Raw genomic sequence first — 275118 nt, 5'->3', positions numbered from 1 at the left:
ACATTGCAGCATGCACATATCACGCGTCAAGAACGTGATAAGGCAGAGGTGTACTAATAAATTGAATTCCGAGAGCGTTATATTTTAAAACTTTTTGAGTGTTCCAGTTCCGGTGAAAAATATGTATGCTTATCTACGAGTCTCAGTAATGAACAATCAATCTAAAGTTCCCACTTTAATAAATACTATGTATATAAATGTGTAACAATATTTTTTTTGTAAAAGTGACTACCCCGTAGTGTCGTCAGAAGATGCAGAACTTTCCTCTAAGTTGACGATGACTGTTGTTATATCATTCATAATATTATCCAGTTTCCACATGTCTACCTCAACTTTTTGTTTGACATGTTTCACGCACTTTCTCCATCTTTCGGAAGTAACCCGTGAGAGAGCCTCTTGAAAAAGATTTTGGACGTCAGCCATTTTAAATGTGGTGTTTTTATCTGCCACAAAATTCTTGACATCGGCCCAAATCAATTCAATAGGGTTCAGTTCGCAGTGGTAGGGCGGTAATCTAAGTACAGTAATATTTTGGGCCTTTGCGGTTCCATCCACGATGTATTTTTCAAAGTTTTCTTTGTTCTGCCTGACTATCTGCAACTATTGCGCTTTTATGAGGTCAGGGGTGAAATCAATATTTTTCTCCCTCAACCATTGTTGGATATCACTCTTTCTGAATTGTGAATTAGGAATTTTTTCCATTTTCCTTGAATGGTAAGGAGCATTATCTGAAACTACTATAGAATTTTCCTCCAATTTAGGAAGTATACCCTCGACCACTTTTCGAAGGACTGACCATCCATTTCTTCATGGTAGTCACCAGTTTTTTTGGATTGGAAAGTCCAGAGTCCTCCAGTTAAAAAACCAGTGTCACTGCCAATATGACACACTATAATTCTTTGCCCTTTGCCTGGAAAAATATATTCACTTCATTTGAAAAAGAATGTTGAAATTGTTTTCCACCAAAAAGGTACTTACATCAAGTTTCACAAAACTTTGATTGCTCGATCAACGATTTGGCATTCGATTTCCCGAAGGAAATCATTGAAACTTTCATATTTCCGAATATATTGGAGGAGTAGCAGTTGAGAATCATCAAATGGGCGTGTATAGATAATTATTTGGTGCAAGAATGATATTCAGAATGCTTATGACCAACTTATCGACTGAAAACTAATTGACGTTCATCCGTCAATCGATCGTTGATTCTCTGATCAAGCTTTATGAAACCGAGGGTTAAACTCAAAATTCAAGACCTTCCCAGACGGATTTTTAATCCAGTAGATATTCCAGCAAGTAACGCTTGCCGAGAAGATGTAACTGTTTCATCGGTCCACACTTTGGATTTAGTATGACCGGCATTTACCCAAGTTTCATCCAAGCAGTAAATCTTCCTGTTTTCATCACGGAAGGTCCTAATTTTCGTGAGATAGTTTCTTCTCCAACATTTAATGTCGTCACGGTTCATTAAAAAACTGTTGCGTTGGCGACGTCCATATTTGAAATTAAGTTTTTTCAATATTATAGAGAAGGTACTCTTCTTAAAATTTGGCAAGTTCGAGTCTTCATTAACTATTTTTAATACTTTCTCTATAGTCGGGTGTTCATTTCTGAAGAAAAACTCGTGAACTTTTCGCCGTATTACATTTTTATCGAAATCTGATAAGGACTCCCATTTGGTGGTCCGATTTTGATTTGTTGCCGGCTATGATAGAACACCGGAATTTATGTATTCGGAAATAATTCTCCTAACACTTCGAGCTCCAATGCCAAGTCTCTCAGCAACTCGGAGTTCTACGTCCTTCAAACACATTCCTGGATTTTGAATAATCTCAATTTTATAAGTATTCAAAATCATATCTTTTATCTCGGCACTGAAGTGTCGTTTCAGACGTCTCTTTTTTGGAGGACTTAAGTCAACACGCGATTCCTCAGCAGTATCAGTACTTGACATTATCTTAAATGCTTGTAACTTGAATAACTTGCTACAACTATAAACCAATTTACGAAAGAAAAAGCAATAAATGATCTCTGCAGTTCTGCACAACAATTCGCATACAATCAATGAATCAAACGTAATGCGGTTCTGCATTACTCCCACCTGCAAACATGGCGTTCCTGAAGCTTTGACCAATAAGAGGAGTACCTTAAATAAGATCACGCGTTAGTCAGTTTATTTACGCTGGCCTCTCGATTTGGATAGACTATAGTGCATGTAAGACTCTGGCTGTGCAGCCAGTAGCTTTGAAATAAAAATAGAAAACGATTCCAGAACCAGCGGTCTGCTATATACAGTACGTTTCATAAATATTGCGAACAAATTCAGGATATTATTGAAATTCGGAAAGGTCACTTAGTCCGGAAATGCTACGTTTCCAAGATACAGAGCGTTGACTATATTCCAAATGAACAACGAATTCCTCGATATTTTCAAAACGGCTTGGGATATTTGAACGATATTTGCTAAAACTGTGTATCACATTGAGGTGATTATTTCACCTTGCCTTCAGCAACTACAGTGCCGTGCGTAATGACATTGACATTCATATTTTCGAAAAAAAAATCGTACGCCAGAGCCTTTTAATTCATTTCTGCCATTTTTATTAATTTTAGAATGAAAAGACTCTCTGCATTTTTCCCTAGGATGCAAATAAAAAATTGAAAAAGGTTTGTTATTCATAACAATACTGAGTAGAGCAGTCTAACAATGAATTTCATGGTAATGTGAAGTGTAAGCAATAGGTACTAACTTGCCAGAGCGTTTTTCGAAAATTTAATGTAAAGAAAAGAACCCGTTACAAGATTTCATTTGCCATATGTGTGCTGCACCCATAGTGTTTCATTGTCTGGAGAAACTTAAGCACAAAATAAAGAAGATTCAACCAAAAATATTCCTTCTTACTTAGTACCTACCTATAGCGTTTTTCATTAGAAATATTCAAAATAATTATAGCCTTCTAACATTTTTTTGTTCCAACTAGTGAATTTTATAACTTAATTAGTGAAATAATTATAACTCATGTGAAAATGATCAGCAATAAAATAAGATTGGATATTTGATATTTTAAACTTTGAATATTACCTTAAGGTAAATGAAATAACTTGAAAACTACTAACTGTATCGCATTGAGACAAGAAGATAATATTTACTTAAACATAAAAAGTAACAAGGAATCCAAAAAACGTGCTGAAATAATTATTACAACAGTGGCGTAGATTCTAAGGGGCAAAAGGGAAAGTATCTATCCCTTATTCAGCATTCCCTGGTTATGGAGGAAAACTATCTTTTAACACCTTTCGAAGTATCATGTTAAGTGTTTTATGTTAAATCTTCGTATTTTGTGCAAAAGTGTCTCCAGTTCTAGTTACTATATGGATAATTCTTAATGACACTCAGCGTATATAATTTTTTGGGGACGTGCTCGATCAGAGCAGGTACAAACGATTCTTCGCTTGCTTTTTTCCCATAAAAATAGATTAAAATCCAATCGTGGTGTTCATTGCCCGTTCAATACCGGTAATTCCGTTTTTTCGTCATATCAGTCAAGAGACAAAGTATGAATCAACTTCAACGACGTCAAATGTATGACGTGGAGGTCGAACAGCAAGTGTAGATTTCCCCAGAGAACTGCGTAGTTGCCAGTTTTCGAGACTCAAAGGAATTTCTCAACAGAGACAATTTTAAAAGTTTAAGGTCTTGCTCCATCGAAGAACAATTATGAAATTATCAAGAAATATCAATCATTCAAACACGACAATGTTAGCTGTTCACAATGCATATCTAACATTCATTTCAAAAATATCAGACATTTTTTCAAATAAGGAAAATATGAAAGAAAAAGTTCTATTTCCACTACAAAATTATTCTCATTTTTATTAAGGTTTAACGTAACTGCAATTCCGTGATCTACCGTGACCATCTTCAGACATTGAGAGAAGCTGGAAACAACAATACAAGAATCAAAAATCACTGCCTCCATCTGAAAAAACAACTCACATGACTTATTTTAATTGAATGCAATAGTTCAAATATAGTGACTCTACCCTACGGCTTACACACTCCTCATCTCCAAAGGAACATTGGTCGCATTCAGCGGACGGAGCGCAAAGCGCTTCTGCTACCCATCGGTAGCGGTAGCGGTCGGGAACATGTTGAACGTTCGCTGGCAAGCCTAGATAGGATAAGGCAGTCCAACGAGCTGTCACTATCAGCTGATTAGTTGAGAAGTCTGTAGGAAAGACGTAAACAAACGGATTTTTTAAGTTTCGTTAACCTTGTGCTGGTTAAGTCAATTTTTATGTGACAAAAATAACCTAGAATTTTGACGAATTATTTTTTGCTCCAGTATATTTCCTATAATTTATTAAACATTCTTCTTTATTTCTTACAATCCATTTTCATTTCATTTTCCTCAACAAACTCAAGTTCGTACATCTTCCACACTAAATAACAACTACCTACTCAGTTCAAGTCCAACTTTCGCTCCTTTCCGCTACCGCTACCTAGCACAAATCAAATCCGCTCCCAAAAGTGGCGTCCGCTCCAGAACGTGTTGAGAATGTAGCGCATATGTCACCGAACGTTTCCGCTAGCGTTTGGTAACAGTTGCGCAACTGTTTCGTCCGCTGAATGCGACCATTTACTCATCTCAGATATCAGAAGGATTGAGCTCTGTTGGAGCCCTTTCTCGTTTTTCTGGATCATAGTGGTGATCAGGTCCTGTCTCCTCCTCAACTCGATCCGGTTCCTGATTTGCCCGCACTTCTTGAGTGGAAGAGGATGGTGTTCTTTTTGGTGTTCCTCTGCATCTCCCATGTACTCTGCATGACTTTATGGATATTTTCATCCAATTCTCTGGTAGTTTATTTAGTATCAGGCCCGTAGTTGAAATGACAATTGGAGGGGTCTTGATATTGATATCTTTCAAACTCCATTGTCTCCTGGGAGACAAGACCATCCCAATTGTCATTTCAAGTACCATAGGTATGGTTTGGAGATCTCTGTATTCCTAAATCTTTTCGATGTGCCTATATGCCTAGTGCCTAGTACTATTCTTATTTGGAAACCCCAAGTCCATGAATAGTGCTATCCTTATTCAGCAATATGACTATTGTGCGTGTTATTTTCCGGTCTGCAAGGTAGTTCATCATCTAATTTGAGCTGAACGACGTTTTTATATCATCTCTCCCTTTCACATTTTCGGTAAGCAATACACAATACAAATACAATAGTTTACAGCTATATCCAGAATTTAATTTGAACATGGCAACTCTGCAAGGTGATCCACTTCAAAGGCTCTCCCACCCAGCCTACGGGATTAATTTTGGAACGGGATTACTATATGTTTTATTGCCATTTGCCGTTGTTTTCTTATCAGTTCATTGGGTGAGACTTGTCTAATCAAAGTTCTTTTTGTCATTGTGATTTTTGTGCCACGAAATAGCTGTTGTGTAACTGCTTTGCTGCAATTCCCAATTTCCTAAAGCCGGTAAGTGTACAAACTGTGTGAAATATCTAAAGCAATTTCACATTTTCTTATGTTACGTTATATAGCGAGTCAAACTCTCTTCGAATAACCAAATAGGAGCTGGCCTACTATACTTTATTTTCATGTTGTCAAACAATATAGGCGTGTATAACCAGGACCAGATTTTACGATAACTACTTTTTCGCGGTCATCTTATCTCTGGACACCTTTTGTAATTATTGAAACAAATAAACAAAAATTATTTTAGTGGATGAATTATAAAAATAAGCTGTTAATCCTCAACCTGTTACTTTTGTTATTGGTTGATATACTTAAGTACTTTAAATTTTTTTGCCCGCGCGATTCTGTTGACAATAAATATTTATCTAAATATATCTGTAAAAATTGACTCTCTGGTTCTGCTGTTTCTTTCGAAGTACCTAGATAAAAATAACGAAAATGATTTCAAACCATACCTGTTCTTGGGAATATATCTTCAAATTCAAATAAATTTACAGATTAGGTATGTTGTCAATATTTATCCTCAATTTACCTTACCTTATAACCATTTTATCCATTTTTAACAAATGCGATCGATCTATTTTGACGAGAAAAAATTATCATAGCACTATTTTAAACATATAAAGGAACACATAATAGTTTAACTTCATTTAGTTCATTTACTCTCACTGAATAACATCAAATTAATTTTCCATATTTTTCCCTTCTCGAAACAGCAATCAACTTGAATGTTTCAATTATGATGTGAAAAACTTTAAATTTAAAGATTTCATAACGATCAAAGAAGCCCTTTTCGTGATAACGCATCTAATACGACAGCTCCATTAAAACCAAAAATTCAGCGTGAATATTCATGAAATTCCCCCAAGAATTTGGAATAATAACTAAACCTTGAAATTAAACTCTTGATAAAAATTGCCAATTGCAATTTTCTCTGCCGACATCTTAAAGTAGAATGTATTAATGTTTATTTTTCTGTTACAGTGTGAAAAAATGAGTTATCCTGGATATCCTCAGGTAAATTTTCAGTAATCATTTACTTATTTACTTTTTCACTACACTCTATAGGATCCATAATATGTATAAATGACTTTCACGTAACCATGATTTTTATTTTAGTTCCTTCATCAGCAAATTCAAAATATATAGTTTTCATTCCATTGGCAATATTATCAGTCTTTGAATATAGGTATAATTTGTGAATTGACAGAAATATGGACAAAAAAACTATCATTGAATAATATAAATCGTTAGGACCTAGTAGAGAAGAGAGAAAACACTGGTTTTTCCGTGATAAAACTTATCTTCAAGTATCTTGACTTTTTCACCTGTTATGAGTAGTACTACATGGGTAAACCCTGCTGATACAAAAAATCAATAAAGTGCTTGAAAATGATAGCCTTGAATTACAAGATAGAACTGATAGAAATCCACGTAACTCACTTATCTATATTTTTTACTTCCTAATTCAATCCCTCGCGTGTCAATATTATCAGATCAAGAATGGAATAGGTATATTTTTAGAATAGGACCTATAGATTCATATTATTTCGGCAAGTTTATAGTGTATCTAAACAGTAATAAGGATCTTTCTTACTGAGAGCGTTTTCTAGAGATTTAAAAACATAATTTTCATCGCTTCAATTCACAAGCTTTAGATAATTAATAACATTATGGTATGGTCATTTATTTCATAAAGAGTAGGTATTATCATTGAAAATATGTTCAGAATATGTCTTGCCAGAAAATATAATGAAATTAACAATGAAGCCTCATGTAATTTTAATGCATAACTACAAAATAAACGCTGATTTTCATTGAATCATTTTGTTGAATGTCATATCAAGTTGATTTTTATTATCAAAAACTTCTTCAGTTTGAAAGATCTTTTTTAACCAATCACATCTACCTCAACAAAAATGTTCCTCTATCACAGGGTGGCAATAATTATCCACGGCAACCATATTCAGGAGGGGGAGCACCATATCCCTCTAATAATGCTCCTCAAGGTGGAGGAGTATTCCCTCCTAGTGTCGGATTTAGCATGAATTCCCCAATATATATGCCACAACCTTATCCTACTAGCGGATCTGCTTATCCTCCTCAGGCAGGAGCAGGATATCCTTCCCAAGGCGCAGGGCATCCTCCTCAAGGAGGTGCAGGGTATCCTCCTCAAGGAGGTGCAGGTTATCCTCCTCAAGGAGGTGCATCAGGCTACCCCTCTCATGGTGGACCAAGCCACTCTCCTCAAGGAGGTGCAAGTTATCCTCCTCAAGGAGGTGCATCAGGCTACCCCTCTCATGGTGGTTCAAGCCATTCTCCTCACGGAGGTGCTGGTTATCCTTCTCATGGAGGGTCGCATATTGCTCCTCAAGGAGGTGCTGGTTTTCCACCCCATGGGGGGTCACATCTCCCTCCTCAAGGGGGTGTTGGTTATCCCTCTCATGGGGGAGCTTATCCACCAGCTCCTACTGGGGGAGCACCACCATCTTCTTCTCCCTACCCATCGAATGCTGGAGGTGCTCCCCCACATGGAGGACATCATCATGGTGGTGGATATCCTCAGGGACACCATGCGCCAAGTGGACATTCCAACTACTATCCTAACAGTACTCAACATGTTGCACCATTTCATAAGGTACTTATGAACCTTTAACAAAGCTCAGTGATAAGGCGAAATATGGAAAAACTCCATAACTCCAAGAGTGTATGCCTTTGTTGACCTCAAAATACATAAAAATAAAAATTGTAATTCAATAATTCTTCAACCTCTATAAAGAAGATAGGGTAAAAGAAATCTCATCGATGACCAAATAATTCTGAGCAATAAAAGGTCAATCCACTTATGATCCTCCATCCCACCTAAGGGTTTATAACTTCTCAATTATGCATGAAAAGTTGCGTAACGGTAGATTCGGGTGACTTGGGACAGTCCTGTAACTTGGGACAATTACCCCCTTGCAGATTTCTTTGTTTCTTACCATTTATGAGTGAAGGGACAAACTTATAAGATTTTGTTGCGTCTTTTCGGTTAGTTTAACATTTAATTCCTGTTGAGTTTGCCGTGACCAGAGCGTTTGAATTGACAGAAAAAATTAACGAATTCAGGAGGGTAAAAGCGCATTCTTTTATGGCCCTTATACTTTCTAGTGTCCTGTACATGTGTTTCACTTTGTGCGTGTGTAATTTTTTTTCTGGATACGTGGGATATTGGGATATTAGATATGTCATGAAACAAGGTTGTTTACAAATCAAACGGCAACACGGATCTCATTCATTCATTTTTTTGTTTCAAAGGGTGACTTGGGACAATTTCGAATAAGCGGCGCATTGGCAGCAGGATATATGCTGATTTTTCGCAGGATATTTACGTTATTTCCACAAGGAAATCACCAAAGAATGACAGAAATCAAAGTTGTCTTGTTTTGTTTAGTTTTTTACATTTGAGTTGCAATATATATTTACCTTCGCTGTAATAGGGGTTTATCATTTAATTTCCTTACCGAATTTCAACTATATAATCACAAATTCTAATTTTTCAAAACTATACACCGTTCCAAGTCACCTATTTCATTTGAGAGTTGAGAAATCAATGGATTTTAACTTGTGTCCTAAGCCTCCCAACTCGGTGGGTGGGTGACTTGGGACAAGTATATTTTATTTTTTAATTTATATCTGAATTCTGAAGCATGCTATATATCCTAATCAATAGTCTGAGTCATTTAGCATATTTGAACCTCTTTCTCACATGAAAATAGGTCACCGTTTTTGAATATGACAAGTTGAATTTCAAAATCGTCCCAAATCACCCGAATCTACGGTAATTTGAATAAAAATGGACCTGTTCCGGCATTTGTCTAGAAAAAAATATGATATGATTTTTGTACGTAAGGTACTTTTCACTAACTCTCTATAAATATTAGATATATTCCTTGAAAGAAGAATATAATTAACTGAATTCAATTCATTTCAAAAACAAATCAGCCATAATCGTCTCTGATGGGTAATAGATAAGTATATTAATACTCAATAGTGAACCAAAACTATCGCTTTCAAGTTTCATATAGTTTCAATATGTAACATTTACGTCCAAGTTGTAAAACCATCACATTGAAGGCTTCGAACAATCTCATTTCGTTATCCATATAAATAACTCCACTGCTCAAGGCCAGCAAACCAATCATTGCGAATTTATACTTATAAGGTATACACTGAAAGATCTGAGTTATTTCCATGTCTAATTTCAAAAACTGAATAGTCTTAAAAATTGTGTTTTATGAATGTTCCGTTGAGAATTTTCCACATCTACAAATATACAACTTTCCAGAATAAAGTGTGGTCCCAAACTAAAATCGCACTTTTATATCGCGCCTTATCGATTCATCAACATCGAATTGATTTTTTTCTAGGGAACCCCCACAGTGGTTCCAGCTCATCCCTTCGACCCCAGGGCAGATGCCGAAGTTCTCAGGAGAGCTATGAAAGGTTTCGGAACGGACGAGGCAGCCATCATCAATGTATTGACAAGAAGAACCAATGTCCAACGCCTGCAAATCATTGTTGAATTCAAAACGATGTACGGAAAGGTAATAAATATTCCAACCACCAGTTTTCCTCCTTTAATCCTATTATTTTTCAAGGATTTGATCAGTGATCTGAAGAGTGAGCTCAGTGGGAATTTCGAAAACGTTATTGTTGCCATGATGACACCCTTGCCGCAATATTATGCCAAAGAGTTGCACAGAGCTATTTCTGGCATTGGAACAGATGAAGACATATTGATCGAGATAATGTGTACCTTGTCCAACAGTGAGATCCGAACAATTCGACAGGCGTATCATGAACGTGAGTAGCTTCTCGTCTAATCGATAAGAACTCAAAGTATAATCACCAATTCAAATTTTCAGATTATAGAAGTTCTCTGGAGAGTGACCTCAAAGGTGACAGTTCTGGAACATTCAAACGACTCATGGTATCGCTTTGCGCAGCAGGTCGAGATGAAAGCATGGTAACAGACCCTCATCAAGCTAGATACGATGCCCAGCAATTGTTGAGAGCAGGTAAATTTCAACTACAGTTTTTTTTTATTACTCCCATGTCAACTAATTTCTTCTCTGAAAATTGGCTTGACATCTCTTATATATGATCTTTTATATCTCTGTAAGTAGAAAGCGCTTCCGACATGATATGTCATCATCAGGGCAATAACATTTTGGCATTTGATACACTCATGTATATAGGTTTAATAACTTTTTTGATAGGAAAAGTCATCAAAAAATTAGGATTGCCACTTGAAAAAGTTGCCTATCGATGTATTCTTCCCAATTCGATTCCACATATATTTCTATCATTTACATTTACCGACTAAAAATAATTCCAGGTGAACTACAATTAGGAACCGATGAATCGACATTCAACATGATATTGTGCCAACGCAACTACGCTCAGTTGAGGCTGATTTTCGAAGAGTACCAGCACTTGACCGGTCACGATATCGAAAAAGCCATCAAAAACGAGTTCTCGGGAAATTCAGAGAACTGCTTGCTCAGCATTGTGCGCGCCATTAAAAACAAACCGGCCTTCTTCGCGAAATGCCTACACAAATACATGGAAGGGATAGGAACTGAGGACAAAAACCTCATCCGAGTTATAGTTACAAGATCAGAAATAGATATGCAAGAAATCAAGAGAGAATATTACACCATGTATGGTAAATCTTTGAAGGACAGACTTAGGGTGAGTTTGAAAGTTTATATGGCTATAGTCAAAACTCGAAATTCGCGCGCTAATTTGTTACATTGAGGGAACTGTGCATGCGCTACGCAAGTTCATTCATTGATGCATATTGGATCGACGCATGTCTTCAATCCATCGAAAAAAACGGTTCATAACATGAACACTCAACTGATGCGTTGATTGAAGTACCTATTGTACTTCAATCAACGACTGATGGTTTATAAAAAATCATCATATCTGATAAGGCACAGTACACTTTAAATTTAAATATTTTATGTCATAATAGATAAAACCCGATATCTTTGTAGCAAGATACAGTGTTTTTTTGTTTTACGTAAGTTTCCCTCTAACATTATAGAGAGTTTATACTGAATATGTGTTTTCCTTTTGATCTCCAAAATTTATCTTTGTAATAAATAAAAAAATTACTATTATTTTTGAACTTTCATTAATGATTTGTGGCAGAGGCGGCTTTAGCAATCTATCCACTTCACAATTGTTTTTCTCCCAATTAACCGGTTTACGAAACAACTTATGTACCTACCCTCAGAGCTGAAGTGAACCAAGTCCATTCAGCCTAGTTTTGAGATGAATGGCTTAGAAGTTGTTTATCACCAATTAATTCAAAAGTGACTTCTTTAGATTTTAAAAGATTAGAATGTCAGCATATGCTTACATAAGAATAATAATAAATAAAGAAGTCACTTTTGAATTAATTGGAGATAAATAACTTCTAAGCCATTCATCTCAAAACTAGGCTGAGTGGACTTGGTTCACTTCAGTTCTGAACCCCTCATATATGTTTTAGGAATAATTTTTTTATTTTTGAATTAAATACATATAAAATGTCACAATTCCTACGGGAACCCATAGATGTTGAATCCGCGATCAAGCAAGTAAAATTTTAACTTTTACAATTTTTTTTCAGGATGAATGTTCGGGAGACTACAAGAGATGTCTGTATGCCCTCATTGGAGAACCTTGAAAATTTTATGGCTGTGGTCAACTAAAGATTTATTAGTTGAAATAATTGGCATTTCAAATGTTTATTCGTATGTTATTTGTTAACTGTTCTAATGTGTCAAATATTTTACATGTTCAATTTTTACGCAATTTTTGAATGTGAGTTTGAACTATATTCGTATTCAAAATGTATAAAAGATAGTGTATATTAGTATTTTTGTGTAATTCCTATCTTTCTTGGAAATTTACAAACGAAAAAATATATATATTTATATATGTAGAAAGTACCTTATATTTCATAACTTTTGTATACAAATTTCTTGCTTCGAAGAAATCCCAAAATGGTAATGTTTTGTAAATCTTAATTATTTATCAACATGCTTTCATCTTACACAACACTGACGAAGTACTGATCATTTTTCCCCCATATTATAAATGTTGTTTCAATAAAAATATTTTTGGATTCAAATTTTGGTTTTTCTATGTTTACTTATTCATAAAGGGTCTGTTCTTATAAGAGAAATGATATCCTGGATGTTAAACCTGGTAATATATAAGTTATACCCTGTGATATCTTTCGTAATTCTGAATGAATGAAATGAAGCTTATTGCAAGCTCGGAGCGAATAAAACAGCCTGTATTTTCTGCATTAGGCATTGTACAGGTTATTGGAAATCATCGAATTGACGTTTCTCAAAAAAATTGATCTTTTGATGAGTATGTGATAACTTTGTGGTGTTTGATAATTGTATGACATTTTTCGCAGTCAAATGAATCAAGTATGTTTGGTACCTTATATCAACTCATTACACTAATTTATTAATTAATTAAATTAACTAAATTATCAATTAATTATTTTTTAATTTATTTATTTATTAATTAATTAATTTAATAATATTGATGAGAAGCGTTGTCGTACGTCTTCACTCACATATCATTAGAATGTTGGAATGAAACAAAATATTTTGAACAACTTATTTAATATTCAAAATTTATCAAACAAGTCATTTGTTAAAAAATTTCAACTAGATAACTAAAACTTAATAATGTACATAATTTTGTGATGCCATAGAAGTTCCACTTAAAACAACACACATTTCAAAAAACATAGGAACAACATCCAACTGATGAGATAAAAATCGCATTTATAAAGCAAGACAATATTTTCTTCTAAATTATTTCTACCGTGCACTCCAATATACCACAATTTCACATGTCCTTAAAAAATATTCATTGTACAATTGATTTTCATTCATAAATTCATTCAACATTACAGGTCGTAGCATACAACAGTGTTTGGAAGGACTACAAATAAATATTTTCATAATATATTCTGAATTCAAGTTTAGTATCTTGAAGGCACACCTCATTTCAGTTCAATAAATGTATGCACATCTTATTCAACCAATAAAAGCTGCCCACAGTCAAATTCGAAAGCCCTCTCATAAAATAACAAATTTGGTAAATGGAGATTTGTGAAAAAAATATCAATACTAATAATACAAAAAAAAAGAATTATAAATTTCATTTGTAGAAGATCAAATTTTTGTGAACAATAAGTTAGAGCAGTTGAATTCATTCAGATATGCTTCACTGAATCCAATTGTTGCTTGGAAGTTCCTTGGGAGTGCTGAAAGGCATCACAGAAATAACGAATATAAAATTGGTAGAAAAGAAAGCTTCATCGGAGATAGTTGTTTTATGCAGTCTATCCATGTATTATTTCCTCATTACAGTAGTTCAAAAACGGATCAAAAATCCTTCTGTGGAATCAACCATTTCATTTAAAATCATATAAAAACATAAAAGGACTTCAAAGGATATTCTACAGCAAGTTACACTTTTAATTCAATCGAGAATGATGATAATATGAGGTGTAAAATAACTATGGGGTCAGAATTTTTATTGAGGTTTTGGGATACATTACAAAAATATCCATCTAAAATAATGAGATTTTAGATCATTAATTACAAGCTCTAACCTAATCATCAATGCTAATCCTGCATCTCTTCTGGAATTTCATGTGGATTGATGATTCCTGGCACCATCATCTGGTTACGGAACTTCTCTGCTTGTGCTTGCTGTAAAGCCTTTTCTCGCTCTTCAAGGAAAAGGTCTGAATCATCCTCACCAGTATATTCCTGAGAGAAAACAAAGAAATAATGCATAAATTCCATCAATTATGAATGAAAGGAAATCACCCTTGCAATTTCACAAGAACACTCACCCTAATTTGAACTAGGAAATCCCTCAAGTGCTCCTTAAATGCAGGTATATCCTGATTGAGATTGAACATTCCCTGTACTGTAACTTTGATTTGTAGATCAGTTAAATGGGGGAAGGCAGATCTCAATAAAGTTGCTGTGAATTCCTGTATATACAGAACATTGTCCACACCTGGGCCTCCTAACTGACACTTGATTTTTCCACTTTCGACTAACGAGAAAATACAAGCTAAAATGGTAGCATGGAGAGCAAGACTTGCGGTATGCGAAGTGTCCGTCACAACTGAGAAGATGTGTTGCAGAATGTCTGTTAGGTAAGTTTGATAAAAACTCGGTGCGGCCTGTTCGTGCTGTAAAATAGTAAAGAAATATAATAACAACATAATCTTTATAATGTGTTATATTTCCTTATTTAAATTATTGTTAATAAAGTTAATAGTTCTTTCATTTGTAAAAGAAAACGATAACTGTTTTATTGAGAGAAACCTAACAGGTTATGGGCCCAGTCAAAGTTTAAAACAGTGTATGTTGAAAAGTGAGTGAGATATAAACAAATTAAAGAGTTATATTAAATTTGGAGTTTTAAAGCTCATTAATTAAGAAAACCAACCACGGAAGTTCAAGATAAAAATTTTATTGATCAGAAAAATATGCAGTGAAGGATTCAAACGAAAGTAATAATTTCAGAACCTTTTCCGCAACACCAACCATAGTGTTGCCACCTAGTGGACTAAGGGCGGTTGCACAATTACCCAGAAACGAGAACCGAAAAAAATTGAGATACACATATTTCAAGTACTCATTCAGACCGATTTCAGGTAACTAGAAATAGAAGAAGCCCGAAAACGAGAAATGGTAAGTTGGCCAAGTTTTAACTTTCATGTAAGCCTTTTTCTTGGCAATTATACAGCTGCCTCTATTCGAAAATTTCTTACACCACCAATTATTAAAATAAATAAACAAATAAACAGAGTATTAATTTATTAGTCTGTTATTATTGAGCGTGAGTTGATAACCTACCTGTTCCAGATTTTGTAGCAATTTCAATAAAATCTGTAAACCCGTGTCTGCAACATTCCTCATTGTATGTTTAAATGCCCAAATGATACTGTCCAGAACTAATTTGAACTGAGCTGGTGGTATAGTTAAAAATGCAGGGAAGCAATGATTATTCACCGCCTGAAGTAAAAGGAAGAAATTCGTTCTGTGTTCTGGATACTCTTCGAAATTCTTGTTGATCATTGATAACGTACATTCGAAAACTGCATCGAAAATTTTGGGAACCTAAAACAAATAGAATTGATTGAATACTTGTTGAAATTAATAATGTATGAGACAACTCACCTCAGGTGTAATATAGCCTTCTAATTTATTTACAATTGTGGCTATAGAACTGAGTACTTCTGGTTCTCTGGCAGCAGGTACAGAGGTTCTCTGATAATCGATGAGAACAGCGTCAAGGAATGGAGGAATGAAATTTTCTAATACCATTTGATTATCATTCGACCTTGATATCCAACTTGATATCAGTTTCAATGTTTCTTTTTTAACAACCCTCATTGATTTTATCAAAGGCTGTTTCGTTACTTGCTCTCCATTCAAAGATATCGCTGCTGCAATATTTTCAGACATAACCTGAAATATACAATGAAAACTGATGAATTACTCATGTTGAGTTAATAAAAGAAGCCACATTTCCTGAGATTCAATATAATTTTTTACTGCATGAAGTTTATGTGTTTTATTCATTTCCTGTATGTTCATCTCATACATTTACATGATTCTTCTACAATTATGTAATTTACTTACATGTGGAGTTTAGAATGATACTTTCAATACGAACCATCATTGAATGAAAGCTTTTGTGAAGATTATTTCATCAGCTAGTTCTTCATCAAAGCTGTACTTATTAATTGTTATAATATTATTGCAATCATAAAATTTTACCCACCTTATAAACGTTCAACATATCCAGATATATTCTTCCTAACTGTACGACATAGGCATGATTCAATGCTTTACACGCCCTAACATTTGTTTTCAAAATATTACCAAGCTGTCTCACAACATCCAACTCTTTCAAAATATCAACATTTTCACTAGCTTTGTTTATGATTCCATCCCAAACCTGCAAATAAAAAAAAATTCAGAATTAAATGGATGTTGAAACTTTTTTGCACCAATTTGAAGATCTCCAGTACTATCTTCTAATACGAGACAAACAATTTTTGCTTTTTGTAATCCTCTATATATGATGTTTCTCAATTCTTGATATATATCTCTTTTTGTCCTAAACTTATCAATGGAAAATCGGAAGTAATGCTATTCTGAAATGGTTATTTTTTTTTCTTTTTCAACGATTTCCCTGAAATTTTGAAATGTTTCTACTTTATCGTCATTTACTGAATTACTAAATCTTTTCTACAAATCGCCTTCTTAGATTTTAACAATACCATGGAATTATTTCAAGATTCTATAGAAATTGTTCTTTCATAGCCAGAAAAGAAATTAGTTTTAAAAATAACCATAGCATTACAAGCAAAACATTTCTGTAAAGGACCCGAAATTCCTGTAAATTTCCAAAAACTCCAAAACGGCTAAATCGATTCTGACCAATAGGCTTCGTCATGCTTCAGATGAGCATTGACATGCAAAATTTCATATCAAATGATTCAAAATTGCGAAATGTAGCTTGCCCACCATGTTTTGAAAAATGTTGAAAACTCAAAAATTGTTTTTCCAATTACCATCAAAATCAATAGGATCCTTAACACAGTGGATCTGCATAATCCCGCTGAAATTGAGCCCGACAGGTTCAAAATTGCGATTGTAGCGAGGCCACAATAGATCACGAACACACATAGATATAAATTTTCATTGAGGATTTTTAGAGGGCGCAGGTCTTATAAGCAGGACCTGGCGCTTATTAACAAACTCAAACCTGTTAAACTAATAACACAGCTGATTAAAATCTCTGTAAACTCACCTGATTTGGAAGGGCCATATATTTTTCAATAAGTATTTCTTGAGCTGCAGTATCAAATTGAGCTGAAATCATATAACCAACAGCTTCATAGAATGTGTGCACCTGCTGATGTTGAAGATCGCAAATGATTGAGGAAATAGCACTTAAAATATCCTCAATGAACGGACAGGGTTCTCCTAGTTGTGTCGTCACAAAGTGTCGCCTACACTTAAGAGCAATTTTTATAAAAGTATCACAAGCCATATCCTGGACACCATCGTGAGTTTCATGCATAAATTCAAACAGTTTATTAACAACTGTTTTCAAGAATTTCCAGTGAGCCCTTAAAAATCTGGGATACTGACCCACAACATACATAATATTGGAAGCTATGATAGCTTTATTATCCTTCCCTCGTTTTTGCTCACAGAGTCCTAAAAGATCTTTGATAACTGTTACTAAAAATCGTTTTTCATCCTCTTCATGCATAGCTCCTGATATACTGCCTATTGCCCAACAAAGTGTATTCAAGTTTTTCCAAGACCACTCTGTACCATTAACTTGATTTTGCAGTTTTTCTGTCATTATTCTTTCTGTATCAGCATAATCTAAATGTGTAAGATAAACGAGTGTTTCCCTCATATTTTTGTACAAATTAATAGAATCTGTGTCTTTCATAAATTCTCGAACAACTTCACCATTATCATTTTCTACAACCAACACTTCTTCTGGCTTTGCCATCCTCGAAATCATAATGTATCTTATTTTGTTCAGAACATCGTGGTATAAGGCTCTGCGCCCATTGGTGCCAGTTGAGAAAGGTTGCAGAACTATTGTATCTGCATAGTCGGCAGGTACATCTCTATACAATTCAGAAGCTAAGCTGTTCCAGTATTCCAAACATATCTTGAATATTTCAACCTCTTCAACTTCAGAAATCAAAACAAGGTATCTTAGAGCATTATTGAGGTGTTCTGGTTGAACTGAAGATTCTATCAAATTACCATGTTCCTTCAAAAATGTACACAGGAAAAGTGCTAAGTTCTGTATGAAATTTTGTTCTTGATCTTGACCTTGAGCATAGGCAGTTTTAATGTCGGTTTCCAATGGTAGCATTACTACCAACTGTTGCATGGAATACGTAAATAAATTGACAAATACCTCGTCATAATTACTAACTGCTACTCCCGCTATTTCAGTTAAACACTTCAATGTCACATTCCGAAACATAGGAACAGGAAGAAATTTGAAAATGAACATTGTTGTCAGCTTGGTTTCAAATATATATCCTAATGGAATCCAATTCATGAATCTGAGTAGTGTTTCTAGTGTTGCATTAACTAATGGTGGATTCTGTGAGTTTTCTAATACAAACTGACAAAGATGAAAAATGGCTGAAAATTCTGAACACATCGAGTCTTTTAAATGTTTTGCTTTTGTTTGTGTCAGCTGACCAGAAGAATAATCAAACAACTCCTCACTCAAAAGTTTAAGTATTATCATATTATTTTGACACAAACTTTCATTTGTTTTACTAGCTCCTACAATATCTGGTATGAAACTTTCCCAATTCTTAGGCCATTCTCTCTTTAGAACTTGAACTAAGATCATATTTAATTTGTTCAAATATGTCTTATTAGTTTCTAATGTTTCTGGATCCGAACTAGTTTTGATTATAAGGGAAACAATGTATTTTTTTATGCCCTCACATTGATTTCTTGGTAGAACTTTCCATCTTGTCTTAATCACTTGCTCGAGGATTTGTAATGCATAATATTTTGTTTGTTGATTACTGGAGTATTCTAAAATAGTGTCTACTCTAGTCCAAGCATCTGGATGCTCTTTAAGAGTTGTTAAAACCTCCTGTGCTATTCTTTGTGTTTCTCCATTTCCAGCATACATGCTTACAACAACACTATCTAATAAATTGATGTCCAGTTTCTGGTTGAAATCGAGGAGAGCAGCAGCAGCTTGCTGTCCCAAAGCAGCCATGATGTCCTATTATATCTTAACTTCTAAAAATCCAATCACTCACCAGTTTCACTAGCTGAAACAAGAAAATTCAAATGAATGTGAAACCATGCCAGAACACAACAGATCAAAAATGATAATAAGGCATTTTTCATTACTATTTGAAGATAATGCACCCTATGTAGATACGCCAAACAAACATTAAACACGAAAGTTCACGTTACCAAGGAATATAACAAAAAGCATAGGTGCTAATAATAAAATGGGGAGGAATGTTTGTACTCACATTACTAGAACAACAAGTCTGCTTCAAAAGTAAGCAGAAACTGTTGACCCTATCGAATGCATAATCTAGATAGTTTCAATTATGTGCTTAAATGTTAAGAAATGTTTCTTAAATCTCGGTAACCCCAAAAGCTAAAGATAACCAGCTACCATTTTGACAAAACATTCATGTTTTAGGTTATATTTTTAACGACAATTTGGCGATAAACAATATACAAACTTATGGAAATTAGTACTTACTGTATATCCCAGCTTTAAGTTACAAATTAAAGATTTAAAAGGGATAAAACACTTCAAATTCAATCAACTCTCATATCACTTTTCACTCTACTTACTATAAAATAAAAAGCGCAAATCCTGAACCGATATACACTAGGCCGATAATGAAGGAATCGTACTCGATCGATAATTCAAATTGCGTTGTTTGAAAATCTTTTTCTTCCCTTGCAAATACTTTTTGATTTGATTCAAAATTTTCTATTATGTTTCATTTCTAATCACATAATCTTGTATGGTAAAACCTCTTAATAAACATTAATTTTGTGATAAACTGATGAAGGGATTTTTTTATACGTTAACGGTAAATAATGTGATACAAAAGTTAAAAATGTATATATATTATAATTTATATTTCACATATTGCAATCTGAATTTAATTGAGGTGCATAAAGTTCATTTTTTCAAAAGAAACGGGAAAATAAATAACTCCCATCACGGTGACATAATATAACCTATTTCGAATAGGAGACAGGAGTTGTCAAATGTTAGAACCCGGATTCCCGGAGCCGGAACCCCCCACATAACAGAATTTTTGAATTCTTGCTGACCTATTCAAAAAAATTCAATTTTAGTATTTATTTCTTCATCAGTCGAACCCTAATGTTGGGTGGTGCCATCTGCGTTATAAAAATCATTTTTCCGCATATTCCGAAAAAAATTTAGAATTTCTTCACTTCCTAATCTGCTAGAAAAATGGAAATACCCATCTAGAGGTCATTTCTTTTCTCAAACTTACTTTTTTTTTTGCGAATATTGCAAGAAGACACCTGAAGTGGTCAAAGTGGATCTATCTGTTTTATTACCCGAATGATCGCCTGATTTAATTCAGATTTCTTTCAAGACGATTACGCCATCATTGATATATAGTTCATTTTACTAGTTCGCCCAATTCATTTCCTAAATATTAATTTTTTAGTAGGAAACAAGAAACAATAAATAAAAAATGATTAGGTACAATTTCGAATATATTCTAGCTGCATTTGTTTTTTTGCGCATAATTAATGAGTATACCGTATACCTAATAGATAATTACACTAGAATCTGAATTACATCATGTCTAGTTGGGTTAATATCTCATCCTACTCCTAGCTTTGAGTATTCAACTTTTGAATTCAATGGATATTCATTCAATGAATATTCAATATACTCATACTCAACGATCCTAGTGAAAATCATGTAATTCACAATTCACTTTCTTTTTAATTATGGATTTGCTGATTTGCATCAGTATCAGCCACATCAACTCATTTCAATCATTCAATGGTATTTTGTGGAGGAATTTTCTGAGTTTTTCAGATCATATTAATCACTAATTTTGTTCATCTTCTTGATATCATATTTATGTCATAATATCGGAACTCCACAAAGAGGAAAGTGACTTTTTTATTTATACTTACATACATAGTTTCTTTACTTTCTTTTATCGATTGGAATTTGTGAATTCGATATTCGACCATATGTTGTGGTACGAATATGAAGTACATAATGGATGCTTCAGCCTCGGCAGAACAATTTTTATTCATAATCTCTATGGATTGATGTGCTCGTGATCTGTTTATTCTATAGAATTCTCTTTTCCATGATTAGGACAACAGGAGGCCGAAGCAATAAACCACATTTCGAGATAGGATATCTGGAATTGACCAATTTAATTAAATTACTCCCATCATTCTTGTTAGCCTGATAACATTTTATTGGACTACTGCCGCGCAAACGAATGAGGGAAAATATAGTTTTCAACTTCAGCGAAGTTGCTTGCTTTTTTTCATTTTTTCCGCAATTCCGCATGAATTTCGAAGAAAATTTTCAAATTTCATTCTACCAATAATAGACTTCTGAACACTACTCATGAGAGGGGTGGTTATTCTTGGGCTTATTTCAATTGTGAGAGAAAGAGTCAGTCACATGTCTTGGGAAGGAATTTTGTTTAATACAAGTTTTTATTTTGTATATACCTATACTTTATGTAAGATGGGGGAAAAAAGCATCAAAAAGGTCCCCAAAAAGCGAAAAAATATTTCGTAATGTGAGAGGTTGTACTTAAAAAAATGAAGAATTTTCACAAGTGCTTAAGAAGATTAGGAAAATGATGTATTTTCAATTAAAAATTAAAGGGCAACCGAAGGGTCTCCAAAAATGGGAAATATATAGAAATTCACTTTCTAAATTATCTCAGTCAATATAGAACCGAAATATTTGATATCATGGACGCGCTTCCAACGAATAAAGAGAAACAACAAAGGACGAAAAATTCGAAGAATTCATTGAATTTGGACCTGCCATACGTCGTGAATACTTAGAATCAGGACCAAATGAAAGTAGGTAGGTGGAAATTATTCCTTCGCCAACCATGCGCTTGACGGATTTCAGTATGGACCACTTCTCGCTGCTGCTCTCCTGCTGAATGCTGCAAAGACTTTGTGTAACAGCGACAGACTTTGTCGGATGCTTTCAAACGAACATGAGAAATTTACGAAGTTTACTGAGTTCCAGAATGAAAATAAAAAGTTATTTTCTTCTACTCCAATTATTTTATCGCTGGAATCAAATTCAATTCAATCATTCTTTCAGTCAATCATTTCCATGGGCGTAGTTCGTATAGTCAGGATTTTTTCTGGGGGAGGAGCTGGGTAACTCAATGTAGTGTTATGTTTGCTTGATCGAAAATTCAATCGATTTCAGTACCTGGGGGGAACAGTTAATTCTAGGGGTCCGTACCCACCCTGGCCCCTACCTATCTACGGCCATGATCCAATCTTTCACATAGTGAGAAGTGAGAGGGACATCTTGATGACTTGATGAGAATACGGATCCATTATCTAATCGAACATAATAGGAGGCTAGAAGGAGGAAGCGATAATCTGGATAATCAAAATGTCCGATGCCTAATTTTCGAAATAATTTAATTGCTCCCTTTAACATTTTCTTGGATATTCGCAATCTTTGGAACGAAACATAAAAAATATCATACTACAATTTCACATTCGAAATTTTGAGTCCTTTTTCAAATTCAAACCTTAACTATGTACATACTTATTTCACTGTATTCAGAGTTTTATTATTATTATTATTTATTGAGTATCCAGAGTATCCAATCTATTATGGAGATTGATCAGATTGTAATTACCTACGTAAGAAGTAGGTATGTGAACCTGGAAGCAAGATACTAATGATAAAATAATGATACAATTTCATTCAGTTTATTATAATTTGTTCTTGTGTGAAAAGTGAAAAGGCAAGGTTATCCCAGCCATTAAGAAAGAAAAATGTGTTACGCCACTGTTCCACTAGTTACCTTCGTTTCAATTAGTTAATTCTGTTCCATTGTGAATTAAAAGTTGCTGTTCTGTTTTGTTTTGTGTTATATCTTTCTATTTCGATATAAAAAGTAGCTGTAGTAGTAGTTTCACTTTTATTAAATGAATAATGTTCTTATTTTTATTCTTTCAGATATAACAGATATTAAAATTTAAACTTGAGAAGATTTTCGTGATTCTGTAGAATCGCAGAATGGATTTCGTCAAATGCTCATATTCATTTGAAAACATTAATTTTATTTTAGCGGTGGAAACACTCTGAAGTTATGCACCTTACGCCCAGTTTCATATTCAAATTTAAAGTCACTTTAAGCTTAAAGCTTTCTTGAGTGTCATTTTCAGTAGGGTTAAAGGAAGCTTTAAAGTTAAAGCAGCTTTAGGTTTGATTATGAAACCGGCCGTTACTTAGGAAAAACATTGTACACATTCTCACCTCCACGAATTAAGCTCGAATATATTATTTTCTCATGTTTTTTTCCTACATTTTGAAGGCCGTCAAAAAATTAAAATCATCAATTCAATTTATTCTATATTTCTCCTGTATGTCTGCCATGGAAATATCACCTTTCATTTTCATAATTCTAAAATAAATAGCCTGTTGTGCTGCCGTGAACTTTAGAGCGATATAACCAGAAATTATTTCTGTAATCAGCATAGAGAACATAACAGATTGGGAAATTATCTCCAAAACGTCGAAACTCAATTGTGGGGTGAAAAGTAATATACCCTGGACTGGAAATTGTAGAAGTATAGATAGCATCCAGAACCCAGCAAGCTCGGGGACCTATAACCGAATTATTCAATTATTGAACATCAAATCTGTAGTTATCAAGCTATATCTATATCAGATATATGATGTATACATCTTCTAATGAATGAAATTCAGGTAGGTAAGTTAAAAAAAATGGTCACCAGATTGGCTATGTACAAAAGTTGTGCTTAGCTTGTACGATAGGATTTTCTGGAAACATTTTAGACTAGTTGTGCCTACCCGCTTTGCAGAACGAATTTTCTGTACTTTATGTATTTGATTTTTCCAAGATGGCGGCGAAATAGTGAATAGTTGAGAAGTAGTCTAAAACCTTCTTTGGGAAGTCCTCTTTCCAACAGTCAAATTCCTGGGAAAAAAGGTTGGGCCAATCCGGAGCTTAACCGGACAAATAGATAGACAAAAATTTCAGAAAGATGTGATAAAGTTGAGGATGACGTACTAATAACAAAAAAAACCTCAGAAAAAGTGAATCCGGATATGTCTTCGTATGTTTTTTTTTTGGCAGATATTAATATTATTAAATTATGATTGTTGATAATGAATTGGAAAAAATTTCGATATTGTTACGTAAATATATAAAAACAAAATTAATAGTAATAGGACCTACGTACTTTGTAATGAGAATTTTTTTTTCCTTGGTCCCATTCATTTTGTTTTTAATCATATAAAAATAATACATAATGAAATCAAAAAAGCCGAGTAGGTACTTACTTTATCCCTAAGATTTCCTTCGTACCCCAAGTATAACCTCAATATCTCAACAACGATAGCTATAGAGATTATCGTTATGATAACAAATTTATGGAGATGGTTGAAACTTTCTAACTGGAAAATGATGTGTTGGAAATTGAACATTTCAAATTACAATACTACATTTTTTACCTTCTCATTAAGATACATAAGTATGATGAATAGCCAGAAGGGAGAATATATCACATTGAAATAAAGTGACATCTGTAGTGGTAGATTTGATTTAACTTCATTTCCTGAAATGCGCAGCTATGAAGGCTAGGAAAGCTCAAAAATAAATAAATAAACGGTTTACCTTGTTTTTCGATTATGTTGGAAATTCCTGGAAAAACTTTATCGGACATTACCGTTACTGTAGTTTTCCAATCCATATATGTAGGTTACAATTTAACGATATCGACAACTTTTCGACAAATTGATTAAAGATAACTGATTTTTATATTACTAACAGGGATGCTGCAATATTCGTTCAACCAGCTCAGACATAAAATGTCAAAAATTGCACTGGGGTAGGTATGCTGGGGTAATGTTTGCATTGTCAATAACCATAGCAATGTGCAATATGCTTCAGAATAAGCAGGTGGCATTTAAATGTCTACTTTTACTTTTAAATTATAGGCGGTTGTGGAAGAGAGCAGCCCCTGTTCTGGACTGTAGCAGGGTCTCCTCACAGTAATCCTCGATCGGGAGCTTTAGCTTGAATATGCCATTTGATCCTTGAAACCTAGGTACAAAATAGCTTGTAATATTTCTAATGAATTGATTTTCCCATATCAAATATTAGAATGGATATCTCGTAAAACAATTTTTCCTTGGTAACGACATCACATCGTCAGAATTCTCTTCGAAACATATTCTGCTTTCACAATTTCCCAAGAGATGTCTCTGCTAATATGGATTCAAACAACAAATTTAGTTTTAATACTAATTCTGTTTTGACTTTTGAGTAGAGTAACTTTTATGCTTTATGTGAATTTTCACTCACCATCTCTACTCTGTGTCTTTATGCTTAACTCTATTAATTCGATTATTACTATACAGGGTGTCTCACGGTGGGGGGACGTTTAAGAAGAACGAATCATGGGATTGTTCTGAAAATTTGGGTATCTAAGAACTAGTGCTTACGGTTTTGATTTATATGACTAAAATATTTTGAATGTTGCGACGTTGCAGCTTATACGAAAAATTACTACAATCTTCGTTATTTCAATCAGATCACTTTATACCTTAGAAGGACCATTTACGAAATAATGGCGAAAATGGTTTACTAGTTTTGAATTAAAAATCAAAAATTGCTCAGAAACTATCAGGTTTAGATGTAGGAAAATTTTATGAAGATAGTTTCGAAATTAATTTTTACGTTAAACGAGATATAGAAATACCGGGTGTGCCATTTGAAATAAGAAAGTTTTCGACGATTATTTGTAGTTGATGTTTGAGAATTAATTATGTATAATCCAGAGTTGAAATTTTCTTTTATATGAAGGAGTAGCCAACTTGTCTACTCGAAAAATTTTTGTCTTTATCGCTGGCGTAACTAGTCTTCATTAATTGCTATTTAAAAAAACTCCATATTTTCGATTTTTCGCCTTTATCTCGTAAAGGGTGCTTCTGAGCTATGAAGTAATTTGAAGAAACCAGCCATTCCATTTTTGAGGTCAAATATAGGGTGTTACATTTAAAAAAGTGTAACTTTGGTCTATATCTTTGTTTTCGAACACCGTGTATATATGAAAATAATTTTAAATTGTGCTTTGCGACATTCTACACACACCACAAGAAAAGATTTTCAAAATATCTTCATTTACTACCAGAAAATGAGCGCCGCGTCTGGGGTGGGCAACCCGGTATATCGCAACTGATGATGATGCGATCAGTTGCGAAATATTCTACTTTGCGTAACTGGTTGCGAAAAGTGAAACGTTTCAAAACGTCAATGAGTTTTAAAAAGTGTCACTTTATAAGACAAAATTAGAAAAACATTTTCATTTGTAACGGAGTGATTTTCCATCACTGGACGATTTAAAAAGAATCTTGTATATATGACGTTTTTGGTACATTAAATTTGAATTCATAGCTGCATCCCATTCCAAATTGGAAAAAATATTGTGTGCAACACGTTGGGAAACACTAATTTTCGTATTTCGCGTTTTTTTGCGCAACTCGCTTCGCCCATTTCGCTGAAATACGCTCTTTACGAAAAATAACGCTTTTTCCAACTGGTTGCATAAATAGATATTTTTATTGACCAGCTAATTGTGACAGTTCGTAGATTACTATTCTTTCTGAAACTCATTAAATATTATTCTCCACCTAAGTCCACTTCTGTATTTCCCATAAATACAGACGAATGAGAAAGAGAGAGGTCCTGATTTATCATGAAGGCTCAGTAGAATCAATCAGCGGTTAGAAGGCCGGTATTTACGGCTGGTGATTACGGGTTGTTGATGATTTAGGAAGACGCGGACGCCATCTTGAAGTCCTGATGTACGGCGGCATTACACGCCACCTGACAATTTCGAATCAAAGATATACCAGGTCGGGCATTTAATTGCCCACTGAGCAAAATGTTTGTCGTTCTTCACGGAATTGAAGAATCGATCGAGACCTGAGTTTTTGTGATAGGAATTATATGAAGCGGAGAAGAATGAATATTTTTCGCTTTCAAGGGGATTCCGAAGCATGGAAATGATAAGCGTCCGAATCGGCATACATGCTTTATATAATTAAATACAAAACATCAGTTAAAAAAGGTGAGTGTACATACATTATATTCATCATAATTTGGGAGTGCAGATTCTAAAAGTTTCCTATTTATCTAAAGATGATCACCTAGAGTTAGTAATGATTCCACATCGCTAAGAATCAATAGACATTTATCATTATGGACAAGTACCTACGCTTACGCCAAGTAAATTTGCGACATTAACTTCGGCTTTAATTTATTCAGAATTCAAATGCTTAGTGAGCTCCTAATGCTGATTGTCTATCCTTTAGTTAGATAATTCAACCTATTTATAATGGCATGCATCTTTAAGTGGGTCTTGAGTCAGTAGAGAAAATGAGTCAACCACTATACGATTATTCAATGTATTTCTTTGTATTATTTTCGCCTTTTTTTCAGTATAATAATAATATTGAAAACAATGTATAGCGCAGCATTTGTTTCAATATGAATAACAGTTTTTAGTCTTTACATTGTTATTTCCATATTGAATTTTAAAGTAGGTACATATATAGGGCTATTTCTAGATGAATAGGGACACATCGGGAAGATGGTCTCCATGGCTTTGCTGGCATATAAATACCTCTTCCATGATTATTTTGTAAAAATGTAGTTGAATTTCGTTTGTACCTAGTACAATTTCCTCTAGTATTACATATCTAGTATTTATTTTTGTTGACATTTTGATTTGTGACTTATCGCAAATATCTTCGGATCTTTTGCAGAAAATATACCCATAGATTTTGAATTTATATAGGCTTCAAATTTTGAGACTACATATGTATATTGTCTTTTCTCAACTATATTTTTCTAAGGTTGATTTTAAATTTAAATACTTACTAAGGTATCGTACAATATGTGTCGAATAACTTCAAAAATATGAAACTTCTCACCTTCTTCAACTGATGCTGAATTTACAATTTTGTTTAGGATGGGTCCTATCTTACGTATTCTGATAAACTGAGTTCAAAAGTGGTTCGAAGTTTAAACTTAAGAAACCATAATCCATTGAGTACCTACAAAGTTACGCAACCAGAAAGGTCCATTCATAAGTCTATTCTGGACACCTAACATTAGGTTAGGTTATGGATCCACATCTGTGGATCTCTTAACGGAGTTGCATTCAGCCAAAGTACCCAATTTTTCGAATTTCATAGATATTTTTCATTTTTGAACATCAAATTACTCGAAAACGACGCTTCGTACCTAGAAATATGAAGAATACCTTAGATAGCTTCCAACTTGATGAATGAGCTGGGTTTTTTGGATTTTTGGTATTTTTATGATACGTAATGATCATAATGAGAAAACTGAAAGACTTGGGTGATATCTTGTGTTCGGAAAAGATTAATCAAATAAATGAATAACTATATTTCGAAATTCATTCAATTCTATAAAACCGTTTGTGAGATAGAACTAAAAATAATATTTTTTTTATGAGTTTTCAACAGCCTGTATCTTTTAAACCCAACCGATTCGGAAAAAATGGTATCAAAAAAAAGGGTTAATTTTGACCTCAAGAATCTACTGTTGAATATTTCTACGAGTCAAAGTCTCACCCTGTATTTTTTCAAATAGCATACCCGTGCCTTACTTGCAACGTTAAAGCACAGTATCAAATATACTACTTTTCGAAATTATACCGCAGAAAACATTGACCTAGTTGCAGGGCCTATTCGAACATTTCATCGTTTACAACATAATTTTCACAAAATAATGGTACCTCTGTTTTTGTGTTATATGGAAATCAAGGATGATCAAAAAGTATTGTCAGTTCGGTCTAATTTGCTGAGGTCTTATCCATACAACACCCTGTATATCGCATAGTCCACTCGAAATATTGAAAACAAGTCGAACAGACAATCTGATTCAGTGGAATTTATTATGAATCAATAATTCGGGCATCTACAACCCGACAATCTACCACATCCTTTCAGATGCAGTATTTGAAACGGGGACTCACTGTGAAGTTTGGAAGTAATTTACGATGACACTTCTGATGGAGGTATACCTACATTAGTTATAAATTAACATATGAAGGTAAAAAGAATGGCCATTTGTCTTGAGTATCGCCGGAAGACTCACCTTGATATAGTGTTTCTCTGGAAGTTTCGGGTGGATTTGTGCTCGGCATTATGTGTGTTGAGTGATTTAAACTTACATGGAAACAATACAGAATTTATCTCCACTAGGACACCAACTTTATTGTGGAAGCCTCCCGTCTAGATCCGTGTGCGGGGGAATCTGAACCATTCGGAAAAATGCAGAGAGCTACGTTGACTTCAATTCAGTAGTTATTTTTGCCGAGCGCTGAAAAAAGTACTGCGAGCACTGGCCTCAAACTTTTAAGAATTAGTTTTTTGCTTCGATATTGTGAAATGAAAATTTTATTCAATGGAAAAACGAAAGTAGTTATATTGCGAATTACTGATTATTGACAGATAAGAAAGATACGCCCAGTTGAAACGGAGATTCTAATTTAATGGTGTTTTAAAATTATAATCCTCCATTAAATTGCAGTGTAGACACCGCTTAATGGAGGATTGAAATTTAAACATAACATAACCTGCATTCCAATCATCAATGCAAATGAACAAGTGAAAAGAGAAAACTATCGAAAATATCACAGTTCCAACATCATTTGAAAAAATACCTGTCCTGAACCGAATGTGGTTCAATATCTAAAATAATTTTTTCTTATCAGATTAAATGTTTCAAGTCGATTAAGCGAAGGAAATTTTACACTTCAAAAGTCACAAATTTTTTCAGGAAGTTTTACTGAAAAAATTATTCATCTTGTAAATTATATGACTCATCTGAGGATTTCATTAGTTAAATTTCTTTAATATTTCAGGAATCATTAAATTTGAGTCTGTATTTCAGATCATAAAAATTTTTTTCTATTCTATGCTATGCTTTTGATATTTTTGTATTTTATATTCGCATTGTCCTGTAAATGGATCAACTGATGGACAATGAAGCTATTATTATTATTATACTTTTTGGAGACTAGACGACTAATTGAATTCGAAGATTAAGGCAATATTGGAAAAACAAAATCATACCGTGGCCCTTCTACGACTTTGTCCTAACTTTGAGTACTCATTAATTAATAAATCAATGGTGCTTTATCACAGTTTCAAGATTCCATGTAGGAAAATTATTATTTCGTGCATGAAAATATGAATATTACAGGCATATTATTAGGTTTTTTTCTGTACCACTATATCTGTAAAATTCAATTATATACTTTTCAGAACACTAGTGAAATTTGAAGGAGTAGAGAGATCGTATTTCATTTCGAGAATGGATAACTAAAAAAAGTTGTACGATTATGAAAATTTCATTACAGAAATACTCGTAACTCGTAATTGCATAATTCCCAATGAAACTGAAAATACGAAACAAAGTAGAGAAGAAAAGAAGTAAAGAAAACCTCGAGTCTTTGCACGTATCAACAGAGTAACTCTGCTCTAGAGTAGGTGCTAGAAAGCAGGGGCATTCTGGGAAACGAAAGATTACCTTGATGAACAAGGTTTACAGACCTCATTTACTGGTCCAGTGTCGGTATTTGGGGTTACCAAAACCACTGCCAGATGTGGAGTAATAGAGAGGAATAGAAAACATCATCAAAATTATTTTCAGAATCAAACCTCAAGTTTGAAACACGATAATGCGCTACCTAGGAAGAATACCTATTCTAGCTAAAAATCTCCTACTGGACAGACATTAAATTAGATCAATCGCTGGTCTAATAACCGGTCATGTGAGCATCGGCACTATGGGTTTCTTTGAGGGTGAACCATCATGTAGAATCTGCAATAAGGAGGAAAAAACTGACTACCATACCACACCATCTGCAAGTGCAATCCTCTATCCCAATGGATGCAGAACGACCCTCACTCAATCAGAAGGTAAAATAACACCAATCAGTCAAAGACTTTGATCAGTTCATGTATCTCCAGAGCTAACATATCATAGGGATGATGAGTAGGTGTTTACGGGTAACAAACCTCCCCATCACTTTGGTCCTGACAATCTACTCACTAACGAGAACACAGGAGCTTTTGCACACTTAAACGAATTCACAGCGATAGGGCCAACCATTCAGATGCTAAGCCCACCTAGCGCTTCTCAGATTCGAGGAAAATTTATTGTTAATTGGCTCTAATATAATACTTTGAAGGTTTATGCAAGCTTGGGTTGCCATTAGCCATTAGCCGAATAGTTCTTGTGTTATTGAGTTACAGCTTCTTTTGAGCTGGATAGAGAACACTTGTTTTAATGAAGAGAAAGAATGTCCTATACCTATTTCAAAGGATGCAGTAGCTTCTGAAAGGTTCGGTGATAGATTTATATGTTGTTACAAAATACCTGCACGAGGCATGAACCATGAAAATCATCCTTTTCTTCCGGTAAACGCACGCTACGAGAACAAAGCGCGATATTTTGAGTTCTCACAGAACATTCACTTCAGTTTGATCAGAACAAGACAAGCAGTTCGATCTAAAAACCGCAAACAAATGTTCACAATAAACGTGCGTCAACTTGAGCGAGAACTGAGCAAGGACACGAATGTGTGGTCGACTTCATCCAAATGAGACATTAAATCACCAAGTTGGTTGTGAATATCTTCGATTTCAGGTAGAAACGTCATTTTATTCAGTCAAGGTTTGTTGAGATTGGATGGAGAATTCGTGATTTCGATTATATAGAAAAATTCTTCTTATATTTTCATTTCGAACTAGGTTTGATCGCAAATTCTGCGAAGCTTATTATTTGAAGGACTATTTTATCACTTCACAGGGTGTCCTTGAATTGGAGATGAAAATAATGAAGATATTTAGACCAAAGATTATAGAAAGATTATACAGGGTGACAATTTAAAAACTTGCCAGGCCAATTATGTCGCGACAAGGATGTTTTCAGAGAAAATGCTGGAAAAGGTCAATTATTATTCGGAGGGTGACATATTCTGAGCAGAATTGTAAGCCAAAATCTTCTCAACCCTAGGTGTAGGGGCTATCCCCCCTAAATTTTTAATAGGGAATAGGGGTGAGATTTACTTCAATTGAAAGATCTAAATCTTTGATTTAGAGTCTAGACGATATAAGCAAGAACAAGTCCTTCAAAAATGGGTCTGTGAACGCTTAGTTTTCGAGATACAGGGAATTAAATTTTGAATTATTTCAAAGATTTCCATTTATATTATAGAATTCTAATTTCTGGAGATATTCAGCTTTTATTTATTTCATTTGAATTTCATGGTAGCCATTTGTTCGAGGAGTGAAGGGTATATATGTGATAATGATATAGATATAGTATAAATATTGGGTAATGCAAGAATAGTTTTATTCGCAAAAATTCCTACAAAGACATGAAGAATATACATAAAACTATAATACAGTTATTTGTTTCACAAATTCATATGAATTCACATACTGGAAATTCTAAAAATACATTTTTTGGATATGAAAATATAACTTTCTAGGCTATATGCCTTCTGTTTCATATTACAGAACGACGTTTTGATATATCCATTCACCAATTGTAGTGATGTCACATGACATCTTCAAACAAAATATCCTTGTTGAACGCAATCAATGCTCCTGATTCAGAAACATCATAACATCCTACTAAGCTCCAACTTTCTGAACCAGTTTCATCAATAGTATCGTCTTTCGAGACTATGAGAGGTACTAAATGGAGGGAGCAGGGCTGACCTGATGCTTCCTCTTGATTTTTGAGTGGTTCCCCGGTTTCTCTGTAATGGAATATAATTATTATGCTGTTGTTGTTATACTTTTTTCTACCTCAATGCATTTTACCCACTTTTCGGTTACCGTATCGACAGTACCTATCACTAGTATCGATAGTACGAGGATTTATTGAAAAATTCTTTGCTATAGAACCAAACAAAATTTCAATCTCAAAATATTTTATTACTCAACATAATCTCCTTGAATACATTTATAAAACGAACATACAAAGTCTCTAGACCTTCGAAAAAAATGTTTCTTCTTGGTTTGCAAACCAGACCTCCATAGCTTTTATTACCTCCTCGTGGAAAAAAATTTACGACCTTTTAAACTTTTTTTCAGTTGAGGAAAGAGATGATAGTGGGATGGAGCCAAGTCTGGTGAATAAGGAGATTCGTGTGCAGGGGCGTTGTCCTGCAAAAACAAAACACCTTTGGATAGCTTTCCGCGTCTTTTCTCTTTAATTTTTTCCCGTAGAGTGGTCAGTAATGTCAAATAGTGATCTCCGATTATTGTTCTACCCTTATCCATAAAATCAATTATGATTACTCCATGGCAACCCTAAAAAACTGAAGCAAGAACTTTTTCAGCAGATTTTTGAACACGAAACTTCTTAGGTCTTGGAGAACCAGAGTGTCGCCATTTCATCGATTGTTGCTCTGTTTCTCGATCGTAGAAATGTACCCAAGTCTCATCCAGAATAACAAGTCGGTTTAAGAAGTCTACATCGTTTTCAAATCGAGCACAGATCGAAAGCGATGCTTCTACCCTTGCACGCTTTTGGTCAACATTCAAACATTTGGGGATCCATTTTGCAGCAATTTTTCTCATGTCCAAATTGACGTGAACTATATGATGAACGCGTTCGTATGAAATATTCAGTGCCTCGGATATCCATTTTAGCTCAATTCGACGGTCTGATAAAATCATGTCAAAAACTGCATCGATATTTTCGGGGACTGACACAGAAACTGGCCTTCCCGATTGGTCACCATCTTCAATGGAAAATTTGCCACTTTTGAAGCTTGCAGTCTAATTTTTCACGGTCGCATACGAAGGACACTGATCACCAAGGGTATTAAGCATATCTTCGTAAATCTGCTTAACTCTTAACCCTTTTAAATACAGGTACTTGATGATGGGTCGATACTCCATTTTTTCGATTTTCACAATTTTGTTAGACATCTTCTTTCTTTTAATTTATTGCGTAACTCTGGTTTCTTTTTGACCTCGAACATCACACTGACACTTCTAGTGAGTTATTGTTCGTTACTATGGTAACGCAATATTTTTTTGATGCATGGAACTGGTGTAGGCTAACAATACATCCTCGTACCTATCACTAGTGAGGGAAATGATATTTCCCCGGTTAGTACCGGAGTGATTTCTTCCCGAACTAGTGCAGAAAAGTGATGCTTTCTTAACTGTAATAAACGGTGGAAAATGGGTAAAAAATTCGAGGTGGTACAAAAAATAACTCATCTTGGCAAATTTTTCATCTTTTCAAATGTCCGAACAGAAAGTGATTCTCAAATTATCTCTTAATTAATCTGACACAACATAGAACCATAAAGTTCCATAGGCATCCTATTTATCAATGAAAATAACCTGCCAAATTGACTGAACTAACTAACTAGTTTTTTTATTGGAAAAACAATCGGGACACAACTTATTATATATTTTGAATCAGAAAAATATGTTACTGAAATATGTAATAAATATAGGGTTCATAATGAAAAAACCATTATATCACTGAAGTGGCGGACTGAAACAAATCTTCGACCATGCAACTGAAACCTACACAAAAAATGTAGTGTGAAATGTTACATTTGCTTTTCGATATTACCTAATGAAACTTTGCGAAATTAAGTCAAAAACGTGCCATCGAATTGCTCACCCTGTACAATATTAGATTTTAGTTCGTTCCTCCGACTATATTGTGAGGTTCGTCGAGCTAATGCGGTCTAAACATACCGAATAAAACCCTATATTTATAGCGTAAAAAACAATTGACTGTCATTATTCAAGAGTGGAACTAACACAATTATGTTAAATCCATGGGATTACGATCAAATGAAAGTTATTGTATATCTTTACCTAGTTTCCAGTTGGCCGTTTGAGTTTCCAATCGGGAAAAATTGGTCCTTTTTCGCTTCGTACACAGAGGAACTTTTTATTTTATCCCCTTTGTCCATTTCATTAGGATGCAGAGTGAGTAAATGTGCCTTGAATTCCTTGAAGAAGTTGGTCTGGAATCCCTTACAGAATTTGCATTCGTAGATGGATTTTCCCGGGTGCTTGTTCGTCGATAGGATGTGTTTTCTCAAATTCTCCTGGAAAATATGAATTCAGAATACGAGTTATACGCCGGAGAAATGTTTGAACCCCTCAACTTACCAAACTGTTACAGCTGTAGCTGCAGTGAGGGCAGTTGTAAGGTTTACTGCCGGTATGAAGCCTACAATGTCTTTTAAGATGGTGTGATGTTCTTGCGGTGAAAGGACAACTAGGACATTTAAATTTTTTCGTGTCTTCGTGAACCGTCATATGCCTGGAATAAACAGAGAATTGTGATTGATGAAAATGCAATGTCCGCCAGTAAATATACAGGGTGTATTTGAAGGTGAGGCTTTTTTTCAACAGAAAGTAGAACTGGTCCAATTGAAGCGTTTCACCAAAAATCTCCTATGCAAAACTTTCAAAATGACAAAGTTGAAAAAAAATTGAAAATGATTACTGAAATAGATCCTGATACGACCCTAGAACGTTTGTTTGCTGAATCGCAAAGCAGTGGGAAAAAACTTATCTCCTGATTCGACCATGTGGTTTGGTTTAGGATATTGGCTGGTTCGATATTTACGTGGTAATGTAAATGGAAACTTAGGATTGCCGAATTGTTCTCATTATTTTTTAGTTACTTACACGATTTTATGAAATGGCTCATTTCGATACCAACTGACAGAAGAGACTTTGGACACACGTGTAAATAGAAAAATACTTCAAAATCACACCAACAACATTATTCATAATGGGCATCACAATCTTCTTGTTCGAACATTCCAACAACCGTCGTAAAAATGGGATGAAATGGGGAAACATAGCACTTTTTCATCATAACTAACATAAGCGCTTTCAAGAAACTGTCTAGATTTTCTACATCATTTTTCACCCTAAATTGCAACATACAACAATTATGATTCTCTCAAAAGTGACCTGATGCATCTAATCCGATGAACTTGGTAGTGAATCTCATGTTCTGCAAAAATTGAGAAAATTGTCATTGCTGAAAAAGTAGCACTTCATGGTTAAAAATGGCGAAATTTGTGAAAAGTGCAAATTTTTAGCCGTTTGAACGTTTATGGCGGTTATTTGGAAGTTTTTTGAATTTCTTTCTCGTTTTTTCAATTTTCTCCTGAATAACCACTGGTATATCTATGGGAGATGATTCCCCAACATAAGGGTCTTGTAGCGTTCCTCGAACAACTGAAGAACAGAAGAATCATCACTTGGATGACTGGACCTGGTCGAAAGACCCTCCCAGTCAAAAGCAAGATTTGACTATAATTAATTTGAGTACTGAAGGCATTTCTAACGACGAGGGTGATCCTCCACCAAGATCAGCAGAAGATTTTTGACGCAAAGATGATATTCCTCCCAGTGCAATTGAAAGACAAGTTATGTACCTATGATTATTTATTTTTTTCTTCAGTCATCATCAAGTCTTCGAATAAGTTTTGATGAAAGCTTTATTGTTCACTTTTTTCTCGTTTTCAGCTCTGTTTCTTTGTTTCAGATATTATTCCGAAATGGAAAGAGGATAAAGAAATTTTTATATCGATGGAAAAGAAGCCCTTCAGTATTAAAAGCATGTTCTGTAAACAAATTTGACATCACTACACTACTAACGGGGAGACAGGGTTTTTTTACTGAGGTTTTTCCCTAAGCTCTAAATCTCTAAATTGTATGGTACCCCGTTACACTAACCTTTGCTAAAACTCTTACATATGCTATATTGTTTGATAACTAAAAATGTATTGGTGACATTCAAAAGAATATATATCTGGAGAGTAGCTGAAGTTGAAAAATTGGAATTGGCATCCCTGTGCAGTCCCACACAATATGAAAGGTCCAAACCACGTAAGGTGGAATCTTTTTGATGACAAGTTTACTGTACTAATTTACAAATAGGTCCCAATTACATTTTTCGACTAGCCACGACAAGGTCTTGGCTGAGTACTACTAGGCCGAGCTACTTTGATGATTTGATCATAAAGAGACAGTTTTCGAGTGTGTTACGCATTGCCAAGATGACCCTGCGAAGCAAAAAGAGAGCTTTATTGGTCGAAAATGAACACGATATCTATCTAAGAAAACGAAGATGGACAAGGGGGTACCACGTTAATCCAAAAAAATGTCAATATTACCTTCACTTTGTATTGACGTGCTTCATCATCATGCATGAATCGAGGAAATGGTTCACCCCGATTTCGTACATGGTTACACGACAACTACATATTAAATTATCCAATTTTATGATAGTTATCAACCAGCAATCCCGATAGCTCGGCGTAGGCTCCGTGGTCAAGAACGCAGGCCGAAAGCCTACACAACGGGGACAATTAAGGTCGAAATGCAGAATATCGCCCGTTCTTCCTCCGCAGACTTACGACCAAGTTAAGACTCTTTAATTTCTTGAACTTTACCGAACTCCTTCAACAGTCTGGACTATAAAGTACGATCCGAATGACAGGCAACGACCGCGCATCGATTTCGGAATAGATATCAGCGTTAATTACATGGCCTGCTTCGCCAAATGTCAATTAATGGTAGCATTGGAAGCATATAAGCGAACTGGTGTGCCGCCTGTATCAACCGACCAAGTGTTTGGTATATTTATACGTCCAGGACGGTCGTATCTTTATGTCTTTAAGATCGTACGTACGCGCTGGAATGGAATCTTCGAATCACTTTGCGACCATTGTACGTTTTCTTCTTGTTCTTCGTGCAGTACTTGGGTCACGTGGTCGCCCATTCCATCTCCATTTGGGATCGATTTTTCCCACTTGTATGCCCTTTAGATACTCTATCCCATTGCGGATAGCATCTTGTTTGTTGAGATGATTCTTGCAACAAAGTTGATGGGTCAACAACAAGAATAGCATCTTCCTGCTATATTTTTGTTTCTATTTTGACAGATATTTAACTACCAATACAACACAATGGCTGGAAGCGTATTCTATAATAAATGGATTACTGGTAAACCAAAGTTCTTGGGGTTGTTAATTGAAGAGATGTGCAGCTCTCGTGTTACGTGGGAATCCATCAGCAGACGGCATCACTTGTGGTATGCGCTGGTTTCCTGAAATGAGAGCATGTCCGAGTCTTGGTATGACCTGGGCCTTAGAGTAGAAGACCACCTAGTTGCACAAGATATTTTTCTAGCTTTGAATAGATATCCCAGATTATTTGCAGCATATGTGGGCTACATATTCCCACCGTCAGACTGTAGAATTGACAGTGGAGACCATGGAGATCCATGGACTCTCCAGGCTAAAGCATCTGACTCTCCATCATTAGTGGAAAGTAACGAATTGGGTTCCATAAGAAAAACTTTTCGTTTGGATCTTCGAAGCATTGAGGTGCATCAGATTCCCTCGTCCTCATTATAAGAAATAAGGGGCCCATTAACTAGAGAATATTTTGTCTCGACTATTGAATAAGGTGATCATAATCTATATGCTTTCTTGACCATTATGACATTCATATATATAACTTGAGATTTACAGGTCACGATTCACAGGTTCTTCAAAGTTTAACCACCGGTTTCACAAATGTTGATCGGGGAATCAACGCTTGATTGACGATTTGTTACCAATCGATTATTCAGTTATGAGCATTCAGAATATCATTCTCGCATCGAATTAAGATCTACAAACGTCCATTCAATGATTCCCAATTGATTCTCCTTCAAAATATTGAGAAATGCAAAGGTCTCAGTGATTTCGATTTGGAAATCGAGTGACTGTTATGTCGTTGATCGGGCATTGAAAGTTTTGTGAAATCGACTGTTAGTCTTTTGTGAAACGTCAAATCCACTTAAATTATGACTTAAATATTCATCTCACCTTGCTAACTGTTGTTTCGTCTTTCCCTTGTAATCGCAGGATTTGCAGGGAAAATTCCTTTCGTCAAAATGTGTTTGAAAATGGATCTTCAGCTCGCCCAAACTTCGGCCAGTGAAAATGCAGTCTTTATGGATACACTTGAATGATTTACCAGTATGAATTTTCATATGTTGCTGCAGGATGAATCTGTAATCAAAGAAGAGCGTTTTATCAATATAGAAGTTACATTGATGATGGTGCGTTTTTATCTAATTTCCCGCACTCATCACTGCCTTGATTATGGATTTATTCAATGTTGTCAAAGTGGGACAGATATAAACAAATGAAATTTTGCAGTGGTATATACCAATGCAGATGCACCTCGAACTCAATTTTTTATTCATCCCCCATAGCTACAGAGGGGTAAAATTGATATTTTTTTATTTTACACCGTAAATTTTCATTCTGGCTTTGAATATTATCATTGAAAAAAGTGCATTTAAAAGACGATTTTATTTGCAAATTTGGATACTATGGAGTTTTGGAAAACATTTTTGAAAATTACTCCAAAATTTCATTTTATTATCTCTGTCCCATTTTGAAAACACTGAATAAATCCAAATGAAGCAGTCCTCCATAGGAAACAATATCCAAAGTAATTTCCATTTATCCTGAAACACCCTGTGTAGTGGGATGAGGAAATTGAGAATGGGCTTTCAACGAACGAGATTAGCCCTAACAGCGAAACATATCTGCAATTAGTAGGAGAACATGGATCTCCAAAATTACAAGAGATTCTCATTGGATACTGCTATCATATACAGGGTGAGTCTTTGACTCGTGCGAATATTTCAACAATAAATTCTTGAGGTCAAAAGAAACACTTCCTTATTCCTTTACCATTTTTTCCGAATCGACATGGTTTGAAATATACAGGCTCTTGAAAAACAAAAAAATTTTATTTTTAGTTCTCACAAACGGTTTTGTTGAAAGAAATGAATTTCGGAATATAGTTTTCCATTTCTCTGATGAATCTTTCTCGAATTCAAGATATCACCCACGTCTTCTAGTTTTCTCATTATGACCATTAGGTACCAAAAAATACCAAGAATTCAAAGAATCCAACTCTTGAAACTAAGTTGGACGCTGATGAATATTTGAAAATTTTGTCAAATAAAAGTATTCTTCATTTTTTCTAGTATAATGCGCCGTTTTCGAATGATTTCATCTTCAATAATTAAAAAGTATCTGTGAAATTGGAAGAATTGGGTACTGATACAACTGCTGAATACAACTCTGTTTAAAAGATCCGCAGATGTGTAGTGTCACAGATTCAGCTAGTTATTCTGGAGGTTATTTTGTTTTTCCAGGAGTGGCATAGTTCATTATGAGAACTTAAAATGGGTATATCTTTTTATTAGGGCCGAAAAAAAAAATGGTAAAAAATTGTTTCTTTTGACCTCAAGAATCTACTGTTGAAATATTTATAAAAGTCAAAGACTAACTCTTTATAATTAAGTGATATATTCCAGATTACATGTGACTTACGAACTGTTATAAAAACCTAAACCATGAATATTTCTTCTTGATTCATGATTATTTTTTATTTTACGCCAATACAGTTGTCGATACTATTTTTTTAAAACTGAAACCATCATAAATGAAAACTCATGGTTGTACCGTTTGAAGTGTTTTTTTTTTATTTATTTTTATCTTTAAAAACAGTCTTCGTCAACTATCTCGAGGAGTATCCGGACTCATGATTGTACAAAATGACAATCGAATTAAAATATCATTCTCAGTGACAGATCCATTGATTGCAATCTTCTTTCAATTAAAATCATGCGGAGTTGAAAATTTACATGATAGATAGTGCATTTCTTGGCTGTGGATATTTCCAAGTCAGAGATGCGTCCATTCCACGGAATGTATAAATTTATAGTCCAGGAGAGAATACAGGAGAAGCCACACATAGAAATGAGAATTGATAAACCCAATTAGCGACTGTTGCAGCGACATTTTAGTAATGGCCCATCAGGTACTGATTTATGCCGCAGGTGACATACCACGGAGACTTTTAAGAGATGGCGGAATAAAAATGGCAGGTAATTCATAAGCGATTTCACGTGGACAGCACATGTGGCCGAATATTTTCTAGAAATATTCCGCTGATTTATATTATGTTATCCAGAGACTTCAATCTTCGTGATACATTTTTATGTTATTCGATTATCCTGACCAGATTGTCCAGGTTTCTAAAGCATAGATATTAATATACCAGTATACATATTACATATGCATACTCCATTCACTTTTATTTTAGCACTCGGTTGGCTATGGAAATTTGACACATTCCACTCTGTGGAATGTAAGAAAATGTGAGGTTTTGACGCTTGTCAAAACATTTTTGGGTTTTAAATCAGCGCCATGTTGTCCGTTCTACGTAAAAGTCTAAGTAATTACGTATTTTATTACAATGTCGAATCACGGAAAATATGAAGTCGAAAATATGTGACGAACATAATTGAAGTTTATACAAACTGATTGCAGGCATACCAAATCTAGTTATTTGCAATGGAAAATTTATCTTTGCTATGGAAGAAAATTTAATTATTGACACATAATATGCAGTAGCTTGGGGACAGTTTATGTTGGTTAGTTTCATTGGCTTAAGGGTTGAAGATGTTGGGTTGTTGATGATCAACGCGAAGAGGAAATGCATCTGATACAGTGGTACGGAATGGGTATCTCTCGAAGGAATTAACGGATAATTACAAGAATGTTGAATTCTTCAACAAAAATCATCTTGCATCAATGGAAGTCAAAATAATTAAAGGAAGTTTCACGGCAAGAGAAACGTTCACCATAAAATAAAATTCTCAAATGCCACAACTTTTTTGGCTCTCATAATAGAATGAAATTCTTTGTCTTCCTCTCCATTCACAATCTTTCAGATTGTGTAAACATTCAGCTAAAATATAAGTCGTTTAGATTCAGATGAAACCTATAAATTCACTTACATTGAATTTCTTCGCTACCATCTGATATGTTGTAGATATAAGAATATCAGGGAAAATTTACCTTTTTTGAAGCTTGCAGTCCAATTTCTCACGGTCGCATACGAAGGACATTGATCACCGAAGGTATTAAGCATATCTTCGTAAATCTGCCTACCTCTTAACCCTTTTAAATAAAGGTACTTGATGATGACTCGATACTCCAATTTTTCTATTTTCACAATTTCGGTGGACATCTTTTTTCTTTTAATTCATTGCCTAACTCTGGTTTACTTTTTTGACCTCAAACTTCACACTGACACTTCTAATGAGTGATTGTTCGTTGCTATGGTAAAGCGATATTTTTTAATGCATGGAACTGGTCTAAGCCATAGACTTAAAATAACATGGACTCCGCCTGTGAGAGAGAAGTCGGTAGGTTGAATAAGATGGAGAGTTTGTGGGCAAGCTGTCAAAAGGTTATAGAACACAAGTTTATGCGAAAATTTTCTTCAATAAATTTGAAACAAGCTTCCGAGAAGACACACAGGAATTCCATAGCATTCCTTCGAAATCAATTATGTCAAAAAATTTGTGAGTTTTAGTCAAAAATAGATGTAATGAGAATAATAATCAACGCAACGTATCAACACCTTGTGGGCAAAGTCTGCGAAAATTGTAAAAATTTTCCATAATAAATGTTCAACAAGCCTCCGAGAAGCCAAACAGGAATTCCTTAACATTCCTTCGAAATGGAAAATATAAAAATTATGTGAGTGTCATGCAAGAATAAATATAATGTGAATAATACTCAACGTATGAACACCTTGTGGGCAACGTCTGCGTTTATATCCATCATATGATTTTGACATTGCCCACACGGAATCAGTTCATCTCTTTCTTATTCGATTAGAACGCATAAGCTCTTCTCTCTTTAATGCACACAACCTCTCGATCTACTGAAAAGTCACGTGACAGTGAGTCCATGTATTATAAGTCTATGGTCTAGGCTAACTAAATATCAATACATTCTCGTATGTTTCAATTTGAAACACGGAAGCTGGATAGGGTTGCCGCTAAGGGGTTGAAAAAAACACTCAATTTGATTGCCACAAAATGAGGTTTCAAAAATCAATTGATTGAAGAAATATCAATTTCTTCAACCCTGTGGAATTTCCGATATTTTGAATAGATTTCCGCCAAAAGTGCAATCTTTTTCATGAAAACAGAACAGCAATTGATTTCAGAGTGGACAACAATTGCAAGCATGCAGACGAAGAAAAACTCCAGAGGATGTGTACAATCATGGATATCACCTCCGCTTTTATATCACCCAAATGAACACTCATAAAACGAGGATTCCCAGATCAGTTCCACCCGATTTAATTCGAAGGAAGAAGAAGAAGAGCCGCTTGCCGCGCCCGCTACGATCGGGGTATCTCAGATTGATGAGAAAGAAGTGAGCGGTTGATTCGTACATAAATAACCGAAGTACAATATCTTTTTGACAGATTTATACGCGGCATAGATGCCGCCCAATGTCCAGATTTTTGAGGAGCACGCCCATCAGCAGTAAATAACGAGGAACCGAAAAGGAATTACCACAGATAAGGTGGTGACCGAGCTCGAGCGGGTATTACTCGATTCGATGATGCTCGTCTTCTCTCCTTTGTCTTTGTTCGAATGGAATCGTATTAGTTGATTTGTTAGAGGATTTAACTCTTTGGGTTTAGGTGGTACACAAAACGTACCACCAATTTGGACCTTCTTCCGCGGCGGTGGTACGATTAGTGTACCACCCATTTCAAACCTACTGAACAGAAATCTACATGGATATTGACTGTTGCCGTGAGTTGCAGAAACATTTGTGAGGCAACAGCTTATAGAATCAACACTCGGGTGAAAGATTTACAGCGATTTACTTTACAAATACTACATATTATGCTTGTTCTCTTGTCTCGACAAGTTTTTCTGTTTCTTCTGGTGTCTAAGTGATAAAAATTTTGTTTTGAAGCGGTTATTTTGAAAATTGTGTTGTGCCTATACCTTCTGGTGAGTAAAACTGTTGAAATAATCATTGAAATATTTTCGTCGGTTACAGAAAAAGAGAAAATATGGTGGTACGTTTTTTGTACCACCTCTCCTATTGCATTTTTTTGAAAAAAAAATTTTTAGAGAAAAATGTCGAATAAACCTACAGATCCTCTACCGTTTCGTTTGGTTGGAATGACACTGGCTGAATTAGAGGCAGAGGTTGAAAATATAGATTATTTTGAGTCTGTACCGTCTGATTCCGAATCTGAGATGGAGAATGCAGCGGAGGTCGAAGAGGATGAAGTTGGTGAGATGAATGAAAGTCAAGATATGGAAGATATTCCTGTGTACGAAACTGACGAAGAACTATCTGAAAGTGATTTACCTCTTTCAACTCTGAGAGATAGGATTATATCCAACGCGCCTCGAGTTCCGCCTATCCAAAACATAGCCACTGACTACATTGAGCCAACACGGTCACAATCCAATTCAAAACCTTCACCTCCTCCAAACTTCACACATTTTTCTGGTGTTCCCGATTTTATAATGAGTAAAAAAGATACTTTGACGCCATACTCAATATTCCGGGAATTTGTTAGTGACGAATTCCTAGACCATCTGGTATTCCAGACAAATCTTTATGCGGAACAGATCAAAGTTGCCACAGGAAAACCTTATGTTCCAACTTACTCTGAAGAAATGCGGACGTTTTTGGCAATAAACCTTCTTATGGTTATCAAAGCATAAATCATGTTTTCAGACATATCACCGGTCGAAAAATTTAAATATAAAGTGAGTTGAACAATGAATCATTAACACATAAGTGTATCGGTGGTACGTATAATGTACCACCCTGTTAAGGCAAAAATATGAAAAAATATTTGATAATACTGTTTTAAATGTGTTATTTATTCATTTTGAATGAGCTTATGTTAAATTATATGAAAATTGGGATTAAATTTTTTTTTGCTCCACTTGGGTTTTATTTCTGATGCCATCTCCGCACCTCAAAGAGTTAATAGGTTTCGTCTGGCTGTTGGTCTTATGGGATTTGATTACAATCCCATGGTGCTGTGGTTATTCCTGAATTTTGAGAATATGGAACGTTACGTCATAATTTTCTTTGTATCAGTTTAAGATCTCTTAAATTCTTAAGCTTTTTATAATTTTATTTTTATCAGGACTGAAAGAAGCTTCAAAATTAAAGTGACAAATTTGCTTAGGTATATTTCTGGCTGTTAGTCAACTAAACAACAATAAAAAACTAGACAAGCCTGAAAAAGATTGGTGCAAAAGAGAGGAAGTTGGAAGGAAAAAGGATTGAAGAGACTAGAAGAAGAAGAAGCAGGAAATTAAGCCATTCTCCACACAAAGGCGTACACTAAAAATGTAAAACAAAATAAGACGAAATGACAGAGTTTTCACAAAAGCTACTAATTTCGATGATGGAATAAATGAATGTACATGAATTGCTTGATTTTGGCTGTTTCTCATATTTCCAGACTATGCAGGCTGTCCCAAAACTAGTGAATCAAACGTCACACCACGATAGAGCAGACCAAATATTATCGAATGACACCAACATTAGTTCAACGAAAATGTACCGTTTCCAAAATAATCAGAATTTTATTAAAATACCTAAAGTTGCCGATTTTCGAACAATTTTTCTTAATCATAGGGCCAGTTTGTGAAAAAGGATATCGATTTTAAATTATATTGAACTAAGATTATTGTTTTATCTCCCCTAATTGAAATTATTTCAAGTAGTTAATCGATAACCTAAGTAAATGTAAATTGAAACAATTGTTTTTTCTACATGATTTTTATTACTCAGAATAAACCCCCTCTATAGGGGTGATAATAAGGAAGAAAAACGCTATCCTTAATCACAAATTGGCCTTGTGATTGAAAAAATAGTTCGAAAATCGGCAACTTTAGGTTAGGTTTTTTCAGAAACGGTACATTTTCGCTCAACTAATGTTCACTAGTTTTGGAACACCCTGTATGGATGAAAAAGTTGAAAGGAGTCCTTCGTGAAAAGTTCCTTAATGAAAACCGTTTCATGATTCTATTGCCTTGAATATATAACCAAATTTTGATATTTTGTTGATTTTTAAAATGTGTCATAACATCTTTATTTTCGAAAATATCTGAAAACGATATCTACAGGCACTTCTCCACTATAATCAAATTTTTTTTCTAGTACTAAGGGTGTACAGGGTGGGCAAAATTGGTGATACCTGAATTACAACTTTTTAACTCAACAAGATAGAGGAAAATGAATGGCACAATACGTTCGTCTTTTTTAGAGAAACTAAGAATGCCATCAATGCATTTCTCTATCTTCTTTTGTTTTCGAGTTATAGGCCAAAATTGAAATTTGGGCGATTTCAACTTTTATTATCTCCGGTTCTGTTTGTCCTAGGCTGTTGAAATGTAAACATTATGCAGACACATTTTTGATAGCAATCCAGTGGCATACTATGATTTTGCCTACAGGTTTATTTGCTGAGCTATAACATAAAGTTGTGCCTTTTCATAACATATTTCTGAAACGGGAAAAATGGCGATTCTTTCAAAGTCATTTCAAACTACTCTTTTCATAAGAAAAAACAAAACTTTATGTTATAGCTCAGCAAGTAGGTGAACCTGTAGGAAAAAATCAAAAAAATCATAGTACGCCACTGGATTGCTATCAAAAATGTGACTATAATGTTTTCATTTCAACATTCTAGCACCACCAGCAAAGGAGAATTAATAATAAAGTTGAAATCGCCCAAATTTAAATTTTGGCCTATAACTCAAAAACAAAAGAAAACAGAAGAATGCAGTTAATGGCAGTATTAGTTTCTCGAAAAAAGGCGACATGAATGGCACATTCATTTTCCTCTATCTCGTTGGCTAAAAAGTTGTAGTTCAGGTATCACCAATTTTGCCCACCCTATATACAACTGTATTTTCCGGAAGATCCTTCAGGCATATTTCCACAAAAATTGCAAAACGAATCCTGTCTTTGCTCTTCAATAAAATATTGCCCAATTATTGAAAAACCTCCGAATAAGGCACAATTGCATCACTCACCCTTGTTACATTAAGTTCCCTGTTATTGGATATTGAAATCTTGAGTATCGAAAAACCCGTTATTACAGCATTCTCCAGTTTGCGATGATAAATGGGAAAGTAAAACAGCCATCGGTAGGTCGGATTAATATTATCGAGAGATAAATCAAACTTATTGTAACTGACAGGAATCTTACACTGGCAAAAGAATTATCTATGTAGATAGCTGGAATATATCTTTCTTTACTTCGTCAGAGAATAAATCAGAATCAGTCATAGCTCGCCCAGCAATTAACAAAGCGAGTGCGTGACCGTAATGTCCTCCATTAGCAATATTCGTGTCTGTTACGAATGCAGAAATCATTTCAGGAAGCGCCCCTCCTAGGCGTTTTTCCCTCATGGAAGACGGAACGGATTTTTAGGAGAAAAATTGTGTAATTTCACCTAAGAGCATCTCTCTAAGTGACTGAATGGCCTAGAAGATTCTGAACGCCGAGAATTTGATACTTTTTATTCTGAAGAGAATCATTTGGTCAGTAAAAGAACTTCTGGAGGGGGAGGAAAGTGTCATTATAGGGTGAAATGATCTGTATTACTCGCAATAGCAGGTTTGGAGGTGACAAGAAAGGTTTGAAATGTGAGAATCACAGATAGGTCGATAATTCTTATAGTTGGGGAGCCGAAGATGCTAACTCGAACGTCGTGGAGACCTAGTGAATTTTGTTTGAAGATAAGATGGTAGAAAGAAAAAAAGGCTCTATGAAATATGCACTTTCAGCGGTGGGAAAAGCGTCTGTAGGTTCTCGAAGATGTAAAAAAAATCGTCAGGTCTTCATAATCGAGCCTGTCAGATTCAGATGTTCAGACTGTATATGCCCTACGTGTCTCTGATAATAAGTTCATGTTTATCTGACAGTTTGCGAGAGTTGAAAATAATGAGTTTTTTTTTGGTACGAATAGAATTGAAATCAAAAAACATGCAAACTTTTGACAATCAATTACATATGAACTGTCAGCGGTTATTTCGTTGCTATGGTAATGATCAACTGTATTTATCAAAACCATTGCTACCAAGATTTTCATATTAACAACGACGTGATTACGTCGTACTTCCCGGACAAGGCCGAAAAATGCTACTTTCTCAAAGAAAAAGTCGCTAAAAAAAATTTTTTTTCCAGCGTGTCAGATTTTTATAGTATATGTTAATTGGACCCAAAGGAAGCTACTTTTCAAGAGACTGATAATTCGGACGTGACGCAAGGTCACAGCGGTCCTTTGAAAATGCAAAAAAAATCGTTACTTGTACATATTCGAGCTTGTCAGATTTTCATACAGATAGTTAATCTCTGTGTTGCAGACGTGTTGACCCATTAATCTGACACTAATCAGGAGGGTTTTTTTAATCTGACAGTTCGAAGATGATAACAAGGCATTTTTTTAAATATCTCTCTTCCTGTACCTCCAATCTTTTCTGTATTCATTATGAAAGTTGTAGATAATGAAATTCTGAACCATTTTTGTCTGAAGTAATTTTTCATACCGTTAACCATTTTCGAGCTAGAGGGTGATAAGGGCGAGGAGCTTAGCCACACATGCCAAAAGCCAAGGTCAATGAAAAAACCCAGTCTAATGTACATTCATCGCGCCATATATCTCCAAAACTTTCAAACGCAGAAAAAATTGTTTCGGACAAAATTTGTAGATAATGTTATGCTCTACAACTTTTATAATGATTGCGAAAACAATTTGGAGCTCAGGAGAGGAGATAATTCAGAGAAACTGATTTTTGTGACTTTTATGCCAATTTTTATTGTTTCGCCTTGATGAGACTGTCGGATTATATTATTCCCGTTTTTCTTGAATCATTAGCTTCAAATTAAGAAAAAAACCACCGCGCTCGAGAATGTACACGTGACGTTTTTTTTTATAAGTTTGGCGCCCTCCCACACATTTTCTTCAAGCTTAAATTGTTAGATCAAGGGAATATATACTTTGCAACATGTAACTAACCACATATATCTCAATCTGACACGCTCGGGTATTTACAGGGTGGGCAAAATTGGTGATACCTGAATTACAACTTTTTCAACCCAACGAGATAGAGGAAAATGCATGGCACATTTTGGTTGCCTTAAACTGCATTACTCTATCTTATGTTTTCGAGTTATAGATCAAAATAAAAATGTCAACTTTGGTCATTATCTCCGTTTCTGTTTGAGCAAGGATGTTGAAATGAAAACATTATACAGACATTTTTTTGATAGCAATCCAGTGGCGTACTATGATTTTTCCAACAATTATATTTTCTGAGCTATAACATAAAGATGTATTTTTCTTATGAAAAGAGTAGTTTAAAATGACTTAGAATGACCGAGGGCGATGTATAATATATTTCTGAAATGGTAAAAAAAATGACGATTCTTCATTTCAAACTACTGTTTTCATAAGAAAAAATACAACTTTATGTAATAGCTCAGCAAATAAACCTGTAGTATCATCATCATAGTACGCCACTGGATTGCTATAAAAAAAGTGTCTATATTATGTCTTCATTTCAACATCCTAGCACAAACAGAAACGGAGATAATGACCAAAGTTGAAATCGCCCAAATTTAAATTTTGGCTTATAACTCAAAAACAAAAGAAGAAAGAGGAATGCAGTAGATGGCATTATTGGTTCCTCAAAAAAAGACGACCTGAATGGTACATTCATTTTCCTCTATCTCGTTGTAGTTCAGGTATTTGCCCACCCTGTACAATGATCGTTTTTCTAAACTATCCTGACAGGCTGTCCTAGACAATTCCCCCTATATGCAGGTCTAATTTTTGGTAGAGGTACTCTACAGGGTCCAAGGTATCGCCCCTTATATTAATCTGAATTTCCCTCTTGGGCTCCCCAACTATTATGATCTGTACCAGATTGCTGGAAATGGATAAATCGATTATTGTTATGATTCACAGCAGTAGGAGGGTGACTTGAATTTACTGACCAGACGAAGATATTCAGCTCAGATCGGCAACAAGGTCCTTCGGACGCAGAAAAAGGACAAGAACGTTACCGGTACATTCTGTGAGTTCATATCGAGTAATGCCAATCTCTTCGGAGCGGCGGGTGGATTTTTAAGCTGGGCGCGATTTATTGCATACTTTTAAGCCTCCGGCGGCTGTAAATTTGAAGTCTCCTTTTTGCGGCGTCACCCGGTGATGCATGGATGGGCCGTGCGCTAATGGCTCCCCTCTGCCTTCACCCTTCCCCGCCCCTGTCCATACGTCATTGACACTCTTTTGGTGGAGATATATGAAGGTCGATATTGGGTCAAGTGTCGAAGGTACTGACGAATCTTTCCAAGAATTCCGCATTTTTTGATTAAGTGCATCGCGAATTCAAGACTGTCACAGGAAAGAGACGGCGATTTACCAGGAAAAGGAACGATCCTTAGGTATTGCTTATTGAAGAAATAGGTAACGCAGCAATTTCAGCAGATTATCCCTAGTTCCATTTCAATTAGCAAATCCAATATGCTTCAGAATATCTAAAATCATTAAATTTGTGGAAACACCAATATGATATATTCCAACAGAGCATATTTTAGGCCTTTATTTCAAAATGTATTGAATTTTCAGCTTGTTTTTGAAAAGAATTGAATACAAATATATATTTTTGAAAGGCCTACTTCATTTATTATGAGTAAGGAATATAATATATCTGGTGTTCCATTCAAAACATATATATTTGCTTCATAACTAAAAAGCAATAGGTGAAAGGAAAAACCAACTACGTCACTGGATTCTACGGATGAAAAAATATATCAGAACAACTTTTAACTTCTTCGATAAGTTGTAGATACGTCATTATTTTTGAAATACTATCGAGGGGGATATTAATTCTCGTATTATACGTACCTCAAAAGTGATACGAGGATATATTGAAAAATTCTTAGCCTAGAAAATTTACGATCTTTTTTTCAGTTGAGGAAAGAGATGATAGTCGGATGGAGCCAAATCTGGTGAATGAGGGGGGTGTTCTAGTAATTCGAACCCTATATCACGAAATTTTCGCATGGCAACATGAGATTTGTGTGCAGGGGCGTTGTCCTGCAAAAACAGAACACCTTTGGATAGCTTTCCGCGTCTTTTCTCTTCAATTTTTTCAAGTAGAGTGGTCAGTGATGTCAAATAGTAATCTCCGGTTATTGTTCTACCCTTATCCAAAATATCAATCATGCTTACTCTATGGTAATCGGCAATTCCAAAAAACTGAAGCAAGAACTTTTCTAGCAGATTTTTGGACACGAAATTTCTTAGGTCTTGGAGAACCAGAGTGTCGCCATTCCATCTATTGTTGCTTTGTTTCTGGATCGTAGAGATGTGCCCAAGTCTCATCCAGAGTAACAATTCGGTTTAAGAAGTCTACATCGTTTCAAAATTGAGCATAGATCGAACGCGATGCTTCTACCCTTGAAAGTTTTTGGTCAACATCCAAACATTTGGGGATCCATTTTGCAGCAATTTTTCTCATGTCCAAATTGACGTGAACTATAAGATAATACGCGGTCGTATGAAATATTCAGTGCTTCAGATATCCGTTTTAGCCCAATTCGACGGTCTGATAAAATCGTGTCATGAACTGCATCAATATTTTCGGGGACTGACACAGAAACTGGCCTTCCCCCATCGCCATCATTTTCAATGGAAAATTTACCCCTTTTGAAGCTTGCAGTCCAATTTTTCACGGTCGCATACGAAGGACATGGATCACCAAGATTATTAAGTGTATCTTCGTAAATCTGCTTATCTCTTAACCCTTTTAAATACAGGTACTTGATACTCCAATTTTTCGATTTTCACAATTTCGGAGAACATCTTCTTTCTTTTAATCTATTGCGTAACTTTGGTTTACTTTTTTGACCCGAAACTGCACACTGACACTTCTAATGAGTTATTGTTCGTTGCTATGGTAACGCAATATTTTTTTTATGCATGACACTGGTCTAGGCTAACTAGATTTCAATACATCCTCGTACTTCTCAATTGCACTCTGTATCTCTGAAACTTGACGAAATTGTAATGGTTTCAAACTTGAACTCAGCTTGAACTTGAACTGTACAACTAGTCCTAAGGGATTTGAAGGCTCCTAAATCGAAAATTCAAGTTCAATTTTTGAATATCTTGTATATGTCTCTAGAAACACATTGCTGATGTTTTGGAATTATGGAAAACGAGCGAAGTTAATTCCTTGAATCCTCCCCGAACTGGAACGAATTTTAATCATTCTCTCTGCGCCATTATTTTTGAAATACTGTCGAGGGGAATATTAATTCTCCGGCTATTAATCAAGTATTGACTGGCAAGGTATTTTCAACAGTTGTCATATTTTTGAAGGCTGAAATACAGAAAGGTATTCGTGGAAACCATGCCGACAGATTAAATCGGCCTGAATTCATCTGATGGAGTTCCAATTCGAATTAAACCCCTGCTGTTGACGATGGTGCTTTTTGGACGTAGGGGGAGAAATTAGATTTTGCTTTCGATGATAATAATTTTTTTCCTGCAGTTTCAGACTGGACACAAAATTGTCGATTTTGTTGAAATTAAAGTCAACTTAGTACTATTGAAGAAAATTCGGAGGTTTTGGTCATTATCAATCTGAGGCACAATAGATATTGAGGTCGCAGTGCATCGAAACCCTCTTTAAATTCTAGAATCAAACATGATAAGTGGAAAGATATTTAGGTATTTCATATTCGATAATTCTCGACCAAAGATTATAGAGTGACAACATAGGAAACGCCCTCATATCTCTAAAAAACGACTACATTTTGGTCAGTGAAAACACATTTGACAATGAGATGGCGCTGAAAACGTAGTGTCAATACAGGAAATCTGTTAAATAAGAGTTTTCTGTTTTATAATTGAGTGGAGCGAATTTCTTATTCTATTCCTTGTATTGAATTTCAATATCGACTTGTTGAGACCAGAAAACAAACATCCTGAGCGACAAAATATGGTTTTGTTTTGCGATTAGAATGTTAGTTTCCATCATAAAACAGAATTTTCAGAACCACAATAAAAAAAACCTTGCAGAGGTATTCAAGACCTGTATATAAGCCCGTCAGTATAGTTTCTTTATGCTTTTTTTATGACATAGTCTCTTTATGACACAATATATAAATTGATTAATGAATGAACAAAACACTCACAGCAGGTTTTATAAAACTTTGACTTTTCAAACAACAATGTGATAGTCATTCGATTTCCAAAATGAAAACAATAAAACTTTTGCATTTCTGAATATATTGAAGGAGTAGCAACTGAGAATCTTTGAATGGACGTATAAAAGTCATGAATTCTCCTAAATGGGCCCTTCATTCAAGGAATGCTTCCTGCATAGTGCATACAACAATTAACGTGGATGAACAGTTCTCAATAAAATGTTCACTACATATGGTGTAGTCAGTAGTGTTTGCAGGCCTTTACGCCCTGAAAATTTTATCCACTTCAGAGCACTGAAGATAAAAATCAAAGAATGGCCCAGTCACATGTTTCAATACTTAGATTTTTATTCTCCTTAGTAAAGTAAAATAATTTCGGAAAATCCATTTTATTTAATCCACATTTCTTCATCATGCACTGATTTTCGGATGATACTTTGAGATTTTCACCAAAAAATTAGACCAACAAAAATTCAATAATCAGCAGCTAAAACCAGCTAGATAAACAAAAGGCGGTACGAGAATCAAAACATTCAAAACCACATTGATCAAAATGGCCATCTGGAATCTTTTCATTTGTTTCTGCAAATGGCTTTCGAATTAATATTTTAACCAGTCTCAGGTTCTTAGAAACACATTTGAAACACAGATGGCGCCCATATCACTTCAGTCGCTTCGTTTCCCATCTTTCTAATCTTTGTTCTCTGCATTATGTTTCGTCATATCCTAGGTAATATCGTTATTTTTGATGGAAAACTGGTTTCAAACCTAAGGTTTCGAATACTGTGAAATACAACATCGATGTTCGAAAACTTCATCTGTAAAACACACATTGGTCATAAATTAAGATGTTTTTGCGGATGTTAAGATAAAATATAATACAATTTGAATTTTTTATGTTTTACAATGTTTCGGTCCTAGGGACAAGCGCTAAAAAGATTCATTACAAATTTCATTCTATCCACAAGAAGTTCATTAGCAGTACTGCACACATCCTCTATTCTATTCGAATTTCAAGAGTTACTGTGAACAGATATTGGGATGACCGAATATATCGCTCGACAAAATTATATGTTCGAGAGTTTGCCCAAAATTCCATTTTTGCTACATGACAACTCTGTTATTTTGTTTCTTGAATACATCGAGCAGGAGTTGGATGAACCACGTATCGAGATGCAATATCCAGCATGCCCGCCCAACAAAAATTAACGTGTCATTCATTCGAACCGGAAAATGGCAAAATGAAGAAAACTCCGGATGGGCGTCAATGCGCGGAATAAAAACTGAGGAAATTCCCAGTCTATTTATCAAACGAATCACTTCTGGCTTTGAAAAGTGCTGAAAAGTCTCAAGTAAATCGTATCACTAATGGCTATATGATATGACTGAGGCTGAAAGTTGTTGCTCGTAAATCTGTCCGGAAAAGCTACGCGTTGGTCGAATTGCAATGCCCGGAGCCCCATCTGCCACTAAATAACTTAAGTATACATTAGAAGTGTGCCTCCCTCTATATATCAAAAGGCGAGTCCGGTGTGTAACTTAAACACAACTCCGGAATTATGAGATAATACTTTAGGCAAATGTCTATCCGCCAGGGGAAAACGACGGTGTTTGCGCCAGAAAGGCCTTCCGGGACATCACCATAAGCGAATCAGGAGAACTCCGATGAATTTTCTTCTTTTAATACGAACACAGCACCTATGCTTGTACAGAACCTACGTAATCGGTACATGAGATTTATATACTGTCAAGAAGGAATTCATCATTGAAAAAGCTCGGAAAGACGAAGTTCTTTTTGTGGCTTAGCACAAATCTTACAAATTACTATCCCCACGCGGAGTTTGGGCGTCATCGGACTCTTAGTTTATAGTACAGTATTCCTGTGTGTTTTGCGATTTTAAAAAAAGAACCAAAAAGAAATTTTATCTGTGTATAAGGCTATACAAAATTTATAAAAATACGTGTGCATAAAAGGTACAGTGCATTCAAAAGCTCCCGAGATGTTGAAAAAGAATTGTATGGCTCTGGTCGGACAGAAACGTCTTCAACTGCTATTAAAATCGCAATAGTGAAGAAAATCGTGAGAAGGTAGAGGGAAAGCCTCTTAAATAGAGATTTCTATTGAATCTATTCCTAACATTTGAAACGATTTTCTGGGCACAAAACCCGTAGAGACTGCTGAAGGCATGGTAAAACTTTAATCACTTCTGACCGTACATTGATAAAACGCATTGTAACTGCTGATGTGGCATACTGAAAGGGCTCAGTCTTCAAGAATATTTTATCTTAGTGGATGATGTCGAACAAATAGGTCTAGTTCTCCAGAAACGTCTAATAGGCCCTCGAACCTGGTTCATCCTGTATAAAAACGTTCGGGAACATCGATTTTTAATTCCAGGGGTATAATTTCTAACATAAAACTCGAAAGCGTATCGCTTCGATCCTTATTGTCATAAAGCCACCCCAAATAGGGAAGATGCAGTGAGTGATATCTACCACATCTATATTTTTATTTCAACATATTTTTTTTACATTCAATCCATTAGTTTTTGAGATATTCAAATTATTATTTCGTACAGCATTGGTCATATCGTCAAACATGCTGTGTGAATCAATCAAATTTTTACTAATTCATTTTATGGTTTCGACGATAATCCTTAATGGCCATACTATCAGATACTGTTTGCTTTTTTATCCATAATTAAGGTCAGTGCGATGGATTTGCACAACATGCATGAAGGGAAAATCAACGTAGTCCAATTCAAATGTTAATATTTCGAAAATGAATGGATAGAATGACACAAAAATCATTATCTATGCTGAAATGCTCAATCTTCTTCCTGATCAAAATGTTGGGGTTGAACTTGTAATACATATTTTTTTGATGGGGAATCAGACGGTGCAATCAGCTCGTTGATTCTCGGATCAAATTCATTTGTTAAGCTCGATCAACGGCTTGTCGGAGAATCAACGCTTTTTGAAACCGGCCATAAGGGTTGAAACGATACGTTTTTACATTTGATTTTAGAAGCTGATCCCCTGGAATGAAAAATCGACATCTCCAAGCGTTTTTATACGCTACAAAACCGCTGTTTCGTTTTCAATGGCTCACTCTGTATAATTTGGAATTTCTCCTTTCAAATGTTTTAGTAACCATTTGTTGTATATGTTGTAGTAACCCAACTTCACCTTAGTAAGGTCATCCCTAAACTCTGAATAAGAAATATCTCCAAATTCAATGATTTCCACTAGCTCATTTCTTTCTGGCCACATATATTTCTTCGTGGAAAATTGTCTCATAGTTTTACAACGAATTCGGATGAGAAACTCCTGTCTACTTTTTCACGAGGGATAAAAACTCGACGTTTTCTCGAGAAATATAGCTGAGAAACAGGCAGTGCTTAAAGGGCTTCAGATTAACAAGGTGAGCGACAGAGAAGGTAGCTTCTACTCTTTTCTCCTCCTCCACTGGTATTTATATTCACAATGTTCAGACATTACCTCAGTAATAAGCGCATCCAAAACAAATTTATTGTAAATGAAACGGAATCTAAAGGGTATTTATTTCAGTTATTATATTTCTTCCTCATTATGGATATATCTTAGTTAACTTTTCCTATTACACGTTTCAACACGGCAGATGTTTTATAGTACCTGGTGTTTCGCGAATGAAAACATTGTTCGTTGTGTTTTCAGAATGTTTATTCTCGAGTTGCGGTTAATGCTCAGATGGCTATAAGATTTTCATAGCTCACCTGTAAATCACCCTCTCTTTTGATCGACTTTGATGTGCTTTTTACCGGTTTTGTTCAGTTAGAAGGCTTAATTTTGAAATCTGTTGTCTTCGGCCACTTCGGCATGTGTTTTTGATATAGAGTCGATTCACCATCAGTGTCATAATATATATCTAATATCTTAGACACTATCCTGCACAAAATTCCATTCACAATGCCAAATTTGCGACTGATTTTAGTTCGTAATGTTTATCCATCGTGAGAATTGTAGGATAGGCACTGTTATAACGGTCAGTTTCGTAATCAATTCAAGTCCCTTTATAGTGGGAAAAAAGTAGACTTTGAAATTGAAGGGCCTTCTAAATTGATCATGACAAGTTCCGTAACAAGCAAAAACAGTTGTGTCAACTTAGCGACAAAAATAATTACGGCAATATCTTTGGACGCTCATTTGGAGGATCCACTTACAGTAATTTTTTACTCCTCATGATCTGGGTAAAATCAGTGGTCTGTCCCTTCTTTTTTTCATATTTTAATTCTACGACATTGCATAGGTATATTGAACTTATTGAGCCAAATTAATCAATTGAAAATTGTATAAAACTTTTTCTGCCTCTGAATATATAAACTTTCTTTTTCAGTAGTTCATGCAAGTTTTTGCAGTATACAGGTTAGGTTAGGTTAGGTTAGGTTAGGTAGTATTCGACTCGTATAAACAGTTTAACATAAGATTCTTGAGCTCAGTAAAAACACTTTTTTCCTATACCATTTTTTCCGATTCGGCCCTGATAAAAAGATATAGCCATTTTAAGTTTTCATAATGAGCAATGCCACCCTTAGAGAAACAAAATTCCCCCTAGGATAACAAGCTGAATCTATGACACTACACATAGCTGTGGATCTTTTAAACAGATTTGTATTCAGCCAAAGTACCCAGTTTTTAAAATTTCACAGATACTTAATTTTTGAACATAAAATTACTCGAAAACGGCGCATTATACGAGAAAATATGAAAAAATTCTTTTAAAAAAACATTCAAATATTCATTAGATAGCATCCAACTTAGTTTCAAGATTTGGGTTCTTTGACTTTTTGGTATTTTTATGGTACGTTATGGTCATAATGAGGAAGCTGAAAGACGTGGGTGATACCTTGTGTTCGAAAAAGATGAATCAAATAAATGAAAAACTATATCCCGAAATTCATTCCATTCGATAAAACCGTTTGTGAGATAGAACAGAAAATATCTTCTTTTTATGGTTTTTCAACAGCCTGTATCTTTTAAACCGGGCCGATTAAAAAAATTGTAAAAGAGACAAGTGTTTCTTTCGACCTCTAGAATGTACTGTTCAAATATTTGTACGAGTGAACGACTCACCCTGTATAGAAAATTGAATCGCCGATGTCACTGTGTTGAGAATTTCACACATTAATATATAGACACCAAAGTTCACCTCATCGAATTGAAGGGGGATCGAGACGCCCTTAACTTCATCTTAAAAGAGTTCAGCCTCATGACTTAATGAATGCATTTTTTAAATGGGGATTCACAAAGTCTCACTTTTCCTTAGCAAATATAAACAGCATAGCACTATGAGCCTTGAAAAAATACATCACGTAAACCATAAAATCATAAAGCATTGTTTCTGAAAAATCTACATAAAACCTTTTCTAAAAAAATTCAGTAACCAACTTCACAATGTTATATTTAAACTCAGATTTAGCATAAAGACGTATAAAAATTTTGGAACGATGTTAATAATGCCAATTTCAATAATGGCCTCATAGCACATTTCTGCAGGTAGCGGCTGACCAAAATATCAAGACAAAAACCACCCTGTAAGCTGAAATGCAGAAATTCCCTTCTACGGAGAAGGTAGCCAAGTTTGACAGTCTAGTCTACACTAAATACTAACGCTACAAGAGCAAGAGAACGGATTAAATTTGTCGGCATTGAGTGACCTCTGACCCCGTAAGTGATTCCTCAAATCGCCGATGATATTCTGTGACTGTATCTGGTAGGCAGGGCATTGCAACGCAGGTGTCCGGGCGAGCAGCGAAGAGTGAAAAGAGCACAGAATGAGCGCCTGGCGTGAACGGCCACAGAAGACATACATCCCTGTCATTAAAGGCAGTTATTAACGCGGCTGTATTGATAAGTTTGTGAAGTTTTTTCCCGTCCCTATAAATTACGTTTATTTCTTTAGTTTGACATCCAGTTAATCATTCTGTTTATGCGAGTGACTCCGAGTGCTCCGCTCCGGGATTCTGTAAATCATCTCTGATGCGATCTCAGCCGGAACTTGCCTCATAATTAATCGAGAGACTTTAATTGAGATTTTTCTCTGATCGTTCCATCGATAAAGTTATTTATTGGTGTTTTTCTATGGTTCGCTCTTTGTATTTGCAATCATATCAAGTCGTGTCTCTGATTTAAAGAAATGGGCGGGACCTTTTCGTACCTATCTTTATTACTGACACATTTCTCTTTGGAGCACCTTTTGCAGCAGTTATGGTTCACTCGTTCCATTGTGGCTGGAACGTCACAGTGGTTGGAATGCCCAGTAATTGTTTCGGCCGTAAAATTGATTATTGGACATGAATTGATTTATACGCAGATTATATTCTCGACGAATTCGAAACACCCTGTGAATTTCCATCAAGAAATCGGGTAGAATACTTCATATGGGAGAAGCGACAAAACGCCATTTTTGTGTGTTTCATTCCTGTTAACCTTTGATATTTACCTAATATTGAGACCCCGAAACTCTTACTATGGAATATTCGTGAAGAAAACCTCTCTATAAAATCCCGAAATTTCATGGGTTGACAAAATGGCGAATGCGAACGAACTAACTGAAAAGTATGCGCAAGCGCAACCAATAATTACTAAACACCAAAAATCAATCGAAAGGTAGTAAATTTTCATCGCTGATCGGTCATCAATATAGTCAATTCAAACAAAATAATAGATATTAGAGCCTTATACATATAGATTAATGGGCTGAATACGGTCATCGATGGTTTCTGAGTAATAATAATCAACTTTTTTTCTAAATATTAAAAAAATATACAGGCGCAAAAGAAGAGGGAATACTCCGTCTGACGAAAATGTATTTTTTATGATATATCTTCGAAACGTCACATTTCGAAATATCCATTTCAACCGTTTCCCAAAAAAATTATTTTAAAAATTTAAAATTTAAAAATGAAAAATAAAAATGGGTATTTAAAATTTAAAACGTTTCGTTTCTATTGCACAAGTTGGCTACATCGACTGAAATATGGGTTGATAATAAAGGACAACAGATACACTATCTTGATAAGATAGATAAAGATGGCTGTCTATGAAGTCTGCGACGAACGAGGAAGGTCGTAAATTTTTATGGGATTTATATGGCCGGTTGCTGTTGAAGTTCGACAGTGAGTACGCGCCTTATGATGGCTGTAAATCAACAGTTGCTGTTTTATAAACAAGCCATTGTTCTTTTAATTTTCTAGTAGGCGCTGTTGCCAAATCGTAAACTTGAAACGAAGCGCTTTAAATTTTAGAACCTCATATTTGAAGAATGGTTTTGAATAGTTTCTGCGGTGCATTTGGAAAATTCATGAATGAAACGCATAATTAACCAGTTGAAACTTGCATATGCTGTGATAACCCAAATTGAGGAGAATTCCCCATTGGAACTCAGTCGATAGCACCGATAAGAAAGCTTGTGGGGAATTTTGTGCAGATCGTATTTCTATCTAGAAGAAAAAAAAATATTCCCAAAGAAAATCTGTTTATTCATATGGCAGTCAAATTCTTCAAAAAAATTTTTCTCATGCATTTTCTTTCGGAGGGTCAAATAGGTCCAGTAGTAGTGGCTAATGAATCTGCGCGAAAAATCATACGTCAGTGCTTTCCCCATTTCTCATTGGAAAAAATAAACCAAAATACATTATTCTGTGAGAGAGTAAGATGGGCATGAAGCGCGTAACGAAAGAGCACCCCAGATGCCCCATATCTACGTTCATCCTCGCAAAAAGTAGCACTAGTGGGAGTGAATGCAGGGCAGAAGTACCGAATTACCAACTTTACGTAAGAAAACTAATATCAGTCGCAATAATTTTATTCTCGGTTGATTTGAAAGGGGCAATGAAGACTCCCGTCTCTCTATTTTGCATGATCGCGCCATTTTCTGTGTCATATCAGTCAGATATATGATAATTGCGTTCGCAACAAACGACCAAAGTTCTCTGTATCGTTATACGTCCGAGGGAAGCCATTAGTACAAAATGTGATTCGTCTGAGAAGACTTACACATAACCGTCAAACTTCCAAATCACCCTACTTCCTGTCGGATATCGATTCCGTGCTGAGGAACAGGATGCACGGTATTCCGATGAAGAATTCATTAATTCTCCTCCAATTGTGCAAACACTTCGGTCGTCCAAATTTACTGCTTCACTTAACGTCCCTACGAAAATACAGAGTTTTTTTATCAGTTATCGTTGAGCGTAGTATTAGTAGTATATGTTGTTACGATTTTTGTCATGAAGTTTTCAATAAAACGACAATTGATCATTCTGTATCTATTTTTTATAGACTTCGCGTATTCTCCCTCCCAAAGAATAGCGAAATTTGACCCCAACTGAACTAAGCAGCAAATGAAGGAGGACAGCTAAAAAATTAACTAAGCTTGAGTATAACTTCGACATTACTTTGGTGATTTTGGATCTTAACCCCGAGATACCAAGCATTATGCTTTGTCCATATGCCACTGGAGCAGGGTGTGTTTTTTCAAACCCTTTCTTCCTGTATAGGGTGGGCAAAATTCGTTGTGTACTTAGGGGATCTCGAGAACTACAGTAGTTAGAAGAAAACACATTCTCGAACTCTTTTTTTATAACTAATCCAAATCTGAAAACAAAACTAATCTATCATTTCTAGATTTTGAGTTATAAACAAAAATTGGCGACTTCGTTCTCATAACTTTTTTGTGTTTGAAGTTACAGATCTGAAACTTGAACCATCTAAGTCACTTTTATACGTAGATTCTACTGACAGAACCTTCTCCTCCAATTCAAGAATAACAAAGTCAATGAAAGTTTGCATTTAAAAAAACGAAAGTTCGGCTAATGTTTCGAATTGAAAAAATTGTTGGTGCTCATCAGTGAATTCTACGTGAAAAAGGGCTTGTAGATGGTTCAAGTTTCAGCTCTTCAAAGACAAAAAATTTATGAGAACTTTTAGAAATCATCAAAATTACATTTTTTGATAATAACTCTTTGTTTCTCTGAAAAAGAGCTCGAGAATATGTCATCCGTTTTCTTCTAGCTGCCATAGTTCTCGAGATCCTCTCAGTGGACAACGAATTTGGCCCAGCCTGTACAGGGTGAGAACATCGGACACACAAAATTTTTGGCAAAGAATTTGGAAATAGTAAAGGGCCTTACAAGTTTTTTGACGCTGCATTTATCGTTAGGTCAACACCTCGAAAGGACGCTGCCAGTTTTTGGATACAATGCTATGGAACTATTGCCTTGGCAATCAACTTTTTTCTTCTCAATATTTTAGCTATAACTTCGACGTTTCTTTTGTGATGTTGAATTTTTCACAAGTGGTGTAAAGGACTATTCTAATCTTTATGTAACTGGCGGAGGGTTTTCTTTAGCTTTTTTTGTTCTATCTACAGTGTGTGAGTATAGGGAGCAAATTATTTCCATCTTGTAATTAAAATGATCAGCAGCACTTACCTCCATAGGGGGACATATGATTGAAAAAAACCTAATCAACCTAATTTACGGTTATTTGTGCACAAGTATAGTCAAGAGCAAAATCTAATGATCATGGTGAATATCCTCATATGTACCCCAAAATAAACAGTTTCATCATAGTTTGAAACTTTTCTCTCTTCAATTCCAAATGATAATTGTACCAAACGAACTGGAATTAATGCAATAATTTCTCTCAAAATTCAGCAGTAAATACTTATTTTCTCCACCCTAGACGTGCTGAAGGATGCAATGCTTGTACGAAGCATTACCGAAAATTAAATATTCCCTGCTCTACCCTTTCCGAAGCATAACCAGCGATTAAAAAAGCCATCAAGAACCCCGTTTAAAACGCAGAAAACACTCCGACGAAATTTTATGAAGATTGCACCCAAAGATGATATAATTTGAGCAATTTCGAGCCTTGTCCTTGATAACAGGACCATTCAAAGAGGAGTCTGTTTCTTACCAACCCTTTCTGCCCAAGTGCAGGGTGTGGGGTGGAAGCAGCAGCCACTGTGGCAATAAACATTCGCCACCCTTACGTATATTTCACGTATACCACAATTCTCCAATTACTGAACGTTTAGCGCGAAATATGAGGCATAAATTTGTGGCGCAAATGCTCACTGTCCGATTTATGGACCGGCCTGTCACTAATTTAACTTACTGGCTTTGTGTCAGCCTCAGTTATGTGTCTCAGACTGTCCAATCTGCCTGAACGAGTTTGCTCAGCTATTTCAGAATTCCGAAGCGTTAAAAGCATGCGGAACAAATTACTTTTGCATAATTCGGACGCAAAAACAAGGTACGAGAGTTTCCACGAAAGAAGAAGAAATATTCTGTGATATTATTTTGAGTAGCTCGATGGTTTTCAGCAAATATGGTGGTTAATAATGGCTGGGCAAAAGAACTTTGTAAACAAGCCGTTTGGCTATATCTGGTTACATGAAATAATCGAGACTATCTGAATTTTGGTGTGTGTTAAAAGGAAGCGAACACTGTAGAAGAAAAGAGACGGTATTGAATCGCTAGCTCGTGATATTGTTCATGGCCGAAGTGAGTAAAAACGGAGAGTGTCCTGAGAAATTCTGATGAAAATAGAATGTCATTTCCTTACCTTTTCCTGAAGCTCGCACCACACGTTGAGCACAGAAATGGTCTTTCGTTAACATCAGGACTCTCTTCCTTATTTTCAGTCTTCATAGAGGTATGCTTCTTCTCATGAAACAGCCAATTATTTTTCCTGACGAACGTTTTATCACAAAACGAACATTTGTACGGTCTCTCCTTCGTGTGCAATCTCAAATGTCCAAGCAAAGAGGATTTGGGAAAGAATTTCTGACATTCTGGACACTTGTAATGTGGCGTCGCCTTTTTATCATTCGTAGACCCTTTATCTGGAAACATAAGTATAGGTTCCGTATGCAGCGTTTCGTGAAAAAGAAGATGCGCCTCTGAGTCCACAGAAAATGGACACGTGCTGCAGGTGAACTTCTTCGATTGCTGTTCTTCCAATTTGCAGGACTTGGTTCTCAAGTGCACAGAGAGATCCTGTGAAACTACGAACGACATGCCGCAGCGAGGACACCTGGAATATGACATTCGAAGTGAAAAAAAAAAAAGAAAAAACTTGGACCAGTATTATTCCACAAAATTTGGAATCAGAAGGTCTTCGTGATGTTATTGATACAATTTCTTATAGGTAATAATATTCCATTTCAAACTTACCTAGGATGAAATTCTTCATGATTCGTCTTGATGTGGTCTTTGAGCTTCAAAAAATTATCGAAAACTGAAGAGCAGTACTGACATTTCCTCTCCATACTCTTTACATTTCCTTGATTCTTCTTCTCAATGGTCGCAGTGTGATGGTGTACAGAATTTCTATGTTTTTTAACTTCCTCCGAATTAGGAAATGTTAATCCACATGTTCCGCAAAGGAAAATCCTGATCTTGTGCATGTTCTTCTTATGTCTTTGAAGAGCTATTTCAGAATTCAAGTTCTGCATGCAGATATCGCATTTGAATTCGTTTAACTCATCCATTATTTCATGCCCCGTTTTCTCTATGTGTTTTCTCAACTGAATTAGCAAAGGGAATTTGCTTCCACAAGTGGCACATTTCCTGTAGTGAATTTTCTTGATGATGATAGGCACTGACCTGTTGATAACAGATATCACTTCCTTGTGGTCCTGCGATACGAGGTGTTTGTACATCTCTTCATTTTCCAAGCAAGAGAACTTACAGTAAGAACACAGAAATTCACCCAACTTATCTTTCGTGTTTAATTTATGGTCTTCAGAGAGCCAGTGGTCGAGGAATTCCTTATGGTAATTGAAGTAATATTTGCACGGTTTGCATTGGAATGGACTCTGTTTTATTATATCCCTGAAATTTTCGAAAATCATGCTCTGGGCAGACTCTGAAGTCAAGTCGCTTTTCCTACAGTGATAGTGAGAAATCAGGTGTTTACCCATCAAATTCAAATTCACCTTGGAATTGCAGACTTTACATTTCTCGAAAATTTTTCTCCTCTTTCTTTTGGTACCTGAATTCTGCTCTTTTGTGTCAGCTTCAGTTGATTCACCCTTTCTCTTAGTTCCACGTGACGTTTTGAAAAAGTTTAGATTTTCCTCCAGTTCATTCTCCCTCAAAGTTCTCTTGGTGTGAAATTCAGATTTGAGGTGCCTCTCATAGACTACCTTCGAGGCTAAACGTCGGTTGCAAGGTTTGCACCAATACTGCTTATCAGTTTGTTTCTGTTCTTTGGTAGGTGATTTGGTTGGGGATAACCATTGATCTTCAATCAACCCAGCAGATACTTCTTTGTTACCTGTGTTATCATTGTCGAAATTAGTTGTTTTTGATTTTGTGATGGAAGACGTTGAAGGCTCTGGAGAGTTTTCCGGTTTCCATTTACCTCGAGTATAAGTGGATGGAATAGGCTCAGGTGAAGAATATTCAGGTTTCCATTTCCCCCTAGTGTATGTGGAAGGAATCAGTTCGACAACGCTCCATTTTTCGTTTGGAGGTTCTAATGAAAGCTGAAAGTCATCAATAGACATAACGGGTTTGGTCCTGAACTTATCTCGTGTGAAGTCAGGGGAAACTGAGGTATGTTCCTGCTTCTTGGGTTGACCCCACTTTCCACCACTGAGTGCGGAAGGTGGTGGATCTTCATTTTCATGAGATTCCGGTTTCCACTTTCCGCGTGTGTGATTTGAAGGTGGAGGAGAGAAGTTTCGTTTATTTGAGGAAGGGTTCCATTTACCTCCAGTGAATGAGGGAGGAGGAGGCCTCCAATCGGATTCCGATTGCGAATGTTTCCAGTATATAGGTGAAGAAGGTTTCCATTTTCCTCCTGTGTGGTTTCTAGGAGGAGCATCTTCATCACTGGTCTCTTCCTCTAGTTCGTAATCCTCAGATTCTGCATCACTATCCGCATAATCTTGTAACCTTGATATATCCCTAGACTTGTCCACATCTTTATTATTCTCCACTGTTTTCAAGAAATTACCATCGAAATCTGAGTCTTTCTCTTGAACTCCTCCGATCCAGGCGTTCTTGCCCGATTTGGAAGGTTCCAGTGTTTCCTTGAAAGCGGTTACCTTGCTTCTGGTGAGGATTCCACTGGAATGCTTTCCTGATGTTGATTGTTGAATGAGTTTTTTTGAACTACTCTGTAGTTCTAGAGAGGAAAAGAAGTCGTCCGCTTTGAGCGTTGAAAATGTTGTATCAGGTTGCTTCATGCAATTATTCTTTCTATGATTGACGTAGAATTCGAGGCCTATTATTGTGGAATGACATTTCAAGCAGAAATGTGTGTCGTCTTCGTAGTCATCCATTTGGTTTTCTGAAACAGAAGTTAAGAATTATGTTTTGAGAAGTAGGAGGAAAAGAAAGATCAACATCGTGGTTTCGAAAGTTAGGTAAATAATAAGGATATTATGATATGAATATCAAAAAGTGTTACGATCTGAATTGAACTAACCAAATTGCCATCGTCAGTACTCTAAATGGGGTACGCTCCATCGAAGAAAAGTAGATGCTGACCTTGGTTTCGGTCTCATTTGACCTCGTCAGAGCAACAAAGCCTCTTCTCCGATGGAGAACGTTTGGAATTGATGGACTCTTATTCAATACTGGCAAGCGCTATTGAGTACTATCCAGTAACACAGAGTACTACTAAGTACTATACAGTAACACAGAGAGCCACCCAGTATGAAACGATATCCGATTCAACCCCCTCCAGATAGAAACCTAGACGAAGACAATAGCATATGTCCCAAATTTTCTCTCAGTACGCCGATTCGCTTTGAGAACAACATGCGTGTAACGAATTGAGAAGTTCCCAAACAAAGCGAATCGACGAAGTGAGTTAGAGAAAATATGGATATATGCTATTGTCTTCGTCTGGGTTTCTATCTGGAGAATATTGAATATGATATCGTTTCATACTGGGTGGCGTTCTGAGTTACTGGTATAGTACTCAGTAACACTCTGTGTTACTGGATAGTACTCAATAGTGCTTGCAGGTATTGAATAAGAGTCCATCAATTCCAAACGTTCTCCATCGGAGAAGAAGCTATGTTGCTCTGACGAGGTCAAATGAGACCGAAACCAAGGTCAGCAACTGCTTTTCTTCGATGGAGCGTACACAATTTGGGGTCCTGACGATGGCAAATTGGCTAGTTCAATTCAGATGGTAACACTTGTTGATATTCATATCAGCGGGTGGTATGCATCTGAATTCATCCTTATTATTGTATTCATTGCCTCCCCGTTTAGGCGTGATCATTCTTAATTCTTGGTTAGGTGAATATTTTACTGATTCAGAAACTACACTCATATTCCTCAATGTCTTCTGAAGGAAACCAGATCCGAATGAGCAATAATGAGTTTTCATTTCTTCATCTTCCGATACAATGGGAGATATAATAATTATTGCACTGCCAACATAGAAATGATGGATATCATCTGTAACACCCTGTTACGTTCAAGAACCCTTGAAGCCAGCCAGAACTAGCATCGTTCAATCATCCTCAATTAAATGACGGCAACTTTACGATAATTAGCGGCTAGTACGAAAACCAACTTCACTCCTATGACGACTTAAAGTAATGGATCCATCATCCCTCGAGGACAGCGTTCTCCTGCAAAAACATAACCTCATTCTCTCATCTCTTCGCGGATCTTGGCTGCCAGATGCCAACACATGCGTGTCATCACTCCTTTAACCGAAATTGATTTATTGCGCTTTGTATTTCTGAGGAAACTCGTCGGCTTGTATAGCAGGTCTGTTTTTATTTGTTTCAGTTGTGCGAGGATACGAACCTAATGGGAATTCCCTCCTTGATGAGAAAAGTGATATAGATCTGGAGAAATTTGGGGGTCTTGTGAGAAGCACGTATATCCCCAATTTTCAGGTGGTAATACTTCGAATGGAGGACCTCAACTGTTAGTATGTTCATGAAGGCTGTTTCAACGAGTGCGGAAGATTCGAATTGACATGACAGATTGATTGATGACAAATGGGAAACAATGCACCGGAAACGATTGACTGTATGGGTTTATCTGCAAACTCTTCATAACCAATTTAAATCTACGGCCATGCTTATGGGTGTGATGCCATACTTCGGTCTATGCTGAAAAATCCATATAGTACTCTATATGTTTTGATTATATCCCAAAAACGACGAGTAGAGGAGTTGATGCGATACATTGTTGATTGTATGTCCTCATATTTTGTCTTATTCTACCATGAAGAATTGAATTAGCTCTTTCCAACTCGAAAAGATTTTTTATTGCAAGTATGGACTCACAAACTCAAGGATAGGTCGAACAAAGGTATGTTTTGTGAAGAACGTTTAGAATATGCCAAATAAAACACAATATATTGTTAGCTTCATTGATAACAGCCATATATTCAGACCAAAAAAAAAACATCTGTGATGTGATGTTTGAAGGTGCGGTTGTTCAAGTGGAAAAGATGTTTCTTCACTTGCGGACAACCTCGCATTTTTACAGGTTGGGGAGAGCGTCAGGATGATGATGATAAAGTATCAAGAACCAAACAAGAGATTTTACTACAGATAGAAGGTCCGAGGGGAAGATCAGGAAACGAAGTGGACCTAGAACGGAACCTTGAGGAACCCCGCGTTCCATGTTTGATTGCTTGACGAAAGGGAAACCTATGTCGCTTAGTTGGCGTGCGAATGGAAAGATCGCTACCTCTGATTTTAACCTGCTAGAGATGATACTACGACGAAACACATCAGCTGGAAATGTGTTCCACAAAAATTCAATTCAGTGAAAGCAGGATTTCTCTAAGTTGTTACTTGAATCATATCATAGGAACATATCATAGGAATGTGTATGATGTACAATAATTGTACTAAGTGAGAATCTGGCAGCAGCTGGTATTATTTTACGTTACTGTTGTGGGCATCGACAAGGATAGAATCTATAAACACAAGTCTGAAACTTTTCCACGATATTCCAACTGCTGTAGACTGACTGTTGAAGTTGGGCAGCCAATCAGCAGCCATTGCACTTCCTAGATGAAAGTGCAATGGTATGCTGGGTATTCAAGTTCTGGTTCGATCTGGGATTTGTAAAGAAGAAGAATCTGATTTGGCGAGAAATATTTGTTAGCCTTGAATAGATATAACACATTATTTGCAATGGACTTCGCTCTGCTGCGTTTGGTAAGAACATTCTTCATCTACTCACACAAATCCTCACCACATCCATAAGAAGATAGCTTATTCAGAAGAGCCTGATGCCTGACACGATTGTTCACAGCAACTGATTCTCTATATCGTAAAATAGTCCAATGATGTATCAATAGCTAAGTAGATCACCTGCTGAACGGTGATTGGTCAAGGCTTTTTTCCTTTCTTCGATATGGTCTGTAATTACTCGTGCACTATTCCAAAATCAGAAAAACTGCCTTTTTTATGATATTTTGATCAATTTAAAGAGGGTAGGCGACAGCTCTGGTGAACGCTTTTTAATTACTGTAACTGGTGTCCTATCTGACTCAGTTGCTTTCTCGGCTTGGGAACATCAAGCACCGGAAATGATCGACCTTGGCGTAGTTGCCAGAGAAGAATCCTCTTTTATCAGAGGGCGAAAGCTTGGAAAGCCAAAAAACTAACCAGAACTGGGGAATTCTGGTGGGACAATCTACTTTCGAGCTGATCAACTATTGTCACACTGTATGCTTCTTTGGCGTCTTCTCGGAGATGCCATCGAGTTAAGGACGCGAACCACGAACACTTTATCGGATAGAGAGCCACAGAAGCAGATTTACAGGAATTTCACAATCCCCTCCTTCACGATGATAAGCTTGTGAGACATGTTCAAAGGTCCTTGAGAAGTCTAGAATCCAGGTGAAGACCATCAACATTTCCAGAATCAAGCATGCCACTCCAATTGTCAACGCACGACAAGAGATTGGTTACAATCAATCGAACTGATCGAGAAAATGACGAAATGTAAATTCTCCGAATACATCTCAGTCGTCAAAATGGACGATTTTCCACCAATTCCCCCCTATCCCTCCGCCCTCTCCCCGACACGCAAATAAGACAGATCACCTGTTTCTCCTTTCATGCCGAAAGAATAAGAGAAAGATCCATCCGGCCAGCTTGGTGGTAATAATAATGAGGTGATAAAGGGGAGAGCGACTGATGTAATGGTAAAATCGTTACTGGGGGTGATCTTAAGCGGCACTTATCGGCAGGGGTATAGCGGGAGGGAGAGCTGCACCACACAGAGGAACGTGGGATACAACAGGGATGTAATCAGCGCAATCGGAATCTGGAAAAATTCATTAGGTCAATTCGTTTTTTTCGTGAGAGGACAGGTGATGTTTTCAGTGTTTGAAATCGTCCTTCGGCTCCAGTTGAGACAAAAAACTATAATTTTTCTTTTATCAAATTGTTATTGTTTAAAAAAGATGTATGTGTAGAGTTCGCAGCACTTGCAGAGGAAGCAAAAGAACTGGGGTTCAGCATGAATAGAAAAGCTTAACTGGAATTATGCATAGAACCATCCACAAAGCCAGATATACCCTTGTCTAGGCTATAGCTTGTCTATGAATTGTGGAAAAACTTGGGGAATTTCATAGAAACATCTCTGGTGGCTCTATGTCTTAGTGATTAGAACGATACTAACTGATGGCTGCATTGCCTGATACGAAACTGCGAAGAACTTCATGTCTCATGATATCTGGGGTAGATGCTATCAAACAACTCTACCATTCACATATTTGTGGGAAGGCAGAAAAGCCTAGTAACTCACACACTCTACAGCTTAGCTCTCTCTGAATGACCCAAACAAACTAGTCAAATTGGATGCTGATGAAATGCTATACATGAGTACAGATAACAAGGATCATTCCGAACAGAGCGTTCAGAATTCTGCTTCACACCAGGGATGACTGGTTTTGCCACAAGGATCTCTACCTTCAGGGTTCTTGCTGGTTTAGAGTCCCTTCAAAGCCAAGCACGATTCCAGATCCTGAGTCTACGATCGCAAGCCTCTAACTGATCTGGTCTGGGCGGATTAACTGCAGTATTTCATGCGGAAATTTCAACATAAACCTTTGCACCAGTCACCTTATTGATAGTGGCTGGATGTAGAGGCCAATAAAAATCTTGATGGATAATCAAGCTGCCATAGCATCCTTCGCAGCAGAAGAATACTGCTCCAGAACCAGCTGTTGAATATTTCAATTCATTCCATTAAATGATAGATGGATGGAACAAAGGCTCCTTGAGTAATGACTCTTCCGACCCGGTCTGCGCTTAATATTCCAGAAAACACATCAATTATTGGCTACAATTCTTCAAGACCTTATCTGAGAACAATCACAGCTGACCTGACACTGCAGACTCAGAGAATACCTACACCTACACCTACACCTACACAAACTTGACATCGTCAACGAAATCCTCTGCAGGCTTTACCAGGAGGAAGACGAAACTACTGACAATATTTGTTGTATATGCCCGACGGCAGATTGAAACCCTTTTTTCCTTCAAGCTGAGCCTAGAGAAGCCCAAGAATCAGTGTCCCTCTCACATAATCGATTTTCTTAAGATAGAAGTGGAGGGAAGGTAAAGCTCCATATTATCTTGTTTCTGGGTCACACTAGACTACACTGGTCGCGATGGTAGTTCTGTCGGAGCAACATGCTAGACTCTGACTGTACTGTAAGGATTGCTTTCATTTATCAAAATCATCATCTACCCGATAGATAGAAAGTGTAGAACTATGAAAATTCCAAAAAGAATTGAAAAATGCGCCCATTGAGAGGTTTTTTCACAGCAGAAGAATTTCTTACTTGTTAGATGGCATTGAGGGCTCAGAGCTCTACTACACAAACTAAGCATAGTCAATGAATCACTCTTCAGGCTCTGCCTATAGGAGGACGAAACGATTGAGAACATCTTCTGTGACTGCCCTGCGGCAGACAGGGTCAGACTTGGAGTCTTTGGCTCTCCTAAGCTGAATCTGGAGGAACAAAAGATTCATGCCTCTCCTGACATCATTTACTTCCTGAGTATGATGTGACTGGAGGGAGAAGTTTAGCTCTCTGAGCTTGTTTGTGTGCCACTATAGACCAATTTGGCCGCTGTGGCAGGTTTGGTGGGACCGGCCAACACACCTAACAATCTGTAATCTGTAGATGTCGATTCAAGTGCCTAAATTTGCTTTCATGGTGTTTCAGCAGTAAGATTATTCTTGTTTTTCCAAATTTGAATTAATGCTGTTATATTGACATGTGCTATACATCATTGTGAATGTTTAAAAGGACGAATGAAGTTCTATTGTGAAAACATTTACAGAAGCCAGGCGAAAAAGTAGAAGCTCAAACTAGTCACATCTCCTAGCTTTGCTTTACCTTTATATACTTCAGTTCTCTTAGAAGGTACCTACTAGAAGACGAATCTGGGCTATTCAGAGTTAAATCAAGTAGGTCGCTCCTGCAAAAAGTTCTGACCTTCGCCAGCTCTGATCGAAATCGCGAATATGCTTCCGATGCCGCCCTGGATGGAGGGTGCGGGACAGGACAGAGTGCTGTGGCCGAGCGCCCATTAAGGTGCGTAATGGCCGGTCGCCTAAGACGAGACGCGCAGCAATGCATCGATTAGACATAACGTCGCGAAACAAGGCATAAGGCCCCCGACCACCGCCGCGGCGTCGGACCCCCACCCCCACCCCATCGGCGCTTCCTCGATATGCAGACGTGCATCGCCGGTGATGACGACGCCACACACGCGTCCTTCCAACCCAAAAACTCACGGACGTACCTGCTTTATCTTCGGATCGCCGCCAGTAATTTGATCAAGGCGCTTTGTAGAATGTTTTTATCTTTCATTTGGAGTTACGGTTGCTGATTGTATGCGGGGGTTGAGGGAGAAAATTCATTGGAGAGAGGTTTTTTGGTTATTTGCTCGGCGAATTTTGAAGGGGTTGAAAAGGATGACACAAATTAACACCTGAATCCATTATCTTTGCCTAACTCTCAACAATACTACAGGGTGTCCAGATTTAACTTTCATATATTTTAGGAGGGGGTTTAGAAGCCAAAAAATGAAGAAAACTCTATAAAACCTTAGGTCCTAAAATGCACCGCATAGGCGCTAGTGCCTCTTAAACAACACGTCCAAAATTCAGTAAATTTGGGATAGTTGTGTGAAAATTCGGCGGATTCAAATGAAATTCAGCACATGGTGACTTACACACTGATTCTCATATCAGTGGCGGAGGTAATTGGAAGGTGATTCATAAGATTACTTCTAATTTTTGAGTGAATGATCTTACTGGAATTATAATCAAATAAATAGACCCCATCAACTCTTCGTTGAAAGCTTTACAGGTCACCATTCTCAATAAAAGAGTGATTTTTGTGATGATATGCATTTTAACTGTGCCACGGACTGCTCATCTCAAGAACTCTTGTGTTGCCAGAGAATTCTATAAAGAAGCGTTTCCTGAACGAGTTGCTCCTTGCAAGAAAACGTTCGCGAACCTCCACCGAAGTTTAAGCGAAAAAGGCATTTTTCTCCCTTCAATTACGCTACCTTACATTGTCTTTGACACAAATATTTTAACAGTAGCTTCTTGAGGTCTAATGAAACACTTTTTTCCTGAATCATTTTTTCCGAATCGGCTGGGTTTGAAATATACAGGCTGTTGGAAAACCATGAACATGTTATTTTTGGTTCTCACAAACGGTTTTATCGAATGGAATGACTTTCGGAATATAATACATAAAGAAAAAGAAGGAATACTGTATAGTGTACAGCACTCCAAGCGTCTAACCGGACGCATCGGAAGAATGAAATATTAATGGAAACAACAATTCCGAAGGAATTGTCGTTGTTCATGACTAACTCACATTATTGGAACGAAAATTCCTTCGGAATTGTTGTTTCCATTAATATTTCTTTCGGAATATAGTTTTTCACTTATTTTATTAATCTTTTCCGAACATAAAATATTACCCACGTCTTCCAGTTTTTTCAATATGACCATTAAGTACTATAAAAATACCAACTATTCAAAGAACCCAACTCTTGAATCTAAGTTGGAGGCTATCTAATGAATATTTGAATGTTTTGCAAAATAAAAGTATTCTCCATATTTTCTCGTATAATGTGCCGTTTTCGAGTAATTTGATGTTCAAAAATTAAAAAGTATCTGTGAAATTTGCAAAATTGGGTACTTTTGCTGAATAAAACCCTGTTTAGAAGATCCACAGAAGTGTACTATCACAGATTAAGCTCATCATGAAAACTTAAAATCTTTCTATCAGGGCCGAATCGGAAAAATTGGTATAAGGAAGTAAGTGTTTTATTGGACCTCAAGGATCTTTTTACTCGAGAATGATGCTCCGTTACCTTTTTTGGACAAAAATGATTGAGGAGTCTATTTCTTTTATTAAAATTTCAATCATATCACTTACCAGAAATAACAAGTTATTTTATAAAAGCCTGCTCTATCATTCCCCCATTGATGAGACTCAGTCAATTTTTTTTTATCACCAGACGTTTCAGTTATTCGGAAACTCCCATGTAAGTATAGGTACATAATTTCATTCGAATCAACCAAATTTTGGGAAAGCTTTTGCAAATTTACTGGATTTGCGGTTCTAGCCCACATTTTAGGACCTAAGTTGATATGGATTTTTCTTCATATTTTGACGTCTAGTATCACGTCTAACGTCTAGTATTCGGACACCCTGTATATTAGGTACCTATTTCTCGTAGTGACGTCAAGTGACCCGCTCATGTGATACTTTACATGAGTAAAGTATCACATGAGCGGGTCATTGGATTATCAATATGCTAGGTATTTTTCACATGGTATCCCAAAATGTTATCAAAAGCCCCTAACTACGTCATATCACCTGCGTCATTCCATGCAAACTCAAATATTGTGTCCGTTACAAATTTTTTCTGCTACTTATGTGTAATACTGAAACTGGCGCTCTAAAAAGTATTGGTCTTTAATAAGCTTTCAGGCCCTCCTATTTATAGTCGATCCTTTCAACCTTGAACCTTGAATATGCTACCACTACCACTTAAAGAAATGTTGAAATCCTTTGACATTTTCCTTATTCCCCAGAGTCATTAGCGATATTTATAAACTTCAAGATTTCAATTCGCAAAGTAACGAGCATACCACATCAATCTCTAGTTCCTTTAGCCTTCGCCACAATTGGAATGAACTTTGATGTAACACAGTGTGATACCAGGTGTTCTAGCATGTGGTCGTCCAAGTATGCTTACATCTTAGATTGATCACCTCCTCAGTTATTTACATGTGCTAATTACGCAGCATTTATCGTGAGTTATAGCTGTCCCCTGACCAGTCCTGGATCCTCGGGCAACTATAGTATCCGCGGATTGAATTGGATTTATACCACCACAAATATTTAACTTCAAGATCGTTATTAATTCATGAGAACTCGCAGGAGCAGTTACGTGTGAATCAAGGTGGAACAATTCCAGACATTCTAAGAGTTTTATTGAATTTATTGAAGGAATTTGCAATCGTGAATTTGTATGAAGATGTTTTCATTGAATAGATGCGACTCGATCAATTTCTTGTAGCTACTTGGGATAATTTGAAAGGATTGCATTGTTGAATGATATTAATATTAGTAGGAACTAACTCGAATTATTCTAGTTTCGATAGTACGTATAATTTCGATTTGATTGAGATGGGGCGGAACTACCCTACTTTCTTATTTTATTAAAGTCATGCATAATTAGAGTCATTTTTATGTAGCAAGAATAGAGCATGGGATTTTACAGGTTAGTAACATCGATTGTTGTGCGTGAGATGTATTTATACCGTATACATCTCACGTACTTATCCTATATACCAATACAGGGTGTCTCGAAATTAATGCTATAATTCTCATAGATTATTATCGAGTCGTGATAAGGAGACCCCTATCTTTGATTTTTGCCAGAAGACCCCTCTTTCGGAGTTACAGCACCCTGAATGTAGGCCCTAAAAATAGTCTTTTCTTTTCATCTCAGAATCCGCTCATATGAAAATAACTCAATTTGGAATACAGGAGTTTCATGATTTGGGAACTTCCATAATGCTAGATGTTTTGGCGATAGACTCTCTTAAGATATTTTTTACCTACTGGCCACAATGCCCTTAGAAATCTAAAAATGTGAATGAATGCGTTTCGACATTGGTATGAAATTATACTTGTAATTACATTTTACGTACAAATTCATGAACGAAAAGTCGACTATTTTTTATGGCAAGTATTTTTCGTCCGCAGCAGATACTTTTCGTCCGTAAACACTTTTCGTGCGCACTAAATTATATGTGATGTACACAAAAAATATGCAACTCGGCAAAAACCTGTCTATATTGTCTCGCCTGTTTGCTAGCCGAGGTTACGCCTCAGCCATCAATTTGCATGCTCGACTATAATAGACAGTTTTTCATCCTTGGTACCTACAGAAACAACAATTTCGATTTTTTTTCAATGAAAAAATTGCAACAGACAAGAAGGTTTTTGAACTTAATGGGCCTTCTAAAGGGTTAACAATTTCGAAGGAATTTAAGTACGCGGTAAATGTCTTGTGGTTCCAAAGATATTGTGGCCTAGTAAAAAGTGTCCTACAGGGACACTGTATAGCAAATTATGAGAATTCTGTGTACCAAATTCAGTTATTTTCGCATGACAGTATTCTGAGATTAAAAACTTATAACTCTAGGAGCTACAGTCACATTACTGAAACTTGTGACTAGATTCTGTGACCAACACCCTGTATAATATAGGTACACCTACAGAATTCACTAATTGGCTCCATATTATTGTCACCTTTAGTTTATTATTTTCAATGACAATTCTCTGTAATTGAAAACAAACAGTAGATGTGAGTTTATATCGCAAACAAAATAAAAAATATTGAAAAAAAAAACAAAATCGGAAAGATGCAGATTATGTGATCGCAAATTTCAAAGTGTTTTTATATTCAGCACCAATCGTATAGCCAACATTATTCATCGAAATTCTTCTATAACATTCATTGATTACGATGGAAATCACAGACAAATGACACGTTTCTTAATAATAAACAATCAATGGCTATCGTTGACTGTAAGTATCGAAACGACTTCATAAATGTAACTCCGATTATAATAGAATGAATAATAATCAACCTTTTTCCTGACATGCTAATTACTTACGCGTTGAATTGAATAGTTTTGCGACAACAATGGATGTAACAATCGTATAAACAGTCATTTATTAATTTTATTTCCGATAAGAAGTCGAATGATAACATGACGAAGGTGAATTTTTCGTTGAGGCCACATGGGGTACACACCTATAAATCAATATTAAAATATTTCAAGTTTCGAAGAACACACATTCATAGATCAAGAAAATGGAAAACCTAATCATTATCCTTAGCTGAATTCCTGATTCCTTCGAAATGTAATCAATGAAATATAAGTCTAGCCCTCTGAACATTATCGATGTTGTTCTCACATAGTATACAAAATTACAAGTTATTGTAAATTCTAAAGTGCTATGTTGCCGATCCATTCAAGACCAACAAGATTAAAGAGAGTTATTTATTAATTGATAGAAACAGTCGATTGCTGTAGAAAAAGAGTGAAAGAATGTTGTCCACGACTGTTCAATAAATTTATAATAATCTTTATACAGGGTGACAATTCAAAAACTTGCCAGGCCAATTATGTGGCGACAAGAATATTTTCAGAGAAAATACCGGAACAGATCAATTTTTATTCGGAGGGGGACATATCTTGAGCAGAATTCTGTTCAAACCTAGGTGTAGGGCCTATCACCCCTAAATTCTTCATAGGGAATAGAGGGTGAGCTAACCTCAATTGGAAGACAATGTCCCTCCACATAATACTATAGTTGTCTTCCAATTGATGTATAGCTCACCCTCTATTCCGTATCAAGAATTTAGGGGGGACAACCCCTACACCTAAGATTGAGGAGATTTTGGCTTACAATTCTGCTAGAAACATGTCCCCCTCCTAATAAAAATTCATGTGTTCCGGCATTTTCTCTGAAAACATCCATATCAAGACATAATTGGACTTGCAAGTTTTCAAATTGTCAGCCCCTGTAACTACTTCAAGGACTCAATAAAAATTTGCAAACCATAGTATTCATGTAGAGGGTCAAGGGAACTTGCAATTGAGGTATAGCTCACCCCCTATTCCCTTATGAGAATTTAGGGGTGATAGCTCCTACACCTAGGGTTGAGGAGATTTCTGCTTACAATTCTGCTCAAAATATGTCCCCCTACGAATAGAAATTGACATGTTCCGGAATTTTCTCTGAAATCATCCTTGTCGTGACATAATTGGACTGGCAAGTTTTCAAATTGTCACCTTGTATGTGTTGTATTATTAGATTCGTAAATCACTCGTGATTTATAAAATACCATTTCTATCAATAACCGAAAAAAAATCTTGAACTTATTTCAGTGGAATACTGGGTGATTCGATTAGAGTTGGTGCTTTAACTTTTCTAAAACTCATTAATTATATGAAGCCTTGATCGAGTCTCATTAGCGCTGATTAATCTAGAGATGCATTGTCGGGATATATAAATTCAAGAATAGGAAACCATTTAGCATAGTTCCGTTACTTTCTCTAAGGTAAGATCCTGATGGAGATATTTTCCGCTCAATTAGTTGTAATAATTCCTTTGCGATTGTCTCGAGAAACCGACGAAAATGGATTGGGGCCATCACGCGATCGTCGTATCGTCCTCAAAGGCGCCTCCACGACCAAAAGCGCAAGAAGTTGATTTGTTGGAACCCTACGGGCAGCATGAAATGATCGGACGATCCGTATGTCTGAAATATTCAACAACTTTGACTCAATGAACGTGTTGGTTATCGCCGAACACTCGGCATAGTCACAGAAAAATAAAAAATCATTTTATCAGACTATACAGGGTGAGTCTTCAACTCCTACAAATATTTTAACAGTAGGTTCTTGAGGTCAAAAGATTTTTTTTTATACCATTTTTTCTGATTCGGCCCTGATAAAAAGATATGTATAGCCATTTTAAGTTTTCATGAGCTGTGCCACCCCTGAAAACACAAAATTACTTTAAGAATAACTAGCTAAATCTGTTACACTACACATCTGTGGATTTTTTAAAGAGTTGGATGTATCCAAAGTATCCAGTTCTTCAAATTTTACAGATTATTTTCAATTTTTGAATATTAAATTACTCGAAAACGGCACATTATACAGGGTGTCCGCTCCATGAGGCAGCGGTCTATTACTCTAATTCTATTAACTTTACAAAAAAGTGTTTCAAATAAAACTTTCTTCTTTTTAAGTATAGAATTCTTAAGGTATTTAGAATTATACTATAGAAGTGTTTCTTTTCTTCTGCACAACTATCAACTTCGTTATTTTAAATGGAACGCCTCATATATTTTTACATTTTTGAATTCCTTGTTAAATTTGAATATGAGTTTGATAACACAATTTGACTTTTTGTTAATATTTTGACAGTTTGAGGTACTTACATAAAGGACTATAACTCTGTCCCTATTCTATGTAATTGATTCAAATTTGGACTATGTCTAGTCAATAAATGATACTCAAAAATTTTTTTTTTGTGAATAACGATATTATATACAGGGTACACGAAAACGTAGATCCATTATCAAAACAGAAATTCATCAAAATCTTAATTTTTTTAAATGATAACCCATATCATATTTCTATTCATTATTTAAACATTTTTTGTTGGCTTTTCGTTGTTTTAAATAATGAACAAACGAAAATATGGGTTACCATTTGAAGAAATGAAGATTTTGATGAATTTCTGTTTTGATAATGGATCTACGTTTTCGTGGACAATGTATATATGTAATATGGGTATTTGAAAAAAAAAATTTAGTGTTTCATTTATTGACTAGACACAGTACAAATTTGAATCAATTACATAAAATAGGAACAGAGCTATAGTCCTTTATGTATGTACCTCAATGTCAAAATATTAATAAAAAACAAATTTCTCGAAAACCGTTGAACCGTTGAATTCAGACATAGTTGGATTATCTAACTCATATTGAAATTTAGCAAGGAATTAAAAAATGTAAAAATATATAGAATAATTTTATTTTAAAAAACCTTCAAATATTCATTAGATAGCGTCCAAGTGAGTTCAAAGAGTTAGGTCATAATGAGGAAACTGAGTGACGTAAGTGATATCTTGTGCTCGAAAAAGATTTATCAAAGAAATGAAAACTATATTTCGAAATTCATTTCATTCGACGAAACCGTTTATGAGATCTTTTTATGGTTTGTCAACATCTGTTTCTTTTAAAAAGAGCCGATTCGAAAAAACTGTTAAGGGAAAAAAGTGTTTCTTTTGATATCAAGAATCTACTGTTGAAATATTTGTACGAATCAAAGACTCACTCTGTATATCTTGCAGAAAAAAACCCAATTTGGTTTGACCGTAACATATATTGCGAAATTTTTTTCACCAGATTGGTCAGAAGTCTGAAGGGCACAATACTGGGTACTTTCAAAGGTCAGCTTTTTGGATAGAAGGCAGAATATATCGAAATGAATTATTCAAAAAAATCGACTATATAAAATATTCAAGATGGTGGATACATCATCACTTTAGAGAATTCATGGTAAGATGCATGTAACAATTTCAAATCCCTGAGTCGGGGAACAAATTTTGAACATAGTTGAGGATGAATCAGCATCAAGTATAAGATCTGCCAGAAAATATTTTTGTTCGTGGCTATGATAATCTGACAACATTTTGTTCAATGATGAAGCCACATTCATGAGAAATGGGGTAAGTATAGTTTCCCTCATCATCGCTATCAACGTTTGAGAACTTAAGGGGTAATTACCCCACGTAACTTTTTAGATGCGGTTGAAGGGAACTTTTTTTTCAGGTTCCCTTGATGATATAGGGGCAGAAAATTATTTAACTAGTTGATGTTGCCAAAACGCGCAAATCTGAAGAAATAATCAAGAGCTATACTACACACAAGACACAAAAGGAGAATAGAGAATTTCACATTCGTTCTGCTGGTTTTACTGGTCATTTTATTCGATTATTTTTGGTGGAAAATGCTTGGAATGGATGAGATATCCGAGAAAAGTTTAATTTATTATTCACACACATTGTGATGGCTATCATTACTCATTGTGATACCCTTCTTGATAACACAGCGTCAGCTTACTGAGTTGAACCTTGATCAAAAATATACAAAAAAAATGTTGATAAAAAAATTCCTTCAAAGAATACATATTAGGTAAAGAATGTTATCGGGGGGTTTCAATCGATCTTCAAATAATTCCCATAGATATTTCCATTCGGAAACATTCCTCCAGCAGAAGCGGACGATCAGAAGGTCTTCATCTCTTCCTGAAGGTCGTTTCTAACACACGAGGATCCTCCTTGTACGGCAGGAGTATTCATTTCAAATTATGGTAGCAGAGTCGTGCGTTTCAAACCTTCTTTCATAGCCGGTCAGTAGTCATACAAGATCCAGTGATATACGAGCTGTGCACCTTTTGTGCCCGTCAAGCCAATGACTGGACAGGTCTGGATTTCGGTTTTTATTCGATATTTATGTAAATTCGTAATTTAGTTGATATGTGACTTCGGAATGCGTCGCTCGGTCGCGTCGAATTCTCTCTTTTTGTTGTTCACGAGACAGAAAAGATGGGATTTATTAACAGATCCGAAGTATTTATTGAGGAATTAAAATTGTAATTTACTATAATGAAAACACTAAACAGATGAATACATAAAGATGAATATTTATTGAAGCATTAACGTGATGTATAATTAAAAACTGAATTATTATTAATACTGGATTTTCTTCGGCCAGATCGTAAAATTCAGTTTTATTAAAAAATCATACGCCTGTTGATATATTTACTACCGGCACTTCGGGATTATAAGAACTCCTGGATAACAGAGATTACCGACGAGATCAGGTGATTGAAGGTTCACCGCGCAAATGTTGAGAAACTCCCATAACCAAACTCGAGAATCCAATATAATATAAAAATATTTTTCCGCCGACCTCTTAATAATAGCACTGTTTAACGTACACGAAATTAGCTGTTAATGAACCCTTTTATTGGTTAATTTTCTATTAATGCATTATTGTCATGGGTAATCGAACATAGAAGTATTCAGCAGCTTCCCAAATAATTATTTTATTTGTATGTCGCATTGATTTTCGTAGTACCTAGCGGGTGAATTGAGAAGGGCTGAATTGTGGAGGTTGCAGAAAAAAATATGGTGGTTAGAGAGTATCAATATATCTATGTACTACAACTCCAGCTTCCACCAGCTCCACACATTCTTTAACAGATATTATAGGGAACGATATCAATGCCCTATATGGACTACTCGAATTGTTCGATCGGCCGCATAAATATCAACATTCCGATATGAACATAGAAAATTTATAAGATGTCAAAATTGACTAGGTCTCGATGAAAAATTTTTGCAATGAAGAATTCACATTCAATTCAAAATGTGGTCGACGGAAAAATCTTGTAATCAACTCGTTTATTAATTGAGCGATTAATAATCTCGAACATTAACTTGCTAGCTTCGCTCGCACGTTAGAATATCTCAATCATTAATCGCTTTCATTAATAATCTAGTTGATTAAATAACTATTTCATCACAATCCAAATCCATTTTTATTCAGTCTTAAGTATCCTAACCTAACATTTAAGGACCAGAAATATTGATAATTCGGACCACAGATTTGTTGCAGTCATATTAACACCAAAAATCGACCTATAAGAATTTGATTTATAAGAAATGTTTCATCATTTTAATTGCTTTATTAATGAACCAATAAAGACTGTCCTTGGTTTTCCTGCTATGGGCAGGTGAGCCTAACTTTTTTGGCCAAAAATATCCCCTCAAAAGGGGCGCATTTGTGGTTTTCCAGTCATATTCTCCTGAAAAAACGACTAAACACCCTTTACAAAAATTGTAGATCGCCGATTTCTGCCTCAACAGAGGATATAGATAAGAGAAAACGCATTAACAGATTCGATCGAAAGAGAATCGCAAATAAATTACAGATCTGACGATGAAAACCTAGAAGATCTAGTTGAGGACAACGAAGAACAGTTGGAAGAACCACCAGTTGATGATCAACTAGAAAATCCAGCTTCAGCAACAGAAATCAAGGGGATCATAATATACTTGAGGACATAAAAGCCCCGAAAGCCATGAAATAAGAAATTGAAGAGGTGACAAGACGAAGAATTTTGAAGCACCCTGTATTTCCCAAATCAAGTTTTTTTCAACACGAATCTCATCCTCAGAATCTCCGTGACTTATTTTCAAAATCTCAATAGTTTTCAAGTAGTAAGAAACTGATCAAGAAATAAGCGGCTTATAGGCAGATGCCCGGAACCAAAAAACATATATAGTTGGTACCAAAACATAAGGCAGTAAGTAGTCGCATACTTTTCCCCAGGAGAGGTTCGTCTATGAACGATTCCCTCAGCAATTCAAAAAAAAATCTGCGTCGAAAGAAACCAAGTGCGTTTTTTGGTCAATCATACTTCCTGAGAGTTGTCATTTCTCAAAAATGCTTCCCTTCACTTCATTGCCAAACCACTCCTGAAATCTTTGAAGATATTTTATTATAATGATGGTATAATTCTTATTATATTTCATTATTTCCTTCTCGAAGAGGGCAAATGTAACCATTAATCCTACTCTTCTAAGTAGGAGTAGGTATTGACAAAAATATTTCCAAATTTCGCTATTCACTTTCCGAAAAAAAGTCAGGAATTTCTTGAGAAATTAACCGTTTTCGAAATGGACAAAATAGGAATAACATTATTTTTTTATTGAACAACAAAGAATACTATATTCTGATCATATTCTTCAGAATGCATGCACTACATTAATGAGAATTAAAAGGCTGTTTGCCCTCGTGCGATGTAAAGTCTTATGAGAAGTATCATCTTCGCAATGAATAGTTCGAATTTCAAAATCTGCAATCAACAATAATCCAATCCCAAGATATTCAACCCGAAAAATTGTCGGTCTGAGCTATAACCTGGGAGGACCAGTTTATTTTATTGACACCTGCATATTCGGTAAGCATATCTTTTCGTTTGTTAAGGCGTCATCAGTATATTCTTCTGAATAGAGTGATGCAAACTTTTACAATCTAAAAACAATGAAGCAGGTGTAAAGAAATGGCAACAAGAGACAGGTCCTAGAACCTGTTCCTTATTCTTCATCACAGTATTCTCTGCAGAGGAAAAATGTCAACGGGGTACCATACATATCTTCATACGATACATAAAAACAGAACTAAAACCTCAGAAACTCTCTGTCTGCCGAAAAAATTTAGTGATAATGAATTTGTGTAAAGAATAAGCTGAAATTTTCATACTGAAGGACATCTTCTTGGGAGAAAATCCAAAAACTTCTTCACCCTTCTTTCTACCAGGATAGTTGACGAAATGAGAATAACACGAAAACAAAAAACAAAGAAAAAACGAGAAGGGTATTGAATTTTATATTTCTTATTAAATAATTTTGAAATTGGTAATCCATCTCAAAAAAAAATAGGTCACCTGATGAATTCCTTCGAAACCACCCTTAAATTTAAATTTGTGCAACTCTACCAATTGGTCTCTTATTCTGCGCCACACTCACATCTTGGACAATCAACGGCATTCCATCTAAAGAGCATGCCATTACACCGAACTTCGACTAAGTCGATTCAGCGTACACCAAATTTTTTTGACAAACAATCTCTAAATTTGACAGTTTCTCCCTTCTTAGAATATCGAAATATGTGAAATTAAAGAGGTGGCTAATATCAAATTATTGTATACGAAAAGTATCTATATTAAAAACGAATGTTTTCACTACTGCAAGTGAGCATTTATTGGGACTCCAAATTACATCATTCGCTGAAGACAAAATACAACTCCAATATTGACATTTCACTACATAACGCTGTACCTCTTCTTCATTCACAACTTCCTCCACACGGTTCACCACAAGGAACGTTTGAATAATACATGGGCTGTACAACAGGTACGTAGACACATGGTTGAGGACAGAAGTGGTTCAAGGGTGCTGGGGGGACGGGGTATATCGACACAGGAATTGTGGGGGCACAGCAAGGGTCGCAGCATGAATTGCAACCGGAATCGCACATATTTTACGTGATTTTTAAACTGGAAATTTTGACTGATTTTTCAAATTATACAAATGTCGGAAGTTCTGCGTTGTCAGGGCTACGTTTTTATTATCAGGGATTTCTGGATTCGTACATGTATGGGTGATTCCTAATGGAGTCCATACACTATCAGTCATTCGACAATTTAAAGGAAGTGTTGGTCAAAAGTTGTGTGGGACAGTAGAGTCATTCGGGGCAACTGTGCGCACTTTTGCCTTTCAAGCCATACCCTGTTTCAAATGTTGGAGCTAGGAAGATTAAAACATATTCATATGATAGAGAATTTTCTAATCTATCAGAAAACATCAAAAAGCAAACAAACAAAAACGTTTTCTTTCCGCAAAAAAAAATTTAATAGAGAAAGTCGGAGTGCGTTCACATGCCCCGTATTGCGGGTAAGTGTGCGCACCCTCACGGGGTAAGTGAACGCAGTGCTTAGTGAACCACACAATCAAAACAAATTACAAAATAATGTCATCAAAATGTTACAATATTAGAGAAATGCTCTTTATTGTCAATACAGAAGCGCCTTTTTACAAGCAGTGCATTATTGTTCGTGCCACAATTCTTGGTGAACACAACACTTGATACATTCCCCTGTTGGTGGCTCTTCATATTTTTCTGAACAAATAGGACAATATTGATCGAGTCTTAACCGAGAAAATCAACAATGTCATAATTTATTCCTCACTGAACTAATGCCCATATAATCAATCTATGCGCACACTTACCCGCGCACACTTTCTCCAGTAAGCCAAAATTTGAATTGACGTTCTTATAGAGTTGAGCAGCTAAGAAAACCTGAAATTTTTCATTATATATTTAGATTAATATGCCCATGATCGAATAAAATATTGTTCAACACTGAGGGACTCGGAACTTGGACCTGGCAGAATGTGCAGAGATGCTAAAAATTAACAAGAAAACTAGTGAATTTGATTGATTGCAAATAAAAAGTTAAAGAAACGCGGCACGGCACACTCCTATGAAAAACAAATATGGCGATTCTGCGCCCTTGCTTCACCCAAATGAACCCCTCTTTCATACATTGCATAGTCGAGATATACGCACTGCGCACACTTACCCACTGCGCTCAGTTACCCCGAATGACTCTAAGTGAAGGAATACTGCTTCAGGTTGCCCAGTACCAATAGAAATTATTTGTGTCTACTAAAATGTACCATCTAGTAGCGATAATACTTGTTTTATCAAAGGTCATGAAAGCAGTTTTGAATCTGATTGATAATATTTATGACCGAACAAAAACTGAAGCAGGAATACACTTCCGTTGGAAGCTACAAAAGTGATGAAATCCTTCTTGGAATGAACCACAATATAAAATATATTAGATGAATTTCCCCAACCGATAAATAAAGATGTGAATGTTTCTCGAACGAACGTATGTAAATTACTTGCAAGAATTCGTAATGACATCATTTTGCTATTACCTTTATCATATGATATACTGAGGTCCATCAATCTTTGTAATTTATGGCTAGTTGTACACGAGGAAATGGCGTATTGGAAATGGTAAAGTTATATCATTAGGAATTGGAACTTGAGCGATTTTTCCTTCAGTACTCAGGACATGATATCAATCAATACTCAGTTGAAAATATCGGAATACTTTCACAATAGGCTTCGAAACTTCTAGAACTCCAGTATTACAACGATAAAATGCAGCATGTTCAAACAAACTAATACATAAATTAATACCATAGTATGAAGCAAAATCAACGTTCTAATATAACCAGAAGAGCAGCAATTTTACACAAAATATTTTCTGAGAGGCTCATCATGTTCAAACAAACCAATACATAATTAAAACCACAGTATGAATAAAAATCAACAATCAACGTTCTTATAAATATAACCAAAAGAACAGCAGTTTTACGAAGAACACAAAATATTTTCTGTGAAAAAAATCCCAAGGTTATGTTGTTATTCAACAACACTATTATTATAAACGGATACAGAAGAGAAGAAGTTCATGAAGACTTATTTATTCATCATTCATAGAGTTCTAGGGATCGTTTGTCTCACTCCGCAAAAAGAATTTGAAATTGAACAATCTAGTAAATTAATAGTATAATGATGATGATAATGATGCATTTTGTGTTGAACTATACCTATCGTAATTCAATTTTGTGTTGTGCCTTGTTTTTTAAAAAAATTATTTTTTTCTTGAATTGAAAATGTTGAAAGTTAACAAAAAAGCTTGAGTAATATATTTTTTCTATGCACACACTCTGTTTATTTCATTGTTCTTGTATATTCGTAGTTTAAAACTATAAAGTGACTAAAGTGAGTTCACATAGATGAGCAAAAATAAAATATTTTTGATATGTATTATTAACATTAAGGTAAACTTGATAACTTTCAAGATATCAATCGATATAGGGAATAATTCTTTGGAAAATTTCAAGATTCATATTCCAGAAGATATTTAGGTATGAAAAAAATTAGGCATGCCCCTCCCAAAAGAACATTACGGTTCGAAGAAATTGAAAGAAATAAGTAAAATAGGCCTCACTCGAACGTTACAGAAGAATGGAAATATGGAATACTCAGTGGAATTGCATTGAGTTCTTAGGCACTATTATTACTTTTGTCAGTTTTGTCGAATTGATGACTGACGTAGATTTCTATACGTTAATTTGCCCCATTCATTCGTCTTTTGTTCTGCATTTTTCGCGGCATTCAACATGCAGCGGTTCGCTCACAGACAGCTATAACCCAAAAATCTGAATTTCATGAAAACATTGCAGGAGGCGAGAGAGTTTTTCAATTGGATATGGATTCTAACGGTTTACCAATTTTCAATTCAAATACGTGGCTAATGTTCGGTGGTTTCAGAGACATTAAGCCCAGTAAAAAATGGCATATCCATCGCCAACAAATGTATTACTGTGAGATATCGTATATCATGAAACTACTGTGTAGGTACCATTCAGTGATTCTAGTAGGATTCTCAGATAAAAGAAAAGACTTCTAATTTTGTCTGGAGAATCTATGCCAAATTTTGTTGCATTAGTTTGGACAGCCTGCATACCGATGACACCCCTATTCAAGATAGTTCGACTGTCACCTGAACGCTTTTTTCAACATGTATTTTTAGCTTGAAAGAAAGTAATACATACGATTCAAGATCAAGACGATCGACATTGGTTGCTTTACGGATGCTACCCCAAATACGAAAATATGTCACATCTTTGAGCAATAGCCTGAATTACGTACTGAGTCAGTTGAAAAGTAGAAATTACCACGTGAGAGGTAATATTAGGAATATTGAGTAATTTTCAGTTATTCCTGAATTTCAGTAGCGTAATTCTGGCATATATCGCTATGAAAATCTTTGCAATATATAAAGAATTGAATAGCCAATGTCACCCTGTCGTAATTTTTATCGAAATATGTCGAAAATCTGTCGAGAAATGGTTGGAAAAACCAGTTTTATTGATATAAAGTTCAAGTCTTTTTTTTCTTTAAAAATCAACTAAATTGGAAAAAAAGAGACGGGGTGACATCAAGACGGCCTTTAACTTCAATTTAAAAAAAAAATCAAGGCTTCACGTAAGAAATTGAAAGCGTAAATTAGGAACTAGTGGATGCCGTTTTTGAACATATATTCTTGAGGTATTACTCTTAGACTTGAAGTCTTTGTTTTTCTAAGAAATATGTGAAATTTTATTTCCTTATCTCAATTTTGTGTTATTATGAAATGCTGTGTATGATAAATGTTTTCATCGGAAAATTAACCAAAATTTTGTATTGTCCTTTCCGTGTTCGATTTCAAAGGCTTATTATTGGAGATATTGCATAAAAATTCGGTGGAGCGATTTCTATATGGAAGAACAGTCGGACAGACATGCCCAAAGACATATCCTCAACCCGTGCGTGATACCAGGTGCGCCAGCGATGAAGAAGAGATCCACGCGGACGTTCGAGTCTGTATGTTATGTGAAATAATCCCAAAGCATGACGTATCTCAGTTTCTAGACACCGGGAACAGAAGGGCAAGGGACGCCAGGTCCTTTGGAACGAGAATCGAGAGCCGTAGCGAGCAGTGATGGCTGCCTGGAGCCCCCCTCAGTGTTTGACAGATTTATTGCAAGTTTTGTATAGTCTTAATATGACTTATGGACAGGCACCAAATATAATCCAACGCCGGTTATTCAGTCGATGTCTGTCCTTGTTTTCATTCTCCGCTCCCCTGGAACACTTCGGATGGATGAATTCGTCGAACAACTTTTTGGCCGTCTAGAAGAATTGATTTCTGGTTCTCACTTCTTCCATAACGCGTCAACCAGAGTGAGGTGGGAGGTTAAAAGGTCGATGCTACCAGGAGTGTTCATGATACATAAGACGAACATTTAAATGAAAAAAAAATACAAATTTTCATTACCATTCGAACAAATTCAAAAGTTTTCTCAGTTTCATGGGAAATCAGATTTTTGAACTGTAGAATTATCTTAAAATTTGTGTATGTCATGCTTTGATAGCTATTCAAATACACAAAGACAACTTACTCATATGGAATCACTCTTTCAGTATTTGAGTATTTCATTAATACAACATACATCCAAGAGTACCTATAACCTATACAGGGTGACAATTGCCAGGCCAATTATGTCGCAACAAGGATTTTGTCAGAGAAAATGCCGGTACAGGTCAATTTTTATTCAAAGGTGGACATATTCTGAGCATTGTAAGCCGAAATTTCCTCAACTCTAGGTGTAGGGGCTATCTCCCCTAAATTCTTGAAAGGAAATAGGGGGTGAGATTTACCTCAATTGAAAGATCACTTGTCCATCTACATGAATACTATGGTTTGCAAATTTTTATTGATTCCTTGAAGTAGTTACAGAAGGAGACAATTTGAAAACTTGCCACGCCAATTATGTCTCGACAAGGATGTTTTCAAAGAAAAAGTCGGAACAGGTCAATTTTTGAAGGGAGGGGAACATATTTTGAGCAAAATTGTAAGCCGAAATCTCCTCAAACCTAGGTGTAGGGGCTATCACCCCTAAATTCTTCATAGGGAATAGGGGGTGAGCTAAATCTCAATTGGAAGACAATAGGTCCCTCTACATAATACTATTTTTTTCCAATTGAGGTATAGCTCACCCTCTATTCCCTATTAAGAATTTAGGGGTCACAACTCCTACACCTAAGATTGAGGAGATTTCGGCTCACAATTCTGCTATAGAATAAATATTGACCTGTTCCGGCATTTTCTCTGAAAACATCCTTGTCGGGACATAATTGGCCTGGCACTGGCAAATTTTCAAATTGTCAGCCGCTGTAACTACTTCAAGGACTCAATAAAAATTTGCAAACCATAGTATTCATGTAGAGGGTGAAGTGATCTTTCAATTGAGGTATAGTTTACCCCCTATACCCTATTAAGAATTTAGGGGTGATAGCTCCTAGACCTAGGGTTGAGGAGATTTTGGCTTACACTTCTGCTCAAAATATGTCGCCTACGAATAGAAATTGACCTGTTCCGGAATTTTCTCTGAAATCATCCTTGGCGAGACATAACTGGACTGGCAAGTTTTCAAATTGTCACCCTGAAGTGAGCCTTCAAAAACGCGAAATAAATTCGAGGGCGATGCTAAGAATGAGATGGGAAGTAGATATGTATCAAACATCATACCACCCCAGTTCTGGTGATATAAAAAATTAAGATAGTGAACAAAAGGAACATTTTTGTCTGGAGTCAACACCGTCTCGATAAACTGACTGAATACAACATCAACTTCATTACATAGTAGGTATAGTAGATCAAACTGCCAGTAAGAAAGCAGATTTCATTGTAAGTGTGGTTTTCAAATACCTAACAAACAGAATTGTATAATTACTTGAATAAGTAGTTTTTGAAGTATTCGTTGTGATAAAATAATTGAATTTGGTCTGCTACCTAGCAAACTTTAAACAGAGCGTGTTTTATTCATTAGGTTTCGCATGTTCTTTATTTTAAGATCATAGAACAGTTAATTACACCTATCTGGATAGTGTTGATTTAGTGATTCGAGATTCTGCATTATAAGATGTTCAGACTATCAGCGTATCAGTTAATACGACATGACATCGTGCAAGATAAAGCAATTAGATGGGTTTCTGGGATAGCAGACGACAAATAATATGGTCACTAAAAAATTCGTCAAGACCAAACGGCTGCACCGAGCTCGATGGAGATACGCGTGTCGAAAGTTGACCCTCGAAAAATTACGAAAAAGATGGGGTCAACAAAAAATTTGTCAAAACCGAACGGTTTTCACCGAGGTTGATCAAATTTCGAAATTAATTACTAGAAGGGTTGCTCTTCTAGAATAGTTACATTTAGATCTGCGATGATTTTTCATTTTTCTTTGAGAAATGTCGAAACTTTTGATCTTGAACGATTCAGTTAAAAATTCGTCAATTACAAATATAAAATTATGCCCCCTTATAATCACTCCTGGAAACGCCACTGTGTCCAATGCCTAACTTCTATCGACTCCTGTCATTTCATTGGCCTTCATTTCTCCCTTGTTTTCTACAATTTGGTATAGCATTCTTTGAAGATGTCCATACCATATCAGCTGCTCGCCTCCAATGTCAGCCATATGAGTGATAGTCCCACTCCCATGTTTACTCTAACCTAGAGTAAACATGACTCTTTCAGATATCGATATTCTTAACGAACGTCTGAACACATCCATCTCTGTGGATTCTAATTTCCCGACCAGAGATATTGATAACGTTACTGTCCTTATTGGTTTTTTTTTTGTTCTCACTAATAGAGTCAGTCTTTGCAAAAGTGATCGGTTATAATCAAACAAACCAGATGAAAAGAACCATAATCTGAAAACCTTGGACTGACCAATTTACCAATATATAAATGAACGTAGGTGTTTTGAAATGGTTCCCAACTCTACCTAATTTATTATTTTTTTTTTTTTTGAGCTACCTCAAATCTCGAATAGTAGGGGGAATCCGGCAGACTTCCTCAAGTAGGAGACTTGAACCACCTCAAATATTTCAATATAAATTTCGCGCTACCGGTATCGTAAATAACTTGCGACATACTCGTAACAAGGCACAACTAGTGACGGCTGCATTTTGGCCGCCATCACAACAGTTCTGGAGAGGGTTGAACATGATTTTGTTGTTAGGAAGTAAGAAATTGAATAATTTTTGTTCGTTACACTGTCTGAAAAGTTTAATAGGTGCGTGGTGTTATTTAGTTTTATTGCTTTCATTGATTAATATTGTTTCACAAACGTTGAGCCATTTTAATAATAGTTGTAAAAGTTTCTAGAAACCATCTGTTGAAGAGACTAAAAGGGAGTGCGGGAGACTTGACCATGCTATGGTCGGGAGACATAATCAGGGGTCAAGGTTTCCCGCACTGAGCTTAGATAATAGTTTGCTTCAAAAAAAAAATTGGATAATAGAAATAAATCAACAAAGGTTGAAAAAGTAAAAAACATCTTGGAAATAAGTGAGACTGACACTGAAATAGAAAATATATATTTCATACGCTGATTCATCTGATGATGAAAACCTTGATATAGAATATCGTTGGAAATTGTTTGCTTTCAATGTTTTTCCTGATAAACAAACTTATGGTCAAGTCTCTCTCTCTACTCCTGTTCAACTCTCCCATGGGTTAGAGAGACATGAGCCAATTTTCGGTTCCTAAAAAAAGAACTGCCATACTCGAAATGTTCATCTCACCATCACCCTACTATCATCTATCGTAAACTATTTGGGCATGATATCTTCACGCAAAAAAATGAGTTGCTACCATGTACAGATACAACTCAAGTGGCTTCAGAGTGAAAAGGGGTTCAACTCCCCCATACTTTTCTGTTTTGGATTTTAAATTGGGTAGAAGAAGAATATGCAATAAATAAAAATAAACTGAATTACGACATTGAATTCGAATAAATACTGCTCCATCAGAAATAGTAGATATCGTCTTTTAAATGACTTCTGTCCAGATCAGAAAAGGGAAATGAAGAGGATGAGCGAAAAGAAGCGCTACTTAACTCCATAGAATAAGCCGGGGGAAGTTTCAACATTGGTGTAGTATAGACTGATGGAGTGCTTCTCAATCTTCTCGCATGCATCGACTGCCGACTGCATAAGTGCACTACTCGGACTGGGTCCCTAGACTCCGCACCACATACGACTTCGACCATCGGACGAGTTTGTGCCTCCCATCTTTTCTTCGACTCCGTCGAAGTTGGTTGGTTTTCCAGTCCATGACGGCCATCCATTTTGAACAACAGCTGCCTGACGAGTGGTTCTAAATCATGCATTCGATAATTCTAATTGGAATTAGTCACTGAGTGATTTTTACGGCCTCGGCTCCCTTGATTAATGGATTTAATTAAGGAATGTGTTTTTTAATCTTTCGAACAAAAGAAATAAATGGCGGAAAGGCGATAAAATGTTAATTCGATCTGGTCGGTTCTTATCCGTCGAAGTCGAGATAGTTGTGGATGGTCTGCGAAAAAATTATCGTCGGCAACAGCGGAATTGGAAATTGGGGAAATCTGCCTTTTAGTTCGTTGGCCACTGGGCCTATTTTGCCGGAAAAATTTGGAAGAGGGTGGTTACTACCCTTCGAGTCCATAGCGATTGAATCCGCAGATGAACAGTTTGGAAAATGCGCCTGCATTGGTTCAGAAATGTAATTCATTAAGGTCGTGGATAACAAGCTGGACATTGTTGACATCTTCTTCAGCCCTTCAGATGCTTTTACAGCAATTTATTGAAAAAAGCTTCATAGGATTGGTTTCCGAGAAAGTATAGATGGTAGGTATATAATATCTCAGTAAAGGTCAGAACAGTACCTCAGAGTTCTGTGTTTGGGTCTCTTCTCTTTCTAAAATGCATTCATAATTTAACAGATGCTATAGACCCAGCAATGCTGATCGTACCACATAGTGACGGTCTCAGCACTCTCAGCTCGTGGTCCTATAGAACTTTCCGAGACTTCTGATTCAGAAATTGATGCAAATCTGATGTTTCGATATTGAAATTTGTTGGGAAAAATGTATTTCTTTCAATTGAAAAAAATAAATATTTATGATCGTTGGGTTACCTATCAGATGTTTGGATCAGCGCATTATTTCAGTAGACGTTGTCAAGTATAATAACTGATGGGCATTAAAGTATCTCTGGATAGCTCATTGAAATACGATTATAATATTTGTCAGTCACTTATGAATATTTAATTATGAGAGCATTGTAGTTATACAGGGTGATTCTTCGACTCGTAGAAATATTTAAACAGCAGCAAATTTTTAGTTCTCACAAACGGTTTTATCGAATGAAATGAATTTCAGGATATAGTTTTCGTTTATTTGATGAATCCTTGTCGAACACAAGATTTCAGCCACGTTTTCCAGTTTACTCGTTATGACCATTACGTACCATAAAAATACCAAAAATTCAAAGAACCCAACTCTTGAAACTAAGTTGGAAGCTATCTAATGGATGCTTGAAAGTTTTGTAAAATAAGAGAATTCTTTATATTTTCTCGTATAATGCGCTGTTTTCGAGTAATTGGATGTTCAGAAAATAAAAGGTATCTGTGAAATTTGAAAAATTGGTTATTTTGGCTGAATGCATCTCTGTTTAAAAGATCCATAGATGTGTAGTGCGTCACAGATTTAGGTAGTTATTCTGAAGGCAAGATTGTTTTTCCAGGGGTGGCACAGCTCATTATGAAAACTTAAAATGGCAATATCTTTTTATCAGGGCCGAATCGGAAAAATGGTATAGGAAAAAAGAGTTCCTTTTGATATCAAGAATCTACTGTTAAAATATTTGTACGAGTCAATGACTCACCCTGTATACAGAACGAGTTCCTGTATTCGTCATATTTCCAAGCAATTCTATATCCAAAAAAGAAAAGTGCATCTGTAAAATCCCAAAAACTGGGAACTTTGACAGTTGGCTGAGTGCAACTCTATTTGGGAGATCTATATAGAAATATCATATTACAGATAGATGTGTAGGGTCATAGATAATTTAGCTTGTTTTTCTGAAGGAAATTTTGTTGTCATTATAGTGTTCTCTTCTTGTCAACTTTTGAACGTGCAGAGGAAATATAATTTATTTTTTATATGAAAATGAAAGGATAAATTAGTTATGTTTAACTCTTGTATGAAATCAAATTAAACAACGATAATAAATGATTACATGAAGGTAGCTTATGTTTAAATCCGGCAACTCTTGTATGAAATTAAATTAAACAACGATAATAAATGATTACATAAAAGAGTTGAATATCAGAGCTACTATATGTGTGATGCAAGCTGAAGTCGTTATCATTATCGCAAATGAAATGGAGATCAAGAGAAGAATATTCAATATTCTTAATCAAAGAAATTGCGGTATTGCTTTCACCAAATAAAATGGAAAAAGTGAGTTTTCCTATGCTTGTTTTTCCAAAATAGTAGCTTATTCTGAAGGAAAAGGTTAATATGCTATATTCCTAACACTTGGAAAAACTTCACTGTCAGGGTTCCAGCAATGGCTAGCTAGAATAGCTATATCTTTTTATCTAGGCCGAATTAAAAAAAAATGGTAAAATAAGGAAGAATTTCTTTTGGCCTCAAGAATCTACTGTTAAGATATGTGTACAAGACAAAGACTCGCCCGATATACCTATATTATAAACTTATTCGAATAATTCCAAAACTCTGAATACACCCCATAAAAACAACAGACACTGATGCTAAATTCAGTAAACACAGATAGTGTCCGCACCTCGCATATTAAAACCGACAATAATTTTAGTGATTAGTACTACCTAATTATATTCCAAAGCAATAACATACGCAAACAGTATGTCCCCAATATAGATTCGCATCTCCTTAACCTTAAAGGTACCTACCCGACACCCGTCCTTGAAAACTTTATACTGCAACTTCGAAAATTTAGGATCCCCTAGATGTGTATCCATATTTCGATTTTCATATTTTCAAGTGGCAAATACTCATCCGATAATATCAATGCTGAACAATGAGATCGCAGAATTATGAAAATTGCAATCGAATACCCTTCACAACCCCCTTACACGAAAGGGGTGAAATGAGCGCCAAAATAATGAAAGCCTTCACTTTCAAGAAGAGCTTATCACACTCGATAACTGCTGCTCCCTGGCGGTGTTATGCGAACTCAACACATCTAGCCTCGTTACAGGGCTCAATAGTCTCTCCATATCGACGCGCATAAAGTAAGTCAAGATAGAGGGGAAACTCAGCTACAAAAACTGGACCCCTTATTTAGTTTGTTGAACCACCGCATGGGGTCGCTTCCATCGCTGATTTTACGTTTGTAAACATTTCCATAACCTCATTCTTTTCGTCTTTGTCTGCAGTGTGAAGTGCATCGTGATTCCTAAGTGTTTTTTCTGATAATTGAATAAGATGTCGGAAAATAGAAATATTAAAAGCAATAAATTTTGTGTGCCGAACTGTGGTGATAAGACTAGTAGACGTCATCGGTTTCCTGAAGCAGATAATAAACAACCGGAAATTATCAAACTTTGGATGGAAAAAGTTTGTAATCCCTTGTTGACTGCTAAAAGTACTGAACAAATACGAAAATCCTATTTTGAGTGAAAGTGTGAATTTATTTTTTACATATATATGGGAATTATTGGTTACATGAATATTAGTGCTTTATGATGAAGGGTTCTCCCAAATTGAATTGAATTGAAAAAATCAGCAAAGTACTGATGAAACGTCGACTAAGTTAAAAAAAAAACATTGTTTTCCTTCAGTCCTATAACGAATAATTCCCATAGGATTATAATTATTTCTATTTTATATTTTACATATATGCCCATGCACTTTGATGTATATATCGACATTAGAATCATTTCTATTTTATTTTTTTCCTATCAAGTCCATACACTTTGATGTATATATGGACATTAGAATTATTTCTATTTTATTTTGTACTCATAAACCCATACACTTTGATGTATATTATATGGACATTAGAATTATATCTATTTTATTTTTTACTTATAAACCCATAAACTTTGATGTATATTATATGGACATTAGAATTATTTTTATTTTATTCTTTACATATAAGGCCATACACTGTGATGTATATAAGATTTATTTATGAAGAAATATAGTTATATCATTGCCTACATATGTGTTTTTTTTATTCAAGTCATCAAGCTTCTGAGAACATTGGATTTGAAACAACTCGTACTGGAATGGTAATATAGCATCTTGACATGCTATATTAACTCATTCCAGTACGTTGTTTCAATCCCGAACTTCAAAAATCAAATCAAATGATTTTAAATAGGAAGCATTTCAAATTTTCCCGCTCATTTGTTTCGAATTCCGGCCGCCAGAGGGCGCTTTTATTTCCTCGAACCACCGCATGGGGGCGCTTAAACTTGACCCCACTTCTTAGTAGGGGAGTTTCCCTTCTATATGGGTCTGTTCTGTGTCGACGCGTTCCTGTTTTTAATCACACAATTCATATAGTAATTCGAAGATTTCACTGTGTTATCTTGGAATAAACAGATACATATGAATGACTGCATTATGAATATTCAGTCCACATGATTGATGTGCTCGTATTCATAAACATGTTCATTTCGATAACATATAGGTTATGTACACAATTCAGCATTTTGTGAAATAATTCATAGCCGAAACCGCATTCGTTTCATGTAAAACGGATAAAAAAGTGAATTTTTTCCCCTTGCTGAACGATTTTCAGAAATATAACATGAGAGCAATTAACTACAGTGTTTCGATTACATAAAGAAATCAACACATTAGGATTCAGAAGATTAAATGATAATTAACAAGCTCGATTGGTTCAATACACTCAAAAACCTTTCTTATACGGTTGTCAATCATTATATTCATTAACTCACCCTTATAATTCACTTTTTGCACCAAAAACTCCAAGAATACACGTTCGTGTTTGTCATGAACGATCGACTTAACATCACTCCACCATACAGCGTTGCCAGTCATTACATTTTCTTTAGTTTTCAAGATATTTCGCAGTCACTGGTTTAGGATTGGTGAATGAAAAATTTAAAGGAGCCTCTACTTTACTGCATAAAGATCTGTCACAATAAAATTATTGAAATTTTATTCCAACTTCATTCATGCTAATGGATATGAAGCATATAAAGAAAATTGATGGAATACTGATTGCGCTAGTTATAGGTAAAATTCAACCTTTAAGAAGTGAGAAATTGAAAGGATATCTCCCATTCGAAATATTTACGAATTCAAAATTAGCAAAATTTATATTACGTGTACCTACTACGAAGGTATAGGTACTACCAACTCTTGGAATTCTCAGAAAAAAAAGAAGGCAACAAGTTGTTGAGGTTAATAGTAAGTAAGGACAATAATGAATTTTTCCAGACTTATATGATGAATTGAATAAGATGTACAATTATTGAAGAACATCTGAATTGTAACTAAGTGGCAGCGCCCACCAAAGTATCGTTTCACTGACATGGCACATACTGCACATGCATACATGACAAAGGCGATTCATAATTTTCAGATATCGCACACCTGAGTGAAGTTTCAATTATTATTTTGCATCGCCTTTGTCATGTATGTGCCATGTCAGTGCTACGCTACTTTGGTGGGCGCTTTTCCTTAGAAAAAATTACATAACCTAAATTTCTATTCAAATCATCTACTTCCTCTGAGAAGGTCTACAAATTGGAAGAAGAATATACATATTTTATGTTTCATTGACCTATTGTGGGTCCTCATTTGTGAATTTAAATATTATAAAATCCATGAAATTCTAAATACAGGGTGTCCCAAGCTCGAGTGCGTATTAGACGTTTTTGGAGAACTGGACATATTTGAAATCTGAAAATTAGAATTAGGATATTGTTCGAAATTCTCTACTGAGCTAAAATATTTTTGGAGCCTGAGAACTTTCGGTTATACGAGGAGTGAAAATAAATAAAAAAAAATATTTTTTTCAATTTTTTCGTTTCTGATATGATTAAAAAATCATATTCAAAAGTTTTATCGAAAAATTGAAAAGAACGAGAGATATGCGTATTCACTATTATATTTGTTATTCCTATTATGCACATCTTAAACGCAAACCGTTTTTACATTTTTGAAGTCGAAGAATGTGGAAATATTGTAAATCTCCTGAATTTTGAAAAAGTTTGTTACAGGGTGTTGTAAATGGTGTGTCAAAAATTGGGATCAAGATTTGCCCATAACTTTCGTTTTTCAGAGGCGAACCCGGTTTTTTTATGATTGCGTTAGATTCTGTCAATTCAAAAATTTGAAAGCGCTTTGTGATTAAGATGTTTAGATTAGAAATAACGAACATAATACTGAATACTCATATTTCATTTATCCTTCAGTGTTTTTTTCGATATTTTGAAAACTATTTGAATTAATACAATTGTTTCAACAGAAATGTATTCAGCATTAGACACTCATTCATATCAGAAAGGCAAAAATGGAAAACAATTTTCGAACAAATTTATTTTCCTTCCTTCTATAACCGGAAGTGCTCAGGCTGCAAAAATATTTTATCTGAGTAGAGAATTTCCGACAATATCATAATCATAATATTATAATAATAATTTTCAGTTCCTAAATATGTACAGTTCTCCAGAAACGTCTAATAGGCAATCGAACTTGAAACACCCTGTAGATTTTTTGTGAATGAAAAGTAGGTAAAAAATACTATTTTCCTCCTCTGAGCCTCTGAGAGCTCAGAATGACTTGGGCCAGGACAATAAATAGCAAAATATAGACATTTTATTCAAACAGGTTTGTTCTCTTTTTGAATAATCTCTGAAGAGATCGTACCACTAAATCTATGATTATTTGCGTTGCCTAATTAAAATGGAATGATTTGTACACATTATGAACCTGTTTTGATTCAACAACCAATGATTATGGTTTGATTTTAAGACAATAGTTTCTCATTATAAATCATAATATTAGATGATCTATTCCAATTATATCCGTCTTTATTCTTAAATGATCGGATTGCCTATCACAAACTCGTTTTCGAAGGACATCTGAGCAATAAAATCAATTTTATGGTTCATCTCGACATCCGTGCATGCAATTTTGAAATCGACAGTCTGACTGTATAGAACACTTCGGCGGTTTTGATAGACTTTTCGCTATCTTACTCCCCCTCAGATCTATACAGGGTGTTTTCAAAGGTGAGGATATTTTTTTAAAGAAGATTGAAGTAATTTCATCAAAAATTGTCTATAAAAAATATGCAAGATGGCTGAGCTAAAATCCCTAGAATTTCGACCAAATTTCATTGAATTTCAAGTACGGGACTGTGAAAGGTCTCTCCGGCATCGGAAAAATGAAACAAGACATAAACATATGGCTGGACAATGAATGGTTCGGTACATCCGAGTCTATCGGATTAGTTGTACCAGGTCACTTGAAAAAATTGTTATATCCTGCGATTTCGAGTTATAAAAGTGTAGAAAATTAAAACGGATTATACGATTTTCACAAAATGACTTTTTAAACCTAGACACACCTATATCGTTGTCACAATAGCATCTTCACTCACCAGAAGATGCTATTGTAAACACGTGTCGTGGTTTAAAAACTCATTTTGTGAAAATCGTATAATCCGTTTTAATTCAATTATGGATTTTCTTCAAGTATTGGCTACATCAATTCAAGAAAAGTGTAGAAAATTGAAACAAATTATTGAAAGTGCTTATGTTGACTAAGTGCTATTATTTTTGCCCTATTTCATCGCATTTTTACGACGATTATTGCAGGGTTCAAACAAATAGAAGATTGTGAAAAAAAATGTAAATAATTTACACGAATATTTTTGGTGAAATTTTGAACTGATACTTATTCTATTTTTTAGACTTTGTCCTAAGTATTTTTCAGTTGGTATCGAAATGAGCCATTTCATAAAATCAGTTAAGTTACTGAATAATGAGAAAAATTCGGCAATCCTTTTCCATTTTCATTCCTTCGTAAAAATCGAACTGGCCAATATCCTAAACGAAACAATATGGTTCAATGTTATGAAATGTTATGAAATAAATAAGTTTTTCAGATTACTTTGCGATAATTCAGAGTAAAGGTGATCTAGGGTCGTATAAGGATCTATTTCAGCAAATAATTTTCAATTTTGTTCAACTTTGTCATTTTGAAGGTTTTGTATAGGTGATTTTTGGTGAAAAGCTTTAATTTGACCTACCTACTGTTAAAAAAGGCCCTACACTTAGTATATATTGTACTCCTGGTTACAGATCATTCAATCTGACCCATTTTAAACTTGAAAGTACACTTATGTTATATTATTTCACGTTAACATAAAACCCAAATGCAGAGTGAGTGAAAAGGAACCCACAAAATTCATATATCTTCAGTATTAAGTATTTTGTTGGGAGATTGCTCATATTTATTCGTAATTAAGCAATTTTTCATTTATAATTGAGCAGTTTGTCAGGCATCCTCTACTAGGAGTGGAGGATAGTAGAGTTTTTTAAATCGCAACCCTACCTGGATGATATAATCATTAATGTCCTTTTTTAACAACTCATCTTTTGAAATAAGGAGGAAATTGTTAAACTTATTGAATTCAAATTCTTAAATTTTTTTATATATTTTGAAAGATGCACTCTAGGATGTGGAGGATGTGCATGACAAACTCTTCAATTGTACATAAACAGTCTAGTAACTTCGAATAGAAACCTAGTATCGAGTATTTTTTTTACAAAATAGAAAACACCGAGCATATGAATTTTGTACCTATCTGACTTTTTACTAACTCTGTATTAGATAATGCGTTGATAAATTATCAGAAATCTCAACAGTCTTCATTCTATGCATTGTAGATGAGGATAACAGTGCGAACATAGATGTAGATGACAATCTAGATGTAGATCTAGATGTACCTTGGATGTGGTAATTTTGTCTGCATCCTCCCATATATGAGGTTAATTTTACGTGAGTATCTAATGTATGAGTGGTTAGGTTAGGGAGGTGGAGATTAATAGTGTTAATACTCGATGGATAGATAGTAGATGGCTATGCAAGAGCGGCCCAATAAGTTTTTTATTTTGGCTTCATAATGCACTTTATATTTCAACTGAATATCGTAGACAAGCAATTTGACGTCTTTTCAGAGAAACTTTTTATTCAATTATTTCTACAATATAAACCTTCAGCCACATCTTGATTCTAATCCTTTAAATTTGACCAAATAATAGTGCATATCTGCGTGGCAAAATTAAGGATCAGGGTAACGACCCGCAATTGCCAAAATCCAAAAATTTTAGATCATTTCCATCATCAAGTACGTAACTGAGTAGTTGCAGATTTATGATATACGTCCTTTATGGCGATCAATGTCCTGCATATACGACGATGAAAAATTGTTTTACAAGCTCGACTATAAGGTACAGTTTTTTGTCTTTGGTACATAAATAACTATTTCTTATGTAGGCCCCAGAAAGAACTTTAACTCAATTACATTTGATGTTTTATGAAATTAAAGTGACTGAATCGAATTTAAAATGACCATTTCTGAAATTGATTGACCAATCTGAAAGGCAATTGACTGATATAAACTCGACTAATCTGAATTTCAATCGATCATTTTTGAATTCAACTGGAATTGGAGAAAAAGAATAAGAAGATATAAAATCACATTATATTCGACCCCATTTCAGTAAGTTCATAATCTATTTTCACGATCTAAAAAAGACTGTACATTGCCGCAAAAGAAAGAAAGTAAAATAGTAGAGTAATTTCGGGTAATATGGCACACCATAAGCCTTTTTGGAAATAAAATACGAAATGTATAAGATCGAACAGTTTTTATTCGATATATCTCTTCTTTCTTCTTTGAACTTAAAAGTAACCAACAATGATAAATTGGAGCTAAATAACATCTAAACATAACTCAAACAATCCTTCTTGTCAAAATTAAATATTCGTTAGAATTTAAACATGGTAGGTCAATATGGTCCAGGCCATGGTAAGGTGGGTTGTCTTCCTAATTTCGCAGAATTCGCTGGTCGGCTGGTAGATCTTCTTTAGGTGCCAAACGTTTCAAAGTTGTTCGGGGTACATTGTACATTTAGTAGCTTCGTGCCTTTCAATGAACCCATTTTCTTCTTTTCGCTTTTTTTATGGACTCCCGCCACCAAGTTTGTTGTTTCCTTTCTGCAACGGGTTTTCGGGAAGCCATTGCCTTGAGAGGAAAAATATAACCCTTTAGAAAGACGAGATAACGGTTGGACAATATAGCCTGGTAGTCCAAATAAGCTTCTTCCTAAAGAACGAATCAATTATTTGTCATTTGAAATACAAAGTGTTTTTTTTGCCCTGAACGCTTTAAATGAATATTAATGAGTCCGGCCCTGGAATAATGAAATAATTGATATCTTTCTGACTTGACCTTAGCATGTGTCAATAACCTCCCAAGTTTCAATAATATCCGTCAATAAGTTTGGATTTTATGATGGTCTAAGTATTTCTATGAAGTTGGAAAATCACCCTGTAGCTTTCTAGGGAAATCCAGAAATTAATTTTTTATAGTCAATCTGTAACCAGCTAGTCTAACTCTACCTCTGGTAAGAGTATGTACAGTTACTCCCCGGACACCCTGTATAAAGAAATTATGCATAACGAGAGAGAATAAGTTGAACTTACCTAAAAATGAAGATCTCTTTCGATAATTTTCGATTTCCGCACAGACTTCACACATGCGCACTCAGTGCGGCACGGGGATCACCTGACACGGTCAAATGAAGAGCTTAGACGATATGGAGGTTACGTACCTCATACTAGAGTTGGTCAGTTTCGGAAAAATCGGTTCAGGCCATATTACCCGAAACTACTCTATATATTTGTGAACATCTAACAACTAAATATCTTAAACAACGGACTTATATTTGTGCAAGTAACTTTGCAGGAATTGGTACAATGACGCATAACCTCAACTCCTTCAATAAGTTACCTACCCTTAAAAATAACAACGTTTTAATGCAACTGGTAACATATTGCAACAAAATTGCAATTGATTACGCGAATTTACCTCAAACTTCTGCAACAAATATGGCACCAAACCATATCATACATTGACGTCCGGTTCAAGGAACTGTATAAAGTCTAATATTAGCCTAGTTGCTCAATCAAAAAGGTATATAAAATAAAGAGCTACTACCTACAAATTACAAATGGCTGTCACTATTTATGAACTATGGGGTTCATTTCCGGTGGAAGTGGATGTGCCGCCATCTTTGAAAGTCACGAAGCTTCCAAAAGGTAGGCACAGTGAACTTCTTTTAGAGTTCAATGGGTAGGCACAACCACAGAAAAGGAAAGTACATGCTTCCTATAGCGATACTCTCGAAAAAAAGGCGTTGCAGAAAAAACGAAAAAAACCACTAGAAAAGTTCAGAAGCCAAAGAAATAGATTGATAAAAAACATAAAAGAAGATTGACTGAGCGAGCAACGAGCGTGTACAGAACGTGTATAGCTACTCATGGCACTTGGAACCGTAGTGATATCCGGAAGCAGAATCAGAGGGCACTGACAACTCTGTACTGCAAAATAGATTTGTCGATACTAGCCAGAACTTATGGGGCCTGTTCCGATATTGCTGTTAGTACTGGCCCGCAATCGAATAACAATAGAACTCGAACGACTGGGCCAATAGGCATCGTTTCTGAAATACTGACAGTACTATTCAGGAATATCGGAACAGACGGATGGTCCTGCTTGGACTCAGGGCGAGGAAAGCTTTGGTCACAGAGCAAGAGATTTTGCTCTTCTTCTTGGTGATGTCAGAAAGAATAGCAAGTGCATAATCATTTCAATGAGAGACCTCTGGATGTCACAACTACACTCAACCACACATTTTATTGCAACCATTGAAAGGTGATCTTATTCTGGACGAAGAATTTATGTAAATCATTAAAAATGCTTCTTTAAAACTCTAAATTTTCTTGAGTAGCAAGTGTTTTCAAATATTCTAAACAACAGAGAAACTTTCCCGAAATTTTGAATAGGAGGTATATCGATTGCTGATGGTGCAGGGACGTTTAAATCTTGACCCCAATCTGGATTCCAACCGAAAAACGAGGAATCTCCTCCAACGAAAATGAAAGTTGAATAAAAACGAGAGAGGAAACCTGAACCTCTTTATCACCATCTCATCCACCTGGCTCCTAGTAACTAGGAGATAATACACTCATTGTAGGCGACATACGTCATAAAAATTTCAGTAGACAACAGGTGAATCAGGAGCAATAACTTACCAGTCCCAAAGCACATCTCCCCGTAAAACGCAAGGCTACAGCGAGAGGCTGCTATCGTAAAGAAGGCGTGCCATAGTCAAGCCCAGCCCACCTGTCAAACTGACCGTGACAGTTGCGCGCCAGCACTATCGCAGCCTCCCGAGATCTCTTCTTGCTAGTGACGAGAGATGACATCCTGAATCGAGTCGGGAAAAACAGAGTGAGAGCAACACCGACGTCTTTCACAAACGCCGGCGCTTCGAAACGCGGACTGACGAAAATGTTGAAGCGGTGGACGCGTTTGTAGTATAGCCCGCGACAGTGGTGGGGATAGAGCTTCTCTCGCGCTGTCAGTCACTCAGTCAACGCTGAGCTTTCGCTAGAGGAGGTTGATGCTGTAATGCTCCTTCATCGTGTTACCACCTTAGTGCCGAGTGCTTTGACATTTGATTAACAACAGCGAATCGACACCTCAAGTGACTTGATCTCAGATGTATACGAAATCCGAAACATCTACTCTGTTGTGCATGTTGTGTCCTTGTGTTATGATTGATTACATGAAGTGATTTCTCTGTTATAAACTGGTTGGAGCTGCGAATTTTGGCACCATTTTGCGACAATTGAGAAGATTGGAGGATTCAGCTCCAATTGGCAGGATGCCCAGAAGAAAACAGGATTGTCCCAAAAGGATGAAATGTAAGTGATGCGTTTTCCGTTGTTTTATGCGCAAAAGCGGCCTCGAAACAACGTGGAGACCATGTGCTTTCGCAGAAACAGAGGCCTTGCTAGGCTTTCAGTTGCACACTTCTAGCTTGATTAGTTCCCATCAACAAGGAATTTCAATGGAATCGTTGGACACACTCGAAAATACCTATGGCTGCATGAAGACATTGGGTGCCACTGAAGCAATGTATCTGCCTTCTTATCCAAGAAGAAGTACTCAGTATTCTTCATTCTGAAGCGTTTCTCAGAAGGTTTGCAAGTGATGGTGATGAGCAATATTCATATTGGATTTTTCGATATCAACAGGTCGAAAGTGTTTCTGAATAAAGTTCAAAATGATGAGGTCTATCTTCACCAGTTGCAAAAAGTCTATCGGTTGGTTTCTCAAGAGACTATAATATTTGCTTTCGAAAATGAAGGTCCAAATGAGTTGACCATAAGCCAAATGCGTAGAACTTATAGATTTGATAATATGCTGAAGCTGCAGCAGAAGGCAATATGTGAATCAGTAAGGCTTTTTCTACGTTGAAGACGGTTGGTCATCTTAAATCTTCGTCTACTCATATGAGTTTCTGCTTATTAAGATACCGAGGATTAGATCATAAACCCTGGCAGATCAGGTTGAGAGACTCTTCCAGGCATTCGATTGAAAGCTGCTCTCGTTAGAATACCAAGAGCCCATCAGAATAGAAGTAGCACTTAAAGGTTTCGATCATGCCTTTGAATGACTCCTGACAGAACCAGTCGCATCGGTTATGATGTTATTCGCTGATATTGAAAACATCACCAACGTAGTGGAAAAATGTCCTGGCATTACTCATGTACAAATTCCCGAAATAGTTCTTTCACTTGTCAGATTAATGGCTGTAGTTTCTATATTTATGGCTCATAAAATCTTAATTGTTTGTAAGTGAGATTTGTCCAAGTTATGTTTGTCTGCTGGCTATTTCCGTCATGCAGTCTTCGAATATCCCATACTCACGGTTGACGAACGAAGATCCTGTCGTTACATCAACGTAAATAGGCGTAATTTATTGAGTTTTAAATTTGGAATACACCCGATTCATCTTGTTTGGATCGTTTTTGGGCTATGCTTCGTTTCTGAAAATGTTGACTGCTGTTTCAAGCGGTTAATTGGTGTGATGACCGAACGATCAATCAATCGGGGAGCTCCTGCCTAATGGCTCTGGAGAGGAGTCAGTGCATGAGCTAGGAAGGGATAGCTGTCATAGAATAGACGAAAGTGTAAGCGATCTTGGAGCAGACATGAGTTAAGCAGTCAAGGTTAGATCGCTTCGTTTCAAACGAGATTTTGTCCACATTCACGATCTGCCTTTACAGAATCAGTTTTTGTGGTAATCTTTGGCTTTTGCTAATGCAAGACAAAAAATATGAAGTACCAAGTACGCTACCCCTTATCACACGTCATATAACTTATTTCGATGAGAAGAGCTAGCCATTCATTGAAGGCTTCAAATGGGGAATATGGCATGACTGACAATTCATTCAGAATGTGGTCGTGTATGTGTTCTTCACACTTATACTATATAGAATGTAAATCCATAGTTTCTGGAAGTTGAAAGATTGCTCTGAATTACCACTTTCAGCAAAAAATGCAGTTATTGAATTTAAACAAACGTGCCACAATAACGTCTTCACATTTTCAAAGATACCTGTTCATAGATTGAAGTTTGACTGCCTAGGCCTATGAGCATGACTTTCTCATTGTAGAAGTGAATACTGACAGGTCAGAGGGGTTTCAGGAAAATTGATTGTATGACTAGGTGTGAAGGGTGTTGAATTTAAGCACCTGAAAGGTGCAGGAAATAATATGGTTTTCATCTGAATGATCTGAAGACTTAGTGATGACTTGAGATAGATAAATAAGCATTCAATACATAACTTACTGAAGTAAGTAGCATCACCTTTTTTCATAATCTCCTGATGATTTTGGTGATCAGTTTTGTCGTTGGAAATCCTTCCAGTATTGAAACTAATAATGTTCTGAACTTTCGGACATGGAGGGTCTTTCGACCAAGTCTTGTTTTCCAAGTGATGATTCTTCAGGTATCAGGTGTTGGAAAAACGCTTCATATTAAGAATTATCCCTTATAGATATAACAATTAATTTAATTTCAAGAAATGCGAAATGAAGACAATGATAGGCTTCTGAAAGAGCAATGAAATATGCCTTGCCTATCATATTCGGGCATTTGACAGTTATGAATCGATATCCATCGAGAGCTAAGCAGGGTTCATCTGCCATTATGACAGAATATTAAACGTTCAAAATTGATGGTTACCTTCTAAAAAAATTGGTTTACGACTGAATATTCAAATAATTGCGATAAGTCCTTGAAATTCGTTTTGTCCTTTTGACTTTTCTAGTATATACCTTGATTTAATTAATTAACAAGCAAGTATTCTTCTCTACCACTATTACTATTTCAGCTGTTTTGAGACAAAGAAAATATTGATTTGGAAGACAAGCCTTCTTCATACATAATACTTCGATTTCTGTAACACTTGTTCTGAATCTTTCATATTCGTACCTTCCTTGCTGGTTTCTTATGTGCTCGACGTCTTTTGAATTTTTTTAATTCTCCTTTTTTTAGTTATCATTGTTTTATATTCAACTCAATTCATTCTTCAAATATTGATTTTGAGCATGCCCTTCCCAAGAATTATATTGGCATTCGTATTTTTCTCAATGTTTATCTAAGCTTCATCGCTTTTTTATATTATACATTAGGAAATGAGAGGAATAGCTCTTAATTCATGCATTTTTTCCATTCTCTGAAACGTATATTAATGTCATTATTTCGAAACACTTGATGGCTTCAAATTCGGATTTGAATGTGAATGGAGTTTTTTTTTAAACTGTGTTATAATTATTCAACAAAAACGTCGTCTTCTGAGAACAAAGAGAAGTATTTCCTGGAACCAATCCTTCGTCAGGTCGAGAGGTATAGATATTTCTGAATAAAATGGAGGTATTCCGTATATTAATATGTAAATTCGTCACTTTCATCAGTGCTATTAGTTATTCAGTCTCGAGCTATAAATAACTCAGCTACGGGAAATTAGCTGCGACAAGTTTCATTTGGAATTTTATCCGCCAATGAAATATGGGACTTAATTCAGCCAAGTTGACCTCTTGCAGCCGGTGCCATCGATATATTTTTTCTTGGGAAAGTATCAATCAAACATCTTACGAAATTCTAGAAGAAAGTTGACGAAATGGTATCTTAAGAAGGCCACGTGTAATTCAATATTATTAATTCTATATGTTTATAAAATAAGTCCACATTTCCATCCATTTATGTTTATTGTTTTGTGGTGCTCGAACTATTTGTTATATAAAATGTTTGAAATTCTTCTCGAGACATAGGTACTCAAGATGAAAATAAATTACCTTCATCTCAATCAAAATTATTAAGATTATATTCGTTCATACAGAAAACTCAATTTCAGTTAGGTTTGTTTTTTTCTTCTAAAGTTAATACAGTTGTTGTTCTACACATGCTAATGATTGTCAAAAATGAAGAATGAGGATATTAGAATTTTTTATATATTATAATGAATATGTATTTATGTATTTGAGAAAATTTCCAAATCTCTCCTCTGGAAATTTTGATATGCTTCATAGCTGTTTTAAGAACTGTGAAAACAAAACACCCATTATATCATCAAATCGCTGCTTTCAAGCAACGTTACAAACTCGTGACAATGAGAATATATAACGTTATAATTCATTTTTCAACATAAATTGTACCTCTGACAGAGAAATCTTGTGTTTCTTGTGTTAAGGTGGGAGATCCCAACGTGATATTAAGAGATTGTGTCATCTGATACTACCTCTGAAGCAGTAAAAGACGAGACCACTTCCATATCCTGAAAACGAGTCTCAAATGAGCACATATCCAACATTGGATATGCCAAGATTGATGTTTCATTGTAATAGTTATATTTAAATGTGGAGAGACATAAAATTTGGATTATAAATAGCCTCTTGGCGTTGGCAATACGAAAAGGGCAATAAATCAATCCTGTATTTCCTAAATACACTCTCACACACACACACACACACGGACGCATTGAAAATGTGGCATATTATTTATACACACCGACCCTAATCTTATCTGGCCAACTATAAAAATATGTGGTTGCGTGCTTATGTTAGTTGTTAGAATGCTGAAGGTGAAATTGAATAGACTAACTGAATTTTCACTTCATTCACAAAGGAATGAACTAGTTGGAGGTTTGTTGTTGATAAGAATATTACTAGATAGAAACGTTTACACCCTTATAAATTGTACGTCGAACTTAACTTAACATTTTATTGGGTCTACTGCAAGTTCAATTAGTTTTTATGAATTTTGTGTTGTCGTACCTATATTTTTACATTTTTATCACTTTACAACGGCTGATATAACGCATCTCGAGTTTAGAAGGTTGATGTTGTTCTGTTGAGTGTTCTATATTTAAATTTGGTGCTTAGCTTGAACCACCACATTATTTGCAAGTAATCTTATCAATCACATGAACCCAATAACTCAATTTTCATTATGAAATGTGCACTTCTCGAAAAATTGGAGATAACAAAAAAAGTAATGAAGGTAGATGGCATAACGTTCAAGCACTTAATGCAGGGTGTAAATGAACTGTTGCAAAAAATTTAAGGGTTGATTCCTTATCAACAAATAGTGCACCTTAAAAATGGTGCCTGGAAAAGCAATTTTTAAGTTTTCTGTTAGAAACTGAAGAACTGATAGGAATGAGATTAATCACACATTATATGAGAGTGGAAAGGTATTCAAACGAAAATAAATCTTGAAAAAAATTTCAAGGACTGTCTCAACTAGCTTAAGGAGTAAGTAAAATAATCTTAAACTAGTATAACATGAACATAATTCGTTTGGACCATTTTCTCCAGCAGAAATAATGTATTTGGCCGATTCCGAAAAACTGTGTATTTTATTTTTCACGAACACACTGCCCCAGCTCGAAGTCAAGCCGCGACATTCATACAACTATTAGGGAAAGTCTTGGAGAAAGGAACGGCAGTAGTAAGGCAGTAAACCACGTTGTTTGGGTCGATATCTGAACGCTGCTGTGCGTGTGTAACAACTCATTCATCGTTCCACCATTCATACTACACTCTGGGCCTCGTCTCCCACTATGAAATCGTTTGAGGTGCATGTTGGGCCACCAAATTAGATATTTCAATGTTCGCAAGGTCGTCCGACAGCCGTTAGAAAAGTTCTCTGCTTGTTTTCGGTCAATTTCGCCCGAAGGAACACATAAAAAGTCGCCGAATAATATTTGGCTTCCGGAGGATACAAACTAGACGATATGTGAACAGATTACGTCTTAAATTTATCCTTATTTCATCACCTTGAACTTCTCTTCGCATCTGACAGAATAGACTATGTTTCATATTATTTTTCGTGAAATACCTACTATTTCATCTCAACTAATTTATGTCATCGAATTTTTCTTGGGAGACATCATAACGAAGTTGTAGAATAGCCGCCGAAAAAAGGAAATTTGTTAATTATTATTACCACATATATCTAATGAAAAGTTGTGATTTTTTTCCTGAAAAACAAATCTTTCGCATCTGTAAATTCGAAATAAAATTTACATCTAATGTGAGATGAACATGAAGAATAATAACATTGGTAACACAGAAAATTTCATATTGAAGATTTAATGCGAAAAAGATATTTCATGTCTCGTAGAAAATTCATCAGAAAAAATGTTTTTCTCATATAGACAGACTCATGGGACGGTGTAAAAAAACATGAGCATGAGTCAAGTACTGCATTAACGAATACAATTAATTGATTTCGAATCGATTTTGACGTTTAGATTCTTGCATACCTATTAATTCACTTGGGCAATATATAAAGATGCATCTCGAAATGAATTTAAGAATTATGGAACAATATCTGGATGAAATTCCTGAAATAAGAATTTAATTTTTAATTACATATTTCCAAATTCTATTTGTATTGGACTCTCTGTAAGATGTTACTCGATGAGCAACAATGCGGTAATGTATTTATGGTAGTAGGAAACACGAAAACGAAATCGCGAATAGTTAAACAATAACAGTCTTGTATTACACCCGTAGGAAAATATCCCCGGATTTGATATAATTATACCGATTCCTCCGCCATTTTGCAACCTAATTCGAGGGTTAGTTTAGAAATTCTAGTTTACTCGAGTTTAGTTCATAATGTTTGTATAGAATATAAAATAAATCAATGGATAAATCATGCAAACATATTCACTCATATAAAGATATACCAAAAAATCATCCCCAAATAAACCCTATACTGAATTCCCTTCTTTCTTACATCAAATCAGACGAAAATCTGATATCGTTTGGTATATCATGAAATGGAAAAAAAATTGAACATTCAATCTATCAATGCTATCGAAAGTTATATAGTTCACAAACGCGGAAGGCATTCTCAAAAAATTGTCGATGCAAGAATGAACATTGCTGTTTTTTCAGCTACCTCCGAAATAACTACGAATCTATGCAGATATTATCTTTTCCTTTCACAAAACAAGAATTCTTAGGATCATTAGTCCTGTCATAAAATATCGCCAGCACTATTAAGCTGCCACCCAGCCATCCATGAATATCTATGTACTGAATGAATTTATTTATAAATTACAATCAATTTGCTGTTTTAAATTGTAAGTATCTCTGTAACACCTCATTGTAGCTCAATTCCCATAAATAACTCCCTCAAGGTTCTACTCAGTCTTGATGACTCACTCTAACTCGAAATATAAACGGAATATGGTGTTGCTTGTTGTTGAGTTGTATATATGGCAGTACATGTCATCAGTCCTGACGAAATTACGAATGTGAAAAACTAATTCTATTTATGCGTATGGTGAAATGTGTGTGAGGATTTCTGTGACAAAAATACGTAATTCGTGGATGGATTTCATAAAGTGAGTTAGCAAACTGATTTGCATTGATTTGAAAGGTTTGATCGATATCTCTCATAACATGGTCCAATTTGTAGCAACCACTTTAGGAGATTTCAGGCATTCTAAAGCGTTTTGGAAGGGTATCATTCAACCTGTTCAAATCCGACAATTTACTACGCTCTAATTTGAAATTGGCATAAAACAGTGACTACAGATAAGTTGAACTTTCAAAAATGCCCATTGAATCGTAAATTTACGCCAGAAATGCTTCCTCATAAAACTCTCAATGTTTCTCAAAGTATGCCAAGTGGTACCGCAATGTTGAAACTATGATATATTGTCAGTAATATCTTTTATTTCTGCCAAGAAAGCTAGCTGATAATATACAATAATATTCAGTTGGTAAAGATCAGTTTTACTTTCTGATGAAATAACAATAAAAAAATATTCGCCTGAATCATGACGTTATTGATCAATTCATTAAAACAGTCTTCATTGGTTATATCGTCATTTTCCCATTTTCCTGATATTCTAATATGAATCTTCTATAGCACTCCCTGTCCACTCCTATAAACCGCTAATTGTTTGAAGGTAACTATGAGGAGTCTTCGTGTTATTGGTATTATCCATCTTTCGCTGATTTATGTGATAATTGGAAGTATTTGTGATTTATTTATGAAGTTTGAAAAGTTAAGTCATATGAGTGGATAACTAGTCTTGTTAAAATTGCTGTGAACCCACCTTCGCTGTAACCTTTGCTTAAATAATTAAACACAATGCACCATCAAGTCACCATTCCCTCTACTCAGGTGTTTATGTATTCGATTTGTCGAAGGGAATTTATGTGGCCTCTGACCCCGAATATCATATCAATATAACTGGCGTACACGACATTTAATGAGACTTGACACAACTTTGACAACGCCAAAATAAAGGTTTATAAAAGTTGGGTCTTTACTATTTTCCGTTCCGGGGTTAAACCTCTTTTGTGGCAAATGACTATAATAATACCGTCACAGAAGCTTTGTCCAGGCAGGAGAAACTGATTAGATTCCACAGCCTATCCGGATATGAATCGTAGCCCAAAATATAGGGGCGTAGAAAGTTCCACCATTCCACATATCACCTCCGGAACTACAAACGTCCCTTTGATTTATTAAGACGGCAGAAAGAAGACCCAACAAATCCATGCATGTTAATGTGGGGTCGTAAAATGCGTAAGGAGGCCACGAAGTTACTGAGGGTTCCGGACCCTTAAGCGTTATCAGAAAGTCATGAATGAGAGAGCATAGCGCCACTCGGCTGGAGTAGAACTATAATTTCGAGACGTAGAGAACCGAAAGAAGACCATTACTACCTCGCTTGCCTACCTGTTTGTATTGGTTTTTTCCCTGCGACCTCAATAAACACCATTTTATGACTATTTAACACCAGCTTCGGAGCAAGGAGGGTTTTATGGGTTAGAGTGGGTAACCAGACTTTGCGTTCGCTAGAAATAGCATGATTTAATGTGAAGTGTTGACTCCTGCGCTCTACTTCTTTTACCTCCTGCCTGGGATTCTTAATAGTGATCATTTCCTTCCGTATTTGTGACCTAAGCAGCAGGTTACAGGAGAGGAAACAGACAGGTTGTTGAAATCAATTGCCAAACGTAACTTATGTGGGTTCAATAATTTCATCGGAAAAAAATTAATGTAGGTAATTTATGTGATTGAATAAGTATTTGGGTTGAGAAAAATTATATGTCAGTTTTCAATTGATAACCGGTTGATTCGGGTGACTTGGGACAGTCCTGTAACTTGGAAGAATTACCCCCTTGCAGACTTCTTTGTTCCTTACCATTTATGAGTGAAGGGACAAACTTATAAGATTGTGGGTCTTTTGGGTTAGTTTAACAATTAATTCCTGTTGAGTTTGCCGTGACCAGAGCGTTTGAATTGACAGGAAAAATTAATGAATTCAGGAGAGTAAAAGCGCGTTTTTTGGCCTTTATACTTTCTAGTGTCTTGTACATGTGTTTCACTTTGCGCATGTGTAATTTTTTTTTCTGAATAAGTGGGGTATTCTGATATTAGATATGTCATGAAACAAGTTTGTTTACAAATCAAACGTCAACACTCTCATCTCATTCATTTATTTTGTTGTTTCATAGGGTGACTTGGGACAATGCCGAATATGTAGTTACAAGCGGCGCATTGGCAGCAGGAAAGATGCCGATTTTTCGCAGGATATCATTATTTACGTTATTTGCACAAAGACATCACAAAAGAACGAAAGAAATCAAAGTTCCCTTGTTTTGTTTAGTTTTTTTACATTTGAGTTACAATTTATTTACTTTCGCTGTAATAGGGGTTTATTATTTAATTTCCTTACCGAATTTCAACTACATAATCACAAATTCTAATTTTTCAAAACTATACACCGTTCAAAGTCACCTATTTCATTCGAGAGTTGAGAAATCAATAGATTTTAACTTGAGTCCCAAGCCTCCCAACTCGTTGGGCGACTTGGGACGAGTATATTTAATTTTTTTTTTTAATTTTATCAGAATTTTGAAGCATATTATAGGTAGGTATATCCAACTCAATAGTCTGAGTCATTTAGCATATTTGAACCTCTTTTTCACATGAAACTAGGTCGCGTTTTTAAAATATGACAAGTTGAATTTCAAAATCGTCCCAGTCACCCGAATCTACGGTACTTATGTATTTTTAAAATGTGCGAACTCTGATGATCATTCATTCATCAAAAAAAAATCACAGCATGTCACGGAAGAGATTCACTCACTATCTCAGCGACGCGACTTCTTCCAGGGTGTCGCATTATCCCAAAGCGCCATAACCATATGTCCATTGTCATAGAATTGACTACGTCCATTAGTCACGGTCATTTTTAAGAGGGTTATTCTAAGCGATCGTATTTAATAACACGCCACCGTGTTTTCCGGCCACCAGCCAACCATCAATCAACTGTCACTCCGTCCCAATTGTCTACCATAGAACACGGCCATATCTTCTTCCTTCTCGATGACGCGAACGGCCCATACGTTCCTCCTTATCCTGTACGGAGGTGTGTAAGAACTGCATAGAACTAATTTATCAGTTGTCAGTGACAATGGTCATCACTCTACTTTGCGTGACATTCACAAACAACTGCAGCCCACCACTCTGTGCGCTGCAAATGTTATTTTCACCATTGTTACCTTGCCCGACTCTATAAATATAGGTTACATGAAGTTTACACATCGCCCCATTTCACTCCACATGTCTGTACTATTGTTTCATGCTGAACTGACTTGACTGATGAGCTTGGCGAAGTGACACGCAGATAATGTTCAAGGAACATAGAATCCGCATTATGGCGGGTAAGCGTAGACATGTCGCGAAATTCTTCGGCCAAGACCGAAATACCGGGCGTCTCTACGGCTCAAAGGTTTGCATTCATTTGACTGAATACTGAATAATATACACTGTGTCCGTAAAGTAGGTAACAAAGGCAAAATACGGTAAATTAAAATAAAAAATCCACGTGTTTCAGGATTATTTCTTGAAATGGTCTGTTCAGCTGAAAATGACTTTGTTCCCTACTTTACGGACACAGTGTATATTATGTTGATGGGTGTTTGAGCAATATTCGTAGGACATCAATGATAATACTACGGGAAAATTGAATTTTCGACTGAATTAATGCAGTGGATTGCGTAGTTATTCACCACTTGATTACCTTTAATGATCTATTCTTGATTTGCATATTGATAACTCATAATAGGCTTATTGTTATTATTATGTATGCATATAATCTACGATACAAATGATCAGGTTGCTACAGGACAGTATTATAAAAACTATTTCAGCTAATAGTAACAGATTCCTATCATTAATATGATTAATTGTTTACAGTCGTTCGAAACTTGATGAAGATAAAAATGAGAGATAATGCGTACATACATTTTTGTACAGGTTGTACTATGTAGATTTTAAAGGGTGTTGCGTTGCACTGCGACCTTAAGATCTATATATTGTGCCTCTCATCAGAACTGTTTTTGCCTACAACTTGTTATCCATTTCCAGAGTTCTTATGAACTCCAGTATCTGGGCTTCAAGGAGGTTTTCTGCTCGCCCTTACAAGTTCCTCGTGCATATCATCTTCTGCGTTGGCTAACAATGGCAAGGCATGTTGTCACCAGGAGATCTGTAGTTTTATTCTCCTCCCTACAGAGTCTTCACTCGTCAGTTTCTGCTAAACCCATTCCCATAAGGATTTCTAGAATGTTCCAGTCTTTGGAGATTTCTCCTGAGTAATTATCTTTCTCTTGGACAGCGGCCTAGCTATAGTGAGCATCTAGTGCCAGTTTCTCTAAAAATAACACCAAACGACTTTACAATTGATTATGAATCACAGTCTCTATACCAAACTGTAGAAGAAACAACCTATACTTCTACAGTTTGGTATAGGGTCCAACCGTTTTTCATGTGAAATTTAAAATACTGTGATGATGCGTTCATGTTCATTCACCTTTTTGTTGTCATTCTGCTTGATATTGAAATTCCGAACTACCTGAAAAATTTTGATTCACCATTGAAGATTCCATTCATTAATTCATAATTTTCTTATACATGGTGTTTCAAAACTGAAGGGAAATATAGAAATTAGTGATACCACACGTAATATCATGATTACTATGCTACGAAATACGGTGTGTGTAAGTTTTTCCACAAAAAATGAAAAATTGGTATGATAATAGTGATTTCAAGAAAATTGGGATCAAGGGGTTTTCACAGGTGATAAATCGGAATATGTAACTCATTTCAAAGCATCTCATTGAAGGCGCTAAGATGTAGCCAATGAAATGAACAAACACGTCGTTTTTGTAAAAATAAAATAAATCTGAATTGAAAAAACTGAGATAATTGTTTTTTTTTGTTAGAAAATATATTTCGGTCCAATATCATATTACTTCCGAACTATTTCCGAGATATTTGCGATCAAAATTCTTTTCATTTTGTGCATCTTGAAAGGCTTAGTTGGCCGAGATGGCTTCTGTCAAATAATAGTTTTTAATAACCCCATATTGATCTTCAATTTCGCACCCCGTATCTCATTACAATTCTCAAAAAGTGCTTAGTTTTGAGAAGTCTTTGGAAAATCGATGATTCCTCCACGAGACTTGGAAGCACTTCTATACAGAGTCTTTGACTCGTACAAATATTTTATCAGTAGATTCTTAAGGTCAAAGGAAAAACTTTTTTCTCTTACCATTTTCTTCGAATCGGCTCGGTTTGAAAGCCGTCTGTTGAAAAACCATGAAAAAATTATTTTTAGTTCTAACTCACAAACAGTTTTATCAAATGAAATGAATTTCGTAATACAGTTTTTCATTTATTTGATGAATCCTTTTCGAACACAAGATATCAACCACGTCTTACAGTTTTCTCATTATGAACATTTATAGTACCATAAGAATACCAAAAATTCGAAGAACCTAACTCTTTAAACTAAGTTGGACGCCATCTAATGAATATTTGAACGTTTTGTAAAATGAAAATATTCTTCATATTTTCTCGTATAATGCGCCGTTTTCGAGTAATTTGATGTTTAAAAATAACAAATATCTGTGAAGTTCGAAAAATTGGGTATTCTGACTGAATGCAACTCTTTAAAAAATCCTCAGATGTGTAGTGTCACAGACCAATCTTTATTCGGAAGGTAATTTTGTTTTTCTAGGGGTGACACACTACACAGTTCATTATGAAAACTTAAAATGGCTAGGTATATCTTTTTATCAGGGCGGAAAAAATGGTATAGAAAAAAAGTGTTTCTTTTGACCTCAAGAATCTACTGTTATAATATTTGTTCTTTTTACGAGGCAAAGACTCACCCTGTATAGACAATTCTTGGTGAAATTGCCTATTCTGATGACTTCTACCTTCTGTCACAAGAAGTCTCACCTTTGAAAATACCCTGTATGAGTTATTTCACCTGATCATTCCTCTCAAAATTTGTAAATTTTCAAAGCCTTTTTGTGCAATGTGCTTACAAAGTTGAATATCGAAAGTTTCGATAGAACCTCATACACTAATCTGCTGCAAACCGGAATCCGTTCGCGAATTCCCTGTATATGGAGCGAGCATGATACAAGACAATCACCGAGCGATGATTTCAATTATTCCTTCACCTCATTTCTCTTCGAAAAACGTTGCATCGACGTATCGCAGCGTGGTAACGTTCTTGACGTAGAATCGTGTCGATCGGCCGACAAAAATTCGATACGTTGGCGGATGCAACTGAGCTACTTTCACATTCGCATTATTGCATTTGTGCATTTACTTTATGAATATAGAATTGTGCAGTTATACTAATTGACCCGGTATAACGTACCGTAATCTGTTTTATCGGCAACAATTTTGACTGGACGTACCGTGAATCAAGGCATCGCCGAACGGACGTAAACGGTCTCAAATCGACTCAATTTCGATTTTAACGGCGTTGCTGTAGAGTCGTTATCAATAGCGATTTTTCAGGAGTGTCGGAAATTAGATGGGGTTTAATTAGATGAATGTGGATCATTTATGGACCATTCAGTTCTCAAATGAAGTGGAAATTATGTACAGAAAATTACGTATAACGATTTGTACTAGAAAGTCTACTATCGAATCGACGTAGGACACGTAGATACAGGGTGTAAGTGAGTAAGTCCGACGAACTTGATGGGCGACTCAGCCTGAAAAAATATTGACAGTTGGGTATATAACTCTTGTCCGCAAATACTTGGTTTTCATAGATACATGGTGTTGAAATTTTTCCTTGAAACTAGTTACTAATTGCTCTGCAACAAGTCGAGATATGTGAATCAAATTCGGTGGGTTTTAAGAGGTGGTTATTGCGCATTTTTTGACATGCAATTGGGACAATTTATGTTCAGCATACCTGTAATAATATCAATTTCGCCATACCTACCTTCTTTTCGTATGGGTTTTATGAAAGAAACAATTTTAAAACAAAACGACAACAAATGTTCAACATGACCTATCTCTGACAGGATTCAACAAAGATGTTTTTTTACATAAAAACGACCCCCATACGAAATAAAGCCATTAAAGATTTTTTGTCATAAAATGAAGGAATTCATAAATATTTTCAGTTCGAAACATCTGAAAGGCGTACCATTTTTTCTTTCAAAAAATTAACATCATTACTATTATTCTTTAAAAACATTAATGAATCCTGACATTAAGTCATTGACGTAAAAATACATAAAACCTGTAACAACTCAAATTCAATAATTTCATCCCAATAAAAAAAGAGTAGATTGAAGAACTCATGAATGGACAAATCATCCTCAGCAAGTCTAACAGAAGGTACATGACGAGCTTCTCATTTAAACAGAAATTCAAACGGCAAAGAAAAAATGATAAAAGTTAGGGAAAAACGGAAGCATATTTGTTTGTCTGCTCGAGGTTTGAAAATGATATTGCAATTTCGGAAGATTTCTACCGCTTTTTAGCATATAGCGATCGGTATTGCCCATCAGATTTATTCTCATATTCGCTGCTTCAGATGTGGCAGGGTGTGTGGATGATGTTGAAATAGTTTATATTTAAGGTAGCCCTAAAGAAGGAAGTCTGAGGAGCTAAAAAAATCAGCCCTCTGGCCACATCATGTCCAATTCAGACTGTAGGAAGGTTTTCAACATTGAAGGTAGAACAGTCTACACATTTGAGGGTGTTCTCACCATTCTCGGTTGTCCATGTCCTCGTCTTTGTAGTGCATTTCCTGTTTCCTCAAGTGAAACACAAAGTTGTTGACAGGAATGTCGAAATGGCGTTGAAACGCCCACTGGGCTGAGATCACAGAACGGAAAAACCCTGGTGACCCTAAGGAACACAAATAGCCCTTTCACACCTACCTTCCTCCGCTACATCCACAGTAATGACCCTTAGAAACTCGTCAATCGACTCTTCTCCACCCTGTATCTGAAAACTCTTTACCCTTCAAGAACAGTTAATTTTCCTTCTATGTATTATTCACATACGTTAATCCTCTTCTTCTTGATTTTTAAAATTCTGCCTATTATGTTCAGTGGTCGGATAATCCTCACCCGCTCCCTGCAGATGTCGCTAAATGTCGACGAAGCCAAGGGTACAAGGTGAATAGGATCTTGATGATCACTCAAAGTTGATGTTTCCTTACCCAACTAACTATCAAACCCTTGCGAATATTGAACATTGGTAAGGTGACTACACTAATACTTGGATTCTGGGAAAGCATTCTTTTCAACGAAGATGGAAGTCGTGTTCTCTGGTGGCTCAGTGGGTGAGACCACTTGATCGGTTATCAAGGGGAAATTTTTCGGAATTCAATAATTTGTCTGCATGAAGTTAATTTTCCTTCTGCTATAAAAACTGCAGATTGAAAGAGCTTCACTTCTGACTATGTTGAGCTTTGGTTACGAAACAAAAATTATTGTACCTAAATCAATACGTTGGAGATATACCAGTCAATTCGGATTTTATTTTATACCAGAAAAAACTTTTCTACAGTCCTTATCCTTGAAATGACGAGGCTCTAGTAAAAGACCTTGTTCTTTTATTCTTAAGAATTTTGACACTACGTACTAAGAATCCTGGAAATGGTTAACTGATGTCGATAGTCGATTAAGACTCAATGGACGTTGCTTTCGAAGATGACAAAAATGTGGAGAATTTTATAACTGAAGTAATGCGATATCAAATACCTACAACAAAAATTAACGAAATATAGAAAGCCACCTGTGAACACCATATATTTCAGGAAAACAAAATGACACAACCACTTTCACCATTTCTTCCATTTCTGTTTCTCAGTTAAAAATGAAATTTTAGGAAACAATCTTTCCACTTATTTATTGGTAGCCATTTTGGGTATATCTACTGAGAAATCACGTCATCGTGTGAGGGATATCGACAGTCGATATCGACTTAATTGGGAATTTAATGGCGTTTCAGCCAAGTCGTCACTGATAGCGATTTTTTATTATGAGACTCGGAAATTAGATTATGTTATTATGAGACGAATCTTGATCGATAACGAGCGATTTCCATTAGAAAATCAATTTAGAAAATATCAGTATCACAAAATAATATAAGCTATTTTAGCCAGAGCTTTGACTACTTGCTAGTTTTATTTACTGTTTTTTGCAGTTATTTATCATATATTTCTTTTCTTCCAATTTCAACGACCTCAAAGCTGAATAATGATTAAATATCTCCATTCACTTTCCTATCAGATATTGTTGAGCAATGTTCTTCATTCGGATATTCAACAACAAAAACGACCCAACCTTAGCAACCAAGAGTTCCTGGTGAGCAAGCAGACAAATAAATTCAGCTCGGAATCAACTCGAGGCGCAAGAACCAACAACAAACGATTAAACGCCATCCTCCACTAAGAAACCGAGTGCGCAAATAAAACATGCCGAACAATTTTCATTGAATTTGTCAGATGCAAATTCGCGCAGCAATATTTCTGTAGGGAATAGTATAATTGATTCCGAAATAAATATCACTTAGTATGTAATTAAGTGCCATCGATCATATACCTTTCACAGTCGTATTTGCGGACTGGAATTGCCTATTTACCGATCCGCTCGATGGAATGGCGACTTTGATTCCTTGGCGGAGATAGGTTGCATCTTCCACATTTTTGCATCCGAACTGGTTCCGTTAGACAGAGACGGGCTCAGACGCTTGCTGCATTCACGAACACAGGCATCATTCTCACTCAAACAACCTGAGTCCTCAAATTTGACATAAAATCGCCCACTGAATAATAAAGCAACAATTTGAGAGTCTTTCATGAGCATTTCTGAAGTTAATTTTCTCTGGAATTGACGTTTGAATTTGTATTGTATTTGTGTCGGTGTTGATTATACCTACAGGATGTCCGGTATCTAATTGACCAAACTTCAGAAGGAGATTCTGTACATCCAATACAACAAAACATGTAAAGATTGACTTGAAAACTCATCGAGATATTCGAAAAAGGTTTTTCTGACTAAAATGCTTCAATAATTCGATCTTTTGTTTCATTTGCGCAACGCAAAGTTCAATAGTCCTACCGTGCCAAACATATTTTACGTCACTTGAGGTGCACTGCAGACCATGATATTTATGATCACGAAACTTCAAATTATAAGAGTCAATAATAGTTAGGTAGTTTTTTATTATGCACATTCATAGCACCATTGATGGCTGAATAATATTAACTGGACGACATTTTCTCTGAAAATTGATAAGGATTTATAAAAAACACTTTGAAATTACAAAAGCATAAAATTAAACATCACTTGTGTGACCCTGAGGAAAGATTGCGGTGGTGTGTCAAAGTCAGCTGAAAGGTAACAATTTCGATTATCAATGAGTGCTGATTTATGAAAAAAAAAGTGTTTCTTCACATTTTATGTCTTATTTGACAACCGCTACTGAAGTTTGATAACATAGAGACATATACTCTCTACACTTTTATGAAAGCACTCGGTTGGCTATGTTTAAATTTTAAAGTTTTTGTAACTAGCAACTTCAGAAAGATTGTTAGTTAAGAGGATGACAAAGAATTTTCTTCTATTGATAGACCTGCAACGGCAAATTTGGAATTATATTTTGAAAAATGAACACTTAAAGGTGAAATTCTTTCTGCCTTAGAACTCCATCTACCTATTTTGACTTCCATTAATGCAGGATGATTTTTGTTGAAGAATTCAACATTATTGTAATCATCCAGTAATTCCTTGAGAGATAGGTATCCATTTCCTCTACTACTGCATCAGATGCATTTAATCTCTGGGTTGATTTTTTTGAATTGTACAACTGGAAAATCTTCAACCAAAGAAGATAACCAACATTAACTCTTCTCAAGTAACTGCATATTCAAATAATTCAAAAGTAAACACCTATATTTAAAGACCGATCTCTTGTCCTTTCCATTCAAATACCTAGATTAGGAATGGGCAAGTTTCCTAAAACTCCAAAATCGAATTTGAGATTATTTATGGAAAGCCTTTTCTACTAGTTATCCAACACGTAAATGATTCGCTTCAAAATTTAGACATTTCAGAAATACACCCTTCGAAACTTCGAATATGTGAAAGCTTGTGACGTAGAATGCCTTTATTGAAGTATAGTAATTTTTGTTAATTCGACAACACTGGAACCGATCAAGAAGATATCCACAGATTACAAAAAAATGTTTCTGTAATCTGTGTCTTTACCTTCTTAAAACCGATGACATTTTGTGTTATTGTGTGTTTTTCTTGTCAAATGTGATCATCAAACTTGATATTTATTACGTCTATGGTGATCAGAAAACTTTCATGACCATTACTGACACAAATGGGCGTTGCCGGATTGTAAAAATGACGTAGAATGTTCACAAGAGCACTTCTGAAATCAGAATTTTCGTAATCGAATACAGACAAAATGCAATATGTTAGAATTCGAAAAAAAATATATTTCGAGATATTTGAGTTATAAGGATTTTTATGACATATATTTTGAAAATTAGGAAAATACCCCATCCCTTCAATCAGTTAATATGAACATTCATCACAGATTAATTAATCTTCAGAAGTAATTTCACATTTTGAGAAATACGTAATAAATGAAACCTATAAATATTTTGATAAGCGTATACAGTGTGGAGTGTGTCAAATTTCCATTGCCAACCGAGTGCTTTTATAAAAGTGAATGGAGTATACTGAATATAATAAATATATCTAGTCACATGAGTAGTATTCATATCCTACTAAATGTGGAGTCAGTCAAGCTCACTAGAATTACCCTGTCACATTCTGATTATCGAATCTATCTTGTGACATTTGAATTTTCGAGTTTCTCTTTTGCTTGCCACTTCCAATGAAGAGTTTTTTTTATCTTCAAGTGATCATCTTGTTGACAATTCGAGTGGATTTAATTTGTTAATTATTACATAAAATAACACTGTAGTGGCAGTATTCCAGAAACTCTACCAGTCTGTCGCATCACAACAATGAAGTACGAATAGAATTGATCAAAATGAGGCTGCAACTTTGAGCTGATGACACACCGAAGGCTGCCTTGATGCAATAGTAAAACTTGTATTCCAAGCCTGGTAAGCTGAAGAGGGACAGAAACGTTGCTCTCATCACCACTTGTAGCAATCACTCTTCCATCTAACTGCCAATTAAAAGTGTCTGTCCGTCTGTCGCCCGGGGCAACCTGTGTGTCAACCTGTAGCACTAATCGTGGCAATTCTTCAAGAGGAGACAAGCCACCTTCAAAATATCTTAATGTTTGATCTAAATATGGCCGAAATGATCCGTCTGAGAGTGAAGGGCTGGGACGATTTATTCATTTGTTTTTGGTCCGTTTGGAATCCAATCAGGCGACTTGATTTATCGCCGCTCAATGTCGACTTTCTCGGAATTTCGGCCGGACGAGGGATTTCTCAAAGTCGAGATAGGTCATACAAAAATGTGTTTTCCTCCTCTGATTAATTCACTGCCATATCGGACGGTCCATAGGAATTCTTGAGCGGGGATTTAGTGTCCTTGATTTTATGATCAATGTGGAACTCGAATCAATGATTTCATTCGATGAAGAATATATTTTCAGAGTTTATTGGAATTCTCAACTTTCAAGAAGAACGCAAACTGCGGTCTCAAGATAATGGTTATTATCTTGAGGCTCAGGGTTCAATGATTTCTCAACAGATTTCAAACAATTCATTGAATTAGAACTTATAATAAGGTTTTGTAACACGGGAATCCATAAAAGGAGATGATATTCTAAGTAGTCGAATGATTAACAGCAGAAGAATGTTTGGATCTCAAATATTTATTTTGATGTGCATGATTCGTTCTTCGATACTAGATACTATTTATACTTTATAGTATCTTTTACAGGGTTGGGCATAATTTTCATCAAATTGAATAACTTTTTAACGTGTGCATCGATTTTGATCATTTTGTTGTCTATTTGTAGCCTATATCTTCTTGTTTATCCACTGATGTCGAGTGTGTAGGAATTTCAATTGAATTAGATTGCAATTTCCTCTAAATTTCTGAACACCCTGTGGAGATAATAAGTGACGCAATGATGGGTCTCTAAATGAGATTTTAAGCCTGATCTTCCCTTAACATTTCCCGGTTTAATTCACTTCAATAGCTATTTCCTGAAAGGAAAAACGATTTTTCAAAGAGAACTATGCAATTTATAACATTGAGAGCAATAACTACTTTTTGATCAAGGAACACGGTTATCCTGCGTAGCATCTTGTGTGTAACTCACTGAAATTCAGCACTGTATTTGTTTGTACACGAAACTTTTTAGGTCTTGGAGAACCAGAGTGTCGCCATTCCATCTATTGTTGCTTTGTTTCTGGATCGTAGGAATGTACCCAAGTCTCAACCATAGTAACAATTCGTTTTAAGAAGTCTACATCGTTTTCAAATCGAGCAGAGATCGAACGCGATGCTTTTTCCCTTGCACGCTTTTGGTCAACATTCAAACATTTGGGGATCCATTTTGCAGCAATTTTTTCATGTCCAAATTGACGTGAACTATATGATGAGCGAGTTCGTATGAAATATTCATTGCTTCAGATGTCCTTTTAGCCCAATTCGACGGTCTGATAAAATCGTGTCATGAACTGCATCGATATTTTCGGGGAATGACACAGAAATTGGCCTTCCCGATCGATCATCATCTTCAATGGAAAATTTACCTCTTTTGAAGCTTGCAGTCCAATTTTTCACGGTCGCATACGAAGGACATTGATCACCAAGGGTATTAAGCATATCTTCGTAAATCTGCTTACCTCTTAACCCTTTCAAATACAAATACTACTTGATTGATGATGGCTGGATACTCCAATTTCTAGATTTTAACAATTTCGGTGGATATCTTCTTTCTTTTAATTTATTGCGTAACTGTGGTTTGATTTTTTGATCTCAAATTCCACACTATGACACTTCTAATGAGTTATTGTTCGTTGCTATGGTAACGCAATATTTTTTTATGCATGGAACTGGTCTAGGCTAACTAGATATCATTACATCCTCGTACATCGGGCTAAAATGGTCTATTGTGTGAGGCTATTGATAGTGCTCTTATATTAATGAATTTACCACTTTAAAAAACTTACTCATATCAATAGTAACACAACAGTGTGTCCAACAATAGAGTATGGGACCATTGTTCCCATTAAAACTACTACAGTTTTTACTAACTTTATTATATCTACCTCGGATTTGATCTGATGTGAACGTATTGTTCAGATTTCTCTCGGTAGAAAGTGGTGTCAGTCAGCCCAAATTTTCTCGGCAGTCTGCAAAACAAAAATCATTTCGTTGGACTAATCCTAATGAAGCCGAACACAAACAACCCCAATGGTGTTGACATGACGGATGAACCCTTCGATCATCCGATTTTGATATCGAACAAAAGACTTTGAATTATGATTGCTACACACCTACTCCTCTCAATCATAGACCCACATGCGATATATACCGCAATGATATACTAAGGGCAGTTTAACACCCGCCCGAAGAGAGCAATGTACTATTGATATCCAGGACTGTATACACGACCGTGTAATGAATCACACTTTGCGTGTTCGATTGTCGTCAATCAGTCGTCACAGTCGGGTCAATTGGGACGCCATAATCCGGCTGGATGAAGTGCACAATGGACAGGGCCGGACTCGGCTTATCAAAACCGAAAATAAAACGTTGAATTTGGGGAGATACCCATTTTAATTGACCAATTCAATTTTGTTTATTTTAAATGGAAATGCACGAATACGCTTTTTTCAACAAGAACTATGGTGATTTTTTTATATAATAGTTTTTGCAAATCGCTATTTGAAGGGTTGGACAAATGTAGAACCTTTGTTCCACTGAAAAAATAATAAGCATACCTACTATTTTCACAGAAAAATTATAATGTGTGTAAAATGAATACAAGATATCGCCCACGTCTTCTATTTTTCTCATTATGACCATTACGTACCATAAAAATACCAAACATTCAAAGAACCCAACTTTTGAAACTAAGTTGGACGCTATATTTGAACGTTTTGTAAAATAAACGTATTTTTCACATTTTCTCATATAATGCGCCGTTTTAGAGTAGTTTTGTGTTATAAAATGAAAAATATCTGTGAAATTCGAAAAAGTGGCTACTTTAACCGAACGCAATTTGTTTTAAAAGATCCATAAATGTGTAGTGTCTCAGATTAAGCTAGTTATTCTGAAGGTAATTTTATTTTTCCAGGGGTGGTGCAGCTCAGTAGGATAACTTAAAATGGCTATATCTTTTTATCAGGGCCGAATCGGAAAAATTGGTATGGGTAAAAAGTGTTTCTTTTGACATCAGGAATCTGCTGCTCAAATATTTGTACGATTCAGAGATTCACCCAGTATAGTTGATTAATTAATTAAAAAATTGATATTGCTTCATGAAACACAAATCACAAGGAAAAAACTGATGCTGTCAATAGGACAGGTTTGTTGAAATTGGTTAGGTTATATTTAATTCATTTAAATCAAAACATGTGATTTCAATATTTTCACTGGTGCTTCAAAATTATAAACGATTAAATCTGTATTGACTTTGTCAGAACTGCAGCTGCAAATACACCACGATCTTCTCCTAGTGAGGACCTGGAACTCACGTGAATATAAACTATACTCGGTTGCAGCTTGACGACATAGAAATAGAAAAATTATAATCCTATTACGTCTACTAGTGGTTTCCTTCGATATCATTCTGAGAGAACTGAGAAGAGAGAGTTCAAGATTGACGCATAAATCAACAATGAAAAAATCGGCCATCATAACTAATGGTTCCTAAATGAGAATCTGATATTTCCGGAAAAAATATTTCACCCATATAAATAATTAATGACTATACATTCTGTATGTGAAATGTTCGTCAGGTGATCATTGGTCAACTTCTCAACATCTCTGAACGATTGACAGTTTTGTTCAGTTCGCAAATTCTATAGTACTTTTACTTCAAATAATGTGAATTTTACACATATGTGTATTTTCTATAAATGTATACCGCAGTTGGAGATCCATTACTTTATAAGTAATGAGTAATAAGTATGAAAATCAGAAACAGAATCTATGTCTATGTATAAAAGAGGGTGATCCAACTAAAACATCTAGCTACTTGAATTCGTGTTTGTAGATCATGAATTTTTTTTATTTGGGTAGAATATATAAGTACATAACTTATTCTTAATGGTTCACTTAAGAAAACATAAATTCAGTATATTTCTCTCCTAAAAAATATTAAAATTAGTTATTTAACGTGTGTCCACTCTTAACGAGTTTCAATCACATATGATTTACTTCTGCTTCCAATTGAAAAAATGATAAAAATCAAAAACTGTTTTGTACGTTAGAAGTTGTTATACAATATTTTTTAGGAGCATTTACTGAAATAATATTGCCTATAAAATGATATAGGAACAAAATAAATGAGTAAATATTTTAATTTGACAATGTCAAAAAAATATTTTAGATATATAATATTTTCAAATGATTGTTTGGCGAAAGAGTCTGATCTCATTTATATTGTTTCGATATTATTTATTACGCAACATTGCTTAGGCTTTAAAAAATTCAATCCGATATTGGGGGACACCCGAGGGGACACCCCATGAAGAATTTAGGCGAAAAATAAATTAGATTATTGATGTCGGAATCTCAAAAAACAACGTAGCCGTAATCCTGAAATTGAAATTTAACAATTTGAAATAAAGTAATTGAACAAAAGAACTGATGGATTCGAAAGGAATTTCGAACATTTCAGATAAACTTTTCGAGAGCTTTCAACTGGAAATAATGAGCTCAATAATCAAATAAGACGATATGTGACTGTAAATTTCAAATTCAATTATTTTACATCCATATCATCAACGATTAAGTCTTCGATACTAATCATCATCGCGAACCTTCAAAGGCTATCCGAAAGGAACCCCAATCGAATAAACTCACATCTTTACATCGGGAAACATAACAATAAACCCTGCATTCTGAGTACCTGTTAATAATGTCGTTCTTATGATTTAAGATTTTGTTTGGGTTGCCCCCACAATAAATAGGTAGTAAAAATTATTTATGTGAAACGTGCACGGCAACATTTTAAACAGTTTATAGATGTGTCAGTGGGATTGGCTGGTATCTGCATGCTGAGGATGGTGATGTATCAAGCCTTTCTTCAATAATTTAAATAGTATAATGCCCAGATTGCCTAAATTATGGTCAGACGAGGTGGATGCTCAAAACCAGTCCTTGGGTAATGTGACATCGCAGCTCGATGACCGCCGTATGGTTACATACCATTGAATGCGATATGGTGGACGATTGGAGGATGAGATTGCCTCAACACCCTGTCGATCTCCTATCGCATTATGCTGGTTTCAGCTTTCGACCACATTTTTGTCTAGGAAGAATTGTTGTTGGTGTCACAACAACGAATATTTATTCAAATATATAGATAGGTTGTCCTATTCATTTCACATTACACATTACAAGTAAGTTTTCGAAAAAATTATCGAGAATACTTTCAAACTAAAAAAATTTTGTTGGAGGAACAAAAATTAGCATATCTGTACATGACGTATAGTTGATATAAAGAATATTTTCGGAGTTGCGGTATGCATTGTCTATTGTCTTTTAAAAGACACAAAAAAAAATTGAAATGAGAAATTTTATTTGTAAAAATGACTTCATTGAAAGTTTTAAACTATTTTGCAACCTTATTGAAAAGGTTGCCTAACGAATAATTTCAAAATGGAATTAATGATTTGATGTAACGTTTCGGACCATATATATATCAGACTACTTATCAAACAATAAATTCAAAATCACAAAAAAGATTCTTCCGAATCAGCTTCTTAGACAGCAATTTTTTTGTTCTAATTTTATTTTCGAAAACTTCAGAAGCTCCGAACCACTTTGCCTGGTGTTTTCCAAGTTTTTCCTTTTTTTGCAACAAATTTAGCCAATAATAGTTTATTCACTATACCTATTGAGCAATTGGGTTATTTTCATTGTTACAATACAGATTGATTATTCAATTTTTCTCTTCAAACTATCAGGTTCTGTCATCAGAATCTTTGTATTCCGTCAATTCATCACGTGTTTATCGATTGTTGAACACAAAAGTCCCTACTTTTTGTTGTTTTTTTGCTCAGTTTTTCCCTCCTCAAATGTTTCTCTCCCATAGTTTTTTTTCCAAAAATCTTAGTCGAGTGAATTTCTCAGATCATTTTATGACTTTCGATAACCTTCCTCACCTCTTCCTATATCGATCTTGAAACCAATTATTTTTATTATTTTCTGAAAGATGAAGAAAATATGGAATCGCCATAAATAAATTGGGTTTATTTGTTGTAATCAGAGAGATTCAAGTAGAAAACTACATATAATTATATAATACACCCTGAATTTGAAGATAACCGAGTTTTTGTTAGACAGTACCCATTAGCCAGAGTCAAGACATTTTGATCGACGTGAATTTTATGAATTTTTGGCAGATGAGGGAAATACCGTTTCCACACCCCGTAAGTGCGTACAAATTATTCTGTATTGAGTAGTGACACTGTATGCTTACGCCGGCGCCGTATTAATAATTTTGTATTTAGTAGCGAGTATTAATTATGTATTCTTACGCCGTTTTCATTATGTGCAATAGCCCTCCATACAATAATTTCGACAGTCTGGTGCACATGCCATTCGACAGAAATTTGTGTTTCTTTCAGCTTCTCACCCTTTCTTGGTCACCTTTTATACCTTAGCAAAATCTGGATTCATCATTAGTGTAGATAATATAATTCAATTAGAAGTACCCGTTCAGCTGTGCTCTGCACCAAGCCAGTCGATCAGTGATAAGACAATAACCGCGTACTAATCAGGTTGAAAACTGATCTTAGAAATTATTTCCAATAAAATCTTAATACTGTGTGATTCTGTTTTATATGTCACTTAGTTTGATATACTATCAAATCTGGAATACTTTAGTGATACAAGCACATAAAACATAAACCTTCACAATCCCATAGGGACCTTGACGACTAATATTTTCGATCTTTCGTTACAATTTTCATCTTGTAGAAAATCTACAGCAACAAGGTACGTACAACTCGTCAAATACTTGCTCAGGGTGATGGACCTACGTCCAGTCCCCACAATTTAATCGACACTGGCCTGTGTTGTTTTTGAGATTATAAAGATAAATCACTCTTTTCTCATCCTTTCCTTCGACATTAATTCAGTTTTATCGATGCACTTACCTGCGAACACTGTCCCCTCGCCAGTTACCTTCTGATGACCGTCAATCAAGCAGGTTTATCATGGCCGTTATAGAAGTTGACCACCAGACAGGGACTTTACTGGACGTTGCCATCGATGAAGGTATGCAATGGCCTGTCTCGTTTTTCGTTTTTTCGTGAAATGTGAAATATAGCGGAGTCGGATATTCTGACGTGCAGTTTCCAACGGGGCTCGTTCTCCGATCGTAAAAACGATTCGGATTAATTGATTCATTCGGAGGTTGCCATCTCGAAATTTCAGTTTAATTCTTACATTTCTGATTGTTTATATGAGTCGGTTTATTATATCAGTCACGGAAAGGAGAAGTTTTCTCGTAAAACACATGGACAGGTCAATTTTTGTTTCATAATGTCCAGCTTCAGGATTGGGCGAAACAAATATTGAGATCCTGTGAAATTTTTATATCTTTGGTCCTCCTATCTGTTTTAAGAACAATTTTTGAATCAATTTTGGCTATGCAGGGTGTCCGTAAACAAATTTGAAGAACTTAGGGAGATGATGCCTCGATGAAAATAGACGGGGGTAGTTCCTATAAATTTTTTTCAAAATCAACCTCCCTTCCAAGATACAGCCTTCGAGAGGCGATGAGGAGTTGACAGTTTCTAATTTTTTTTACGGGTTTAAAAAAAAACTGAGGAATAAAACTATACATAATATGAAGCACTTAGTAGATGTTACTCACACAATTTTTTTTAAAGATCCCATAACTTCATTATTAGGGGTTGAAAATAACAACCCCTTATGATTTTCCTTCAAAAATTATTTTCGTAGGATATATTTTCGAAAAATAAAATTCTCCCATGGTTTTTCATTCAATTCTGGAGAAAAAAAGTATCCTGCAAAATTTCGATACGGTCAAAACTTTTCTCAGAATAAATGAAAGCTTACAAGCAGGATCAATTTTCATTTCATTTTATCGTATAAATGTTCCACAGAATGAAATATCCTAAAATATTGTCTGTCTATGACAATAATGAATTAAAGGGATCGAAAAAATTGTGTGTGTAATATCTACTTAGTGCTTCATATTATGTATAGTTTTATTACTCAGTGATCTTTAGAACCCTTAAAAAAAATTAAAAACCAACTCGTCATCATGGGAGTTCGATGTCGAAAAAAAATTTATAGGAGCTACCCCTGCTTATTTTCACTGGAAAATGCACTTTTTCATCCATATTTCTGAAACTATTCACTTTACAGAAAAAAATTGAATATCTTCTTTGCTTATTTCAACCTGCTCTTTGAACAAAAAGAAATATAGGTTGCCCTTTGAAAAAATCAACTTTTGATTGAACTTATATTTGAATTTTCAACTTTAATTTTTGAATACCCTGTATATCAGATTGCTAAAAATAGGGATGTAACGTATGATCTAATATATTGACAAGAGCTGGGCAAAATTTGGTTTCGATACATTAATCAGAAAACTAGTATCAGCTATTTTAGTGAGCACCTACAGCTGTCAAAATTTTAGGAAAAAGTCGAATATCTCAAAATCATTGCTATATAGGACCATGGTTGTCATACCAAAGTTACCTTAAAATTTGACAAGGAATTCAAAAATGCAAAAATATACAGAGTGTTCCATTTAAAATAAGAAAGTTGATACCAACAGGGAAAAAACGGACCACCTTGTATTAAGGTGGGTTCTAAAAAATAACAGTTCAATTGATTACAGACTAGTTTTGTCGTCCACTTTCTCTTCTAGCTCCTTTAGTTTCCACAATAAGGTATAGGGACACTTTAACTCGGACACCCTGTACCGTTACTTTGTGCAAGATGAACGTTAATACACGAACATGACACGGTTATTAAATTGATTTAGTAGGTGATTCACAAGGACTAAAGTATATGCAAATAATCCATTAAAGGTGAAATTTATTGTTGGAACATTCGAAGAAACAGTAATTATGGTATGAAGTGACATTTCACTATATTACATATATTTTCAATTCTCTCTTAATTTATATCACTGGCAACAATGTTTCAAGAACAGACATATGCATATTAAACCTATCTACCTCAATTATAACTCAAGTTTATCGAGAAAATGGAATATCATAAATAAATCCCTCTTGATTTCGAAAAAATTATTTCTCTCGCAGAATTAATTCCTGCTGAATATTTCCGCTTAATTAGCCTCAAATACACATTAAACAAGAAATAATGGCTCCAGGAATGAAACTTTGTAGGTGCGAAAAAATCCGAAACTCCTTATAGAGAGGTCTGAAATCCATTTCGAAAATTGTTAATGCATTTTCACTCAGTTCAGAAAACTCGGTTAGAATTGTTTATTCGTTATGCATTTATATGCATTATTATGCATTTATATCATATTAAATGTGAGCATAAATGGAGAATCATTATCAATTCTCGAATTTCTCGCAGTGAGATAATTTTTGTGAGCTCTATTCCGAAGATTAGTCTAAATAATCGTTCAAAAATGGTCTTCGCTGTTTATAATCAACAGAGCCATAAAGGAAATGGTAAATCACCACGATAGACATATTCAATACCATAATAGTTCAAATGTCCATCATTACGCCATTTCATTTGCTATTAACTGCCTGAAGACGCCGCCGCAGTGGCGGCCGTAAGGGTTCATTCAAGCTTCTCAATCTTTATCCCGAACTTTCATCGGCTCTCCTTGGCACTTAGAGAAATAACCATTATGCACAAAAACTCCCGAACGACCTCGACAATTTTATGTTTCTACAAGATAATTTCCCGGTCCACGATAAATATAAACGTATTAAGTTCGACATAATTCGTCCGAAATTGACTAGCGCCCAAAAATTTTATAGCTCATGGGCCGAATCAATTTACCAAATGATATGTCTGCATCACCGAGACACTGAAGATCAAAAGGGCGGAAGATTTCTAATTGTAAGACCACAATTTTGCCCGTAACAGGTTATTCGGAACACGGTTGGGTTTGGCGCTTCAAGAGGGCAATAAATGTAAGTTTGTGAATGTAGCCGGATAGCATTTTAAAGGTGAGATTGTGGCTTACTATTACGAATAATAATATTTGAACAATGGACTGTTCCTGTAAATGCACAGCTTCCGAATTGGGAAGGCAAATCTGTAAAATGTAAAAGGAATTGAAAAAATCCTCCAATCCCCTAACCTGAACTTTTTATGTCAAATATAAATGTAGATATGTTTGGGTGCTGGGGATGATTTGATCAGTGGTAGGGCTTTGTATCAATCTTTTTTCATCAGGAAGGTGAAATGGTTAAACCCATTGAATTGTAATTTTTGCTTTTTTTATGTATTTTGAGGTCAATGACATACCAACACTTTAGGGGTGGTGGAAAATTTTGAAGTTACTACCATACGAAAGAGCCATCGATCACTTAAGAAGTCTATGTCATTGACGGATTGACCTCAGAAGACATGAGAAAAGTGAACTTCGTTAAATAAGTTGAACCGTTTCATCCCTATAATGGGAAAAGGATTGATAAAATACCGAGTAAAAACCCAGCGTCCCCATCAATGCACCTCATCATCATCCTCATCAACAAAATAGGTCTATCTATTACTGACAGAAGAAATATTTTATAATTTTATTATAAAAACCAAAAGGATATATCTAGAAATTTTTAAGAAGAAAGCATTTAATGCAGTCACTTTTTTAACTCAGATTAATCATTGAAAAGATTCAATTTTCAATTTCAATTTTTTATAACAATGAGTTCTTAGAGTCACCCCATAAAACTCTTCAATATATTATGATCGATTCAATATACATACTTAGTAATCTGATTTTCTCAAAAGAGAATGTGTATTTTGTGTAGTGAGTGCAATGAATTTTTCACAGTTTTTCGGGAAATATTTTAGAGTAACTGCATGTAGCAATATCGAATAATATTATACAGGGTGTATTTGAAGGTGAGGCTTTTTTTACCAGAAGGTAGAACTGGTCAAACTGGTCCTGATTTAGTAACTTACACGATTTTATGAATTGGCTCATTTCGATACCAACTGAAAGAAGAGACTTAGGACACAAGTGTAAAAAATAGAATAATACTTCAAAATCTCACCAATAAAATTCGTCTAAATTATTCGAATTATTACGGATTTTTTCACAATGGGCATCCCAATCTTCTTGTTCGAAAATTCCAACAATCGTCGTGAAAACGGGATGAAATGGGGAAACATCATAGCACTTTTTCAACATAAGTAACATAGGCACTTCCAAGAAACTGCCTCGATTTTTTACTTTTTTTTCACCCTAAATTGCACGATACAACAATTATGATTCTTTCAAAAGTGACCTGATACATCTAATCCGATGAACTTGGTACTGAACCATTCATTGTCCAGCCATTTGTTTATATTTTGTTTCTTTTTTGCGATGCCGGAGTCACCTTCCACAGTCCCGTACTGGAAATTCAATAAAATTTTGCAGAACTTCTAGTGGTTGTATCTCAACCATCTTGGATTGGATATTTTATATAGAATATAGACAATTTTTGGTTAAACGACTTATTTTGATGAGTTCTAACTTCTGTCAAAAAAAAACCTCACTTTTGAGAACACCCTGTTAATTGACCTGTATTTAATTTTTGGACTTTTGTTGAACCACATAAACCTAGAAAAGATTAAAATTCAAATCACATTTCTTCTGAGGTAATTCAGGAATATTTGGTTCATCTTTCAACACTAAGCGCTATAATTATTTTCTGGGGTTCTGCCACCTAGGGTGATTCTGGATGGTGATCTGTAGATCATTAAGGCTTCATTTTTCAAATAAATCGTTGTCATGCAAACCTCATGCACATAACGCGCCTTTAAAAACTACTCCTGGATTACTGTGAGCTGTGTTAGGCATCAGATATTTTATGCACCCTGTACATTATCCGAAAACGACCTGAATTGAACAAAATCATACGAGTGCACAATATATCCTCCCACTGCGGTCGAGAAAAGTAGGCCAATGAGACGGTTAAGGTTTCATCCAGAAAAGGTCAGTCGTCCGAAGTTTCATAACGTAATCAGAATTAAACCGAGACCGGAGCCTGTAACCGCCGGAAAACTGACAACCCCCCAACCCCCACCCCTCCAATTACCGACCATCGCCCCAAATCATCACATCAAAGAAGTTGAAACACTGTCCGATCAGGTCTATAAAACAGGAGGAGATTGAAATGTCCCGTGACGTGGCGTGAGTCCGTCAAGTAGGCCAGGATCTGGGGGTGAGGGACCCGTGGGGGCGAGACGCGGGAGGGAGGGGGGATTGTCGCTGCTGCCCGGGCAGACGTCTTTTGACCTGAGCGTGCATTGCTTTGAGCCACAGACTGATCGATCGAAGAGCTGACGCTGACGGGAGACGGACAGCTACAGAGAGGGTGATGCTTGGGAGGGAGCTGGGGGTTGGGGGTCGCTTCGAACTTCAGACACAGCGGCGATGCTGTTGCAGAGCTGCAACGCGACACGGTGTGTTCTCCCGTCTGACCCGCAGATCGGTTCAAGGGACGAGTCCATTAAATTTTCAGGGCTGGTCAGTCGGGTTCCATCCTTGCTTAAGGCGTTGTGGACGATAAGATTTTTAATTTCCTTACTGAATATTAATAATTGACTTAGCCCAATACGGGAAACTCGACCGTTATTTTCAAAAATTCCTTCAATATACAGGGTGAGTCTTTGACTTGTACGTATACTTGAATGTAATTTAACAGAAGATTTCTCTGGTCTAAGGAAACACTTTTTTCCAATTCAGCTCAGTTGAAAACAGGCTGTTCAAAATCCTGGAAAAAATTTAATTTCCAGTTATATCTCACAAAGGATGATATCTAATTGAATGATTTTTGGGATATAGTTTTTCATGGAGGGGATGAATCTCCTCTGAACACGAATAAGGCAGCCAAGTCTTCCAGTTTCTTCATTTTATATACTTACCATAAAAATGCCTGGAATTCAAATAACTCTACTCTTAAAAATGAATTGGAACTCACCAATGAATTGAGTATTTTGGAAAATGAAAACATTACTTATATCTCCTCGTATAATAAAATATATCTGTGACATTCGAAAAATTGGGTAGTCTGGCCGAATGCAACTCTGTTTCAGAGATCCATAACACATCACAGATGTGTTGTGTTCCTTGATTTATCTTGTTAGATATTTTGAAAAGAATTTTTTTGATATTATAGATGTTTTTTACCCTCGCAAAAAAAGGACTTTCAAAAATGATATTAAATAATAGGTTTAATGGGATGTGTTTGAATCTGTTAACTTTTGTACGAAGTGAAATAAACAATTATAATATCTAAGTATATTGAAATCTGTGCGGGGCAAATGACAAATGCTGTCGATACCTTGAGTCGATATAAAAAAAGATATCTAATAATCGATTACATGTTGATCGATTACAATTCAAGAGAAGGATACTCAATATTTATCGCCAACGAAATTGCAGTAACTCATTTATTTTGTTATAAATACTACTTCGTTGACAGAATGTAACCGAAAATATGAGTTTATGTTTGTTTCTTCAAAATATAAGTAGTAGCTTATTCCCAGGGTATAAATAGTATATTCAATGCTTACAAAAATTTCAGTGTTAGATTTTCAGGGGTGGCATAGCCCTTAGGTTAACTTAACATGGCTTCAACTTTTTATCTAGGCGGAATCGAAAAAAAAAAGATGTTGATGTCAAGAATCTACTGTTGAAACATATTTACGTATGAAAAATTCAAAGACTCGCCTTGTAGAACTACATGTCATATTATATATTGAATATTCTTTAATATTACTGACCACACGGTTTGAAACATTGCTAAAACGCCGAACCAAGAAATTTTTTTGACGTCACATCTTTGCAACATTACCTTTCCATAGATGCACAGTGTGTTTTACTTGAGTGGGCCAATGGATTTTGTGCCTTTGTGACCAAAAAGTGAACAAACAATATCTAATATTTTTCAAGATCTATCGAAATATATTCGAAAAAACAATCGAACACAAGCATAGTAAAAGTACAACTCCTCAAAAAAAAAATTTGCAGATTCCACAAGAGCAATATGAATTTTTCCATATTTTATGAATGCAATACCATATTACATATTACTGAATGAATGGAATTATGTAAAGAATTTGAAATGTGCCACAGTAGGGATTTCTTACGATTTTCGTAGAATTTAATTGAAGAAAGTCATAAACAGAGGATGAAAATTTTCCAATGAGTATGAAATCCTTTTTATCCTCACGGAAATTCATTCTCCCGATGAAAACATAATGAACTTTCAAGAACGGTTGGGCAGAAATATTTTTTAATTTCCTCAATATTATGAAATGATGGAGACGACTCTTTCACATCAAAGGCTTTCGGTATTGGATATTTCCCATAATATTGATCTGACGGATATCATCCTCTATCCACAGGCTGTGTAAGTGACAAGAGTCACTATTCAAGATTCTGAATAAAATTGGAAGCAGTTACTTAACCGTGCCCTGATTTTGTATAAATATAAGGCGGCGAATTCGTTTCTTCAAATGGTACCTACCTATTGTTTATCAATTTATTATGAATGGTCGGTTTTGTGACCTGAAATGAGCCGGCACTTAAGCCACAGGTGACATTGTGTTAAACAAACACAGCCGTTCATAAAGAGACGGTACAAATGTATTGTTATAGCACAGACCCCCAAACAGAGAGTATGCCCACACAGAGAACACTGGTTTTTCACTTCATTTCAGTCACGTTGTTTGGACAATGAATTTGAATCTTGACCTAATGTATTGACTCGTTTTGAACTTCTCATATTTATGGGATACTAACGGAAACAAGTGTGTGTGCTCTAAAAGTTTGAAGATGTGGCATGCAATACCCTGAAAGCAAGTCAGTTCGGAATAGATCTCCAAAAAATCATACATGTCTGGTAGATTTAACTCGTCGGAAATTGAATTTCTATGTTGCTGAGTATAGCACTCTACAATTGGAAGAGTTGGAAAATAATTAATTCTCATGAAACTTGCAGCATTTCTAATTATATAGTCCATGGTACAGTTTTGGAGGGTTGTTTTTCACGAACAAAGAAGGGTTATCGAGAAATATTCTTGTTTAAAACCTACTATCGATTTCGAGATATACCAAATTCTGGAAAAATCTGAGTAGCAGTGTAACGTGTAACCATTTTAACTTCCTCCACTTCATGTTTGCCTGATACCCATAACTCCTTTCGTAATGTATAAATTTCTTGATTTTGAGTGAAATACAACAATTGGCATCGTGAGATGATATACAGGGTCTCCTAGAAGGAAAGAATGAACATGAAACAACTCCTAAAATTGTCGCTGTTAGTAAAATTAAAAAAAAGAATATTTCCCTTGACTTCATCCTAGATATCTTTGATATACAATAGCTTTTCAGGTTCTCGGGCTCACGCTGGTGGTCGGGTCCAGGCAGCCTCTCGGCTCCCTGATGTTGATCTTATCCTGTTTCCTCCTCGGGTCCTTGGGGTTGGTTGGAGTCCTGATCACTCTGCATTTCTTGTCTAAGTGGATGGTGTTTTTAGCATATGCTTCTGAATTTCCCATGAAGGTACTTGCCTACCGTTTATGCCGTCCCTAACAGTACCGTTTTCTACATGACTCTATAGATGTTTTCGTCCAATTTAAGTTTCCTCAAATCCTCTGGTAGTTTTTCGGGTATCAGACCTGTAGATGAAATGACACTGTGAATGGTCTTGATATCTTTCAACTTTCATTGTCTTCTAGATCTTTGCTAATTCTTGGTGTGAAATCTTGGCGAAAGCATCATGCCTATTCTTGTACTACGTGCTCGCGAACTTCTGGCATACCTACCCCGATGATGTGCTACATGGTACATCGTATATATTTCATGTAGGTCCTTGTTGAAATCACTCGAAATTGAATGGCAATGATGACCCTCTCTCTCTCGGGAAACAACCTTCCGGAAGTCAACCAGTTGTTCGGATCAGATATGTATATACGTAATCATCGTTCTGCTGTCTTCCATGGAGAGGTTGCGAATCAGTTTCATCATTGTGCCTTCTGCAAAGTTTTCGACGATTTCTTGGTGATTCTGTTGCAGCTTTAACTTAACTATCCGCATCACGAACTTTCGTACTTGATGCTGTTCTGATGAAACAGCCTTGTTCAGGAAATATCCTCGAAGTCCTTGAATCTCCTCAGATTCTTGACCCCTAAAATGGCAACTCTGTTTGTTCTATTGAGCTTTTATGGTCATGTTTATAAGGTTTCCCGAGCAATCTTCTTATTCTTGTGTTTAAGGCTGCCGAATTGATTTTGGTACAACAGATGATGCCGAATGAGCTCAGTACTGAGCAAGAGTAGGAATTGATCGCTTTAATCAGGTTCTTGCTGTTGAGACTGGTTTTCCTCCGTCAATTCTCTCGTCATCTGGCTCTTATTGATTTATCTATCCTATTATGTCCCTAGATACTTGCATGTTCTTCCTTTAATGCCTCAATGTCTGCATCTTTTTTGAGTTCGAATGTACCGTCTTCTATTTTGCCTCTTGCCATATTTAGAAGACAAGACTCATTGAGCTGAGCCTACTGCTGTTGGCATCAGTATTTATGAATTCTAGTTCATTATTGTTTCAGGAGAATCTGTAGATCTCCTTTGTATATTTTCCCCACTTGCATGAGGCATCCCTTAAATTGAGTACCGATCCATCCACTTTGCATCACTCGGAAAACACGTTGCCGGATCGTCTAATTATCTTCGGTTACATCTCAACTTGTAGGTGTGGATCTCCCAATCCGGCCTTAAATACCTCATATATCCCATTAAAACAGGCTATTAGACTTTCAGGCACTGATCAGGAATACATGTACTTCCCACTATCTGGCCGGATTGACACATAACATGGTCACAAATCAAGTAACAGCCGTGTAGAACATACGGACCGGGCATGAGGGAGTCGGTGCGGAGAAACGTCATGCCATCAGTCACTCCCGAACGTTACGGACAGACGGATAGACTGAGGCCGTAAATCAGTCGCACCTGAGACATGGTACAAGGTCCGACTGTCGCGATAATAGAGACATATGCTGCATAATTGAGAACTAATTACCATAGATAACGGGAAAAAGTTTGCTGCAAATGTAACGTCTGGGAACGGACAACCAGCGAAGACGCGGTAGTTTTCGCCTGAAGAATGCGCTTCAGATTCGATCGAAACGTCACTGCAATATTGGCTCCTGCGTTATTCACTTTGACAGAGATGTAAATCCAAATGGTGATATGCTTATTGTAAATCTATCAGAAGGTACATGAGGATCACCTCGATGATCTCTCTTAAGTGATGGATTGTGATACAGGGTGGGCAAAATTCTTTCACAACTATAATTTCGAGAACTACAGCAGCAAGAAGACAACGGATGACACAGCGCGTTTTTTCTGAGTAGTCCAAAACTGAAAACATAACCGGCCTATCATTTCTAGATTATGACTTATGAACAAAAACTGGGAAACTGCCATTGTCAATATAATGCTGACATAGAAAGAGATGCATATAGGAAAAGTGATCTGACAATTGGTAATTCCGATCACAGAGGATTGAGTCCACGAAAAATAAATGCATATTTAACAGTCGCTTTGAAAACACCTACCTACTTATTGTCTTGTTATTCAATAGTGAAAAAATATCAGACAGAATCTTGAAAATGGCTGGATCGAAAAATTACTCATAAAAAAGTGCCTTAATGTCATAATGATTTTCGAGTATCTACGAGTTGAAACAAGCGAGTAACTCAGCATCATTGAAAATGGCAATTTCTCAATTTTGTTCATCACTCAAAATCTAGAAATGATAGGCTGATTGTGTTTTCATATTTGGATTAGTCAGGAAGAAGTAGCTCGAGATTGTGTCATCCGATATCTTCCAGCTGTCATAGTTCTTGAGATCCCGAAACAACGGCCCTTCCTGTACATTACAATACCTATTTAAAAACTAGCTCACTCGTTACCAGGGAACTCTAAAAGACCTCTTTTAGGCCTGCCGCAGAGATGCAATTTTTAGTTTTGCAACTGTTTAGTTGCAGAAGTGAGTACAATGCATTTATATGGGACCGCGCAGACATGCAACTGAAAAGTTGCAGCGATTGCCTTTGTGTGCGCCCTCGAACCGCTTACAATCAAACTGAATTTGGCAGTTTGTATTGTGTAATTTTGTTTAGAAATTAGAAATTATTAAGAGTCGAACAAACCAACAAATATACAAGCATTATGGTCAGTAATTGTTGTGGGCATGCCACAGTTGATAATTTTGAATCGATGATAAGATATTTTGAGTATTTCTTCATTTCGAATACTTTTCAGGTGATGTTTATTTATACAGGGTGTCCCAAAACTAGTGAATCAAACATCAGACTACGATAGAGTAGATCAAATACTATCGAATGACAACAACATTAGTTGAGCGAAAATGTACCGTCTCTGAAAAAACCTAACCTAAAGTTGCCGATTTTCGAACTATTCTTTCAATCACAAGGCCAATTTGTGATTAGGGATAGCGTTTTTCTCCCATATTATCACCCCTATAGAGGGGGTTTATTCTGAGTAATAAAAATCATGTAGAAAAAACAATTGTTTTAATTTACATTTACTTAGGTTATCGATTAACTACTTAAAATAATTTCAATTAGGGAAGATGAAACAATAATCTTAGTTCAATATAATTTAAAATCCTTTTTCACAAACTGGCTCTGTGATTAAGAAAAATAGTTCGAAAATCGGCAACTGTAGGTATTTTAATAAATTCTGATTATTTTGGAAACGGTACATTTTCGTTGAACTAATGTTGGTGTCTTCGATAATATTTGGTCTACTCTATCGTGGTGTGACGTTTGATTCACTAGTTTTGGGACACCCTGTATATTTGAGTTCTGTAATTGAAACTACCAAAATTATTGAAGATCTTTTGTGACCAGATATTAACCTACATCTAGACTTTCAAAGCCTACTGGGATGTCAATAATTCTTGAATGAACTATAATAATGTCAAAAAATGTCATTCCACCCTCAACATCATACACAGAGGAATCGATGGAAGAACGCTGCTAATATTTTGGAGAATTGGAGAATGAATGCATAATTTTGAGAAATGAAGGCCATGATCACATTAAGTTAGTGTTATGAACAATTTTGTTCCCATGCAACTCTGAATAAGAGAATTGATAAAATAATATTATATTTAATTTTTTTTTTGTTTCAGGTAAGTTCCTCTTCACCACAATATCGAAATTTGACGAGGATGAGTAAGTATTCATTACACATTTCATGACTTCTTCATTTTCGCAAAGGCAGTTGTCATATTTATGAGTCACGATAATAACAAATTGAAGCTTTAAATTTTGCAACATAGCCAATAAATCAATTGGGTAACCAAATCAGAAGAATCACGTATATTATAACGTAGAGCATAAATCTGGGAATTAAGCTAAGGTAACGGATACGTGTTACACCAACACTGCAACTTTCTTTTATTATTTATCCGAAAGGTCGCTCCATAAAATATTTTACGGCATATTCGATTTTATTGAACTTCCTTTTATTGCACTTTTCGGTGATCTATGGTTATTATATGTCCGGTCTGCGATCGATTTATAAATAATAAAATCGTTGTTGTCTTTTATTAGGTCATTTGAAAATGAATTGATCTTTTATGCGTCTAAATAGATAGGAATAAAATTTAATACGGCGTTTTATGACCGCGATAATTCAGCGGTAGCCAAACAATAAAGGAAGATAAGAGCATAAATCTATGTAATTTCTAAGTGCGGAAAATTCTTTAGACCACACGAAGGATCATAGAAAATAAGGTACCTATCTAAAAACCTTCAAATGGTGATAAGGATCAGTGACAAGATGATGATGAATCAAGACTTTAGCATTGGACTTATTTGAAAAAAGAATGCCTATACTCCATTCACTTTTATTTTAGCAGTCGGTTGGCCATGAAATAACTTTCTCAAGTTTTTGTAACTAGACCGAAGTAAGGTTGGCACTGAAATGAAATGTCGTTAATGTCATAACGCCGTTGCCACAACTAATATCAATTTTTATTACGAAAATGCCGAAAGTGATTGAAAAAAAGACAGGGTTTCAGGAAGTGCTATTTAGAATTCAGATCCACTCATTCAAATAGATGATCATTGTCTATTTAGGAAGTGGTATGATATAATCTCCTAAATGTTGCTTTAATTCATATATTGTAATATAATTTTATAGGCAATAATATTTTTTTTGAGTAAACGCCTCCTGACGAATAATGTGAAACTTCTCATACAAACAATTTTCTCTTTTCAAATTTATTAGCTACATTTCTAGAACAATAACGATAAAGCCATGTCCCCGTCATCTACCCCATTATAATTATTCCTCCTGATTCTTCATAATCATCATTTTATTTTCAATATCGAAACTGCTCGATTATATCCCACACATTCGTTGAACGCGACCAACTTTAACAGCCCAACATTTACCGGTTATCCTAACGACGTGCCATAAATCTATCAGTCAAAAGGCATTAATTAAAAACGAGTATTGTGTATGTGATTTTCAATACTATGTCACGTCTATATTGAGAGTTATGATACGGACGAATGGAAGAACATTGACATCGAAGCGTCATTGAATATTTTATATAAAACCATAAATTATCGGTTAAGTTGTCTTACAGCCCAGAATGGGCTCAAAACAACGTGAAGAGGCGGATCTGGTTTGTTGACGGAGTGGATTTCCAACAAAATTGGAATTTCAGGACTTTTCGTTGAATCACAATTCAGATCATTAGTCACCTTTTCCCACAAAATTTTGAAATGCAGAGATCCAGTTTACTGGAACTCCCAAAAGTATCCAAAATATACAGAGTTATCCCCCTTTCCTCACCATCCAACTTTTTTATGACAATGATGCAGAAAAAAATCCAACAAAAGTTTCGAGCCGAAATTTGAAAAAAAGTCTTCTTCCAAACATAATTTTAATCCTGCAACGTGAAACACTGACAATGCCTCTTAGACCCCACAACAACTTGTCATCTTGCACAGGGTTTAAAACTGATTGATGTTTCTTATCAAATCATCGATACTGCAACCAAGACATTGAACGCACATGTACTTCAATTCGATTCTTTAACAATCTCTGAAACGTGACAGCAACATTTTAATCTTCAAAGATATAACTCGATTTTTCACCCCATGACTGATGTGAAACTGCACTACCCTTTGAGAGAATAAATATTGCAATCATTTTTACTCAATGTTATTGTATATAGTGTACTTAACGAAGAATTTTTTCAACACTAGGATTGTAGTCGACTATACAATTTATTCTGTGAAGCCTTGAATACATGGTACAATTTATATTGAAAAATGTCTTGTTTTTCAAAACCGCTCGTTTTGTCTTTCCTGAATGGAACCAGCTATCTCACCAGCTTTCTTTTAATATTGTAAATATATTCCATTCACTTTTATTTAAGCACTCGGTTGGCCATGGAAATTTGACACATTTCACTCTGTATAGTTTGAAAATGTGGGGTTATGAAGCATGTCAAAACATTTTTGGGTTTTAAATCAACGCTATGTTGCCCGTTCTACGTAGAAGTTTCTGTTATTACGTATTTTATCACAATGTCAAATCTCTTCGGAAAATAAGTGACGAACATAATTGAAGTTCATACAAACTGATTGAAGGCATACCAAATCCATTTATTTGCATGGAAATACAAGAGATCAGTATACAAAATACACGTACGTACGTACCTGTAATGATTTTTGTTGAGGAATTTAACATTCTTGTAATTATCTGTTAATTCCTTCGAGAGATAACCATTCCCAACCACTGCTTCATGTGAATTTCATCTTCGGGTTGATTTTTTTGAAATCTACAACTGATGTAACGTATTCAAACTTTAGCCAAAGAAGATAACGAACATTAACTCTCCTCAAGCTAGTGCATATTATGATATTATACTGATCTCTTGTATTTTCCATGCAAATAACTGCATTTGGTATGGCTTCAATCAGTTTGTATAAACTTCAATTATGTTCGTCACATATTTTCCGAAGAGATTCGACATTGTGATAAAATACGTAATAACAGAAACTTTTACGTAGAACGGGCAATATAGCGTTGATTTAAAACCCAAAAATGTTTTGACAAGTTCATAACCCTACATTTTCGTACTATACAGAGTGAAATGTGTCAAATTTCTATGGCCAACCGACTGCTAAAATAAAAGTGAATGGAGTATATATACGTATGTCTCTATTCTTCAGATTGTTTTTATTTTAAGACTTTCTCACTTCTGATTGGATTTTCCAGGATAACGGTTTTGAGATTCCTGTTTTTCATTATTCAGTGATGAATTATTTATCTAAGATGGTTTTGAAATTTGAAAACTGTTTTTCTCTTGTTTTTTATATCCAAATTAGAAACGATTTTCAGATTTTTCTCTGAATATATGATATATTTGTATTGATAAATACTTTTTCTTATTTGAAGCATGAATGTGTAAAACAGTCCAAGCAAAGAAAATTTTCAGTTCATATTTTGATACTGGAAGATATTTCTGAATTGCACAGAACATTTGTAATGGCAAATTAAAAGTAGGGTGGGGTTGAATAATAAAAGTTCATAATTTTCTGAAATGAGTAAGGAATGCATTCGCGAATATCAACCAGGGGTATGGGAAAGGGAGAATAGCCTTCGGCAAACAGAATGTGTATATTTTAAAGCCGTGCGAAAGAAGATCTGTATCGCCTTTTTGTGTGACGTGCAAGATGTCCCCGTTCTGGACGTAAATCACTCAGGGGGTTGTCTACTAGCTGACTGCGGAAGATTTGCGACTGAGCAAATGTCACAGATCAGCAAGAAAAAACCCTTATCTGGGATCCTAAATTCTCGACGTAGACGGCTTGCCAGAGCACGATGCTCTGGATCGACGAGGAAAGTGTGTAGAATATTATTATTCAACCATTATTAATATTTTTTTTTGTAGTGACCTTTCAATAATTCTGAAAATTTATGTATTTTTTGCGTTTGTTCACGATAGTAAAAACATATGAATTTATCAAATTTTCTGTTTCTTCTTGTAACCTCAGTCATCAAGATTGAATTTCCAATGAATATAATTTATTCTTCAAAATATTTTAGTTTTTGTTGAACGCAAGAATTTGATTTCTCTGCTACTTCTGTACTGCCTTTGAATTTTCGAATATTTTTGAAAATAGTGTGACTGTGAGGAAAAAATTGGTTACTTGGGAGAGTAAATAAATATACAGGGTTAGAACTATTTAGAGGGATCCCCCTCAAGGATATCAAAAACCGTTAGAAATACAGGGTGGCTTGAATTACAAAAAAGTTGCGTTATTTAAGGATGAGTGTGTTGGTGTAAACAGTTTTAAAATTTCTCGAAAAAACAGAAAATCAAGATTCTCTTTTTTCTTTATAACTCATTTGTTTTTGGAGATAACAACACGAAATTCGGTTTGTAGACATAATCCTATAAAGCGATTATACTAGTGTATAATTTTTTTGTAATTTAAGCCACCCTGTATTTTTAACGGTTTTCGATATTCCGTATTCTGTAGTTCGCCTCTAAATTGTTCTAACCCTGTATATTTGAATTAGAATATTTTATATAAAATGATGATCATAATACTGATCAGAAAATTATATACAAAAATAAAACGACAAAATTAATGTGGCATACAAATTATTCAGTGAAATCTGTGCCTTGTGAAACTTTTGCTTATTCTCACATCATATTTTGTTTGTGGTGTTGAAGCACCATCGATGGTTAAAGTTAGATGGACATCATTTCTTATCTATTATAAAGAAGTGGATAAAATTTCACCTCAAATTATCATAGGAATATGAGGAATTTGCCTCATTTCTAAATGAGAAACTATTACTCTCGTAAAACTAAGAAATGGAATGTATTAGTGCTTATCGTTTCCAAAATTGTTCTGAACTTCTTTTCTATATAAACATTTTCGAAATTAAAGGAATGTGTTTTCACAATTTATATTTTTCCTTCGCTCTACGTCTGGAATTTAACAGTTTTGGAAATTCGAAGTTTTTTAACTATGCACCAATTTCCATCTAGAACAAAATTTTCTTGCAAATGGATGATGAAATAGTTTCAAGAATGGTACAAATGTCGTTTCAAACGTTGCAATACACACTGAATTTTAAGCAGCTATTGATCTTTCAATACTGATCTGTGATCTATATGAGTTTCAATAAAATTGGATCAGTATTTTTTCAAAATATTAAAAAAATCAGTTACTCAAAATTCGAAATTCTAATTTCCGATGGAGAAGTCGACTATTTAGATATTGATATCTAGTTGGCCTAAACCTGTTCCATATATAAAAAAAATATTGCGTTACCATAGCAACGAACAATGAATCATTAAAAGTGTCAGTGTGAAGTTTGAGGTCAAAAAAGTAAATCAGAGTTACGCAATAAATTAAAAGAATTAAGATGTCCACCGCAATTGTGAAAATCGAAAAATTGGAGTATCGTGCCATAATCAAGTACCTGTATTTAAAGGGGTTAAGAGGTAAACAGATTTACGAAGATATGCTCAATATTTAGGTATTTATTGGTACCTCAAGACATTTACAATGTATAGGACACGTCAAATGAAAAATAGAAAAATCAATTTTCGATGACATTAATCGAAAATCCTGTAGTAAACTTTTCGCATTAATTCACTCAAACATAAAATTCTCAAATGCCACCGCTTTTTTGGGTCTCCTAATAGAAGGAAATTCTTTGTGATCCTCTTCATTCACAATATTTCTTATTGTGGAAATATTCAGCTGAAATATAAGTCGTTTAGATTCAGATGAAATAATAATATTATATTATTCGATGAGAATAATATCCATAACATGTGTGTAGAATACTGAACTTTATGAGCGTTTGCGTAAAATTATTTCTAAAATAGCCCACATTTTCAATAATATCTGTATTCATTTGAAGATCTCAATACTCGCTACGCCATGAAGATTTCAATATTGATATACACTATACAGCCATATCCCTATGTTCAGAGCCTCTCTCTCCGGTCATAATTGAATAATGAATCATTAATCACAAGTGATTTTTAAGTATGTCATAATGCTCGAGGAAATTAATAGATTATGATAACTTTTGAATCGATGAAAGGTATGATTTAGGTATAAATTCGTAATCTACACTCAGACAAATTTATCCAACAATTAGTATTGGAAGAACATTCGAATTGCTAAATGAACATTCGTGTAGAATAGAGCATCGTAATGAATATGCAGCGCAGAAGTTGGTAAAACATCAAATTAATTAACCGGTAAATTTTTACGCCGCGCTTCTGAATAAAATAACGCAGAATCAAGTAATTGCGCTAAATCAGATTAAAACGACAATCGGCAAGCGTAACGACACCGAACTGGTTTTCAGTTCGGATCACGTTGGCTGCCCCATTCCGCTTCTATGACCGTTTCATTCGTCTTCTTTTCCCGTTCGGCTCTCGCACAATGGTGCACTTTCCGCTCTTCGCCTTCACGCATAAAATTTCCGCACTGTAGTACGTCGTCCGTCTCTTTTTTTGCCTCCGATCCGAGCGTTCCTTCTCCGTCCATTGTGTTCGATTGTGGATGCACCGAGTCGACACACGCCGATGTTCTGTAATGCATTCCGATTAAGCCCTTTTTTTCCGAGACTGTCAGTTTAAGATAAACTCGTGGTATCCGAACCGATGTGATTGGTCGGTTCTGTGGTTTCAGGCGACAGTAGGGCGTTGACGAATGGGACGCTGGACGGTTTACGCGAGCGTGGAAACATCGAGGCAGTAGCTCAACGGGTTGCGGTTCAGGAGAACTTGGAGGCCAGGGTAACGAATGGTTTCGATTTTGAAAAAGGGGTCTTGTGTGACGTGTGTTGGGGAGTTCTCTTCTTGAAACAGTAGGCGATGAGGAATACAAATAACGATCCAGAGTCATATTGCTTCTAATTAAAACTCAGACCATTTGGTCTAGATATAGTTGACATAGAGATCGTGTTCTTCTTCTTCTACGTGCGGTCTCCTACTACTACTACTACTAGTTTCTACAAAAAAATTAGATTCAATTGGTGAGAATTGATGAAATAAAATATTAATGTTCAATTTATTGTTTCACCCAACTCCTACATTCTAATAAACAGAATTAATTTTCTAAAATTGAGTTTGGATAGAAGATAGAGGACTTCTCTCCTTCGTGTTAAATACTACAAAGTTTGTCTATGGGCATTGTGGTTCAAGTCACTAATCATTTTGGAAAAGTCATTTAATATACCTTTACTTTCAAAAATACTTGAGTAGATTAAATTAGTGCAAATGGGAATGTTTCTAACAAAACCATGTACAATGTGAGTTTTTGACTCGTACAAATATTTTAACAGTAGATTCTGAAGGTCAAAAGAAACACTTTGTTTCTTTAGCATTTTTTCCGAATCTGCTCTGTTTAAAAGATACAGGCTATTGAAAAACCATAAAAAAATTTTACCTTTACTTCTCACAAATGAAACACTTTGTTTCTTTAGCATTTTTTCCGAATCGGCTCTGTTTAAAAGATACAGGCTATTGAAAAACCATAAACAAATTTTACCTTTACTTCTCACAAATGGTTTTATCGAATGAAATGAATTAGGAAATATAGTTTTTCATTTATTCACTGAGAAAAATCTTGAGATTACAATGTGAAATTACCCACATATTAGCTGGACAGGTTACAGTTACACAGTTGGATTATTTTTTTCACAACTAATATCTGGATGTTTCTACAAGGGTGTTGCGAAATTTCATGAAAAATGTAAAACTATCATGTATATTTACAGTAAATATGAAATTTACAGAAAATATGTGTTAATTCTCTGTGATATCACAAGGGTTGTAATATTCACCTGAAAAATTACAACTGCAATGCAATATTACAATAAATTTGCGAATTTCAACATGAAACGGTAATTTCACAACATTATTGTGATCTAAATTTTTTTTTAATCACAATAATTCTGTGAATTATCACGTGAAAATGTGATTTCACAACGTTATTTCACAAAGTTATTGTGATTTGAGAATTTTTATTGTGAATTTGCGAAGAAAAAAATGTTGTGTTGTAGAATTACAACACAGAACCCTTTTAATTTTAAAATTCCCTCACAAATGTGCTTATACAATGTATTATTAAGGTGGTTGTGAAATTCCCACGAAAAAATATAATTGTACAACATGATATCGCGGCACAATTTCCTTCAAGGATCGAACACTTTTTATGTCTACAGCAAGAGAAAACTCTCACGCGAAAATGTTGAAATTTATTATGGTCAAAATATTTCTCTCGAATATGAAAACAGAAGAAAAAAATCAAGATCAATCGGTTTCCATTAGAGCGTTCCAAAGATGTGGCTTGAAATTTAATAAACAAATGATGATCTTACGAAGGCCAAAATTGTGCTGTTCTTTTTCCGATCCACGCCGAGTCTCATCTGAAGCTGACTTTTCAGAAACTCATCTAGTGGCAGCTCCAGGAGCTTTCGGGTGTAGATCGGTGAAGGAAAGACGATTTTTTTTGTTGTTATAACTATTCTGTGCATGTCTAGGAGTGTGTGTACAGGATTTTTTTATTGCTTCCTCCCCTCCTCATTTTGGACTGCTGCCTTATATTGATCTGTGTCCACACACCCCAATGCCTGTACCTCTTTCTAATTTTGATCCATCAGTACAACATATAGTCCATACAGATGACTTTTTGTCCAATTAATTCATCGCATTGAGACAGTCCACAATGACGTTTTTTGTAGAAATTTTTTTCTCGACTTGTTCTTTACATGAATACATTTCTGAAGATATAAATAAAATATATTCTATTCTATTCTTTGTATAATTCATATATGTAGGAGATTATAGGTTCCTGCATTCCTCCTCAACCATAATCGAAAAACAAATTCTGTCACTTGGTCAGAAAATATTTTGAGTAGGTACCTACTGCTGAAAAAACTCGTAAGTCTGAGTATTTCTGTGAAATATCTCTTTTAAAAATGTGTTAAACACATTCATAGCTTGAACGTAATATTACAATATGATTGCAAATATCAAGTCATTTTCCACCTATGCGGTACGTGACGTCGCTCGGCTGGATCCGAATTCACAGCTTCAATGGAATTTCATAATGCAATTGTAAAATCACAACTTTTATCTGCTTTTAGATTCATTCCGTGGCCAATCAAAACCTTTCCTGTAACTGGCACCTGCTCGTTGCCCAATCCCATATCCTATCGTAGATACTCACTAACTTACCCCATAACCCAATTCATTCTCGAATGATCCACTGTGTCTTCAAGAACTCTGAAGTGCGAAGAGTTATACATGGTTCAGTTTTTTTTTAATATGATTTAGTTCTTTCAAGTTCCAAGTATTTCTGCTTTCCAAGTTCCTTGAAGGTTTCAAGTGTGTGACAAAAGAAATATATATGTACTGGTAAGTAGATAGTTCACATTTTTTGAAAGCGATGTTTATTTTTTCGATTTGTGGTTTTCCTTTGGCAGATACTAATGAAAAAAATTGTACACCGCATGCATACAACTTATTATTCAATTATTCTGTATCGAAATATTGCTTATTGGATTCCTACTTATTTCTTTTTTTTTTCAGGAATAAACCACCGATACGAATTCTTTATGGAAAAACGATATGTGTTTACAACCTATGTATTCAGGGAGGCCCTCAATTTAATCTATGGAGATGTTCCGAAGGATGCATTTCAACATTCATCCGGATTCTGGAAGTAAGTCAAGCACGACGAAAGCAAGTTTTATAGAAAACAAATTCATAAACTTATCTATTCCAGAAGATTGTGTCCTTTTTGTTGGAAAAAGACTAGGTATACTTTGTTTTTGAATTTTAATTTTATACTCTTATGATATGAACCGCTAAATAAGCGCATACTTATATCAATATTTTCAGAAGCTGATATTTCATAGTTGAATGCTTCACAATTATGTTGATTTTTTTTTTATATTTTGAAAAAAATGTTTATCATTTTAGATGATATTTGTGGTTGTTGTTTTTGTTTGATGTAATGTTTTATATTGTTTCTTATATTGAAGATTATATTAATTTCATGTTGTGGTTGTTTTTTAACTGATATAATGTTTCAAATTTTTTTCCATATTGATGACTATATTTTATGTTGTAGTTGGTATTTTTAATCAATTTAATGTTTTTTTTCCATATTGAAGTGTATATTTTAGGCAGTGATTGTGCCAAATTTAGTTGAATTTTTGGAATTCACAATTTAATTCTGTACAACTACTTTGATCAATAATAAAATAAATACAATTATCCAGTACTTCTCATGGTTATTTCACGAAGTAATTTTAAAAGGGTGTGGGGTATTTCTACAATGAATTCTGGAATTTTAACAAATACTTGAAATTCACAATTGAATTCTGTGAATCTGCTCTGTTTATTCACAACACTATAGTATTTTACGGTCTAATTGATGCTAAATTTCACGACGTATTTTCGCGAGAACGAGAGGTGATTCCACAATGAATCCTGTAATTTTACAAATTTTTTTAATTTTACAATTTATTTCTGTAATAATCCTTTGCGAATTCACAGAATAAATGTAATTTTACAGTTGATACCTACCATAAAATTCTATTGTGATTTCACAATGCGTATTTACAGGTTTAGTTTCTAGAAAAATCATTAGAAAAAATTTCATGTGAAATCACAACCAACTTGTGATTTATATTTTCTGTGATTTTACAAGGTTTTCGTTTCAGAATATTCCTTGTGAAATTCCAGTGATTATCGTTGGTCACAAATAACCCAAGATTTTCACTGTAATTTCACTATTTCGTTCTCTCAGTGTTTGATTAATCTTTTTCAAACACAAGACATCACCCACGTCTTTCAGTTTTTTCATTATGACCATTATGTACCATAAAAATACCAAAAATTCAAAGAATCCAACTTTTGGAAATAAGTTGGACGCTTTCTTAGGAATATTTCAACGTTTTGTAAAATAAAAGTATTTCTCATGTTCAAAAACTAAAAAGCAGATATCTGTGAAATTTGAAAAATTGAGTACTTTGGCTGAATACAACGCTTTTCAAAAGATCCATAGATGAGTATTGTCATAGTTTTAGCTAGTTTTTCTGAAGATAATCTTGTTTTTTCAGGGGCGGCACAGCTCATGAATATCATGATGAAAACTTAAAATAGCTATATCTTTTTATCAGTGACGAATCGGAAAAAATGGTAAAGAAAAAAAGTGTTTCTTTTCTACTCAACAATCTACTGTTAAAATATTTGTAAGAGTTAATGACTCATCCTGTATAACTGGTCAAAAACATTTACTGAGATTAACTTGAAAACTAGAAGAAATTGCTAGCAAGAAATAGGTCCTTTCGTTTGCATAAAAAGTGTAGCACTTTTCTACACTCGATTTGATTAACACCAGTGTAGAGGAAGTGTAGTTTATCTACACATAGTCAAAAGGAGATGAGGATAAACTACACCTCCTCTACAAGGGTGTATATTCAATCAGCAAACGAATACTAAAATCGAGCATAAAAAAGTGCTACACTTTTTATGCAAACGAAAGGACCTAATGTTCGATAACTTATTCATATTTTAGTGTTTCCCGTAAAACTAGGAATGGTGGAAAGGTGAGGTTGTCTTCTTCATTTCCTCAATTGTTGATGTATTTTAACATACAACAAATTAACGCAAAGAAATTAGCATTATAGGTTTTTTCTACAATTATTTGTTGCCCTTCTTGAAACCCTTGCAAAAATAGTCAAACAATAAGGATACCATTTCGTTTATGTGATGTAAATTTTTTATATAGGTACCTAATTGAAATATTCCATAGGTGAATAATATTCTTTCAAAATTTTATCATTTTCAAACAACGTGTGGAAACTCATGCACGATCTTACTCAGATTAAAAAAAGCTACTTCAAGGGAACTTTTGCACAATTTTTTGTGAAAATGTTCGAATTCAATTAAATGTAGAAAAAGGAAAACTAAATAATCAGAGGTAAACCAGCTACACTATGAAAAAAAAATTTTTAATGATCGCCGCCTCGAAACCAATTTTATGTTGATCCTGCGACGAAAAATTGAAGAATTTCCTGGTTAAGTGACATGACACATTAATCCATGAGACAATAAAACAGAAATGTTCGCATTAAATTTGTCCCATAACACAGAATCTTCTTTCCTAAAGAATTATCACTTTTAACAAGCATAACAGCCGAAATCGGTTTAGAAGTGGAATCTAATTAGAAAATGCAGATTTTGCTATAATACTCCGCGGAACAGCTACTGAATCTGATTATGACTCAATTTCCATCTCCTACAAACACACTTTTTCGAGAAATCGAATCAATATTCGTCGAAGATTATAACGAAACGACAACAAAAATTTACGACCACGATAATAATCCTTTGGTGATTCCAAGCCGATATCCTGGTGTCCCTATCTGACGTCCTCCTCCTTTCTTCTCTGCTGCGCTTCGGTAGAACAATTCTCTTAGAAAAAAGAACATAAAAATTAATGAGATGTAACATCGTCTAATACGTCGTAAAACTGTGGAATTAAACGGTAGATTATAGTTACTCATGGACCATCGCGATAAATCATCGGGTAAGAACCGATAATCATTATGAAGGAAACTCAACGCATGCATTCGTTATAGCATCGAACCTAGGACCTGAGGAACAAGCGCGGTAATGAAATCGTCAGAAACAGTTGAGGCGAGCTTGGAAATTTTTATGGAACCAGACGAATTTCGACTTGTCCTTAATTAATTATTCTTTGGAAATTGCCAACGTCTCCGGAGAACCGATGAGATTTCTGGTTTCGCTTCCTTTTTAATCGTGAATTATGTGACGACTTCTTGGGAACCGTAAATCAAATTATATTTCGCATGATCATAAATGTCGTTGCGGTGCCGCTATCATGAATGATGCAAAGTCTTGTTGTTGGAGAATGCCAATGTGCTGGATATATAAGATCCTCGGCCACGAGAAATGGATTTTTGATGCTGGCAACAATGTGCGGATGAGAACAGAAATCACCTTTTTTAGGACACTGCCTTTTGCTAATTTTCCTGTTAAATTTTTCCATATGCTCAGTGATTGTTTGTTTTTATCATTATAGGTTTAGGGTGAATCTTTGTCTCGTTCAAATATTTTAACAATAGATTCTTGAGGACAAAAGAAACATATTCTATACCATTTTTTCCGATTCGCCCTGCTAAAAAGATATAGCCGTTTTAAGTTCTCATAATGGGACATTACACTTCTGTGGCTATTTTAAATAGAGTTGCTTTAGGTTGAAGTACCCAAGTTTTTCGAATTTCACAAATATTTTTTATTTTTGAACATCAAATTATTTGAAAACTGCGCATTATATTTTATTTTACTAAACTCTCAAATATTCATTTTATACTGTTAGTTTCAAAATGTTTCAAGTGTCAAGAGTTGGGTTCTTTGAATTTCCGGTATTTTTATGCTACGTAATGGAAAACTGGGCGACCTGGGTGATATCTCGTGTTCGAAAAAGATTAATCAAATAAATGAAAATCTATATTTCGAAATTCATTTCATTCGATAAAACTGTTGTGAGAACGGTTTCATGGCAAAAATAATATCTAAGATAATTAACATTGAAACATAGGGTGAATAACAAATTTTCTTAAATAACTCAAAAACTATTAACTTTAGAAGAATTGTGTCCTTAACATTTTTTGTTTGCTTTTAGTTGTTTCAAATAATATACAGAAAAAAAATGGTTTTCCATTTAAAAAAATCAAGATTTTGATGAATTTCTGTTTCGACAATGATTCTACGTTTTCGTGGGCCAGGTATATAATATGGTTATTCACAAAGGAAATTTTCTGTGTTTCATTTATTGACTGTACACAGTCCAAATTTTAATCAATTACATAGAATAGGGACGGAGCTATAGTCCTTCATGCAAATACTTCAAACTGTCAAAATATTAATAAAAAGTCAAATTTCTCGAAAACCGTTGAGAATTCAGACATAGTTGTAAAATCAAATTTATATTCAAATTTAACAAGGAATTCAAAAATGTAAAAATATAAAGGGTGTTCCATTTAAAATAACGAAGATGAAAGCTGTGCAGAAGAAACGAAACACTTTGTATAGTTCTAAATAATTTTAGGAGATGCTTTACTCAAAAAGAGAAAAGTTTAATTCAAACTCTTTTTTGTAAAATTAATAGAATTAGAGTAATCGACCGCTGCCCCATGATATGGACACTCTGTATATGAAACTTTTTCACCCCTAGCTGAGTTAAATCCCTTGAAAGGATGATGGAAGTTTCAGTGTGGAATTTGTATCAACCCAAACAAAATTGGTACATACTTAGACATATACCTAATATTAAAATTATCGTAATTAATGGTAAACTGGTACTACTATTTTTCAACCACCCTTATCGCACATTTTTTCAGATATTCGTTAAATTCGAAACATATTTCTCAAAAGGAATTTTAATTTTGGAAATTATTTGTCTCTTGAAATCACTTCGTAGCTTTAGCAGTTTTGGAGGAAGATGTGAAATGACTTTTTCGAAGGTTGATCTCTTCAGGGGGTTCTAACTAGCCTAGGAATTTTTCGCCTATGTAGCTATCGCCTTCTGAAATAACTGAAAGGTAAAATAACTTTTTCCTTCAAGGCTAGAAGTGAGAATTCGAAAAAGTTTCATATCACAAATTAGCTTCATTTTGTCCGATGAATTATCTCAAGAAATCTTTCACAGTACTATACAAGGGACTTTGACTGCTGATGGTTTCGGATTTTTTTCCTTGGGATGTATACCTTAAACGCCATATTCTGTTCATTTAGATGTTTCATTATAATCGTAACTTTATATTTTCCCTAAATCTGTATGATTCTACTAGTATGACGATGAAGTTTTGAAATGTGATACGCACTTTTATGCACCCTAATAATAAATTAGGCAAATATTTAGGACACAAATATTCGGCTGAACGGTTTTTTATGGGCCAACCCTGTATGTTTCATTACAACTTACAACTGCATTTCCTCGCATCATCGGAACACACCAAATCGAAAAGACAGACAGATCCGCATCCTTATCGCAGAACTTTCCATATATGTTTCAATTTGCCAGCGCGCCAAACTAATGAAATATACAGAATTCGGCGGCCACGGCATAATTATTATTTACGTCCTTTTCTGTTCGCCGCTGCTCGTTTCAACGGACTGTCTGTTCGTCCCGCTTCATGCCGGATCACAATGACTGACAAGAATCGAGATTTATTGCTAGTTTACTTCGCTAATAATTCATTTTTAGAAAGAACTCCTGACACAAATAGAACAATGGATCACGTTTCAATGTTGTTTGTTACAGGCCGGTGGTGTGGTTCCCTTCTACGGGGTATGACGGACAAGAATTATTATAGGGGTGATTCGAAAATAGCGATAAATTCGATGAACCCCCCTGACACTCTGTCGGGCTTGGCTATGCACAATTCTTACGAAATGAAGCCAAGTTTTTATGTGGCAGATAACGAGGGAGCCGCTGAAGAATGAATATTTCGGGGAATAAATTCAACATCTACGTGTGTGAAGTACCCTCCAGAATGGTTGCATGAAATGAAATTGAAATGTCTTTTCCATCTCTGAAAAATGAGAAGACATCGATTTTCCTATATCGATATCCAGTTGAATTTTATATTTATGTAACCCTAGTCGATTCTAACCCGTAGAATAAATCTCGATATCAACCAAATTTTGCTCAATGAAAATTATTCCAGTCTCAAGATAATACTCTGGGCAAGCATGTTGAGTGATGTAATAATTAGAAGTCAACATTTTGGCCAGGTTTAGTAATCAAATGTAAAAAACGAGATAGGAAACATTTTCATACCACCATTTTACTCCCATAATGAACGAAGGGTTTATTAAAAAAGAACTATAAGAGACCTAAATCACCCTCAGTAGCAAAATGTCTAACCATTTCGGACGCAAAGAGTTAGGGTTGCCTTTTAAAATTTTAACTACCTTTTGCCTCTCGTAAAAGGTGCTAGACAAACTCCTCAATTACGAGGATGTATTGATATCTAGTTAGCCTAGACCAGTTCCATACATAAAAAACTATTGCGTTACCATAGCAACGAACAATAACTCATTAGAAGTGTCAGTGTGAAGTTTGAGGTCAAAAAAGTAAGACAGAGCTACGCAATAAATTAAAAGAAAGAAGGTGTCCACCGAAATTGTGAAAATCGAAAAATTGGAGTATCGAGCCATCATCAAGTACCTGTATTTGAAAGGGTTAAAAGGTAAGCATATTTACGAAGATATGCTTAATACCCTTGGTGATCAATATTCTTCGTATGCGACCGTGAAAAATTGGACTGCAAGCTTCAAAAGAGGTAAATTTTCCATTGAAGATGATGATCGATCGGGAAGACCAGTTTCTGTGTCAGTCTCCGAAAATATCGATGCAGTTCATAACATGATTTTGTCACACCGTCGAATTGGGCTAAAACGGATTTCTGAAGCACTGAATATTTCATACGAACGCATTCATCATATAGTTAGTTCACGTCAATTTGGACATGAGAAAAATTGCTGCAAAATGGATTCCCAAATGTTTGAATGTTGACCAAAAGCTTGCAAGGGTAGAAGCATCACGTTCGATCTGTGCTCGATTTGAAAACGATGTAGACCGAATTGTTACTATGGATGAGACTTGGGTATATTTCTACGATCCAGAAACAAAGCAACAATCGATGGAATGGCGACACTCTGGTTCGTCGAGACCTTAGAAGTTTCGTGTCCAAAAATCTGCTGAAAAAGTTCTTGCTTCAGTTTTTTGGATTGCCATGGAGTTCTCATGATTGATTTTTTGGATAAGGTTAGAACAATAACCGGAGAATACTATTCGACATTACTGAACACTCTACGGGAAAAAATTAAAGAGAAAAGACGCGGAAAGCTATCCAAAGGTGTTTTGTTTTTGCCTCCGCACACAAATCTCATGTTGTCAAGCAAAAAATTCGTGATTTAGGGTTTGAATTACTAGAACACCCCCCTTATTCACTAGATTTGGCTCCATCGGACTATCATCTCTTTCCTCAACTGAAAAAAAGTTTAGAAGGTCGTAAATTTTCTTCCAACGAGGAGGTAATCAAAGCTGTGGAGGTCTGGTTTGCAGAGCAAGAAGAAACATTTTTTGAAAGTTCTAGAGACGTTGCAGGTTCGCTGTAATAAATATATCCAATTAAGGGGAGAATATGTTGAGTAATAGAATATTCTGTTATTGAATTTTTGTTTGGTTCTATAGTAGGCTAAGAATTACTCAATATATCCTAGTATAAATGAAACGGCTGAACTGATTTTATTCATTTTTACTTTGAAACCTTTCTCATACTTTGTAGAAGGTTTTAACTGAAAAAAAATGCCTGAGAAAATCAAGAAAACTAAACGAAATTCAAATTTCCCGCGTAAGTGTATGTTGGGTAGTCGACCCTCTACAGACAAGTAATTGACACTTGGTAGTCGTTGACAGTTGACAAATGAACTAAACGATATTCATTTATCACTCTATTATGCTAGATTAGACAAAATTAGGCATTCTCTTCTAGTGAATAATTGTTTTCGACTCTCATGAAACGGTGTAAATAAAAAGTTTACTATCATTTCTATCAAAACACGACTCTCGTGATTTGTAGCCTTCTTGAAGTTGGAATCGAATAAAAAATTCAATTTAGCTCTCCGACTCCCCCGCGCACTAAGGTCTGAACGTACAAATCAAGGTTTCCTTGCATTTCAATGGCACAAAGGCCACATATCCTCCCCTAATTAAGAACCGAATCAAATGCTAAAGGCAGCATTTACCCCGGAGTTATCGGAATGTCAAACGGGAATGAGATCGGCCGAGCAACGTTGATGAATTCAAAAATTACATTTCATATTCAATTATGTTCTTTGAATTTCAAATGTTCGAGTTCACTTTGAGGAGGACGGAGGATCGGGGCGAAAACTGTTCCTTATTTTATATTAGCGAATTATCAATGCGCCAGCGGCGGGTTTCTGCGGATGATGGGATTTTTTGCGGGCGCGTTTTCCGTTTCTTGGAGATGAAGATTTGCGGGAATTATTCGATTCGAACTATGTTTCCGGAATTCGATGTGAAGGCATCCGAGATGAGGCATTATATTCAAGAAGAGCGGTCCACAGTGGTGAACATGTTGAATTATATGATAAAATGGACATCACTTTCTGTAATAATCGGTTTACCTCATTGTGAGTCTTTTACTTGCAGATATACACTGCGCAAAAAAATTAACGCACATTATGGAGATTTCAAATTTATTCTACAACTGAAGGTGTTCTCAATGATAATTGTTTTTATCAGAATTATGCATGCATATGTTATCCACTTTCAACGGTTTTCTTCAATACAGATGTTTTTCCCAGCAGGAATACAAAAAGATGATATTATCAGATTTTGAATGTATTGGCTCCATTCCAAAATCAGTTGTTCTCGATAAATTCTAGTGATCAATAGTTTTTCTTTCGTTTGATTTTCTACACTCGATCGCTATGCAACGCGAAACAAGCAATTTGACCCAAGAGGAATGTGCCCAAGCGGTAGTTTTGCGAGAAGAAGGGTGGACATACACAAGAATTGCAGAAAGGTTTGGAGTTTCCGATACAAGTGTGTTCAGAATGTTGCAGCGATTCAGGGAGACAGGTATGAATGTCCGAAGACCAGGACAGGGTAGACCACGGGTAACAACTGCCATTCAAGAACGTTACTTGAGAGTTTCTTCGTTGAGACAACGGTTTGCAACCGCTCGCCTCCTTCAAATTCAGCTTGAGCAAACTCATGAGGTGCAAATTAGCACTCAGACGATAAGAAATCGCCTCAGAGAATATGATTTAAGGCCTCGTGTCGCGGCAAGAGGCCCAGCTCTTACCCCAGCCCATTGAAGGGCGCGTTTGGATTTTGCGAGAGAGCATATCCATTGGGAAGAGGCCGATTGGGAAAGAGTTCTCTTCACAGATGAGTCTAGATTCTGACTCTACCATTGTGATTGACGTTCCATTGTATACAGACGTCCACATGAAAGATATGCTCAGTGCAATTTCCTGAATACTACTGGTTTCGGGGAAGGATCGATTATGGTATGGGGTGGAATATCTTTGACTGCTCGCACAGACCTAGTGGTCGTTGATAATGGAGCTATGAATACTGATAAGTATATAAGGAACATTCTTGAAGAGCATGTAGTGTCATTTGCCCCATACATTGGTGAAAATTTCATTTTTATGGACGATAATGCCAGACCCCATCGTGCGCGCATCGTTCAGGAGTACCTTGAAGAGGTTGAAGTCTCTCGAATGGAATGGCTAGCAAAAAGTCCAGATCTCAATCCGATTGAGCAGGTTTGGGACAACCTCAATAGAAGGCTGAGAAGTTCAGAAAATCATCCAGCTACTCTTAATGACTTAGGAATCCAACTCGGAGAAATCTGGGAAAGATTCGATCAGAACATTTTAAAATCACTCATTTTGAGTATGAACCGTCGTTGCCGAGCTGTAATTAACGCAAGGGGTGGAAATACCAAGTATTAAATCACTTATCAGCATTTCAGTATTTTGAAAATTGTTCATTTCTCTTCTATCACATAAGATTCGGTGAAATCCTGAATTTTTCTTCCATGTAATGTGTCTTGTTTCGTTCAAAACCTTCCCGAGAGAACATAAAAAATAAGTGATAAAGTCAATGTAGAGTTCACTTTCATTAAAATTAAGATTTTCAGAATGTGCGTTAATTTATTTTGCGCAGTGTACTTTGACAGAAGATTCCTGAGGACAAAATAAACATTTTTTCCCCTACCCATTTTTTCCAATTCTGCTCGATTGAAAATATACAGGATGTTGGAAATAGATTGAAAAATAATTTTCCACAGACGATTTCATCGACCGAAATAATTTTCAGAATATATATTGATGTGATGAATCTTTTCCGGATACAAAATTCCTTCTTCTTTCTTCATTTTGTTCAATATAACTATAATTTATCATAAAAGTACCAGAAATTCAAAGAACCCATCTCTTGAAATCAAATTGAAAGCCAAGGAATATTTGAAAATTTTGGAAAATAAAATTATTGTGTGCAGGGGCGTTGTCCTGCAAAAACAAAACACCTTTGGATAGCTTTCCGCGTCGTTTTTGTCTTGTTTTTTCCCGTAGAGTGGTAAGTAATGTCGAATAGTAATCTCCGGTTATTGTTCTACCCTTATCCAAAAAATCAATCATGATTACTCCATGGCAAACTCAAAAAAACTGAAGCAAGAACTTTTCCAGCAGATTTTTGGTCACGAAACTTCTTAGGTCTTGGAGAACCAGAGTGTCGCAATTCCATCGATTGTTGCTTTGTTTCTGGATCTCAGAAATGTAGCCAAGTCTCATCCATAGTAACAATTCGGTTTGAGAAGTCTACATCGTTTTCAAATCGAGCACAGATCGAACGCGATGTTTCTACCCTTGTACGCTTTAGGTCAACATTCAAACATTTGGGGATCCATTTTGCAGCAATTTTTCTCATGTACAAATTGATGTGAACTATATGATGCACGCGTTCGTATGAAATATTTAGTGCCTTAGCTATTCGTTTTAGGCCGATTCGACGGTCTGATAAAATCATGTCATGAACTGCATCGATATTTTCGGCGACTGACACAGAAACTAGCCTTCCCGATCGGTCATCACCTTCAATGAAAAATTTACCTCTTTTGAAGCTTGCAGTTCAATTTTTCGAGGTCATATACGAAGGATATTGATCACCAAGGGTATTAAGCATATCTTCGTAAATCTACTTACCTCTTAATCCTTCTAAATACAGGTACTTGATGATGGCTCGATACTCCAATTTTTAAATCATGAAAACTTAAAATGTCTATATCTTTTTATCAGGACCGAATCGGAAAAAATGGTAAGGGAAAAAGTGTTTCTTTCGACTTCAAGAATCTACTGTTGAAATATTTATACGAGTCAAAGACTCACCCTGTATATTTAAAAACTTATCTCTCGTCTCCATGCAAATAACGAGAATTTGGATCCTTTCAAGCAGTGTCTAAAAACGTCGATTATGGTGCATCGCATATTTTCGAATTTATAGTTGCCGAAGTAATTTCACATTGTGATGAAATACGTTATAGTGAGACCTTTACGTAGAACGTAAAGCATAGCGATGATTTAAAACCCAAAAATGTTTTGGCAAGTGTCGTAATCTCACATTTTTCGTACTATACCTTTGAGTATTTTATATTCTATGTACTATATAGTGTGGAAGGTATCAAATTTCCATGGCCAACCGAGTGCTTTCATAAAAGTGAATGGAGTATAGTTGTATTTTTAAAACCGCATAGTAAACACTCGCGAAACACAAACCGCGTTGAACCCCAAGCGTCTGCGATTACAAAAATGATCATCATTCCCAGAAAGCGAATAAAACGATTCTCTAGGTAAATGGTTCACCCTCTATACATGCCTTGTTATCCGCACAAGTCATCAGAGGGCAGAGCCGCGGTCTGGAGCGTGGAAAATGAAAATATAGTCCGTCCATAAAGTTCCAAGGATCGATTCCGGGTAATACCGCGTTTCATTAAATACAGGTTCGCATTATACAGCGTGGCTGTCAAATAAATCATCCATTACCTGACACTTCGCATGGCGTTGATGATATTTGACGTGCTTTTGTTTTTCCGCTCCCTCCCACGATAAATATAATTTATCGGTTATTGCCAGTATAATATTTAAAGTTCTAATTATGAAAGTGGGTAATAAATTCGGAAACAATACTGGTCCGTATGAAAATAATGAGGCCATCTGTCCCTAATTGATGGAATTAGTGGTCCGTGGCGTTCCCTCTCGAACGTCACAGGACTGTACTTGTATCTGATTTCTACTTGACGTCGGGGATGGAAAAACGAATTTTAATTTTCATTTTCCCCGTTCAGAATAATCAGCCTGTATATAAGCTGATTTTTTAAAGTTTGAGCACTTGTAGAGATATAAGAATAAAATACTTTTCAATTTCCTGTTCCGAATAATCAGCCTGTATATAGGATGAGTCTTTGACTCGTACAAATATTTTAACAATAGGTTTTTGAGGTCAAAACGAACATATTCTATACTATTATATTTTTTCCGATTCGGCCCTGATAAAAAGATATAGCCATTTTAAGTTTTCATAACGAGCTATGCCACCTCTGGAAAAAAAAAAATTACCTTCAGAACAACTAGCTGAATCTGTGACACTACATCTTTGGTTCCAAGCAGGGTTGTACTCAACCAAAGTACCCAATGTTTCAAATTTAACGGATACTTTTTAGGCCTCGTACTTTCAGGTGCGAATAAATAAATTTATTCGATAGATAAGTCTTATTCGTAGGATAAGAAAAAATGTCTTTTCACTTTCAGATAGTGTTATTCATCGAATAAATCTGTCATAGAAACTTAATGATAAGACTAATAAGAGTTTATTTGTCATATATCGAATGTCGGTACGTCATTTTTGGTTGAATTTTTTAAATTCTTGAGGTATGTTTATTCTTTGTGTGATTTTTACGAAATATTTGCTTTCTAGTTGGAATTATGACAATTTCTACAATGCGGTGTCTTATTTCACATTAATCAGTGAAAAGTAGTATACCTTGCTTTCATAGAATTGTTATTTGTCAAATAATTTCATCCGAAAGCACCGAAATAAGGTATCCTTCAGATAGGAAATTATTTGACAGATACTTATTCACATTGAATAAAATTTATTCGAAAGTGAAAGTACCGGGCCTTAATTCTTGAACATCATGCAAATTACTCGAAAACTGCACATTATACTAGGAAATATGAAGAATACTTTTATTTGACAAACAAAGCGTTCAAATATTCATTAGATAGTATCCGATTCAGTTTCAAGAGCTGGGTTCTTTGAATTCTTGGTATTTTTATGTTACGTAATGGTAATAATGAGAAATCTGGAAGACATGGGTGGTATCTTGTATTCGAAAAAGATTAATCGAATAAAGGAAAAACTCTATTCCGAAAAATTCATTGCATTCGATAAAACCGACCCAAGATGGCATACGGTTGAAATCGCCTTCAAATCAGCTCTCTGACGTTGTGAAGATATACTGTGTGCGTCATTTGAACTAAGAAGGCTGTTCCATCATAACCGAAAATATTTCGTGAAGAAGATTCAACTTTTTCCCGATCCCAAAGGATTGCTTTCCGTTGCAATAATCCAAAACTGAATCAAGCATCCGACTGGGGATTTTCATCGGACACTCTGTAGGCCACAAATCTTTCAGACCAACGGATCTCGCTCATTCTGGTCGACTGGTACATTAAAAAGACTGATGATCAGCAGTTGGTTGACGTGCGCGACAGCTGCGTGGGCGAGGGGGGCCAGGGGCTAGAAACCGGAGGTCTTAAACCTGTCACTGCTTAATGGCAGATATCAATCAAGTCGTTCAATCACCATCATGTGAGTCACCAGCTCACCGTAGAGGGCAGAGGTGAACGCTGCCTAGCGGGTGGTGTACGAGGTAGCCAGACAAACTTCAACGCCTCTGTGTGAGGACCTGGTGCTGTTAAGATGATAGACAATGTATTATTCGTCTTCTGAACCCTTTTGTGTGAGATTGATGGAGCGCGCGTGGAGTGGACTGCATATATTTCAACAGACGAATGTTCGATGATTTTTTACGACTAGTAGCTCCAACTGAGGACACCCTATTGATTTGTGTTTCAATATTTGAGGCTATTCGTGAAGACAAAATAGGACATTGCTTATAATTTTTGACCTATTGACCATTAAGATGGATATCTAGATACTCATTTCAATGTCAGAACAATTGTGAAGTTTCAAAACATAAATGTGAATGTTTCATTTTGTATATCATGGCTGCAAGAAGTATGATTTGCTTGCTCGAAACATTATCGATAGGTAATTTGCAACTGGAAGATACAGATAGGTGAAGGGTAGGTTTGAAATGCTAGATGAAAAACTTAATAGATGTTTGCTTACAATTATAAGAGGACATATCCTCTGAGTCTCAAAATCATCGAATTAGATATAAGATTTCATTGAAATATGAGATCAAATTGGTGTTTAAAATCATGCATTATTCTCAAAATGGATCGTCCAAGCTATGAAGGTTTTTTTTTGATTTTTGTATAATATTTCTTCAAATTTTCCTAGTACTCAGGACATTCAAATTGGCGAAGCTTAATATGGAGTTTAGATTGTTTAAAAACATAAACTAATTGGATTTTGATACTGCTACTTTTCTCATGACATTTTCCAAAGCAATTACAACATTTTTCAGAGGCTTGCATTCTCTTAGATTATTTTTCACCTGGTGAATTCTATAAATTTCAACATTGCATTAATGAGGGCACATTTGTGAAGGTGAGAAACAGGATTCGCCCTCTGATCCCTAACTTCCCTTCATTTGCTATTCACAAATAAGTGATGGGGCTACTAACTGTTGTAATTAATACTATGCAATGAGTAGGCACCGCATTGAAGGATTTTCAAGTGGGGTAGCTTTGAGCGCTGGGGTGGTTTCAAACATGCCGACAATGACTTGGCAGGGTGCCCTTTTCGAATGTAAACAATAACCTATATACTAGATCTCCAACAAGTAGTTAAATATTACTAGAATTATATTTCTCATTCATACTATCATTATACTTAATTTTAAGAAGTCGAGCGCAAAAAAATGGTTACCCCTTTTATTTGTTTTCTCATTCATTCAAGCTTTTTCTAAAAATTGCTAGAGGTGAATTTATTAAACGTTTCAAAATAATCCAGTATGTTTTGTTCAAATATAAAAATAAAGTCTGTTTAAATATCAATGAATATGACGAATTGAATTAGGCGTTATAAATGTAAGTGGTAACTGTTCTGAAATAATCAATTTTTGTAAGATTTGCAACGTTTTTCAATATGTATATAGAAATTAGGTTATAAAATAAAATATGCCTATAACAAACAACAATGAATGATCATATCTTCCTGATTCAATACACCTAGTTACTTCTATTTGACGTGGGCCACTTGGTTCCAAGTTTTTCCATCGTGAACAGTGAGGAAAGCCTAGTTGCAGTCGGACCAGCCAAATTTCCGAACGAGCAGAATTTAATAATATTCGGCCAGGTCCAGCAATAAATAACATAGCCCAATTTAATGAAATGCAGCATCTGTTTCGTCTCGCATCAACAAATTAACAAAACGGTTCAACTGTTGGCTTTTTTGCAGCTTAGTTGAATTTATGCTGCGACAAGACTGGTTGTTTTCTAGAAAATGAACCCCGGATTCTGCTTCAGCTCGTGATGAAATGCTGAACGATTTTATGTTGGCCGCATTGTTAACTAGCTACAATAAGTGTTGCCAACCCATCAAAACTTGATGTTTCCGAAGGGGAAGAAAGGGTGTATGTAACGTGCGTTCAAAGAAAAAACTCGTTGTCAAGTAGGCTATGCTCAACTCTAACATTTTGTTTTCATCTTTCGAATTCATATGTGCTGCTGAAAACTTTGTTTTACCAAATTTTCTCCAGTTTCAGATTGCATTCAGACTAATAAAGTGATGCAGATCAGGAACCACTTTTTTCCTTTCAAATCCCTTCAAAATTCAAGTTTGTTCAAAATCTTTTTCACTCACTTCACAATGAATGATGACTCTTATTCTGTTCTTCAGCTTTTCGAATTCCTCCAGGACTTTAATGCTGGAAAATAGTAATCAAATACTGGGTAGACCTTTGAAAATCGAAACACACAAGACAACAGGCGGTGTGAACTCAATTCAAACAAATGCTGGGACGATTTTTCATTCGATGTAGACAGTTTTTATGATCAAATTCATATACGTAAATCTTCAACCCTAACCCCTAAATTTTGAATAGGAAAGATGGAATAAGTGACACCTCATTCGAAGGAGTTTTCTAACCGGAGTTCATCAGCTTTGATTAACTGTCAAAATACTGTCAGTTTCTTCCAATGAATATAGTAAATGTTAGAAACATTAGGTGACAGAAACACACACAACTCTCGATTAAATGAAAAAAGTGAATAGATTAATTCAGGATAGAAAGGCCTTATACAAATGAGGTAACACATCATCTTCCTTATTAAAAATTAAGGGATTGCGGTTTCAACACTAAGGGATGAAGCGATGTGCTTGTGAATTTGATTTTTAAAGTTATCCCCCTCGAATCAAGAATCGACATGTTCGACAATTTTCTTGAAATACATTCGTTCCTTCTGTTATCACTATTTTTATTTCAAAATCCCACCCTGTTTGTGAAGAATAAAGAAAGGTTAGAAAAGATGGCATTACCATTAAACGGTAATCAATTATTTATGTAAGAAATACTTAGATTTCAGATCTTTTTTTCATGATTGGATAATGGTTCATTATTTCCTATAAAGAAACGAATCAAAAAATAATTCACCCCAGCCTACTGTACTGAATTATTTACAGGTTATTTTGAGCTACTTAGATATCTAAAAGTTCAAACTTTGAATCGAAAAATGCCTAACAAACAGATATTGAGGCTCCACTAGTAAAGAAGGCTGTATGTTGTCAATTTCACTGATAGGTTTAAATTTTTTTTTATTCGTTGTTTTGATTGAAACCTTACTGTTGATACTTATCATTCACTTTATTCTTTCAAATGTGAAAGTTACCTGAGAAAAGGGAAGATGTCGAAGAATTAACTATTTTTGTTTTGTTTCTTCAGTACGTTTTCAGCAGGGAAATTAATATCTATCTGACTCGACAATTTTGTTGTTCACTGCTTTTACTTTCAAAGTGAAGACTGATTGCCTCCATCAAACTTGAGTGTCACCTATATTCGTAACCAAACCGCATTACATCAGATTAGTTCTGGAATAGTTAAACATTCGTCAACATCATAACTAAGCTCCAGAAGTTTCCTGTTCTCTGAAGTGTGATTCGAAATGACGTCCGGAATTTCGTCGAGTCTGAAAATCCGATCCACAAAACAGGAACCCACGTTATACTGCGCCATGATTTATATTCGACAGTCAATTTCAAAGGCCATTCCGAAGGAATGACTTCTGTTACATATTATGCGGACTCTTAAATCGTGGTGATGTAGAAATTCGAGATTTATGGTTTCCTCTAATTTCGTTATTGTGATGGGAACTGGGGGTCTGTTAATATTTTACCTGGATTACATTGTGGCGTTGAGACTGATTTGTTGGCGCTTAGAACTCCTCTCGAGGCTCATGCATGGAAAATTGTTCATGGGTAGCACTCTCAGCAGCCTTCCCCTGTCAAGTTTTTGTGAATAATTTTCAAGCTACGTAGTCTTAGATCAACAATGAAAAGATTAAATTTGCAAGAAATCATGTGATCCGTTTGTCTAGGATTGACAAAATGTGATGGACGGTGACTACTTGTGACAACTCGTTTCAAGCAACTTAAACTTCGTTTTTCAAGAGTTCCAGAATCTGTGTTGGATTCCTTCGAATCACTTTTGGTACTACCGCTTGTTTTGTGCATACAACACTATGATCCCATTCAGCGTCAAGTTGAAGGAACTAGTGCTAAATCGAGCTAAATCGGAGAAAATGGTGAAGAAAAAAAAGGTTTTTTTCACTTCAAAATCTACTGTCAAAATTTTTGTACGACTCAAAGAATCTCCCTGCATATATTATAAAAAAACCCAAATATGTACCATAAAATAGTGAAGGGTGAAGATCATGGAATAATCTGCATTAATGATCAAGAAGTAACGTTTCTACCTCATTTGTTCCTCCATCTCCTCATCTGAGATTCCCACAGCACGAGGGGTTGTTATAAGGGGCAAAAATAGGCCAATGAAAAGAAAAATGAATGGTCCCCTCAAAATCTTTCTTCTCATCCCAAATATTCGATATATCTGGACAGTTACATATTGCAAACGAGCTGGGAAAAATATTAGCCCCTTCCTTATTTAGGGAATTTTCCGCAGTGAATAATGACGTCATGAGTTCCTCGACAGGTCCGAAAGACGTGAAGTGGGCAGTGTCCGAGTGATCGATTGATGAGAACATCAGGAACGAGTGCAGAAATGGGAGAAGTATCACTCCATTTGCGTACACCCTGAGGGGAGAAGCATCAACATCGGCCGTCAGCCTTCAATGTCAGCAAGAGATGGTGGAATGTCAGGAAGGTTGTTTAGTTGCTGGGAGATAAGAGGGGAGAAATTTCTGCACTTTGTTATTATATTTGAATTTCTCCCAACGCGTTTATTCAAGAACAGATATGAGCTACTAAATTTCTTAAAACTGTTGAAGATGATGCCTCAGTTGAATCTTCCCAATCACCTCATCTTTCTAATCAACATTTTCAGATATTAATCTTTGATATTTCAAGCTCATTTAAGAAGGTGTGAGTTTTGTATGTTGATTGCTTCAGCTATTGAACAAAATTGAAAATAGATCGGTAGATTTAATACAAAAGGGCTTGTAACCAGAAAATTTGCAAGCACCAGAAGCACGGCTCTTCATGAGTTGTTGAAGACTTTCATTAAAACACCCAAACTTCCGTTTATCGATGTGAACAACTGAGTACTAACTCAATTACAAAAATTGACACCAGATATGGCATCGTAGAGTTATCTTAATGAAAGAAATCTACCTAATTGAGCAAACTCTGAAAAGAAGGAATCTTCTAGAGAACTGTCGAGTTTTTCGTCGTATATAAACTCTCAATTTACTGTTTTTTCAAGGGATGTGGCTGCATCGCAATTTTTTATCGAATAGGGCTGAGGTCTTTCATGGTCTGAAATAAAATTCATTCGAAAAATCCCCATACTCAACTAACAAAAAATTACTAAACTGGGACCATAAATTCAGTAAATTTCAAAAACCCTAAAACGACTGAATCGATTCTGACCAAAATCAATAGGCTTCTTCACGCTTCAGATGAGCACTAACATCAAAATTTCACATCGATAGATTCAAAACTGCGAGCCATATCGTGTCCAAAACAATTTTTTTGAGAAATTTAAATAACTGAAAACCCATTTTTCACTATCCACCAAAATCGGTAAGCTTCTTGGAACCATGGTTTCACATGATCCTTTCAAAATTGCTTGTAGAATATTCACAAAAGATTACACATATATGAATCTTTTTAATCTACTGGCTCCGAAACGGATTTCTTGAGAATTTGTAAGAGGGTGCATAACAGGGTTGCATGAATTGCTGAGATTTTTAACTTTGCAATGTGAAAATCAAAGTGTTGTCAGTTAACACTGAATACAGAACAAAACATTTCACATTCTGTTGCTTGAAATGTTCACCAACTTTATTTCACATTCTTTGCACTTTTTTGGATGGAGTTTTCAAGACGTTCGTTATGAATTTCTAGTACCTACTTATATTCACCGTCATGCGAAATGTTACATTCTGGAATCAGGAATGAGTTTACTTGTTAATTGCTTTAAAATGAGATCACAAATAGTAAAATAGTTAAAGATCACATAACTACGGAAGAAGCTTCTTCATTCTTAATTTTTGAAGTGGTTGCTCCTTGAGTATGAGTAGCTGTTAGTTCTCACAGCATCTTGTTCAGAGAAGGTTCTGAGCAAAAGTTCTATTAACCAAGAATAAAGGTGTCTCGGTAACAAAGACAAAATTATATGCAGTTTTTCTGCTCATCTCAAGAATTAATTGGAGTTATCAATTATTTGGTTCAAATCAGAAATCTGTGAAGATACTCAATCTGTTGATCTATTCACTAGCAGGTTAATAGATTAGGTAACAAAATAGTGTCCCTTTCCTCTGAATATTGTAAAACGTATACACGTCGAGATGACACTTGGGCAGAGGAACGTGGATCTTTATAGAGTTCAATTTGGGATTGTGCAATATTCGTGGTTCATTCCATTTTGAACGAGAGTAACTGCCACTACAATCAAGCGCCCTTACGAAAACTAATACCTATAAATCAGCACTCGTCAGTCTATCTCTCGCATTTTGCCGTTTGCTCAGTCTGTCTTTTACCCTTCAAAATTTCCACATGGTGCATGACCATATATCAAATCGTGCGAATACAATGCTTGGCTTGCATGAGCTCAGCGACAGATGAATCGTCATAAGTCATTTGGCTTTCGGCAGAAGTATGGTTTATTGCTGGTCCTATTTTATATTTGATAGAATTTATTGACAACATTCATCATCCCATTGTGAAAAACTTCTCGTACAATGATTGCAAATCTCAGCAAATATGGATTGGCGGATTTGCTACGTTCTTTGTCGACTTACTGCATGCATCTGTCGAACTTTCGGGTATACGTAACGTACGTTTCGAAAGATGTGTGTGCGGTAGATTGTCACGCAAAAAAAATCGAAAACTATTTCTCTAATGCTATGCATTCTGTGTTGCTCGAGGTTGCTATTCCATTTTGAGAAGTTTTGTGGTGTTTTCACTTTTTCAGAAATTTTTCATCCCAGATTTGTTGTTCTTATTCTTTCGTCCTTTCATTCAATTGTTGCAACCACCAAGTTAGTCGACCTATTCAGTCTGCACAGCTGTGTATCTACCTATTGTCTCCTACTAAAAGCTAATGAACAATGAAAAAGTCGTTTCTGATAGCTTTTGTAGCTTTTTTGCTACTGCTTTAGTGAAACTAAAATGGGACCTTTCTTTGAGTCGAAAATAACACAATGAACAACTTCTGCCATACGTGCAGGAATCAGACAATTCTAGAATGAAAACTGTCATGTATTTGAGTTTTTCCCTTACAAATTTGGTTTTGAATATTTCTCGAATGGCTCTGTGTAATGTTTAGATTTGAACATTTCCCAGTCGGCCTTATCTAGCCGCGAAAACTTCAATTCATTACTCCCTCAACTCCTCTTTTTCAACTGGAGCACGTTGCTCCGCAAGTTAAGCTCTGTCATTATTATAAATGATTCCGCCTTTCCTCGATAACGCAGCGCCAAAAAGAAATCCTCATCAACAAACAAGAGTTCATGCTTGAAATACATCACGAATGACAGGCAGTTTGATGTCAGATGAAAGATTGAAGTCCGAATAAGACCATTTCTAAGAGGCAGGGGCCCAACAATTGCTGAACAATCTGTTGATCAGTGCGATATACCACTCTCTCTCTATATTCGGTGAATGAGGGCTTATAATAATATATACATATTACATGATGCCAGATTTACAAGAGAGATAATCTTGTTCCGGCAAATAAGTTCTTCATGGAGGATGACAGTTTACGGAGATCATAGAGATTGGTGCCGAAGATTTTTTGAGATGATGTTCGTCTCCTTGAAGATGCTGAGTGTTCCTTAAATGTCCATCGCGTTTTTCCGTGTCAACAAGCACTCACGAACATCTGGCAAGGTTAAGACTTACTTCGTGCAATTATTTTCAGATATATTAGATGAAAATCAATGAAAATTATCAAATATTGAGTCCCACCGACTAGGATTAGAGGTAAATCACTGACTGACTCGATTGCCAATCAATTACTGATGAGTTTTGGGGGTAAAATTGGTAAAATTGGAATGCAGTAAGGTTTTCTTGAAGGCCGATTCACCTGCAGTTGTAATCTGGATCTTGAAGTATCATCCTGTATTGCAGTGTACCTATACAACATTGTCTTATCACAAAAATTACTCAGTTGGTGTTTATTGGTTGGTGATTGGAAATGATAAAAATAGTGACAATTTTACATTTCCAGATTTTCCAGATGTTTAATGGTTCCAGAATGTGTAGAACCTGTGACTCAATATTCTGTGGAATATAATCTGAAAAAATAAAGCAATGTTATTCTACAAAAGTATCTCCAAGGCTAAGGCCAGTTTTCAATTCATTCAATGTCCCTTCATATTTCAACAGTAGATTCTTGAGGTGAAAAGAAACACTTTCTTCCTATGCCATTTTTTCCGAGTCAGCTCGGTTTAAAAGATACAGGCTGTTGAAAAACTATAAAACAGTTTTCTCATTAGGTATAACTATTACGAACCATAAAGATAGTCAAAATTCAAGGAACTCAACTATTGAAAATAAGTTGGACGCTATCTAATCATTATTTGAGCGATTTGTAAAATGAAAGTATTCTTCATATTTTCTCGTATAATTCGCCGTTTTTCAATAATTTGATGTTTAAAAATTAAAAAGTATCTGTGAAATTTTGTAAAATTGGGTACTTTGGCTGAAAACAAATCTTTTAAAAACAAATTTTCAAAAGATGCACGTATGTGTAGTGTCACAGATTTAGTTAGTTATTCCAAAGGTAATTTAGTTTTCCCAGAGATGGCATTATGAAAACTTGAAATGGCTATATCTCTTTATCAGGGCCGAATCGGAAAAAATGGTATAAGAAAAAAGTGTTTCTTTTGACCTCAAGTTACAATATTTGAAGGAGTCAAAGTCTCACCCTGTATAATTGTCTTCCTTCAAATTTGCTCCAGGACAACTTTTCTTCGAGTTGAAGCCTATTGGAAATCAACTGAAAACTTGGTATTTTTCGGTCCCTCAATTTTTCCATGCACTTTATCAAAAGAAAGTTGATTTCTTGACTCATTGTTCAAGAATAAAGTGAGGTGACAACAAAATTCGAAAAACTTGGGCTAGTGATTATTCCCCAAAAACTTGTCATCTCCATCATAGCGAGTATCGTAAACGGAACATAAACGCATCCGATGGATAGTTATGTCGCATTCGCAATTTCACTATCTCATCGACCCGTGAAATTTCCGAAAACAGAACGATCGCAGCGTGCAAAAGTTCAATTAAGCGTGCGTTCATTCCGAAACGATTTTAATGAATAAACAACATTTATAAATGTTAAAATTAATCACGGATTGTTTTGTTTACTTTCCGTTGAAACAATCAGAATTATCAGATGAACAGGGAGAGATTAATAATCAACAAATTAATACTTGTGTGCGCTTCCTAATTTCGTTCGCAATACCCGGTGGTTTCGATAAACTGGCTCAGTTTTGATCGCTGATGCATGTAACTGCAATATTTGCGCCGATCCTGCTGCACCGGCGGACAGGTATGTATTTGTGCAGCGAGATATCAAAATTCATCCGCATAAACTGGGGATCAAAGAACTGATTATACGGTGCACCATACGGGAATGTCGTTTTATTAATTGGGGAGGTACCAAAATCTATTGACGATTTGTCGATTTTAATAAATAACCCGTAGCTCCGAACGATTCGCCAGATGATAACGTTGCCGGTTCATGTATGGTCGGATGGAAATGAAATCTAGATTTCGATATTGAATATTGATTGAGGAATTTGAGATACACGCCGGAAGGAAATTGGAGTTGAATCTGATTGTTGGCGTTGTAATCCGGGAAATTGTTGCTGAATTTTCCGATTGGTGCAGGACTTGCCGTATAACTATACTTTACTGCTTCTCCTTTTTTGTGACATGACGAATTTGCATTGCAAATAGTGAATGTTATTTTATTTTACCAAACAAAACTTCGGTTTGTCCTTCTGCTTCGTTTTTTTTTAATATTAATTGTAGGAAGGAGAGATTTCCTATTCATCATTGCATTTACTCGAAGGGAAGACAGATCAGATGGCGTGATGAGATATATTTCACTAATGGCCACATCAGCGGATGTCTACTACAAAACTACAAAAAAATACAGATTTTTGATGCTAAAAACATTGAGAGATAAGTCTTCAATGAGAATTATTGCTTTTTCAATACAAATAATAATCCCACGAACCCAATATCGAAAATTTTCTATAGATTGGACAGAATAATGAAGTACTATTTCATTGTCTGGTATATTGCAGGTTATCGTCGAAAACTATAAAGTCTTTGACTCGTACGAATATTTCAACAGTAGATCCTTGAGGTCAAAAGAAACACATTTTTTCATACCATTTTTTCCGATTCGGCCCTGATAAAAAAATATAGCCATTTTAAGTTTTCACAATGGGCTGTGCCACTTTTGAAAAAACAAAATAACCTTCAGAATAATAACTAGCTAAATTTGTAACACCACACGCCTGTGGATGTTTTAAAAAGAGTTGCATTCGATCAAATTACCCAATTTTTTGAATTTCAGAGATATTTTTTATTTTTGAATATCCAATTATGTACTCTAAAAGCAGTGCATTATATACGAGAAAATATGAGGAATAGTTTTATTTCACAAAACGTTTCAACATTCATCAAATAGCGGCCAACTTAGTTTCAAGAAAAATTCTTTGAAATTCTATGAATTTTTGGCACGTAATGGTCATAATGAGAAAACTGGAAGACGTGGGTGATATCTTGTGTTCGATAAAGATTTATCAAATGAATAAAAAACTATATTCTGAAATTCAATTCATTCGATAACATCGTTTGTGAGAACTAAAAATCACATATTTTATTGTTTTTCAACAGCCTGTATCTTTTAAACCGAGCCGACTCAGAAAAAATGGTAAAGGAAAAAAGTGTTTCTTTGGACCTCAAGAATCTACTGTTTAAAGTTTAAATATTTGTACAGGGTGGGCAAAATTCGTTGTCTACTGAGGGGATCTCGAGAACTATAGCACCTAGAAGAAAACGGATGACACGTTCTCTAGCTCTTTTTTCATGATTAATCCAAATCTAAAAACAGAATCGGCCTACCCTTTTTTGATTTCGAGTTATAAACAAAAATTGAGATTTCGACGATTTCGAAAAGTTCTCATAACTTTTTTGTCTTTGAAGTTACAGATCTGAAACTTAAACCTTCTGAGGCACTTTCATACGTAGAATCTCCTGACAAAAGATTTTTTCTAATTAAAAAATAACAAATTCGATAAAAGTTTGCATTTAAAAAAATTAAAGTTCACCTAATGATTCGAAATGAAAGAATATTTTGAGCTCATCGGTGAATTCTACGAAAAAAGTTCCTGTAGAAGGTTCAAGTTTCGGGTTTGATACTTCAAAGTCGAAAAAGTTATGGGAACCTTACGAAATTGTCACACTCCGTCGAAGTATCGTATAGGAGGCTGTGGTTTTCAACATTCTTTGTTCCTCTGAAAAGGAGCTGGGAAATGTGTCATCCGTTTTCTTCTAGCTGCTATAGTTCTCGAGATCCTCTCAGTAGACAACGAATTTGGCCCAGCCTGTACGAGTCAAAGACTCGTCTTGTATAGTAAATAAAGCCCTTCAAATGAATATTTCTAAGTTTGACATATAAAGTGACACTTTTTAAAACTCATCGACGTTTTGAAACGTTTTACTTTTCGAAACCAGTTACGCAAAGTAACATATTTCGCAACTGATGATGCAACGATACTTGCTTTTACAGTAAATGAGGGTAAAATTGAATAATTTCCGTCACTTGGCGATTTTAAAAGAATCTCCTAGAGAAGCTTTTTAAAACGCTTTTGGTACGTTCAATTTGAATTCATAGCAACATCCTATTCGAAACTAGAAAAAATATTGTGTGAAACACGTTGGGAAACACTTTTTTTCGCATTTCCCGTTCTTTTGCGCTCATTACAAAAAATAATGCTTTTTCCAACTAGTTCCACAAAACACTATTTCCCTATTCAAAATATAGGGGTAAGCGGATTGTAACACTATGGGTTGAAGCAATAGGTTGATTCAAAAAGTTGTCTCCCTGGAATAAAAATCCACGTATCCGAGCGTTTTTTATATAATTCGGTTCTGCGGACCTACAGTGATCCATTCTGTATCAATTTTAACTCGAAATTCTTCGTAACAGTCTCAGATGCCCGAGATGTGAATCTTGAAAGGACCGTAGTGTGTTCAAATGAAGAGCCTTCCTGTTTTTGATCCGGCTCAGAGTCAGAGAGCTCCGAATTCCTAAAGCGAACTATCTGGGCTGAAACCCCGAAGTTGCAAGATTTATCTGTTAGTCTGAGTCGGTGTTGATGTGTTCCAATTATCGAAAGTGTAGTCGGTCGGGTGAGCTGCAGAGGCCGGAGGGAAGACGAGAGCATCGTCGAAGAGCCCGTGGAGAAGTTGCCATGCATCACTCAGTTGACACCCGGTGCCCCATATATCACGTGCCGGCTGCAACCCTCCTTACTTCGCATCAGTCCTCTCGACATGCCGACTTATTTGCATAGAGCGACACACTGGCCCTTTTTTATCTCGAGATTTATAGCTACTAATGCAGAGACCCGACTGCTTACTGCTTCGAGTAAAGATCCTGGAAATCGCTCCGATAAGTTTGCGAAGTATGGATGGCAGGCGATGTATACTAAATCACGATTGTTTTTTGGGATGTTGTAGTCATCCATCTGTAACAGCGGGATAATAACGGATCGATTTTCGGCACGAAGGCTCCCCTCGCAGAAACGCTAATCACTTCGAACTTTTAATTAGCATTCTTGACCCTTTTTGCGTGGAGTGAAGACTTGGATGTGCGAAAGGGGATAGCATTCACACTTTCTCCCAATTCTTTCAGTCTGCGAATTTGGTACGTAACCCACTAACTGAGCCCTTGTACTCCTCTGGTCACCCCCGTCGTTTTTATGGTAATGCTGAGAGCATTCATGATTTGAATCGTACTATCATAACCCAACATCAAAATAATACCTCAGCACAAGTCCACCTGGACCATGATTTTTGGCTACATTCATCCTAATTTGATTTGAGAAGATATTTTACTCAAGAATTAGGGCTGGCAAGGGCATTATTTGCACTCTCTGGTATTCCAGCTAGCTTGGCTGTTAAAGTAACACAAGCAAGGATTTAAGAAAAGGAGAATATAAGAGTAATCGAAAGAAGTCGCAGATGCTCGAATCAGGTGATCGCGTTGGCCACCCCTTCCAGGCTAGTCGCCCTAGGGTCATCTGTCTCGAAACAATAACTCCTGAAAATCGAGCTGTGAGGACTGAAACTTCATCCTGCTGGAACTAGATGTCACCCAGATCGTGTTGTTCAGGAAAATTTTCCTATTCATGCTTTAGGGAGGTTTCCAACATCAAAACGTAACGTTAAACCGTTATTTCCTCCTTAATAAAGTAAGAGCGTACGAGTCCCATTGCATTCCGGTCCAAAGCATGGTACCGACTGAAAACTACAGACCCTAAGGAACGCAAATAGCCCGTCCGCACCTACCTGCCCCCAACACAGCCCGAGCAACCACCCTTCGAAATTCTTCATACGGCTCTGCCACACCCTGTCATCTCTACATTCCACCATAATCATAAACAAAGTTTTGTCATCAGTAACCTCTACAATATCTGAAGCATATCAGACACAGAGTTTTGAGTCGATTTTCATACCCCTAATTGCTACCTATCGACCTTCAAATACGGTGGGATTTAACCAAGATTTCGTGACTTTTGATCATATATACAGGGTGTATTTGAAGGTGAGGCTTTTTTTTTTCAACAGAAGCTAGAACTGGTCAAAATGAAGCGTTTCACCAAAAATCACCCATACAAAACTTGTTGAAAATAAAATTGAAAATGATTAATGAAATAGATCCTAATTCGACCCTAGACCGTATGTTAGCTGAATTAACGCAAAGCAGTCTGAAAAAACTTATCCGCTGATTCGTTCATGTGGTTTCGCATAGGATATTGGCTCGTTCGATATTTACGTGGTAATGAAAATGGAAACTTAGGATTGCCGAATTGTTCTCATTATTTTTCAGTAAGTTACACGATTTTATGAAATGGCTCATTTCGATACCAACTGACAGAAGAGACTCAGGACACAAGTGTCAAAAATAGAATAATACTTCCAAATCTCACCAATGAAATTCGTCTAAATTATTCACGAATTTTCTCACAATGGGCATCACAATTTTCTTGTTCGAACATTCCAACAATAGTCGTAAAAATGGGATGAAATGGGAAAACATCATGGCACTTTTTCAACATAACTAAAACATAAGCCCTTGCAAGAAACTGCCTAGATTTTCTACATTTTTCTTTCACCCTAAATTGCACGATACAACAATTATGATTCTCTCAAAACTAACCTGATGCATCTAATCCGATGAAGTTGGTACTGAACCATTCATTGTTCAGCCATATGTTTATGTTTTGTTTCGTTTTTACGATTCCGGACTCACCTTCCACAGTCCCTTACTTGAAATTCAATGAAATTTTGTCGAACTCCTAGGGGTTGTAACTTAGCCATCCTGGATATTTTATATAGACAATTTTTGGTTAAACGACTTACTTTGATGAGTTCTACCTTCTGTCAAAAAAAGTCTCTTCTTTGAAAACACCCTGTATATTTGTAGCTGTTTCAATATCTCGCAACTCGCTACAGCAACTACTTAGTGCTTTAGGTATAGCAATATCACTATATTCAGAGCTTCGGTCTGTAGTTTGCCCAATGAAGTTTGATAGATTCATAATGGTTCATTAATCGTGTGATTTATTCATGGATATTAGGATTTCCTACGTTCTAAACAATCGTTTCATTCCTGTTCGATATGGCACCTACAGGATGGAGCAAAAATAGATTCATATATTGATAACTACGTCATTTATTCGATTGAGCCATCTCGACTAAATTCGATTTCAAAACAATCACGAGTTCGAACACCTAAATAGCCCATTAGTTTATCAATTCACTGAATTTTCAAGTAAAGACTTCAAGCCAACACCCAGCCCGACATAATTATATGTGGAAACCAGTTATTACTGTCAGCGGCTGAGAACGTTTTTTCTCTAGGATCAAGAAACGACCACAGATAACTCGATCCACGGGAGGAAGCATAAATCGATCACCTCAATTAAAAACCAGAAAAAATATAAATGAGTGCCCCCGTAAGAGCCAATCAGAGCGGGAAAAACATAGGATTCTTTCGGCGGTCCAATAGTCCGGAATGTTGGTAATTACGTACCTAAAGGGTCGGTGGGTTCTTAGGTCCGCAGTGATATAAATTAATTCTCAATTTTCCGTCTGAAAGAAGTTGGAATATTCATTAGCAACCCTCATTCTTTCAGATGAACTATCATAAAGTATTCTAGGTGAAGGCTGCATGAAATTCGATCATCTACGAAATCATGGAAATGATTTATCGCTTCGGATATATTAGATTTTTCGATTTTGTTTCATAAGTCAGTATTCAGTTCAACGTTCCACAGAAAAACGATGCCAATAGTGGTAATTGAATAGTTGCAGATGGTACATAAATTAATTTTTTCGTCGATCTGAACAAAAATTACATTTTACGTATAAATTTCCGAACTTAAATCGACTATTTTGGAGGCAAGTACTTTTCGTCCGCAGACACTTTTCGTCCGGCTATTCGTCACTTATCAATATTAAATCTAGGGGCCATTGAATCAATTTTGTGAATACAGAATTTGATGAAAACATAAGTGACAATGTGACAATAACTGTCATTTGCAGGCTCGACTGTAGTAGACAGTTTTTCGTCCTTGGTACATAAGTAGTTAAATATTATTTCTTATTCGTTATAGTGTTTCTTTCAATTTATACGATCATTTTATATATTGAAATTTTCTATCATGTATTATAATTATTAATTGTTATACATGTTGAATTGAGATAAACGAACCAAATTCCTCATTTTTCTTCACCTGAATCATTGTCCATCACAAATATTAAATGATAGAGGGTTTTGTAACCCTTCAGTATCCGACAGTGTGGGATAATAAAATATTTAACCTTGAAAAACGTAGTTTTTCGAATACAACAAAACAAATAATGAGAAAGATCACGCCGAAAGGCAATAGATACAATAATAAGAATTAATTTGGATGCACACCACCCGCTGATATGAATATCAACAAGTGTTACGATCTGAACTGAACTAGCCAATTTGCCATCCTCAGGGCCACTAACATTCCGTTCAAAATATCACATTTTCTTCAGCTGAATGGTACATAACACAGAATGTTGTGACTATTCAGCCTCAACTGGATGGTCTGGTGTAACGAAAGATATAAAGAATATTTTATATGGGGGGTGGGAAAAATCAAAACAAAATTGAGATTTGAATCGATGAGTCAGTTGTAATAAATTTGTAATCAATTCTGGTCGAAATCCAATTCCGCCATCAAGTTACAAGTGAGTGGTGTAGCTTTGAACGAAGAGTTCCTATTAGAAGAATATGATTCATAAAATGTTGATGTGTGAAATTCTGTTCAGTATTCCTTCAACTATAACTTGAAAATAATCGAGATTTTATATCAACATTTCATACTCATATGACGAATTGTCGTATGACTAAAATTCTGCACTATTATATCAAAATTGTATGTATTATTATTTCCGTATTTTTCCAGCTTTTAAGCTGCTCTACTGATAAACAGTGTGTCTTCAATTTCACCAGTCTTCGTTCACGTAGTCTTCTTTGATGTCGAAGCGCCAGCTCCCTAATGGGTGTGCGTGTGACAGCCGAAATGATTAAAAATTGCCAGCTTCCGATAAACACACATATCATGCCATCAGCGACTAAGTTCACTTGGCAATTCCCTGATCAGATCATAGAATTCTGCGGAGGATACAAAGAGCGGGCATAGAAATAATTCCATAATCCATCTAGAGCAGAAAGATGCCCCGAAGGCTGTGGGCTTCAAACGCGTCGTCTCTTGCCGAATCGTCGGCTTGATTGTTGTTTAATTGGCTCCTCCCTTCCGATTCATTAATGACGGCCCAAAAATAACAGAAATTAGCCGCGAGCGAAGTCTTTGTACAAATCTGACGTACCCATCATCGACGCAATTCTAACGGTCTTTGAGCGTTTTCCACGATTTATTAGGTTTATCTTTGAAATGTCAGCGATATGGAGGAAGTGCCTTCAACATCGCAGCATAACTTTGGTTGAATTTAACGAGAAGGAATTCTCATCACCAAAAAGTTGGCAAAAAGTTTTTTTCGACAAGGTTATCAAAATTTTGCTTCGTTTCTTATACGTCAATAATTTGATGAAACATTAATATTTGAAAGCAACGTAGTGATCATTATCAAAAGTTTAGTTGATTGAATTTCAAGAAAAAATGCGGAGGCATAAAAAAATTTCAATTTATTGAAAAATTTATCTCGAATCTCTCTCACACTACATCTCACGATCAGCGTTTTTAGATCATAGACAATCTCAGATATACAGGTTCAGTCTTTGACTCGTGAAAATACTTTAACAGTAGATTCTTGAGGTCAAAAGAAACACTTTTTTCCTATGCCATCTTTTCCTATTCGGCACTGATAAAAAGATATAGCCATTTTAGATTTTCATGATGGGCTATGCCACCCCTGAAGAAAAAAATTCCCTTCAGAATAATAACCTAAATCTATGACACTACACATGTGTGGATCTTTCAATTAGAGTTGCATTCAGCATGGTTTTAGAGCTATACATGGAGTTTCCGAATCTTTTTTGAATTGGGTTGTCAATTTTAGGTCAATCTGAGATATTGAATCTAATTTTATCATTTTACCTTTTTTTGCTTTTGTTTTCTCTCTATTTCAGATAATGTTTCTGGTATCTTCGATAAGACTTTCTGGATTTTCCTTTTTGTTGGAGGAAGAATCAATTTTTGCAGTGCGAGATTCCCTTCAATATGGAATATTTCAGCTTATTTCGTGAACAATCACAATCCACTACACTCACGGGGAGAAAGGGTTTTTTTACTGGGGTTTTCCCTAAGCTCTTGTATCATACACCAATTTGTATGGTACCCCGTTACGCTAACCTCTGCTAAAACTGAATCTCTTACACATGCTATAATTATTGTTTGCTGTTAAAGATTGTAATGCTCTATATCAAAAGGATATAAATATATTCAGCCAAAGTATCCAATTTTCCGAATATCACAAAAACTTTTTTTATTTTGAACATCAAATAACTCGAAAACGGGGCATTATACGAGGAAATATGAAGAATACTTTCCTTTTACACAACGTTCAAATATTCATTGGATAGAGTCCAACTTAGATTCAAGAGTTTGAATATTTGGTATTTTTATGATACGTTGTGGTCATAATGAGAAAACTGGAAGACATGGGTTATCTTGTAATCGAAAAAAATTCATCAAATAAGTGAAAAACTATATTCCCAAATTCATTTCATCTGATAAAACTTTTTGTGAAATAGAACACAAAATATTTTTTTTATGTTTTTTCAACAGCCTGTATCTTTTAAACCGAGCCGATACGAAAAAAATTGTACATAATGACAAAAAGTGTTTATTTTGATCTCAAGAATCTATTGCTTAAATATTTGTACGAGTCAAAGACTCACCTTATATATCTTGCTTTTGCAAATGTTCTTTTAGTGCTAACTTTACTCGTGTTATTATGCCAATCAATACTTCTATTCTATTTCTAATAAATAATGATAACTGTTCTTCAATGGCCATCGACCGAAGTCCTTCAGCCTTATTCTATTTCTATTCCCTTAATTCTCCTCTAATTCTGACAATAAAAACCACAACGTAGTTGGAAAAATATTCGTATTCGGGAGTGTGAAAACATTGAGGCACTTAATATACAACTCATTAACATAATACCTAATCATAAAGATTTAAGAAAAGATATTTAAAGTATGCAGTAGAATCAACTGTCTAACCAATTAGGGAAACCAAATAATTATTCAGTATTGTGATGTGTCCCTTCTAATTTTTGTTTTTTTTTCAGGTGAGTTAGAATTTGTCTACACTTTGGAAGTGACCGTAAGTAACCGAAACATAATCTTTTTCAATCAAAACTTCGCCCGTCCGTCTACCCACAGCCACAGCCGTCTGAGATGGAATTGAAACGGTGCAAAAGCTCGAGTGACGGCAGTTCTCGACGAATGTGTCATCGAATTGGACGTAGTAATTGTCACAGACAGAAGAATCCAGATCTGATGCCGGAATCTAAAACAAAACTTTTCCACATTTATGGCGCGAGTTCGAATGACAGCTGACAGTTGGAGTTTAGTTTTCTGTCTATTGAACTGCGCCTGGACTTCCAGTGACACAGTCGGGGACACAATGGAAACAAAAACGCATCGTTCGATAAAAATCGTTGTATAGTTGTGCGTATCCGCGATTTCTAGCAATGTCTTGATGTGTGACAGTCGAACTTTTATTCATTATCGTTCATCCTATTCGGGTTTGAAAGGAGAGCTTTTTTGAAGATTGAAACGTCCTATATTTCAGTCGAATTTGAGCTTGAAAAGGCGTATTCAAATAAGCCATATATACTACGGGGCATAGAAAACAGAATATTCAGTATAAATGAATTTATTGAAAAGAATTTCTAGGAATATACAGGGTGGCCATTTGAAAACGAAACAGACGAGATTACAGACGAAATAAATTTTTTCGATAGAAATGCTCGGACAGGTCGATTTCTGCTTCGAGGGGGACAACTTAAGATGTAGGTTACGGACGCATAGCGCTTCAACCCTTGCTACTACAACCCTCACCCCCAATTTTTGAATAGGGAAAATTGGGTGAGTGATACCTCATTTGAAAGGTATTTTTATACTGATTTCAGCACAGTAATTGTTTTTTCATTTTATGCATTAGTTCTCGAAATATTCTTAACTAAGTATTTGAAAATGAAGTGGTGTTTTCATGGCACTTGTAGTGTTTTTTTGTGAAAAATCGACATTTTGAGCTTCAAAATATACTTCCTATTAACATGTTTATCTGAATGTCGTTGATTGAAGAATTCTGCGGTTCTATTCGCACATTGATTGTTTGCAAAAAAAAAGTTAAATTATTTCCACCCGCTCTGCAATTGAATAAACCATGTCGAACAATGAATTAGAACACATACAAGTCTCGATTCAAAACTAAGAATAATTCACATGTCAAAGAACCAGTAAGCCAACTTAATGATCTGTTCGTAATAAATAAAAAATTATCGATTCTCATTTTTTTGAAAAAGATATGAATTCAATAATCAACAAAATGAAAACGTTATTGAAGCAAACTGAGAAAACACTTCATAATTAAGTCGGAAATCGTTTCACGAATTGGGACTGGAATATTTCTGTGGCATCATTAATGATTTGATTTTCTTACCTGGTAATCTGATTAGAGATATGTACGTATTTGGACTTTTTGGAGATTTCTATCGATCAAGTGTTACCGCATGTTATTGGAAATACTGCAAATTATATCGAAGATAATTTAGATTGAGTTTCAGCAAAATTGAGCTCCTTCGCAATACGCTTTGTTTGTTCGACATCTTGATTAAAGATTTCTATGTCAGTGGATTGGAGGAAGGAAGCCATAGTCATGGTTGTTTTGAAGCTCAAAATGTCGATTTTTCACAAAAAAACACTACAAGTGCCATGAAAACACCACTTCATTTTCAAATACTTAGTTAAAAATATTTCGAGAACTAATGCATAAAATGAAAAAACAATTACTGTGCTGAAATCAGTATAAAAGTACCTTTCAAATGAGGTATCACTCACCCCATCTTCCCTATTCAAAAATTGGGGGTGAGGGTTGTAGTATCAAGGGTTGAAACGCTATGCGTCCGTAACCTACATCTTAAGTTGTCCCCCTCGAAACAGAAATCGACCTGTCCGAGCATTTCTATCGAAAAAATTTATTTCGTCTGTAATCTCGTCTGTTTCGTTTTCAAATGGCCACCCTGTATACTACGGGGCATTGAAAAAACAGAATATCCAGCATAAATGAATTTATTGAAAACAATTTCTAAGAATATATTTCTCTGAAGTTGGAATAACAACATTTTCATGCACATCTACAAAGTAGTTTTTGTGTTATAGTATGTTCTCATGAAAAAAGAGATAAGACGAGAAAATTTTCAACATTCATTTATCAAATGGGATCTGCAGAAAGTTTGTATAATATAGCATTTCTCATTTGAAGAAAGGGCAAAATTTTTAATTTGGCAGCAAAGTTTTTGAGATTATTATGACAAGATTCGTCGGTCTAAATGTTTGATACAATTTATCATTATTTTTAGAAGTCAACAACAAAAAATTATGAACTGCAGAATGAAGCAATTATTTTCTGAAACAAGAAGTTTAAAAAAGTTGAAATAACTGCCCTTGTTTAATTAATCGGGTGATATTTAAAACAAATAGAGTGAGAGGAGGACTGAAAATAAAACTTGTCAATTTAATTTACTACCCAGCTGTCAAAAAATGGACTGAAACGCGTATTTGGAATTAATATTCGTTCGGTCTTTCCACAGATGGATGACGCCGCGTTGGAAAAAGAAGAGCTCGATTTCCTATTTCATTCCGCATGGAAAATGGCCTTTACCATTCGTCATTCCGACCATTATTAACCACCCACGTGATCCATACATCATCATTTTACCGTGTACTCACTTCCATCAGCGATATACGAAGTGAAACCGAATGTCCAGTCGAATATCGCCATAAATAACGATTTTTGCGTTTCCTTTTTATTGAAATTACAGTTATTTAGTGGATTGTTCCGGCAGCAACTATGACGTTCGATGATTTATTATTCGTTCATAGTTTTGTCAATTCGCGTTGGTTCGGGGCCGTCTCTCCTGGGTATCATTTCCTAATGAATAAACGCTCTGACATCGCTGCCGTTCTGCAGTCACATGTCGGACAAGTGTGAAATATCGACAGCCATTTCAGTTCGCACAACGCCGGTCCTGGGTAGATCATTCAAAAATTGAACATTCCATCGGATAAATGACCCAACTTTTACACTTGGGTTTCGTGTTACTACACCAAGGACCAATCTTAGGTTTAGTTTTGCCAATACCTAGCAACTTCAACCTGTTGTGACCAGCTAAATGATTGTTAGGTTAACGTAAAAGAAGGGCATCATTTACCCCGGGTTTCATAAGTCTTGATCGGGCAATCAACGCTTGATTGACGAATAGACGTCAATTGATTTTCAATCGATAATTTAGTCATGATCATTCAGAATGCCATTCTCGCATCAAATTATGATGTTTATACGTCCATTCGAGTGTTCTCAATTGCTACTTCTTTAATACATTCAGAAATGAAAAGGTTTCAATGATTTCATTTTAGAAATCGAGTTACTGTCAAATCGTTGATCAAATAATCAAAGTTTTATGAAACCCGCTGTCAGCCTGCCCCAAAACAGCATTTGCAAACTCTGTGAATTGATCTTCAAGTCGGCTGTGTATGGACTTGATTGGAACAAACCACAAATTTGAATTTTAACGTCTGAATTGACGTTCACTTAACCTAAGCCTACATTTTTTGTTGACCTGAATGCTGAGTGTCTGTAAGGTTAGGTTAGGTTACTTCTTCAATATATTCAGAAATGAAAAGGTTTCAGTGATTTCGTTTTGGAAATCCAGTGACTGTCAAATCGTTGATCAGACAATCAAAGTTTTATGAAACCCGCTGTCAGCCTGCATCAAAACAATATTTGCAAACTGTGTTATGGACTTGTGTGTGTATGGACTTGATTGCAGCAAACCAAAAATTTGAATTTTAACGTCTGAATTGACGTTAGACGACCTAACCTAACCTAACCTAACCTAAGCCTACATCTTATGATAACTGAATGCTGGGTGTTGGTTAGGTTCACAATTATCCACTGCATGAATCACCCTAACAGCATTTTCAAACTCTGGAATGGGTCATCAAATCGGCTGTCTAAACAGACAAACCATAATTCGGATTTCGACATATGAATTGATTCTTTAAGATTACTCGACATCAAACAACATATCTATCTCTATTGAAAATAATCAACATACTCCAACCTAACCTACAGAGATAGCCGAGTGCTGGTTAGTTAGGTTAAAAATTATGGCATGAATTAGTATGTGCCAAACACCATTTGTAAACTCTTCTAATTGGTCTTCAATTCGACTATACTTACAGATATTGCTACTTCTCTTAATCAGTGATCAAGAATTATCCCTGCAATGTAAACTGTCGATACCGTATTCTTGATTTCACGAGTTTTGGGCAAACACATCTACATATGCGACCTCGAGGTTTATTGAAAAACTCTATCTGAGCTGTTTTCGTCCCTACACCATCTACAGTTTGCCCAAGTTCCTTCAGTTGTTGGGGAGGCTTTAGAAAAGCTTTGTTGCTTTTCTTTTTTCTGGTAGGTATATTTCCCTATACCGCAGAGAAATTCAGGGTCAATAAAAAGCTGTTAAATTCACTGGCATCCTCGTTTTCTCAATAACCGATAATGAGTTGTTTCTCCTATCTTTAAGCCGATGACATGATAGCTTGGTGTTTTGCTTGAATCTGGGCTATCAGAATTTTTCATTGTAATAGAAGTGTCTGTACGTTGTCATTGGTCCAATTATGCACACATAGGCTAGCCTTCATACTTTGCAAGGAGTTATATTCTGACTAGCTACAGCATGCCCGCAGTGATCTTTTATGAAGATAATGTGGTTAAGGATTAACTTTCCAAAAGAGCTAAACGTTACAAATGAACTAAAAGGCAACGAAAGCAATGCGAACAGATTTACTTTTAGAATACAGAAACTGTTAGATTGTTAGAAAGCATCTTTCCAAGTCTCTTAATTTTCTCTTGGAGTTCTCAAGGGAAGTCTTCTTCAATCATATGCCGTAGCTAGCACATCCATGATGACGATTTCATTTCTCCAACTTTGAGACGCACAATAAATGCCGAGAGATCCGAAAAGCCTCAACAATCTCTAGATAACCAATAGAAATCCTCACTTTTCATCGACAAAATATAAAACATTATCTATTTCCATTAATTATCCTTTGCTTCGCCATACCTGTATCATGAACAATGGAATCTATTTCAACATAATTTATATTACTTGTAAACGGTCGTAATAGATTAAATAACTGCCAAAGGATTTTAACGACCTTTTTACGGTCGCACAATTTCATTCCAACTTCTTTAATTGAAAACTGTCAACACATATATTCAAGAAGCAGATATTGTAGCAGCCACTCGAAATTTAGTATCCAAACACTTTAAAAAGTCATTTGCGAAAATTCATCCCGAAATTATTTGTGCAAAAAAAAGGGTGATAAGGATGAGTCTTTTAAAAGGTGAATGAAATGTTTCACTAAAAATTCACCTGTTCAAAACTTTCAACATTGGAAAAATCTTCGAAAGAATAGATCCTAATAATACCCCAGATTATTTAAAATAAGTATTTGTTTTATTCAGACTGGATGAAAATTAAATTGACATGTTCTGCTAATTGTCAGAAAAAGACACCTTGGAAATCACCAATATGAAAATAATTTTAATCCTTGCACGATTCTTTCCTATACTTTTATTCTATGATTTGGCCTCATTCATCACTCGACTTAACTCACATGAGTAATTCAGTAATATCACACCATCAAGAAAAAAATATTCGAGCGAGCTTCGAGAAGTGATTGGTTTTCTTCCAATGATGAGTCGATTTTCCTCCCGATGAAATTGTGAAAATTTCCTGGGTGGGAGCAGTATATCGCGAAAAACTATTCAAGTTTCTGCCATCCTAATTCTTCGGGGCAATAATCCGTAAACGGCATGAAAAGGTCGGAAGAGAACAGAATGACCATCCGCAAAGGCGAAGCAACTAAACAAAATGTTAGTGGAGTTAGCACTTTGTCTTATTGAAGTCCATCTCGTTCAGTTTTACAACAAAGGCAGCGGTTCGGGGTGCTTGAATGTGCTTTTCCACTCTTCATTATAAAACATTCCATTGTATATCAGGGGGAATGGGGGTACATAACAGTATATAACGTCGACTTTGACGCCATAAAGGGCAACTACAAAATTTAACTATACTCGTACGTATCCTGGCTAGTTTTTACGTCTGATGGAAATGGACCAGACAGTTGCATTTCGAAAATCGAAAGACGGGTAGGGTAGGGTACGTTCCACCGACATCCTTCATTCCCAACAGTATCGTGCAAACTTGAAAATAAATGAAATGGGAAAGCGAAGGAAAATAGGTTTTTCTGATGGTTACTTCAGTTTATTTGACTTCGAATACTGCTATAAAATCTAATGCTGTCGAATCCCATGATTTACGGGGTCAGGCTTCACTTAACCAGCCTCATTTACAACAAATAATGGTCCTATTATTCCTCCATCTCATAATCCACCCCCAACAGTAAAACGTTGTGGATGCAATTTTTTTTAGGCAACCTTAGGTCCTCCGAACCCAAATGTGACAATTTTGACGATTCTTGTATCATTTTGACTCTCTTGAGCTGTCATTGTCAATTGTTAGTGTCAGTGTCAATTTCTTATTCAAGGTTGCCAACATTTTAATGCAATTTATGAGTAAAATTCTTCTTAAGATTGTTCGAATGATTCTTGTGGGCTTAAACTCATGAGTTACCTCTTAGGACTTGGAAATATGGTATGAGAACTGGTACCCTGATTTGATTATAACCCGAAAAAGTTATCGGCCATTCAAGTTTAAATTTTTTGAGTAACATCTATTCTGGTAGTTTCAGCTCAAAAATGTTCATCTCCTTTTATCCTGAGGATTGAAAAATAAAGACTTCTTATTTATTCACAAAGTTATCCTACTTGTTAATGGAGGAGATAGAAGTGGCACTGAACTGTCTTTTGCTTTACAGAAAAGCTATCTTGTGGCGATACCTTTGAACTTGCATCGTTATTATAAAGTTAATTGATTTTTATTGAATCTATTGCATGTTCGAGTGATTCATTACTTGTAATCCCGTTGGGTTCATTCCTTAAATTTCAATGTAAAGACATGATAACACATAATTTATAGGGGAGTTGTTGCAGCTCAAACTTGGCATGGGGCCAGTACTCGAGAATTGGATTTTCCAGAGGCAAATATCGAGTTGACCAGTCTATCCATCAATAATTTTTGGTGAACGCTGGGCTTGTACATTCAAGTAGAACTGAATAATAAGTACTTGTACTCTGCGAAACTTTCCAATGTACTTCGTTCAGCACAGGCAAACCAATGTTTGCCTCATCCACATATACGACCCGATATACGCTGGTACTGTTATTAAATTTGATTTAATCGAGTAATTTATAGCCACTACGCTATGCTTATTAACATGTTACGTGTAGTTTTGTAATTATTCAGAATTTATGGCCTGCTCTACGATGCATTTTCTTGATGGAAGTGCATTGGATGATTTAAATTTTATTAACTTTGGTCATTAACATCTATCTTGGCATCATACGCTGGAAACCTGCAATAATACGAGGTTTCAACGATAAATTCAAATCGCTCAAGACGACGGTCGTAAAGAAGTCCACTCATGATTCTGACTCAAGGAAAACGTCATGAATGTTTGGCATTCGAAACTCTATATTGCCTTGTTGAGGCAAGCGTAAATTTTTCCAATTTTCAGTCCAAGTTGTTACCTGGTACAAAATGTAAAATATACAACCTGAATGAATATGAAAAATGTTAGAGTATGCTTTGAATGCTTCCTACACGACTCTACAGCATTTTCGAAGTCGAGCATGTCGATCTAATTATCTGTGAGGGGTGGACGACAAGGTCTGAATAAAGACGTCAGTTGCAGACCTAACCGGTCTTGTAAAAATTCTTGGCCGGGCTCATTGCATTCACTCATCTGGGGACCACTGACAGTTACTTGTCGATATCGAAGATCTGCCTCGGATGGTAAAGACTGATTCTTGCGAGGACATTCTCCTGAAAACATGATAACAAGCTATCTTTCCATGAAAACGATTGGGAGAGGACAAGATACGATAATAGGAAATTTTCAAAAGATATCCAGGCCCTGACAGAAATGCTAAACGAAAGGAAGGGATAATTGGGGGATTTATATTTATGCATCTTGTGAACTTTAGGAGGCAATGAGAAAATGCATAGCTCTTTTGTCATCAAAAACCTGACTTTTAGGTTTTTTCGATATCTGTTTATTATAAAGAAGGACAAAACAAACTTCGTTTTGGGAGAATAAACTGCTCTATAACTCTAGAAAGGTTTATACACCAATTTGTGGTGCAAACGTGAATGAATTGTTGAGCTGACTGTAATGTCAACTTCTGCGGTATTTTCTCTTCCGACCACCTCTGATTATGATCCTTTATACATTATGTAGAAGAAAAGTTGCATATCAAAAGTTCAGCTTTCTACTCAGAAATTTCAACACTTATACACTCGATAATTCACAAAATATCCAATCATGATGCTATATGCCTCAATATATAAATGCATTACTATATTTAGGCACCTTATGACAGCTGGAAAAAAAAATTGCTTTCGAATATGTACAGAGCATTCAAATGGCAAAAGCAGTATTACTTTTCCACTTTTGGAATATTCATGTATGTACTTTTTTTGTGTAGAATTTAAAGAGCAATTAGCGAAAATAGATTTGAACCCACAACTAACCAACAGCTTGCTTCCTCTCTCTATTGTCCTAACCTAAACCATATATTAATCATTGATTATTTCTTATCGTCGATGGCATCTGCTACTAGAAGTAAATCTCTTCCTCTGAGAACCTACCATGTGGAAGTAAAACTAGTTTATGAGCGTTTACTAACCTGACTCAATTCGTTTGACCTAGAACTGCAGTTCTAAGGCCGCGATGGTCTCTATCGTTAAATACAGGTGGCATTTAATTAAATTGGAGAGTTCTATACGGAACGTTTTATTTTCAAAATGTATTTTGAAGCCAATTGTTGATTTCTTCAGTAATAATCACTTCGTGTTGCAAGAAATGCTTCTATAGAACATTGATCTTGACAAGAGAATGAATCTCGTTAATTACATTGATCTTTCTACGCCTTTTTCTACCCATGGTCATAACTGGCAGCCAAAAAAATTCCGAAAGGAGTTACAGATTCTAATTTTCCATCGAATAATGCAAATTTTCGCTTCGTCATTTGGATGGATATCCTGTGACAACGTCCATGAACACTCCTCTAGTGTCATATGCTGTGATAAATATTAAGAAGGCTTATCGTCACCTTCTTTACTCGAAGTATAGTCTAAACCATTCCTGAATATAGAAATGGTAAAACAGAAAGAGGAGGATAAATTTATGTTGTACAATAAAATTCATCAAATCTATTTCATGAAAATATTCTGTGACGACAGTAGTTGAATCATCCCATTATCCCGCAAAAGATCGGTTTAATCATTAATTTTAATTTGTTAAATTCACTTTCACAAAATGAATCCTTGATAGTCAAGTGCAGAATATTTGAATCTATCCTACATTCTCGGTGAATTGTAAATAAATCGAATGGGGTTTTTGATTTTTTGACAACTAAGGTCGGGACCTGGAGCACACAGTACTCGGCCGTCAACTTCCACTGGCACCACGGAAATATATGAAATTGCGACAATTCGAAGAATTGTCCCATTAACGTGAGCTAGTCATGAATCAGTACAGGAATTCCCATAGGGGTTGACACATATAAACACAAACTGTGAACCGGTTTCGGGATTATTGTCTCTCATCAGTACAGTGCAGTGTTACACATCTCAACCGGAGGATGGTACTTCAAGCGAAATTGGGGGCCTGCCATGTGGATTGAAAATTTTCGCTTAAAAACACCATCCTTCGGTTGAGATGTGTAACATTGCACTGTACAGGGTGGGCAAAATTCGTTGACCACTGAAGGGATCTCGAGAACTATAGCAGTTAGAAGAAAACGGATGGCACATTCTCTAGCTCTTTTTTCCTGACCATTCCAAATCTGGAAACAGATCCAGCCTAACGGTCATAGATTTTGAGTTATGAACTAAAATTGAGAAATTGTCATTTTCAATGAAGCGGAATAACTCGCTTATTTGAACTCACTCGTATTCGAAATCTGTTGTAACATTCTACAGGAACTTTTTTATGAGCAATTCGAATATGATATCAATAAATTTTTTGATACAGTCATTTTCGATATACGACAGGGATTTCTGATTTTTCAAATGTAAACTATAATTGAAAGTTCTTTCATCTTCCTGCAATGTTACACGAGGAAAAAATTCAATACTTTTTCCTACTTTTCGATTCTCTATTGAATTATAAGTAGGCTGGCTTACCAACTACTTGGAACTTGAAATAATTGAACAGTTCGAACAGAAACTCATTCAGAATTGAATACTTAATCCTCGACTTCAACAGAGGTCCTTTATTGGACGAAAGAACAAGAGATTCGATGAATTTATAGCTCCTCGTTCTAACCGCAGCCCTCACAATGAATTTTTGTGTAAAGAAGTGTGCCTTGATCAATATTTCACGAATGAATGCAGAAGTTCAAAATCGACTACAATCAGTTCAGAACTGATCATGAACAGTCGTTATGAACAAGAACAGAGTCCACAAACTGTCTTATTCCTTATGTCTCAGACCATTTCGGATAGAGTGCACTGAAACGTTGTCCCTCGTCTCCGATGTGCATTCACGGTTTATTCCATAGAACTCGAACGTTGCAGCCAGGTTAAAAAATGGTTCATCGCCTCCCAGTGCACGTCAGACAGAGTGACTGGCTCACACGACTGATTGATGGATTGTCCATCATAATGGGTACGGGAATCCATCCATCTTGACTGACGTGCTGTGCCCTTCCCTGTCACGCCAGGTAGATGAAACTTGTTTCAAGAGAAACCAGCACTATAATATCCGATCGATAACACTCGTATTTATTTTTTTTTATTTATTTTCCGATTGGGTTCCCGCGAAACCCGAATCGACTGGTCTTGGAAGGTCGGAGGAACGAGAGCTTGGTGACTTTTCTCGCCTTCGAAATGGATCGATGAATAGTTGGATGATGCCCAGTAATGATAAATTCTTTCGAATGGAATGTGGTAATTGTTTACCAGTTATATTCGGAATTCCGGACTGATCCGAAATCGATCTAGGATTTACCATTTGTGAGTTCATTCAAGATTACGCGATCCAACAAGAGCAAAATTGAAGGTGGTGAAAGACTAGAATATCTTGAATTTGCGGCATTATCCTTAAACCGAAACTAAGGAGAGTTCTAATATGGTATGTAAAGGGTGGGCAAAATTCGTTGTCTACTGAGAGGATCTCGAGATGTAGCAGCTAGAAGAAAACGAATGACAATTCCGAGAATGGTGAAAACCGCAGCCTCCTACGATGTTTGAGTTTGACAATTTCCTAAAATTCTCATAACTTTTTTGTCTTTGAAGTTACAAATCTGAAACTTGAACCTTCTACAGGCACTTTTTTACGTAAAATCCACTGATGATCTCGAAATATTTTTTCATTTCTAATCATTAGGTGAACTTTCATTCTTCTGGATGCAGACTTTTATTGAATTTGTTGTTTTTGAATTGGAAAAAAATCTTTTGTCAATAGATTCTACGTATGAAAGTGCCTAAGAAAGTTCAAGTTTCAGATCTGTAACTTCAAAGACAAAAAAGTTATTAGAACTTTTCGGAATCATCAAAATCTCAATTTTTGTTTATAACTCGAAATCTAAAAATCATAGGCCGATTCTGTTTTCAGATTTGTATTAGTCATGAAAAAAAACTCGAGAATGAATCCGTTTTCTTTTAGCTGCTATAGTTCTCGAGATCCCCTCAGTAGACAACGAATTTTGCCCACCCTATATATAAATATACCTACATAAAGGGTTTTTTATACACAAACAATTTTCAAAGTTCACCATCATTTTGATATCCTCACTGTCTTACTCTGCGAAAACATTGAAAATACGCTAGAAATAATACACTTTCTGTACTGTTTGCATGCCTCTCAAGATACACTAACCTCGGGTTTCATATAGCTTGATCGGGGAATCAGCGCTTGATTGACGAATAGGCGTCAGTTTGTTCTCAATCGATAATTCAGTCATGTCAAATCGTTGATCGGACAATCAAAGTTTTATAAAACCTACTACCAGTGTTTCAAATAAACACATCATTTAGATGATTTCTAACAATTTTTTGAGCATCATGAGGAATTCCATACATTATTATAAAATTTTTATACTCATTATAATTATTATATTATTATTGTCAGAGCTATACGAACAAAAAAAATTGTAATGCTTACACCTTACACCCTTTTATAATTGCAAATAGTGTAAGCTTTCCTGCCTTATGTCTTTCAGACTTACCTGCACAGATCACTTATACAGGGTGAGTCGTTGACTCGTACAAATATTTCAACAGTAGATTGTTGAGATCAAAGAAACACTGTTTTCCCTTATCATTTCTTCCGAATCGGCCCGGTTTAAAAGATACTGGCTGTTGAAAAACCATAAAAAAAGTTATTTCTGGTTCTATCTCACAAACAGTTTTATCGAATGAAATGAATTTCGGAATATAGTTTTTCATTTATTTCAAAATCTTTTTCGAACACAAGTTATCACCCATGTCTCTTAGTTTTTCCTTATGACCATTTCATACGTAAAAATACCAGAGAACCCAACCCTTGAAACTAAGTTGGACGCTCTCTAATGAATTTTGAACGATTTTTAAAATAAGAGTATTCTTCATATTTTCTCATATAATGCGCCGTTTTCGAGTAATTTGATGTAGGTACACAAAAAATAAAAAGTATCTGTGAAATTCGAAAAATTGGGTACTTTAAGCTGAATACAACTCTATTTGAAAGAGTCACAGATGTGTGGTGTCACATATTAAGCTAGTTATTCTGAAGGTAATTATGTTTTTCCTGGGGTGGCACAGCTCATTATGAAAACTTTAAATGACTATATCTTTTTATCAGGGACGAATAGAAAAAAATGGTATAGGAAAAAAGCGTTTCTTTTGACTTCAAGAATCTACTGTTACAATATTTGTAGGAGTCAAAGACTTACCCTGTATACAAGAAGTGAAATATCATATCTTATCTTAGAACAATATCTATAACGAATTGAAAAGGACGAAAATAAAGTTGATGTTTAAACTTTTTGGCGTCCTCAAAAGGTAAACTTCTTAACCTAAATATGTGACTACGAAAGTGTAAGCCTATAGAGTCAAAAATCCAAATGAGTGAAAACACAGGATTGTTGCAACTTTTTCACAGAATTAATAAATCCATAATGTTCATGGAATTAGTTCAGGATGAGGCAAAAACCGTGCTTTCATTGCAATTTTAGTCATTCATCACAATTTTATCACCTTTCTCCCTTCAAAGAAAAATGACCACATTTTTCCTTCAAATCACTCTATTCCTGGCCTGCCTGAAACAAAATTCGTACATATTATTGAAACGCCCTGTAGAAGTTCGCGATAGGTCCTAAATCTTTCATCGCTGGCATCCATCAAGATGGATCTGTCCGGCTTTCTCTAAGAAATCCTAGTCACATGACTCTTTCGTTTGAAATTCAAATAGGAAGGAAAGACTGCGACGACGGAGATCGCGGCGAAAATACCTCTCGATAAATCACGACACCAAAGTAATTCTGACTCATAACTCGTGAAAAATACATATAAATTGCACATAATATGACAGAACGTCACCCAGGACTCGTCAGGAGTGCTTTTCCATGCGTTGGCCGTCAATCAAGGCCTTCTTTGATCCGGGTGTAAGTAGCTCAAGCTTTTCTGATTGATTCATTGCGAACACGTGAGCGCGGCCGAATGGAAAATAAAGAAAACGGTGATTTGAGGGCAGGATAAGGTCGAATTTTTCAGGACCGGGCTCGTATTTATGGTGGGCGAACTTGGAAATGACGATTAGGTGGTTTGTCAGCGTGATTGCACTTGTCATCACATACATTTCAGGCTTGGACTGAAATAGAAAATAGATTGGCTCAAGTCAGTCACGGAGAGATATGCTAGTGCATTCGGAGAAAAGATAGTTTTCACAAAAAGTGAAATACATGTGTTGATGAAAATCACAAGCACACAGCAGAATTATGATATTATTTGCAGTACGAGGATATATAGAAAAATTTTTAGCCTACTATAGAACCAAACAAAATTTCAATGTCAAAATATTTAATTACTCATCACATTCCCTTCTTAATTCGATACATCTATTACAGTGAACCTGCAATGTCTCTAGACCTTTAAAAAAATGTTTCTTCTTGCTCTGCAAACCAGACCTCCACAGCTTTTATTACCTCCTCGTTGGAAGAAAATTTACGACCTTTTAAACCTTTTTTCAGTTGAGGAAAGAGATGATAGTCGGATGGAGGCAAATCTGGTAAATAAGGGGGGGGTTCTAGTAATTCAACCCCTAAATCAAGAATTTTTTGCATGGGCAACATGAGATTTGTGTGCAGGGGCGTTGTCCTGCAAAAACAAAACACCTTTTGATAGCTTTCCGCGTCTTTTTTCTTCATTTTTTTTCCCGTAGAGTAATCTGTAATGTCGAATAGTAATCTCCGGTTATCGTTCTACTCTTATCCAAAAAATGAATCATGATTACTCCATAGCAATCCCTAAAAACTGAAGCAAGAACTTTTCCAGCAGATTTTTGGACACGAAACTTCTTAGGTCTTGGAGAACCAGAGTGTTGCCATTCCATCGATTATTGCTGTGTTTCTGGATCGTAAAAATTTACCAAAGTCTGATCCATAGTAACAGTTCAGTTTAAGAAGTCGTTTTCAAATCGAGCACAGATCGAACGCGATGATTCTACCCTTGTACGCTTTTGGTCAACATTCAAACATTTGGGGATCCATTTTAAAGAAATTTTTCTCATGTACAAATTGACGTGAAATATATGATGGAAGCGTTCGAAATATTCAGTGCTTCAGATATCCGTTTTAGCCTAATTCGACGGTCTGATGAAATCTTGTCATGAACTGCATCGATATTTTCTGGGACTGACACACAGAAACTGGCCTTTCCGATCGGTCATTCTCAATGAACAATTCACCTCATTTGAACCTTGCAGTCCAATTTGTCACGGTCATATACGAAGGACATTGATCACCAAGGGTATTTAGTATATCTCCGTAAATCTGCTTGCCTCTTAACCCTTTTAAATACAGGTACTTGATGATGGCTCGATACTCCAATTTTTCGATTTCCACAATTTTGGTGGACATTTTCTTCCTTTTAATTTATTGCGTAACTCTGGTTTACTTCTTTGACCTCAAACTTCACAATGACACTTCTAATGAGTTATTGTTCGTTGCTATGGTAACGCAATATTTTTTTTATGCATGGAACTGGTCTAGTCTAACTAGATATCAATACATCCTCGTATTTCAGTTCTCTTGCCATATCCTAGTTTGCTAACCCTCTGCAAATCAGCACCTATGGACTTATCTAAATTTACAGGTTCATACCAACAAATCGGAGATCATCGAAGCTTGAAGGCTTCATTCACACTGGATATCGAAAAATATTGCTACAGGTGTGCAATACAGTAATTAAAAATATAATATACACCAACAGAGCCTGGGCAGTCATTCGTCAGATATATTGTTTTATACATCATTCCCATATCTGCATTGTCAAACAATAAATATACTTCACTTCAAAAACATATTTTTTGAACTTCAACTTGTGCGCCGTTAGAACATCCAGAATTTACATCCATCTTCATCCACATTCATACGCCTCATTTCCACGATTCGTTTTTCATATTGATGATTCAGATAACGCAATAAATCCGGAACTAAACCCGCGAAAGACATAAAATCAAACGATGTTTATTATCATTGGCTCGTAGTTTGTTCAGCCTGTGATTTAGTAAACATAGTTGTCCGTCACCATCGTTCGGATGAACTGTTCGACGCAGATATGACAGCGTGGTATGTCATGAACAATTATTTATGACACACCTTGTATATATGATACGCTGCTCGGTATTTATAGTGCTTAATTATTAATTAGAATGGGAGCTGAACAGTGTACGAGAGCCAATAACAATGATTTCATGAAATACAGGATGCAGTTGGTCTTATGCTTGGAAGTATAGGGTGTGATATTGACGACTGATCCTTCTACATAAATAGTTTTACTTGGTTTTTGAAAGACAAATTGCCAAACCGACCATAGTATACTCACAGACATGAAAGTAACTACAAAAGGGCTGAATTTAGACATGAAAACCCTTAGGGGGTAACTGCTAATTGAACGTTGAGGAAAAAAAATTAAAAGTCAACATTCTATTTTTTTCTACCAGATCTCCGACTTTTGTTGAGGTATTTCCTTCCTAATCCTCCTGATAACCTGATATTCGTGTTCAAAGCTTAAATTTCCTCGGTCTTTGGAGAAGGAAAGTAAGAAAACTCACATTGGAGCTAGTTAGGGCTTCTGTGGTTTGGATAAAAAATAAAGAGTGCTTCTTTGGTGAGTTGAAAAACACCTGAAGACCTACAGTGCATAGTTACCGAAATGATGATAATGATGACACAGAAGGCCAGGGACTCCCTATTTTGGAGCATTCTAAAAAATTCCTGGTAGATACATGAATATTTATTAATCAATATCAGTAAGAAAACCTCATCAAGGGGCCAAGGGCATTTTTCCGAAGATACTCAAACACATACTGATATTAGGTGCAGCAGAGAATGACGGATTTGGATTGTATAAGAAAAATGAAGAAACTCTTGAACGCTCCGTTTATTGGAGTTCGAATCAATGAATGTATAGACCCCTTGATAAAAGAGGATGGTGCAACAATAAGATTAGAACATTGGAACTGAATGGAAAGCTGTTGATCAGGCACCAGCCAGCTCAAAAAAGAGCATAATTGGTAGTTTATCAGGTTGCGGTGCATAATACCTTATAGATGAGCGTCAATATTTCTTCAGAAAAATAACAAAATTAACTCATTCTGCTGGCAACTGCCATATTCATTTGGTATCCTCTTCGTATCCTCACATCTTTTTCAATTGGATAAGTACTCACGTGGCATGTGCAAGTTCGCCCTCCAAAAAGAAGAAACTTTGAATTTCTTTATCTCCGAAAAGTATTCAGAATAATATCTTCTGTTTCGAATAAATCTCAATGCAACTACCGTTTTTCTCTGGGAATTGCTTCATTATAAATTGATCCTTCAAATTGTGGAAAAATTACTCTAGATTGAAGAGCTACATATAAATAAGTGAATCATTTCTGCTTAAAAAAGCTTGTGCATTCTATCTTATTTTGTTATATTTTTGACTTAATTTATTGAAGAATATATTTTCATTTGAAAATTACCTTCATCTTATGTTATAAATGAATAAACCCCAGAATAAACGAAATGAGACAAAAACATTGTTATTGCAAATATTCAGTAATGTGAGCGATAGCTGACTTTTTACATTTCGTAGTCTGCACTTCCATCTGAGTCGTTATTCGATTTCAAATCTCACTCAATTCTCACGAATTTCTGTTTTGCGATTTCAATATCACTCAAAGGTATAATCTTCACCATTATCCTAATATCTCCTAAAGAACAACGTGGCTGCAGCCCAGTCTGTTCTCAGACATTCTTTCGTTTTCAATAATCTCCATTCCTGTCCTGGTCGCATAAAAACTACTCCTCCATCCCACTCCCAGTGAAATAACCCCATTTGGATGCTGATACCCGCAATACACATCTAGGTGCCCTCTGCTAGAGTATACGCCAACGACAATCGCACTCGTCTAGGCTCGTATTTGTTTAGGATTACTTTTTCTTTATTTTTTCGTATAAATATTGACATGTATTCTGTTCCGAACGAGTCACTTAACCCAGCTTCCCCCGTTTTTCTCCGTGAAGCTCTTGAATATAGCAGGTGTCCACCGACTTTTATTGAAACTGAGATGGCTGGGATATTTGGCCCTTCGATGGGCCCATAAACATAAGTGTACGGTCCTAGAGCTCTGGATTTATGATGGTAAATGAGTTTGTCTTTGGATAGATGAGTTCGATGTTGAATAAAGCCATGTTGATGGTGGAATTAGAGTAATTGTTCTTGAAATTATCACACAGATTCAACATGGAATTCTTCTTCAAGAAATATTTTTCTTTGATCGCTACTTAAGGAGAGCAAAAATAATATTCAATTTTGCATAAACATGAGTGCATAGTCGGAGGGTTTCTGCCAAAACGAAAACAAGTGATGTGGAATGCCAATAAGCAGCTGAAATAAGTTGTTCTAATCAATTACTTTTCTTTCAATTCAGGATAAAATAAGACAAAATATTTGATCAATATACAGTTTAAACAGAATATCCTTGTGTGCTTCTAATCTTAAAATCCGATTGAATAGATACTTCCATTTTCAAAATTATACAAACCTATTATTTTACAAGATCCAATCAGTAGTTTGACGAACAGTAAAGTCGATAAGTTTTGACGTTTTATTGCCTACATTATCGTCTGAGATGTTATTTGAATACGTTGAATACTTGCTGCATTAACGGAATAGATATTATATAAAGTGGAAGATACTGGCATTGCATTGAAGATTTTGGTTTCACCTTAAATGGTAAGCTATGGGGTTTTATATATCGTCGGATCAATTGGGAATGTGGAAAAATTCTTTCGATCTTGAGCGGAGTGTTTTCAACGATGTGTAACTAATGAAGTTCCAGAGCAGACCTAGCAAACATGGACGACTGGATTCACCAGTTGATTCTCAACGATTTTCGTCTTTTATCAGATTTACTTCAAAAAAAATTCTCAACATCTCATTATGATTCTACAGAAACTAAGTTACTGAAACATCGCAGATATGAATGTTTCATATAACTCAAATCTTTTCACTTTCATGTCTTGTGCCAAATGATTAATACACTGTCGACAGAATTTTGTAGGTATAATTTTTTCTGGCATCAATTCAGACGTTTGCGTAACCGAAGTTACCTTATGGGAACCTGATCTTCACATATTTTCCTCTCTCCACCACTCTTTGCCATGTCACTTTACAGATAGGTATCGGCGATTTAGTTAATTACAATAATAGATCTCAATTCTGTGTCGTTTTCAAAGCGCTCTAAATCCTGAAACATCAAATGTGGTTGCATCCAGAGTGGACAACCAGAATTCCTATTTAATTGACAGCAAAATAATTCCCTCAGATATAAATAGTTCACGTTCTAGACAGGGTTGGCTAGTGATTAAAGAAGATTAATTTTGGACCATTTAGAATCAGTCGTTGGGAACATAGGCATAAACAGGCGTGATGAACTCGAAAATGGTTGAGATATTTTGGGGATACCATTTTTCCCGAGACCGATTCTCATTTATTTATCAACACATCGATTGATTTAATGGGAAAGCTTTCAGGTAGCTGCATTTTGGGCATTCAAATTCACCTGTTGGTGTCATTCTGAACTTTCCTAGATATCAAAGATGATCTCGGAAAAAAGTATTTCTTTTGACCTCAAGAATCTACTGTTGAAATACATTGCGCAAAAAAATTGATTTAATACCAAGTATTAAATCACTTATCAGCATTTCAGTATTTTGAAAATTGTTCATTTCTCTCTCTTCGGAGAAATCCTCAATTTTTCTTCCATTTAATGTGTCTTGTTTCGTTCAAAACCTTCCCGAGAAAACATAAAAAATAAGTTATAAAGTCAATGTAGAGTTAACTTTCATTAAAATTGAGATTTTCAAAATGTGCGTTAATTTTTTTGCGCAGTGCATTTGTACGAGTCAAAGACTCACTCTGTATTTGTGCACCTTTTTTTCCCTTTTGTGAGTCTCTGTCATCAAGAGCTCATTATACTCGTAGGATCAATCCAAAACCTTTCTTTTTCGAATTTATTGAACGGAAATTATACTATGATTTAGCGAATATGTTTCCCTATGAGAAATTAACAAGTACTTACTCATTTTTGTGAGGATTCCGGTAGAACATTCCCATGTAATCGTTTCTTGAGAAATCCTATCTCTATTCACTCCGTGTCCCTCAACGTCAGCCTGCAGATTCACGCAACATCGCAAAGTTGACAGGCGGTTTTATAAAGTCTGCAGAACAACGTCCGTCAACGTCTCATCTGCCATCTTTGTCCTAAGTGACACAGCGAGTGACAGACAGCTTTGTCCCGCAACCCACCGGAATTTTAATTCAGTCTCGAGCCTGATACTCAATTAATCATATGAAACAGGGGCCGCTTGGATTTCTTCCCTGCCTTCTTCGCTATCTGGTTTCGTCGGGCCAGCAAGGATTGATAATGGTCCGTGGTGTTCCATTGAATGAAATCATACATTCACAGGCATGTGAACATTTCCTTATTATCAACATAAGTTTCTAAAATGAAATGGGACACTTCAAAGTTAGTTCCAGCAGGGTTTTTTAATTTATAACATTTTTATTCTTGTAATTCTACAAGGTGAGTCTTTGACTCGTACAAATATCACAACAGTAGATTTTTGAGGTCAAAAGAAACACTTTTTTCCTTTACCATTTTTCCGATTCGACCCTGATAAAAAGATATAGCCATTTTAAGTTTTCATAATGAGCTGTGCCACCCCTGGAAAAACAAAATTACCTTCAGAATAACTAGCTGAATATGTGACACTACACATCTGTGGATCTTTCAAAAAGATTTGCATTCCAAGTACACAATTTTTAAAATTTAAGAGATACTTTGAAAAAATAAAAGAAATATGCGCATAGTAAACCATCTAACAAAGACGCCTGCAATCTGCAATGATAGGAAAAGAAACATAGTTTGAACAGATCCTATGGAAAAAAAGGATGATGATTGCTTCTTAAGAGTAATTAACTTTAATTCCGCTATATAACTAATCATCCCAGCTACAAATTCCAGAGAGTTTATGCAGAAAAGTATGTGAAACGCGTGGGAAATCCTGGGCGCATATCCATCACTCAACATTACGCAGGCATCGAAAGGAATAAACATTGAAATTATGCACAAGGTGCATTAACAACTATCCGATATCTTCTAACTCGAATGTTGTTTAATAGGACAACTTCGATAATCCCATTAATCGTGAAATCCCATAAATAACGTTTTCTCAAGTATCTGAGAATTGATCACACCCAACATTTCACGCAAAATACGTCAGAAGTTGCAAATATTCCCAGATACGTTCAATTAGCCGGCGATTTTGCACGTATTGTTTATGGTTTGTATTTTGCCGTGTCAGTTAGTCGAGATCTCCTTCTGATATTATGCATAACGAAGGCCAACAAGGTCATTGATGCTTGTTTGTTTGCTTGCACTGAAATCTGTTAAGTTAACGAGAGACACGAAGTGTACCCATCTTAGGTAAAAGCAATATCTCTAACCTGCATTTCTTCAAAAAGTTTATATATAGGTCATTGTCCAGCCATTTGTTTATGTTTTTTTTCGTTTTTTCGATGCTGGAGTCAACTTTAATGAAATTTTGTAGAAATTTTAGGGGTGGTGGCTCAGCCATCTTGAATATTTTATACGTAGGGGAACTCTTTGACTCGTACAAATATTTCAACCGCAGATTCTTGGGGTCAAAAGAAAATCTTTTTTCCTTAACTCTGTTTGAAAGATACAGTCTGTTGAAAAACCATAAAAAATGTTATTTTTAGTTTTATCACACGAACGGTTTCATCGAATGAAATGAATTTCGGAGTATAATTTTTCACTTATTCGATGAAACCTTTTCGAACATGTCTTCCAGTTTTCTCATTATGTCCATTACATACCATAAAAATACCAAAAATTCAAAAACCCAACTCTTGAAACTAATATGGACGCTATTTGATGAAAATTTGAACGCTTTTCTGAAATGAAAGTATTCCTCATATTTTATCATATAATGCGCCGTTTTCCGGTAATTTGAGGATGAAAAATAAAAAATATCTGTGATATTCGTAAAATTGAGCGCTTTGGATGAATACAACTCTGTTTGAAAGATCCACAGATCTCTAGTATCGTAGAGTTAGTTATTCTGAAGGGAATTTTGTTTCTCCGGGGGTGGCATAGCTCATTATGAAAATTCAAAATGGGTATAGGGGGAGTCCAAGAGACTTGATCAGGTAGGAGACTTGAACCACCTCAAATATTTCAATTCAAATTTCGCGCTACTGGTATCGTAAATAGCTTGCGACATACTCGTAACAAAGCACAACTAGTGGCGACTCCATTTTGGCCACCATCAGAACAGTTCGGGAGGGAGAGGGTTGAACGTGATTTTTTTTGTAGTAGTAAGGAATTGAATAATTTTTTTTTGTTACACTGTCTGAAAAGTTTGATAGGTGCGTGGTGTTATTAAGTTTTATTGCTTTCATTGATTAATATTGTTTTACAAACGATGAGCCTTTTCAATGATAGCTGTAAAAGTTTCAAGAAAACATCTGTTGAATAGGCTAAAAGGCAGTGCGGGATACCTTACCCATGCTATATGGTCAGGAGACATAATCAGTGGTCCAAGTTTCTCGCACTGAGCTTAGATAATAGTTTTCTTCAAAAAAAGAAAATTGCATAATATAAATAAGTTTGAAAAATATACAAAGGTTCAAAAAAGTAAAAAACATCTCAGAAAAAAGGTAGAGTGACTCTGAAATAGAAAATATGTATTTCATAAGGTGATGACGAAAACCTTGACATAGACAATGATTGGTCCTTCGAAATTGTTTTCTTTCAATCTTTTTCCTGATATATAAATTTATGGTCAAGTCTGTTTAGCCCCCTCTGTTCAACTCTCCCAAGGTTTATGGTGACATGAGCCAATTTTCGGGTCCTTAAAAAGGAATAGCTGTACTCAAAATATTCATCTCACCATCACTCTACTATTATTTATCGTTACCTATTTGGACATGATATCTCGACGCAAAAAATTGAGTTGCTACCATTTACAATTACAACTCAAGTGGCTTCAAAGTGAAAAGGGGTTCAACTCTCCCGGACTCCCCATATGTTTTTATCAGGACCGCATCGGAAAAAATGGTATGGGAAAAAAGTGTTTCTTTCGACTGCAAGAATTTACTGTTAAAATATTTGTGCTTTGTACGAGTCAAAAACTCACCCTGTATAGACAATTCTTGGTGAAATTGCTTATTCTGATGACTTCTACATTCTGTCAAAAAAAATCTCACCTTTGAAAATACCCTGTATAGGTTACCGAACCATGTAGATAGATCTGAAAATTCAAACTTCTCACTAAAGAAAAGATTGTTAGGTTGTTAAACAAAAACCTTACATATCAAAAAGTTGGGCTTTTATGGTAAATCTCTTCGCTTTCTGCTTTTTTCAATGAATCAGTTTAATACTAGATTTCGCAAGTTTTACCATTTACCCGAGAAAAAAATTATGTGATCCACTGACGACTGATCTATTTCTCTATTGTAAAGATGACGATCTTGAAGATTACTTCTTCTCTTTTGGGATTGCACAAAATTCGCTTTGCGAATTCTTTTGTCACATACATAATCCGCAGGAAGAAATTCGACGATTGCATAAAACCCCATAAACGAAGTCTGCGAGAAACATCGATCGGGAGACAAACTCAGAATGCAGAACTTCGCTAACAACGTACCAACTGCTGGAAAATATCCATCAAGCCCCGAATCGTCGACATAAAACTCGAAATTCCAAACTCGATATTATTTTTCCGATCGCCCACCGGGTTTTTCCAGAGTACAACAAACTCATTCTCGTAGATCTCTGCTCAATGGCTACTCCCACTCTCTCCAGACGTTATCAATCCCTCAGGGTGTCTTTCTTCTACGCGTCACGACGCTGGAGACCTTCTCCGTCGTCGGCAGCCGTCACTCTAAAAGCATGCACTGGATATATGGGGGACATTACGTCAGGGGGAACAGATGTATAAAATAAATATCCAGGACTGTGCATGCTGCGCCGTGAAAGCCATGATTTTAGATTTCGAATAAATCTGGCGGGGTGTGGGGCAATTTGGGGTACAGGGGGTAGGTGTCACGCAGGAAATGGCGAATAACTTCGGAAATATCTCAGCCGGAAAACTACGTGGTTCATCCGCGAATTGCGCTTTCCTTCAGAAAATTATAGGGCCATCTTGTGTCGTGTTTATCTCGGGAAACTTGCATGCTTAATAGATGAGTTTATTTTTTTATTTTGTTGTTCTCCTTCCTCTTCTTATAAGGCAGTTTGAAGCAGTTCGTATTAGATAAATTGGGGGCTTTTTCCACTTACCCAGACCGGGGTTGCCCAAGGTTCGGTCTTCATTCAATTTTATTCATCTAGTCATCACCAACAATGCTTCATTATCAAGATTAGTAGCCATAATTGCAATAATTCATATTCTTAAATGTTCTTGTATCTATAAACTGTTCCAACTGAGGATTTTCGAAGAAGCAATATTTTTTTCAATTACAAAAACTTATAATTATCATAAAACCGTCCTCTGCTTAATCTTGAAGCAAGTTGTCTCCATTTAATCTAATCATTTTTGTCTATATTTGCTAGAAATGCTCCAAGATACCCTGACCTAAATCCAGTCGAACTCAGGCCCAATTACAAAGAACCCCCATTGCCTACAAACAGCTCCGAGGTCTTTTGCCACAACTTGCAACAAACTCATCATTATTTTATCAATAAATTATTGAGAACTATGCAGAAAAATTTCCACCAACTTTTGGAGCACGTGGAGAGTTATTGATGCACGTACATGCTTTGTATCTAGGGTGGATAGAACTATGAATTTTTTAAATTTTCAAACATATTTTTTTGGTATTCTGAGTAGATATAGGGAGACCGGGACAGTTATACCCCTTTTCAGTCTGAAGCTACTTAAGTTGTATCTGTAAATGGTAGCAACTCCTTTTGTTGCGTGAAGATATCATGCCCAAATAGTTAACTATAGATAATAGTAGTCATGGTGAGATGAATTTTGAGTAAAGCAATTCTTTTTTAGAAACCGAAAATTGGCTTATATCTCCCTCACCCATGGGAGAGTTGAACAAGAGCGAGAGAGACTTGACCATAAGTTTGTTTATCAGGAAAATCATTGAAAGACAACAATTACCATGACCAACGATTGTCTATGTCAAGGTTTTCATCATCAGATGTATCAGCGTATGAAATACTTATTTTCTATTTTGGAGTTACTCTCACTTATTTCCGAGATGTTTTTCACTTTTTAAACCTTTGTATATTTTTTATATTCATTTATATTATTCCATTTTCTTCTTTTAAAGCAAACTATTATCTAGGCTCAGTGCGAGAATTTTGGACCACTGATTTATGTCTTCCAACCATAGCATGGGCCAAGTCTCCGGCACTCCCTTTCAGTCTATTCAACAGAGGTTTTCTTGAAACTTTTTCAACTATTATTAAAAATTCTTATCGTTTGTAAAACAATATCAATCTCTCCCGAACTGTTTTGAGGGTGGCCAAAATGAAGCAGTTGTTCCTTGTTACGCAAGCTTTTTCCGATACCAGTAGCGTGAAATTTGTATTGAAATATTTGTGGTGGTTCAAGTCTCTTACCTGAGCAAGTCTTCCAGACTCCCCCTATCATTCATCATCAGGTTCAATCATTTCTGGTCTATTTTTGCTAGAAGTTTTCTTCAAGATGATAATGAACTGCCACATAGACAGGGTATCCCCTATGCTCCAAGATCCCCTGACCTAAATTCAATCGAGATTAGGTCCAATTACAAAGAGCCTTAAGACAGCTCCGAGATCATTTGCCTTTCTGAAATTTTTTTTCTGGAGAAAACACAATTTTTTTCAATATCCGTAACTTTTGACCAGCAGATAAGATTCCGTTTTCAAACATTTTTCTAAATTGACTTTGAGGTATTCGTATTATTTACATCAACTCAACACTGCGTTTTCCAAGTGGACATTAATTGCTGTTTACATTACAAATTACTCAAGAAGTAATTAACATTATTGAGGTTGATTAATTCTCACGATAATTATTTAATTGGATTGATGTTTGAATAATTTATTCATGGCTATTCAGGAAAAGTTGTTCATTCCTATACAGTTTTCCTCCTTGAAAGGGGAAGAATAAGGAACCTGTTTAATTCTTGATACAGTTATGATATGGAGTCGGTTTTTTATGGAATGGGTCTTCATTGAACGAAGATTTATTTGTAATGGAGGAGAATTCGATAAGCATCATGTTTTATTGTGTTTGTTTCGAACGGAAATGTTTTCCAATTCGTGATGAGACATACAGGGTCCTACAACAGTGGCGCGGTGTTCCAAATCACCATTTGGGAAAATAACTCTCTATAGTGGTATCTAAGTATATTGGATATAATTGAATATCAAGAGAAATAAGTGAGCAGTGGGTATGTGTCTTACTATTCTTGGATCGACAAAAATGAGTAACAGTAATTTCCATAATCAATTGTGAAGCCTATTTCGTTTTGAAGCTCCCTGTAGCTTAAGTTGAAAAGGGAACTGAATATTTAAAATTGAAGAGATTATGAAACTAGCGGATAATGCAGGGGGTATTCTTTGTGGGAATAAGGACAAATACTTTAGAACTTTCAAAATATATTTGGCGACGTTTCGCAGATTTTCATCTGCTTCATCAGGCCTAAAAAACACCAGAGATGGCGAAAACATACAAAACAATAAGATAAAATTTACCTCTATAAACTAAAGCTCTATTGGAACACTCTGGACAGTGGACAACATTGAATGCTAACATCAGTCATTAAAATATCTTAATGATCAATGTTGTCCAGAGTGTTCCAATAGAGCTTTAGTTTATAGAGGTAAATTTTATCTTATTGTTTTGTATGTTTTCGCCATCTCTGGTGTTTTTTAGGCCTGATGAAGCAGATGAAAACATTTTTAAAATGATGTGTTTCTCGACCCACATTCCTTGTTCAAGGCTATGTATGGTTAGATGAGGATGCTAGGAGCATCCAATTTTAGGATTGATTTGAGAAAAATCCATATTCGACCTCTGTGTTAAGGCAGAGAAATATTCCAACTAAAAACTAAAATTTCGTGTCCTCTTCAGTTTACGAACATGCATCTTAACTCGTAGATCGCATCCATCTTCCTGAGATGGCTCATTGACGTTAGCCATCAGCGATTGGCAGGTTGGCACATTCAACTCCGAAGACAATAGACCTGTTCAAATCCGAAAGGCTTCATTGCAAGTCATGGGTCGTGCATTGCGATGATTTCCAAGACTGACGTCCGATCTGTCGAATCAATCTCAATCTCCTCGAGTCGATGGGCATCAAAAATGAGATGCTGTTCTTTTTATGACGTGTTTGACGCGCCGACAAAGGGTATGACATCGTGAAAAATATACGTCCGGTCAGCTGAAGGAGACTGCTGAGGAAGGGGGATTCAATCTCGAAATGTCAGCCCGCTGAGGGTTCAATCTGCGAGTTATTCGAACTGAAAGAAAAGGGTGGGTAGTTTTTTTTCCGTCGGTCGGAGGAAAATGAGCCATTTTTTTGCCTGGGTGAAACTTGCAATGTGTGGATGTCACCATATAATATGAAAGTGACGATTATTTTTTAGTTTGACTGACTAAAACGAAATTTTGTAACGAATTGGTTATCTGTGATTGGTAATTGTTGTCAGTGTGTTCCTTGATTATTTATTTCATCTGCTGTCATTAGTAAAAAGGATCTTTCTCCAGCATTTTGCATCTGCGTCACATTTTCCTGAATATTTCAATTCAAATTTCGCACTACCGGTATCGTGAATAGCTTTGCGACATAATCGTAACAAGGCACAACCAGTGGCGGCTCCATTTTGGCCGCCATCAGAACAGTTCGGGAGTGAGAGGGTTGAACATGATTTTGTTGTTAGGAAGTAAGAAATTGAAAAATTTTTGTTTGTTACACTGTCTGAAAACTTTAATATATGCGTGGTGGTATTTAGTTTCATTGCTTTCATTGATTATTATTGTTTTACAAACGATGAGCCTCTTCAATAATAGTTGCAAAAGTATCAAGAAATCATCCGTTGAATAGACTGAAAGGGAGTGCGGGAGACTTGGCCCATGCTATGGTCGGGAGACATAATCAGTGGTCCAAGTTTACCGCACTGAGTTCGCTTCAAAAAAAGAAAAATGGTTAATAGAAATAAATATAAAAAATTATACAAAGGTTCACAAAAGTGACAGTGACTCTGAAATAGAAAATATGTGTTTCATACGCTGATACATCTGATGATGAAAACTTTGACATAGAATATCGTTGGTCATTGGAAATTGTTTTCTTTCAATGTTTTTCCTGATAAACAAACTTATGATCAAGTCTCTCTCTCCCACAGTTCAACTCTCCCATGGGTTAGGGAGACATGAGCCAATTTTCGGTTCCTAAAAAAGAATTGTTCAACTCTAAATGTTCATCCCACCATCACTCTACTATTATCTATCGTTACCTATTTGGGCATGATATCTTCACGAAAAAAAATGAGTTGCTACTATTTACAGATACAACTTGAGTGGCTTCAGAGTGAAAAGGGGTTCAACTATCCCGGACTCCCCATACTTTTAATCCAGCATCAGATTTCGAAAGCGAATCTAATCGCTGAGGGATCAAAAGTAAAAATAAACATATATATACAGGGTGTTTTCAGAAGTGAGACTTTTTTGACAGAAGGTAGAAATCATCAAAGTAAGTCATTTCATCACAAATTCCCTATATGAACTATTCAAGATGGTTGAGCTACAACCACTAGAAGTTCGACAAAATTTCATTCATCATCATCATTATCATTGCTGTATCCCGGTACCGAAAATGAATCTACAAAAAGACCAGAAAAGAGAAAGAACAAAAGGAAAAAAAAAGAAAAAAGAAAAGAGAAAAGAAAAGAAAAAGAAAAGAAAAAAGAAAAGGGAAAAAAATTAAATTACAAGTATGGGACTGTGGAAGGTGCTACTCTGGGCATCGGAAAAACGAAAAAAAAAAACATAAATTATACCTATTATAACTGAAGAAAAATTCATTGTCAATATAACAGAGAGGACAATTTCTTGTATCTACCCATGGAGGAGAACCAATCCATTCTCATACTCGTTTTTCAGAAACTCACTACTGAATTGTGTCCTGTTTTTGGTCTCATACTAGAATATCCTACATTATTCTTATAAGAAATGCCAGATCGAAATGTGGGAAACTGGGTACAATTTTTTTTTTTTTTGAATGACGAATTGAAAGGTGCAGGCTGAAGCATTCGCGCAGCAGTACGAGGAAGTAATCCACAGAGGAGTGATGAAGCGGAGAACAATGGTGACGGCAAAATTACGACTGAATGAAATGCATTTCACGGTATTAATTCAATGTGCGCTCTTTCTTTCCAATTCGCTCGATATAACTCAAACAAACGTGAAAAATCAGTAAATCCGGTGAAGTATCGCGCATTAAAGGTGATATTAAGTCCGAAACGATATTTACGACCAATTCAGTGCCGTTCCACAGGGTACCAATATCGGCCTGATAACCAGCTGGTCATATATCAAACTAATGTCCCATTATTGGCCTGTCGGCAGAACGCCAACGGTTGGGCCTCCATATTATATATTTTAATGTGCACTTTACTGTATTTATGTGAGACATGGCGGACTGATGCGTGTCATTCTGTCGCTCTGTACACCCTGTTCGGATACTGCCCCTTCCTATGCATTTATCCGGACAATAAGTGAGGCATAAATCATAACCTATGTCGAATATAATTCCGTTTGATTATTCATGACCGACACGGCTTCCGGCAAATGGGAATTTTCAGGCACATGCGGCAGTATGGTCGAATACTGCAACCCTGGTAGTACTAGTACTTCAAACTCGACTTCAAACCTAGAAAATTCCACTCCTAATCTCATAAACTTTGTTTCGCCTAAGAACCGAATCGTTAGAAGAGATAATAATAATACAGGGTAGAACTCATCAAAATAAGTCGTTTAACCAAAAATTGTCTATATAAAATATCCAAGATGGCTGAGATACATTGATACAACCCCTAGAAGTTCGACAAAATTTCATTGAATTTCAAGTACGGGCCTGTGGAAGGTAACTCCGGCATCGCAAAAACGAAACTAAACATAAACATATGGCTGGACAATCAATGGTTCAGTACCAAGTTCATCCGATTAGATGCATCAGATCACTTTTGAGAGAATCATAATTTTTGTATCGTGCAATTTAGAGTGAAAAAGAAAATGTTGAAAATTGAGGCAGTTTCTTAAAAGTTCTTATGTTAGTTACGTTGAGAAAATGCTATGATTTTTCCTTATTTCATCCCATTTTTACGACGATTGTTGGAATGTTCGAACAAGAAGATGCCCATTATGAAAAAATTCGTGAATAATTTAGACGAATTTTATCGGTGAGGTTTTGAAGTATTAATTTATTTTTTACACATGTGTCCTAAGTCTCTTGTGTCATTTGGTATCGAAATGAGCCATATAATAAAATCGTGGAAGTTACAGAAAAATAATGACAACAATTTGGCAATCCTAAGTTTCCATTTTCATTACCACGTAAATATCGAACGAGCCAATATCCTAAACGAAACCATATGGTCGAATCAGGAGATAAGTTTTTTCCCACTGCTTTGCGATAATTCAGCTAACAAACGGTTTAGGGTCGTATATTAGGATCTATTTCAGTAATAATTTAAATTTTTTTTACTTTGCCATTTTGAAAGTTTTGTATAGGTGTTTTTTGGTGAAACGCTTCATTTTGACCAGTTCAACCTTCTGTTGAATAAAGCCTCACCTCAAAATGTCGAAAAATTTCAGGAAATGGAGCTTTCTCGTCAAGTCCCATATTCTTGAGAAAAGACATTTCATTAGAGGTAGAGTGCTTCTTTGATTCCTTTCAAACTCTTTGAGAGAACCAAGGGTTCATATAGTTTGACTGTATAGTTTAGTTCGCACTACGTTAGTAGTTTAGTCCAGTATGTAATCACTAAACATGTCACATGTGAAAACACCAAGAACACAGAATAATTAAGTCGATTCCATCCATTTTGTTCAATTTCATTCAGTACCTACCCCAACTGATGCCGATACTATTCTCTTGCCCCCAAACCCAGGAAGTCTGAACCTTAGAACATAGATACATGGAATGGAAAATAAACATTCCAAAGACTGGAGTGAGATAGTTGCTTAGTGTCGCCAATCACAATTGAGACACATATTTATTTATATTGAGACACTTCAATATATTGTGTCCTAGGATTCATGATCAAAAACTTACCACAATATTTCACGAAAAAACCTAGATGGGTTTTTTTTATCTTCTCTGGACTACCGCTGCTAAAGTCATGATATTTGGTATTACTCCTGTTACTAGACTCTGAAATTACAACTGTACCATAAAAATTTCATCAGGTGCAAATTGTAAACAATTTCAGGGTGTGACGATGCTTTACTGAATTGCCATTTTTGTAATGAGCTCATACTTTCATTTTAAAATGAACAAGTTCCTTTTAATGTCCTGATATGTCTCATTACTTATTCATATTTCTTTTCAGGTAAGTGTGACCTGCAATTCACTTAGAGTTTAGACAGTAGATTCTTCACGTAAGTATACAAGATTTTGATTAGTTCAATCATTTATAATTTAGAGAACTTTGAGATAAGATAGTGGCAATTTGTACTCGAGGTGAGCAAAGAACAACTCAATCCAACCATGAAATTGTGAGCGATTACTATTAGCATGAAAGCCAGTCGGGTCAAAATTTCAAAGGGCTTTAGGCTTCACTGCTACTTCCTGCCATATTTCCATGATAATAATGTCAATTCCATATGGGACGGCAGTACCTATTCATTATTTAAACTGTTTTCGACGCACTAATGAAAAAGCTGCAAAAATTTCATTTTTGAAGCATTTTTCAATTAAATGGGCAATTCATTTGATATTTTCGGAAATGAAATTTTGGAAATAATCACGAAAAGATAATATATTAAAATACCGACACAGATAAGAAAAATTTGGTGAGATCATCTTATCTTCCTTAGAACACCAAAGCACAACTGCTTAAGATAATAAATCAATCTATTCGTTGAGCAAATATAATTCGAAAGATTAATTTTCACTGTTGTTTTTTTTTTTGGCATTTGTATTTATTTTCTTCAAACAGCAGGACTTCAAGACTCCATCTAACACTTTTGTGGAAGATCAATGCTTTTCAAATTTTGTAAATCGATGGTTGAAAATGATGGGTTATTGTCTACTGAAACATTTTTGAGCCTTTTCTCTATTTTCTGGACTTCAACTGACAATATATGAATTTCACATTTTCTGTGAACTGTTCTCTTCATATGATGAATATTCTGTAAAATTTCGGCTCCGAAACATTGAAACCCAACCATATGTTTGCTCGTAGCTGTTTACATAACAGGTAAGAGACATCCGACCCAACAAAACTGATGAATATTGTTCCCCGAGTCAAAGGCTACATCTTTTCATTATTTATAGATTTGTTTATTCGACTTTCATATTCTCCATCACGGCTACGTCATTAATATGTCACTGAGAATACTGATTTCCCAAGAAGACAAGACAAATGTGGATGTTCCTTCTTAGCCAGGGCCCATATATCAATACCCACGCCTCGACTATCGCCTCAAAAACAAAGACAACACAGGAATCACCTGTCCGTCTCGCATTATATAGGACTGTTTCTGTCCGAGACCAACAGGCGTGAAATATAATATTTAATTAACGTTCCCGCGGATAAATTGGTCTAAGAGTGAACAGCAGTTAACACTTAGTGATCTGCACCTAAACGTTCCCGCACATGTGTGAGAACCGTTCCATCAAAGCTCATCCGAATCAGGACCGCCAATTTATAAATAAGCGAGTGCGTAGAGTTTCACGTAGGTACTTCACTAGATGTAGATAAGTAATAATCGAAATTTAATCTCAGATTGAAGATAAAAACTCTGAAGATCTGGAATCTAAAGCTCTTGAATATCGTCATTATCACATCGCGATGATTACAGCTGATTTCATACTATTTTGAACAATTAGTCATTAATTAATTGAGTATATGTGTTCTTACATTATCTACCTACAGCAGAAATGCATAATATTTTAGAATATAACAGAAGGAATCTAGAAACTGAAAGTATATATGAGATAAAAATGTTTTGGCAGACTTTAGTCTAAAGCCCGTTTGCAACAGCCGAGAATTCTCTAGAAAATTTACTCGAGATTTCATGCGCCGTGAATTATGTACCGTTACATACGCACTTTCGGTAGAATTCTCTGTTCAGTTGCGTACTAAATAGTCTCCGCCCTTTTCTTGCGAGAATTTTGTAGAGAAAATTCTCCAGAGAATTCTCGGCTGTTGCAAACGGGCTTAACAGGGTAACATACAATTGAAGAGGTTAGAAAAAAACCTCAGCAAAAAACCGTCTTTCCAAGAGTGTAGTGATTTGTGAGAATTGCAATGAACTGAATATTTTATTGAAAGGCTTCTTTGTCTAAAACAGAAAAAGGTAAAAGGACAAGAAGGAACGAAATTTCGAACTAATATTAAGTACCTATAGGTACAGGGTGAGTCTTTGACTCGTACAAATATTTCAACAGTAAATTCTTGAGGTCAGAAGTAACACTTTTTTCCCATTCCATTTTTTGCGATTCTGCCCTGATGAAATAATATAGCCATTTTAAGATATCATAGTGGATCTTTTAAAAAGGGTTGCATTCAGCCGGAATACACAATTTTTGAAATTTCACAGATACTTTAAAAAAATAAAAGAAATATCCACATAGTAAACCATCTAACAAAGACGCCTGCAATGATAGGAAAAGATACATAGTTGGGACAGATTCTCCATGGAAAAAAAAAGGATGATGATTGCTTCTTAAGAGTAATTAACTTTTATTCCACTATAACTAATCATCCCAGCTACAAATTCCAAAATTACCTTCAAAGTAACCAGCTCAATCTGTGACACTACGCATCTGTAGATCTTTCATGCAGAGTTGCATTCAGCCAAAGTATACAATTTCTCAAATTTCGCATATACTTTTTAATTTTTGAACATCAAAATACTCAAGATTACTCATTATGCGAGAAAATATGAGGAATAGTTTTATTTTAAAAAAGGTTCAAATATTCATTAGAAAACATCCAACTTAGTTTCAAGAGTTGAGTTCTTTGAATTTTTAGTATTTTTATGGTACCTAATGTTCATAAACTTAAAATGGTTTTTGGCAGTTACTCCATGCACAATTTTGAAATTCTATGATATATAGGTAGTTCAAGTAAGAGTTATTCAAATCAAAGCTATCCTCGATGTGATATATTAAATACAATCATTTAAGACCCTGTATAACGAGGATAATATTTTCAATAGGAATTCGAGTTGTTCGAAGAATTGTGTGGTAACCCAGATAGCAAGTAGTTGAAAATAATCAGAGAAAAATATAACGAGACAAGATTCTTCCTAATATATCCTCCCCAATCCCCATTTCCATTTGTGTGTGCTATCTGGCAGATTAGCCAACAAAAATTCACTCAAGTTAGTTGGATACGCACGACAAAAGTCTTCCACATGATAAGAAATCGATAGATTTATATAAAACAAGATCGATCCAGGTGGTAATACTCTTTGCTCAATAATCTATACGCAGCGAAACCCATATAACACACAATACAAGACGTCGGTCCAGTCATATAAACAAGACATCTCGACCATTTTTATGGTCTCTCACGGCATAATAAGTACATAAACTTGTGTGTAAATAGTGTTTAACTTGTCTATGGTGTCCGTAAACCATCGTCCCATAATTCTGTTTTATTGGTTTCTTTGAACAGCTTTTGTTGAATCATTCATAGAGTTGAGAGGAGAAAGGTTTCATCTTATCGATGAGACTAGGCGATTTCCATAAAAATCATGAACGGTGTCCGGTCATCGAAGAGCACAGATACGGATCTTTATTGACGAGAAAAAAAGAAGAAAATCATAGTTTTTCATGTTGTGTTTGTCGTATCTCCATCGGTCTCTGTATCAATATTCGTAAAGAAAACGAGAAAGAGCAACAACATACGTGACGAATGCAGTCTTCCCCTTTTCCAGAATACTCGTGATTTCGTTCTAAAACAGTCGGCTGCAGGATTAAAATATCAATAAGATGTCAGCTCTGTGCTTGGCGTATAAAGTTTTAACATCCCTGTGATCACGTTCGTTGCGATGATTGACAGGTTATTTAAGTTACTCAAACATCAGCAGACCATAGAACTAGATGCACATCTCGAAATAAGTGGAGCGCAAGGAACGGATTTTAATTATTACGGATGTGGATAGGTTCGTGTAGGTGAGAGCAGGAAGCGTTGCTTAATAACGTCGCTCGACACGATGAGTGTTTACATCTACTTATTCATATGAGGAGTCTGTCGTTCAACTGCAGTGCTCTTTTGGAAATAACCCGACAACGCTTTTCGTTACGATGAAATTATCTTATAACCCCTTCATTAATGGATTTTATTCAATTGAGGCTGGGTTAACACTTCTAATGAAGAAATAAAATAAAATTTTTAATTGACAGAATATTATTACTGTTATGAAGCTCCAAACATGTATGCAATGTATGTAAGCTCTATAATGACAATTGTTGACGTATTCGACAAAAGTACCATTCTATACCTATAAAAACTGACATATAATCGCTCTGACAGTAGGTGCCACGATAAGTATATCATAGAAGAAAGATCTAAAACCTTCTAACAAAAATGACGTACTGATATTCGATCTATGTTCACATCTGACAAAAAGACTCTTACATATTTGTAAGTTTCAATGACATATGTCAATAATTCTTGAATGAACTATACAAATACATATTTGATTGTTCAATTTTCTCCTATTGAATAGTTAAGATGAAAATATGACTTTATGTTCAGGAGGAAATTAAATAAGATTCTTCGATGTCATGCCACCTTTGACCTCACCTAAATCAACCAAAGCTAGTGAAAAGTTTCGAAATTTCTACGTAGTTAAAGGAGCTTCCGCAGCGAATATGGAAGCTTCCAATTATGAACTCCTTTTCGTGCCGCTACTGAATCCTGATCATTCAGCTGTAATTCTGTTTCGAGGCACTCATCAGCGCAACGTCACTTGTCATGTCTTGCGTTTGTCAGATTAAAAACTTGACGTGGTCGGCCGCCTGCGACTTCTTCATCATATTACCTGAGATAGTCAAGGACGCGTCGTTCGAATGTTTCCTGATCCGTAATTGGAACAAATTGGTCCATTTTTCATCAGTTTCAACAGTCTACGACGGAATGAGATTGATTTGGGGCAACCTACTGCGAGTTTGGCGTTTCATTTCCTTTTTCAAACGTCAACCTAAGGAATCCATGAAATGACAGTGCATTTCTTTCCATGCAGATTTGCTGGAAATCCTATCGATTCTCCTTCAATTTTCGTAGGTTCATTATTATTTTAGAATCGGAGACAAGGGAAATTATAACTCCCCTTTGAATTTTCAGTCATAGAAAATAAATCCTTCCGTCAAGATGTTTTCTATTGATTTTTGAAGGTAATCCATAGAGCTAAAAATGAATCATGAAATTGCCACAGAAATCTAGTACTACACTACCCCGATGCTAACCTCAATCATTCAAAAAACACATTTTGACTGTTGAGAAGTAAGACTTCAAAGTTTTGAAAATATAACATGACATATGATAAACATATGATGAACATATGATAAATTATAATTCTTGATTATAATGTCCCCTTTAGTATAATTGAAGAAAAAGTCCTGTAGCTTTTCCAACCCATCCCATCTATGACTGTGAGTCGAATCACAACATAATTCGGTATAAATCAGCCTGATTCTGACTTACAATGGGACGTTGGATGTTAAGAATGATATAATTCCGTATTTTTAACCAGGAGGAGAGAATATGCCATTCAGAATGAAAGAGACGGCTGGAATAAAACGTTACTAAGCCCCGGTGACTCGTCAACCACGGCTGCAACCTGTCCACATAAATCTGTCAACTTTTGACAGATTGATGTGATGTTGTTCGCCCAGGTGTGGAGAAATGACGCCTGGAAGTTTTACTTCCCCTTCGGGATAGAATGCAACACGAAACCGTAACAGAAAAATGACGAAGTTGTACAATGTAGGTTAGGGATTCCGCTCGATGGATTGCGGTTGGTATCGCTGGTTTTATTTTTATGGTCTTCCCGATTATTATTTCTTTTTCTCTGAAGAGACTGTATATGAATAATCCAGAAAATAAATATCATCTATACTGCCCTATAATGTATAATTTTCACTTCACATAATCTCAATTTAAGTCGTAAGAAATTACGACTAACAAAAAAATGAATTACATAGGATCCATATGAAATGTTCTATACCGATAGAACATCAAAAAATAAGTGGTCTTTCGTCCAGTTGCAGGAAAGTCCATTAAAATTTAATACTTCATTAAAATCTTAATCCTCCATTTTCCCCTTCAAAAATGCCAGTTTTAAATTTTGATAGGACATCAAATCTTAATGGACTTTCCTGCAACTGGGCCTTTGTCTAATGAATTTATGACCGAAACTGTTCATTAAGAATACTAGAGCCCTTGAAAAGGTCCTCATTATAATCGGTTTGTCCTATAGAACTTCTGAAATTGTTTCCAAAATATATTCAAATGGTAATATTCAGTTATACCGAGACAAGTGGTTTGCTTAAGCCTCCTTGGTTTTTCAGATTCACTAAGGGTTTTTTAGATAATACGTATAGAAATCATATTCTTGCCCCCTCTTTATTTACCAAAAATCAACAGTTTTCTAGTATTAGAGACTTCCTTTTCCAAGAGTATAACATCAGCAAGGTGCTACAACCCTAGAAAAGGTTTAGAGGAATGATAAATTTGTTGAATGTACATAGGAGTTATGGAGGAGTATTATAATGTTCAGCACAAGCAGATAACCTGACTGATTATCCTCAAATAATTAAGTCCCAAATTTTAAATGTTTTTCTATATAGTGATTTTCGTACCTATTATTTGTTTATCAGGTTGTTATGCTGTAATCATTGAAGGTCGTCTATATCAATTAGTCCCAGAAGATAGTAAGATTGATGAAAATTTATTTTGTTCCCATCACCATAATTTTAACGAATAGTTCTGGTTCAGCCTTCCTACAACGTGATATTTTAGCAGCTGTAATCTGCTGCATGTCTTGAAACTTTTCCAGTGCCCTCTGTAGAAGCCCAAACCAAGGCACTCGATCCAAATGAATTTGTCGGGGTTTATCACGGGCCAGGGAAACATGAAGAGAGTCTGGGGTAAACAGAGTGGCTGTCTGTCTGGTGGAAGAATAAATAGCGAGATAGATCTGCCGTAGCCATCCTCTGCGAGCGCGCTTGTCTGTCGGCCGATGACAGATTTATGTGGACAGGTTGTAAACCTGGACCGTGGCACGCCATCAAGTCTTGAAATCTTCTTTCTTCCTCTTTTCCGTGTGGGAGATATGGCCGTTTTGTTGTCTTCAACGTTTCATCCGAATACGTTCCGATTCCAGCACTTCATGCTCGTTTCGACGGAATAATAAGCTCTTCATGATCCCTAAACCAGTACCTTATGGTCCCAATATGAAGTTGAAGTGATGAAAGAACGAAAGAAAGCACATAAAATTCATAAATATGGCCTTGATAGTGTTGCGTAAGAAGATGACTCCATATCATTGACATTTGAATGTTGCTTCTGGTGAATTCTGGCTCACTTCAAGAACAGCAAATAAAACGTTCATCCACGTAATACATAGTATATTGATGTTACATTTCGAGGCATACAATTAAGAGTCCAACACTTGCAATTTATTGGAAGCTTCTATGCAGCCTTCCTACGAACTTGGACGTGAGAACTATGGCTCTAAATTTGTTCATTTTCGACTTATAACACGTTTTTCCCGTAGTAGGGATCATTTTTCAGATCCTGGTGTGACATTAATTGTGTTTTTCACCCTAAACGGATTTCAAGGATTCTGTGATTTTTTTTCGAGCTCTGATAAACAAAATAAGTTTTTCGCTGAATGAATTGAATTTCTTATCCCAGATACGGACCATAAGTCGCTAGATGACTTAATACGTTACTAGATACGCTTAGTTAGCGCCAAGCCAAGAGGAAAGGAGAAGACATCTTCAAGATGCTTCTGGTGATGACAGTTTATCACGCGCATCTCGTGGAGCATATATAAACTTGTGTCGGACGCAAGCAAGCTTCCGCCTGTGCTGTGATACTGTTCCGTTTTTATTACGCTTGTTCTTAACGCCAACTCCAAAGTCGTGAAGTTTTGTTTCTTGTTTATTTTCAGTGAAGAGAATTTTCAGACGAAGATCGGAGTTCCCGATGGAACTTCAGAAGCTGACTTCTTTTCCTTCATTATAATAGAATCCTATCACTGGAAGTGCACATAGTTAGTGATTTTTCATTTGATAATCAAATTCTGAATTTCTTCCATTCGCCATATTCTATACCTAGGTTTAAGGTTAAAACAGATATCGAAATAAGAAATAATAAGGGAATTGACTATATTTGCAAATTTCATTACGGAGTCTAATCATTTATTACTGCAATAACAAAATATTATAACATGATTTTCATCTAAAACAAGTACATTACATTACGGCAGAACTATATAAAATTATGTAATAATTATATAAAAACGCACAACACTAAGAATATCTAAGATGAAATTCAAAACTATATAGTTTCAACCATTAACCGTTGGTGGTACAACACCAACCCCTATATACAGAATAGGAGTTCAGCGTTAAAACATTTTTTTCATTCAATTGATTCGTTTTTGAGTTTAATTTTGTACAGAATTTGTCATTTTGTTGAACATGCTGCGTGAAGCAATTAAAGCATATGCAAGTTTAAACTGAATAATTATGAGTTTCATTCATGAATTCACTATTCAAAATCATTCTTCAAATATGAGGTTTAAAAATTCAAATCGCTTCGTTTATATTTTACTATTTGGCAACAACGCCTATTAGAAAATATAAAGAAGAATGGCTTGTTTATGAAATAACAGCTGTTGATTTACAGCGGTCATGAGGCGCGTAGTCACTGGCAAGCCTCAACAGCAACCAGCCATAGCAATCCCATAAAATTTTACGACCTTCCTCGTTCGTCGCAGACTTCATAGACAGCCATCTTGGTCTATCTCATCAAGATAGTGTATTTGTTGTCCTTTTTTATCAACGCATATTTCAGTCCATGTTGCCAACTGGTGCAATTGAAACGAAACGCTTTAAATTTTAAATAACCATTTTTATTTTTCCTTTAAATATTTTTTTTTTTTGGGAAACGGTTGAGATGGATATTTCAAAATGTGACGTTTCAGAGATATTTCATATAAAATACATCATTTTCGTCAGAAGGAGTATTCCCTATTGCAGCATAAATGAGTAAAAATTCGATTGATTTATGTGGAAAATAATTATAATACCAAAAACAGAAGTTTTTTGAAAACTAGAGCAAAAGTCAGATATGGAACTCTAATAAAGCCGTCAGCTAAAAATTTGTGGAATATGTTTAGAAAGTAGGACAATACAATTCAATTAGGTTCATAAGTGGCATAGGTATTGATTCTTCTTTTATCATTCTCATATAGAGTAATCTCAGGTAACAAGTGTTTTTTATTTAAATATCAGTTCATTTCCAAGTTTGTTGAATCCACAACCTCTTGATTTGTTTAGCAAAATAGTTCATAATTTTATAAAAGTTGCCTTTTCTATTTCAATATGTATTTATGAGTCAAATTTACGTATAGGATATTATTGTGAAAGAAAATTTGTCGGAATCTTTAGGATAATGAAAATATGAAAATATTACTATGAAATGGGTTTGAAATGAAGAAATAGCATCACGTCCAGGCTTCCTGGAACCTGAAAATCTTGTATAACTAGAAGGGGTTTGGATAAAAATTCATTCTGAATGAGAAAAAGTACGAAACTTTTTCTCCTCATCAAGGCTCCTATTCTAATGAATATTCTGTTCATGCTGGGTTTAAAACAGAAATTCTATATAGCAGACCAATGTTGCCAAATATGAAGAATTATCTTGTTTTCACATACAGGGTGTCCCAAAACTAGTGAATCAAACGTCACATCACGATGGAGTAGATCAAATAATATCGAATGACACTAATATTATTTGAGCGAAAATGTACCGTTTCTGAAAAAAACCTAACCTAAAGTTGGCGATTTTCGAACTAATTTTTCTATCACAAGGCCAATTTGTGATTAAGGATAGCGTTTTTCCCCCATATTGTCACCCCTATAGAGGGGGTTCATTCTGAGTAATAAAAATCATGTAGAAAAAACAATTGTTTTAATTTACATTCACTTAGGTTATCGATTAACTACTTAAAATAATTTCAATTAGGGGAGCTAAAACAATAATCTTAGTTCAACATAATTTGAAATCGATATCCTCTCTCACAAACTGACCCTGTGTTTAAGAAAAATAGATCGAAAATCGGTATTTTAATAAAATTCGGATTATTTTGGAAACGGTACATTTTCGTTGAACTAATGTTGGTGTCATTCGATAATATTTGGTCTACTTTATCGTGGTGTGACGTTTGATTCACTAGTTTTGGGACAGCCTGTATAAATGAGAGAATATTAGTGACACAATTCGATTTTCAGGTTACCTATATTCCTGTAATGACGGAATCCCTGAAAAAATACAATAATCGGAAAAGGGGCACGTTTAACGCGTCCTTCTCGTCATCGAAGGCATGGGGATGAAACCGACACCCGGAAGATTCGAAGAAATGCTCACGTGTCAATTTGACGACAACCGGAGCAATATGGCGACCGGGCAGCCGGAGCGACGTGATTGTTACAGAGGTCCGCTATCAATAACAAGTTTCCCAGTAAAAACGTCCTGCGGATCTATCGGATAACTCCAGTCACACGTGCCACCCTGTCTCGGCCCTTCTCAGCCACTCAATTCGGAGTCCTTGATGTGTTTATGAGACTACGGGGACTTGGCGGGCGCGATCGGGATGCGGCAAAATTGCCGCCTCCGCGTTCAATTGCCTCCCCATTAAAATGCTCCGCGTCAAATTTTTCCGCTCGATGGATGGCACGCCGCCTGAAGAGGTTGAATGAATCAGCAAGGAACTCTCGGTATTGCAGCCAGGACCGTCGTGTTTCATTTCGGTGTTGAATAAAATTTCAATGAAGACACTTTCCCTACCAGAAAATTTTTCGAATGCAATAGGAATACTCCCTCTGACGAAAATGATGTACTTTTTATGAAATATCTTTGAAACTTCACATTTTGAAATAACCATTTCAACCGTTTCCCAAAAATATCAATTCAAGTACTTAAAAATGAAAAATAAAAATTGGCATTCAAAATTTAAAGCGTTTCGTTTCTATTGCACAAGTTGGCAACATCGACTGAAATATGCCTTGATAATAAAGGACAATAAATACACTATCTGGATGAGATAGACAGAGATGGCTATCTATGAAGTCTGCGACGAACGAGGAAGGTCGTAAAATTTTATAGGATTTTGAGGCTGAATCAACAGCTGTTATTTTATAAACAAGCCATTGTTCTTTTTATTTTTTAGTAGGCGATGGTGCCAAATCGTAAACTAGAAACGAAGCGATTTAAATTTTAAAACCTCATATTTGAAGAATGATTTCGAATAGTTTCCGCGGTGCATTTGAAAAATTCATGAATGAAACTCATAATTATTGAGTTTAAACTTCCATATGCTGTGATAACCCAAATTGAGGAGAATTGCCCATTGTAGGTTAGATTGGGCCAAGTCAGGTTAGATTTCAACTGATATCCTAGGCGGAATATTTGAACCAACAGATGTACATATAAGAAAGTAAACTGAACTGTATCATAAAATGGTTAAGACAGGTGAATAAAGAACGAAACTTATTCGAGAGTTGGGACAGTGAATTGCGTTGGAGCTCCTGCATCCTGCCAGAAGACGCTAGGTTGTACAATTCGTCCCATTTTCGTCGAGGTGAAAGTTGGGTAGCTCTGAAGAGGTAAAATGAATCCGAAACTTTGGTCAGCATCTGATCTTTCTCCACGGAAGGGTATTTCTCTTCATACTTTGATAGACGGTCGTTCTCTAGTTTTATTTGAACTGAAACATTTGTTTTATATCAACGTACTAGCGCAGGACTATTCTAGGCTGACACTATTGCTAGGCTGCTGTTCAAGCGTCAAGGGCAAGTATGGTTACGTTGACTTCGAGTAACGGAAAATTCGAAAAATTAAGTAAATTCGGAGTTTTAAAATTCTTTATCTTTCTCTGTGATCAAGGTTCTAGTGAGAGGAAGATTTTTAGCAATAGTAACCCGCTTAGGTCCGGTGGTTTTACCTGCGAATAACTAAATTTATTCGGCAGATAAGTGTCATTCTTAGGATAAGTAAAATTGATTTCTCTTCACTTTCAGACAGTGTTATTGATCGAATAACTAAACCCTATTCGACGAATAAATCTGTCGTTGAAGCTTAGGAATGAGAGTTCATTTGTCAAATATGAACATAGATCGAATGTCGGTACGTCATTATTGGTTGCATTTTTAAATTCTTGATGTATGGTAATTCACATTGTGATGTGTACGAAATATTTACCAGTTAGCATGATCACGAGTTCTACAATAAGGTGTCTGATCTCAACTAATCAGCGAAAAGTATTATATCGTGTTTTTTCAAATTGTTATCCGTCAAATAACTCCAAGTGAAAGCACAGAAATAAGATATCCTTCAGATAGAAAAATATTCGACAGATGCTCATTCACCTCAAAGTCAAACTTTATTCGAAAGTGAAAGTACGAGGCCTTAAGCACATAGCTTTGTCAACATCATTATTCAAACAAGTTGTATTTCTTTTTCGTTGTGAGTTAAATTCATAGTCACCTTGTTTTCTAAAAGTTTTTCTTTGTTTTTCAAAATGGTTGATAACTAATTTGTAGTTCGAGTTTTTGAAATATTCAAGATGTGGAAATTCGACTTAAAGGGCAAAAATACATAGTTTGTGAAGGATATTCCACTTAAAGATTTCTTCCAGTTAGGGAAGTTCGTGTTATTACTGTATTTTCAATCGAAAAATGTGTGCAAATTAACAAAACGACACATTCTGATAGTCAGGCTGCCATCAAAGCACTGAGCTCACACGTCATCAATTCTATGATATGGGAGTGCCGAAAGAAACTCAACAAATTTCCCAATAATAACAAGTCTGTTTAGCACAAAGGAAATGAAGAGGCCAATTGACGTACCAAGAAAGCAACCAAACTCCTTTTATTGGTATGAAACCATTCTGTGGTTAGTAAAAGGTACCTGCAAGTGCCTAAGAAGGGTTAATCTAGAAGAACCTAGAGTTTGGAACACTCCAAAAAATCCTTAGGAACAACTTCAACTCAGTGAGATCTAAGAAGTATTTGGAGTTTAGCAGGAATATGCTTCAACTTCTTACTGGATTGTTCACACGGCATTGTTCCCTTTACCTAAAAGCTAAATCTATAAGTTAATGCTACATTTCGCTATCAGCAGTTACATCAGGAGGCACAATGAATATTTTGAGGTATACCTCTTCTACTGCAGAATTGGTCGAGCAAAAAAGTGTTCACAGACACCTGAATCACTAGAAATGGCTTGAGGAAGAATCTGCATCGTGCAACAAGGGGCCTTTTTCAAACTCAAAATTCCGATGAATAATGCAAACTTTGTTTTAACTTCGATAGAGCACCGTGCGACAATACACGATATAAACAAAAGGACCGACTATGGATTAATGTGCGACAGTGGAGAAGATCTAACACCTCGGCTAACAATGAGCTAAAAACACCGGGTTAGAAAAGGACGGCTTTCAGGGGCGCCACGGTCTCATTTAGTATACATTAAGCCGATATATTGTTCCTCCAACGAATATATTCTCAGGCCGGCCGATTGTATCTCAGCTATCGGGATTTAGCCAGCATACAGATCGCCTGATCTCTTCTAGAGTCGATTTTTTATGTGCACAGGTAATGTTCAAACGTGGATATTGCAGCGGGGAGGATGGAAGTTTGTGCTCTTCGCTATTTATGCCTGACTTGAGGTATATTGTCTTGAATGGCTTATATGGGTTTCTAATGTATATGAGCGTATTGCCGGAAATATATCTAAAGGAATTATTCCCCTTCTACGGGCGTATATCTTGGGAGGTTTATGTGAGTTGATGCAGCTTTATGTGATTTCCAGATGGACTTACTGATCCTTTTTGGTGCTGTGGAACAAAAACATTAATCATTCAAAGATTTCTGCATTCTTTCTAAGACTGCCTATTCTTCATTTACGATACTAATGGCGTTTCATTTCACGCTTGTGAGTATCGAGTAGCTTATATGTTTTCATATAAAGGGGAGTCCGGGAGACTTGCTCAGGTAGGAGACTTGAACCACCTCAAATATTTCAATTCAAATCTCCATTTTGACCGCCATCAGAACAGTTCGGGAGAGAGGGTTGAACACGATTTTGTTGCTAGGAAGTGAGAAATTGAATAATTTTGTTTGTTACACTGTCTGAAATGTTTAATAGGTGCGTGGTGTAATTTAGTTTTATTCTTTCATGGATTAATATTGTTTTACAAACGATGAGCCTTTTTAATGATAGTTGTAGAAGTTTCAAGAAATCATATGTTGAATAGCCTAAAAGGGAGTGCGGGAGACTTGGCCCATGCTATGGTTGGCGTTGGAAGACATTATCAGTGGTCCAAAATTCTCGCACTGAGCCTAGATAATAGTTTGCTTCAAAAGAAAAAAATTGAATAATAGAAATATACAAAGGTTCAAAAAAGTGAAAAACATCTCGGAAATAAGTGAGAGTGACTCTGAAATAGAAAATATGTATTTTATACGCTGATACATCTGATGATGAAAACCTTGACATAGACAATCGTTGGTCATTCGAAATTGTTTTCTTTCAATGTTTTTACTGATAAAAAACTTATGGTCAAGTCTCTCTCACCCCCTGTTCAACTCTCCCATAGGTAAGGGAGACATGAGCCAATTTTCGGTTCGTAAAAAAAGAATTGCTGTACTCAAAATGTTCATCTTACCAAGACTCTACTTTTATCTATCGTTACCTATTTGGGCATGATATCTTCACGGAAAAAAATGAGTTGCTACCATTTACAGTAACAACTGTCACTCTGAAGCTAAGTGGCTTCAATTCTTTTTTCTACTTTCCAATTTTGAACATCAGCTTACTTGAAAACACCGCATTATAAGAGAAAATATGAAGAATACTTTTAATTTACAAAACCTTCAATAGCGATCCAATTTAGTTTCGAGAGTTAGGTTCTCTGGTTTTTTTGTATTTTTATGGTACGTAATGGTCATAATGAGAACTTTGGAAGACGTGGGTGTGGGTAATTTCATCATGATCAAACAAATGAAAAACTATATTCCAAAATTCATTTCACTCGATAGAACCGTTTATGATATTTTTTATGGTTATTCAACAGCCTTTATCTTTCAAACCGAGCCGATTCGTAAAAAATGGTAAAGGAAAAATGTGGTTTTATAAGCCCAAGAGTCTACTGTTGAAATATTTATACCACTCACAAACTCACCTAGTATAATTTATTCAAAAACAAACCGGAGAATATGCATTTCGATGTACAAAATTGGAAATAGAAAAAAGTGAGTGGTTTCATAAAAAGTAGATACGACAAAACTAATTTTCTTGTTGAATATGTGCGGGCCTATGTTCATATGTAGGATTTTCTTCAAATCCGAAGATTATGGCAAAATGAAATCAACTTCCAACTACCAAATAAACTTTATTGTCTTACTTCGTCCAGATCTAAGATTCTGGGTTGCTAAGCTAAAGCGCGGTGGACATTTCACTACCAATCACTCCTATAAAAGCGACCTTTAACAGCGCCGAGCAGGTACATACAAAGGAATAGAACTAGAGCTAACATTCAATCAATTCACAATTATAGATAAACTGCTATTTTACTCTTTATCGAGCATGAGGGCCTGTAAATCATGACCTCCTACTGCGGGTACATAAATTACTTATCTCCCGACATTTTAATTACCTAAATATTTTATTAATTGTCGGGCAGTCAATAGTCTTCCTTCTACGTGTAGCCGAAGAAATGAGTGAGTTTACGGGAAGAATTGATTGCGAAACCGTAAAGATAATCAGTTTATACGCCAGTTTTTATCGAGTCCCCACGACGCTATTGTGAATAAATCAAGGAAATGAACAGGTACACTCAACATTTAATCCCGATTTGAGTTCGATACGAATAAATGGGAGCAATTTATTTCTTTGTTGCAATTCAGAGTTCTGCATGAAGCGAATTAATTGATAATTTAATTGAACGGGTATCGGGAATGGCGAATTGTTACATACCTGCTTCCACTATATCATATTCCGGTGTTTCCTTTCGTAATTTACTATTCAATATACCTGGGTGTAGTAGAAGAAAGGATATCTGTGAGTGGTCTTCTTAACAGGAAAGCGTTAGATGACGTTTGCTATTCTGCGTTTTCAAAAAATATGGGGTGTCCGGCAGAGTTGAACTCCAGGACAGTTGAATGGTAGCAACTCTTTTTTTTTCGTGAAGATATCATGCCCAAATAGGAAACGATAGATGGAAGTAGAGTGCTGGTGAGATGAACGATTTGAATAGAGCAATTCATTTTTTAGCAACCGAAAATTGGCTCTTGTCTCCCTAACCCATGGGAGAGTTGAACAGGGGGAGAGAGAGACTTGACCAAAAGTTTGTTTATAGGAAAACATTGAAAGAAAACAATTTCCAGTGACTAAGGATTGTCTATGTCAAGGTTTTCATCATCAGATGTAACAGCGTATGAAATAACGTGCTTTCAAAAAATTCGTCGTCAAGTAGGCTATGAAATTTTGAAGGCTGATGTTCGTTGGCTGAACGTCAGAACGTATGTCTTTCCTTGAATTACTTCATCTTCCCAAAATGTAAACAATGATGACATTAACCTATATATCGTAATTTTGTACGGAAAGGCACTTTTAAGAAAAAGTTACCTGTAAATTTCACCCAACGTTCGAGAAGCATTTCTTTTATTGAGTAAGATGACAAGAATCCAAACAATTTGAGGCGGTTAGAAAAATTCTTCGTAAAAATTTTAACCGTCCACTATTTTCATACCTGACATGAATCTTAAATTGATCGTGGTATTATGTTTTTTTTGTAAGAAGGTTCTAGCTACTTCAGTCATATGAATAAATCACAGTAAGAATCTCAATAATATATTTATTAGGTAATTCTCTATAAATATTGAATTGATTTAGTCATTACTGAAAATCCATGACTAAACTAAAAGAACTGAATTACATGAAAATAGCTATTGGACAATTTATTAAAATTCAATTCAGCTATAAAAAGGCATGATGTTTTCTCCTTCATAACGTTCTGCTATTTAAGTTCCATAAAAGAAAGTAGGTCCACATTTTGCCTTTGAGTGATGCATATTGAACTCCAATTTTTCTTGGATGCTACAAGGTAAGGTAATCACAACCTTTTCAGTTTTCTGATAACATGTCAATCTTTATGGAAACAAATGGATATCTTTTTTTCAAAATCGGGTGGCATATGACAACGGATACTCCAGCCACTTGAGATAAAACCTGAACAGAGGTTTGTCGAGCTTCTGTCATCATGTTTTCATTATTGCTGAAGTCTGGTGTTTTCTTCTTTGGTCAACCACTTCCTTTTTTGTTTGAACATACCTGTTTCGTCATCGCAAAACAGTACAATGGAAAAATTCATACTTAATAATCTACAGCAACATAGGATTCTATGAAGTCGCCGGAACATAATATTTCCATTCTCCTTCAATTTTCTTCCCAATTTAGAAGTAGGATTCAATAGTAAAAGACTTTCACACGTCCGTAAAAACCATCTTTATAATCTGCTGATAATTTTAATTCAACAAAAATACAAAATGCTAAAATGACAGTTCACCTGGAAAATAGTATAGCACGACCTAAGAATTACGTTTAGTCACGAAATATTGACGTTCAAAATTCCATAGCCTACTTGACGACGAATTTTTTTTGAACGCACGTTACATATTTTCTATTTCAGAGTCACTCTCTCTTATTTCCGAGATGGTTTTACTTTTTTGAACCTTTGTATTTATTTTTTCATATTTATTTCTATTTTTAAATTTTCTTTTTTTGAAGCAAACTATTACCTAAGCTCAGGGGGAAATTTGGACCACTGATTATGTCTCTCGACCATAACATGGGTCATGTCTCTCGCACTCCCTTTTAGTCTATTCAACTCATGATTTCTTGGAAATTTTTACAACTATAATTAAAAAGGCTCATCGTTTGTGAAACAATATTAATCAATGAAAGCAATAAAACTCAATAACACCACGCACCTATTAAATTTTTCAGACAGTGTAACAAACAAACATTATTCAATTTCTCACTTCCTAGCAACAAAATGTTCAACCCTCTCTCTCCCGAACTGTTCTAATGGCATCAAAATGGAGCCGCCACTAGTTTTGCCTTGTTACTAGTATGTCGCAAGCTATTAACGATACCGGAAATATTTGAGATGGTTCATGTCTCCTACCTGAACAAGACTCTTAAACACCCCCTATGTTATGAAGACAATTAGTTCTGTATACGTCACAGCATGCATCAAATCCGGTAGTTGGTAGTTCTGATTTTTGCAGACTTGTTTATGATAGTGGCCTTGTGAATAATCCAAGTTTGTGACCTCGAACGCAACTTCGTCAAAATCGAAAAAGCTTTTGGCAATTTTTGAGCAGTGTATTTCAAAGACAGATTTCCAATTCAAAAGAGAATCCGCTGTTAGTTATCTACCAGTTCGAAAATTCGTCTTCACCTCTAATTTCTCCGATAGTGCCCTTCGGGAGTGTGGCACTGCTCATGTGATCCATAATTAGCCAGCGAATTACTCCTGGAATTCTTCACCTTCCAGAAAATCCTCTTCGTGGTGGCGTCTCGAAATGGCGACAACAATCCCACTATCCATTTAAATTTCTCCTGCCAACAACCCAATTCTATTGGCGTTGACAACTGGACGTGATTAATTGAAATTTAAAGTCGATCCCAAACGTGTTTTCTTGATGGCCTTTCGGAGTTCAAACATTCCCCGCAGCTTGTCCCGCTGTCATTGTTTTTCGTTTTATGGGAGATGAGAGACGTCAGGAGTATTCGTCCTTGACGTTTCCTGTCGATCACTGTGATCGATGTTAATTATTATTGATTAATTTAATCGAATAATCAGCCTGTGACATAAATTATGATATGCGATGAAAATGTTACTCGAAAGATTATTTCAAAGGTCTCCATCATAGGAAATGTCGTGTCATTAGGTTGCTTTCGTGGAGAAATCAGATTACAAAAGGAGCCGTCCATCAAGTGAGATGGACATCTACATAATTAAAATGAAAAAAGAATCATTTGACCTTGGTTCTTTTCCACGTGGGACTTAACCACTGTGGAAGTATATTTCTGAGTCTTTCATGATACTTTACGAGCATAGTAGGGAAAATTGTGTTTGAAAGTAACTTCTGTTTGAAAAAGGAATTATTTAGTGGATTTGTTGAACAAATTTATTATTCAAACATCGCTATTTTGAGCAAAATGTATTACTTCCTGAATAGGTATGAATGTTTTCATTTCTGCAGGAATGAATTGACTACTCAAATTTATTTTTTGTAAATAGAATTTTCTTTCGTTTATTTCTCATGTAAGTCTTTCAGTTCAGATGTAACGTTTGATTCCTTCAGAAATACTGGTCACATCATACCTGTTCTAGATTCTTTGAGAATATCATCAATATTCCTCAGACAACATCATATGTACTTTCTCCGTATTCGCTTGATATAAAATGGAATTCCTCAATCAAAAATCAATAAAAATCAACGAATCTACATCAATGTGTTCGCACTAATAAAATCACTCAATAATCCATATGTGTTTGGAGTTAGAATTATCATCAACATTCCGAGGGTTGTTGACATGAGGATTATGTTAATCGAATATTTTATTGTATCATTTTAATATATTCAAATTGATTCTTTACGATTATTATTGAGCTACTAACAGCCTCAGAGAACCGTATGGTAATGAGTTTGTTCCATTCAATTGAATAATGATACATCGGGTTTCTCACTCGGTCAAAGTGTGAAATCTTAATGATTGCAGAGAACTTTACATTTTGTTGAACTGCGAGAGTTAAGGAAACTTAAAAAAATTTTTACGTTGCTAGATTCAGCATTCGCATAAAATCTTGCTTCTTAAGCTATATTTAACTGAATATAGCTAGTATAAGGTATCGTACATACTGACGTAGGTGATCTTCATTAAGATTTTCATCAAAATCTCCTGTGCTTATATAGTTTTGGAATTGAATTTTCAAAGTTTACCTAACACGTATTTTTTTGGCATTTCGGTGTAGTCGGTCCTATTCGTATATCATTGATGAAGTATCTATTAATTTCAATGTCGTCAATTTTTAACATTTATTGGTAACAACATTAAGTTGTTTTGTAGATGATCATTCAGATCATAATCAACGGTTGATAAAAGTAATCAGTTTTTAGCAATCAAGGTATATAAATTTGTGAACAACCAGATTCGGCTTAAAAAAACTTGCGAAAATCTTGTAGAGGCAATTTTTAACAGAGAGTTGATTCATCTATGAAGCTATATCGAGTTCTAATGCAATGGTAGAGATTTGAAGATAGTAGAGAATTTCGGCGTATACAGGGTGAGTTTTTGACTCGTACAAATATGTTAACAGTAGATTTTTGAGGTCAAAAAAAAACTTTTTTCTATGCCATTTTTTTCCGATTTGGCCCTGATAAAAAGATATAACCATTTTATGTTTTCATAGTGATCTGTGCCAACCCTGGAAGAACAAAATCACCTTCAAAATAACTATCTAAATCTGTGTCACGACACATCTATGGATCTTTTGAACAGAGTTGTATTCAGCCAAAGTAACCAATTTTTCAAATTTCACAGATATTTTTTAATTTTTGAACAAAAAATTACTCCAAAATGGAGAATATACAAGAAAATATGAAGAGTACTTTATTTTACAAAACGTTCAAATATTCATTAGATAGCATCCAACTTAGTTTCAAGTGTTAGGTTCTTTGAATGTTTGGTATTTTTATGGTACATAATGAGAAAAACTGGACGAGGTGGGTAATATCTTGTGTCTGAAAAAGATTCATCAAAAGAATGAAAAACTATGTTCCGAAATTCATTTCATTCGATAAAACCGTGTGTGAGAGAGAAATTAAAATAACATTTTTTTATGGTTTTGCAACAGCCTGTATCTTTCAAACCGAGCCGATTCGAAAAAAATGGTAAAGGAAAAAATTGTTTCTTTTAACCACAAGAATCTACTGTTAGAATTTTTGTATGAGTCAAAGACTCACCTTGTATGCGGCATATGCCAATTCAATTTTTTTTTGGCTTTGGGCACTGGGAAAGGCCACCAAGAAACGAAAGACTAAACTGACATCAACCCTCGTGAAAATACATGACGCTATATTTTCACCGCCCATTTGAATTCGAATTGTTATGTTTGTTCCAACAAATTTGATGACATTGTTAAGAATCAACCCCTATTCGAAACTGAAGAGGAATCGAAGGTCTTGGGGAAAGTTGAACGATAACCATTGGATGTGTCTAATGGTGCGCGAAGGACCCTGCTACCCAATTTTATTGTACTTTCTTCCCAGGACAACAATCTCTTGTTCATGTTTATCGGGTATTTGTCTTAATGCTCAATCTTCTAATGCGGAGTAATTTGAGGACTAAGATGTTTTTATTATTGTATATCCTAGGACCTAAGGATGAAATGGCTTTTTAAAACGTAAAATGTATTCAGATGGCGTTTTCTCTTGTCTCCGCCTATACGCGATCTAGAGTTAGGATATTTAAATTCAAGGCGCTGTTTTGTGGAGTTAACTTCGAAACGGATGGGCAGATTTTGGCCACTGTGGAAACAAACAATTCGTCACAGATTTAAATCAGTTGATATTTAAATGTTTAATTCGCCATATCATAAAAAATATTAAATCATATGATGTTAAATTGGGAAAATATATACATAGAAATAAAAAATATGTTGGAGAGACCCGTGGCGTGTGATACGTAAATCCGATTTGATGCAGGCGGAATAAAAACTGTTTAAAAACGGTCGTGGAACAGTAAACATGATGAACGGCATACACCTGTGTGAATATCAGTACATTCCACTGAAATGACCTCATAATTTATACAGCTATTGCCATCAAACAATACTTCATTCTGGATTGATTTAGCTTGTTCCCGCGTACATAACGAGAACGAGTTTACTCTCCGCTTCCACGCTTTTCGGTCGAATTGCGGCCAGAGTTGGTTCATCAGAAATGCAGGGACAGGAGGGTCAGCAGCAATTTCGATCTAGATTTCAGTTATTTTCGGGAGGCCGTGAAAGGGTGTGCCTATATTTCCAGCCAGCTCGTTACGTTTTTCAAAAGAGCATATCAATTATTTTGTACGAACTTTGTTACTCTCGATAACTCGTGGAAAAAAATTGTTGCAGCAAAAATGTTCTCAAAGAAGTCGAGTTGTTTCCATTTCTCAACTTAGGTTTAAGAGTCGACTGTTGGTAAATGATGATTTCATGGTTACCTTAACTACGTGAAATATGTAATTTAATGATAAGATACTAAATAAAAAAATTTAAAAACAATTATTTAGACGTAGACAAAATATCTACATATTTATCAAACTGATTTAAGTTTAAAATGTTCAAAAATGCCTTATATATAGGATGAGTCTATGACTTTTGTAAAATATTTCAACAGTAGTTTCTTGAGGTCAGAAGAAACACTTTTTTCTCATGCCATTTTGTCCGATTCGGCCCTGAAAAAAGATATGGTCATTTTAAGTTTTCATAATAAGCTATGCCGCCCCTGGAAAAACAAATTTACCTTCAGAATAACTAGCTAAATCTGTCACACTACACATCTGTGGATCCTTCAAACAGAGTTGTATTCAGCCAAAGTAGGTACCCAATTTTTCAAATTTCACAGATACTTTTTAATTTTTAATCAAAATACTCGAAAATGACTCATTATACGAGAAAATATGAAGAATACTTTTGTTTTACAAAACGTTCAAATCTTCATTAGATATCGACCAATTGGAAGACGTTTTTGTCTTAGAAAATTAATCAAATAAATGAAAAAATATATTCCGAAATTTATTTCATTCGATAAAACCGTTTATGAGATTTTTTATGGTAGATACTGACTGTATCTTTTGACCCGAGCCGATTTAGAAAAAATGGTAAAAGAAAAAAGGTTTCTCTTGACCTCAAGTATCTATACTGTTAAAATATCTTTACGAGTCAAAGACTCACCCTGTATATTCTCTCAGCTCCATATAATCTCACATTGGTAGAAAAAATTTCGTAAAATACAGAGCATATTGATTATTCAGGAATTAAATCCATGAGTATTTTGTTTATCTGTTTATCGTCATTTTACAGAATTATTTGAGAAGTGAGTTCTTAGATATATATTATCAGTAGAAAATTATTTTCTTCACTTTTAATCTCTAATATTGTTGGAAATAGGTAATGATCGGCTTTCATACGTAGGATGTTATTTTATGATCGAAAATCTGACAATAACTTCAGTACTGATAATATTTAATCAGGAGAACAAAAAAAAGTCTATACATCATAATCAATACAAAAACTGTTAACAAGAACATTTTTCAAATTAAATTCTTGAAAATGGAGAGAATTCTCATTTATCAGATTATTCCGCATAAAAAATAAAGCATGTCCTAATTTATCATAAACATAGGCTCATCGATTTTGAGACAATATGAGAATGAAAATTTGTTTTTAAGGAGAATGTCATATTGTTTTAATAGAAAGAAAAACAAAATACTTGACAATTTGACTCTTTTTACACTAAGCAATTATATGGGAAAACCAAATGTTTTTCATTGCCTTCTCTCTCACATTGAATATCTGCTCAATTTCATTTCTGTCGGATATTTTTTATATTAAAAATTGGTTTTCAGGCGCCATCCTTAGCTGTGCTCAGAAAAAAATTATATGAAAGATCCTCACTTTTTTGACAAGGAATTAACCTTTAATTTTTTTCGCAACGACTATTGATTCACACCCTGCATACCTAACTATTTCCAAAAGTCTTTTTGTAATAATCAGAAAAATCTCTTTTCTGATGTATTCCCACTTTTGGTTGAATGATAAACAAGAAAAATATTTTTCAGGATGATTAAAATAGATCATTATTCTCTCTTCAACGTGACACAGTGTACATAAAAGTTCAGTTTTCTTATTCAAATACAAATCGTCTTTTTCCATTGCGACAGCAACCCTTTTTTCCGGACTCCTTCTGGATGTGCCCGACAGTCACCTCGACGCTACTCGGAGGGTTTATTTCCTTTCGTCCGGTTGACGTGACACGTCGGAATCGTCCTGCGAGTGACAGATAGATGAATCTGCGGACTTTGTCAGGCGGGGGCATCGTCAGAGAATGGGACGCTGCTGTCCCATGTCATTTTCTTCTCGGTTCGACGGAGGAAGGGGAGGACCAACCACTCATACACTGACTTTTGACTAGCCCGGCGAGGTGGTGGAGGGGTTGTTCGAGTGGGATTTTCGGCCGACAGGGGCGCTAGGCCTTTTGTAAACAGTGTGCCTGTGAATGCCGGCAGTGGTGGCTGCACCCTCGCGTCCCATCCATCGCGACGTTTTCGTGCGAATCTAGAATGGAGTGCGATCGGCTTCTCTACGACCACATGGTGGTTTTCGCGAAATATCTCAGTTTGTTACGTGGAGGTTAGTGTTGTTTTGCATGTTCATTTATGGCAGTGATTCTGAGCGATGGAATGCTGGATTACTTTGTCGTATATTCGATTCGGTGAATTGTTTTGATCGCATGCTTTTTTTTTGGCTTTCTGTGTTTTTATGACGGGACAATAGGCACTTCATTTGGTATTCCCTGTTTGAAAATTCTCCTCAATTTTGATTTATTAGAAAAATGATGAACCTAATCGTTCCAAGTCTAAATTGTTCGTTTTTTATCCTCCTCACATTCATAGCATAATTATTATACTTGCTTGAAGATATCCAGTGTAGTTCTTCTGATTTTTCCCAAAATTTTCACCATATTCCGCATTTCTGCCACATTCAAGAAATAATTTCCTTGTTGAGCTTCATATTTAGACTACAACCCTTCCTTCCTGTCAGTAAAACTCAACTTCGTTCAACATCAGTAACTCAATTTTCAAAATATTGTGTCTTGAATTCCCAAACATTTTCCTCAAGATTTTCAACCATTCTGAGAAAAAAAATAAATGTTTTCCTTTACATCTAAAAAATGAACTTCTGTTGAAAGCAACCTGAATTTTTCCTCATATTCAATAATCTATTAACTTATTGGCATCCTATCAGTAATGTTTCCAGGAAACTATAGACTGTATAAATTTTTTTCAATTTTCGACATATGAATGAATCTCAGTGGAGGAGAAAGGATTAGTATTTGGATATGTTCGAAATGTAATAACTATATATTTTTCCTGTTAACTATTCTTAGTTAACTGATAGGATATATCATGATCCACAGTTTGTTTTACCCTCGGTTTTACCTGAAAGACTACAAAATATTTCTGATCACAAAATTTCAAGAAAAGAATTGCTAACTCACATGATTAACTGTGAACCATATCATGTAAATGAGCTTAGTGAATATTTTGGGGGATTGCAATAGGTTTGTTTTGGGGGTCTTTTTTGTGTGTATTTGACTTGTTCTCACTTTGCTGCTTCCTCTGTATTGGTTTTCAATAATTTTGAGAATAAACTATATTATTATTATTATTCTTACCGGTTTTCTTTCCTTGGCTCTGTCAAAAATATTTTTTACTTCCATCTGCATGTGGTAGCAATTGAAAATTAAAATTGAGAAGTGATTGTGGACTTTCAAAACTTCATAGAAAATTTGTATATGTCTTAAAATACACGATATTCCAAGTGAATACTTCAGAAAACTCGAGAATAGTTACTCTAGCAACTATGGCTTTTTCGCAAAATGAACTTTTTGCGCAAAAAATATATTTACCATAGAAATCAATCCCTGATGCGAACCTCAAATTCAGTGGTCTGATAGAGAATTCAAAATAGCCCGTCATCGATTTTTTGTGCTTTCAGGAAATTTCTGCCTCAAAATAATAAGCTTTTCCGCCCCTAAAAAAATATTGAATAAATTTCCGATGACGCAAAATGGAAAATGTTTGTTCGCCACCTAATCAGCGTAGTGCATCAGGGGAATTTTCCGAGAAACCATGCGAAAACACCCTTTACACGTGATCCACACGTCCGTTTCCTCGAACAGACATCGTGTGCAAAAAATCGTAGGATGTGCAACCCTGAATCACCGACAAATGACTCCGGTGTCAAAGGGTAGGCACGCGTTTATTCGGGAGCGCCAATTGCCGCTTTCGCTGTGTACGGCATCACCCTTCTTACGGCCCCTTACGCCTCGAGGAAATCGAGGTATTGTTACCAAAGTCACCTGCTTCTCTTTTTTCGGAAACTGACGGCTGAGAAATTCCTGTCTCGTGCGGGGGTATGCTGGTGGGACTCTGGCCGTTTATTTTGTGGTATCGGAGACCGGAGTTCCCTTGTTCGTATCATGCAGAAGAATAAGACTCTTCAGAGATTCTGAATGAGATATTGAGCGAACCATGATTTTTCTTTCATTCTTTTGAAAATGAAAGGTATTTTACGCGGTAGTGCGGGAAGGAAATGAGGTGAATGGAATTCAGCTGGATTTCATCCACCATTTTGCAACATTCATGTTTTCGTTGATGATTATTTTCATCAAAACATCGCGAAGAAAATACCTTATAGAACTTAATGTGAATACTGAAATCGCTTCAGTTTTTGTTCTTATTGATATCAATTTATTTTCAATAAAATTAACGGAGATTATGATGGTATTTTGCTGATCTTAGTGTAATTTCAGCCATGAGTTTCGTTATTTGGGTATTTCGCATACCTAAATCTGTAAAATTAACTGCACTTCTAGATAGAAATGTTTCTTAGGTAGTGTCACATTTGAGGTCAATATAAACAATGTGAGTCTTTGACTTGTACACATATTTTGACAAAAGATTCTTGAGGTCAAAAGAAACGCTTGTTTCCTCTACAATTTTTTTCGATTCGGCTAGGATAAAAAGATATAACTATTTTAAGTGTTCATAAGGAGCCAACCAGGGAAATTTGACACTGAAGTTTTTCCAAGCGTTAAATATAACATTTTAACCTTAAAACAAGCATAAACTCACTTTTTCCATATCATTTGGTCAACGACGTAGTATTTATCTACAATAATTTCGTTATCGATAAATATTGAATATTTTTCTCTTGATATATAATTTATTTTCGATAACAATAGCGAATTCAGCTTGCGAACACGTATATGAGCTCTGTATTCATCTCCGATATGTAATCATTCATTATCGTTGTTTATATTTCATTTGATACAAACAATATTTTATAATTCAGTGTGTTATGTTTTAAGTTTACTTCTATGGATCTTTTAAAAAGAGTTGTACCTAGTTTTCCGAATAGCACAGTTGGTTTTCATTTTTGAATATCCAATCACTCAAAAACGGTGCATTACCTATACGAGAAAATAGGAAGAATACCGTTATTCTCCAAAATGTCCAGATAAGCATTCAATTCACTTTCAGGAGTTGGGTTCTTTGAATTTCTGGTATTTTTATGGTATATGTAGAGTCATTCGGGGTAACTGTGCGCAGTGAGTAAGTGTGCGCAGTGGGTATATCTCGACTATGCAATGTATGAAAGAGGGGCTCATTTGGGTGAAGCAAGGGCGCAGAATCGCAATAGTAGTTTTTAATAGGAGTGCGCCGTGCCAAGTTTCTTTAACTTTTTATTTGCAATCAATCAAATTCACTAGTTTTCTTGTTAATTTTTAGCATCACTGCACATTCTGCCAGGTCCAAGATCCGAGTCCCTCAGTGTTAAACAATATTTTATTCGATCATGGGCATATTAATCTAAATATATAATAAAAAATTTTAGATTCTCTTATCTGCTCAACTCTATAAGAACGTCAATTCAAATTTTGGCTTACTGGGGAAAGTGTGCGCGGGTAAGTGTGCGCATAGATTCATTATATGGGCATTAGTTCAGTGAGGAATAAATTATGACATTGTTGATTTTCTTGGTTAAGACTCGATCAGTATTGTCCTATTTGTTCAGAAAAATATGAAGAGCCACCAACAGGAAAATGTATCAAGTGTTGTGTTCACCAAGAATTGTGGCACGAACAATAATGCACTGCTTGTAAAAAGGCGCTTCTGTATTGACAATAAACAGCATTTCTCTAATATTGTAACATTTTGATGACATTATTTTGTAATTTGTTTTCATTGTGTGATTCACTAAGCACTGCGTTCACTTACCCCGTGAGGGTGCGTACACTTACCAGCAATATGGGGCATGTGAACGCACCCCGACTTTCTCTATCAAATTCTTTTTTACAGAAAGAAAACGTTTTTGTTTGTTTGCTTTTTGATGTTTTCTTATAGATTAGAAAATATTCTATCTTATGAATATGTTTTAATTTTCCTAGATTCAACATTTGAAACAGGGTATGGCTTGAAAGGCAAAAGTGCGCACAGTTGCCCCGAATGACTCTAATGGTCATAATGAAGAAACTGCAATTTTGTGTTCGAAGAAGATTAATCACATCAATAAAAAATTATATTCCGAAAATAATTCCATTCGATGATATCGAATTACATTTTATCTTCAACAACCTGTATTATTTCAACAGAGCCGAATTGAAAAAAATAGTAAGGGAAAAAGCGTTTATTTCAACCTGCTGTTCAAATATATGTACAAGTCGCCGTGTAGATATGTGTTCTTTCCAAAGTCAGCAATACATTTTAGGTAGACCAGCCTTTTTGATCTGAAATAGAGTCTTATTTTGGGTAGAGACGCTTTTGAAGTAGAAGTGATTGTAAGGCAGAGTAGCCTCTCAGTTGAAATTGTCTTTAAGGAAGAATAGCCTTTTTATTGGGAAATAATTTTTCTTCGAGAAGCCAAGCAGCTATGCGCCAGTTCACTACCTGGATGGCTGAACGCTCTCCCCATTTCTCAATTAAAATTCACATTTTCGTTTTCACCAGCGTAATTTTTTGTGAATCTCAATGCTCTCCATAGATGGCAGCAGCTCGTACTCAGTACTCAAAAGCTTATCTCCCATTTGTCAAACATCCTATTACCCCCCGGCATTTCCGTATCATCCGGGATTAATTCCTCCGCTGAAATCGTACATCGAATGGCAGAAACCGCCCAGTCCTCGTTCTTTAGGAATGTGTCAGATGCAGGGAGTCGCGAGTTCTCCGGAGATAACGACTTGTACATGACGTTTCGTCTGCTGTTATTGATTGAGGAACGGAGCAGGAGCTCCTCTTTTCCAGAGACCTGTCGCTTTGGACGTCTACGGGAATGACAGTCGTGTCCGGTGACGAGCCATCTCGGCCCCCTCCCCCCCTCCGGCTGGTCAGATCAATGCAGGAGCAGGCCGCGGGGAGAGAGGAAGAGTGAAATATGTCACCTGCATGTCATAGCGCAGCGAACTAATGGATGGCTGTCTGGATCCGGGGATAATTAATGGTGGTTTATTCATTATTTAATATATTTTATTTTTTGTTTTTCCCCCCGCCTGGCTGCGTAAATATTGTCCTGTACTTTGGCGTATTGCGCGAGTTGATTTTTGTTCCCGTGAACCGTGGCGGGACTGGTTAATTGAATGAAAATTTCACGATTGTATCGATTCGAATTCAATTTTGTCGATGTACATCATTCATCAATCGACAACATCCGGCTATTCATAATTCATTTCAGTTCACATTCGATGCAGAGAGATTATACAGGGTGTATTTGAAGGTGAGGCATTTTTTTTCAGCAGAAGGTAGAACTGATCTAAATGAAGCGTTTCACCAAAAATCACCTATAAAAATCTTTCGAAATGAAAAAAATTGAAAATGATTACTGAAATATATCCTTATACGACCCTAGACCGTTTGTTAGCTGAATTATTGCACATTAGTGGGGGAAAGACTTCTCTCCTGATTCGACCATGTGGTTTCCTTTAGGATATTTGGCTCGTTCGATATTCACGTGGTAATGAAAATGGAAACTTAGTATTGCTGAATTGTTCTTAATATTTTTCAGTAACTTCCACGATTTTATGAAATGGCTCATTTCGATACCAACTGACAGAAGAGACTTAGAACACAAGTCTAAAAAATAGAATAATACTTCAAAATCCCACCAATAAAATTCGTCTGAATTATTCACGAATTTTTTTCACAATGGGCATCACAATCTTCTTGCTCGAACATTCCAACAATCGTCGTAAAAATGGTATGAAATGGGGAAACATCACAGCACGTTTTCAACATAACTAACATAAGCACTTTCAAAAAACAGCCTCGATTTTCTACATTTTTTTTTTCACCCTAAATTGTACGATACAACAATTATGATTCTCTCAAAAGTGACCTGATGCATCTAATCCAATGAACTTGGTACTGAACCATTCATTGTTCAGCCATATGTTCATGTTTTGTTTCGTTTTTGCAATGCCGGAATTACCTTCCACAGTCCCGTGCTTGAAATTCAATGAAATTTTGTCGAACTTCTAGGGGTTGTATCTCAGTCATCTTGGATATTTTATATAGACAATTTTTCGTTAAACGACTTATTTTGATGAGTTCTACCTTCTGTCAAAAAAAAAACCTCATCCTTAAAAACAGCCTGTATACAGAGTGAGTAAAAAGTAACTCACAAAATTAATATCTTCGGTATTCAGTATTTGTAGAAAACTGCTCGAACGCAAATATTCAAAAGTCATCTTTTTGATGATACTTCAAAAACGTCAATCACTTTTGAAATGAATCCATATCATAGACCTCAAAATACAAGAAAAATTAAAAATCGGAATTCAATAAGTTCAGCTATTTCATTCCCATAATAAAACAAAGGTTGTTGAAAAAAAAAAAATTAGGGCCGAAGATATTAATTTTTTGCGTTACTTGTTAGTCACTCTGTATATTATGTTACAGTGCCTCATCAATAGCAATACCTAGAAGGACCTTTCTCACCAAACTTTCCGCACAAACATCCCACTTCTAAACCGTAGAATTAAATTTCAACGAAAAAATTTATATAATCTATTATCTCAAGATAAATGACGATTAGTTGTTTAGTTGGTCTTTCAACCATTTTTCATGACATCAATTCAAGTAGATTGTCGGTTTTGTTTTGAGGTACTATGTTTCAACCTTGTCTCTGTAGCGCTGATATACCAGAAGCGACAGGGGCGTACTAAGAGAAGTTCGTTACAACATTGCCCACTAGCAGGCTGAATGAACGTCTTACGATATTGTAAAAAGGGCTTCTCAAATCAAATGGACCGAATTGGCAAAAATCCATTCCACATTATCCTTATGACCCACTCATGTCGAAAATAGCATATCGAAAAAACTAATATCGAAATCGACAGAGAAAGTACGTCGAATTTCAGGAATTCCCGCATTCAAACGAAATTCTACCGAGCAATCCTCATGGACGAACGCTTGATATTGAATTGAATAACATCTTGGCCCGCCCACATAATAAAACCTTGTATATTCGCCATGTGTCACTCAACGTCCGACAAAATTAACTGGGCCACGTCTCACTTCAAATTCCTCGGCATGATTATTGAGCTCCCAGCCTCCATAAATCTTCGGATTGCGTTTTTCTGGCGACCGCTCGGGTCTCCAATCTGTCGCAATCGATGTTCTTGCAGTTGGAGTGAATAATTATTTGACGACAAAAAATTACCATTCGGAAGAGAACTCAAAAGGATTTGCGATTTTTTTTTATTTGGGTCGAATATATCGATGATTGTGGAGGCGATTAAGTTTTGATTGTAATTTGCATCGTTTCATCATGGATATGCTTTTTTTTCAAGTGTATGGTCCTCGTGACGAATTTAAATGATTTTATAAATCACGCCCAGAAATTCAAGTCTCCAAGAATTATGGCTTTCTTCGTCGGAACTTTATTAAACATACTGCCTTCAAAGAACGCTCAGTCCCAGTCAGGCAGCAATAAAACATCAACTGCTGCGAAGAGTTGATACGTTTGAACGCTGCACATTTGTCAAAAGTTGATATTAAATTCGGAATGAGGTTATGTGTCTTTTCGGGAGGCGGTCCCCTGATCCTTCGGGTTTCGTTATTTAGTGGCCCCTTATAAATCATGCTTTGGGTCACTGATTAATGAGATAGGCAGTTCGCCGAGTCCGATTTAGAGCCGCTCTGCTGTTATGTCCGTCATTTTTTACGCAGTTTAAAATAGTTTCCTATATTCTTGGGGATTCGTCATTCTTCCGATTTATTGGTGCGGGGGTGATGTGATAGCTGTGGGGGAAAACGCTGAGATCAAGCTACACTACAAGATGATCTATCTAAACTCTTAGGAAAAAAATAGCTTCAGAAATTTACTACGCAGCAAATGAAGTGGAACAGCTAAAAAATTGCCCGAGTTGGACTAAAATTTGGACATAACTTTGATGCTGGAATTTCACTTCTAGATGCAAAGTATTGTCCTTCGTCTGTATACCACTTATGCAAGGTATTTTTTTCCGACTCCTCCTTGTTCAACAGGTACTTGCAGGTCAACCAAAAAATTTCGTTATTTGGCGACGAATTTGGGAACAGTAGTGGGTTAGTTAGGTAGATTCATCACAAGTAAATATACACACTATGACTATCAAATTAAGATATGGAACCGCTCTTTATTCAACAGACATCAGATACCTAAGTATAATAAATTCAATAATATGAAAATGTTGGGTTTCAAATTACAAGAGATTCCAGATTAGGTGTAACAAACTGATAGGGTAGATAGTAGTACCTACTAATGAAATGAGATTGAATTTAGTCTTGGTCGAAAGCTTGGAGGATTATGCCTTTGACAAACCGCAGTTTCTTGACAAAATAATAAATACACAATGTTGGTGCTGATTCTTTCTGCCTGGAGAGGTTTTTCAGGGTGTTTTAAATATTCCTACAAACTTATAAACATTTACTGAGTCGAAAGCATGCAAAGCACAAAACAAAAAATTGGTTTTAGTTCCTCCTATGTTCTCCTGCAATCAGAATTTGGAATTGTTAACTTGCAAACACTGGTAATGAAAAATTCCATCTGTGATTTGATAGATTGAACAAGCAATCAAACAATTTTTTGCAGCCTTCTTCGTCATAAAACCAGATATATTCTCTGCTTATACTGAAGCCTCAAATAAAATAATGGAAATTGGGTAAATACCCCAATGAAACCTACAACAGCAATTCAAAAATTCAAACATGAGGAGAATCGAACTAGGGATGAATCGTTAATCATCAAAGTCCATTAAATCTCGTGAAATCTCATTTTGTCCGGAGAGATCGAGCACTTTCCATACTCGTCACTCCATCATCCCCTCTTTAATGAATATCTTCTCGGTCGGTAAAAAAAGCTGCATCCATGGAATGCGATGTTCAATTGACTGGAAAAGTCTTCTGCCCAGAATGACGTATTCAAGTTTCAATAACTGTCCGAAGAAGTCCGTTACATTACCAGGACTTGTCTGAATTGTCCAATATACCTCAGTTTCAGAGAATTGTTTCCCGTTTGCTGTTTAGTAGATCTGAGGGAAGGACATATACTTTTCAGTTTTGGAGTTCAACCGACAGTTTCGGGTCCATTACATATTCAATGAATCCTTTCCTGGACAGGGTCCTGTCAAGGATAGAGGGGAATGTTTCCAATTCGAAAGACTGCAAGGGGAAAATGGAATATTCTAAGCTGAATTTATATCGTCTGAAATTTGGAGGACATTTCTGCTATCGTGATTTTCAAATTGCAATATTGCATGTGAGAATGAGACAAATATGTCATTATTCAGCAGGTTCAGTTCTTGGTGGACTAAATAAAATACAATATTCATTCAAGAAAACCCTACTTACATTTCTTGTGGCTCCTCCCAGCATTCTTCATCTCCAGATCTCATCGACTCCATCTTGCCCTCGTTCTCCGAAGATTCCACTTATAAATCTACTAATCAAATCAACAAATCACCTAGATGAGCTCGTTTTCATCACGGCAGACATGGCGATAAAATATGGCTGCGATGGACGAGCGCGCCATCTATTAAATAGCTCTGGGAGGCTGTGAGAATCTTATGACAGCATCACCTGAACGTGGACCTCCTGGAGATGATTAACCATACATCTATTTCATGGCCCACGCGAAATTGCTGATAATTAAAGTAGGGGGCTTTGAGAACTTGATTGAAAACACCGAGAGTTAACGTCAAGGGTTGACTGTAGTGGGTGGAAATCGATATATGCAGGAAAAAAAAGATATTAATAAAGCTGGTAGAGAGTTGACATTTACGACGACAATTTTAGGGTTGAACAACTGTAAATGGTATGGAGTGAATATTCGCATTGGGGACATGCAAAGAAATTGATTGTAAGATTCCAATTAACTATTTTGAACGATGAGTTACACCCGAAAGTAATAAATAATCCAGTTACATAATAATTTTCCAGAGGAAAAAAGTCGTTTTACATGACGAGCTATCAACTCCGCTGTATCTTTCCTTTCGAAGAATCTCATTATAACTCACCCTATCACCATTAAATCAAGGTATTTTCATTACCTGGTTGTCAATGCCTTAACAGTACCCAATTCACCTGCGTTGTATTCACTCAATCAAATCTAATGCCTAATAAATAATTTCATACATCGCAGGCTTTCACCAAGCGTAATCTTGGATAGATAAATTTCTTCTTGTTGTAGTTAGTTATTCCTTAACGTTCTGTTATTGTATTCTAATATAACTGATCTTTTTCCAGGTGAGTACTTTCGTTTGAGTCCAACGACTTGGAACGAATCGAATTTCTCGATCTTACTCGAGATAATGAAAACGTGAAGGATGATCTTTGTGGAAAACTGAAGGGAGTGAGTAATAGATTGAGTTTTGCGAAAATTTTTGAGAAAAATATGTTTTATGCGTTCAAAAATTGTTGGGAGAAGTTATTTGACACTGGAATTGTAGTTTTCTTCATTTGAGTTTCACTAGCTGCATCTACAACTGTCTTGAAACTCCAAACTATCCATGTTATGCAGTGTGGCGGCATCTGTGTATGTCATTGATTTTAGTTACTTACATAGGTGAATGATTAAGATAACAAAATTTTATTTAATAGAGATACATTTGATTTGAAGCATAACCATAGATTTAATTGTGTCACTTTGTACTCTCTACTTATATATGCAAACTTTGAACGTCGTGTCAAAGTGTAAAAACTCGACATAATACACAGGGGTTGCTCACTGGATACGGCCATGGAATGGTACGCAAATAACTGACGTATAATTATGAGATAATTCCAACATGGAGACACGATTAATCACGCACGTGGGAAATCAATAGTCCCCGTAAAATGTCAGATGTTTGACCGATGGAATGATCCAACAAACAGGTTTGTCACATTAGACGTCTGAGTAATGAACAGAATAATTAATTCGTTTGACTTCACTCATCCATTATAAATTCGATTTTCACAAGTCGACGTATACGATTCCTCGGAAAGATGACCCATCTGTCACATCTCTCGCAAAATATGAGTATTCGTGGACGGGTTTTCACCCTGATAGATAGGATAATTTCGGTACATATGACAACAAGTCGCTTCAAAATCTTCGACATATTTCAATTATCTTCGGTCCACATGGCACACAGTGACAGATATCCGTTGTGCTGTTGATAAACCACCTTGAAATGATTTAGAGACGCACAATAAACATTCTGCTGCGCCATCAAGAGGGAGCTCAGTGGTCCCCTTTCACTGACTCACCTTTGCTCTGTGTGCATGAATGTCCGCAGCGCCCCCTACACGATTTATAGACGTAGTCGAAGTGACATCGCGGGTTCTATGCGCGTTTAATTATAATACTTTATTGCCCAATAAATCTAGTGACTCCTGACCCCTCCTCTGTGCCCCGCTTTGAAGGATAGCGTTCAATTCTGTGGACCCTGACATATTTTATGACCAAATTATGCGTTATTCTCCCGCCCGGTTCCCTTTCTTCATGCATCCCTCTGCGATGGAAACCCACTGGGTGCTCGGTCGAAAGATGTTTTGTGGCCATTCGGAATGACGGGAAATAATTGATTGAATCCTCAAAGATGGCGGCTGAGGAGATCAACCTCCAATTTCAGACGCCATAGAATATTATCCTAAATCGGAACGATTCCTCAGTGTTGGCAACTTAACGCGAACTGAAAGAAGTGTCCGTCGTGCTTAATTATTCCTCTAAATTAAACTATGAATATTTCAGTCCCTCGTCAAAGCATCTTTTGTGTATTTATAAACAAGCACTGAGCATACCAATCCATGTGAAAGAGATAACTACACTTAGAGCTGTCAAGCTGAGAATTATGAATTATTACAACGTCTGCACTCGTCAGGCAATAAATTCAGTACTCTATGTTCCCATAACCATGGAGAATGCGTCAAATTATAAAATATTCAGAATTATGTGCGTCTTCTTTCGCTTTGTATAAATCGTCGATGAGGTTGACAGCGACTTAAGTTATTCCGGCTTTTTCATTTCGGTCACTGAATACTGAATTCGGAAAGCAGTGTTGCCAAACATTCAAATCCAATCGAGAAGACGTTCATGCTCAATCGATGTTTGTTGTTCAGTTCTTATTGCTATAAAAGATCGTCAGATTTAAAGTGTCAACATTGGCAGCACCGGGTGCTTTCTGTTACTGATATCTAAAGGACAAGTGCCAACATGATCTACTACTGGCAGGTGTATGGCGAACATCTGACGGCACTAATCACAGTTTCTAATTTATTCAGACTGACATCTTTGTATTCGAAAACGAATGCATCTCACGATCGCATTGTTTAGTTTCTTTTTTTAGATATCTGTACTAGACAGTGCTTTGCCAGCCAATAAATATAATAAAGGGTGTTTTTCAGTACATCACTCCACTATAATGAGACCAAATTTTCATATTTGGAGTGAAGAAAATACATTAGTATTATCGATAAAAGCGTTTTTTGCAGGATTTATTTCCCTGCTTCAATTTTGCATAGACTTCCATTGTTGCGATTGATTCTTCAACTTATCTCGAACTTGAATGCAGTCTATGGTTGCTGCGGTAGAGTCCTATCTCAAGGCTATCAACAAACAAGCCAGGCTGTAGGTATTCGCTTCACCAAACAAATCCCTCTGCCATAACTCACATGGCGATACAATAACTGACTGGAGTACCTACAAACACAAAGGCGGATGCATGTACCACAGAGGTACGGTTTTCTACGGTGGCACATACTCTGTGACCTTTTCTGCCGAAGCGGGCGGCTACCATTAACATGGTGACGTTGAGAAGCCAGCGACTGTAAATCTGAATGTGTAATTGCGTCGTGATATAAGCGGCTATCGCCTGGAGTCCAATGCAGCGTCTTTTTCTATGGTCTGTGTGTGCTTGAATTTCCAGTCATTTTATTGGAAAAGGACGAGTGATACTACGTCTTCGTCATCATTATTCGGATTCAACTGAAAGCGTCAATCAAGAATTGTGGTTAAGAAGGCTATTTGATTTTGACAGTTGACATGCTGTGCATCATGGTGCTTATTTGTCAAACTTGCCGTAAACTGTCAAAGTTGCGGAGTTTAATGGAAATAAGGATTTCGTTCTTCCATGTTTTTGTTAACCACCAAGAGACAAAAGACCCAGACATCTTAAACATTGGAATGTTGGTAGAAGTGGAGAGGTTCTATTAAAGTTTGATCAGTTTTTTCTCAATTAATTGGAGAAAAAAATGGTTCATTATTATTTATATGTGAATTCGAAAGGAAACTAATATCTCAAATGTTGAATTGTAGCTGATACTTGATGAAAATCTGGAGATTTAGAAATGATGACTTATATTTATGATGAGTAAAGTTGCCTACAGATTACTCTCACGTGACGTGGGACGTCATAATGCGCATGATTCAAAAATCTAACATACGATTTGGGGATGTGGGAATGCACGTCTCTTGATTTCTTTCTGTAGATTCTCATCCTTTCTCTGGTTCGTAGTCAACTAGTCTCCTGAGATCTTGATTCGGAAAAATCTTCACAACCTGAACCGATCTCCGTTCTCCGTATTTTCAGCTCCTACAAAAAAAAAGGTTGGATAAAAACCGTGTAGGGGAAGTCCGGGAGACTTTCTCAGGTAGGAGACTTGAACCACCTCAAATATTTCAATTCAAATTTCGCGCTACCGGTATGGTAAATAGCTTGCGACATACTCGTAACAAGGCACAACTAGTGACGGCTCCATTTTGGCCGCCATCAGAACAGTTCGGGAGTGAGAGGGTTGAACGTGATTTTGTTGTTAGGAAGTAAGAAATTGAATCATTTTTGTTTGTTACTCTATCTGAGAAGTTTAATAGGTGCGTGATGTCATTTAGTTTTATTAATTTCATTGAGTAATATTGTTTTACAAACAATGAGCCTTTTTAATAATAGTTTTAAAAGTTTCAAGAAAACATGTGTTAAATAAGCTAAAAGGGAGTGCGGGAGACTTGACCCATGCTATGGTCGGGAGACATAATCAGTGGTACAAGTTGCTGCACTGAGCTTAGATAATAGTTTGCTTCAAAGAAAGAAAATTGAATAATAGAAATGAATATAAAAAAATAGACAAAGCTTCGAAAAAGTAAAAAATATCTCTGAAATAAGTGAGAGTGACTATGAAATAGCTGGCATAGATAATCGTTGGTCATTGGAAATTGTTTTCTTTCAATGTTTTTCCTGATGAACAAACTTATGATCAAGTCTCTCTCGCCCCCTGTTCAACTCTGCCATGGGTTAGGGAGACATGAGCCAATTTTCGGTTCGTAAAAAAAGAATTGCTGTACTCAAAATGTTCATCACACCATCTCTCTACTAGTACATATCGTTACTTGAGAATGATATCTTCACGCAAAAAAATGAGTTGCTAATGGTAGCACTTAAGATGTATCTGTAAATGGTTACAGATACATCTTAAGTGGCTTCAGAGTGAAAAGGGGTTCAACTATCCCGGACTCCCCATACCATATTTAGTAAAACTTGAAAGTTGTAGTCCTCGATGTATTTATGCTATTTAATGATCTTGAAATTCGAAACAAAGACTATTTGAAATTTTTCTTCCACTTGAAAGATTTGGATAAGTTTATTAACCTGATGAAATCGATAGTGTTGACGCTTCGCATCATCACCATTTCACTGTTTCTTTCATAATATTCTTGCCATAATCTGCATCAATTGACGTGAGCAAACACCCTCGTGTCAATAACACCGTTGAACAGCAGTGTGCACTTTCAGATCTTCAGAGCTGCACATCAAAAAACCGGATCGCTGAATTACCCTCGATTCCGATGAGTTTTGATTCCTCAAATTACGGCAATGCTCCGCGTTTAACTGCTGAAGACTAGAAGCCGACTCGGGCTCGTTATTTTTGCCAAACGCCGAAGAACTTCCAGTTTAATTTTATTAAAATCAACAGGTCTATTGGATTTCCGATCGGTCCGCGGCTGGATGCCGCCTTTATTTACAGCATCTTTAATCAAAGAGCTATTTATGTTCGGTCGTCGTGCCATTAAGGCTGAATTTTTGCGAAATGAATAATTAATGACGATATTACTCGTATTAACTTTACTAGCTGCCTGTCTCTATATTTTACGTATTATATTTGTGGTATAAATTTATATGTGCTGTGCCGAATGGTACGTACAGATAGAATGTTCGCCTTTTATTGATATTGGTTGTAAATTCCTACAGAGCTTATGCCGTCTCACCAAAAATTACAGTTCCGTCCTCTTTAAATCGATTCCATAAAACCGATCATCAAGTGGGATACAGAAGGGCGGACTTCAATATCAACTTGCAAGTCACAGCTGCTTATTAAAATACTGAATTAAAAGATGTTCATAAAAATTGTAAGGGAAAGCGATGGTCAAAAAAGTTGGCGCATAGTGTTGATATGCAAACTAAAATAAAAAATAAACAGAAAAAAAAGCAACAGAAGAAGATTACGACATAGTAATATAATATCAGAGAACTCAAAGAAACATATACAACAGAAAAAATACTGATCATCATATAAATCGTAACGGTATTTCAATAAGAGCCACTTTCATAATCAAACTTTCCTTCAACCCTTTCAAAAATGATATTAAGGGAAGCTTTTCAAAGAGATTTCGAATTTGATTATGACACTGGACGTAAAAATGACAGTAAAGGATGCTTAGGTACTTAAAATTTGATTGTGATTGATTTATTGTGCAAGATTCATTAAAACATGATTTGCTGTACATAGAACATCATTGTGATATTCATTGGGTTAGTAAGCAAAGCATTTGGATTTTCAAGCTTGTGTTGGGTATTTCACATTCAAATCTGAAATCTAACAAAATTTTTTTCGGATTATAAGATTACTTTACAATGTAGATGGAGTAGGAACAGAATTTCAATCGAAAATTGGATGCTCTTACGAATCGTTCCAATCAAACTTACCTATCTTGTAATCTGTCAATATGTAATGAATAACTAGGTACGCATAAAATCTGCGTTCTCGTACCTATAAAAGCCATTCAGAAAGCTGCGATGTATTGTTCAAAAAAGGCATAATTCACTGAAATAAAGAAAATACTGAATTCCACATATGTCCTGTAATTACCGAAGGGCTACATCGAGTGACTCTAGTGCTTCGAAAAATTCTTGACTTACTACTTCCAGTAAGTTGATTAAGAGTTCTATCTGAATCAAGACCTTCCTGTCTGGTTAGAAGGGAATTGTTGTATCCTACTGTCTAGAATTGACCCCAGTTCGCTGACGTGATTCGAATTAATTGTGTATTTCATGAATTCGTGGTTTACCGACAGGAAGAGTTCTTAGATTTGGGATTCTCAGTTACGTAACATTTGCGTTGCTTGAGTTAGCTTCTTTGAAAACTAGCGAAACGGTGTTCAACAATTTTTTAACTAACAAGGGGTCTGTGGGTCACTTTATCCCCTTCAACAACCTTTCCGCAATTCAATATCTTACTGAAAGGGCTATTATTGAAATATTCTGGATTTTCCCGAGCTGTCAATAATTCTTGAAGCGGGTACATATACATTTAAGGGCGATTTTTTCATAGAGTATGTGTGGTATATTTTGATTTCAATAAGGGAGGGATATATCGACATATACACAGGGTGTCTCAGAATGAATGAGTTAACCTGAAACTTTCAAAATAGGGACCAAAATACGTTAGTTTTCCGTACACCACAGTTACGGATAAATTAAATCTATTTAATTTTGTATCGCATACCATCTTCGTGAAATATGCCGAAACAAATGCAGCCAATTCTATGAAATGCCAATTATTTTTGTACAATTTTTCTTCGCACTCATGTTGTTCGAGTCAATTTTATAGGGTATTTCTTAAATCTTTACGTAAATGAATAAATGAATAAAGTCTAAATGGTAACTGAATAAATGCGTCTTTTATATAGATTTCCGAATGGTACAGAGTATCACAAATTGCTTGATTTTGGTTGTTTCTGGTACCAGACTAAATGGGCGAAAACATTGAAAGGAGTCCTGGACTCGATTTTCGTGAAAAGTCCATTAGGGGAAACCATTTCGTGATAACCTGTACAATGCATCTTCATTACAGATGAAAATAGGAGGTTATGGCTGATAGTATGCAGAAACAGTACCTAAATTCACCTGAATAACGAAATATTAAAAAGTTGAATAATTTATTATTTAAAACTGCATCTAATGGTAAGGGCTGAAAAAAAACAGCATGAATCACGGAAAACATTTCCTACCTCTTTTGCAACCATGTTTATTCTCGACTAGGTGGCTTATTTTCTTAAAAATTGCAACAGATACATGTAACTGTGATACCTGTTTTGCAAAATTGCTATTTCTACGAAGAAACACGTTTTGCTTTTATGAAGTTTTATCGAACCTCTCAACATTCTTGTCTATATCTGGCCTAGAATATACGAACCTGCCAAAATCAAGCAATTCAGGACACCTTGTCCAATGATTCATTATAAACAATTGCTTGTCAAATCAATGCTTCAGGTATGTAGTATTGAAAAAATATTGTGAGTCGATGAATGAATTATATTCAGTACAAATGGGATAAGAGTTGCTTCGCAACGTGTCATAAGTATTTCGCATAATTAATTTCTCAATTTTTTGCTGGAATAACTGCTGGTTACTGAATTATTCATATCAAAATTTTCTAAGATTTTTTGCTGAGTCAATATTGTTCAATCGCGAAGCATAGATCACATATTATTATGTTTCGCTCGATTCATATAGATTAGGGTTCTAAATCGTGACGTTCCTATATACTGGCAACCGTTGCTGATTAGGCTGAGCGTGAAGAACATCACCAGCTTCAAAAACACGCTGGAGATTGCTCTTTATCACCCCATACGTTCCACAATCTGCAGATTGGTATGCGGCGCCAAAATTCAAACCCGGCACCTGATTATCGTTCGCGCTGAGCTCAGTTCCTGGGGGAGTCCCCCATTACCGCTTATAGCGCCCTCTAGCCGGTCATAGGTGAGAAATCTTATTTCGGCGCGTCGTAATCGAACCAAGACACGTCTAATGAAGTTTGCCTTCTGGAATGGTCGAAGGCGACCACTGCCCTCTCTCCCTTAATATCTCCCTTCATGCCTGTTTGGTTTATTTACTATCTTTCCTAATGAACGCGCCGGAATGATTCCGTGGAGATGGCTGGGAGGAAATTGGCGAAAGGTCAGAATACCTTGATGTTTCCGAGTGTTTTCCACTCAGATCCGATTCTTATGGTGTGGATCTGATTGGACTGATTCATTTTTCAGTGGAGATGAACTCCTGGAGTTTTTCATCCGACGAATGGTTTCCGATGAGAAAACTAAAAAAAACTGAATGCACGTGTTTGCTTTGTTGAGATATCTAAAAAAAAGATGTAAAATTTGCTCAGAAATGAATGTGATGTTCATTTATTCACTTTTAAATCTATTCAATCATTTTATTTTGTTTTATAAAATAGAAGGTAAAACATAATATAATTTCATGCTCAGTCATTTTGGGTAATATCTCAATGAAACCATTGTTTCTCAAAATGTCATGATATCTAGGAAAATAATGATTTTCGTTATAACATATGCTTAGTAAGAAATGAGACAACAATCAAAATAAGTAATAATATACCGGGTGTTCTATTTGAAACAAATATAACTATAATTCTCCACAATTTTGTGCTTATCACAAATAAGTAGATTTGTGACAACTTTTATATGAGATACTTTCTGATAATCCCTGTATATTTTGAAATAATCGACTGTTAGTAATTTTCCTAACCCTGTATGATGGGGGGCAGTTCTTCAAAAATGGAGCTGTGATTTACTGCTATTTTGCTTTCTAATAATTGTTGACATATGTTTTCGACCAACCTCTCTCAGTATCATTCAATGTTCTTAAAAAAGGCAAAGATTCAGGGGTGCACTTTTTGAATCTTTGCCACTTTATTCATAGAATTGCTTCTTTTTCTCTTAACAGAGTTTACAGATTATCTTCAGCAAATGGCTCGACAAATTTTTTTTCACCAATATTTTGTCAGTGCGTCTACGCCATTTTTTCACTATATAGTGATCGCTTTTTTTCACTACTCTCATAAAAAGCCGCAAAATTGTGACCACCTTGGAGTCCTGTATATCAAAGCTATACTTCAAGTCTGCACAATGACTCATTGAACATAAGGGCCTTTATAAACTGGGGCAATGCATAATAATGATGGCCAAACAAATTCTTGAACCTCTAGCTATTTCTCTTTGTATAAATCGAATAGATCTATTCATTTTACGAGTATTCAACAATGAAAAGGGGCAAAAGATACCTGATGTTTCGACATATTTTTCGTATTTTTGTGATGTTTATAATTACTATTTTGTTTCAATCTAGAATTAACAAAAATCTTTTTTTTTATTGTGAATATATTCTGTATCTATTGCATCTGTTTTTAGTATCCATTCAGTAGTAGCAATTTTCACGAACATCGAAAATCATTTCTTATTCTCTCACCTTTAACCTTCATGCCTTTCTTCTACTGGCACCTGACATTAACAGTAAATTATGGGATAGTGTCGCTTTTTATCGTCGTTTGTCCAAGTCAAGGTGAAATCAGGCATTTGCCGCCAGCCATCTTTATGGTTAGGAAAAATATCCCAGCATGGATTTATTTCTTGACAGATTTCTGATAATATTTGCCTCATTTTTCAAGTTGAATTTGAAGGTATTATGTGAAGAAATCCATACGTATAGATGGTAAAATCTGAAATATAATTCCAATCTCAATGAGCCCTCGGATTCGCTTATCTAGTTTGAAATAACTCTTATTTGTTCTGAAGTAGTAAACAAGGGTTTTTCTAAGGAAAATATTTATGTACCTACCGCCTCCCGTTCTAGTACAATTTTTGTTTTCTGTTGTCAGTCAGAAAGCAAAGATGCAAACCTTTCTAGCTGGTTGTAAAGTTGCCCATTTCTGAGGTACCTACACTAAGCTCATCTGCACCTTCGATGCTAACATACGAATGCTTTATTCACCGATATCATGACAGGGCAGATATCAAATCCATTGTGGAGGTTGTAACAGGTAACAGTCAAGAGATAACGATTGTCAAGTATTCGAATCATGAATCTCCACTTGACGTATTCTAGACGTGGTGATTGATTGAATGAAATTCAATTATAACGACGGAGAACGGGAAGATTTCTAAAGAAACATCAGTGTAGTACCTTTTACCGTGGCTCAGTCTATGAATAAAGTGGAAGTCCTGGCATTTTTCTCATGGAAACATGCGATGTTGTCGGATATGCATCACGAATTATGAAGATAAGACGAATATATTCAGTATTCGGAATTATAATGAAAAAAAATTAAAATTAATTATATACTGATCTCTGAATCGCGAGATTTAAAAGAGAGAAAGATTGTCGAATTGAAGATGCTGCCAGTTCATATTCGAGTTGAAATTTCCGACCTGCTGTTGGCGTTGTTTGAAATCAAGAACAATGAAACGTCGAAATGAATGCACCTAATAAATCGTTCGCCATCACATCTCCCTGCATAATAAACGACTCTGGCATCATACACAATCTTCCCCAGAAAAATATAGCAACAAATGCTCCGGAATTCAAGTCTGCCATGACTGAAATTGCATCCTCGCCAAAAATGCGCATCGGCTTAACGCAACGTCCTTAAACATCTCAATCCTTCAACCATCGAATGCCATTCGTTTCTGTGTAGTAGAGCACAAAAAAAAGCAACGCCACTCGGACCACGGAACAATACAACAGTGTCCGTCGCGATTCAGGCACAGCCTTCTTGATTTATTCACCATTGTCTCTCATTTGAACGCATATTTCTCCTATAAAGGTATCCGTTCGAAAGCTATATCTCACGATGGTGTATTTATACCTTTCGGACTATCTAATGCTCTGTGCTCTTATCGGCATTTCTGTCTGTCAACGCGAGTTGCTACTCTCGCTATTAATTCCAGGAATTCTTAAAAATATAGCGAGCCTGCCGTTGCTCCGAGCGCTTGGCCGCAGTACGCGAAACCAACTTGGTCGCTGGTATCAGATTGCCCCTAATGAATGTGAGAGAACACGGTGATCTGATCTGGGTTTACCAATTTATAGAATCTTCGTTTCTTCCTCGGTCTTCGTGGCCATCCTTCCAGTAACTAGCTTTGTAACTGCATTTCAACATGAACAATTTGTTGATAGTATCTGTGTTTACATGCTGCTCGGATGCTGATGCTACAAGTTCATAAAGTGTTCTGTGTTTGCTTCTAGAAATTTTTTTCGGGAGGTCTTCTCTCTTCTAATCGAACATACTGTTGCATAATATAGGGATTGAGGAAGTTTCAATTAACTGTGATTTCAAAATCCGCTTACGACTAAAACACATATCACAAATTTTCTGTGAATCAGGGCTGTCTCGACAAAATATTTTGGTATTTCTGAACCCCAGAGGAAGACGCCTTGCATAAGGGGAAAAGTTTTTGACGTTTTTTCTTTATTATTATTCAATTTGTTTTTTTCTTTAATCTCCTGTTAGGAAAGGACCTCACTTTTTCATACATACAGGCGTTTCACGTTAATTGTTCACTGGAAATATTTGGAGAAGTGAGATTTTTTCAACTGAAATATTCTCGTATACCGGTAGTTGAGCCAAACTTTGTTATTTAAAATGGGGCACTATACATAGTGAATCTTTGACTCTTTCAAATATTTCAACAGTAGACTCTTGACGATGAAAGCAAAAACTTTTTTCGCATAAAATTTTTTTCCGAGTCGGTTCGGTTTGAGAGGTACCGTGAAAATTTTTTATTTTTAGTTCTATCTCACAAACGGTTTCATCGAATGGAATGAATTGCGGAATATAGTTTTTCATTTATTTGATGAATCTCTTTCCAACAGAAAAAATTTAATGAACAAAATTCTTGAAACCAAGTTGGACGCTATCTAATGAATATTTGAACGTTTTGTAAAATACAAGTATTCTTCATATTTTCTCGTAGAATGCTCCGTTTTCGAGTAATTTGATGTTCAAAAATTAGAGAGTATTTGTGAAGTTTGAAAAATTGGGTACTTTCTCTGAATACTACTTTGTTTAAAAGATCCACAAATGTGTAATGTCACAGATTTAGCTAGTTAAAATTTACCTCATTTTGTTTTTCCAGGGGTGGCACAGTTCATTTTAAAAACTTAAAATGGCTATATCTTTTATCAGGGCCAAATCAGAGAAAATCTATAAAAACAAGTGTTTTTTTTTTTCCTCAAGAATTTACTGTTGAAAGATTTGTACCACCTTGTATTTCAATTAATTTTTGTATTCTCCAGAAATCTCTAACTACGGAAAATTCGCTGTTTTCCTTAAAAATATCTTATTTTTCCCAATATAAAACCCAGTATTTTAATAGATGAGGTGCGAAAATTCGTATCTAATAATGGTTCAAACCCCGTTTCCAAATCTGAAAATTTTGGAGAAGTTATAACAAACAATTCATTCAAAACTATTTTCACATAAAATTTGAGACAAATGAATGTGGCACATTCGGGTTGTTTTTGAACAAGTTTATAATCAACTGTGCTGTTTTGTTCAGCTTGCATCAACGTGGTGGATGTTGATTTTGTTAGTATTTCTTATTCATTTAACTTATGGTTGAAATGTTGTCTAGAAAATAATCACATATTATTAAGGCCCATTTACACTCTTGTTTTTGGTCGAGAAATCGTATGCCATACTCGCACGCGATAAATTATCTTATAGTACCTATGGTTAATATGGAACTAGACTATCTAAATGAAATTCATTTGTTTCACGTTTGAAATTCATCTACATATCTCACATTTCTCATTGCTTTTTCATTTATCGAACTGCATATATCCATATGATATGTAGTTTGCCCAGAATATTCACAGAAATATTAATGATGCTGATCTTCAGAATCTGTTACCTCATCATGTTTTCTGGAAAACATCAAATTCGGATGAATACCTCTGAAAAATTTCAATTTTTTCATCACGTTGGTAACACTGCTCACAAAACCATAGAGCACGATGAAATCTCGGAAGCGTCAAGTAAAACGGCTGTGATCCGTACTCTTGCTTGTAAACGCAGTGACCGGTGTTGAATCATTCTTCCACGTTTGACAAGCAAGTTCTCTTCCCTTTCCAGTATTCGATTGCACTGCAGTGAAAGGCGGAGTAAAGTCATAGAGAACAGCATCCTCCCGACCAATGAGTCGCCTGTTCGACTTAGCATAGAGAGATACACAGCAGCGTTACTGAAACTAATTACACAGATTTATGTTACTATTGTTCATTGTTGCTCCCTGGGCTCACCGACAACTTGGAGACGTACGTGCACGCCCTCTGCCTGACCGGTTCGAAGCACGTCCGCTGCGTCGTCGGTGCCATTCTGCGTCTGTGATCCACGATTCTCTGTGAACCCGAATAGCGGAATAGACGAATTCAGAAACTTGTGGATATTCTGAAAAGTTTTATTACGGAAATGCATTGTTTCCTATATTGTATTTTTAACTATCGGTTGCCTTGACCACTAAACATAATCCTTGGAATTCGTCCTTGTTATGAAATCTAAGGATGTAATAGAAAACTGATATTGGGTATATTTGTTGTAAGTTCTGTCACTATCTAGACTTTTTCTTTTTTGCAACAGACTACTTTAAGCTGATAGTGTTCTGTGGTCCTGTGATAGTGTTGACGTTTAATATGCGCAGTCTCGATACATACGTATGTATATTCAATCCTTATTCATATATTTATGAAAATTATTCTGTTTTAGAACTCTAGAATGGTATCCAGTGATTTATTTTGGGTGTCATAGTCGAATAGATCATTCACAGTCACAAAAAAAGGTTTCATTTATTGAGGCAATTCTATATTGAACAGTCAATATCGCTTTGACAGATTGCGTTTTCATCTATGGCGTCCAGCAAAGCTGTTCTCCTTATGTTTTCTTCTATTCCTCTACCATTTTTATCCTTGAGGGATGGGAATCTCAGAGTTCCTCATAGGTGTTAGGACTTTCGGGGTTTTATCTCTCAGAACGCTTTATCTGCACGGATGTGAAGAAGTCGTCATGTGGACAAAGCCAAATGGCCCAGTAAATAGCCTCTGGTAGAACGTAACAATGTAAATGGAAGCGATCCAACCTGGCTGAAGACATGAAGCAAGGCAGTCAGTGCCGCCAACGATATAGAACGAAAAGGGGAACTTTATTGGGTCAAATCCTTAGGGATAGCTGGTCTAGACTTTTTTGCTTTCAAAGCGTTTTCTGTGATAATGTTTCAATTATGAATGTAACGTGTTATGAATCTCGTGTAACGAAAGTCTTTATATAAATCAAGAAGAACAGTTTTATCTTCCACTGGATATTGTCTTAGAATTCCCAAGATATCCGCAGCAAAAAAAAACAGTCCACTTTTGTTTGCATTCCCGGGCCCATTTTCTAGAAAATTTTCGCAAAAAAAAGGAGTGCTGTTCGACAACACAGTTGTCAAAAGTTAGGGTTGATTATTTTAAGTATTTTTAGTTTAAGTTGATATATTATGATACAAAAGGTGAAAGACGTGAATTTTTTAATAGTTTAAAATCAAACTGAAGAACATTATATCCACTCATAATGAGTTTCCTACCACTACACGTTTTTCGAAAAATGAAGCTTCTGATTGATTTTTTTTACCTTTATTGCACCTGGTGAATTCTGAGAATGATCATTATTTGAAAGCTTCGATTATTGAAATGCGATGCTCATCGTGAATTCACTACGTATCCTGTCCCAATAACTGAAGATGGAAACTCGTAATGAACTGTTTGTTATTTAAGCCACTTAATATTTCAATCAACAAAGGTTCTGTAAGATTGTGAATAACGGATAAGAGAAAACAGAGATTCTCGGCAGGATCTGCTACGAACCATTCCTCAGCAAATCTCGCCTTATTCTCTCCAGATCCTCAGAATTGACGAGGATTTCATTCCGATCAAGTCACAACTCCAAGCAGCGAACAAAGAACTGAAACAATCCTGTGAACTCACATGATACGTAATTAAACGGCTCCTGCAAGAAACGAAACGTAATCAGAGTTAAGTCAACCGGGAAAACTGAGACAATGGAGGTCCTGCTCAGTTATGAATACAACTCGCGGAGTGATTGTCAATCAAAGAAACAACTTCATTAGTAAACCGTCTAAGAGAACGGGGACAAAGCGATCGATCCAACGATAAATTGAAAATAAATAATAAAGGGAACGTAGGAATGGGAAAATGTAAGCTTCGCGAAAAGTTTGATTAGGGAATATTGTTTCGAGAATCGGTACACTTCATTTTCGAACGTGCAGTTGCATCAGCATCTGGCTCTTCATAGCTAGCTTTTATTTGCCTATCCTGATTCGTGCTCTCATACTCTTTTGTCGATTTTCACTTGCTACTCCTATTCTTCGATATTTCCGAATATAGTCTAAACTCCAGAAAATTCATATTCTTTCTGACTGACGTTGCAACAACTCGTTCAATTCCGTAGCTCATATCATCCTTCGACCACATGTTATTTCGTTGCTGAAGTCGATATTTGATCTTCGCAGGACGAAGCTCACAGTATCACTTTAATCAAATGGGACCCATTAATAAGGATTAATTTATGGCACAGACAACATTAAATCATTCAAGAAATGACAACTGCGGCTCTCCTTGAACTATCACGTTTTTCAAGTTAAGCCAGGTGTTGGGTATAATTGATGGGTCAGTCCATGCCCATGTTTGCATTTCTTTTAACGCAGTACATCAATGCATTCGGACTGGGACGCAGTGACAGATTTATTGGCTGAAAATGTAAATGAATCTGCCTTGTGCTTGCGCGGCAGGTCGTGAAAAATGGGTCTGGCATTCAAAAATCACAAATTGAGAAATTTGCCGCTCGGTATAAGGTCTTACTGGCGAATATATCTTGACATCTCTGCCGTATATCTACCTGAACAGTTTGGTCGTACAAACGACGTCATTTCTTCAAATAACCATCATAATGATCGAAATTCGTATTCCACTGAAGATCATCCTGAACACGATTATTAAATGGACAAAATATCCTCATCACATATCCTAATAATTCTCTTTTTATTTCAGGGGAAGGTGGAGATGAAGGTTCTCCTGAAGATGGCGAAAAATTAGAAGGTGATGAAGAATCTGGGTCAATTTCTCCAGTTTCTGCAGCCTCTCCAGTACCCCAAGATGAAGATGGTCCATCACCGAACCCTGATTTACCTAGTCCTACTAGTCCACGTTCCGTTAATGACGAAGGATCAGTGAGGTAAGGATCGAAATACAAAATATACCTACATTGAAATATTCCTTCAAATTTCGTTTTGACGATAAATCTCTTATTAGGTCTTATCAACAATTTTTTTTTCAGGGAAATGACTCCATATCGATGCAATTCTAAAGAGTCTGCTGAGAGTATCAACCGAAGCCCATCTCGAGAGTCCATGCTATCTGACAGAGCTAATCTACTACATAGAACAGCTATGCCACCATCAGCGCTAAGTCCACTTGGAGTAACGCTACCGCCCACTCTCCCAGTTGCAGCCGCAGCAGCGTTGTTACCACCGCAGTCGGCTGCAATGGCGGCTTATCTAAACGCGGCTGCAGCAGCAGCTGTAGCACAACAATCGCACAGACTGATGATGACATCTCCCCTACCCCCTTCGTTCAACAGGTCTTCCATATCACCCTTGGTGACCTCAAGTTCGTCTCCTCCTGGTGCATTTACATCTTCCATAAGCCCATCTGAAAGGAACTTGCAATCTCCACCAGAAGACGGAATATTGGACTTTAGCAGAAAATCGAAACATAGCGATGCTGAAAGTGATAATGACGCTGTCAATTTCAGTAAGCCAGAAAGTCCAGCCCCAGAGTCTGGAAATGGACCTCTCGATTTATCCTGTTCTGGCAGAAAGAGATCGTCAGACGAAACGAGTTCACAACCTCCGGCACGTAAGCCGAAGACTGAATACAAAAGTCCAATTCCACAATGGCCGACAACATTGGGTGCTTCGCACCTTCCTTATTTTGCAGCGGCTGTGGCTGCTGCCTCTAATTTATCACCGAAAAGCTCAGCACAAACAAATGAGCTTTGGAATGGAAAAATGAAACATTCAGCACCTGCTCCTAGTGATGCTACTAAAGCCCTGGAAAAAATGAGTGAGCTGAGTAAATTGGGAGGTGAAGATCTCTTCAGAACGATGGCTAATCAACCTGCACCGAACTCTGCCAGTAACAGACACAGTGCCTGGCAGTCACATTGGCTGAATAAGGGAGCGGAACAAGCTAAGGATGTTTTGAAATGTGTATGGTGCAAACAAAGTTTTCCTAGTTTGGCAGCGATGACTACGCATATGAAAGAAGCCAAACACTGTGGTGTGAACGTTCCAGTCCCTCCAATGCAATCACAAAATTTGATTCCACAACCTCAAATTACACCTCCTAGTACCAATAGCAGTAGTTCTGCCGGCAGCTCTAACAAACCGATGACCTCTGATCTCAATATGTTAATCAAAGAAACGATGCCATTACCTAGAAAATTAGTGAGAGGACAAGATGTTTGGCTTGGTAAAGGTGCGGAACAAACGAGGCAAATCCTGAAGTGTATGTGGTGTGGTCAGAGTTTCAGATCGTTAGCTGAAATGACAAGTCATATGCAACAAACCCAGCACTACACTAATATAGTTTCGCAAGAACAAATCATTTCCTGGAGATCTAGCGACGATAGTAAAGGAGGAGGTGGTGGTGGTCCAGGCGGTAATCCTCCTCCTAGCGGTGCCAGTAGTCATGTCAGCGCAGTTCTCACATGTAAGGTTTGCGATCAAGCTTTCAGTTCGTTGAAAGAGCTCAGTAACCATATGGTTAAAAATTCCCACTACAAAGAACATATTATGCGGTCCATCACAGAAAGTGGTGGAAGAAGAAGGCAAACGAGAGAAAAGAGAAAGAAATCATTGCCTGTGAGGAAGCTTTTAGAATTGGAAAGAGCCCAGCACGATTTCAAAAACGGAGATAGTGGCCTTCTGGATAAAATGAGAGAGACTACGAGTGCTGGTAGAATCACATGCGAGAAATGTGGACTAAAAATTGAAACATCTCTATTCGTTGATCATATACGACAGTGTGTTGGAGGTGGTTCAATAGGTTCCAATCAGAGGAATTTTCTGAAAAGTGCTCTGATATCGAATAGCATACTACCTCCAGAATCTCCAACAAGAGATAAAATAAAATCAGATGACAAGTCTCCATCACCTGTGTCCCAACACAGATCACCTAGTGCTGATTTGAGTGGTAAAGAAACACCCCAAATAAGCGAAAACAACAACGGATCTTCCCCATCAGTTCTCAATGCAATAGAAAAACTAATCGAGAAAAGTTTCGACTCGAGGCAGAGGCAGAACGCTTCATACCCAGGTCATGGAAATATAAATGCACCTATGGGTTCCAGTATCTTGAAACGTCTAGGCATAGATGAGAGTGTTGACTACACTAAACCTTTAGTTGACGCACAAACAATGAATTTATTAAGGTCCTACCACCAGCAACAACAAAACCACTATGCAAGACGAGAGAGAAGTGGAAGCGAGTCAAGTTCCATATCAGAAAGAGGAAGCAGTCGCATCGATGCCCTTACACCGGAAAGAAAGATGGATCCTCCAGGGGTGCCATTAAATAGCACTCCCAGATCCACCCCTGATAAAAGGGAGAGGGAAAAGTCGCCCTATATCGAAAAAAACGAATCTGATACTGAAGTGAAAGTGAAGAAAGAAGTGGATGGTGAAGAATGTCCCAGATTAGAGGAGCAAAATCCGGAAGTCATAGTGAAGAAAGAATGTACGGATGATGAAGATGAACGACAGAGTTACCACAGTAGCGGCGGTATGAGGAACGAGGAAGAAGATAAAATTCCGTCAAGCCCCAAGCAATCGATAACTCCCTCTGAAAACCTCCCACCGAATAGTCCGTGTAGAAACAGTACTAGCAGTCCAGCCAGCAGTGATAGATCTGGTACTCCAAGAAGTACCAATGGCGACAAAAAACCGGGAGGTAGTCTTGGTGCTTTGAGTTCTATGTTCGACAATCTCTCAGGTACTTCAAACGAGAACCCTGCCCCCAGTTCCGGAAAAAAAGGTTCCTCACATCCTCTGGCAGCGCTCCAGAAACTCTGTGACAAGACTGAAACTCATACCAATGCAAGACCCCACTCTTCCTCCAGTCAATCTGTTCCTAATCCCAGTCCAACTACAGTTCCAACCTCCGGAACAACCCCTGGTGCAATATTAGCCTTCAGTTGGGCGTGTAACGATGCAGTGATGACATCAGACTCTATAATGAAGTGCGCGTTTTGTGATACACCGTTCATTTCGAAAGGTGCGTACAGACATCATCTTTCCAAAATGCATTTTGTGAAGGATGGTATCATACCGGACCCAGTGGCATTGAAAAGTAATCAGCCAAGTTCGTCCAACAGTGGGGTGCCTCTGAAAGGAACTCAAATGCCAAATGTTCCAGGTAGTTCTAGTGGTACCAAGAGTCCTCCAGTAGCGTCAGGTTTCGAGGAGAGTCCCCATTCGAAATTTTTGAAGTACACCGAGTTAGCGAAGCAGTTATCGAGTAAATATGTATAAAATTCTCAATCATTCCTCTTTTGTAATATAGTATAGGAGACAACCGCTGAAAACGGTAATATTGTGATGTTATCATATCGTCAACCAACTTAGTAATAATTCTTGGACGTGTTTTAAGTTGTACAGTTGCAAAATACAAAACTTCAGAAGTGATTATAATTGTTATACGAATTTAAAGTCACATAATGTAAATAGCTGTGTATAAGTCGGTATTGTAAGATATTTACCCCACTTAAGATATACTTCCCCAACCAAGAGGAAAAGAACTCGCTTCTTACGTTTCAAACGTAGTTCGTCTGGCACAAATCTATGATGAACCGCATTTTTCCGCTCTTGTTCAAAGAGGAAAAACTATTTATTCGTTTTGTACATTAAAATTTCATTGGAACTGGGAAGCGTGTTTTTTAATTTAAATCAACATTGTTTCGAGGTTGTGCTGTAGAGAATATTGAGAAAACGTACTAGAATTTAGGTTAGAGAGATTGGTTGGAAGAAATCTGTACTACTCAGTGAATCTCATGTACGAATCGGTTTGTTCGTTAGAATCAGAAGAATACAAAATTTAGCTGTTGTACTATAAATACTGGGTTCGAAAATTGTAGAATAATATGCGAAAATTGTTTATCGAAAATGGTTACTGTCCTGCATACTGTATAAAATTTTTGAAAGTAGAAAATGAAGTGACTGATGATGAAGCGAAATATAATAACTACCATATTTTTTTAATGTTCAATATTTTTGACAGTATGTGGTGTGTAACTGTTGAGATTTTCGTGAAACTACAAACATCTTGTATACGTATATTGCAAATATCTCTTCTTCCATGAAAAATTTTAAAATATATTTATCAATCATTATTATACTGATGAATACAAAAGATGTATACGCATTAGCTCATATTCATGGCGAAGCTCTTTTATGTTTTGAAGAAAGTTTAAACTTTATTTAATATTTTGTTGTATTTGATTGCAAAGGAAGCTCAAATAAATATATGTTATGAATAGTTAGCTCTTTCACTTTTCTCCACATATCATTCTTTCCTATTTTAACACATAGAAACTGGGCTTATATACTTTTGTTCTCCCATGTCTAAGCATCAGACATGTCAAAATACTACAAAAGAAAAGTCATCATTGGAACAAAATTTAACTGAAACACAAAAAATAACTGAATTATCAGTAATTGGAGTCAGTTCTTCTTGTTTGGTTCTTTTTCAGATAAAACAAAAAATCAGATAACAAGAATTCTCATCATTGGATTCTGATCATTCGAATAATGAAAAAGCAGGTAATAGTGTACCCAATAAGCTCTCCAATAGTTCATAGCACTCTGCAGGTAAGTATGTATATGAATGACAATTTCTTCAATAGAAATGGAATTGTGAAAGTTTAGAATAAAGAAAAAAACATATTTTGAGCTACTCCTCTTGACCCTTGCCGCAGTCATGTTCCATGATTTAAAAACCATCCGGCTTTGAAGCGTAAGGTTATTTGAAAATCACTCAAGATTAAAATTGCACGAGATTGCACTGTAGATTCTAGTAATAAAATTAGGAATTTCATCGAGCAACCGTTCGGTCTTGACGATTTTGTGACCCGTTTTTTTGGAAATTTTTCGAAGGTCAACTTTCGTATCTCACACCGTGAT

The 275118-nt window shown here is 35.8% G+C and overlaps 5 protein-coding genes across 15 annotated transcripts; 2 read left to right on the top strand and 3 right to left on the bottom strand.

The window, feature by feature from the left end:
* Positions 1–5330: 5330 nt before the first annotated feature.
* Positions 5331–12657, top strand: LOC123313520 (annexin B11-like). 3 transcript variants are annotated; one of them, XM_044898437.1, is made up of 9 exons: positions 5331–5489; positions 6474–6506; positions 7426–7652; positions 7752–8127; positions 9899–10075; positions 10130–10334; positions 10397–10549; positions 10870–11225; positions 12154–12657. In XM_044898437.1, exons 2-9 carry the CDS (start codon positions 6483–6485, stop codon positions 12208–12210), a joined length of 1575 nt encoding a protein of 524 aa, XP_044754372.1. In that variant the 5' UTR covers positions 5331–5489; positions 6474–6482; the 3' UTR covers positions 12211–12657. The 3 variants fall into 3 exon arrangements, with proteins under 3 accessions (XP_044754372.1, XP_044754371.1, XP_044754373.1); XM_044898436.1 differs by having other exon boundaries at positions 7426–8127; XM_044898438.1 differs by lacking the exons at positions 7426–7652; positions 7752–8127 and having other exon boundaries at positions 5336–5489.
* Positions 12658–13151: 494 nt separating this feature from the next.
* LOC123313014 (exportin-1) lies at positions 13152–20013 on the bottom strand. Of its 3 annotated transcripts, XM_044897674.1 has the most exons (8): positions 19636–19780; positions 17400–19425; positions 16365–16541; positions 15758–16048; positions 15434–15697; positions 14416–14763; positions 14170–14329; positions 13152–13818 (listed from the first exon to the last, which is right to left on the bottom strand). In XM_044897674.1, exons 2-7 carry the CDS (start codon positions 19368–19370, stop codon positions 14183–14185), a joined length of 3198 nt encoding a protein of 1065 aa, XP_044753609.1. In that variant the 5' UTR covers positions 19371–19425; positions 19636–19780; the 3' UTR covers positions 13152–13818; positions 14170–14182. The 3 variants fall into 3 exon arrangements, with proteins under 3 accessions (XP_044753609.1, XP_044753608.1, XP_044753607.1); XM_044897673.1 differs by lacking the exon at positions 19636–19780 and adding an exon at positions 19875–20013 and having other exon boundaries at positions 13152–14329; XM_044897672.1 differs by having other exon boundaries at positions 13152–14329.
* A 3733-nt stretch (positions 20014–23746) lies between these two features.
* Positions 23747–25256, bottom strand: LOC123313820 (transmembrane protein 17-like). 2 transcript variants are annotated; one of them, XM_044898858.1, is made up of 4 exons: positions 25048–25256; positions 24885–24988; positions 24714–24827; positions 23747–24014 (listed from the first exon to the last, which is right to left on the bottom strand). In XM_044898858.1, the coding sequence occupies exons 1-4, from the start codon at positions 25121–25123 to the stop codon at positions 23748–23750; spliced, it is 561 nt and encodes a 186-aa protein (XP_044754793.1). In that variant the 5' UTR covers positions 25124–25256; the 3' UTR covers position 23747. The 2 variants fall into 2 exon arrangements, with proteins under 2 accessions (XP_044754793.1, XP_044754794.1); XM_044898859.1 differs by having other exon boundaries at positions 24885–25001; positions 25048–25111.
* Positions 25257–32807: 7551 nt separating this feature from the next.
* On the bottom strand, positions 32808–106380 carry LOC123313138 (zinc finger protein 780B-like). 4 transcript variants are annotated; one of them, XM_044897872.1, is made up of 7 exons: positions 106233–106380; positions 64865–66989; positions 64254–64724; positions 39362–39547; positions 35634–35787; positions 35334–35569; positions 32808–33241 (listed from the first exon to the last, which is right to left on the bottom strand). In XM_044897872.1, exons 1-7 carry the CDS (start codon positions 106246–106248, stop codon positions 33037–33039), a joined length of 3393 nt encoding a protein of 1130 aa, XP_044753807.1. In that variant the 5' UTR covers positions 106249–106380; the 3' UTR covers positions 32808–33036. The 4 variants fall into 4 exon arrangements, with proteins under 4 accessions (XP_044753807.1, XP_044753804.1, XP_044753806.1 ...); XM_044897869.1 differs by lacking the exon at positions 106233–106380 and adding an exon at positions 98834–99143; XM_044897871.1 differs by lacking the exon at positions 106233–106380 and adding an exon at positions 77876–77986.
* A 136-nt stretch (positions 106381–106516) lies between these two features.
* LOC123313137 (protein tiptop) lies at positions 106517–274474 on the top strand. Of its 3 annotated transcripts, none has more exons than XM_044897867.1 (3): positions 106517–106907; positions 269930–270113; positions 270216–274474. In XM_044897867.1, the coding sequence occupies exons 1-3, from the start codon at positions 106868–106870 to the stop codon at positions 273469–273471; spliced, it is 3480 nt and encodes a 1159-aa protein (XP_044753802.1). In that variant the 5' UTR covers positions 106517–106867; the 3' UTR covers positions 273472–274474. The 3 variants fall into 3 exon arrangements, with proteins under 3 accessions (XP_044753802.1, XP_044753801.1, XP_044753803.1); XM_044897866.1 differs by lacking the exon at positions 106517–106907 and adding an exon at positions 243622–243870; XM_044897868.1 differs by lacking the exon at positions 106517–106907 and adding an exon at positions 254114–254130.
* Positions 274475–275118: the final 644 nt, after the last annotated feature.

This window comes from Coccinella septempunctata, chromosome 5, assembly GCF_907165205.1.
Source record: "Coccinella septempunctata chromosome 5, icCocSept1.1, whole genome shotgun sequence".
Lineage (NCBI taxonomy): Eukaryota > Metazoa > Arthropoda > Insecta > Coleoptera > Coccinellidae > Coccinella > Coccinella septempunctata.
Note: the sequence above shows the minus strand (reverse complement) of the source record. Positions and strands in the feature narration are given on the sequence as shown.

Excerpts from the sequence above, each read along its gene's own strand:
- LOC123313520 (XM_044898436.1), top strand. The coding sequence starts at position 6,483 with ATGAGTTATCCTGGATATCCTCAG. Across the intron at positions 10,335-10,396 it reads TCGACAGGCGTATCATGAAC|ATTATAGAAGTTCTCTGGAG; the intron begins GTGAGTAGCTTC and ends TCAAATTTTCAG. Across the intron at positions 11,226-12,153 it reads CTTTGAAGGACAGACTTAGG|GATGAATGTTCGGGAGACTA; the intron begins GTGAGTTTGAAA and ends ATTTTTTTTCAG.
- LOC123313014 (XM_044897673.1), bottom strand. The coding sequence starts at position 19,370 with ATGGCTGCTTTGGGACAGCAAGCTGCTGCTGCTCTCCTCGATTTCAAC. Across the intron at positions 16,542-17,399 it reads ATATGGCCCTTCCAAATCAG|GTTTGGGATGGAATCATAAA; the intron begins GTGAGTTTACAG and ends TTTTATTTGCAG. Across the intron at positions 14,764-15,433 it reads TGCTACAAAATCTGGAACAG|CACGAACAGGCCGCACCGAG; the intron begins GTAGGTTATCAA and ends ACTATTTTACAG.
- LOC123313820 (XM_044898858.1), bottom strand. The coding sequence starts at position 25,123 with ATGGATTGGAAAACTACAGTAACGGTAATGTCCGATAAAGTTTTTCCA. Across the intron at positions 24,828-24,884 it reads TTATGTATCTTAATGAGAAG|TTAGAAAGTTTCAACCATCT; the intron begins GTAAAAAATGTA and ends ATCATTTTCCAG. Across the intron at positions 24,015-24,713 it reads AAGGAAATCTTAGGGATAAA|GTCCCCGAGCTTGCTGGGTT; the intron begins GTAAGTACCTAC and ends ATTCGGTTATAG.
- LOC123313138 (XM_044897869.1), bottom strand. The coding sequence starts at position 98,936 with ATGACTGGCAACGCTGTATGGTGGAGTGATGTTAAGTCGATCGTTCAT. Across the intron at positions 64,725-64,864 it reads CATGAAGAATTTCATCCTAG|GTGTCCTCGCTGCGGCATGT; the intron begins GTAAGTTTGAAA and ends GTCATATTCCAG. Across the intron at positions 35,570-35,633 it reads GCTACAGCTGTAACAGTTTG|GAGAATTTGAGAAAACACAT; the intron begins GTAAGTTGAGGG and ends CATATTTTCCAG.
- LOC123313137 (XM_044897866.1), top strand. The coding sequence starts at position 243,801 with ATGGAGTGCGATCGGCTTCTCTACGACCACATGGTGGTTTTCGCGAAA. Across the intron at positions 243,871-269,929 it reads TCTCAGTTTGTTACGTGGAG|GGGAAGGTGGAGATGAAGGT; the intron begins GTTAGTGTTGTT and ends TTTTTATTTCAG. Across the intron at positions 270,114-270,215 it reads AATGACGAAGGATCAGTGAG|GGAAATGACTCCATATCGAT; the intron begins GTAAGGATCGAA and ends TTTTTTTTTCAG.